This window comes from Natator depressus, chromosome 8 (genome assembly GCF_965152275.1).
Source record: "Natator depressus isolate rNatDep1 chromosome 8, rNatDep2.hap1, whole genome shotgun sequence".
NCBI classification, from domain to species: Eukaryota; Metazoa; Chordata; order Testudines; family Cheloniidae; genus Natator; species Natator depressus.
The window spans coordinates 69076190-69281916 of record NC_134241.1 but is presented as its reverse complement, the minus strand read 5'-3'; the positions used below and the strand labels follow the sequence as shown (position 1 = coordinate 69281916).

The 205727-nt window shown below is 40.9% G+C and overlaps 5 protein-coding genes across 12 annotated transcripts; 3 read left to right on the top strand and 2 right to left on the bottom strand.

The window, feature by feature from the left end:
- Positions 1-1384: 1384 nt before the first annotated feature.
- EXTL2 (exostosin like glycosyltransferase 2) lies at positions 1385-15112 on the bottom strand. Of its 2 annotated transcripts, XM_074962218.1 has the most exons (5): positions 14878-15112; positions 12067-12150; positions 6985-7412; positions 4797-4867; positions 1385-4101 (listed from the first exon to the last, which is right to left on the bottom strand). In XM_074962218.1, the coding sequence occupies exons 2-5, from the start codon at positions 12069-12071 to the stop codon at positions 3610-3612; spliced, it is 996 nt and encodes a 331-aa protein (XP_074818319.1). In that variant the 5' UTR covers positions 12072-12150; positions 14878-15112; the 3' UTR covers positions 1385-3609. The 2 variants fall into 2 exon arrangements, with proteins under 2 accessions (XP_074818319.1, XP_074818320.1); XM_074962219.1 differs by lacking the exon at positions 12067-12150.
- Positions 15113-16356: 1244 nt separating this feature from the next.
- SLC30A7 (solute carrier family 30 member 7) lies at positions 16357-73061 on the top strand. 2 transcript variants are annotated; one of them, XM_074961240.1, is made up of 11 exons: positions 16357-16528; positions 16808-16909; positions 29363-29471; positions 36826-36913; positions 38603-38729; positions 39674-39829; positions 41154-41204; positions 43759-43894; positions 61962-62052; positions 63170-63319; positions 67360-73061. In XM_074961240.1, exons 1-11 carry the CDS (start codon positions 16474-16476, stop codon positions 67405-67407), a joined length of 1113 nt encoding a protein of 370 aa, XP_074817341.1. In that variant the 5' UTR covers positions 16357-16473; the 3' UTR covers positions 67408-73061. The 2 variants fall into 2 exon arrangements, with proteins under 2 accessions (XP_074817341.1, XP_074817340.1); XM_074961239.1 differs by having other exon boundaries at positions 29358-29471.
- On the bottom strand, positions 72141-112811 carry DPH5 (diphthamide biosynthesis 5). 3 transcript variants are annotated; one of them, XM_074961243.1, is made up of 8 exons: positions 112749-112811; positions 100834-101011; positions 96986-97110; positions 92520-92637; positions 79298-79418; positions 76848-76887; positions 75787-75890; positions 72141-74363 (listed from the first exon to the last, which is right to left on the bottom strand). In XM_074961243.1, exons 2-8 carry the CDS (start codon positions 100966-100968, stop codon positions 74140-74142), a joined length of 867 nt encoding a protein of 288 aa, XP_074817344.1. In that variant the 5' UTR covers positions 100969-101011; positions 112749-112811; the 3' UTR covers positions 72141-74139. The 3 variants fall into 3 exon arrangements, with proteins under 3 accessions (XP_074817344.1, XP_074817343.1, XP_074817342.1); XM_074961242.1 differs by lacking the exon at positions 112749-112811 and adding an exon at positions 101387-101483 and having other exon boundaries at positions 72143-74363; XM_074961241.1 differs by lacking the exon at positions 112749-112811 and having other exon boundaries at positions 74032-74363; positions 92529-92637.
- LOC141992315 (putative oxidoreductase ZK1290.5) lies at positions 101488-175153 on the top strand. 4 transcript variants are annotated; one of them, XM_074961247.1, is made up of 8 exons: positions 101488-101650; positions 125099-125347; positions 136543-136644; positions 154010-154101; positions 160084-160266; positions 160858-160917; positions 167205-167250; positions 171226-171369. In XM_074961247.1, the coding sequence occupies exons 1-8, from the start codon at positions 101545-101547 to the stop codon at positions 171231-171233; spliced, it is 846 nt and encodes a 281-aa protein (XP_074817348.1). In that variant the 5' UTR covers positions 101488-101544; the 3' UTR covers positions 171234-171369. The 4 variants fall into 4 exon arrangements, with proteins under 4 accessions (XP_074817348.1, XP_074817346.1, XP_074817347.1 ...); XM_074961245.1 differs by lacking the exon at positions 167205-167250 and adding an exon at positions 162829-162932 and having other exon boundaries at positions 171226-171322; XM_074961246.1 differs by lacking the exons at positions 167205-167250; positions 171226-171369 and adding an exon at positions 172340-175153.
- A 2997-nt stretch (positions 175154-178150) lies between these two features.
- Positions 178151-182604, top strand: S1PR1 (sphingosine-1-phosphate receptor 1). The gene is made up of 2 exons (XM_074962216.1): positions 178151-178349; positions 179813-182604. Exon 2 carries the CDS (start codon positions 179957-179959, stop codon positions 181097-181099), a length of 1143 nt encoding a protein of 380 aa, XP_074818317.1. The 5' UTR covers positions 178151-178349; positions 179813-179956; the 3' UTR covers positions 181100-182604.
- The last annotated feature ends 23123 nt before the right edge of the window (positions 182605-205727 follow it).

Genomic DNA, 205727 nt, shown 5'->3' with positions numbered 1-205727 from the left:
ACAATCCTGAGGTCTTAAAGGGTCTGAGGCCCTGCAACAGCCATGGTAGGCCATGCCTGCCTTAAAAGACTACCATGTTCAGTGCACCAGCCCAGCCCCTTGTCATTTTAGAACTTCCCGTTCCCCATCAGCTCCCACTCCCTCCAATTCAGTCCCCACCAGCTCAGAAATACCACTCTTTACACGTGCATATGTCTAGTTATTTTATTTTCATGAAGGGTTTGTTGGTGTGGGAAGAGAGCAAAACAGTTTGGTTCTGACCTCACTATGGACCTCTTTCTGCAACCTTTTATTAACTTGGAATAGTAATAGCTTAGTCCTACTTAACCCTGTTTTAACTGGGACTTACATAGTGCATACACCTTGTGCTAGCCCTTTGCAGAGGGATCAGTTTCACACTTACTGACTTAAAGGGACTACTTGCACAAGTATGTACTTTTCAGCATGAGTAAAAGTTGCCTAAGTGGGTTACTTCCCCACAAACCCTGTACCTTGGGAGTAAGTTGTTTAAAAACTTCAGATGGCAAGAACTCATGTAAATAAAACTCTCTACCTCCCATGTTTTACTACTCCTGATTTTCAGAATTTGTTCATCCACTGACTAGTCCAGTCCAAGTGTTGGAAGCTTCAAACAGATATGAAGATGGGATGGATGGGCTTTATATGGACTGCTTTCCTTTAAAAAAAAATAAAAATCTTGAGGAAAATTATAGGGTAGGGCTTCTTGCCTGATCATCTGTCCAGGAAGGGTTCCTTTTCCCTATCTGTTATTATTTTTCTTCGGAGAGGTAGGTAATCTGGGTTTGACAAACATCAGAAAATACAGTTAAGGCTAAAATGTAAATTTTACACTGCTCATTGTGCTTAAGACTTGTAGCATACTAAGAGTCATACTACCCTGTCCCTTACGGAACTTCAATATATGGCAAATGGAGCTACTACCCACACCAATTGAAGGAAGATACAGTAGTAAAACTTTGAATTCCTAGGCACAGGAGGATGACTTAGGACTAGAGTTGCAGCATGAGATTTTAATTTTCTTTCATTTCTAGGTTTAAACCAGATGCTTAATGCCAAAATTTTCAAATGGGGGGGCCTAACCTAACCCTTTGGATACATATTGCACCTATTTGCCCAAACTGCCTGCAGAAAGGCAAGATTTGTTAGGTGGGGCGGGTTTGTACAGCAATTTTGTGGGCACAGCTTAGGTACCCAACACTTTAAAACTTTGCCAATAGTACTGATATAAGACAAAAAAGTACATAAGTATATAATTTGTATAACAATGCTACAAATTAATTTACCAATATGAGAAACACTTATTTTATTAATTGACAACTGATACAGAAAAGAAAAAAAGTCACAGAAGCAACAATAAGCAAGTGATGCACAGTGAGTTACTGCAAGGAGATCTGCATTGGTAGAAAGACCACAGATATGTATATACTATTTATCACTGTTATCACTATCATTAAATCTACTTTGATTACTCCAACAAGATAAGTAAGCAGAGTTTTAGTCTTCACATTAAAACATGCTTTGCCACTTAAAATTTGACAACTTCTAAGGCTACCAAGATTACACTATCTAAAACAAATCCTGTAATACAACTAATAGAACAAGTGTAAAAAGCATGGTCATAATCAGCCTACTTGTAAAGAACTTCTGACATTACTCAAGAGTCCTTTTTTCTCAGCTAACCTATTACAAGAATGATAGTCGTAAACCATGTCTACACTAGGAAAATGACTCATTCCTGACAATGGTTGTCTGCCACAGATCCCCTTGAACTAGCATTTAGAACAATATTTACTGCTAGTGCAGATGGGACTAACTCCTTTTTTAGTTCTGAGACTTGGTTCCACCAAGGCTCAATGATCTGATCTGTCCGTGTCTAAATTACATTGCCATAGATTATTTCTTCCACGTCTCAAGAATATTTTTTGTAATAGTTTTGTCCTATATTTAGGATGTATATTTAAAATGTTTCCAGTACTAGTTCAGCAGTCCAAAGCTGATATCAGCTGATGGTAACAAGTCCATTTAACATAGGTACAACCAAAGAATTCAGAGACTGAAAAGACCCAACAAGTCATCTAGTACAGTCCTCGCCAGGAATGTAGCCTACAACATATTTCCTAATGTCTCCATAAAACTACACAACATTTTATTTTTATCATAGACGTTTATTAGTTTTGCCATTTGAAAATAAGTGAAGGAAATAAAAATAGAATATATTCACTTCAAACAGTAAAACAAAATAAAGTAGACCTGTGCGCTTACAAAAATGTACCTTCTGGATCAGATGCAAAAATAGCTAGACAGACATAAAATATATCTGTAGTTACTACCATGAATTATACTTAAAACATTTTTTTAGAAGTATGAGTTGCTTTTCAGGCACACTTCTCCAGCATAATGCAAAGTAGAACCTCAGAGTTACGCACACTAGAGTTACGAACTGACCAGTCAGCTACATACCTCATTTGGAACCAGAAGCACCAAAGAAAAAAAAGCAAATACAGTACAGTGTTAAACGTAAACCACTAAAAAAAAAATAAAGGGAAAGCTGCATTTTTCTTCTGCATAGCAACGTTTCAAAGCTGTATTAAATCAAAGTTGTAAACTTTTGAAAGAACAACCATAATGTTTTGTTCAGTTAAGAACATCAGAGTTATAAATGCCTCGGGAATGGAGGTTGTTTATAACTCTGAGGTTCTACTGTATATGCAAAATACTGAAATAAGAGTAAGTTCTAAAGGCTGTAGTAAGTAGCAAATATGGCATCTGTCTCTTTTGGCTGCATATGTGGTAACATAAGCTACATTTTTTATGATATATGCTTTCCATGTTCATTATCTTTCCCAAGTTAACAATGAGAATGTTTACCTTTCAGTTCCTGAGCAGCCTCCCAGTGACTGTGGGCAAAGTAATGATAGGAAAAAAGGCGGTATCAGCAACATTATGCTCCATAACTCCTCAGTGGCCATTGTTATATGTGAGGCATCTAGAGATTTTTGATACAGAGACCGTGCTTTGTTCCATGACTTTGTTGGGTTTATGGTTTGATTGGAACCTCAGGAACATTTCACGCTGAAGAACAGTAGTTAACATACAAGCTGTGAAGAGTTTTATAACCAAGTCTAATATCCTCACAAACAGTTCAGTGTAGTCCTTAAAAGTTTTCACTAGGAATTGTTGAGAAAAATAGAACAGTCTCAAAAAAAAATATGTATAACACAAATATGCCAAAATACCGTTCTAAAGAAACAGAAGTTTAGTTCTTCATATGTGTGCACCAAGTGATTGTCCATTTTTCTGTACATGCTTTTGAAGGTCTAGCCCTGTAATTTCGACAACAGCAGCTTCTCAAGCATTAAGAGATGAAGGTGAATTTATTATAAGTGAACATTACACATATGCTGTTCTTTAAACTTCTCAATAACTTACACTGGGGAAAGAAAATACTGTGGGAAAAATTCAGAGGCTATGGGTAAAGGAGGACAAGCTGGAGTAATGTATGCCTTCTTCTGGCCCCTCAGCATTTAACTGACACTGACTTGAATTCACTGTTTGATGTGTAACATATACCCCATGTACTATACATTCTTACATTTTATTCTTGTAATTGGCATAATTAGGGAACCCAAACTGAGAAATTATAATGTTAGAATATTTTAAGGGCATACTGTCATAAATATTAACCAATTTGTTTAGACAGTAAGATCTTTGTAGCAAGTGCTCTGCTCGGTGCCACATTCCAGAATAACCACTGTTAGTCTCTTTTTCTAAATTCCTTATGTCAACAGGTTTCACAAACACTCCTGAAGGCTTTCCGGTATGCTTTGCCACTAGAAAATTCATGACAATATCATCACAGTTTTGAGTTTCATCTATCAAAGCATGAACAGCGTCAGGCTGCTTTTGAAAGAGTTCTAGGTATCCACTGTGGAAGAATGCTGCTCCAATGAGAACCATGGAGTACTGGTCCCCATTTCCAAATCCAGGGGTCTGCAATTCAAAGCTGCCATAACTGTATATACCTGAAGGAGTGGAAACATGCTTTCTAGGAACAAATCCCACTATCTGATCTGGAAATTGCTGTAAGAAAATCAAAAGATAGCAAAATTAAAGCTCCGCACTACAGTCAAAATGTTAATCAATACAGCAATACAAAACCTTTTAATAGAAGTATCCCTTATGAGGCTATTATTGATAGAAGTGCAAATTAATTGCTATGAAAGATGCAGATAATATAAAATAATCAGCTCTGTGGTCTGCTGGCCTGCACCACATGGAGATTGTTGCAAGTTAATACAAAATGACCTGCAAAAGCTGATAGACTGTGCTTCCCTCCACATCATACAATGCCAAGTAGCATCTGGCCAAAGTTAATTTGCAGTCACATGTTTGGGATCAAAAATAAGCCTACAGATAATCTCTGCACAGTAAAGAGAAATATTACTATTGATTTCTGGTGCACAGCTTCCAGATCAAATTAAAATTTCTTTGCTGCATTTAACCAATTAGATTTTCTGATAGCTGTGACTTTGTAATTTGCCTTTTAAGCGGAGGAATGATAAAAACATCGCTTATACCGGCAGTCTATAATTTTGTATCATTAAAATATTATTCTTCAGTGTCTCTTGCCTTTTAGAATTTAGCTGATCATGTATATGACAGATGATAACAGTATGTCCTAGAAATAGCAACAATGAACTGATTTAATCTTTCCATTTAGTAAAATTGATATAAACTCCATTATAAATATGCAGGATGCAATATACAAACATTACCTGCCAAACAGAGAAGGCAAAAGCAAGGTCATAGGCACTAATCAGTGTGTCGTCATCCACCATTAAAACAGCTGGAGAGAGGAAAAAAGACATTTACATTTTTTAATTAAGGTAAAGAAAAATTTAAAATCATTCAGTGATAAATACAGGCAGTCCTCAACTTTATGAGCTTTGACTTAAGACAGCACGTACGACCCTTCTAGGTTGACACCCTGATTTGACTTACGACCAATGGTTTTGACTTTACGACGCCTGCAGTTCCGAGTTACGACGTTTCAACTTATGATGCAATTTTCAGGAACCAATTGTGTCGTAAGTCCGAGGACTGCCTGTATGTGAGAATTTACCTGTGCTATGTGCAATGACAAGCTAGCCAGACAACTCCTATAAACATTAGGGTGAGCTGCATAGCTAAATCACCATGCACCAGGCTGAAAATATATACTTAGATATTAAGGTTACAGTGAAAAGGATGTTTAACTTTGCAGTTGTAACAGATGATTAATTGACCTGAAGCAAACATAATTTTTAGCACGTTATTGCTATTATCAATCACAAACTATCACTATAGCATTAAAAGTTGTGTAGCATAGCTGAACAGCTGTACAGTGGAAAATCTGTGGTCGGGCGGGGGGGGAAGAGGGGTTGGCAAAGGAATACAACAGATTTTACTAATTGCAGGTCACGTTGCAGTCCTAATAGCTTTTTAATACTGTGTAAAGGACAACTATAAAAATCAAGGAAAAATAATCAGATCCCATATTGTCCAGTATGATGGATTATATGATTTTCCACATAATAATTATTTCTTAACATCAAGGAAACACCAGGACATAAGTATTTCCACACCACTTCTCTGGGACCTAGACAGGCAAAAAGAGCATATTATATAGGCAAAAATTCCCTCTTATTAACTGCAGGATAAGGCCTGTTGCTTCAGATCCCCAGTGACCTTGGGGGACACCTTCCTCAGCAGCATGGGAGGGATTAACTGGGTATATCTCACTTAAATCAGTTCCCTGATATTGCAGAAGTCTCAGGCATTCATGCACCTCTGTCCCTCTTGTTATCTCCCTGTCACATGTAATAGTCTAGTTTCATGTGTAATACTATGGTTGGATTTCAGTTGTTGCGTGTGGTATGGGAGTGCTGGGTGGATTTGATAGGTAGCCTGTCATATACAGGGGATCAGATTAGATGATTTCGTGGTCCCTTCTGGCCTTGTATGAGATCCTAGAGCCTGAAAACATGCTGCATGTAGGGGTGAAAGCAGGATGCACGTAGGTCAATTCCTCAGGGAGGAAACATAATGGGGTGCTGACCCCTTTACGGCAATGCTATGGCTCAGTGCAACCCTGATTAAGCAGCAGGGCATTCTGGGGGCTGTAGTGCTCAGAGGCTTTCTGGGAATTTTAGGTTGAGTAGCAATGTATGCTAGCATAGAGGGTAGTGAAATAAAAGTTTCCTTTTTACAAACAAGAAAGAGCCCACAAAAGAGGTGGGACTTATGTGTCTTTTTACTTGAAGGAAACAAGACTTGTTGTCGGGTCTCTCCTGCAAAGAGTTGAGGAAGAGGTCTGGATGAAAAGCCAAAGGGCAGGGAAAAATACCCAGAGAAGGAGTAGTGATTTGGGCTAAAGAATCAGACTGGGCTAAGGGGGGGAATATAGAAAGCAGCACATGCTTTTGGATTTCCACGAAAGGGCTGTAGGAAAAGGCATGTGAACCCCTGTACTGATTTGGACTTTTTTTATGTTAGTTTTGTTGGATTAGGGAGGAATTTTGGATTTGGCTGGAAAGCTAATCTATCTAGTCACCTTTGCCTGAAAGAAGAAACTGAGATAGCAGCCACATTTCCATGAGTACAGCAAGGGCCCTCCCCCCATTCTCTCCTCCACCCAGTGCTTCTTATACAGCCTCTGAGTGGTGGAGGGTGTCTAACATCCATGCTACATGATCTCCATGTGTCCTGTTGCTTACATCTTCCCTGTTGCTGTTTTCTGCTAAGTGGAATTGCTCAACAGCTGGTGGATTCAGAGGTTTCTGGATCTACTTGGTCAGTGGGATTTTTCCCATAATGATCAAATATGCCGTTGTTCTGAGTGATAGATAAAATGATAAGTGTCCTGAAAAGTGGAAATAATATTGTTAGCAACAATGCTACCTATAAGAGTGAGGCATTCATTACCTTTTGTTTCCAATTCAGGGAAGATCTGGAGTCTGTTCCTCATGTGATTCATGGTCTGCACTTTGAAGACAACAGGTACAGGATGTGGTCCCAAAGAATTCCACATTTCCTCTGGCATCTTCTCCCCAACGTTGTTCCACACAACAATTACTTTGTGTAGATGGGGGATGGCTTGATAATGATTTAAGAGTTTCAGCAATAAGTCAGTTCTGTTGTATGTCTGCATAACAAGAGTAAATGAATCCAAGGCAGATTGGCTCTGGGATTTTGGTTCCCTTCGCAAATTGGGCATTTTGTCATCTTTACTGTTAGGAAGCAAAGCCATTAAAGCACCTGCCACAAGGAGTAAGACAAAGATCACCACAGACGAGAAGCGAAGTAGTCGGATTCCCATAACTCTTCCTGGTAGCTTACAGATGTGATGACATCTTTATTAACAAAAATTGAAATGGGAAGAGAAAATTCATCAATCATCTACCTACGTAGTCAGTTCACTGTAAAATTAACATAGACCTCACTCAGCTCATACTCAAGCAAAATTCCAATTAAAGTAAATTGGAGTTTTGTCCAAGTAAATGAATAAATCTTTTCTGGAGCCTCTACGTGCTCCTGTGATAGAAAGAATAATTACTATTTGTATTAAAAAACCCCTTATAAATAGTCTGAGATGGTCCTTAAAAACTTTATTTGTATAATCATTATGTGAAACATGAGATAATATTCTAGTATCCTCTCTAAAACTACACATGAATGTACTCTTGTCTTGCAAGTACACCAGGAGTTAAGTTTACATGTGATGTTACCTATGAGGTCACCCACTGAAAAATAGCAGATGATTGAACACGGATCAAAAGGGGTTTTTTTTCCAGAGAAGTGTGATGCACAATGATGGCCAAAATGACAGATATAGGGCTGGTACCAGGGAGAAGCAGTAAAGATGACCGCCTGAGGCAATAGACACATGAGTGGTAGCAAAACTCAAGATGTGTCATGAATCCCATACGAAGTCTACCTTGACACTCATGCATGTTAACTCTACTAGGTGGGGCTTGTGCCAAGGATAATGAAAGTAGAATCAAGGAGCATCTTCCCCTCCTCCTTCCCACTTGAACCCTCACTCCAATGCCTCCTCCTGCCCACTGCCTATTCCCACCACCTCCTCCTTGCATCACTAAACATTTATATTAAGAAAGTACCTAGAGGCCAACCAGTTTGGGACCCATTTTGCTAGGGCTTTACGAACATATAGCAAATGATAGTCTCTGATCCAAAGAGCTTATAGTCTATACATAATTATTTGGGTTTAAGTGAATTTTAATTTTTATGAAAAGTGCTGGATTAATAACTCCAGAGTCCTTTGTTTATTAATGTAATAGGTACAGCATAGTTATAGGCAAGCTTCACTAAACTGTCCCAAATTGACTGAAAGGAATCATTACGAGGGATGAAAGGGTAGGACTGCCTCTATGCCTTTTCAAGGCATGACTTTTCTGCAGAGACCTCAATGCTCAGTTCTGTCCACTCCCTTCTCCTCTTCCACTGCACTGCTTCCTGACTCTGCTTACTAAATCATGAAAAAGTTGACGGTTTTTGTAGGAAGAGAATGGCAGGGAAAATCCATCATTAGAGATTCTGCCATCCAGGACAGGAGGCAGCAAGAAGTTTGGTTTATTATTATTGATATTATTGTAACGCTTAAAAGCTCTAATCATGGTCCAGAACTCTCCTGTGCTAGGCACTGTACAAACACAGAACAAAAAGACAGTCCCTGCCGCAAAGACCTTATACTTAGATTGTAAGATAAGAGACAACTGATACAGACAAACCGGGGAGTACAAGGATACAGTGAGACAATATTAGTCAGCATGATAGGTAGTGGTCTAACCGTTGTCAAGCTATTTGTAGGCATCACAACAAAGGATAGTTTTTAGGAGATTTGAAGGAGAACAATGAAGTGCCTTTGTGGATGTATATGAGGAGTTCCTCCCAAGTGTGAGGATCAGCATGGGAGAAAGCACAAAGGTGCTTGTTTGAAAATTTAACAAGTGGGTGATAGAAGCTTGCATCATGGGCTGATCGGCGGGAGGGGCTGACCTCTCAATACCGGACGAGAGATGATAGGTAAGATGGAGATGTGTTGTGATGGGCCTTGAAAGTGAAAACAAGTAACTAATATTTAATTACTTATTAAAGGGGTAGCCTAAGGGGTGTAAAGAAAGGAGTGACATGGTCCAAGCGATGAGCTCGGAAAATGATCTTTGCAGCAGCATTCTGCATGGATATGAGTAGACAAGACTGCATTTAAGGCCAGAGAAAAGGAAGTTGCAGTAATCAGTATGTGAGATAATGAGAGCCTGGACAAAAGTTTTAACTGTGTAGATAGATAGGAAAGGCCATATCTTAGATATTTTATGCAGAAAGAATCTGCAAGCTGAGACATAGCCTGGATGTGAGGACCTAGACAGAAGTCTGAGTTGAAGATAATGCTCAGGTTATGGGTCCGAGTGAAGGCAGGATGGTGGTATTGTCCACTGTGAAAGAGAAAGGCGATAGCATAGAGGGTTTTTGGTGAGAAGAGTAAGAGCTCTCTTAGCCATGTTGAATTTGAGCTGCTGGCTGGACATCCACAAGGAGATGTCATTGAAAGGCAGAGATTTTAGTTTGGTCAGGAGGAGACAGATCTGGAGCAGAGATAGATCTGTAATTCATCAGCTTAGAGATGGTAGTTGAATTTGTGTTTCGTAGAGGAAGACGTTTAGAAGGGAGACCAAGGACCTGTGCAAACCCCCACAGAAATCTGGAGGGGGAAGACAAGGATCCTCTGAAGTACATGCTAATGGAGCAATCAGAGAGGTAGGAGGAGCAATTAGAGAGAGAGGAAAAGAACTAGGAGAGGACACAGTTATGGGAAGCCAAGGGAGGACAAGATTTCAAGAAGAAGAGCATGAGTTGAAAGTAGCTGACAGGTCAAAGAGGATGAGAATGGAGTACTAGTTCTGAGAGGAAGTCATTGGAAACTTCAGTGAGAGTGGTTTCAATTGAGTGCAAGGGGTGGAAGCTCGATTGGAGAGGATTTAGGATTGTACTGGAGAGGAATTCCAGATAACTACTGCAAATACTACATTCAGAGAGTTTAGAGAGTAAATGAAGAGGGGAGATAGGGCGGGAGCTGAAGAGGCAAGTGGTGTCAATGGTCAGTTGTGGGTTTTTGTTTTTTTTTTCTTAAGATGGGAAAGACTAAACCATGTTTGCATTGTGTGGCAAAGGAGTCAGAGCCAGAGGCAGTGACAGGGTTAATTTCCTCTCTGTAATATTCTGACTATTTGAGGTGCAGAGCCTCTCCTTCCTGTGGCAGGCATTGGGCTGGAGCTGGTAAGGACACAACTATGATACTAGGCAGTGAATTTCAATACTACAGACAGACTGAGCACATTCTTGGGCATGTCTACAAGGAGGCAGATAAAGCCTGGATAGGAATCACATCATCACTGTGTATGTGAACCAACCAGTGACGTGATAAAAGCGCTCAAAGGCAAAGTGTGGGGTGAGTGAATCAATACACTTGGACAAAACACAAGAAAATGTGACAAGGAATGAGCATGAATTGGAAGGAAGATGGCTGAGATGCCCAGATAGCTCTATATCTATATTACATCTCTATATTCTACAATTCAGTGCAGTATTACTGGTTATTTATTTTAATATATAATTCAATTTAAACAGAAAATCACCCTGTGTTTCAATGTTCTTCTGTTTATTTTATGCTGCCATGGAAAGGCAACCATATAGTTTAGTCACAATCTAGTGGTGCTGCTGCACCACAATAACTAGAGGGCCTTGTCTCAAAACTTACATCCGGCATGGAGAACACTGTATGTGGGGGTGTTGTCTAATAGTATTAAGTAGCTATTATTTAATGTGTTCAGTCTGGTTGCTGGCACATATGATTCATTTCAACTCCCATTTTAAAATAATATATTTTCCGTAAGAATTATTCATATGCCAGTTACTTGACTATTGTTCATTGAATATGCTGAAGCAGATCAATCCAAAGAAACTCATAAGCTTTGTGTCTTGTTAATCCTGAAATATCTTGATGGACCTGAGATTATTATATGCAATGTTGTTTTAGTCGTGTTGGTCTCTTGTCTCTCTCACCAACAGAAGTTGGTCCAATAAAAAATATTACCTCACACACCTCATCTCTGAGATTTAGTTGCATATTATTTGTTTACTGAAATATGCAGTATCCCAATGTGCCTTTATTAATGTTGTCTTTGTACTTTTTATTTTCTTATCATTGCATGGTATGCACTGAGAGACAAAAATATTATTTTGAAATAATCTTTTAAATTAATATTTTCTTCAAACATGATGTGTACAGAAGAGGAGAAAACCCCAAATATCTTGGGTATTAAGACTATATTAGTACATATCTTGATCAACTCTAACTTGAGAGCATCCAATATGTAAAATGACTTTGCTGATATAACTTTAGTTTCATCATTGAGATTTTTGGTTGTTGCTATAGGATCTTGGCAAAATCATCTGTAGTCTTACTTTGAATACAGCTGATTTGATTAAATGATATCCTGATTCATCTCTTAGGAACCATCACCACCACTTCTGTAATAGTCTCTTGTTTCTTTCTCATAGGGCAGGTATGCCCTATGAGATGGGTATCCTAGGTAAACTTTTTAAATTGTTATGTACTTTTGCTCTCATTTATTCTCAAGACATATGAGTCAGATGCAACTTTCTAAGCTTGCTACTGATCAATAAAGGTTATTAAGAAACAACTAATGGGCCATATCATGCTGGGAGTGGCGTTTTGCTTAAGCAGAGACACCCCCCCCCCACATTGATTTCAGTGGGGAGTTCTGTTTAAAAATTGGTGAGACGTGATGATCTTTCATGTTTAAAACCCTAGAGAAAGTATTAAAGTTTACAGGGATGTTACTTTCCTCTGGATACAATAAATGCAAGCTTAATTAATTACACAGTAACAGACCAGTTTAGACAATATTAGCATGAAACAATTTAATAAAGTCATACTTTTAGTTTTAAAAAAAATGTACTTACCTCATTTTTGCCAAGATGGACTGGGTATATTTTGGTTTGTTTTAAAGGATGGTGGTGATTAGGTGAAATCAATTCTGTATGGATCTGTTGGAGGTGAAAGGAATTATGTAACTTTTGATCACGCATTTGCTCACCAATCACCCAAGATCCTGTCACAGTCATATATTTTTGTATAAAACAAGTGTTCATCTCAACAACTGATGAATGTACACATTGTTGGCAACTGTCCATCTTTTCCTGTTGTTCAGCTGAAGAGTTTTCATTGGATTTCATGACCACTATAAAAATGCATTGCTAAACCAGTATGTTAGAAAGAAAAATGTTCTTAGCTCAAGCATATTTAGCTGCTCATTGCAATATTATTTATTTGTATTACAGTAATACTTACAGGCCCCCATTTTGATAGGTAGTCTGGACGAGTTTGCGATCTAAATAAAGAAGATAGTGTGGAAAGAGAAAGAGAGGCACAGAAAGATGAAGTGACCTGCCCAAAATGAAACATCAGGTTGGTGACGCAGAGCTATGAAAAGAACTCCAGTGTCCTCAATCTCAGTCCAATATGTCATATCCACTAGACCACATTAGAGTACATCGTGGGCTACCATAATCACCGCTGGTTCAGGTGATAGTCTCCCATTTTTCCAGTGCATGCCTTTCATGTTCTCCATCTCCCATGTTTATTGGTTGATTTTGAGGTTAAAGGGGAAGCATGTATGGTGATCAGTTTTACGATTTTTCCTGTCTCATCTGAAGGCAGGTGAGGTGGAGATGGCAATAAAAGTTCAGGGGCAAGAGAGTAGATGGGTTGGTAGCAAAAGTGAAAGGGCAGAAAAGAAGGATGGTCTTGTAGTTAAGGCACTAGATTGCAGTCCAGGAGATCCAGGTTTAGTTCATAGTTCTGTCACAGACTTCCCACACGACATTGGACAGGTCACTTGTGCCAGTGAAGGAACTAGGGATCTCCTTGCCTGCAGGTCATTGCAGGATTGAGGCCTTAATCTCTCTGTCTAGTGGCATCCTCATTGTCTAGAACGGGAAATACTTCCTCTCTCTGTCTCTATTTAAATTATAAGCTCTTTGGGGCAGGGTTATTTATACTCTGTGTTTGCACTGTGCCTAGCACAATAGGGCCACAATTTTTCTTGGAGCCTCTAGTTAGTACTCATAGAGAATAATAAGGGTGAGCACTTTATGGGGTATCTGTGAACTGCAGAGGTGGCATTTTCCATGCCTGCAAATCAGAATGAGCATTTCATACATTTTGGATGGAAGACAATCATAGAAGTGTAGGACTGGAAGGGACCTCAATAGGTCATCTAGTCCAGTCCCCTGCTCTCAAGGCAGGACTATGTAATAACTAGACTGTTCCTGACAGGTGTTTGTCTGACCTGTTCTTAAAAACCTCCAATGACTGAGATTCTACAACCTCTCTAGGCAATTTGTGCTGAACTACACTGACAGAAAGTTTTTCCTAATGTCCAACCTAAACCTCCCTTGGTGCAATTCAAGCCCATTGCTTCTTGTCCTAACCTTGGAGGTTAATGAGAAAAATTTTTCACCCTCCTTCTTGTAACAACCTTTTATGTACTTGAAAACTAGTATGCCTCCCCCGGACCCCCCGCAGTCTACTTTTCTCCAGACTAAGAGGAAAATTAGTGAGGGTTTTTTTTTGTTAAATCTGTCTGTGTGAGGAACGTAGATAGATACCTGCTTCTATGTTTGGACAACAGAAATATGGGAACTTAGAAGAGGAAGAGCTAGCATTAAGTTGTTGAACCTATGCTTCCATATCAACAAAATAACTTATTTTAGGTTATATAAACTTAACTGATAGAAATGCAGATTGGAAAGTCTGTATATTTACAGCACAGTCTAGTGATCTGAACATGTGACAGTCAGGACCTCCTGAGTTTAGGTTCTGGTTCTGATTCTGTGTGGCCTTGGAGAAATCACTTACACCATTTTCAAAAGTGACCCATGATTTTGTTTGCCTCAATTTGTGGGTGTCCAGCTTGAGACACCATTGTGCCTAACTTTTGGAAGTGCAATTCCTAATGAAATCAATAGTAGCTGCTGCTTATCAGAACTTATCGGCCCAGAAGTGTCTCAAGATGGTCTCCCGTAAACTGATACAGCTGCAATCAATGTGCATTTTTAAAAATGTGGACCTTAAATTGTATCTCAGATTCCCTATTTTCAAAACAGGCATTGTGATACTTGCCAAGATTGTTGTGAAGATTAACTAGTTAATATTTTTAAAGCACAATGAAAATCCAAACATAAGTGCTATGTGTTATTTTAAAACTGTTGGGTTTCTGTACATTTGTATTTACTTAATGACATACAATGGGCTGTAAATGATAAATAAGGATATCATAGATGAATCTCAATTTAAGATATTAAATTAGAATTAGTATCATGGTGCTTTCATGTATGAATGTGCTGAACAATGCAGCAAAGTAGGATATAAAATTCCACTGCAACTGTATTGGACTTCTTCCCACATTGAAAGTCTCAACATTCCTTTGTAAGGAATATTTACCTCTTTTAAACAAAAATAAAATACAAATACTGAGAAAGTCAAGATATGCGATTTTAACCCCCCTTTTAAGAAAGAATTCTTCTGAAGCTGCTGTCTTTCTGCCTAGACCGTATCTCCCTACCCATTCTAATAATCAGCATTCATTTTATGAAAACAGTTCATTAAAAAAACCCCCACAAATAAACTAAATTATTCATAGAACAGCCACTTCACATCATTGCCCCAATTAAAAATACCTTCCATATTATTGCATTTTATTGTATCCTTACCTAGAATGCTGGAGACCGTGAGCCAGACAGCTTATTTGTCTAAGCCTTGATTTACATAAGGAAGAATAGAGATTTTTTAACCGAACATAAGAAGCCTGCACATTTTTTGTAAACTCAGTCAGCTTACACTGGTTGTATTTTTAAGTCAACAACATTGATAGAAAAACCCTCCTTTCCTCCTCCCAACATAAGAGACTCAGCAGAAGGGCTGGAACAAGCCCGTACTACCTTCCCTTTCTGTAGCATAGTACTTCCTGCTGGATGAAAACACTCCTCTTCCCAGCAGGCTCGAATTTGTAGTTCATGCTTTATCCCGACCATAACAGTTTGTCAACCCTACTTTCAAGCAAGCTTTGATTCTTACAGAGAATCAGATATTTTTTGCATGTGTTTGTTTTCAGTGTCACAGATGGTACCCGTCTGTTTGATGGGAGGAGAAGTTCACCTTGAAATGGACCTGAGAATCTATAAAACTAAATTTCCCTAATTTGCCTTATAGTCTTTATTATTAAATCTCTTCCTCATTACAGTTCAAATACAAATATTTCTCTATAGATTGCTGGTCACACAGAAAAGCAAGATATAATTATGTGAAGTTCATTTGGATAGAAAATTAAAGAGGAAATGTACATATCTAACCTATTCACGCCTTCGTTGATACAAATACTATTTTACCCTATAGGATATTATAGTACAGTGAGGATTTTGCAGCCACCTTCAGTAGGTTTTATTTAGTAACAGCATAAATCTTTCAAGAAAGCGTTAGGATTTGGCTGCGTCTGAGAACTCTGACTAAAATGCATGGAAATGAAATAGCTAAAGAAATTGCTGTATAGAATGCGTCCCTAGACTGGTGTCTATGTGGGCGGAGGGAGGCTCCATACAGCTGTCTCGCCTATCAAAAGATGACGGTGATCTGCAAGCAAATGCTTGCTTTTATTGAACTGCGCTGTCAAGCTGTGGTGTGTAGGGGACTGGGTCAAGCAGCGAAGCTATGCAGTAAAAAGGGGATCATTTTGATTTAGAAAGGAGGTAGTTATGGGTGTACCACACAGAGGATTCTGGGTGCGGAGAGAGGGCAGACTCAAGGAAAGGTCATTTTTGAACATCCAGGAAAGGATTCAGGACAGAGAAGCAAGGTGTAAACGGCTGCAGCAAGGAGGAACGATCAGAGGCATGTCTCCTCCGCAGGCTCCGGCTAAAGGAGCTTTGCTGCGAGCCTCAGCACACAGGACGGCAGCACCCCACGGCCAGCCCAGCGAGCCCACGCAGGCCCGCCGGGAAGCAAGGAGGAAGGGAACGCGCCGGCAGGCTCAGGCACTAACTTGCCCCCACCCATCCCCGCCCCTTCCGGATAGAGTCTGGGGCCATTGTCCTGCCAATCGCCCCCGTCTCCTGGTCTAGCTCCGCCCCCAAACGTGGAACTAGGTTTCTGGCCCCGCCCGTTCGTTCCCGTGGCGCCTGCGCAGGCGCAGAGCAGGTGCCGGAAGCGTCGGAGGCGGATCCCGGCGCGGCAGCCGCGCCGCTCCCAGCCTGCCCTGCTCCTTTCCAGGGTCGCCGGCGCCGGGAAGATGTTGCCTTTATCCATCAAGGACGATGAGTACAAGCCGCCCAAGTTCAACCTGCTCAGCAAGGTCTCGGGCTGGTTCAGGTGAGTGGCGGGGCCCGGGCCTGGGGGGGTCCCCTGGGGCGCGCTCCCCGGGCCTGGGGGCAGTGGCCGGGGTGGAGCCGGCGGCCCCACGCTCTGTGCCTGGGAGCAGGGGACCGGGAAGCGGCGCCCTAGGGACCCCCCCCACCTGCGGAGGGAAGGGGCGGCGGCGGCTCCCCCCCGGGGTGACGCTGTCAGCCGCCGTGCCCTGGCCGTGCCCCGGGCCGCCGCTGCCCTGCCCCGGGGCCGCGGCAGCGAGTGACCGCTGTGCCGTGTGTCTAGGTCCATCCTGTCCGACAAGACCTCGCGGAACCTGTTCTTCTTCCTCTGCCTCAACCTCTCCTTCGCCTTCGTGGAGCTGCTCTACGGCATCTGGAGTAACAGGTACCGGCGCGGCGGGGGGGCGGCTCCCGCAGCAGCCAGTGCCACGTCTACTGGGCTGCTGGGGCCGCAGGCGGCGGCTCCTCCGGCTTTGGGCTTGGAGTGCGAGCACCGGCAGGCGGGGTTTACGGGCGGGGGTGCCCCTGAAGTGGGGGAGGTTGAGTCGGGGGAGGTCAGGGGCCCTGACCTTGCCCCCTCCCACCCTCAGCTTCCATCAGCTTCAGGGCTATGCTTGTCTCTCAAGCCCCCGGCAGGGCAATGGCTCTATATCTCAGATTGATAACCAGGCTTGAGTGGGGCTTTTGAATGATTGAAGAAAGATTCCTACAGCATTAGCTTTGTCATGGCGGGGTTGTGACTCCCTCTTCCCTGACATTGCACCCTGCTAGTCTGAGCTCTTGTCTACACCTGGGAGTTAACTCGGATTAAGGAAGGGTGTGAATTGAAAGGTGTATAATGGCCATGCTTAGACCCCAGAAAATAGGTATAAAAATCGGGTAGCCAGTTCTGGTCTCTTGGGTCCATCTCTAAGGTGTTATCCTGCATATTGCTGAAGAGGGCTTTTGATCTCGTCTCCTCTGCTGTGTCTGCTGGGTTCAGGGCAGAGGAGTAGTGGTGGCTCTGGGGTGCACTGCACCATATGGGGATTGCTGCAGTTGCCCTCCCCCGTCCCCCACCTGCCACATGGATCCTTTATCTTGGAAAGTGAAAGTGTTGATAAACTGACAGCCAAGAGGCCGAAGTAACACTGCATAGAGTGCCCTTATCTTTGTATCCCTAAGTGGAGTTGAAACATCCTGGAATAGGTAAACAATACATGCCACTAACTCACAGACTCAAAGCTAGACAAGACACAGACAGGACAAAAGCTTAAGAATCAAAATGAAATACTTCAGTAGTAAAAACAGAAATTAAAAAAAGTGAAGTGATCTTTGGTGCTGGTTTAAGGTGCTCATTTGACACCAGTGTAAATAGAAATAATCTATCCCCTTTAAAAGGTAGAGTACAAACAGTGGCAGATTTCTTTGCACCATGGATGTGTCTCTCTGTTGACAGAGGGACTGTCCCTAAGCTGAGAGATTTCAGTCTTCACATATTCAGTTTTTGGATTCTACAGAAACTGACCACAAAGGTGTCTGTCAGTGCCAACAGTGGATCCCTGCTTTCTGAACTCAGATTTTGGTCTGACTTCACAAACTGTAAAAGGTCCATCAGACTGTTTTCTGTTGTGGGCCTTACTTGAAGCACTAACCTAGAGGTGAAAAGCTCTTTTTCCTGTTAGCCTCCTATGATTGTTTTTAAATGTCTTACTGAACATATGGTAAAACCCTTTTGCTTTCATCAAAAGAGTTGCTACTTCAGCACGGTTCAGATGGCACAGAATGGCAATTAATCCTTTAGATTCGCCTGACTTTGACTTTGTAGTTATTTTGAGAATTGTGAATAGTTTGCTGTGGGCATAATTAGACTATTCTGGTGTGGAGGAAGGGTTGATGTTAGAGATTTCTAAAACTGATGTTTTGAAGGATGTATAACAGGGCCAGGTGATCAAACGATTTCAAATCTGATACTTGATATTGTTGCCTTAGGTATGTCCGAATATTCTGCTCACATCTCTGCCCTAATGGGAGAAGCTAAGAGCAAAGTCTCAGATGTTGGAAATGTTCACTAGAATAGATGTGGTCAGAGAGAGTTGTGTTTGAACTGTTTTATCATTGTAGAATTAAGCTCCGAAAGGTTGGCATCTATCGGAGGCTTTTCTATAGCACCCATTATCCTAGTATACTATCTAAGGCCCTGATTACACTATGGGCGCCACAGTGGCACAGCTATGGTGCTATAGCTATGCTGCTCTAGCACTATAGTGTAGATGCTTCCTACAATGATGGAAGAGGTTTTTTCGTTGCTGTAGGTAATGCACCTCCTTGTGCAGCAGTAGCTAGGTCACTGGAAGAATCTGCTGACCTAGTGCATCTATGCTGAGGGTTAGGTCAGCATAGCTACGGTGCTTCGGGATGTGAATTTTTCACACCACTAAGCACCAAAGCTCTGTTGTCCTAACTTTTAAGTGTAGACCAGGTCTGAGTGTATATTGTAATCAGATATGTGATTGTATTTTATGTCTTCATTCTGCAATCCCTTGCGTTTGCCAAAAGAATATATTTTATCCTATCCTATTTAGGAAGCTGCTTCTTCATAAGCACACTTGATGGCCAAAGATGTTCACCTCTTTACTTAGAGCTTGTATATACACGAAGTTATTCTGGAAGGTGATCTTATTTCAGAATTAGAATAATTCCCCACAGGGAATTAATCAGGAATAGCTATTCCTAAATTTGAGCCCTACCTTAATCTAAATGATCTTTCCTTTGGGAAGAGAGCCTTATTTGAGTGTAAAATCTTTGATAATTGGAGACTGTGAGCAGCAGATGTACCTATGTCATAAAAAATATTGCCTCGGGATTCCAGGACATTGCACTACAGCTTCATTTGATATGCTAACTTTTTCCTGACAACTAGGAGGAAGGTAGAAGCCTTTGTTTTCCTTCCCATTCTAGGCATCTTGGAACAGTCCTCCTTAGATACTAGTTAGAGAAAGAAATGTTCAATTCAGATTTAAAAAGTTTTAGAAATAACCTCGTTTGAGGGATTAGTTTTCAAAGGAGGATGATTCTTCAGTAAAGTAATCCTAACACCAGCCTTCCTGTGATCTTCCTCCTAACTAAGGTAGTTGAACCTGTGTGCAATAAGTCTTGTGGCTATAGAGGGATTGCTTTTCCAGCTTTTAATTGGGGTAAGAGGAATGAGAACTGATAATTGGTAGGACCAAAAAAGACTTTTGGAACTGTAATTCTAATTCCCAGTACACTTGATTGATTTATAAAGTCTGTACTTCTTATATTTCAGGGACTACAAAGTGACCTATCAGAACAACATTTGAAAATATACTTCAGTGTCATTTTAATCACTGGTAGCTAATTTTCAAGTGTATAACCCATTCACTCCTAAAGACTATAACCTGTTTTGTTCTGAATTTTAAATTACAGACCAAGTGTTTTGGGGATTATTTTTAATCTAGATCAGAGGTTCTCAAACTTCATTGTACTGCAACCCTCTTCTGACGACAAAAATTACTACATGACCCAAGGAGGGGGGACTGAAGCCTGAGTCTGCCCGAGCACCACCACCCAAGATGGGAGAAGGGGGAGCCAACACCCAAGCCCTGCCACCCAGAGTGGCGGGGGCCAAAGCCCAAGGGCTTCAGCCCCAGGCTTGGGGCCTGTAACCTAAGTACTGCCACCGAGTGCTGAAGTTCTCAGGCATTGGCCGTGGGCGATGGGGCTTCGGCCATGGGTCCTAACAAGTCTAATGCCAGCCCTGATCAATGAAAACGGGGTCATGATCCAGTTTGGGGTCCCGACCCTCCGTTTGAGAACAGCTGATCTAGATCTTTTTGTATCCTGTTTGGTAAATATTAACCACATGATTAATTTATAAAATAGTTAATAATGTTATTCATTTAAGTTTGGGTAGCGTGTCTTTCCTAATTTCTTTTAACAATATTTGTGAATTTAATGTTGACAAAAGATGCTGAAGTGACAGGCTTGGAATAGGAACAACACAAATGGCAACAATTCAAGTTTGCCCATACTGGCTTGGAAGGCTCACCTTAAAATGTGAGAATAATCTGTTCATTGACTTCCTTTAGTGAAACTGCCAACAGGTGTGCTAGTTGTAGAGGTGGTCTTCTGTGATCTGTTTACTGATAACTGAGACAGTCAAACCCATTTCATGTAGACGGTCAAAGAGTCAGAAATAGAAACAACCTTTACTTCTGATTTGGGTTGAGTTTGAAATGATAATCAGTAATAAAAGGCTATATATGTCATTACTAATCTTGTAAAATTTACATCCTGCTTCCTTTAGTAGTATCTTCAGAAGTAAATGTCCGCTAGATTTTTAAAAGTGGCTAAAATATTGTTTATGAAGATTAAAATGTTCATATAAATCAAGAATAGTCTTAATGCTCATCAGTACAGCTTTCACATCTTTAAAAAAAATCTTATAATGAAGAAGTCTACAGTAAGAGTAAGGGTAAGAGCTGAATCTTATGTACAATACAATTTCTGTAAATTTACAAGGGAGTACGTGTGTGGTGATTGGATATCTGCGTCTAAATTTGTACTACTTTTATAGCTTTATATTGAAAAGGATTAGAAAACCAGTTGTTGGTTTAGGATGGTAGATGCGAAGGATCAGACACGTTTGCATTTAGAAGGTTTTTATCTTAGAAGGTCTGATCTTTATGTAAGCTTGTCAAGGTTCCTCCCCCACTCTGAACTCTAGGGTACAGATGTGGGGACCTGCATGAAAAACCTCCTAAGCTTATCTTTACCAGCTTAGGTCAAAACTTCCCCAAGGTACAAAATATTCCACCCTTTTGTCCTTGGATTGGCCGCTAACACCACCAAACAAATACTGGTTACTGGGGAAGAGCTGTTTGGACACGTCTTTCCCCCAAAAATACTTCCCAAAACCTTGCACCCCACTTCCTGGACAAGGTTTGGTAAAAAGCCTCACCAATTTGCCTAGGTGACTACAGACCCAGACCCTTGGATCTTAAGAACAATGAACAATCCTCCCAACACTTGCACCCCCTCTTTCCAGGGAAATGTTGGATAAAAAGCCTCACCAATTTGCATAGGTGACCACAGACCCAAACCCTTGGATCTGAGAACAATGAAAAAAAAAATTGTTTTCTTACAAAAAGACTTTTAATAGAAATAGAAGTAAATAGAAATAAAAAAAATCCCCCCTGTAAAGTCAGGATGGTAGATACCTTACAGGGTAATTAGATTCAAAACATAGAGAACCCCTCTAGGCAAAAACCTTAAGTTACAAAAAAGATACACAGACAGAAATAGTTAGTCTATTCAGCACAATTCTTTTCTCAGCCATTTAAAGAAATCATAATCTAACACGTACCTAGCTAGATTACTTACTAAAAGTTCTAAGGCTTCATTCCTGGTCTATCCCCGGCAAAGACAAAATATAGACAGACCCACATACCCTTTAAAAAGAAAAAAGAAAAGGAGTACTTGTGGCACCTTAGAGACTAACCAGTTTATTTGAGCATGAGCTTTCGTGAGCTACAGCTCACTTCATCGGATGCATAGGACTGGCTATGCATCCGATGAAGTGAGCTGTAGCCCACGAAAGCTCATGCTCAAATAAACTGGTTAGTCTCTAAGGTGCCACAAGTACTCCTTTTCTTTTTACGAATACAGACTAACACGGCTGTTACTCTGAAACCACATACCCTTTGTTTCTCTCCCTCCTCCCAGCTTTTGAAAGTATCTTGTCTCCTCATTGGTCATTTTGGTCAGGTGCCAGTGAGGTTACCTTTAGCTTCTTAACCCTTTACAGGTGAGAGGAGATTTCCTCTGGCCAGGAGGGATTTTAAAGGGGTTTACCCTTCCCTTTGTATTTATGACAAAGCTTAACAAATAAAATATTCGTGCCAGACTGTAATGTTCTGCCAAAACATTAAAGTTAGACCAGTGGCGTGTTGTTAAAAATCTCACCTGGAAAGTGCAGTGAGAACAATTAAAAATAGCAATGATCAAGTGACAGTTTTCAAATAGGTGAATCCCAGCCATTTAGGGCTTTCTAGATCAAAATCAGCATTGTAAACTGTATTTGGAAACCAGTAGGCCGCCTATGAAGTACTGGTTACATGGTCATGGTGAGATGAGCCACTTAGCATACCATGTAACAGCTTGTTATCTTCAACTTCTGGATTTATATGACTGTATAGAGTGCTTGGCAGTTTCCCAGTTGACTTTTGCAATCTCTAGCACTAATACAGCAATAACTAACTGCACAGAACATTGTGTATGAATCACTTGTAATATGGAACAATGGAAATAAGTTTTTAAATCACTAGTAACACGATGCTTATTGTGATAACTTTTTATAGGCCCAAATTCAAATTACATTTCACAGTCCAAATAAATAGGCATATGCCTATTTTATATCTTAAATGTCTGTTTTTAATCTCCTAGAATGAAGGCGTTGCCTTTTAGAAAAGAATTCTGGCAAAGAATTTTACTCAGAGTAACAAGTATTTCAGATATGCATGTTTTCCCAATATTGGTCTGAGGTCTGAAAAGGGAATATAGAGAATGTGGACACCTTTGGTTTACTGAGTGTGAAAATAAGCAGTTGGTTGCTACCTATCTTTTTTTGTTCATTGTCCATTTTTTTTTAAATAAAGGGGGGAAAATTCAGTTTATATACTGCAATGAATGGCAGAATTCAGAGAGATGTTAATAAATAAAGTTAATAAATAAAGTGCCGGAAAACATATTTTTGAATAATATCTCATTTTACACATCCAAAATGATCTTGTGCCTGATACTTATACTGTCACTGCTTTGGATCACTTACCTTGCCTGTCTTCATGTACATGACCCAGTTTTGTGAAGATGTTTTTAATTAAAACATCTTCATGCTTTACCTGCTAGTTTACTTTCCCTAAAAAAGCAAGGATTCTTTATGCCATTAACCTATGTGTGGGATGTTAAAATAGGAAAATACCTTCCCTCCCCGATGTTTTCTTTCATATGGCCACAACTATTTACAGCATCCAAAGGATAATGGATGTAAATAGTAGTAATTGTAGAACTTTGCCAGTGAGTTTGAGAACAATATTACTACCATTTCTGCTTGTCTTTTGAAAATGGGTCTTGATCATCACACACACAAATCTGTTATTGTGCAATATTAGAGGTACTTGATAAATTAAGTGTTCTGGTAAAGTTTCTACTTGGCAGTTGTCACTGCAGGTATAGCAGCATCAGATAAAATTATTGTTCAGTTTAGCTATTCTGATATCGCTATACAATTGATGGCTGATGGGAAAAGCTAAATATATGTAAGAGTTAGCATTTTTTTCTTTACCGCTATGTTTACATATGACAAGTTCAAACGTTTGCCATGGGATTTGGGATTATGATTCCAAAAGCGTGATATTCCTTGTGGTATGTCACTGAATTTAAAGGGTGCTTCTTTATGACTAGCTATGGAAAAATTTTTCTGTCCCCCCTCCCCCTTAGGCCATACATTATTGCTGTTTTTTTATACACCGTGACAAATTACTTTGTGCTTTGATTTAAGAATTAGTGGCACCATGCTTCTTGCAATGACTATGTACATACAGCCTCCTAGCCATTTAGAACATGTCTTGATAGCATCATTCTGTTAAAAAAATCTTTGTAATGACTATAAAAGCTTCCTAATTATGATTAGCTTCTAAATGTAGTGGGTTGTTGTCAAGGTTCCTTCCCCACTCTGAACTCCAGGGTACAGATGTGGGGACCTGCATGAAAGACCCCCTAAGCTTATTCTTACCAGCTTAAGTTAAAAACTTCCTCAAGGTTCAAACTTTGCCTTGTCCTTGAACCCTTTGCTGCCACCACCAAGCGTGTTAAACAAAGAACAGGGAAAGAGCCTACTTGAAGACGTTATCCCTCCAAGCCCTACACCTCCTTTCCTGGGTAAGGCTTGATAAAAATCCTCACCGATTTGCATAGGTGAATACAGACCCAAACCCTTGAATCTTAAGAACAATGAAAAAACAATCAGGTTCTTAAATGAAGAATTTAATTAAAAAAAAAGTAAAAGAATCGCCTCTGTAAAATCAGGATGGTAAATACCTTACAGGGTAATCCGATTCAAAACACAGAGAAACCCTCTAGGCAAAACCTTAAGTTACAAAAAGACACAAAAACAGGAATATACATTCCATTCAGCACAGCTATTTTACCAGCCATTAAACTAAAGAAAATCTAATGCATTTCTAGCTAGATTGCTTACTAACTTTTTACAGGAGTTCTGAAGAGCATTCCCGATCTGTTCCCGGCAAAAGCATAATGCAGACAGCCTAACCCTTTGTCCCATGTTCTCTTCCCCCCCCCCCCCCCCCGCCCCAGCTTTGAAAGTAACTTGTCTCCTCATTGGTCATTTTGGTCAGGTGCCAGCGAGATTATCCTAGCTTCTTAACCCTTTACAGGTGAAAGGGTTTTGCCTCTGGCCAGGAGGGATTTTATAATTCTGTATACAGAAAGGTGGTTACCCTTTCCTTTATATTTATGACAGTTGTATCTAAATATATTTGGATAAATTGAATTTGGCAGTTTAGGAGAGACATTGGCTGTGCAAAATGCTAAACTGGTGTACTGTCCTTTTGAAAAGAAAAGATTTGCAACTTCTCACACTTCAGAATCTTTTTGCTGCTATGCCAACCAACTGCATATGATAGATATTTTTTCCAGGTACAAATGCAATAATTTGATATCAGTTCTTGTGTGTTTATAAATTCTTCCAAAGTGCCCCCTTGCTCACAAAATATACTTCTGAAAAAATGAAAGACAAGTTTCTTACTGAGCAGTGTGCTAGCAATGTAGCAGTTCTAGTCCCTTTTGTCAAAACGCATTTAAGAATTCTCTTGACAAACTAGAAATATTCAGTATGTACCCTATAATCAAAAGCAGTATTTTAAAATCAATTCACTGAGGAGGAACTGTACAATTAACTAGTCTGAAATACTGGCTTTACGATACATTGTATTGGATTTTTTTAAAAAGAGGGAATTAATGACTTTTTCGCAACAGGAAACAAAACTTGCTAAGTAGATTTCATTTTGTACTTCTCACTTGAATGGTTACTAAGATGTAAAACAGAAGTTCCTATGTTGCAAGATTATCTAAATTTAATTATATCTGATGTATGGCAGGGATTTTCAAAGAAGCCTAAACGAGTTGGGTGTTTAGCCCCCACTGAAATACAAAGGAGATTGAGTACTGTACCTACCTCATTTAGGGTCTTTTGAAAATTCCAGTGTTCACATATATATCTAGCAAAACAGTATATATTTTAGAGTCTGAAATAGGTTAATTGAAAACAGTTATGTTTTTGTATAGGTAACCTGCTAAAGGGGAAAATGTGGTTTGTGCCATTTGTTGCTGACTTTTTTTTTAAAGGTAAACAAGGTCTGAAAGATCTCTTTATAAAATTGCTTGTTTGCCTTTTTTACATTAGAAATTCAGGTCCTGCCTGTATTTAAAGATTAACTGGAGGACCACACAAGAGCCAAGATAAAGTTGAGCAATTTCAGGAGAAGTCTTAAGTAAGGCTACTTAAAATTCTGGATTTGTTTTTTAGTTAACATCTATTTAACCTTAATTAGTAATCTATAATAGAAGGTTTCTTTGCCCAAATATTAAACTCCCTTTCCCCTTAAATTTAGTGTTAGATATAACAGAAGACATTTCTAGGAACTCCCAGATGTCTTGCAGCACAATCAGAGAAGAATAGATTTTTCTATTCTTGATAGGTAAAAAAACAAAAGCAAACTTTAAAATAAATCTGGCTGTTATACATCATAAATCAACAAAAGTACACAAGTCCATTTAAAAACACTTTCTGACCCTTAAACATTTTGTAATTGTGCGTGGGGGAAGTTTTTGGTGATTCTTTGAAATGGCCTCTGCATTTCCATGTAAGCTTAGCTCCTAATCTTCAGTTCTGTGAAATGGTACTAATGTGACCCTCATCATTCACTGCTTTTATGAAAGCATTAGTACTGGAAGGTACATCAGACATGTGTGAAAGTGCAGAAGTAACTTTTCCTCAAAGAACCACAGAAGTAACCTTTCTGTTATTTGGCCTTTACAAAGAAAGCTGTTTGGTTAATTATGTTTGTGATGTATGCACATGGATTGCCTTGCAGGAAAACTTCCTTTTATTCTAAATGTAATGTTACAAATGAGTCTAACCCAACATTTGAATGGAATCCATTGCTTTCACTGAATGGCATTAAGAAGTGGGTGCTGTTTCATTTTACCCTAGTCCAGGTGCTGCTGTGAAAGATTAATTATGATTTGAAGCAGATGCTGATATTGGTTTAAGTCTCCTTCAGAGAATATCTGTTACTGCTGAGTTAAAAATACAACATTTCTTCCTAAAGGAGCTGCAAGTCTTTCCAGCTTGCTGCTTCACACTATTGCAGCTTCTGGCAGCATGATGTACATTAGGCTCAATTTACTGCTCATGAACTCAGGACCAAGCAAAGACTTAAAAGAAGTTGCAGGCTGCTTGAATTGTCATTTGGGATTCCTCTCTTCCCCACTCCTAAAACAACAACATTTTTGAATTATTAGATTTTATAAAAAGTCTTTAACATGAACATGCCCTACCTACCCTACTATTGTGCTTGTTCCCTGCTATGTTAGCACTTCTGTAAACACTGGCTGCTTGAGTTACTGGAGACTCTGTATTGTCACAGTTCAGTTATGCATAATGGCTTCTGATGTTCGTATGCACTGTAGAGGGGCATTTGAATGCCATTTTATGGTGCACACCTTACATGCAATCCTGATAATGCATAGTACCCAGTATACACATTTAAAAAAATTAGTTGCCTGAAATGATTGTGTGCTGTCTGAATGTATTGGGAGCAATATCACACGTTTGGTTCAAGCTTAAAAGTAAATTTGTACTCTGAAAAATGACTACATACAAGTATCACCTTACTCAATGCATCTGCACCTTACTCAATGCATTGGTTACGCTGTCAACCACGTAGAACTGCTAACTTGTCCCAGGTTGTATAATGGGCAGGGTGTAGGTGGCGGTGCCAGTGACGTCTGCTGAATGGAAGTAAAAGGCAAGAGCTGAGACTAGTTGCCAAGCCAAGTCAGGAAAGCAGATAGCATGGTCAAGTCAGGATTGGATCTAAGTCAGGAGTAAGATGGAGGAGAAAAGACAAGGTCTGTAGCAGCGGCAAGCCAGAGTCTGCATTGTTGGTCAGATGGTTCCTTGGAGCAGCCTCCAGGCTTAAATAGTTGATGTGCACCAATCGGGCGACCACTGGGTTCAGTTGCGCTGACATCTTTGGGCAGTACTTTCTGCAGTGACTACCCCTCCCGTAATGAATGGATGGTGCTTTGCCTGACTCCCTAGTGGCACTCTGGAGGTGTTGGTCGCCCACGACTCTGCAAACCTGGGTTGTAGACCTGCGGATCCTTACAGGTTGGATTAAAAAAATGGATGACTAAAAGAAAGAGATTTTTCAATTTAAATTAAATACAGGCTTGTTTTTTAAATTATGGCAGCTTATGGTAAGGCCTAAACTAACTGTCATATATTAAATAATTTAAATAAAAAGAAATTAAGCAAAGAAAGACAAACCACTAAACTGGTGGAAGTCACTGGCTAAGTGACTAAACCATCTTTTGACAGCAGTAGTATCTTCAGCAGGTACAGAGAGAATATTTTCTCTTTACAGTTTATTCGACTAGTTTAGTTCAATTACTTGTTCATTCAAAGTTAAGAAACCAAGTGGGAGCTGAAAAAGTGGAATAAACCTATTAATAAAAACTGAGAGAATGAGAATCTATTAGTTCTAAAATTTTGAGGGACATGATGACCCAAAACTATCAGTTCAATTCACTAACTACAAATAATACTTTCTTTGCTTGATAAATCAGTTAATTTCAAGTGCAAAACCTTTTTATCTAAAAACTTTCTGAAACATTTGACTTACCAATCAAGTACATTTAAGATATTTTTATTTAACTAATAACTACAATCATCTGTTGCATATCATAGACTGTGAGCTTTCTGTGGCAAGAACTGTCTTTGTGGTGGCTTTTCTGCAGTCTCTAGTATAGTGGTACTCTAATCTTTGTTTGAATCCTTATGCACTGCCGCAATAGTAATACTAAATATAGTAATGATTCATGTGTTTGCTTTGCTTGACACATTTTTCTCCTGCTAGCACAATAGGATCAATGGAATTATTGGCGGGGGGAAGGAAGTGGACTTCTTTTCTGACTCTTATATTGAGAGAATTAAGTTTCAGTTGCCATATCTTTATTCTAAATGATGCACAATCAGATTTTCTTTTATATATTTTTAAATTCTAGATTGAGTTGACAGAGTTGCCTGCTTTTTAAAACTGCCATCTTTTTGCCTGTAACTAAGTGACTATGATCAAGTTCTTGAGACAATAAACATGGAACCTTGTTGGGTTTTTAGCATATAATGACCCTTTTAACTTTGGCTTCTAAATGTTATGTGTACAGACTTAGGAAGTCTAACCTTGTTTTCCAGTAGTAGAATTTTTCCATGTGTTGTCTAAAGCATCATAACTATTCTTAAGGGTATTATATGGGAGTTCTGTAATAGGTAAGCCAGATTCAGATAGCCCCACCACCTGACGGTTGCTCAGTAATTTTCAATAGTATTTATAATCTCAGACACAAAAGGAACAGGAGTGTGCACTGCTAGGGTGGGTGTTGGGTGGGGGGGAGTGTTAAAAGCACTTTGAATTTCAAACTTAATATGGCCTTATGGAACTAACTGAAATATTTCTGTTCCTTTCTAGTTTAGGTCTAATATCAGATTCCTTTCATATGTTCTTCGACTGTACTGCTCTACTGGCTGGATTAGCAGCTTCAGTCATTTCAAAGTGGAGATCAAATGATGCTTTCTCATATGGGTAAGAAATTTTAGCTTCTTATAGCTTAGGAAATATATTTTCATAAGTGCATAGGTAACACTTCCTATTGCTATGCCTGAGGAAAGTGTAGCATTACTAGTTTTTGTTGAAAAATTTTGGGGAAACTATTGAAATCAACTTCATTTAAAAAAAAAAAAAAGGCGAGGGTAGGGGGAAGAATATTGAACTAAACTTCTTGAAATTGGCACATAAGTAGCCAAGTGTCTCCTACAGAAGTGTAGCATAATTATAAATAAAATTAGTGTTGTGTGTCTGGGGTGAAGTTTAAGACCCTTCCAAGAACTGTTTGCTGATTGATATTAATGGAATCACAAATCATGTTGCAAAACAAAATGTCACCTTGCATATTGTTCAGCTGCTTGCATCCACCGTAATGGGTGATAGCCAAAGTTGAAACAGCTTTTCTTTTTGGACTTTGTTTTTCCCCAATCTTAACTTGAATATTCCCTATATTGGAGTACTGCATACCACACTAAGCTGATTCTGCTTGCCTTTTTGAAAAATGGAGTGGTTGAAATGCTGGTTGTGTATTTTAAGAACAGCAGTGGCGGTCCTAAGTGAAAATTAACTTGTTGCTCACATGCTAGTGAGAACAATTATCCAAATAAAACTGTTAACGGTGGGCAAAATATTGCTTTCGTGGCTCTAACCATCTACCTGCGGCATGAAAATACTCTTCCCCTTAGCGGCTGATCTTAGTGGGGAAGATTTTAGAGTATTGAGGAAAGCTTTATTCTAGTTCCTGTCCGTGTAAATCCCACTTATGGTGCAGCAACATCCCTTGCGTAGGAGTTTTACAGTAAGGGTTGCGCAGGAGCCCTTCATGCCCACTGGTGCACTTCACCCTGCTCCTCCTCTATGGGCATAAAGGGGCAGCATTACCTGTTCATCCTCAGTTCCTTCTGTTAGGGGGCTTATTCCTTCACCCACTTACTTCCCTGGTCCTTCTTGCATGAACAGAGAGCAACAATATCCGAAGTCCAAAGGTGCAAACAATTCGATGTTTATTGGGGTGAACTTCCAGCAAGCATGATTCCAGTTTCCTTCCTTAGTATCCTCCTTCCCAGCTCTGACACCACAGAGCCTTACACCTGTGTCCCTGTTCCCATTCCTGCCCTTAGCAAAACATGATTCCAGTTTCCTTACTCCCATTCCCTGTTCCCATCTCCCCCACCCACACCCACTCACTTCCTCATTGACTACAGATTATATAGTAAAACTTGAGTTCTGCTTAGCTATACCTTAACCAATCATTTTCCTGAAATTTAACTAACCAATCCTAACATATTGTAACATGATTATGTAACCAATTATATCCCACCACCTTAATTAGTTTACACCCAGCAAAATTAATTATACAGCAGACAGGAACAATCACAGAACCAGACAGAGATTATACAGACAAACAATAGCAAAGTGGGAACTATAATGACAAGACAATACAGAAGTGAGGATTTCACATCCCAGCTATTGATAAGTGAGTTCTTGCCAGACAGGATGCTATCAAACTAAGTTTCCTTTTACATTTTCTAGGCACTTCCCTTTCTCTGGAGGTGATAGGAATACAATCCTGTCCTGATAGTGCCTAACAGCCCAATAGCACCTTATTTCAATGTGACTAGTTTGGAATGTGAGGATGTGACTGTTCGCTTCCTAGCTTATGGCTGCCTCTGCTGCTTAGCCAAAGGCCTTAGCCTAAGAACAGGGCCTCAAACTGTCACAGTAAGAGAAGGCCCTTACACCAGCAGACAGTGATTTTGATTCTTTCTTTTATACCTCTAGAACTAGCCAAGTGATAAGAATACACCTAAATTCTTAAAGTACAGGCCTGTGAAGACAGGCCCGAATATCTATATTCTAACACCTTCTAACTGCTTTTCGGCAGCGAGTGGGGACATTTTGTTATGATTTCGCTGTTAGTATAGTTTGTTACTGTTTCAATTTATTAGCCTTATAACTTTGTATTAGTTATTTAGTCCTTGGCTACTTAGTTTAAACAATACATTTATTTTTAAATTTAATACAGTCAGTAAGATTAGTCAATTACCTTGTCAGTTTCAGACTTTATTCCCTGCTTGCCAGGATTCAAGTTGTACCCATTTACAGAAAAGGACACAGTCCGTTGTCTTTCTTTGTGGGGAGCAGAGAGGTCTCATGGAACATTTTGAGGGGACATCTGCACAGCTTTTATAAAATGCACCTAGAAATTTAGAGAAAACAGACTGAGTCTCTTTCTAATGGAGAACTAAGACCTCAGTCAAACTGACATGCTAGAGCTTCAAGGACTCTCGGGCTTAGTGGCAGTGACCCTGTTTGTCAGTGCCTCAGAGACTACGGAGGTAATGCCATCTTCTGTGACTCCTAAGAGGCATCACTCTTCCTTTAAGTGCTCTAAAGCGCGTCCAGTTGAACAGGCAAATGCTCCAGCTGCCCACAGGCTCAGGGACCATGTAGACAAACCTGCAGTTAGACTGAAGTTCCCTTCCCTGGTACTGCAAAAGAAAAAAGGCAGAGTCATGCGTACTGAGGGAACTGCTCAAGGCCGCATTGGCACAGATATCTCCAAGGAAGAAAGCAGCTCTGCCTAATCAGCTTCCCTCAGCAGGCCAAAGAGATTGAGGACTGACTTTTCAGCATTGTTTTCCTCAGTGCCATTGCAGCAGCAACAGCAGTCATAGCATACCCCAGTACAAGCAGAGGCTATGGTACCAGGACACTCACATGCTAACTCCTCTGTACCAGCTCAGGGAGCCACTAGGATTGTATTGGCTGCTGCAGTGCTGAGGCTATAATTTTCAGGCAAGAAGAACCTGTCAGCAGTGGTACCAGACTCCTCCTCCTTTCTCGTAAGTGTTGCCAGAGATGCTTTCAGCTCTCCATTTTAGGGACATGGATGACATCAGAATAACTCCAGAGTTATGCTCCCCTTTATTGGCTTATTCCCCTCTTTCAGCTGGATTGAAGACTATCTGGGCAGCCCAGGATACCGATCATGAAGATATCACTACATTCTGGAGCCATAGTCATGGTAAATTGTCTACTCCTCATACTTTAGCAATGCCTTCTTGTGCAATTCCCCACTCTGAAGACTCTTCATTGTCATCTGTGACTCTTCCCAAGCACCCAGTAGAGACCATTCACCAGAACCTCGTCCACCTTCACTGTCTCCTTCTTGAGCTAAGCTTTAGGATAAAATAGTTTATCCTAAGGACTCTACCTTTAGACCCCCATTGCAAGAATCAGCTTTCATTCCCTGGGGACAGCCTCCTTAAGCCCATTGCCTATGGATTTCAACTAAGGCCTTATTGGCCACCTGGGCCGCCTCATTCATGGCTACCAAGTCTTTTAGTCTGCCAAGAATCATCTTGAGAAAGCCGTCAAAACCCTGCTCTCTGCCAATACCTCAACCAAATGTGGAATCACAAAATCCTTTGAGGAAGAATGCGGAGAAATTCACAATAACCCTTCATATACACCTCTTGCTATACCTACATCAGATGAAACCTCATCTGCGGGATGATTTTAAGACCTATCAAGAACTTTTAAATAAATGGCAGACATCCTGAAACAGCTCCAGAGGAACTTCTAGGACGACATACAAGTTATTTGATATCTTGCTACCAGCTGCTCAGAGCAGAATAGCTCTTCCAATTGATAGAGATTCTCGCTGCTGCCAAAGAATTATGGGCAAGCCCATACTTTGAAAAGGGCTGAACGAAAGTAACGAGTCCTTCCTAAAGGATTTGAATATTTTTGTTCGCGTTCATTGCCGTCGTCATCGTTAGTCACAACAATTAGTTAGAGCCAAACAAGCTTACAAATCTGTCATATGAGAAAAAGGTCCCCTTGGCTGCAAGGTTTGCCCTTCAACATCCCTTCAGGTCAGGATGGTGAACTATTTAGCTCTGTTGGCTAGAAGTAACTATACAGTGGGACAAGGCAGCAGATTTTTCCAACAAACTATCACTTGATTTAATGGAGGAGTTTAAATTGATCTGCTCAGAGGGACGTTAGATTTCTAGAGTCTTTCTCCATGCAGAGCTTTACAGACGCAAGGTCAGTGGCCACTGGAATTGCCATGATGAGAGACTCCTGATTGTCTGCCTGAGGTCTACCTAAAGAACTGTAGACTATGGTACAGGATTTACTGTTTGATGGAAAAGACCTGTTTAGTGACACACTGCACCCTTTGAAAGATTCTTGGGCCATGCTTAGATCTTTTGGCTTTTATATTTCCAACTCTAAAAGGTTACAATATATTAGAATACTTCTTGACAGAGATTTCAATCATCTGTATCCTTGCACCATCAGAAACAACTAAATCAGTTTAGAAAGGGACAGAGATTCCTAAAGCAGAAAGCAACTTCTTCATATACTTCTCAACCATCCCAACAACAAATATAATGCTTTAGTCAAGGATACCAACCCAATCTGTGGATCTGTATCTTCCCCACCCCAAGGATGTCTAGACTGTAATAACCTCAGACTGTTGGGTCTTGCAGATCATTCAACAAGGTATGCCCTACAATTTTGCCATGGTACACCATACCTCCACCCCACCCCTTTTCAGGGACCAATCTCACATGAATCTTGTGCACTAAAAGATACAGTTTCTATTAGAGCTACATGCTGTAGAGCCAGAGGTGCTTCACTTCGGAGGAAAAGGATTTTATTCCCTTTACTTATTGATACCAAAGGAAAAGGGGGAGTGGCAGTCTTTAGTAGCTCTCAGGCTCCTCAACATGTATATGGCCAGTCCAAAGTTTTGCATGGTGACTCTGGCATATGACATTAGATCCAATGCACTAATTCAGTACTCTCAACTTGCAAGACACACACTTTCATGTGGTTGTATTTCTGTTACACACACAGCTTCTCCTCACTGCAATACTGAAGGAACATCAGTTCAGGGTCGTCTCATTTGGTCTCTCAGCTGTACCTTGAATTTTCATGAAGTGTCTGTTGGTGGTAACCACTCATTTACATTGTCAAGGTATTTATGCACCTACACCTTGACAGTTGGTTAATCCGAGGCAAATTAGCCAGCAGGTCTCCAATTTGGTAAAATGGATTCTGGGCCTGTTCTCAGAGTTAGGATTGAAAATCAACTTAAAGAAATCTCAGTTGATTCCATCCCAATCCATAATATTTATTGGAGCTCTCCTGTGCACTTCTGCGTATAGAGTAAGATCAGTCCACACACTGTCTAATCCACCGTATGCAATATTCCATGCAGACGGGGTCACCATGCAACTTCACCCTACGTTTATCCCTAAGATTGATTTGGACCTTCATGTTAATCAATATATATGCTTTGGTCTATTTTTTCCATGGCCTCACTCATCCCCAGATGTCAGATGGTACATTAGTACTATCTTAGTAAGACAAGTTTGTTCAGAAAATCTCCTAGGCTTCTTAAAGCATGTGGCAATGCATCTAAAGGCAGAGCAGCCTCCTCTTGGAGATTATCTATATGGGCTGTATCAATTTGTCATCCATAAATTACAGATACCAAGTCAAGTTACTGCTAGTTCTACTCAAGCTACCTTGGCAGCATGCTTCAGCAGAGTTGCAGTCACTGAAATTTTATAGAGCTGTGATGTGGTTCTCTACCCACTGACCAACCACGACTCTCCCTAGTATCAACATCTGGAATGCATGCTGATTGGGATATGCTCAGCTTGGAAGATAAGCTCCTAGCTCCCACTACCTAAATCACTGTAACTGGGAGCCACATGTGCAGGAACATAAGAAGAAACTGTTGCTTTGTGGGAAACTGTTGTTCTTCAAGAGGTTCTGTGCCTATGACTCCCAAGACCCACTCTCCATCTTTGCTGCTTGGAGACTCCTCTTGAGACTCTGGGCAGTGAAGGAACTGAGGGAGAACAAGTTGTGAGGAGGTGCATATGGGCATGAAGGGTATATGCATGATCCCTACTGGACACTGTTGTTTGAACTTCAGAACACCTGTGCAAGGGGCGCTGCTGCACCATAAGTAGGATCCACATGCACAGAATATCTCAAACACTTACCACAAGATAAGGAACCATTTCTTTTATATAGATCTGGTATCTGAAAAACCGTAAACAACTGATGAAGGGGAAGCAGCCTATTATAGTGTTTATATCGGTGGACTGGAGTCAGGGGTGAAAGTGAGCTGGTACAGGCCAGTACTGTGTACTAGTAAGAACCTGCACCGGTCCATACCCAGCCCACATTTAAAGCACTGCCATGGCAGTGCTTTAATGTCCCTGCCCCTTTTGCCTCCCCTGTCGGCGGCCCTGCTGGTAGGGCCCGTACCGGCAGGGCTGCCGACGGAGGGGGGGGGGAAGGGGCAGCAACGTTAAAGCGCTGCCGCGGCAAAGGACTGTCCTTAAAGCGCTGCCGCTGCCCCTTCCCCCTGCCGGTCGGGTCCGTCCCAGCAGGGCCGCCGACAGGGGAGGCAAAAGGGGCAGGGACATTAAAGCGCTGCCGCAGGAGCGCTTTAAGGATGGTCCTTTGCCACCGCCGCGCTTTAATGTTGCTGTGCCCCCCCGTCGGCGGGGCCGCGGCAAAGGACTCTGTAGCGCTTTAATGTTCCTGCCCCTTTTGCCCCCCCCCGGCCGCCGATGGGCGGGGGGGTGGGGCGCAAAGTGAGCAGCTGCCCTGGAGCTGGCGATTTAAAAGGGCCCGGGGCTCCAGACGCTGCTGCTGCTGCTGTAGCGGCTGTGGCGTCCGGAGCCCTGGGCCCTTTAAATCAACATGGGAGCCCTGGGTGGCACGGGCCAGCTGGACTGGAAGGGCTGGCTGGGGGATGCTGACCCCACCCTCCCCCAGTTCCGCCCCTTTCACCCGAGGCCCCACCCCTTCTGGGGCCGGAGCCTCCCCGCCCCAGTAAGTGGCCTCAGTTACTTTCAGCCCTGACTGGAGTCAAGAGACATCAGTTCTACTCCCCACTCTACTACTGGCTCTCTGAGAGACCGTCCAGGTCACTTAATATTGTGCCATTTTCCTCATCTGTATTATGGGGATTTTCTCCTCCCTATGTAATACACTTTGAGATCATCTGAAAAGTGTGCTGCAGTGTGGAAAATAATTTAGTGTATTTTATATCCAAGCCAATAAAAATCAGGTTGGTTGACATTCAAAACTCCCCGTCAATTCATACATCAGTCTTTCATTTCAAAAATTTGGTTATACATAAGCTACAGTAGGGGGAGGAAGGAATAAACCATAGTCCAGTCCATAGCACCATCCTGCCTCTGATATACTGAAATTAAAAACTCTCAACACTTCTGGACGTTCAGTTTATAAAAAGGAGAGGTAACATCTGGTATTGCTGATTTGATTCTAGGTATGTTCGAGCAGAGGTACTGGCTGGTTTTGTAAATGGTCTGTTTCTGATCTTCACAGCATTCTTCATTTTCTCTGAAGGCGTTGAGGTATGTTCTGAGGTCAATTGCAGTCAATAAATCTCCTCTGAAAAAATGTTTACCTTTGCAGAAGCTGCATTTCTGTTTTGGAGTGTATATTTAAGGGGAGAGGACAACCTAAGTGTTACTGTAATGGATGATGAGTAGTCATATTTGCAACCAATTAAACTTGTGTCATCTGAACAGAATAGAGAAAATCTGCTGGAGTCAGTGTTGGATGTACATGTATAAATATCTTCTTTTTTCAGAGTGTCTGTATTAGCTTTCAGAATAACGTATTTTGATTGCATGAATGATGCTAACTTCTGTCAGATCTACCCTTTTCTTCAGCAGCCAGTATAGTTTTCCATGGAATGGCTCTTCCTTTTCATTATTAAAGGAAAAATAAGGCTAGAAAGACAAAAGGAAACCATTTGGGCATTTTATGTGGACAGAGCATTCTAAGTAAGAAGTTAGGATTAGACATTTGTCAGAAGGAAAGAAAGGGATAAGATTGTCAAACAGCAGCGGTAGTGTTGATTAGGTTGTGAAGAAAAATGAGTGAGCAGAGAAACTGGCTTTTATGCTATTAGGAGGTAGTGTTAATTTTTGCCTGGAAGAGGTCTTGAATAAATGTCACACAGTAACAATCTGAACACTTGCGGGTATGTTTTCTTCTTTTCTGTTGACAGGTAGCTTATTTGTTTGATAGTAACAAAAGGTAAAACTTTCAAAAGCAGGAAGTCCCATTTTCACAGGTGACTTAGTTAATCAAAAGTTAATGGGACATAGGCTCGTAAGTTACTTAAATGCTTTGGAAATCTTTACTCTAAGACTACAAAAGCTAGCCAGAAAAAATACTAACCCAAAGCCTGATATTCAGTATGGAGACCACCAGGAGGCCTCAAAGCAGTCTCCTGATAAAATGGCAGCTTGTCTTTTCTGCTGGGAATGTGGGAGTGGGTTTTTCGTTAGAGTGCTCCCCCTGGCCCATGCTGGGGGCCTCATCTTTTTATACTGACCTCTGGTAATAGGCAGTCCAGTTTTGGAGCGTTGGTTCATTCCCACCCACTCACATGCTAAATGAGCAGGCACTTCTTCCCTTTTTAGCCCTTTTCCTACTCTGTTAGAGAGGCTTGCAGGATTAAACAGTGTCAGAGGAAGCATTGCTGACTACAAAAAGTAATTCTAGAGTGTTTTAGTGATGTCCGTAATAGGTTCTGGTAAACTTGTTTCCGTTTTTAACATAGGATTTAGGGGTAATTAAAACTCCAAGAAAATAGACTCTCAGCTGCTCCTCTTACCTCACCTTTTGAGAGAAAAGAGGTATTCTTCAGACTGAGAAATAATTTTACGTAGTCCCAGTATAACTGAACTAAAATGTCTTGGTATTATTTTGAGCTGAATAATGCCATAACAGAATATAATGTAGAAGATGATAGTGAAATGTAGCTCTAATACCATTTGAAAAGAGACATACAAAATATTTGGTTACTTACTTCCAAACAAGGAGAAATATAGGTATTGAGGTTTAAGTTTTCATAATTCTTCTAGAATACCAGCATTCCTAATTCATTATCATTAATCTCTTGATTTGGATATTGTATCAGAAAACTCCTGCATCAAATCAGATATGTAATACTGTGTCTATTTTCTGGAGTTGCTTCTAATTGTGTGGTAGGATTATAAATGATACACTAAACTTTCTTCTTTTTGTAGAGAGCACTGGAGCCTCCTGATGTGCATCATGAGAGACTTCTTCCTGTGTCTATATTAGGATTCCTTGTGAATCTTATAGGAATATTTGTTTTTCAACATGGAGGCCATGGACACTCACATGGCTCTGGTATGACCGTTGTAATTCTCATGATCCTTTCCTCATTTGTGTTCAGTTACAGTTAGCCCTCCAACCAGGGTCTGCATGTTGCATGTTTTATGTCTTTCAGTAGCAAGCCTATTGAGTCATGTACAGCCTTGGCTTTTTCAGTATTACTAAGATAGTGTCCATTTTTCCTCCTTATTGAACTCCCAATAATTGGAAACCCAAAAAGACATTAATCTGCTGTCTGGAACTTGTAGTTTATTGTAAGAGACTTGCAAGAATTTTCATTTCTACAAAAGATTTTTCTCTTTAAATAGGAGACTGAAATGGCCTCAGGTGGAGCATTTTACAGGAGAATAGCTGAACAAAAATCTTAAATCGAAGAAGAAACTCTTTCAGTAGTTCTTGCAATTGTTTGGCATGGTTTTTCAAATTAAATTCAAGATTTATATATACAAATATCTGTTAAATGTTTCTCTGAGTTTTTGCTGACATCAGACTTTCTAACATAGTCTGTGAACTGTAACTCATCCTGACAGATGGAAGTAGTGTAAGTATTTTACACACCTTTTAATGTGATTGATTTTAAAAACATCATAGTATAAACGCAAGAAAAGTATGGCCACATTCACCTCACAGAGCTGGAAGTGTGTGTTACAGTCATGCAAAAATGTATGCAGGATATTTCAGTGGTGGTCTAAAATGGCTTGGCTCAAAAAGAAGTAACATATAAAGCATTTTGACTTCCTTGTTCAAGTTCAGTAAATATTTTATGCCGCAACGTAACTTGGATTAATTTAGATTTTGAATTATGTGTATTAGTTTTTCTCTATCTGACCTACATGGAAAAAAAATCTTCTCTTTTCCGTGTGGAGCAGGTAGATATTAAGTACTTTAGAAATGAATGAAAGCATACTTTTCTTTAATATTCACGTACACAGTATTCTGACAGTGATATTTATTTATAGGGCATGAGCACAGTCATTCTCTATTTAATGGTGTTCTCAGCCATGGACACAGTCACGGAGGTCACGGTCACAGCCATGAATCCAAACATGGCCATGGGCATTCTCATGATCACAGTCATGGGAAGAGAGACTCGCACAATCAGGATTATTGTCATGGTAAGTGTCTGTCTGAAAACAAAGGCCATGCACTAGAGATGGTATGTGCCATTAAGTTTTACTGGCATAGATCTTTGTGGATAGATGAGAAGATGCTGTCAGCTTGCTTTAGCCAGCACATATGGAAGAAATGTTTCTAAAAGGAGAATGCTAGTGGCATGTTCTTATCCACCTAATGCATCTTGTGGTACATCCGAGTCAGTGCTGCTTCTTTTTGCGGCATATAATTGTTGTTTCATTGTGAGCTTTGTAGTAAATTCAGCATTGCAATAATGAGAACTAATCTAATACTTGTGAATTATACTAATATTTGTGGTAGTAAATATGCAACTTTAACTGTAAACTTGTTTGTGTAGAGGAAAACTTAAAGGTATCAGCTTTTCAAAAAGCCCTTAATAAAACCAGCTCGAGTTATGTCATGTAGTTCATATTACTTTAATAAAGAATTATACCTGTTATATTGGTTTAGCTATGCATACAGCTTGGTTATGTTAAAAAAGATGTGTCCACCTAAGTATTCACATGTGTATGCAAAGGTTCAAAGTATAGTTTCTGCTTTCTCTTGTCAGGACTGCAGCCTCCACTGCAATCCCCCACACTTTGTGCTTTCAGGGATCGGCATTTTATAGTACATTTTATGCACACGTGCATTTACAGGGTATAGTCCCATTTATTCGAAACCCTATTATCTCAACCTCTGCCCCCTTCCTTGTCCCCAGGCTGCATAGGGAGCCCTTTGTTGCCATAGCCCTGCTCATTCAATCCACAGTTGGGCTGCAGAGGGCTCCCATGCAGGAGCCATGCAGTAGCAAGGTGGTCTCCATCTTAGCCGAGGGCAGCAATGGCTCCTGCTCCTCGTCGTCCTTGCAGTCGTTGCGGAGGGTCTGTGCGCCATTATCCGAACCTCATCATTATTCAGATTCCCTCCTTGTCCCCCAGCATGAGATACATACCTTCAGCAGCACGTGTCTCATGCTGAGGGACACTGAAAGAGTTTGGATACTGCAGAGATCTGGATAATAGGGTTTTGGATAAACAGGAGTAGAGTGTGTGTAAAATATAATATATACACACACTCCTATACACGCACACATATACACAGGCTTCCCCTTCTCTCCTCCCTCTCCCCATCTTGAAATTTCAGCTTGCTCTTTACCTGCATTCTGGTACAGCAAATACTAAATTTTCTAGCCAGAGTTATGACTCATCATGAATAACCTTATGGTGCACTCAAAGTAGTTTTTCTTTCTGAAGCTTAACAGAATTGATAAGTTTAGAAGGATACATTGTATGTGGCTTAACTTGCCAATAATTGTCTCTACAGATGATCACTCTCTTGAAGGGGCTGCAGGATCCAACAGACAGATTTTAGAAGGTATGACAAGAATAACCATAGTGGGTTGTTAGTTTAGATAATAGACCCATTTAGATGCTGGCTTTAAATCCAGTGGTGGTGTTTGTTGTTATAGGTATTAATAATGAACAGAAGGTTGTGTTAAGTGTCTGGTTTATTTTCTTCAGAAATTCAATGTGAAAAGTTTATACAAGTGACATAATTTCTGTATTTTAAGTGCCTATCTCCTATGGCAGTACATGCTCTGGAAAGTAATGAAATAGTAATATCATACTGGAACAAATTTGAAAAGCTTTGGCCAATATTTTGGATTTTAAAGGGTTGAGGATTGCGGTACTTAACTTCACCTTTCAGGAAAGTGAGAATATGGTGAGTGAATAACCATCTTGTCTAGCTAAAACAAAACCCCCAGTAACTTAGCTCGTTCTGGACACCTGGATCAATTCTTTTCTTATAACATAAATTGGGAATAGGGACTGGGGCTGGTAGAGAACATCTCTACACCCATGTCCCTGTGGGCATCTTGCAGTCTAAACGTCAGTGCGGGACAGTGTTGTATTCTTCTGTCTCCAAATAAGTGGAAGGGTGAGGAGGGAAATTAGGAGCTGCTGGGGAGGCTAGGTAGGGGCTGACAACGAAGCTGCCCTAGTACTTTGCTCTTTCTGGCTTTCTGTGAGCTATTCTGCAGCAGCTGCTGGGTTGTCTATACGGTCCATTCCATGGTTTTGTCTGCTGCTGGGCAGGAACCACGGTCATCTCTTGACCTCTACCCCTCCTCTCAGAATGAAGGATTTGGGTGATCTCTAGTAATTGAGGGGATTTGGGGAAGACTGTTAAGGTTACCTCCTGGCAGTTGCTACAGTCTGTTCAGGGAGAGTAGAAGGAAACTCAGTGGCTGTGCAGCTTCACTGTCTGTGGGCCCCTCTCTTCAGCCCCACAGCCTTTGGCCCCATTTACCTAGTTTTCCACTTATGCTCTATCACCATAAGAAAAGGATGCTTTTACTCTTCCCCAAGGTCTGCCAGATCCCTGTGGAAGGCATACACAAAGGCTCTCTATCTGCCACCATCCTCGGTCTTGTCTGGCTGTTGATGATACACAACAATACATGAGCTCCAAAGGGGACATTTGGTTGCATGTGTGCAGCTTAAACAAGAATAATAAGAGAAATAATTACTTTAAAATTGATTATTTAATCACCATTGGCCTGACCAAACCACACGGAAACCAGCATGTGACATGTAACTTTATTTCCTTGCGTTATACTTGACATAAAGAAATGTATAGTTGTGGTGTCTCTTATCGGATACTTCTGTTAGATATATCACTTGCAAGGCAATAGTCTTATCTGATCTCTTCCACCATATGTATTACTTTAAATTTCTCTCTCTTTCCCCCACCCCCCCGCCGCCCGCCCAGCACATTAAAGTGTTTGTGAATGGCTATGTTTCAGAAGCAAATATATAACAAGAATTTTAAAAAAATTCTTTAAGGCAAATTTCTGGCCTGTTGGTCTTAACATAGGATATTAATTAGAATGAAATGTGAATTTAACAAGACTGGTTATTCAAGGTTTTCTTACGTGTTTTATCTTAATGAATAAAACTTAGTGATACTGGATGATTATTTAGAATATATTTTACATACCTCGGAAGCCATCTTCCTGCTTGTTGCGCAAACAATGCATTGTGAAATGAACACTAATGCAATTATCTTATTTTGGCAGAAAAATTTTAATTGAAACTCTCAGTAAAGATATTGAAGTTGCTGTGTGTTTTGTTTATAGCTTTAGTGTTTCCTTATGCAAACAATTTAAAAACTAGCTTGAGATTTTAATTCTGTTGAAAATGTTTTTCTTAGTCAAATACAAATCTTTTTTCTTTTTAGTCTGGCTAGTTGTTTATGGGTGAAATACTTCAAGCTGTGAAAAATTACTTATTTTAACAGCAGCTGATGAACTGTGACTGTACCAATAATTGCCAGCAGAGAGCTCCACAGGCTTATCTTTGGCTTGCTACAAAGAGTTGGCTCTCAACTGTTTTAACCTAAAGCTATATTTGCCCACATATAATCATAATTTATTAATGCAAGAAATATTTTTAATTTGTATTGACAGTGAATATGTAACTTGTAAAACATAAATATCTCGCAAAGCTTTGCAGAGCTCCTGCTAGGAAAACTTTTTATCTCCTCGAGTAGAAATGTTGCTTATGGATCACCGGGTAGAGATTTGACTCATCTGCTGTATTATGGCCTAGCCATTGGATGAAGGACTTCTAACTGGTTAAATCTATTCTGACATTTAGTCACCAGTTCAGTTGATGGTGGTAGTCAAGAATATTCCATGGCATGGCCACATTAAAAAAGAGTTTCTCTGAATGCCTTAGCTACTCTTCAGGGTATAGGACCTAATTCTGTGCTGACTTACAGGAAGCCCTTTAAATCAACATCAGATTTGCTAGCACAGTTCATGTTGTTGTCTGCTTTTAAGAGTTCTCATCAAAATGTTTCCACCAACTTTTTTAAGGGCTTTTGGTTTTTAAGTGTTTTGATTTTTTTTAATGCTCTTTTGTAGGTGTATTTTTACACGTTGTCGCAGACACTCTTGGAAGTGTTGGTGTAATCATATCAGCTATACTGATGCAGAACTATGGTCTAATGATAGCAGATCCTATCTGTTCAATGCTCATAGCTCTACTTATAGGAATAAGGTAAGCGTTGATACAAATGACTAAATAATAAAACATTCAGTGACCCCTGTTATGTTGTTTGAATCACAAGCCTAAAAACAGGGGTAGGTCTGTTTTTAAAAACAAAATTACAATGTTGTGTCTTGACAGTGAATCTTTTGCTCTAAAATAAACCGTTTCCTCTCTTTGGTGGTTTTTTCCATTCTTTGTACCTGTTCTGGTTTTTCTTGCTTGAATCATCTTTATCTTTTTCAGCAATCGCCACTGCTGCTACATAAAATCTGCATCTCTTTGTTTTATTAGACTAGCGCTACAAATATATTGTTCTGATCCATGTTGTAAAACGCTTCTCTCCCTTTGTGCAGTACATGATAATATAAGCTGATGTACTATACTAGGAAGTGGAGCAGAATAGCTTAGTGTAGTGGGGTGCAGCTTGCTGGTACAAGATGTGGCCTGGTCCTTGCTGAATTAAACTTTCACGCTCATCAGAGAATGTTGCTTCACCCTTTTGTATTTATATTCCTTAGGCTTTGTGGATACTCTTTTAAATAGCACATGCTGGGTCATTTAAAAAGTTGAGGCATGCAATAGTAGAAGATGGTGAAGTGCCATATAGTTCCCCATTACTGCTGTTTACTGAAATGATTGTAAATAGAAGTTAATTGAAACCAGAGTTTTCAGTGGCACTCTTCTGGTAATGTCTTCAATGATGGTAGAGGGCAGAGTATTTCAGCTTCAGACAACCACTATAACAGAGCATTTCTAGTGTTTAACAGGCAGGTGTTATCCAGTATTTGAATGGCTGCAGCTGTACTTGGGTACTATTACCATATATGGTAATACATGGCAGTATTTGGCGGCAGTCTGATGTGACTCTCCTGTGGTATCTTTGAGACTGGCGGATAGTATGTTTTAAGCATTAACTTTTCAGGGATGCCTAAAACAATTTATAATAGTAAATTTTAATAAACTGTTCTATTTTGGCTGCATTTATTAATACCCATGCAATACACAGACATTATAACAGTATACTTATTATTTTCTCCTTTTATCAACACTAGCTAAATTATTTAATAAGTTTAACTAAGCAATTGTACAAATGAAACTGCTAAAATACAATATAACTAAGAAAATTCAAGTTGACCAATAGGAAAAAGATACAGCTAAAGTGGAAGCTTAGTGCAATGCTATGATTTTTGTAGACTAGTATTCTGTGGTTTTTAGGGTCCAGTCCTGTGGAGACTAATGCGTGGGCTTAACTTTAGCACTGTGCACAAAGCAAAGCAAAAAATACCATTTAAGTGGAGTGGGAATGAGGGGACAATAAATGACATTCTTTGGATATTGGAAGCTGTTTGCTGCTACTTTAGTAGAGATTATATCAGTTTATGTTGTGGGCATAGGAATAGTATGTCCTATTTAGATAAGAGAATTTCCAGGCTGTTGTAGCATGTGATAAAAGGGCTGGAGACCTGTTCAAGGTGACATAATGCTTACATAGGAAAAAAAATGGAGCAGTTGGCAGGGTTGTGTTGGTCTTTGTGAGAGGCTGCTTTAAATATTACTTTGCTTGCCCAGGATCATTCTGGGGTCTTTGCACTGCCCAGGTTGGCCACTAATTGGCCACATCCTCGGCATAAAGCAGCTTGTGTTTCAGTCTTGGCCAGTCTAGCCTTTTGCAGCAGGGACAGATTAAATGCCTTTTCATATAATGAAAAATCTGAAGTTGGAAACCAAGCCTCTGGTGCTTTTGCTGGGGACCTGGTCAGTGAGATGTGTGATACTCTCTTCCTGAATTAATCTGTAACGCCATTCTCTTCTCCTCAGGACTCACTTCTGCAATCATGATTACAAGAAATCAGCCATTCAATGATGCTAGGTTGTGTGCAGTAAAGAATAACTGATCTTATTTATTTTTTTTTATAGGAGAAAGGTCAGCTTCAGTTTCTCCCTTCTGTGTAACTGCATAATCTTTTGCTTCATTTTGTTTCACACTTTTGCATCTGGTTTCAAATGACTTTAAACTCTTTTGGGGTAGGGACCATGTTTGAGGTTAAGATTTCATTACTTGTACTAAAAATAACTGTGACAGGTCACGGGCAATAAACAAAAATTCATGGGAGCCTGTGACCTGTCTGACTTTTAGTCAAAATAACCGGGGGACAGGGTTAGGTAGGGCAGGAATAATGACAGCTGAAGTCCCATGGTGATGATTTGGGGGTGGGGGGGGCGGGGGAGACGGGACTGACAGGCCAAGCCCCTTCCATGGCGGGGGTGGGGGACAGCGGTGGCTCCAGCTGTCGCAGCCACAGTGGGGGCACACAGCCCCTGCTCCAGAGGTGGCCGCAGCTGCGGGACAGGGGCACGCAGTCCCGGTTCCAACCCCAGCCACAGGTGCACAATCACAGTTGCAGCTGGGGGGAGGGGGCACAGCCACAGCTCCAAACGCCGTCGGAGGGCAGGGGCGTACAGTTCCACCTCCAGCCCTGACTTCAGCCATAGAGGTCCAGTAAAGTCATGGAATCCATGACTAAATTGTAACCATAACCATGTCTAACTAGGTGTTCAGCATCTAGTATGGGGTGGCCAAACTGTGGCTTGCAAGCCACATGCGGCTCTTTCACCATTAAAGCGTGGCTTGCAAGCCCCCCTATTCTCCACCTACCAGACTGGGGGGGTTTAGGGAGGGAGCTCAGGACCTCTGCCTTGCAGTGGGGTGGTGAGGTAGGAGCTTCTGTCCAGCGAGGAGGAGGGTCTCGGGGCTTCAGCCCTGCAGGGTGCACCAGCCGGGGCTTGGGTAGGTGTGCCCCGGCTCTCAAACTTCTGAAGATTGTCGTATGTGGCTTGGAGGGTCAGTAAGTTTGGCCATCTCTGATCTAGTACAGTGTGTTATGTCTCCACTATGAACACTATACCTGCATACCTATTCTGGCATAGCCCTATAGCATGGGCCTGGTCTATACCTAAAATTTAAATCAACCTAGCTACATTGCTCAGGGGTGTGAAAAATTCATGCCCCTGAGTGACATAGTTAAGATGACCTAATCCCAGGTGTAGATGCACCTATGTTGACAGCAGAATTCTTGGAGAGGTGAATTAACTACAGCGATGGGCGGGAGGAGAGGACAGGATACACTTTCCATTGCTGCATCTGTGCTACAGACACTGCAGCATCATTGTAGCTTCTGCAATGTAGACATAGCCATGGACACAACATATGCTGACAATGGTTGTACAGGACACCATCTATCTGAATGGAGTTAGCTATAGTAACAGAAGCCCTCTTCTACAAACATAACCCTCAATGTAGGTGCAGCTGTGTTGGCATAGCTATGTCAGTCAGGGGGGTGAGAAAACCACACCTTTCACCAGTGTAGATATGCCAATATGAACTCCAGTATAGACACAGCTGTATTGACAGAAGAGGGCTAACGCCCTTTAGGCAGTTTGTGGAAAAAAAACACTGGTTAGTGTAGGCTGTGTCCAAGCTACAGGGCTATGCGAGGGGAGGGATAGCTCAGTGGTTTGAGCATTGGCCTGCTAAACCCAGGGTTATGAGTTCAATCCTTGAGGGGGCCATTTAGGGATCTGGGGCAAATATTGGGGATTGGTCCTGCTTTGAGCAGGGGATTGGACTAGATGACCTCCTGAGGTCCCTTCCAACCCTGATATTCTATTCTGTGCCATAGTTATGCTAGTATAGTCTGTTGTGTAGACCTACTTTAAGTAGGTGGATGTAGCTTGTTGGCCTAACTGGGCTAGACTGAGACATACAGAGCAAAGAGAAGAAAAAAGATGGCCAATTAAATACTTAAATGAAAAGTTTTAAGGGGCAAGATGGAAATCAGCTACAGTATTTGCATAGCCACCAAAAAGTGTTATAGCCTGTGTGTATGTATGCAACGTGTGCCACTTGGCTCTTCAAAGCCACAGCTAGCAGCATTACAGCCCTGGGGTTAATAGCTGGTTGATCCTCTCAGTTGCTGGTGAGCAGATGTCTGCAGCCTGTATCCGTGTTGTTGGTATTGGACACAGCCCACACAGGTAACACATCATTTGGTCCTATGTCGATCTTCTGCTGAGTCCACAGGACTGTTTTTAACTCTATTTTTGACCTCTTCCCCCCCTTGCTCTCTGGTTGGCTCAGTTCTCAGAGAGGGACCTAGAGTGTGACCAGTCGGTTGGGTTGCTACTATGAACATTTTTTTTTATACAGCTTCAGAAAAGCTTCTGAGCATGGGGCTGGTGGCTACCACATCCTGTTCTCTTTCCAACTGAATTACGCCTGCCCTGCTCTCTACACATGCATGGAGACCGAGTAACTAGTTAAGAGCAATGTCTCTTCCCCCCTACTTCTCTCCCCCTCCACTAGAGAAACAAAGTCAAATGTGGCAGGATTACGTGAGCACTGTGAAAACATTTCTGTTCCAGTTAAGAAGACCTGGATGAGAGTGCTTGTGTTAGTGCTGGTTAATCTATATCACTTTTAGGTCATTTGAGTGGGAAACTACTTCTCTGTGAGTTTTAATAGTTTGAGCCAATAGCTGCATCTACCTATCTTGACTCCTGTTGGAGTTCTACCTTACCTATTCTTGCTAGTCTCGGTGAGTATCTGGTTTTCCAAAAAAAACCCCCCAATTTAGTGTATCATTTAGTATCATTGTATTATGAGTAAGGCACTTTGTTTTCTGTATTTACTGATATTTCTCCAAAACAATCCTGGATTTTTAAAAGCCGGTATTCCGGTTTTAGTAACTTCCAAACACCCCTGCCCCAAACTTCATTTTTTGGGGGACTTGAGAATTCTTTGTGGAGGAAGCAGATGAGGCTGAAGCAGAGCAGAAGGCTACACCCAATGAGTACTAGCTCCTGGCCCTTCAGAGTGGCAGGGGAACCGGATGGCTCCATCCTGCAGGGCCAGGGTAGGAAGTGCTCTCTCCAGTGGGGATTGGTTCATACTCGTGGGGTGCACCCAGTGATGAGCTGGCAAAATCTTCACAACCGGTTCCCTCCTCACCCCACGAGGGGGTCGTGGCCCACCCCTGCCCCCCGGGACTCCTGCCCCATCCAACCCACCGCGTTCCTTGATGCTCCCCCTCCTCCCCCCCCAAAGGATGCCTGCCCCATCCACCTCCCTCCCCTGTCCTCTGACTGAACTGGGCAGGAGGGTCTTGTAGGCCACCGTAGTGGGTGCCCACCCTGCCCCTAAGAGCCAGAGGGACCTGCTGGGGGCGAGGTGGGGAGTCCTGGTAGTGCTTATCTGGGGCAGCTCCCAGGAAGCATCTGGCAGGTCCCTCTGGCTCCTAGGGGCGGGGTAGCGAAGCTGGGGCGGGGGGCCCTGCGGGAGCGGCCACTCCCCCCATTGATCACATCAAAAATGGTGTCTTAGGCGCTGACACCATGGGTGCTCCGGGGCTGGAGCACCCATGGGGAAAATTTGGTGGGTGCTCGGCAGCTCCCCACCTGGCCCCAGCTTCACCTCTGCCTCCTCCCCTGAATGCGCCGCCCTGCTCTGCTTCTCCACGACACCCCCCCCCCCGGTTTCCTGTGAATCAGCTGTTTGCGCGGGAAGCCTGGGAGGGCTGAGAAGCAGGCGGCAGCTTCGCGCTCAGGCCCAGGGAGGCGGAGGTGAGCTGGGGTGGGGAGTGGTTCCCCTATGCCACCCCCCCCCCCCCCCCCCGGGTTACCTGCTGCAGCACGGGCGACCCTCCTTGCCCGCCCCCCCGCAGCTCTCCTCCGCTCCGCCTCCACCTCCCTGGGCCTGAGCGCAAAGCTGCTGCTTGCTTCTCAGCCTCCCCCCCGCCCCGCCCCCGGGCTTCCCGCATGAACAGCTGATTCGTGGGAAACTGGAGGGGGAGGGTGGAGAAGCAGAGCAGGGCGGCATGTTCAGGGGAGGAGGAGGCGGCGGAGGTGAGCTGGGGCCGGGCGTGGAGCTGCTGGTGAGTGCTCTGCACCCACCAAATTTTCCCCGTGGGTGCTCCAGCCCCGGAGCACCCACGGAGTTGGCGCCTAAGGCACCATTTTTGGCCGTTTGTTAAATTTAGAAGCCCTTTTAGAACCGGTTGTCCCTCGTGGGACAGCCGGTTCTAAAAGGGCTTCTAAATTTAACAACCGGTTCCAGTGAACCGGCTCCAGCTCACCACTGTGCACCCCTCCTGGCTCTTCAGTGTGGCACTGTCTGCTTTCTTTGAGCAGTGGGGAGCAAGAGGGACAGGGAGCAAGACCCTGGCAGCTGAGACCACCTGACCAGTATGTTGTGAATGCTGAGCAGCCTTCTCCTCCACCCACACTGCCCTTCTATTTTGGTCTTTACCTATTTTTACGTATTTTTTTAGTTTAGAATAAACTGACAAATTCCAAGGAAATGGGGGGAAAATGCCTTAATTATGAGGCACAGCCTATACTTGAGTCCTGAATTCTCTGGCCCCCGTCCCTGTGCTCATGCAAATTACCATTTTAAGACTAAACACTTGTCATCTGATTTACAATTCCCATTTCAACTCAGCACATGCATCAGTAACTTTATAAAACTGATTTACTACATGAGGTATGATCCTGAAATCCCCTTCATCATGTAACCCAAACTTCGATTTCTACTGTCCATGATAGTGGGAATAAATTACTTTTTTCAGCATTACAAATTTAAAATCTTTTGGATGTGTATGCCCATAAGGTATGTCTTGTTGGGCAAAAGGGGCATGTATTTCAGTCAAGTTCGGTCAGTCAAGCAGGTTGGCCTAATACTGTTGAAAAGCCCCTATAAAATGTATGTTTTTGCCACTATATTAACAAACCATGTTGTAGCCTACTGGGGAGCCCTCGATCAAACCTAGGTTGGAACATGACTTCAGATGTGTTAGCATGCATATTTATTGAGGGTTTTCCATCAGCTTGAGCTAATACAATAGAAAAATACACTCTTTTTGCCCCTCAAGACAGAGTCATTGAGACCACAAAACTTGTTGCTTGACCATATACAACTTTTTATAAGTGTTTTGATGCAGTGTTGTAGATGACAACACAACTTATGGATGTTTAGATTGGAAGAACAAAAAAACTGGGAAACATAAGCACTCCTTTTTTAAAAGTGGTTCCCCAAATCATTTTATTTTGAAGCACAGTTGACATCAAATTGCACTGTCATGTTGCTTTGGCTTGATGCCAGTGTAATGCCATGAACATCTGAGCAACATAATGGAGCTTTATTGTGTAACAACCTGACAACTTCCACATCGTGGCAATATATTGCGCTGCACATTTTCATGTGGTTTTAAAGTAACGTGTAAAAGTGCTTACTCTAGAAGGACATTCAAAGTAGAGGAATAACAAGGCTTTGAATAACAAATAGAGCTTAAACCAAAAAGTTTGCAGGGGAATACACAGTTTGCAGAGGGTGGAAGTGTCAGAAAAAGGTGTGAATTGTAAAGTGAAGAGTGTGCCTATCTTGTGCACTTTCACTGTTAAAGCAGTTTTTGATTTCCTGTCTTTAAACAGGACTTCATGTTAACTTCTTGAGGTGGTGTTGAAAAAAGTGATAGCAATGTGGTGCTCTTTAAGACTATAGTGAGGGGCTTTGCATAGGGAAATGTCTTTTTATAGTATGCTGCTTTTTAGGAGGGAACTGCTCAAGAATCGAAGTGAAAGCTAAGGCAGATGTGAAAAACGAAAGTTCAAACCTTGTAAAGAACCTACAGCATAATAAATGATGATTATCACATTTTGATTCTTGATGGCAATCAGTTTTAGTTAATGTTTTTTTCCCTTTCATTCTTATGTCTATAGGGTAAGAGTTCAACTGTATATATGCAATTAACTCTCACCTCTGAAGTGAAACTGTTTTAGGGTTTGGGTTAGAAGTTGCATCTGTTGCTGGAATATTTGGTGGTCTTGGTTTGCTGTTTTGGCTTATGTAAATTGTTTATATCTTACCCACCCTACCTCTCAGTGCAGCTACGTTCACCCAAAACCAGAAAGGAGTCCAGACATACTGTACGATACCCATTCATTCTGAAAAGGAGGACAGTCTGTTCCAATGAAGATGTGCTAATCTGTTTAGACAATATAGCAGTGGGTTAATTGAAACAAATTGTAGGCGGAAAAGGAACAGTATGCTCAAAGACACTATCTTTTTCAAATAAGATGTTAATCTCCCTACTACTGGCTGATGCATTTCCTCTGTGGGTGAGCAACTGATTTGGATTAAATGTCCACTTCAATTTAGATTTTTTTCACTTAATGTTAGGGAATCCTGGTACCAGTGTGAACAGCTCTCATTGATGTAGCTTTTGGAGCAATCTCTTGTTCCCTTTCTATTAATGACCTACATACCTCTGCTCTGCTCACAGCTTTCCACAATGGCATAGTGCAAGACTCAAGAAAATCATGAGCTGCAGTGAAATTAAGCTTGTCTTCATTGCAGAGTTAACTAGCGTTCTATAACTTGAGTGTTGCTCCTACTTTGAATCATACGCACAAGCTCTTAATTCAGGTGTGGTAGTATTCTCAACTCGAGTTGGTTGGTTATGGTGTGAGGCACCTGCCAACACAATCACTATGTGCAGGTTGAATGTGGTTTCTGTGTAGTTGCTCTCACTTGAGAGAGGCTAACTCAAGAGGGGTTAATTTTATTGTAGAAATAAGCACAGTCATCTACCTTAAAGACACAGCCTAAGATTCTTCACCCCAAAAAAGGTATGTTTTGACAGCAAGATCACTAATAACTAATCACATTAGTTACCTCACTGTAGAATTAGTTATCTCACTTTAGAATCCTAGTGGAGTTGAAATGCTGGTAATTTTTACCCCGTGTAGCTAGGAGAGGCTCCCCCCCCCCGTGTGTGTGTGTGTGTGGTGGGGGGGGGAATGATGTTGACCTCACCAAATTACATAGGTATAAAAACTACCAGTGTCTTGTCTCCACTAGGATTTTTCTGTGAGATAACTAATGCTAGTGTTTATTTTGCATTTTTGGGGAGTGAAGACATAGCCCAACTTTCCCTTTTGCTCTGAAACATGGAGAAGCAGAGGCTTGGGGAAAGAAGGTAGAAGGAGGGAGACTTCTTTCACTCTTGCTGTTCAACTGTTTGGCTGCAGGGATAAAACTGACCCTGTAAACTTCATTGTACTAATACTGTTACTTGTCAGCAAAAGTTGTCCATTCTCCATTGATGAATTTTTCTGGTGCCTTGCCAAACGGGTGGGTGTGGCGGTGTGCATTCTCAATTAGGAAAGTTGTCTACATTCTGCAGTTTTTCTCAATCCTCTGCTTCATAGAAGACCAGTTTTGAGTAAAGATGCTGTAAGTAGCTGATCTGATTTGACATCAGGAACCCCTTCTCACCCTTAGACATTCCTGATCATAGTGGGACCTCTGGCATATCCTCTCCAACCTTGGCCCTGTTCACAGCTTTGGGAATGTTCTAAAACTCATTAGAATACTGAAATACAGATTCTCCCTAAACTGTGTTTGTGCATGTATTACCTGATTGCATAGATTCTGGTACATGTTTTTGAAAATTGTTTAACACAGTTTAGCTCCTTCCATGTGAGTGGCCAAGCTGTTCAAAGCCAATTTCATGGGGGTTGTGGAGATCATATTAAACTTTAATATGAAAAACACAGCTTATTCTGTAATGTGGACAGATCCATATCCATCTTACTCTTGGGCCACTCGGATCTTTTGCCTATCTCATGAGATTTGCCAAGTTGTCAAACAGTGTTGTCAAAACTGTTGTACTTCCTCTCACATGTAGTTAATGATAGTATACTATCAAGATATGTCTGGGAGCTTAGAGCGCATTTATTTTGCTGCCAAGATAGTGGTTTTCCCTCAAAAGAGAGTGAGATGTTCATGAATCTGAATTGTTTGCTCACTAACAAGGCTGGTGGATTGAAGGGACCATGCAGTGAGCATTGCAGTACATGCTGCTCAGGAACTGAGGGTTAATTCTGCTGGTCTTACTATTTAATGAAAACAAAGATTTAACTTTTTTCTACTCCTCCACCCCCGACAGCATCTGTTCACAAGATTAAACAGAAAATGTCTAGATTAAAATGGTCTTGTTTTTAAAATATGTAGCAAATACCCTATCTGAAATTGTTCTCAAGCTTGAACATTATAGTACCTCTTAAGTTTCCTGGTATTCAAACTATCTTCTGGTCTTCCTGCATGGATCCACTTAAATTTAATGGGTTTCAGAAACCACAAATTATTGTGCAGGTCCTTAACTACTTTAAGTTGTGGAAATATAAAAACTGTGTATTTTGTAGTCTCAGGCAACAAATATTCCAAAATGTTGAAGCAATTTTAATACCAAACAGTGTGGTCAAGCAGCTGTATAGAATTAATCAACAGAAAAATATGACAATAACATAAAGCAAGAGGTCTCCTAGAAACCACTTTCAAAGCTACAGCGATTACAGCAAGATACCATATACTAAATACGGTACTGGATCTGGGAAAGCACATGGACTGCATATTAAGCAGTCAAAGAAACAAGGCATTTAATTGCAGTGACTGAATGGGTACAAACACTTAATTTACCAGAGAAGTTCTTTCCAGTGGATTACGCTTTCATTTTTTTCCCTCCTCCCTTCCACCCCCCTCTTTTTTAGGTAAGAACTGAAACTGGTTGGTCATGAAATGGTACAAATCAGCTATGGAGGAAGAAGTAGTATTATAAATGTAGACTTATGAAACCCCATTTAAATTGAAGGTTACATATATGAGAGAGACAGGGTGGGTGAGATCTTTTATTGGACCAGCTTCTGTTGGTGAAAGAGATGAGCTTTCGAGCTTCACAGAGCTCTTCTTCAGGTTTGGAAAAACGTAACCAATTTACATATATAACTGAACAGTTATTACAATGGCAAAACTTAATCACATTGTTTAACTATATGATTAAAATCAAGAAAAAAAATTACCAAATTTTTTTATTAAACCCAAGATTATGTTTGGTATGGAATTTTGAGCAGATGGCCCTTAGCGGTGCTTGCAAAGATCTGCTTTCACTGATGTTGAGAGAGAAAATTTTGAAGCAAGTGTCCTAAACCATTTGCAGTACTATCTATTATGGGCCACAGTTGTTAAATTGCATCCATTGCCTTGATAAACATAGGATCTGACACTTGGATTTTATGATTTCTACTGCAGTAGCGCGTTACTTCTGCTAACTTGAGTTTTTAAACTAATTTTTCCTAGTGAAGAGAAGGCAAAAGAGCTTGAACGGCCCCCAACTACTCAGCCATCGGGATGGCCAGCCAGCAAATGGTATAGCTGTACTGGAGCCACCCTGAATTGTGTAAAAAGGACGAGCAGGGGGTTGCATAGATTAAGCTAATTGAGGTTGGCCCATTTAAAAGTACAGGGGAAAGCTTCAAATTAGCTCAGTGCAGCTTGATCCCAGCTTGATCTTGTCTATACTTACGGGTCAGAACTGTGGCAGCTGTACAGTGCCTGAGTTTCAGTGCCTTAGTAAGCTTTGTCACTACAAAGCCAAAACCTGCCCCACAAAAGGAATCCAAGATGGATGGATATTAACAGTGCTGTAAGATAAGTGGAATAAGCACAAGAAGGAAAAACTTATTCACAAATTTAATTAGCTTAATTGTGGTACCTGGCAATATAAGTAAAACTCATCATCTAGACAAAGTCATCAACCCTCTTTTTTTCAAAACTTTAAAGGTAAAAAAAATACAGAAATATTTGTGCAGTTGTAAGTTTGTTGATACTGCAAATGAAAAGGGTTAGCTGCTGGAAGGAAATGATTTTGAAATCTGAATTTAGATTTTTAAGACCAGGGTTTATGTGAAGAACAGACCAGAGTTGGTCCCTGAAACTCAGCAGGGATTGTTTGCCTTCAGCAGACTGTCACAAGTTTCCTTTAGTATTTAAATTGCTGACAGCCTTAATCTAACTTCCTGTTTGTGGTGTAAATAAAGTGTCTGATTATGCAGTGTTTTGCCTATATTTTTTTTCATTCTTGCTGTCCAAGGCTGTCTATTCTAAAAACACTCACTTCTTTTCCAAGAATGATGCAACTGCACCAACACTGACAATGCCATAAACAGTAATGCAGTCTGAGCTCAGGTGTTTTTAGAAATGTGTGATGAAACTCTACAAATAATTAAATCAATATTTGACAGTGAAGCAGAAAACTAGATCACTGTTTAATCTGGCGAATCTTTGGTACATTTAGATTATTGACCAAATCTTGTTAGCCACAAACGGTGTTTTGATCTTGTAAATATCTCATACGTTGTTTTCTGTTTGATCCTTTTAACACCTTTCACTTCCTCTGTATCTGAGAGTGCGATGTGCTTCACTGCTTGCTGCTTCTGCACGATCTACACACATTTGGACATTTATGTAACTGTTCTTTTCAGGCAGCAGGTTCAGGCCCTATCTCTTGCTTAGTTAGTGCTGCTTTACAGCTCCGTTACACTATCCAGTAGTGTGACATGGTTGCCTCAACTCTTTCTATTCCCAGAGGTGGTCACTATGGAAATTGCATCTTCTGTTAGTTGCATTGTTTGCAGAGTGTGCTTAAGCAAGAATGCTTAAGAGTACACTGTGGCTTGTTCCCCAGGAGGCTTCCATGCTGTTTGCTTTCCTTCTCAGTCTGTTGCCATCAAGAACTAATAGCGAACGGAAGTTCTAGTGCATGAGCTACCTCATGAGAGAAAAGCCTAAGAATTTCAAGCCCCACCATGACTGACTAAAAAAACTGTGGAAAATATCAAAATATTAGGGATGTTTGGCCAAACTCTACTTTTTACCCTCTTATATTCTCTACCCTCATTCCTGATGGGTTGGCCCAGAAAGTAATTGTACTCTCACAAGCATATAGTCAACACAATCTCAATGCTTTCTAGTAACTGCTCACTTAATGTTGTCCCGGTTAATGTTGTTTCGTTATGTTGCTGATCAATTAGGGAACATGCTCATTTAAAGTTGTGCAATGCTCCCTTATAATGTTGTTTGGCAGCCGCCTGCCTTGTCCACTGCTTGCAGGAAGAGCAGCCTGTTGCAGCTAGCTGGTGGGGAATTGGAACCAGGGTGGACCGGCAGCCCCCCTATCAGCTCCCCGGTCTGCTAAGTTCCCTGTGCAGCAGCTGCTCAGCAGGCTATCAAGTGCAGGCCAGTTCAGCTGTCCCTCCCCCCACTGCGATGTACTGCTCCTGCTCTCTGCCTTAGAGCTGCTCCTGGGAGACTCCTGCTTGCTGTGGGGGGGGGCGCTAATGTCAGGGTGTCGTTCCCCCCCACACACACTCCTGCCCCCCATCTCCACAGAGCGGGGGGATGGGGACATGACAGGGTTCAGGACTGAGGGAGCATGCTGGCAGTAGCTGCTGTCTCAACTTCTGATCTACTTAAAAAGGCAGGTTTCAGAGTAACAGCTGTGTTAGTCTGTATTCGCAAAAAGAAAAGGAGTACTTGTGGAGTGGGTTTGTGTGTGTTTGGGGGGGGGGGTGTGTGTGAGAGAACCTGGATTTGTGCTGGAAATGGCCCAACTTGATTATCATACACATTGTAAGGAGAGTGATCACTTTAGATAAGCTATTACCAGCAGGAGAGTGGGGTGGGAGGAGGTATTTTTTCATGCTTTGTGTGTATATAAAAAGATCTTCTACACTTTCCACAGAATGCATCCGATGAAGTGAGCTGTAGCTCACGAAAGCTTATGCTCAGATAAATTGGTTAGTCTCTAAGGTGCCACAAGTACTCCTTTTTTTTTTTTTTAAAAAGGCAGTGTACTTAGAGTAGGGTCAGTGTACTTAAAGAGGCAATGTGCATGTCTCTCCTTCTCCGCCCCTCCCACCCCCCCACATGGTGTGTGTCTGTCTCTCTCTGCCATGCTGTGTCTCCTCCCTCCATTCCTGCTGCCTTGTAGAGTATGAGGCTACATTAACAACGTGTTAACCCTTGAGGGCTCAGCCGAGTGCTAGTTCATCATTTAGCAGTAAGGCATTCCCTGGGAAATATCCCACCCTCTGACTCCACCACCTCAACCAAGCTTCACAATCATTGCTGTGTACAGTATTGTTTGTTTAAAACTTACTCTGTGTGTGTGTGTGGGGGGGGGGCGATGGAAAATCACTGGCCCTAAACTCTGGATTCTCTCACTTTTAGAGGCTAATACTGGTATCATGGAACCACACATATGGTGGTGCTTTCACATGGCTGGTGGAACCCCTTCAGTGTGACAACCCTCCTTGAGGGTTACTCCCGCTCACTGGGGTAAGCCACTTGGCTTCACCACACTCCTGGGACCGCACCTCCGAGCCTTCAGTCTGTGAGCTCCCCTCAGTGAGTCCATTCGAATTGGATCTCCAGGGGAAGCCTTGCACACCCCAAGGGAGTAATGGAACCCTGACCTCTTTAAGCTAGAGTGACTCTGAGACAGTGATGTAAAACAGAAGGATTTGTTAAATGTCTGGAATACAGCATAGGGAGCCCTTAGGTTAGCATGGAGAACAGAAAACAGCCAAGTCCCTCTGGGGCTGACTGGAACCCAGGGTGCGCTCTCTCAGACCCTCAGCATCCCTGCTTCCAGCAGACCATGGCCCACATGTAGCTACCCCCTTGGCCCCTTCTTAGTCTTTTGTTCCTTTTCCCAGGCTAACAGGGTCACCTGGTCTCCTCCTGACTTGCTCTTTGTTCTATAGCTGGCCCCACCGGCTGGCTTCCTGCAGAGGGCCAGGGTCGGCAGTTACTTGGTAGCAAATCACCAGGCAATTGTCAGGACCCAGGGCCTATCTGGATCTTTGGATTCTTCTGCAAAGAAACACCTTTTTCCCCTTCCCCTAGTTAAACTTGCGGTACATAGGGGAAATGGAGGCATGCACAATATGCATACAAAATATTCTGAAACCCCCCCCCCCCACTTTATCACAGCTGGCTTTCTGCCAAATCAGAACTTTCACTTATCTGAAATAATAGCTGTCACTTTCTGCTGCAAAGATGACTTTCACAATGCAACTTTCTGCACTACAGATATGTCTTGAGTCAGGGAACCCAGTCTCAACATAAGGCTTGTCTACATGGCACCACAGTCTGGACTAAAGGGTTGTGAACTGTAGAGCATCCTAACCTATTGCGCTCTTTAAATTCCCTGTGTAGACCCTGCTGGGTCGAACTAAAAGGTACCTAACTCACCTTGATGTAGTCCCATTTCCAACAGTACTATGTTAGTGCGAACAGGATAGTTTTTAGTTCATGCCAGCAGGATCTATGTGGGGTAGTTAGAGCACAACACAGTAGGGTACACTACAGTTCACAGCCCGTAATCAGCAGTGCAGTGTAGATGAGCTTATATTGTCCCTGGTCTGTTTCAACACTGTTCCATAACTAAGCTATATTCTTAGCCTAAGTTCAGTGACCACACTAGAGGGACATGGAGGGTAAGACATTAGCTTGATTATAGAACATTTTTCAGCTCCATTGTACACTACAGACTGAAACAACATAGTAACCAGGTTCCTTGACACAGCTGTATTGGTTATGTGGTTGGGCTTTTAATAAATGCAGTGCTGCTTTGCAGAAAATTCTGTCTAGGTAGGCAGCAGGCAAAGGTGTGAAATGTATTACTGCCTAAAACTATCTAGTTACATGTCTGTTTCAAAGCCTTGTTAGGACCATTTCACAAATACAAGTAATGAAAACGCAAGTCTCCTCACAGGGGTGAGATTCTGTCGTTAAACTCTTCCTCCCGTTTCCTTTCTGGGATGGCTTTTTGCTTTTCAGTAAGACTTTCCGGTCACACTGCATGTGCTGGGAAGATAGTGGGGTCATCTTTTTCCCATTCATCCTTTGAAATCTCTTCATTTTTCAGTCCCTTACTTGTGTAAGAGTTGAGGTTGGGAAGATAGTTCTTTTTGTGTTAAGTGTTGCTACAACTGGATTTATTATCTGTCAAGGGGATGCTTCACACACTATCTTTGGGGACTCATAATTACAAAACTTTAGAAATGTCCAATCTCTTAAATCCTGTCTACACTGGGGTCCCAGCAGAGTTAAGCAACCGTGGTTTAAAGATAGCTTCTGCTAAATTGCTTTCTAACAGGGTGTTTCCTTTGTCCAGTGTGCACCATGTTTAAAAATTGGTTTGATCCAGCCATACGGACTAGCCAAACCCAACCTTTAGAATGGACTAATTTGCACCAAATGACAAAAATTTTCAGACTCTCAAGAGGGTAGATACACCCAGACCTTCTACAGACACTTCACCTCCACTCCCAATTTCAAATGACACAAGTTAAATACCATTTTATGCTATCAATAGTTATATTTTTCCAGGAAGTCATAAATATTTCCAGCAAAGTTCAGTTTCATATGTTTTGATGACTGGTATTGCCTCCTTCTCTGGCTGAGGAAGACACTTCTGTTTAAATAGGAAGACCAGCTAATAGGCCCTCTTGCCCTCCTCTATGAAAGAATGTGCAGTCCTGGTCCCTGTGGTTTATCTAAAGCTTTAGGTGTCGGAGCCTTATGTTAAAATACTGACAAAGCACGTCGCTGTGAAATGTAGAGTTCTCAATAAGCTGGTATTCAAGTTGTATCCCTATACTGCACAGTACTGTAAAAGGTCACATACCAGGAAGTAAATTTATGAATTATAATTCAGGTTAACTTCAAATCCATTCAGGGATGCCTGTTCTCACTTGAAAAGTGATGTTTGTGACACACACAATATAGGGGTCCATTGTCAGGAACAGCTTAGTTCCTGTACTCTTATAGCTCAAACTGTCTGAAAGACGTGACACATCACTGTTTAAACTTACCACAGACTAACAAATTAGCAATGGCAAAGACCCATGAGATCATCTTGTCCATCCCCTGTGCCAATACAGAATTTTCTCTACAATGTGTCTCCAGTGCTTCGTTTGGCTTTAAATAAGGCTTCCACAATTTCTTTTGGCAAATGGTCTAATTGATCTCACTCTTACAAAATCTTTCCTGATTCATTCTAAATTCCCTCTGATTACATTCATCCCATCACTCCTCTGATTGTGACACTCGGAAACAATACTTTTATTCCAATTATTGTACTGGTGTTGGCATCTCGTTTCCAGTTTCAGATATTGCTGATCCTACTGTCAGAGCGTGTCAGGTGGTTTACAAGTGCAGTCTGTTTTAAATGTAAGCTGAAATATATATACATTGTACAAGATCAAACTACTTTTCATCCTGTGAAGTTTCATTATGCTACACTAAGCCAAAAGGGTGTAGTAGTTTTAAGATGGTGTTCAGGGTACTTTTATTCTTGGTGTATGCAGTAAGGTGATGTATTTTAAGAGCTTGTGAACTTATTGCATTAGCTCATGAGGAGTGAATTTGTAAAACTTGTGAATTGTAAAACTTGTTCTGTGTGTGAATCCTCTCTGTCCTAGCTGGCACAATGCTCCTTCTTTGCTCCTTGCACTAGAGTAGACAGCCAGGAAGGAACCTCAAATTGCTTCCAAATGTTCACTGCTTGGGCTTGGATGAGGCCCCCACATTTTGTTAACATCAAGAATTTGCTAAGCTGGCTGTTCTTGACAAATCGTTTTGTTCTGGCTGGACTGGTTCATGCTCATTTTGTTTTATGGTGTCCTCCCCTGCCCCCATCTTAGTTCATAAGAAAAATATGTCTCAAGCCAGAGACAAAAGCAAGAATGATTTAACTTTTCTTGCACATTTTTATGGTTATTATAATTGCTGTTTGAAACTGATCTTGGTTCTAAACTACACTTTACCATATGATTTTTCTTCCCTATGTTTTAGAACATAGTTTCAAGATTCCATCCTAAATCCCACAAAATGAAACTGTTACTCTTGCTTGACAGTCTTTATAGAAAATGCCTGAGCGATAAAGATTCATGCTTTTGTATTACTGTGATGTCATTGTAACGTTTTTTCCCCACTCTGGTAACGTTTTTTTCCCCACTCTGGTGAATCTGTAATAATGCTTTCTCCCCAGTGTATTGTCTCATACATCCTGACTGATTTTACTTATTCTATTAGAAAGTGGTGGTAATGCTGTTGTATTCTGCATCCTTTGAAGATGTGGCTGTAATTAACTGTTCGTTCTTTCTTTCTTTCTAGTGTTGTTCCACTTTTAAGAGAGTCCATTGGAATCTTAATGCAGCGAACTCCGCCTTCCCTGGAAATTGCCCTGCCTCAGTGCTATCAGAGGGTGAGCTGTTCCAGTTCAGGACATTTTTGCATAAGACTTAACTATTAAATGAATAAGCAACGTATGTTTGGACTTCTAGGGGGTGTTTTGGAATGTTTTCCTAACAGTAAATCCACAGAGGATTCCTTAAATCTATCCTAAACACATACATATGAATGAATGCTTATCTGGAAATGCTCAAAAGAATAACAAAAAACCTGGATTTGACCATCTGAAGTCACAAATTCTACATATTCTGTAGTCCTAACCTAACCTTCACAGTATACACTTTTGGCTTGGAATAGATCTCAAAACCTTTGACACGATATATTTAAAAAAAAAAAAAAAAAGTGGTGTAAGCCTAATGTGCATATTAGAGAGCAGTATAATGGAAATGTCACAAGAAGACCAGTTGGTTCTTTGTCTGTAGAATTTGCTCGTTCTCCAGTTCTGAACTGATGTTCAGCAGCCATTGCTGAAGATCCTTTGAATAGAAAAAGGAGAATTTTTCTCTCCCCCTCTAGAGCAGTTACCTTTACTTTTCGTAAGAAGTGGTGAGGCATATTAAAAACATAGTTTGCATTTGGAATTGTGTCCCTGATAGCTATACAGTATTATATGTGTTGCATACATTTCATGTCTCTTATGGAATGCTAGCATGATGCATGTACCAAAGAAGTGTCCTTGTTTTTTTCCCCCCAGTGGTTTATGGGATTGCTGTGTAGCACTAAACATCTCACAAAAAGAATTCCTGGTTGAGATGAGAATTGGGTGCATCTTGCACACCCCGAAACAACTGTACATGTGCCGCCTTCCTTGCCTCAAACAAAACTGTTTTTAGAAAGGAGTGAAGAACAAACACCAGGTTCCAGTGAAGGGAATGTATAATACAGCTGTAGCCTAGTGCAGCAGTTGTGTGGATATGTAATAGAACCTTTCCACTTAACTCTCCTCCTTCTTATGCCTTTGAAGACAAAAAGTACTAATTTAAATGAGACCTCACTAAATGCTCTTGTGAAGATGAGTACTTTATGGCTGACATTTCTATTGGCTATTTGCTATAAAGGAAAGCATAGTGTGTAGTAATGTATTTTTTTTTCAGAAATCATTTTTGAAATGTCTGTCATTGGTATTTTAGGTTCAGCAGTTGCAAGGAGTTTACAGTTTACATGATCCACACTTCTGGACCCTTTGTAGTGATGTTTACATAGGGACCTTGAAACTATTTGTAGCTCCTGATGCTGACGCCAAGTGGATTCTAAGCCAAACTCACAATATTTTTACTCAGGTATGTCTGCCTTACTTGTTAGAAACTCGGAATACAGTAGCATGCTTGGATACCATGGTATGTGTGTGATAGAGAAAACATGGATGTAAAAATAAAAGTGGAGCAACAAAATATTTATAAAAGTAACAGTTCTGTGTTCTGTCTTTAACACCAAACCAAATACTGTTGTTGTTAAACTTATGATTAACTCCAGCTACCAGAAGCAGAATGGTTAAACCGAAACCTGTTCAATATATGTGGCTCATTCCTCTTCATCAGTCTCTTTACTGCCTCTTAAAGGGAGACATGACATCAGAATGCTGTAGTCTTAGAGGTGCATTGAAGCCTTATGTTGACATACCAGGGACCAAGAAAACAGATGAGGCTTTCTAGATAAGATGTCTGACCACAGAGACTAACCCTACTTCTGCATCCACTGTGATGCCTCTGTATTGGCATTCACTTCTGTTGCTCTAAGAAGCCACATTTTCTGCATGCTTTGTTGCCTTTTAGCAACTTCCAGGCGGTGGTAGCCACTAAAGTCAACATTTACCAACCATTACCATATGCTGGTTTGAGATCATTGCATTTCCTCTTTTCTTAGGCTAAGAAATAACTTCTGTATCTTCAACTGTGTGGTAAAAGTGGTTCCAGCTGAGCTTAGACTGCCAAAATCAATACAGACCACATGGGCACTTCATTAGAAATTGATATTCTCTTGTTAAAGGAAGAAAAATCAACAACCAAAGCCAGTTTTCTATCACTAACTAACACATTAAAAGGAAAGGCAATGAGATTCAGTTGGCTGTCTATAGCTAATACCTGAAGTCCGTAACAAATGATGCCACAGTTTAAAAAAAAAAATTAATGGTATCTGCTGCATTTACTCTAACAAGCTACATTTCACCTTGTTGTATCTAATCTCTAAGTCACAAGACATCTTACCTTGACCAGGATCTGACGCTCAAGTGTTACAAGGTGCTGTATACCATTCAGTTCTAAAAATGGTAAATATCAGGGCAGTTGAAATAATATAGAGTTCCAACGTTTCCCCTTCCCTGATTTCACTCTAATGAAATAGGAAGTTTTCTCCAAAAAAAGGAAATCTTTTGCATATTTTATGAATAAAAGCCAACATACTTATCCCTCTCTGTTCTGTAGCTTCCAAAGAATCCAGGCTTGTGTCCTGTTTTTGACTTCTTGATGATGTTTCTGGATAGACATCCCATGTATCACTGTCAGACTAAGAGCCATCCTATGTTTGGTCCGTTGGAGGAATACCTTCCTTCAGATACCTGTGCCTCTCCAACACAGGAAATTCTTAGATTGTAGATGATGAGTAGCATCAGTTCAGCTCTGAATTGGCCTCTGCCTGTCCATATTCCCCAGAGTTAACTCTATTCTAGAATTCATCAAATTCGAGTAGCATTGTTTGAAGAGTTCAGATAGGAACTTACATGTACTTATTTGTGTCCACACTGTTTTACTTAAGAATGCACAGTGCATCTGCATTAAAGGGAGGCTTTAATTCCAAACGTTGACCCTGTGCAAGACTGAGGTGATGCAGACAGGAAGATGGGAATGCTTCCAAGAACTTGCTTTCTCTGAACATATCTCACAGTAAAGGGCATCTGCCCTCAGATTTTTGGTTCACCAACTTGCACTTAGATGCATAACTAGTCATGGTGGCAGAAAACGCAATCCTGATGTGAAACTTAATGCAAAACTCATTTATTTGGCTTAAGCTTTTCTGCAAAAAAAAAAGTTGTGTGCAGTGAACACACGTGCACCTTTGAAAACAAAGCTGTAAACTAACCAAGTTACTTCTGTTACAAGGCTTGAAGAAAGTAAGGGATTGTTGTAATGTCTAGTCTTAAATCCTTGCGATGCACTCAGAAGCACCGTGATAGTGGGGAGAGGGAGAGAGCAGCATATAAATACCTAGGTAAATAGTAAGGGATGAAACCTTTTATACATGGGCTTCAAACTTAATTTACCTTTCAGTTGTTGCATACTTTTTTCTTGCCCTGTTTTCTAACTATTGGAGGTTTAATAAAATATTGTCAGATTGTTACTAAAATGGTGATATTCAATATGTGACACAACATTACATGATAATGAACTGATTATCCCATAGACCTAGGATTAACTTCAAGGAGATCATCAATAGAGAGACAAGATGCCGAAGGAAGGGAGTTTTATTTGAGCCCAAATATTTATAATGTCAGTGAGGAAAACAGGAATTGCCTTGGTCAGTTAAAACAGCTAATAGGTTGAATAGTTCAGTCTGGAGACGGCTTACATATGTGGGAGGGCCAGTTCTTGGGAAGGTTAGCTTGGCTGTGGGGGCAGTCTGTTTGGATGGACAGACTTGTAATTATTTTGTCATCTCAAATCTCTTGAATCTCCAGTGAAAAAGACTTTTTTGCTAGCAAGACGTCACCTATTCTATATGTTCACTCTAGGGGTTGGTATCAAATGGACTTAGGATAAAGGATACATCTTCCTTCCCTTTGATATGTGGTAGTAGGTGGAGCAAGCATTTTTTGAGCAGTACCGGAGATCATAGTTCTTAAAGTTGTAATTGGCAGGTTAGTCAAAGTGAGCTCGGATGTTCAATATAGACACTCCCTGACTTAAGCAATCGTTCCATTCCGGAAAGCCTTGCGTAACTCGAATTTTGCGTAAGTCGGAAATGTATACCCAAAAGTTACGCCAAAAAACCCCAACCCAACAAAAAAACCTCCTATTCCTAGCTTATAGAACTTTTTCCGTAAGTGCAAATTTGCATAAGTCGGGTCTTGTGTAACCCGGGGAGCGTCTGTATATATTACTGCTGAAACAAAGTCCTATACACTTCAGGGACCCAGACATATTACATTTTCTCGAGTGTGGTTCTGTTCCTAAAGACTCAAGTCAAGTGATTCCAGTTCTCAGGTTTATTCTAGAGTATGGCACATCCTTGACTGAGGGCTTGTCTACATGTGTCGTACCAGTGTAAGGTAAGGTATCAGTTTAAACTGCTATAACACCCTGTGTGGACATTCTTATTCCAGAGTAAATATGGCTTTTTCTGGTTTAGTTTATGCCATTTTGGAAGTAGTTTAAGCTAAACAGCAAAAAGCTACTCTTATTCCAGCATAAGTGTCCATACGGTGACCATAGCAGTTTAACTATACTGGTATAACTTCCTATGTAGACAAGTTCTGAGAGGCAGTAGTGGATGTTTTGATTATTTGCATGGAAGCTTAGCATTTTTTGTGTAGATCTTGAGCTCGCTAAAAGTTGTCTTCCATTACTGTAGCCATCTAAGAGGCTAGTTGACATTAATCTGATTCTCAGCAATGTGTTCTCCTTCCGACTATGTTTGTTATCTTTCTCCTGAAGATGATTCTGCATAAGGAACTATGCACACCACCTTTGCAGCCTAGCAGCATGACTTTAAGGGTTAATAGTCTCTTAAATAATTTACTCCTTATTTGATATAAAATGATGGCGGAGCAAAAGGCATTCCCTAAATTTAATCTCTTGAGGTTTTTGAGCAGAGAGGTGATTTGTAATTTATGTGCTCATAGAGTATTACCAAAAGTTATTTTGATGTTTCACATAAATACTCCATTGCCATGCCTGTCTTCTCTACAAATCCCTGTTATGCTGTAGAACAGCTTCATAGTTCAAACTACGTCACATCCTAATGCTTTGCCTCACTTGAACTGGCATCTGTTCTAATGGTTAAAAACGCACATTAGCCTTTTTAAAAATGTATGTCACGTGATCTTTAGATTGTGGTTGAAGAACTTGTGCTTTAAGATAAGCTTTTTTAACGTTGTAGAAGTACACATCTTCAACTCATGCACTTGCATACATCCATTTTTAATGGATGATTGGCCGTTTCGTAAAATCATTACTATAGAACAAGCTATCCAGTAGATTTGTTTGTTCACAAACAAAAAGGTTTGTACACAAACAAAAAGGTGTACGTATGATAGCATTTGGAACTGGGGTATAGTTGTGTGGGTCATAATTGTTCAGTTTTCTAATTCTCCCTCTTGTGTTTACAGGCAGGAGTCAGACAGCTTTATGTACAGATTGACTTTGCAGCCATGTAGTGAACATCATAAATTGCGTTCTTTGGACCAAAGTTTTCTGGTACTGTAATGGTATAAAACATTGTACTCTTCAAGACAGAGCCACCGCCACCCCAGTTAACCAAGACCAAATAGACTGCTGCCTTTTGGCTACTTCTGGAGTTCACGTTTAAGGAGTAAAAACTGAAAGGATATGTCCTGGACTTCTGGTCTTGTCTTTTGTGGCCCCCAAACTTTTTTCATTTTTGTGGGGGTTTTTTGTTTTTTACTTACTACAATTGTTCCAACAGGAAACTAAGATTGTGGGACTGCAATTCCTGGTCATGTCATTAATGAAGGGCTTGTCTAAACAAAAAATTTGTTCATAGGAAGCTGGGGTGTGAATCTACTCTGTGCTAGCCTTCTGCAGACTAACTGCCCATGTGGCTCCTGTTATATGCATTAACGGTTTGTTAGTGCACTTTGATCTAGTCCTGCTCTAAAGAGGACTAGATCTAAGCACATGTCAGCAGGGTCCACATCGACCGTTAGTCTCTGGCAGGCTAGCACTGAGTAGATTCACACCCCAGTTCACATGAACAAGCCTGAAAGCTGCTCGTTCCCACAAAACCAGTGTTATCAAAAATTGGAGCGCGGTCTTGTACATAATGTCACAATGGGTGGCATTCTTCATTATAATCGTATGTTTGTAAAATTGTTTGTACTTTGCAAACTTAATGAACCAAACCATATTGGGTTTTCAAAGTGCCTTTATATCAGAAGTATTTGCCAGCATCAACATGGAACATGAAGGGTTTTTATTAATTTTATGGCTACAGCTTGTTCTTATACAGTCACAGTCTTATTCTTGCTAGTGATGTATGTGACTGTGTACTTGCGTACTTGTAGATTTTAGACTCCCTTTTACTGTTGCATCTTATCAAATGAACTGGAGTTAAATTTGTTTAATTTACATTACAAGTTAAAGCTATTGTGGGGAAACTTGCTTTCAAAACATCTGTCTATTTGATATATTGTCCTAAGAGTTGTTTTAACCAAATTAAATGTTCAACCCTGGGTCTAAGTCTATGAATGAAAGTTTCTCTCTACTGTTATAGTAATTGGAAATTGTATTGCAATAACCATGTTCCTAAAGTCACCATGCAATAGAGAAAGGCAGTTGCAGCATAATGATAGTAATGGAAGAGCTGGTTTGCTTTTATCTTTCAAATACGGACTTAATCTTTTTTCTGTCAAAGCTTTGCTGTGAAAATTAGTCTACTAGGCTTTAATAGACCGTTAAAGAGGTTGGAAGTAGTTACTAAACTGGGGAGAAGAGGAGAGAGGAGCTCTTCCTGGCAAATGTATCTGCAGTGGAAATGAGAACTATTGGATGTGCTATGTAAGGTCACATTCTCTTAGTTGACCTGTTTGATTCTGACATGAGCATGATCTGTCTTATCGACGTCTTGTGTGTGTTTCCACACACTCACAAAGATTTGTCCACAGAACGCTTTCCAGAAACACCCATAGACCATATCTTTACTGGCACTTATATTAATTTATATTTTGAATTCAAAACGAGTGTTAAATTCCTGGGACAATCCTACAACACCTGTACTGTAGATGCAATGCTTCCACTAAAATTAGATTACTACAGTTATCAGTGCAAAATTACTGTAGTCTCTCATTCCGTTTGAATTCAGAGACTGAACAGTAAAGATCCCTCAAATGTATCTTTGATTTCCATATTTGAAGCTGTTGGTTAGTCTGACTAGGACACAGAGCAAGAAAAAGGAAGCCTCCTTTTTATTATTCGGAAATAAATTTTCTGTTTGATCGGAAACTTATGAATTAATAAATTTACACTTAATGTACAGTGGTTAGTGGAGTAAAACAAGACAAGGATGCTTACTTGAAAAATCAAACATGCTGCTGACTGGTACGAATTCTAGGTATTTTTCTGATGCAGATATCACTGTCCTTGTAACTGATTTAAATACCTAGTAATGGGTAGTAGTAAAACCAAGGAGCATTGTAGTTCTAATCAGTTCAACTTTAGTGACAGTTGATGAGCACTGAGGATGATAGAGACTACAGAAATACCGGAGATTGAATTGCAGGGATGGTTTGTATAGTGCAATGGCTTTGTTGCAGATGTTACTGCATTGTTGCAGTTTTCATATTACAGGGATAAGCAGCTTCTTAAATTCAGTGTTATTCCTCCTGTATGACTCACTCTGTCTGTATTTTTATATATATATAAATGCTGCTCAGTTGCTAGTCTGTGCCTTGAGTTGAGCTCACCAGATTGATGCAGATATACGAGTGCTGAATGAACGAATAATTTTTAATTTGTTCAAAGTTGTGATTCAAACCCCAAGGTAAGACCTCTTCCATTGCTTCCAAAATGTCATGCACATACATGGACTGTGGGTATTGTCTATTGTTTGGGTGGTCTTTAACACAGGCAATAATGCAACAATCCACTGATCTTAAGGATGGTGGCCTCTGTCACTTTGAGCCACCATTTTAAAAGGAAGACCCAGCCTCTTTCACCTAAATTGTACAAGCCATAACCTCAAACTGATTTTTTGGGGTGATTATGCCTTCCAGACTTACAGCTTTGATTTGTTTCTGGGCTGATGAGCAAAGCTTCCTAATCATCTTAAAATACTTTTAACACTAGCCAAATTATTGGGGTAAGCTGCTTATTGTGAATGTTTTAGCTGAATGTTCGTGGGATGCTTTTTCAGTTGCTGTGACTTCCTAAATGTCTTACTGCAAGTGAGCAATTGCTTGGATGTTACTGTTTTTTTTTCTCTTGTGTATTTTAAAAGGACTCAAGATGGTTATATGGCTAATCTTCCTTGCCAAGACCAGTATTTGACTGAGAACATAATCTGTTTTCTGCACGCTGAGCTTTAATGAAAATTGCCCTTTAAACTACTTGTAACAAAGATTAAATTTTTCTTGCCTAGGAAGACCGTAATTTGAGACTCGGGGGAGGAATTAGGCCCATGGTGTCTTGCTCATGAGAAATGCACATTTTTACAATCGAGATGACTATCTTAATCACGTTTGGGATGGTTTGCCATTTTATAGCAAGATGCACATAACTTCCACATTTGTTTTTGTAAAATGTAATTTAAATGTGGTGCTAGTGTATGGAAGCCAGTTGTTTGCTGTCCAGCAACAGGATTGTGTTGTCATTTCAAGTACATGACTTTTTGGCTGAGTAGACTTATTTTAAAAGAATGTGCGAGTAAACTGGTCAAAAGAAGGTAGATGGCATACCCTGCATTTTAAGTTGGTGTAAATTGACTCCTGCAGCATGAAGTCAAAACAGCATTGGTTGGGCAGCATAGAGGCCAACAAATGCATTTTGTGCCTTCAGGATGCTCTGTCCTGGGCTAACTCTGGTCCATTATGGGGTAGGATGCTTGTGAGGGACAGGTGTCAGGCTGTCCAGCCATCGTGTTTTGTGTCTTCCAGGAAGTCTTTCACCCTGCTTCCAAACAGCATAGCAGCATTTAATTTTTTTCACCTACTAATGAACTACTGGGTGAGCTGGAATTATTGAAGACTGTAGATCATGTGACTAATATAAACCCCTGATTGTTGAACATCAAGGACTACTTACAACTGTTTTGTTTCACATGACATTAGATTCTGCTTCTAATATACTAATGGAGGTATTGGTAATCTCTTGACTTTATCCTGAATCCCTGCAGAAGATGGTCTATTTTAAGAATGATTGGGGGGGAGGAATTACAGTAGAACCTTACTAAATTTCACTTTTCTAATTGACAAACCTGATAACTGTCAAAATCTCATCTAATTCTCCATGAAGACATAACAGCAAGGTGCTCCAGTGAATCTCATTACTAGAAATATGTATCAGATTACTACCTACAGTGTTGCCTGGCATTGAACATATTGTGGAGGAAAACAGGCCATCCATTGGAGTTTACAATCTGATCCTATAAACAGTTAAACATGAATAAAGTTACAAACTGTGCATGAGTGGGCCCCAAGTGAGGAGCTTAAGTAAATCTAGTATCCTTGTTACACTACAGTATGGGTTAAACTAGTACAAAAAATAAGCATGTCAGAATAATTGAACCAAGTACATTTTTTGTAATGCATTATTGCAGTAATCTGTATTTGATCTTCCAGTCATTAACCTGTGAAATTTTAAAATCTAAAATGTTTTAGACAGGCTGCCTGTCTATTATCAGAATCCAGAACTCTAACTCATACTCAGTAGCACTAGCTTCCACCTAAGATTCACTATTTTAACTATATTTGAGATTATGATTTGTTTTACTTTTAAAATTTAAGAATTAAAAATCTGGGTAGAGAAGGGAGGAAGGAAATACCCACCAGTTCAGTACAGATGGTAACTATCAATGTATTGTGGGGATGCAAATGAGATACCTGGAGAAGGTGCTGTAGAATAGCACTGTTCTTCAATATTATATATCTTTCAAATCAATGCACTGCTCTGTGTACCTTCACACCCACTGACCTTTGGTACTGCATAATTCAGATGTCATATGAGACCTTGAGGATTGTATGAAATGGAAAATGGATTTTAAAGATGTTGAATTTTTATTAAATAGGCATGAGAATACATCTAAGATTGTTTTAAGTATCAGTTCAGATCAGCACCTTTATTCATGAACAACCTTGTCCTGTTTTCTTCAGTTAGCTTTTATGATTGTATTTGGTATGACAGCTGATTATTTTTTAAACTGTGTGATTTTTAGATGGTAAAAGAATAATACAATACAGAGGAGCTTTCTTCAACCCAGTTCTCTCACTGTTAATACTGGTTTTTCAAAACCAAAATATGGTGGTCTCAGACCCTACCTTAATAGGATGCTGCATTGCATACAATAGCACTACCCACGCCTGCAGTGGTTAATTCCCCCCAGCCCCAAGACCAGGGATCCTCTTTCTGCTTTTTATTTTTTTTATTTTACTTCTCTTTTCCTCAAAGCCCTTGTGTTGGTGACCATCTGTGTCTGGCCTTCACAGGCAGGAGGTTGTTATAGTACCCTGTCAAAAGATGCAGGTCAATCTCCCAGGATCTACTAGCAACTAAAATTTTTATTCATCTCAGTATGTGCAAATGCAGAATTATCTACCTTTCAGGTTTGGTGAGCCACATTTCAAGTGTAAGTTCCTTCCTGTGGGTTAATTTTACTCTTCACAGAATGTTTGGCAGAAGCACTGTTGTGTAAAGGAATTTGCATATTTCACTTCCCACATATACAAAAAACCTTGATGGTAATATGGGCCAGGATCTAGTTCGAATTGAAATCAGTAGCTACTGAAGGGGCTGGCTAGCACATCAAGCAATGTGAATGAAAAAATTGCCAAAACCATTCCTAGCAGCAACAGAGTCCTGTTTGCACCTTTCCAGTTAATTTCATATACATGAAGTACTCTTATTGGTGTGCTTAAATTTAATAGTGTGGTATTAGAACATCTATAAACAAATGTTTGAGTAGTAAATTGCTGATTCTAAATACAGTTGTGGAGACGCTATACTGTAACTTGGTTTGGGAGTGCTGACGTTAAGCCATTATGACTCGCCCCAAGTGCAATATTTAAAATTTTAATGTAACCTTTTTTCTACTTGAATGGTTTAAGTAAAACATTTCATCTGATGTATTTGAAAAAGATTTGGGATCAAATTTCCTTTCAATAAAACTTGGTTTTAAAAACAAACCCTGCATGTGTATTTTCTGATGTGACTAGCTGACAAGTAAGGATCTTGAAAGTCCATGTTGTAGACCTGATTTTTCAAGAACTTTTAAATATCAAGTTGTAGATCTACTGGATAGAAAACTCCCCTTAAACTAGCTTTTGTAGAACAGTTCAGAACAGATAAGGGGTGCCAATACAATACATAATTTTTGATGCCTGCTGGCATATCCAAACCTCCCAACATGTGGGCTGCAGCGCCCTGAAATGACAGACCACATGGTTTCTTCCATTCCTTGCCACTTTCAGGTGATTAACAGTCACCACTTCAACAGATTCCTAGGCTGCAATGTTCTCACCTTTATTCCCTTTTCTTAGGTAGAGCAGGGTTTATGGACAGGCCTGGCTGTTTCCCAAAACCCCCCGTTAATTTCTTTCCACATTCACGTCCCCATTGCACACAATAAATAGGCCAAATTAATTACATCTTTGAGAACTAGGGTAGCCCAAACCCTTACACGGCTACTTGGATTGCCCTGGCATAGGTGATTCTTTGGGTGGCATAGTAGGACAAGAGCGAAGCACAGCAAAGTTTTCCAGAGCACCAATCCTGTTTGGAGAATGTGGTGCAGGTCTGTCTCATGCTAGCGGGACAGTGCATGTGGTGTAGGGTGCACAGAACTGGCAAGCTATTTTTTGCACACACTTACCCAGTTCATCTTGCTCAGGTTCATCTGAACTTCCCAGCCAGAGGCCATTCCTCCCCCCCCAGGGGTAGGTCTTCTAGCATTCATGATGCCCCTGGGAAGGGGAAGCTTTTCACCAGGATGAGCTCAAACCTGTGAAACCTTCCTGATAAGCAGTCCTGAAACCAGCAAGACACTTTCCTTGCAGTTCCATGTCTTCATCTGCAGAGTATGTGAACTCCTGTTCAAGGGAATGTTGTCGGTAGCAGAGTATAAGTCCACTTATGCTGTTTGTATGTTTAAAGTAAGGATGGGAAAAAAATCTAAATTTTAAAAATTGCCACAAAGCAGGGGACAGGTAAAGGCTCTTTATTCAAGTGTTCCTTTGACATTCATTGTCTTCAAAGCTAGATTCATCCACAGCAAAGAGCTTAAGCATATCTATTTCCAGAGGATGCATATTGCCTGCTATGATCATGGAATGTAGCGGGCCACCTAGTTCTACGGTGGACAGCTGTTGTAAAGTGCCTGAAGCAATTTTCTGATCCATGGCACCCACCCTTGCTAGGCCAACACAGACTGTGCTCTCCGTAACTTCTACAAAAAAGAAAATGTAATTTCAGGAAATAATTCATCTTTCATTTTCTAGAGAGCAAATTCAATCTCTTTACTGAGCAATATTTGCTTCACTGAAAGTAATGAATGTATTTTACATTTACAAAAGCATTGAGTCTCAAGATTCCAGTCTGATTTTAATCTAATGCTTTAAAGCCAGGAGTTTTTTTGCAAAATGGGATGGAACTCTGTTCTTCGAGGAGATGCAGTACTATAAGCCGCTTACTAACTGTAGTTTAAAACGGGATGTGGCAAATACACAGTAGAGGGGTGCTAGTTCCCTTCTCCAAGTGAGTCCTCCTTTCAGTCAGTGCCAGTAGCAGGATACTGGTCTAGGTGAGAAGACTACCTTCGCACTCCTACTTCCAGACCTCAGCAGAGAGAAGTAAACTACTAAAGGAATAAGAGCAGGGAATTTGCTCTAAAATGTATATTTTGTAAATTTAAAAATCAAACCAAATTTTAATAGAAATACAAGTGAATTAAGGTGGTGGTTGTTTTAGCTCTGCTCTCAGTAACAGTACAAATGTAAAGTAGCTACCTAATATAAAGGCTTGGTAGAATTTGATTTTTTTATAACTGACATACCAATAGTAGTTTATGCATTTTATCCAATTTTTACAGTTCCACAAAATTATGGGTTTTAAACTTTTTTTTGATTTATCAATTTAAAATTTGTTATGGGGAGTGTCTGATGCTGAGATTCAAAAACAAAGCTTTAACTTCACCCCGTCAAAATACACACAGTAAATATTTTTAAATCAAACTAAAGTTCAAGCAGTATTTCTTCATCTGTAAATTGACAATGTAAATGTCAGCTTGTCTATTTTATCATAGACACATCTACCAACAAATCTAATTCTTCCAAGCCTACTTCTGTCAATGGGATTAACCTGAATTTACCCTGGGGTAAATAAGAATTTGGCCAATAACTAGTGAAGTGACTTAGGTGTATCATATGAAAATCTTGAGGTACAATTGTCTAAGGCATTCACAGTACAGTTAAAGGGAAATGTCAATGTTAAAATATTCTAACAGTTCTAAAAACCTGTGTAAATAAACCCTCCATTGTGATCCATTCAAACAGCCTCCCCTTGTTTAATCTGATGTACCAAACGGAAAGATGAATGGTAACTATACCAGTTGAATCAGACTGAAGACCTTGACTATACCTCCAGGAACCACTAACTCCCCTTCACCAGTGCTCACTGCCTGCAGTACAGCTTGGGCTTTGCCAAACACATCTTGTGATCAGCTGACTAGGGTTGAGGGTAGCCCAGTTTCACTTCAGGTCAGGAGCTGCTCTAATGAATAGGAGCCGAGCAGTAGTAGAGACTCCTCAGTAAAGGTAGAGAAAGGGGAAGCCTGGAGCACTAGCACCTGGAAACTACTATTAAATATGTACCTGGTTCTTCTCCTTGAAGCCTCCTATTTTGAACAATGGCAAGAAGCTGTTCTGCAGCTTGGTTCACACTCATGTACCGTGGCGATTCATAAATCTTCTTTCCTCTGATGGAAAAAACTAAAGTAATAACTGCCTTGCCAAATACTATTCAACCACAGAATACTAGGTTATTGTAATTCTCTCATTCCGTTATCTCTATGGCACATTTCAGCTTTAACATAACCCATATGGTTTAAGTAATCCATAGGCGGTGGGGGTGAATTTCAGCTCAACTGCAGTCCCTGGGCTCTCTGCACACTTGTAAAGCAGCAGGGCATAAGTGGCTGATATTTTGCTATCTTAAGATTCAAGTGAGACTGCTGGAAACTACAGCGTCTGCATTTACTTCCAACAATCATCATGTAAGCAGATAATTACAAAGCAGAAATTTCTCAAACTCTTTGGCGAGTTTGCCAATTCTGGCTACATTCAAACGAAGTTTATGAATGTGAGTCTAGGCCAAAAGTTACAGCATGTCTTGAAGCAAAAGTTTATAGACCCAACTATAAAAAGATGGTTTAGAAATGACAAACTTCTTTGAGACAGCTAAATGAACTTAGTTAAACTAATACTATTAAAAATGCTTCTGTTTGGTGTTAAGAGAATGGAATGTCTGTACTCCAGATGCAGTTTCTGGCCAGTGCACTGAGATGATTCAGAGCACTGTCTTGCTTTCAGCTGAGAGAGACTATACTGTGCAAGATTGAAGAATTATAAGACTTCATTCACTGAACAACCTCTTATAGAAGGACCTAGTTAAGACAAAATGTTTTGTTTATTGAACACAATACCAAAAACTAGTGTGCAATTATTGCAAATTAAGGGCTCGATCCCACTGTAATCAATGGCAAAACTCTCATTTGTGGTAGTGAATGCAGAACCATGCCTAAGTGCTTTACTTCATTACAAGTGAGCATCTAAGAAACAGGTGAGTGCAGTATTACTAAGTAGGAGGAAGGATCTTCAACCAGTTTTCACTAGAACATGCCGACAATATATTTATTTTCAAAATAGTGACTCACTTCATCAGGTTTTCCAGAGATTGCTCCTTTACTTTTATGTCTGCAGGATAAAAGTTATATTTATTAGGCACAAATAAAGACTTCATCTGAGATACTGTAATCTTCTCACTCATCTTAACTGTCTAAACAGGTAAGGGCTTAGTTAGTGGTTTAAATTAGCAGGTCTCTTCTGCTTTTCATACACCAATATTTTAGCTAGTGAGGGAACTACAAACATGGATTTCTAGCAAAGTAGTATCAGCTCTATTCTGAGCTTCAAATAGTAGTTATGAAGAAAAACTTTCCTTTCCTTTTATAAAGATGAAGTTTTACCTGGGATTGCATTGATTCTAGTGCAAATAAGAACAATGTAAAACAGCCCTTAAAACACTTAAGTACTACAATGATGGGCACAGTTGTCATAAGATTGAAAAAAATCTCAGAATGATACTGTTCTAAAACATTTAAACATAGAAGTTTCTGGAAGCCAGATGTATTGCACAGTTCATTCATATATTCTAGGTTCAGTTGCACCTCGATAGTCAGAAGGTAAAGCAGCATAACTCAGCAGCAGCATTCACTTTAACCACCACACAGGAACCTAATTCATTAGCAGTTCCTTCCTGCTACAATTTCTGGATGTGTGTGTTTTAAATACAGAGCAACTCTGCAATTTTATGGAGACTCAGGTACCTGCATTATCTCTGACAGGCACTCAAGTTCTACAATAGGTAGCAGTGGAAATTATATACTAAACAGTAGAATGTTTAGCTTGTACTGACTCACAATTTTTGAGTTGGTGTTCAAATCATAGTGCATTACACTCAGATCTGTAGGCAGGAGACTTACATCACATCTCAAATCTGTATTCAATGCGTAAAAAAGCTGTACAAAAAAGGTAAAAGTTGGGGTATGTTTTCAGTCTTGAAATCGCTGTTCAGATTTTAGCATCAACCTCTGCCAAGGAAATTCTGAGCAAAAGGTTTTTATAACAAGATCTGTGCATAAACTGGCCTTTTATTTTTATTTTTTTAAGTTGTGGGAACTAGAGACAATTTATCGTAAGTTAGAGTTACGGTACTTCCAAATCAAAACCATATTCTAATAGCACTGTTTCTGCATTTTGCTTTTACTCATTTGTGAAATATCCTTTAATGTAATTTGACTAAATCAATTAAAATAGACCACAACCAAGTGGTATTAAAGGAACACTTAATTTGAAATTATCAAGTTTCAAATGTGACTTAAAATTAGATTTAAGTCCTATACCTGCCATGAATTCTCCCCCCTCCCCACACCCCAAACTTTGTGGTTTTGCAAAACCACAATGTTAAAATCAACACAAAATGAAAAACAGTGCAAAGGATTAAATGCTAACAGATGCAGAGTAAGTGAACCAAAAAAAAAAAATCTCCCTCCTGCTTCCCTTCTTAAGTTTGTTAACTTGTAATAATAGGACTTACACTTCTGAAAACTTAAAGTTCATGTTTCTTTAAAAAGTTACCAAAAATCTGATTTTAACCACCTCTGAAAACATTTCTGTGCATTTGGAAAGTCAGCCAAATGTGCAATGACACTTGTACATTTAAATTGTTTCCAGACTAAGGTTCTTCCAATCCCCCACAGAATGCATGTTTTTACTTAAACTAGTAATTTATTAAGCACTGACAGCTCCCTCCTCAGCCCAAAAGACATGTGGAAAGGCTCTCATTCTTGAAGTGGTCACAAACCAAGGGCTCGAACCTGCACACTCTTAGGCATGTGTGTAATTTTATGCAATGGGACTATTATCATGTTAGAGTTACACAGGCTTATGTGTTTCCAGCACTGGTGTTTAAGATTTGGATTACAGGATAGGGCTAAATAAAAAGATCAGACAAAACAATGTGAGCTACTGAGGATGGTGCTAATTTAAAATCAGTCATTTGTTTTAGATCCTTGCTTTACAGTGTTTTTATATATTACAATGTAACCTTGTCACGCTGTAAATGTCTTCAGATTAATGAATGCTATATTAGAAGATGAAAATCATTTAATTAAATACTACACATCTGGCTAATATGACATGCCTCTTCCAAGATCTATTAAGGTCTAAACAATTTAAAAAAAGATGATACTTGCTAATTACTGCAACCTGATTTGGATCTTGAACAGGAGATACACTTGTCCTTAAACTCACGCTGCATTTTAACAGCATATGCAGATCTCTGATCCTTGTTGACTTCTATTGAAGCACAGGGGTTTTTTTGGTTTCTTGACTCCTTTTTAGAAATTGCAGGCCACAGTTAAACAAGATAGGGCCAGTAAAGCTATTCTAAATTCACATAAGCAATCCACAAAGGATGCAATTTTTGGTATTTTTTCTTCAAACAATTAAGAACATTTTTCTTCTAAATGTATTACGTTTATCACCATAGCCTCTGGATGTTGTATAAAACAGTGACTACAGAACAAAGACAGATATCCGTTACCGAGTAAGCACAGCGTGTGCATTCCATTTTGCTTGTTCTTCTGAATCTTGTCAAAAAAGCTTTCTGGTTTCCACGTATCCGTCCAGAAAACTACAGATACTGTTTCTCCAAAGTTGTACAACTAAAAGAAAAAAACCCACATAAGCAAAGAAGAAATTACTTAAGTGTGGATTACAAAAGTTTCTATACATTAAATATTAGGAAATTAAGGTTTGACAAAACTAAAAGCGAGGAAGTCGTGAGTGTGTTTAAGGAGGGAGCATCAGACTGGAACTAAGGCACCCTTATATAAAAGGGTATTTTCAATGATTTTGTTGCACACACAGGAAAGAATAAATTAATACCTCCTTTTAAAAAAGGTGTCCTGTTTGTCCTGTTCTCCCCTTGCTGCACTGCAAGTCGTTGGAATGGTGCATTAACAAGACTTTGTTCCAGACTTAGATACAAAGGAAAAACAAAGTTCCCTCTCTGCTATGGAATAGGAAGTTAACTACTGTTCTGTCATCCTCCAGGCAGCGATGCATGTTAGAGAATGAGTAGTGAAGCTGCCCCCTAAGGCTTGTATCCAGCTCTTTATTCTGGTCACCATTCTTCATTAACTTTCAATATTCCTTCTATACTTAAAAAGACCCAATCATGTCCTTATTCAGGAAAAATTCCCCAGTTAAGTCAAGGTGGACTAGGCCCTTTTGAAAAACTGAAGCAAAGCTGTAGGTATCTAGTAGATTATTTCCTAAATCTATAAGGAAGCAGGTAGGCAGCCTCCAATACTGCTGTAGCATCTGCATTGCCCGTGTAATACTTCTACAAGCCTGGGGATAAATTATTCTTGTAATATTTGTATTAAAATAGTGCTCACAGGATGCGTGTGCTATACATGAAGATGCTGTCCCTGTGCAAATGAAGTTAGAATTTGAGAGACAACCAATACCATGAGGATTAGAGGACAGCAGCTACAGCTAGATATATTTTGTGTGTGGGCATATGCACCCTCATTTGTAGGCAGACACAGTGGCAATTACATTCACTTGTCCCTCAGTCTTGCCATCATATATTGGCTGTCTTCACAGTAATGGGAAAGGTGTGCCATGGAAGATATTTGATATAGTTCTGTAGATTAGTTCCAGATGGGTATTGTAAGGGGCAGCATAAAATAGAAATATTTTCCTGAGTTGTAATTAAAGGCAGAATTTGGCCTGCAAATCTATTACTGGTGTTGATGCATACAAAAGAAATAACTCAGCTTGGCTTTAAGATCCCAGGTTGAGTTTCAGGGCTGGGAGTTGGAAAACGTATTTATGCATCTACACTAAGTTAATTTGATCCGGAAGGCAGCAGAGGCAATAAACACCAAATCCTGATCTGTTTATTGTCTCACCTCAAAAGGTAGAAACACATCTTCAAGACCCTGTCTTAGCCAGCTTGTAGTCAGTGCAGGTCTAGGGTGGGACAACAAAGGTGGATTTGCAGCTCCCTAATATAGGGCCTGGCCATGTCCCTCTCCACCATGGCTACACACTCCAACTGCTCCCCTTATTTTAAATCCTACACCAAAGCAAAGGAAGGAGTGCATTCCCCCTTGTCTGCTAAAAGCAGATGAGAGAAGAACATCTCTTAACTCCCCAACTATTTCTTCTCTGCCTCCTCTTACCAGGCTCCTAGCTACAGGTGGCACACAAGACACAGTAAAATAGAGAGAGAGAGAGTGTGTGTGTGTGTGTGTGTGTACACGTGTATGTACGAAGAGCTCTTTTCAAGCCTGGGACAGGAGGAGGAATTCCCACCTGCTTTTTGCAGAGAAGGAGGAGCTGCACTCTGTCCTACTACCCTTTCTTTAAATCTTACACAGAAGACATTATGGTGGTTCTATGCCATCTGGGGATTTCCCTCTGGCCATTTAAGCCATGAGCACAGCTCCTTTGCACTGCCAGAGCACCACGAAGTGGCCAGAGGGCACCAAAGAATCAGGTCTGCTATTTCAGCTTGGATTTTTGTGATGCTTCAAAGCAGAAACAAGTTAGTTTTCTATGGAACTGGTGCCCAAGGGTTAACTCATTCATTCTGATAGGAGGACAGTATGTTCAATGATTCTTGGCATATTACACAAAGTATTTCCTCATTTAAATATTACACTTCAGTAACTCAAAGACATGAACCCATATTTCACATTTCATAACCATGAGGTCCTGCTGGTAAACTTAAAAAAAAGTCACACCGAAGGATAAGGTCTTCATGTAATTTTTAACTTTTTAAGGCCCATGTTGTAGAAATCCAACAAAAAAAAAAACCCAAGTATTTTTCAGTTAGCTGGACCCTTTTCATTTGGTACCAAACCATGGCCAGAGGCTATTGAAACACCGGTTGAAAGGTTTAACCCTTTCCCCACTCCCCACCCCCACCTTTTAATTAAAGCTTATGCTCTGGACACAGACTAGCCTTTAATATTAAAGCTTAATTAGTGATCCACTTGCCTTAAAGTGTGAACTATAAATACTTTGGTAAATGAATAAATGTTCAGTTTCATTTTATAGTTATAAAAAACACCGGCGGAAAACGGGCAAACAAAGTTAACAGGACAAGTGATTACACAATTGTATATTATCACTACTGGGTATATTCTACTTCCACATTAGAAATACCTTGCCACCAGGCCTCATATGGAAGATGAGTCTGGGAGATGAGCAGCATCCAAAGATCTTGGCTATCAGATCAATTATCTCTAATAATTTGCAGTCTTCCCAATATGACTGGGATCACTGAAGGGCCATTTCAGACAAACTAGCAGCAACCTCTAGTCATTGGTGCAGCAACCCATGGTCAGCCATGGGCCTAGCATGAATGGACTTGCTTACGGGCTGACATCTGAAACCATCAGGAGATCATTCACTACCCAAGTAGGAGTGGTCTCCTCTCCTAAAGAAGGCCTGACCTGTGGTGCCACTGGTGGCCAAGTACACATGGAGCAGAAAAGCTTTTCTTTGCAGCACAGATCAAAGAAAAGGGTGGTTAGAGATTGGGTGATAACTGGGTGATGATATCTGCAATGCAGACAACCATCCCTCTACACACTGAACGGAAACAACCAACTCACTTCATGTTACCATATGATGGCAGTACTAAGGCTAATCACTCCTTTAACCACTACCCCACTCTCCACAATGACTGCTGACCTGAACTAGGTGTGAACTAGAGACCAAGGGGGTAAAGCTTCCCACTTCCCACTACCAATTAACCCAATTCTGTTATTTCTCACAGCACTGCTTCTCAGCGAATTGTGGCAGAGACCTCTCTTTCACTAAGATGTCATTAAATGAGTACCTTATTTTGTAAGCAGTTGTCAAAACTGTACTAACTCATTAGACTTCTCTTTTATACACTATCAGTAATAGGTCTTTCATTTAAATTGAAGGTCCAAAAGATGTATATGTATCTTGGAAAAAAGCAAAGGAAAAAGTCTGTAGAATACTGTTAATGAATGTAAAATACTTTAGCATACTTTCAAGAAGTACTGATTCAATAAGGAGGCAATTCTTCCAGCATCAAACATTTAACACCTGTTTTTGCACCACTGGCCAGCACGGAAATTGCTTTCAGAGCAACGCGAGGCACCACTGTATTATTGGGGGCACAACCATCCATGTCATTTATACACCTGTACGAGTTAGATTTTGAGAGAAGTTTCCTTATTTTTACTGCATGTGCCTTTCTGGTGGTCCCCAAACATTTAATATTCCTTCTTAGAAATGAAGGAGAAGCGGGATAAATAGGAGAAAATTACTTTTGGCTTTCGCAATTCACTGGTATACTATCATTTTCGAAATGCTGTGGGATCGAAGAATTAATGGAGTTTACTGTTGTGTTAAATTAAGGACCTCAATAAATTACAGCTGTTGTGCATGCAAACGTTTGTATATGCACAGGCACAAATTTCCCACCCACATCATACATCAGCACATACTTGGACACTACTCCTGTGGCAGAACAAGCCTACATAAGTTTGAAGAAACATGATCATTTGTAAGCAAAACTTGCATATTTAATAAAACTAGTATTTTAACTCTCTTTCCTACACCCATGCAAAGATATGGTACTTTCTTGGTTCAAGAGGCTGATACATGAGGCTGCTGTACTATGTTATGCTATTATTTCTGCCTCTTGAAATCCAGCATAAAGCAAATGACTCACAAGAAAAGCCTTAATGCAGAGGGAGCAATAGATATTATTAAACAAACAACACTAATATCTTAAAAGGATCCTGCTCTGTGATATTCCATTTCAACCAGAAAGAAATCAAACTGAGTCTTTCCATTGACCTCACTGGACTTTTGGATCAGGACCTAGAAATCAAAATGTAAAACTTGATGTTGTTGGCACATAGCTGTAAAACCATTGCAGTTTTCATATTCAATGTGTATTTTGTACAGAACAAAACAAGTGAGGATCAGACACTCTGTTCTGAGTTTTTTTAAGCAGAAACTTATAATAGCCTGAATGACATCTTCAACGAACTAATCAGACATAAAATGGCTAACACAACAATAGCCCCTTAAAGAAGGAAACAAATTAATTTCTGAGCAATCTTGATAGTGTTGTGTCCTTCACTAAACACAGCCTGGCATTTGCGGAGGAGGGGTGTCTTGTATGTGAGAGCTCAAACATCTCAAGTATCACACACTTGCACTGAACATCAGATTTATCGGATTCCGTCCTATGGTCCCGCACACAGCTGGAATTTCAACAGAGGAAGGCACTGCATTTGGACTTAGTGGATGGATGGGCAGGCCTTTCAAATCAGCAGCAGTAGAGACAAACCAATCTTCCTCTTCTCTAACGTTCAAAATCTTCATGGGAAGCTTACAAAAGCGGCATCTTCAAAAAAGTGAGAAACTTCATGTGCTTGTAGATGTTTGAAACAATCTTTTCTATGATTATCTGTTACAGTACAACTACTAAAAGCCAGGAAGAGCAGCCAGGTCTCCTGACTCCCAATCCAGTGCCTGATCCGCTAGACCTGAACGCCACCCACGAAATGCATCATAAAGCAGTGCAAACAAGGTGGTCAGTTTCCCCCATTCTTCATGCTTTGCTTTGTTTTGTCCCAGCGTAAACTGCAAATATATTTAGTGCTTTCTATTTTATTTAGATACTTAAAATGAAAGAAAAGCAAACCACTTTTTGTACCAAAGACTAGGGAGCCTGCAGTTATTTTGTACCAGTATTTTTAAACAGTGCAGTTCAGCCGTCGGGCTAAATATAAACAAGGTGGAATGAAACATATTAGAGAGAATGGGCTATATTCTAATCTCAGTTATAGAAGTGTAAACCCACTGAAGACTTCAACCTTCAGTGGAATTACTCATTATGCACACTGGTTTAAATTAGATCAGAATCTACCCTACTGTGGTCCAGACCATAAGAAACCCTTCTTAGTGTTGTGGCCAAATAGCTAATGAACACAAAACATGAAAAAGAAGGAGCAGAGGCTAAGTAGGGAAAAGTAAACGAAAAAAAAAACATTTTTCTTTCCCCCTCAAACACAGTAGTGTACTAAAACAAACAGCAGAGAAGATGCAATTTAATATTCAAGGCCACTATTGTACCCGCTGCAAGGAAACGAAGAAAGAAATATTTCAACATGCAAAGGTTTATTTTTGCAGCATCTTTTCCCAGAATTATTGCTGCATCAACTGTAACCATGACACTGCATTCTGTCAATTATGTACACTGTCTCCTTTCTTAAAATGTCAAAACAGCTTTAGAAGCTGTTCAGAAAATGGGTTACTCATCAGGAACATTTCAGGAGGTGAATACAAAAGCATTCTTGTTGTTAAGTATTTTAGACCCAAACTGCAGCTCTTACGCATGTGCAGACTCCCAGTAGACTGTAAAGGGAATTGAACAATATGCAACCAAGGGCTACCTTTGATCATCTTTGCTGTGTTGAGAATCATGGGTTATATGACGTGACATTCTTACAGGGTAAGAATAAACTGCAACTAATACCATTATGGAGTCTATTCCTGGGAGATGTACGTGAAGCTCAACTCACACTTAAGTCAAAAGGGCTACTCTTGGCCCCAATGATGTAAGTGGAAACAGGTCAATGGGCATTAAGGGCCACTCAGCATCTTGCATCATAGGATCTTAGTGCTTACTTGCTGGTAAACACTGCTGCAGAAAGTGATTCCCTTTCCTTCATCTTTGGTATCAGGACTTTGGCTGTGATACTACACAATGTTCATCCTTAAAAAAGGAATTTTTTGCCCTTGATACCCATTTCCCCAGGTATTTCTCATACCAAAGGAGGCATACTGTGCTAATATCTAATAACTAGGGGCAAGGTTGGGCAGTTCAAGGGTAACCACTGTAGCTACAGTCCTGTCAGCAGAGGTATTAAAAAAACTAAATCTGAAGTTGCTTATGACTTTTGGCCATTTAAAATGAGCCTTAGGCTTAGGCTTATCATTCACACTGTCTTGCCCAGTTTTATAAAATTGTAAGCATGGAAAATTAAAACTTTTACTTAAAATGCTGTTTCTGCATCACACACAACTGGGCTAGAATTCCTGGGAGCTGTCAGTCACAGAGAATGGAGATGTGGGGAGATGGCTGACAAGTTGCAGAAAGAGCACTGAACGGGATTGTTTCTGCATCCTATGGTTGATGCTATGCAGCAGCCATGGCTTTCAACCTAGTAACTTTAGGCAAAAGAACAAAGGGAAGTCTCTCTCTCTCTAGGCTGAGATGCCTTCCCTGTTGGTGCTCAGGAAATGGCTTCCACGTGAGTAAGATGGGACTCAACATTAAGAGCTTCCTTCCATCGAGAGCATTTGAAGGATACAGGACATAATCCAAAAGGGTAAAGTCACCTTAGAGGCTCTGGAACCCTTCTTAGGCTCTCCATATATAGAAACATTAGCTCAAAATCTCTCCTCCCCCACCTGCCCTGTATTAACCTGAAACACAGTTGCCAAATTCACCCTGGTAGGTGGATGTTTCTGGGTCAGATTCAGTGGTGACAAATGGTGCTGTAAATTACACAGCACATGGAAGCAATAAAGTAGGATCGCTTGCACTGAACTAGCATTTAGAGGGTGTGCAAAACAAGTGCTAACTTATACAATAAAGACTCAGGGCATTTAGCAGGAAAACGAACTGGAGACAGTAAGATATATTTGGTTACTATTTTACATGAATGAAAAATGTTTGTATTATATTTCTCCCATTTGAGGGAAGACAGATGACCGTGTGGTTAAGGCACAGAACAGAGTCAGGAAATAAGAGTTCTATTTCCCACAGGCTTCCTGTGCGACTTTGGGCAAATCTCATAACTATTGTGTGCCTCAGTTTCCCATTTGTAAATAATACTTCCTCTACAGGACATGAATGTTGTGAGGTTTATTCATTCCTCGCAAAGTGCTTAGATACTATAGAAGTGAACACCACAGTTCTGTATTTGTATTTTTCAGTTACAAAATACCAGTGATTGGTTAAAATGTAAACCTACTTCATACTGTAGTTACATTTGTAAATTTTAATTAGGTAGCTAGTAATTGAAAATTATCAGTGTAATGAGTTACTGAGGGATCAAAGGAGACAGACGTTTATTCAGATCTACATGAGGCTGTTCTGAAGGCTGAATGGATTTACCTTGCAAAAGAGCCAGGACATGAGGCATTTTTCCTTGTTACCTTTTAAAAAAATGCTTATGTACTTGACAATGCTGTTTTCCCAGAGCTGAGCGGCTCTTCTTACTCTAGCTGTCAGTCATGTTAGTCTGTACACTCCCACCAAAAAGAGAGAGATGAATAGCACTAATTGGAAGGATGAAGGCTGAGGGCTTAAGCAGCTCTACTGAAGCTCCTAAACTAGGGAAGAGAGGTTATGCAAAAGGACCAGATTGAGCCATGACTTACAGAAAGGCCTTTGGTAGCATAGCAAGGGCATGCAAGGAAAACTACAGTAACATACTGCAGACAGCCTAGGTCTGGACTACTTCCCAGGTACTGGCTCTTTAGAGCTGTTTCTTGAGGCACACCAGGGCATTCATTTAGTTTTGGTCCTATGAACAGGGAAAGAATCTCCCTTTCAAATGTATGGGGATTATAAATTTAGGGTGGTGCACGAAGTGTGCACACAAGGCCAATTTTCAGCTAATTAATGGGAACAGTAATTGGATGTGGTTGCCAAACGCAATACTGATAAAGCTAGAGCAATTCGCTTATGGTTATTTTTCCTCCATCTATTCCAAGCCTCTCACCCTTAGTTGGTTCCTTCCCTTCTTCTTCTGTTCTCTCTCCCCCTACTCTCTGGCTTTCGTTAGTCAACCTCTCCCCTACTGTCCCCCCTCTTTGTAGGTCCCAGTTTTTATATCTGTCCCCACAACTTGTCCCCTGCCTCACAGTTCAGTGCTACAGCAGCTTTTTATTACGGCATTCAGGGGAGGGGAAAATTACAAGCCATTTTTGCCCCCGCAGTTGGCCTAAGAGTGAAAAACTGAAGCCTGTAGGAGGCAGCAAAGGACTCCTCCCTTCCTTCTACCTACAGGCTACATGGACTAGAGCAGTAGTTCTCAACCAGGGGCCGCAAGCAGGTTTCAGGTGGTCCACCAAGCAGGGCCAGTGTTAGACTCACTGGGGCTCAGGGCAGAAAGCTGAAATCCCACTGTATGGGGATGAAGCCCAGATCCCTGCCACCCGGGGCTGAAGCCGAAGCCTGAGCAACTTAGCTGCATGGGGCCCCGGGCAACTGCCCTGCTTGCTACCCCCTAATGCTGGCCCTGGCTTTTATGTGCAGAAAACCAGTTGCTGAGGCACAGATGGGCTGTGGAGTTTTTATAGCATGTTGGGGGGGGCCTCAGAAAGAAAAAGGCTGAGAACCCGTGGTGTAGACTCACGGGAAGAAACGGGGCTGAGGCCATGCCTCTTTCCCCAAGTAGGTGAGCAGGGGAAGAGCTGAAGTCACAGGTTCCCAATACCACCAGGAGTACAGCTTAGCTGCTCAGGCAAAAGGCTGCAGTGCTCCAGCAGATACCAACAGAAGTGCTATGTGAGGGCTTTAGACTGCACTCCTGTGGGGCTACACCCCCTCCCCAGTCTCCCTGGCAGGATCATTCCACATGCACAGACACAGAACTGCAGGGCCTTTAGAATGGTGCTTAGTGCCAGTAACTGTGATACTACATTAACAAATACCACCGAGACCATCCAAATTACAGTCAGAGTCCAGAGGGCAATGGAGAAATGAGCCCAGTGGTACCAGGTTTAAGTGACAATTCACATCCAAGGCACTTTCCCACCTGTCTTGTTTGTCTCATTTTGGAAAAATAAAAAGGAACATTCTCCAAACCTTGAACAGAAGCCTGATACTACAACCAGTATGGCAGAGAACAAACAGGGTGGAGAGATGGGCACAGGAGGGATCTAGAGGCTTTGGCACAACGTGACTAGTGCTTACAGCTGTCTTTCCATCTGCCTAACTGACCCAGCTCCCAGAAAAGCTCCAGCCAACTGTATCAAAAACTGCAGCAAAAGAGCTTCTCAGAAGCTCAGCATTAAAGGGTTTTTTTATTTTTTTTTAAAAAGGGGGAGATCTTGCCCCTTTAATGTGATATGAACCAGTGCAATAGCTTCTTTAACATTTTTATCACATGCAGTCTCTAATCTGTTACCACAGTGATTCTCCATACCAGCAGCGCAGATCTGGACTGCACGGAAAAGATGTTTTCAGAGTGGATGCATGTTTTTCCTTCCAAAATATTTTACTTTTAATGAGCTTTTGCAAAATAGCAAAAACTACATTTCTGCTCCTTCAGTCCCAGAAACAGTAAGTCCAACCCTAGCTCATGCTGTGATCTGTAGTTTGTAGCTTATGGCAGCATCTTTATAGAAATCAGTACACAAAAAGTGATGTATAGTAGCAGAATGCTTTCTCCACTGACTTACTCTGTGCAGTAAGAATATGCAATTAACTGCATGTTATGCTTCACAGAAAGAACTGAACATTGGTCTGATCATATAAGAGACGCATTCTTTTGTGAGCAGCTTGAGCAGTAACTGCATTTCATCCAGACAGAGTCTAATCAGCAGCTACAGCTCATTGTTCTGAAAACCATAAGTTCAATCTATAAAGGTGTTTCCTGTTTTTCACTAGTAGAGTAAGACGTTTTGTATCGAGATCAGAATAAAAGGGAAAAAAACAAACCTGTTCTGTGGTCATGTATGTATAAGAGGAATCCCTGCCATACTAAAAAGTAACAAAATGCTTCAAAAAAGCAACTGCTCCTAAAACAAATGAAATTAATTCATGACAGGAGACAATTATGAAAATAAAGAAGTGGAGGGTTTTAAGGGATGATGGAAGTAACAGCCACAACTTTTAATAAATGAGAGGTGCCTTGTCTGCTTTGATCTCCCTTCATTATTTGTTTGCTCCCTCAAAGAACACTGAAGATTTAAACATTCAGCTGGTTACGATCCTGTAATATAACATGATCATGATTTCCCAGGGTGCTTTTTACAAGAATGGGAATATGTTGATTTACAAGAGAGAAGCACCTCCCAGGTTAGGAAGGAAAAAGACTATTGCCAGGGTGAATAACTCCATGTTTCTGTCATGGTAGGTTCCCCCAGCATTGGATAAAGAAAGTAAAGACAACTCTAGAGACATGCATATGTGGTCTACAGCATGGATTGTTTTAAGGGCAGTCCTGATTAGAAATTGCCTCTCTGTAGCACCATTAGATGCTCTCCCTGTACAACCGCTACAAGGTAGGACAAACTTTCAGAAACACTATAGATCTTTAATATAGATACCTGCACTGTCAGATGTCTATATTTTCCTTTTATTCTGTCAGAGTTTGGATTGGAGGGTGAGACGTTCAGTTTCTCTCCTCATGGCACAGAAAGCAAGACCATCCCATGCTAACGAACAGTAGGAATCCATTGCCAGCTCTTGACTATAGAAGCAGGCTGTGCACCACAATAAAGCAGATAGGGTAAGGAGCCAACCCCTGTGCTACCCTACCCATAAAAGTGCAGCCATGTGACACCTGCCACCGTCTACTGCCTATGTAGATTGTAACACCGAAAGTCTACTTCCTCCCTAAAAGATACTATGATCTCTCCTTTCAGCAACAGACAGGTGTTGTGAGAAAGTACTCATGGGGAGAATTATCACATTGCGAAGGTCACAGGTTGCGTTCCCTGTTGGCAGCCGTACACTACAATTAACATTCACATTTTAAGAATGGTGCTGTTGAACTAGCAGTTAAGTATGAGAGCACACGGGGCTCAGACATTTCTACCACTGTGAGTATGTGTACAACGGAGCTGGACGTATAATTTCCAAGTCAGGTAGGCATACCCATGCTTTGATTGAGTCAGTGCACTAAAAACAGCAGTGTAGCCATGGCTGCGGTGGCACAGGGACGGGTTAGCCACCTTCAGGACATACCTCGGGTTTCAGGTGGGATTGCATTGGGGTTGGCAAGCCTGTCCCACTCCCTGTGCAGCCACAGCTACACTGCTATTTTTCAGCACACTAGCTCAATCAAAGCAATCATGGGTACGTCTCCCCGACTTGGAAATTACTCCTCCAGGGCCAGCGTAGATTCACCCTGTGGCATGGAAGTCTGCTCAGAGCTGAAACCTACGCCATATCTACAACCGGTACAGATATGCTTTTGCCGGCAACTACTCAAGTAAGGCTGCTAGTATTTCTGGTATAACTTTGGAGGTATCAGTTATTTCTGTTAAAAACAGGCAGCTCTTCCTTCCTTAGGCTAGAAAGGACTTCTTCCTTCTGAGATGGAATTGCCCTGGACATGCATCTCATCGCTTATTTACACCCTGATCCTCCAATTGGCTCCTCACAAGCAGACCCCTATGTTCACATACAGCCTCACTTACTCTTCACAGGGGCCTACACATGTGCAGGCCTTCAATGACAAGTTCCTTGGGGACAGAGTAGGGGAAGGGCTGAGCACGCTGCCAATGCTCATCATTAACAAGAGTAACGGAGGGGAAAGTTGCAGATAGCTAATATATGTATGATTAGTGATGATACATGTTAGTCTAGCATTTTTCCTGTATGAAAGGCAGAGCGTTTTCTGGACATCTATGAAAGGAAGCTGCCTAGTATTAGCTTGCTGGACACCAATTAGATCATCACTGCCTTAACTTTGTGAGAAGCAGAAAAACCAGACCTATAGTAGTTACATGGCTTGAAAGCTGTTTATATGGGACACTAAATTATCCCACAATTGAGTCAGGGAGTTCCTGTGAGTTTTCCAGCCAACCAGCAACCATTTTCCCTATATTCATAAAATAAAAATATTCCAGCTTTTGCCTTGAGGAGTAGAATTATTTTCTTTTCTTCCCTTGAAACTATGTAGCTGCCAGCAGTTGATTCTCTGATTGGGGAAACTGGGACGGGGACAGGAGCAAGGAGAGGAACATAAGGAAGATTTTACAAAACAGGCAGAGCAGACTATGACAGAAATTTAAAAATATTAAAGAAAATAGGTCTCTACTTTTCTGAGCTTCCAAGGCCCAAAATAACCAATCTTTGGGACATGCAATAGGCTAATATCTTTTTTAAAAAAAAATTCAAGGTATGTGGCTCTCATCCTTGCATTCCTCTGATAAAACAAAAAATCAAAGATCCCTTAGCTGTTGGCAGACATGCAGGAAGATTAAAGAGGTGAGGATCAACTCAGGAGGGAAGGGATGTGTCTGATGCTAAATTTTTGACATCACTTTACATCTGGGTTTGGGATAACACACAGAATCATGTATGTACCTATTTTATTTCCATTGATGGTATATTTCTCAAGGAGATAACTTTCTCTCACCAGATGATCACCAGTAGGAACAGTAAGCTAACAGGGCAAAACAATCATCATACACACACAATGCTTTACATATGAAATATACAGAAAATACTGCCTAGTTTTTTCGTGGGGGAGAGAAACCAGAATTGTCACCCATTTACTCACACATACATCAATACAAATAGGCATTTTGCCTCCCAAATGTTAAGTTACATAATGATAAATGCATGGAACACTCTGAAAAGGAAATGTTAACATATTCTGAGAACTGGCCGGAATTTCTACAGCTGTCTTCCTTAAAAGTTTAGATTGCTTCATGCAGCCCTTCCATAATGTCAGAGCGGTAGAGATTGCTGATTCGAACATTAACAATTGTAGAACAGTACGTACAAGAGTTACCTGTAAACCGCAGCAGCCCACTGCATTCATTATGGAAGCATTATGAATAACCCTGTATGAAATCCCAAGCTTTACTGCACGCAAAACAAGATCACTGTGTGTTGTGGCCCTGTGGTAAGGAAGGAATGGGTTAGATTGACAAAATACACTGACTGAGCATAACCATCAACATAGTTTGTTTTGAAAGTAAAATTAAAATGCTTCATGAGTAAAGCTATGCAGCATGCCAAGAGTGGTAGTAAGAGTGGTAGTAAGGACTTTACTCTGACTTTATCATAACAATAAGTAGCAAAAAAAGGGCTAAAAAGCACAGGGACCCACATGAATTTCACAGCTCTCAGTTGCTTTTCCGAAGTTAAAACTGCAACAGTAGCATATTTATTACTTTTTAAAGTAACTTTTGGTAGCAACTTAAAGAGGACAGTTCCATTTGTCCTTTGTCTTTTGCAGGTGGCTGCTGGATGCCTGTTGAATAGCAAATGTCAGCTAAGCTTAGCACAGAGAACTTGGGCATAACTCCAGTATTCCTATAATTACTATGCAACCAGGCCATCTCACAATTGCACTGAAAGCCTGTGAAAACATGTTCGAAAGACAGAACTACACAGTATACAGAACATTTTAAAGATTTATACATATTGTATACACATGTATAAAGTAGCTATATATTAACCTTGGAAAAACCAAGCCTGGCTTTTAGAACTATTGTCTTTTATATATTTAAGTACTGAAATCCACAAGACTCGGGGAAAATGCATTGGGATATATAAACAACATGCAAATTCGTTCCAAAAGTAAATAGGAGCAATCCCCTTTGAAACTTACCACAAGCTGAATTTGGCTCAACATACCCATCAGTCAACATGCACCCTGCATCTTCACACTTGGACAAAACTCTCAGTCAGGTTAATGGGAGCTTTGCCCAGAGGAAGAATTGCAGGCTTGAGTTCCAAATATGATCAGCATCAGAAGCACAAATAGATCCAAGTTAGTCTTATTTTTAAATTGCAACAATTTAAAATAAATTAATTTTTATTTCAAGATGTTAAAGTAGTACTGTACTCTCCACATTACATGTGAAATGTGGCAATGCATTTAAATAAGAAAGCTGTCAAATCTGAACAACTGCTTTAGCTGTCTCCTTTTCTCCTAAGATACCTCAGTCAATGCTGCCCATTCCATAAAGTGAAACAGGGAAAGTACTAGTATCTGGCTGAGCTGACTAATTACATAGGAGGGTTGTTTTAGCCCCAACATCCTCTGTCGTTCAAGCTGAATTCTCATGGAGTTCCCTCAATCCCTGGCCTGACCATTTCCCAACCTCAGTGCATTTCTGTTATGCAACTACTTGGCCAGCTCAAGTGCATAGATACGGACACAGAAATGTGGCAGCAGTTGGTGGGGGTGGGATGAAGTGTCAGTTTTTTAAAAATATGATAAAGGCTCATTCATCTACAGCAGATTAACTAGTGGAGTCTGAATTATGGGAAGTCAGGAAGTATTGCTAGAGATAGACTGCAACACCTAGGAGAACAGCAGTAAGGTAATCTAGACTTAGAATAGCTCCCTCATTAACTGCAAACCTCTCTCCTAAACCCCACCCCCCCCCTCCATGAGCAAAGGAGACTCAAGCACATCTGCCGAGGGAGAGCAGAGGGCTGGCTCTTCAGCCTCATCCCCATCTCTCCAGATCCATGGCATAAGGGCTCTGGAGACTTTGTGGATCTGCTAATAGTTGAATCAGGGGAACAGCTGGCTTTATTTACTGAAATCTGCTCCAATCAGCATCTGCTCCCACTTGGCCCCTCTGCAAGGGTTGCAGCACAGCTGCAGGCAGTGTGCTCACATATGGAGACTCAGCCAATTGCAGCAGAGGGCCTGAGGGAGTCAGCCCTCTGTGCCCTTGTCTACGCTACCACTTTCCACACCACTGCGAAGATGCTACTGGTGCTAGACCAGGCAGTAGCAATTATGGAAGCACTTGCATAAACTGGATGCAGGTGGACATTTATTTCAGTCACCACATTGTTTGACATGGTGCTAAAAGTTGCCTGGTTTACATTAACACATTCTACCAATACTGCAGACACTACTGCAAATGGACGGGAAAAGAACTGAAAAATTCCAGGGTAGCTGCACCTTGTGTTGTGCCTTTGTATCAGCAGGATGGGACATCCCTTACCTGTGGGGCTGAAAGGCCACCCACCTCCTTTCTGCACTAGCTAAACCTCTCTTTCTTGAGGAGATTACTTGAAAACTCTGAGGTCAACTTTTGGAGTGTCCTGGCTCCTATGTCACCCTCACACAGGGTTTTCCACAGGATAGGACAATCCTGCCCTTTGTTACTAGGAGCAACCAGTCAATCACCTGAGAGACTCCAGGGAGCAGGCGTGCTTGGAGTAATTAGGAAAAAAAAAAAAAAAAAGACATCTGAAACGGGGTGCATTAAACTTCAGAACACTGTTCTTCAGTAAGTTGCCTTCAACCCTCCTGAGAGTCCAAACACTGATTGACTGAAATACACACTAAGGACTCTTTTAGCCTGCTTATAAATGGTTAATGTCTGTCATGGGCTTTATGAATTTTATATCTACTGCTAAAAATTAATCCATACTTCCCTCAGATTAAGCATCAAAAATGACATATTAATAGACTGAAAGAATTAGCGTGAGAGCCTTAGTTTCACTTCTTGTTTGCTACATTTCCCCCACCTCCAACTGATTTGGCCAAGTTTAGATGACCACCCTAGAGGGAAAGTTTCTATAAGGAACACAAACAAATTTTTGAACTCAGGTGCCTAAATTAAACCATAAAATCCATTATGAGGCACTTAAGTGGCCCGTTTTTCAGAGATGCTGAGAACTGGCAGCTCCCATTGATAGTAGCAGTTCTGGATGCTCAACCTCTCTGAACAGCAAGCCACTTTTCGGTGAGGGAGGGGAACGCTTAGCTTTAGAGATCCAACTTTGAAAATTGTGGCCATATAATACACTGCACAATGCTCTAGATCACCACCACCACCACTTAACTTCAAAGCTGCCTGGAGTTAGATTTTAGGGTCCTGGTTCTCCAACATGATTCTTGCAGGGGGACCCTTATATCCTCCCTTATGGAGACCCACTGAAGTCAGTGGGGCTCCACACAGGCATCAGAGTCTGCCCACATGGACCTGACTTCAGAATTGGGGCCTAAAAGCCTACACATTTAGACCACATAAATAAAAGTTTTAGAAAATTCTTTATACTTTTTCAAGACAGAGCACTATGTTATAATAAAAGCATGCGTTTCTAGTCATTAAAAACATTGGTATACACATTGCAGAAGCAGGCCTGGTGACCTCCATGCAAACTCCAACTACTTTTTGATGGACACAGTTGTTATATGGCCTGTATGCCTAAACTTATTTCTGGATCAAAGCAAGAGGGTATAGGTACTGCACCTTAACTTAAACCTGGATTCTAATGGCAATGCACACTGCAAGTATAATTACTTTAATATTTCTAAATAGCCAGCATCACCTGCAGCTACAGTTTAATAAAAAAAAATTGTCTCAGTGTTTCCCCAGAGTCTGTAGTACATAAGTTATTCCTCTCCTTTATAACATCTTGCCTCTCCCCCCAATGTACCCACCCACCAAACTGTCCTCAGTGATTTAATTTTCCTTGTGCCTCTTAAAGCTGTGATACATAGTCTTGGATCACCAGCTGGAGACAAAGAGCTCTTCTGTATGGCTTGACATTACAGATTGATGATGCTTGATTACACAGGCAGAAGGACATCCTTCTAGAGACAGAAAAAGGCTATAGCTTCTAGCAGCAATAAGAAACAGAAATAGGAAGCTTAATAAACCAAACTGACAAGACATTTATAATGGCTCAGCCATCCTTAAAGACTAGAATAGATAATACCATAAGCGTGTGCAACCAACACCCAGCATTCATTTAAAAAGCAACTGAAAATACAAAGCATGGTTTATAACTACAAAGCATGAATAATACATAATCAAGAAATGCACCATACTTTGTAACAGCCTAGCACTTCTTCTGCTAAGCTGATAAAATCTAAAACAAATTTTTTTTATGAAGTGCAGCTTGGATAATGGCAATTAATTGTACAGTTGTCGCTTGACTTTTGAAGGGAAGATTTATATATCTATGTGAGTGCCTGTGGGTCTGAGTTCCTATCTGATAAGGATGTTTTGCAAGCTGTTTGGGTGCGAGAACTGCAAAACAAGACTGAGAATAAAATGTGAACTACTTATTTACATTTGTATCAAATTCAAATGTAGCCAGTTGTGCAAGAAAAAGAATGGGGGACTCTCCTACCATTATGCAAATGGAATGTTTCTTTTTCCCACTAAGAAAATTATGGTAACATGAGAGAACTCCCATTTGTTAAGAGCTAGAAGTAGCCAAATGACAAAGCCAGAAGAATAATTAAAATTAATCCATTCTTACCCAAATGGATCACCAACTACGAGAAAAGCAACATCACAGAGATCAGCATCTTTTAAAATATTATCCGCTTCTTGTTCCACTGTTTCTCTGTCAGCCAGAATCAATTCTCTCCCATAGAACTCCTCCTAGAGATAGAAGGAAAACATCAAAATGAGACAGCTGGTGATGACTTCCATTTGTCTTAGTCTGTCTTCTGCGGCATCCAACCAGATATAGATTAGACATTCGCTAAAACTGTGCTATGACCTAGTTTTTTTTATATCATGTTGTAATTAACCAGTCTTGAAACCATTCTTTATTAGTATCCCCAGAGAAATGTGACTCCAACAGCTGATGCTTGGTTTCTTTGCACCTCAGATTCACCCTCCAATTCTGGTTCTGCACGCTGAATACCTTTCCATTCATGTTGATAACACATTTAGCCTCTGATCCTTTGAACACTTACCGTTAAACAGATGAGCAATCCCACTGAAGTCAATGGGACTACACATGCTCTTTAAATTAAGCATGTGTGTAAGCATTCACAGGATCAAGGCCTCACATATGAACCATGAGACTTGGTTCCTTTGTACAATGCTTAGTGATTATTTTCCACATCTGTACATTCTTATACCTCAAGTTTCATCATGCTATGTAAGTACTATTGTTACATTAGATAGCAAGCTTCTTCAGGGCAGGGACACGTCACGTCTTTCTGTTCTGTAAGCCACCTAGCACATTTTTGGGAGCTATAGAAATCATAAAAAGAAAAGGAGTACTTGTGGCACCTTAGAGACTAACCAATTTATTTGAGCATAAGCTTTCGTGAGTTACAGCTCACTTCATCGGATAGCTTATGCTCAAATAAATTGGTTAGTCTCTAAGGTGCCACAAGTACTCCTTTTCTTTTTGCGAATACAGACTAACACGGCTGTTACTCTGAAACCTGTCATAGAAATCATAGTTGTTTAGCCAACTGAGGTCAGGAAGGTCTGACTTTACAGAAAATGTGACATCAATTCCAGCTCTGCTCTCCACATACAAAGGATAGTGTATAAAACAAAAAGAACCAGCATAACAGAGATCACAGCGTAAAGGAGTAAAGGATGGTCCTGTGGTTAGGGCAGTAGTCTTGGATCTGGTAGTCCTAGGTGCAATACCCTGCTCTGCCACAGACCTATGATGTGACCTTGGGCAAATCACTTAGGGCGAGACCCACAAAGGTACTTAGGCACCCAAGACCAATATTTAGGTGCCACTGACATTCACAAAGTTATTGCTCAGCTGGTGTGTAAAGTCCCCGCTGGTAGGCCTCTGCAAAGCCACTTATATTTTTATGCTGCCACATAGCTAATTAGCAGCTCGGAACCCTAGCTCATGCCTAAACCCCGGCAGGAAACTCAACCTTAGCATTCCACTCCTATCTTTCCAGTTGGGCCTGACAGCACACCTACCAGGTCAGGGCCTTGTACAAGTGAAGACTGGGTATTTTTCCGGTGAGTGTGTGTGTGTCTCCCAGAATAGTCAATAGCTCAATTATAAGGGCACTCATTTGGGATGGGGGAGACCCAGGATGGGGGATGTTTTCAAATCCCTGCTCTGCCCGATTTGGTGCAGGGGCTTGATTTTACCCCAGATCCCCACATCCTGTGAGGCCCTACATGTCAAGAATATGGGATGGTTTTAGCAATCCATTGCAGGCCAGAGTCCTCATCTCTAGACAGCCTTCTGATTCCCTGTATTGTTGCTCATATGTGATTGCCCTCCAAACCATTAAGCAGCCAGTTTCCATCTACTTTTAACTTGGTCAGCAACATCCTAAGGGTCACCCTTTTTCATTTTAAGAACTGGCCATTTATTCCTGTTTTTTTGTTTCCCATCTCCTAACCAGTTTCAAAGCCTCAAGAAGGCCTCTCACCCTAGGAATATTAAACGTTCCTAACAATATCATATCAGGGACTTCATGTTAAGCTATCTGAAAGACAAATAACAGCTATATTATTTTGTTCAATGTTTTATATTTAACATGTAGAGCTGCTTGGGAATTTTCTTTTTGATGGAAAATGTAGTTTCTGCAAAATCAAGATTTTCCATAGGAAAATTTCAATTTTGTCAAGGTAAATCTAAACAAAATATTTTGTTTCTGGGATAGAGTAAACCTGAATTAACAAACTGAAATATTTCGTTTCAGGCAGTTTAATGTTGAATTGACATCTGTGTTAAGTGCAGTGGTGCCTCACAGGTATTTTACACTAGCCTTAGCTCCTATGGACTACATCTCCCATGATGCACTGACAGCACCACAGGCAGGTACTATTTAACATTCAACAGACCAAAACTAAGGTCTTGTGCACACAATGCATTAGTCCACACCAACGGGGTACAAATTTTAGTGTGCACTAGCATTTCGTGTACTAACTGGCCTGTGTGGACCCTGCTTATGGGCACTAAAAATTTTTTTTGGTACATGTAAATATAATCCCGTTTCAAACAGCACAACATAATGTGCACTAGGGCAGTGGTTTTCAAATTGCAGGTCGCGACCCAGTACTGGGTTGTGGAATGGAAGGCACTGGGTCACGGCAGCTCTGGCCCCATCGGTGGTGCTGCCTGGCTAAGGCAGGCTAGTTCCTACCTGTTCTGACACCGCGCTGCGCCCTGAAAGCGGCCAGCAGCACTTCCGGCTCCTAGGCAGGGGGGCCACCGGGCTTCGTGCGCTGCCCCCACCCCAAGCACCGGCTCTATACTCCATTGGCCGGGAACCAGCCAATGGGAGCTGGGGGAGGGAGGGGTGCCTAAGGTGTGTGCGTATGCAGGGGGTGGGGGTGTACATGCAGGGGGGGAAGGGGCGGGGGGAGAATATGCGCAGGCTAGGTGGGGTGCCTGTGGGCGACAGCTACGCAGAGCTGCTTGCGTGCCTCCGGAGCTGGACCTGCTGCTGGCTGCTTCCGGGGCGCAGCACGGTCCACGGTGCCAGGACAAACAGGAAGCCTACCTTAGCGTCCCCTCTGCGCCGCTAAGCGGGAGCCACCTGAGGTAAGTCTGTGCCCCAACCCCATGCCCCAATCCCCTGCAGCAGCCCTGAGCACCCCCACAATCCAGAACCCTTTTCTGCACCCAAACCCTTCATCCCCAGCCCCACCCAAGTCTGCACCCCCAGCCCAGAGCCCTGACCCCCTCCCGCAACCCTACCCCATGCCCCAGCCTAGAGCCCCTTCCCACACCCTGAACCACTCATTCCTGGCCCCACCTCACAGCCCTCACCCCTGCACCCCAACCCTCTGCCCTAAGCCCCTCCCACACTCCAAACCCCTCATCCCCAGCTCCGTTGGGTCATGGGCATCAACAATTTTCTTCAACTGGGTCGCCAGAAAAAAAAAGTTTGAAAACCACTGTACTAAGGATCTTTCAGTATGCACCAGCAGGGTCCACACAGGCCAGTTATTGTGTGACACACCAATGTGCACTCAAATTTACACTTCTCTGGTACTGACTAAAGCACCAGATGAAAGTTCCAGTTAAACAATGAAATGTTTAAGCATTTCTAAACTGATATTTTTCTAACTTTCTGTTCTATGAAAAATGTTGATATTTGGACTTTGTCCCAATTTGGGATGAAAACAAATGTTGAAATATTGGAATTTCCTGTGGATTAACAAACTAGGGACGGGAGTTACTCATATAAAGTGCATGCTGGTGTGTCAGGATCATATTTACACTCACAAAGATGCTTTACTATTCTTTCTTCTGATGAGTTGCATTATTATTTTTCCTGGTACTGTTACTGATCCACAATTCCTGCATCCCCCTTAATATCTTTTTTGAAATAACAGAGTAAAGACTTTCAATTCAGTGGCACGTAAACCTACCAGTGCTTCCTTCCCTACAGTTAGGACCGACGTGTAGGCCTCCAGGTATACTCTGCGGCAGTGCTTTACAACCTCCAGTCCTTTCACGGTAATATCTTTGGCATCTCCCAGCCCTAGTCCAATCAGGTAAAGCATTTTAATTCCAGGAGTGGAAGAGAAGCCAGTTCCTGAGTGTGACCTACCACAAGAAGGGAACAGGTGTCAGCGGGAGGGATGGATACCCGGGTGGCTTTGCAGGGGAGCACTGCAGGGAGACTCTTCCCCTGCAGAGCTCCGGATCAGCGGGGGCGCTGGGCAGACATCAGGCCCAGTCCCCTCTAGGGGGTCACCGGGCCGTTTGATGTCCCTCCACCATGTGGACCTCGGGCACAAAGCAGCCCCCGCCCCGCAGCTTTCCCCTGTAACATCCCCTCCCTCCGCGGCCCGGGCCGCCGCCCAGGCTCTACCAGCGGCACGCGGAGCAGCCTAAGCCAGCCCCGGAGCGCGCTGGGCCTGGCTGGCTCCGTACAGGGGACACCGAGCCCGGAGCGGGGGCGCTCCCCGCCTGACTCACGGGCCAAGAACCTCCCCGCATCGGCGCTGGCGCCTTGCAGCACACGGCTCCCCCCGGCTCCCAGCCGTAAAGCCCGCCTCGCTTTGCGGCGCTTTACGACGGCAGGGGAGGCGGGGGCTTGGAGGCAGTTGCCTAGCGCGGACGGAGGAGGCGGTCTGATGGGGACGCGGCTCAGCATGGCCTCCTGGGCGCCTGAGCGGGCGCCGCTGGGCCTCCCCACGCTCCCCCTCTCCAATGGCTTACACATCCCCGTGCTGGGGCTGGGTAAGTGCCCTGCATCTCTCCCCCAGCCGGCGGCGCTAGTAGTGGGGCTGAGCCCAGCGCCCGTGGCCCTGCCCCGGCCCAGCGCCTGCGTCCTTACCACGCCACAGCCCAGTGCCTGTCATTGCTCTACCCACAGCACACGGTGGCCCCTAGTCTGCTGCCCAGTGCCTGTGTTACTGCCCTATCCTACGCCTCCCCAGGCCCCACCACACCCCCCACCTCAGTGCCTGTGCCGTTGCCCTACCCACACCACAGCCCCCAGCCTGCTGCCCAGTGCGTCTGTCACTGCTCAGTACCCGTGTCACTGCCCTGCACCAGCCGTCCCACATCCTAGCACAGCCTGTGCTACCCACCGCCTGTGTCGCTGCCCTGCACCAGCAGTCTCCTTGTAACAACAGAGTCCCCAGTCCACTGTCCAGTGCCTGTGTCACTGCTCTGCCCCACCCCGTGTCACACCACACACCAGCCCACTGTTGCAGCGAGGCTTCCAAAAAGACCAAGGTAGAGTATCACAGGCCTTATTGAAATATGCACCCTCCTCTTCTCATAGAGAGAGACTGTGCTACTGCATGAATATGCCCCTGCTTTCCTACCAAACCCTTCTTTCCCCAGAAGTGAGGACTGTAAACACTGCCTATAGGTAACCACTATATTCCTCACTGAGGGAGATTTGGGGCAGGTCTGAGTTTGTGCAGGTTGGAAGAAGGGAGATTTTGGGGGTGAGTTTTCAAAAAGCATCTATGTTCACTCGCAAGTGTGCACCCTTAATTGCACATGCAAATCAGGTAATTGTGTGCATAAATGGCTAGTTGGTTGTGTACCTGTTTGCATGTGTGATTACGTGACTTGCACATTCAGTCACTGTAAAGGCATGTGCATTTGCTGGTGCAGTTTTGAGACTTCAGCCCTTCTTCTATAAAAATTTGGTCCTAAATGTCACAATGAAACACACACAGTGAAATCATCTGGCCCCAGAACAAGATGGCTTTTCAGCATCTGTAAGTTTTGAATTACTATTGTGCAGCACCTATGTACTTATAGATTCTGTATAGGACAATAAACACATTAAATAAAACTAGAACCCATCCACCTCTGCAGAATGAGGGAAAATGTGGAGCAGGTGTGTCTTTTTCTTAGAGATCAGGGGGAAAAAATTGCAATTGACTTATCTTTCTTGACTATTTTTTTTTCCGGTTTCAGCAAATTTGTTTAAAGCAACATTGCCAGCTCTTGTTATTTTACCTTAGGTCTTTCAATATTAGGTGTTTTTCTTAACGCTCCAGTTGCTGGATTCAGAAGTCTCCCCAAGAATCTCAGCTTTCATTTTTTACATAAAGTATAGTAAGTTTCTAGCCCTCATGGCTGCAGGCAAATATTTAAAAATGTGACCTTTGTGTATCCTAAAGGTTCAGACAGGAGAAGGCAAATAACTCATCTACTTTTTTTAAATCTCATGATTTTTTGTGGGGGGAAGGAGTGGCGGGGTGACTGATGAATTTTCAGTGCTTAGGGTTGGCAATACTGTAAGGTATCACAAATGCATAGAGGGTTGACCATTGATATACAATAAACTTATCACTGTTTTGATACAAGTATGCTGTTGATTCAAATAACACCTAAGGTTACCGTAATAGAAAGAAATTATAAAATATTTCTGTGCGCTTTTTCACTTGGGAGCCTTGCATATTTGACCGAACTTTGTATACAGTGAGTTTGTTTCGTTGATGGTCACTTGCGCTTCCTGCCTCAGACCCTAGCAAGATGATATCACTCTCATGCACTGCTCTGGGGAGATCTTCACTCTTCCTTCCCTTTATGCACATTCTGCCCCAGATTTTGTAAAAGGGTATTTATTTACTAGTAAGAACAGTAGCCAAAGTGAAACTGAAGAGATCGCAGGCAGGTGTATATACAGAGCACTTCTTGATTTTTTTCCAGTTTTACTTATTTTATTTCCTCCCACACACTATTTTTTTTACCTCCCCCCTTTTTTTCCAGTGGAGAAAAATTAGGGTGGGAAACTAAAGAATTGTCCTGCCATTTTGAAACAAAATTCCCAAAAATTCATTTTTTTAAAAGATGGACTAAATTTCTAGTGGAAGAAATATCGGCCAGCCCTAATGTTCAGTGTTGCTCTTAGATCATCCCAAATGATGTTCCTAATCTTCAGCTGGGGAATCAGAAATTCAGAAACAGAAAGCCACTTACAAAAATTCTAAGATTTAAAAACACCAAAAAACTATGTGGACATACTATTTAAGGGATCCCTTCTATAAGAAAGTTGGATGTTCAAAAATTAGTTAATGGAAAAAAGTCATATACATAATCAGTCCACCCTAGTTTAAGTCATCATCTCGCTGCTACCACTTTTGAGCCCAAATTTTGCCCCTTCTGTTGAATGGAAGTTTTGTACGCTACTCAGATAGTGGAGTTTGGTCCTTTGGTTTGAACAACAAATCCATGAAGGATTGATTCTTCTGGGAAACTTAAGGGGAAATAGGCATGAGTTTGCAGAGTGGGATGGGGGAGAGTAATGCTTCAATATTCCTAACATATAAAGTGTGGAAGTGTGGCAAGGAGGCATAATGCAGGTGCCTAAGGATCAAGAACACAATCCTGCAAATCCTTTGTTTATCCAAACTTTGTATACAGTGAGCTACAGCTCAAGCTTATGCTCAAATAAATTGGTTAGTCTCTAAGGTGCCACAAGTACTCCTTTTCTTTTTGCGAATACCGACTAACACGGCTGCTACTCTGAAACCTGACATTAAAAAAAGTTACTCACTTTTATTTATCGGCTTAAAGTACATAGTTCAAATCCAATTTACGAATACTAGGGCCAGGAGCTTTGTGGTAAACATTGTGTCATTGATGGGGATGGTGTTGCATAATAAAAGTCTGACGAATATATTCTGTAATACAAGCACGGTATTGCCAACCACAAGTGTTCAAAAATCGTGAGTCAGGCCCCCAAGAGTCATGAGGGAGGCTTAAAAATCACAAGCTTTAAAAAAAGAATGGAGGGGTTTTATATTTGCTTTCTGTTTTTGAGTCTTCAGCAGTCATATTCTCTAGCTTTTCTCTGCAACCATGAGCGCTAGAAATTTTTGAAAGCTGAGATTCTCATATAATCAAATAACTCCAGGAGCTAGGGCTTTAAGAAGAGTACAGAAAATCACAATAGAAGGCAACATTGCAACCAGTGATTGTAAAGGGAGTTCTTGGCCTGATACTGCAAACTTAACACAGATACCACTGTCAGGTATGAGGGTTCATGCATGGGGATCCATATGCAAAATTGTGGTCACAGGCAAAACTCACACTGAAGTCAATGGGATTTTGGATTGGGCTCTCTGTACAAATATTTTTGCTGAAGGCTACTAGATGTCATTTGCTATATTTACAGCCTTGCTTTTTATTCTATCAAACCAGTCTCTGTGCTATGGTAAGTTAATGCCTTATTCTGAGACTTTTGGAATTACATATAATACTGTGCAGGATTGAGGCTGCACTGTTCATTCATCCAGTGGGCCAAATACTAGTAGTTTATTAATAGTCATATTATGATAAGTGAGTAAGTTAGGTTTTTTTATAATAATTGTTATTTATGAAAACATGTTTCTTCAAAAAAATATCACATTCTGTGCCTGAAAATAGGAGAATGATAATGAAAACATATTTTTGTCAATACCAAAATTAAAATCTAAATTATTGATAGCATAGAAAACAATCCAACACTAGGGTTAATAAACCACTTGAGAGAGCTTTGTTTACTTAAAGATGAAAAGGGTAGAAACCTATCTGGACGCTGTATAATAGCTGTTTTGATCAAACCAGCGATGTGTCAGAGAAACTGCTTCATAAAAATCAGCATAGCTGAGAATACAAACTAACCGGAATATACCCCTGCTATGCTTATTCAGGCATCAGAGTTTCCATAAAGTTTGAAAGAAAGGATTTCCCTCTTTCTTATCAGCGAAGCAGAGCAAAGCAGATATTCCTTCCCTCTGTTCTTTGAGAATTAGAGAAAAGGATTTTCTTGTTCATTGAACCGCAGTTGAAATATCCTGAAAAAATAAGTTTCTCTTGGATTAGAACATTCTTTTTGGCATCTCCACTGCCCCAGTAACATATCTCCCACTCACAGCCATCAGAATTTGCACCCTGGCTGATGGTTCTGCAGAATCCAAGCATTAAACTGACATGCAGCCTGAACTACCCTCTTATTCCTAAAGATTGTCCCTCCATTAAGTCAGCGTAGCAGCATGTAGGTAGGAGAGCATGAGTAATCCTGCACTGCAGCTGCTCATGCTGTACATATTAAGTTGATAAATAAAGGACTTCAATCTTCCTGACATACAAAAAGCACGAACTTTCCCAGATGGGAGGATGGGGCAAGGATGGGCTGGGACAGAGGCATGGCCAATAGATCCCACAAAGGGGGAGCAAACCACAGGGGTTACTGCAGCCCTGAAGCTATAGTAAATGCTGTCTAGTGGCTCTGCTGCTACGCTTCAGTCAGGATTTCTCTCTCCTCCCCCCAGCATGGAGGCCTGGAATCTCAGACCTGATTTTTCAAACATTTTTGTTCATGACTATTAATTTTTTATGCTCGTTTTATGGCAAATTAAATCTGAGCTCTTGTATGTTGTAAAGCATACTAGTTAATTTGACCATTTGATTAAGGTCAGATCCTCTTTCATGCATCATTTGAAGAGCTTTTCTTTTTTCCCCTCTTCCCCGTTGTGACCTTTCCAAAAGCCTCTTTCGTTTGACAGCATGTTGTAAAACTCAAGTACCTTTTCCAAATCATTCCACATGAAACATTATTTATTCTACTTCAGTTAAATATTACAGCTTCTCTGTGATTTTAAAAAAAACCCACAAAACCAAAAACACTTGTGTTCTTTGTCTGGGGCACTGGAATCAAGCCAAACAGAAACCATCAAGTAATTAAGCTGTAAAATAAAAGGGGTTTCCACTTCTCTAATATAGAATAGAAGTTATTAATATTCCAGCACAGTTTCTTTTCAAGTCTGTGAGGCTGATTCACTTTCACCAGTTTTACACACTTCTGACTTCAATGAAGTTATCCTAAGTTTACACCCGTATAAATGAGGGCAGAATCAGGCCCAATGGCTTCAGAAGCGAGCTATCAGAGACAGCGCGTGAAATCCTGGCTCCATTAAAGTCGAGGGGAGTTTTGCTATTAACTTTAATGGGGTCAGGATTTCACTCAGAATCTTTCTTTTAAACTTTTAGTGTTTACTACACAGTGCCAAGAAACATTTTGACACAGCTATAAAATTGTAGCCACGCGGTAGCATTGAGAAAATTATTATAAAATCACTGCAGTGTTTATCAGTAGTTAAAAATATGTATTTCAATCTTTTTGAATTATTTTGCATATTAAAAATCACTGTGTTATTATTGTTTAACCTTAGTTTAATAAGGGCTTGATGCTGCTGTCCTTGGCACAGAGAGTGTATGAAGTAGCCTATATAATTCAAATGGCTCGTTTTATTCCCTGTGCTTTAGGGTTTTTTTATTTAATTCATAGCATTGTCTTTGATCTGTGATAGTTGAATTGAAGAATAAGTTCCTAATTACTGAGTTAGAGATTACATTGACAGTGCACTAATGCAGACAGTCCTCTTTTGCTGTCAATTACGCCAATGTAATTAGAATATGTAGATTTCTGACTGCGTCAGAAATTATTTCCTCCACCCACCAGCTCCCGCTGGAGATTGCAAAACTACAAATTGCGTATCACTGTATTTGGAACTGCTGGTGATTGGGGGAAGAATCTATCAGTTCATAGTCTCTCTAGTACTCCCTTGTATTCTTTTCAAAATAGTTTGGCTTCTTCTATCATTCAGTAAGTACTAAACAATTGTTTATAGAACTTCCTAAGTGAAACCACAAGACCGGGACTAACAAAACAGAAAAGCAAGAAAATTCAGCTAAATTTGAAACACTCTGGGCCAACAACTTCTGTCAGATATGACTTCAAAGGGGTGACTCTTGATTTACAGTGTTATAACTGTGTTGTTGTACCTGTGTTGGTCCCACGATATTAGAGAAACAAGGTGGGTGAGGTAATATCTTTTATTTGACCAACATTTGTTTGTGGAGAGAGACAAGCGTTAGCTCGAATGTGTGTCTCTCTCACCAACAGAAGCTGGTCCAATAAAAGATATTACCTCACCCACCTTGTCTCTCAACATTATAACTGACAACGGAATCTGATTCTCTGATACAACCCAAATACCTAGGTAGAGCACTGTATAGAAAATGGCTTATAACCTCACCAGCTATTCTGAGGGCCCTATAATATATAGAAGCAATAAGGCAATATTAAAAAGTGCTTAAGTATGCCTCAAAACACTTCAAGCAAAAAAGCATGAGACTTAATCAATTTATATTATATTTATATTTGTGGTTAAGCTGCTATTTCCTGAAAATACAATGCCTAGCATAGTGGTGCATGCCAGGGGCCTCTAGATGCTGCCACAATACAAATAAATAAATAATAATCGTAATATAATAGTAAAGGGTTGTTGGTACCGCCTTAACTGTGCTGGTGCTCAGGACTTGAAAAATCCACTCAGTAGTAGAGAGTGGGGAACTTTCCCTGGTGAGTTGGGGGGAGAAGGGTGAATAAGCCAATTTCTGCAGAATTTAAGATTTCATTACAAATAAATTCTAACCCTTGTGAAACTGAATGTTAACCAGTGCAGTGTTGTCTTCATAAGTCTGAGAACAGACAGCTCCAATGTATCTGCTTCTACTTAAGCTTTCCTAAACTGCATAGGGAAATGAACATAGCCTATGGGTCAGTGTGTAAGTGTCCAGAGTCATGTTAATTGGCAAGCAGCACAGACAGGCACTTGAGTTATTCATGAGGGAGGAGGACCCCAAAACTGGAAGGTGGGGAGGACTTTGGATATCAAAGACCAGTGCTTCACTACTCACAGCAACCAGGAGATTGGAGGGGTAGAAGAGCAGCTGAGGGATGGAGCTTCACATTTTTTAAGACACTTTTTAGCCAGAGGCTGATGTAAAAGAGCCCATAAGCAGGGTCCAAGAACACCATTCTGGCAGAAATCCAGCACCTTTCCCATTCACAGTAACTAGAAGTGGCAGAAGAGCTATGTTTTTTTTTTTTATCACACTGTCCGTGGAGCTTGTTAGTTTCCACCCCATGCTGGTTTTTGTGTTGGCCTCTGGCTAGTTAGGAACTTGGTAAAGTTCTCAAGGTCTGATGATGTTTCTGGAGAAGGAGAGAGAAAACAAATAGTAAGAGAGAGACAGAACAGGGGTTGAGAGAGCACTTTCTGCAACTGATCATTGCCTTTCTGCTGCTATGCTTTCTTTTACCAAAACTGCTCTTGGTCAGGAGGCCACATGGCACGGGGTGACTGGACATTTTAAAATGCCTATGGAACCTTAGCATATACTGACTGCAAGGTGAGCAGCTATAAAAACCTTTACTTGTTTATGTCCTGACTTCAGTATTTAAATTGGCAACTTAAATTGTAGCCATAACCAGGCAAGTAACTGTAAAAAAACCCAGCACCTTATTCTACAGAAGTAATCTCTGTAACTGTAATTTAGTCTTATCCACTGACTTGGATAATAAAAAAAAAATGCTTTTTATTAACTTGCACTGATTTCAGCATTCAAGGTTAGGGCATACAGTACCATCAATTTGCATTATGGCAATATAATATTTCCTGGACTATTCTCTGTTCCCTTCATTGAAATGCTTAATATTTCTGGAGCAATCACTGCTCTTTCACTATAACATCTCAGCCTTGTTCGTGAGAGGTTACAGATAATTCAGAACCTATTGGTGCATACAACTATTTTAAATTGTACCTTCCAATGTGCATTACCTTGCATGTGTCCACACTCTGTCCTGCAGTTTTGTTACCCATTTTTCTAGTTTTGTTAGGTTACTTTTAGAGGTGCTCAGTCCTTTCTAATCTGACCAACATAAGAAAGGGCATCCTCCTGCTCCCAATGAAATCAATGGAAGTGGCAGAAGGATTGGGCTCTAATTTTGTGTCATCCACAATTTTGCGATGTTGCTTTTTTCAGCTCTTTCAGATCAAGAAATTTATGGAACATTGCTCCTGGTACCAAGCTCTATGGCATCAGCTTCTCTTTGTTTTCTATCTCAACCAGTTTTTTGTTGTAATCTTGACAGACTTTTACTTCTCACCCTTGGTTACCATGTTTCCTTAATAGCCTCTTGTGATGAACTAAATGCCATGTCTACAAATCTCTCTCTCTCTCATTCATCCATCAGTTCAGTAGCTCTGACCTAGAGAAGCTGTACTTGATCCTTGAGGCCCTCCAGATATTTCACTTGCTACATACATTCAAAACATGGCCACTCTCTAGGCAGCGGTATATTTGCACTCAGGCAACAGAATGAGCATGTTGTTATATCCTAACTAAACTGTTGGCCTGGTCCCTGCATTACTTCCCCTGATTTCACCCAGTTCCAACTTGGTGCTTATTTACTTTACTTTAAAAACCTGCCAAACACCAATTTAATTATTTTAAAAATGTGCTCATTTTTTTGCTACCATTTTGTATAAAACAGGCCTGAATGGTCTTGTATTTGGGGGAAGAAGTTGTTTCTTCCTCTCCCTTGCCTCTTAGAAACACCTCAGTACTCTCAAAGCTATCCTTCCCTGCTTTTGTTGGAGTCGCTGGAGAATTAGAGAACAGAACTGAGAGGCTTTCTCTGTCCTTGTCTGAAAGGGCAGGGGACTGCTAAATCCTTCACACAAAAAATCTTTCCTACCCAAATATTTATTAAATGTTTGAGTTAAATAGATGTTATCAAAAAGAAACAAAAGGAGTTTTAATCAAGTCTTGTTTTATATCATACAGACAAATAGAGGACACAAATAAAATTTTTCCCTCATTGCAGGTCACGTTTAACCCCCCTCTGGTTTTAGAATTAGAAAGTTTAGAAAACAGCTACAAACAACTCTTATCTGGCTAATGTTTCAGAAGTTTAAAGCACTGACCAAACTGTAGTACCCTCTAGTTCTTGAAAAGGGCAACATTTACATCCAGTAGCTAAGTAACTTTGATTAATCAGTTTATTGGAAAGAATAGTTCAGTTTTTGAATTTCTAATTCCAACTAAACTAGTGGTGGGCAACCTGCGGCCCACATGCCACAGGTTGCCCGCCCCTGAACTAAACTGAACCCAGAGTTGGGAAACTCCTTTAGACATGATGGGAAGAGAATTTGAGAATAAATATAAACCACTTGATTTTGAAAATGAGGCTATAGAAAATGACTTTGAAGTGGGTATAACAAAAGTTGGATAATCACTTTGTGCTAAAGACAACTGTCCTCTCTTTGTAGATTTGCTTTCACAAGAAGGATCAAAAAGTGGGTGAGGCCATTGTGAGTTTTGCCACGAGTTTATGATTTTTCAGAGATTTGTGGTAAACATCTGGCTCTAATGAGAGAAAAAAATACAGGGGAATTTACAGTATGTATGAAATGGAGGCATAAATATTTGTACTAAGTTCATTCTAGTGCCAAGAATTTCTGTGCAAGTGTGCCCCTCCCCCCAAGTGAATTCTACAGACTCTTGATTGATTGCAGCCATATTCCCATACCCATGTTCTGAAGAAAGAGGTTTATGAAGAAAACCCATGAGGCCCTCCTGGAACTCTCAATGCCAGATCCCACCCTCAATTGCATTTCCATTTGGATTAGAATATATGGTGTGAGTGCTGCCACCTAGTGGGGAGTAAGAGGAAGGAGAAATAGTATTAAAAGTACCTTTGCTCTCATTTTTGTTCTATTCCCACCATGACATTGTTTTACAAAGACTGGCTCATGTGGACACTTTCCTAGCTACAAGAACCGTCTCTCCATTTGTCCAAATTCATGATCAGCTCCACAAATTATGTGTAATTTAACAGCAGAAAGTTAACTAGCTTACTCTCATGCTGGCTTCTCTGGCACTTCTTGTTCGTGTGACATGGACACAAATTGTGACACTAGTATTCATCCATACAATAAGAGGACAGTAAGAATTCTGCACCCTCACCCAGTGGTGAAGTGATCCTCACTTGAATGAAACATAGCACCAGTAAATAGTCAGTTTCCATTGCCCAAGATTAGTTAAGTCCAAAAAGTAAACAATTAACATTAATAATGAAAAGTAAATTTAGATTTTTAAAACAATCACTTTTCATAATTAAAAATGTTATTAATGTAGATAAAGACATTTTAAATATGTGATTTTTAACCTAACAGTGGTAATTTTAACTGAAAGTAGTTTTGTATAATATAAAAATCCAGTTTATATTTTCTTTCTTTGACAACTTTCTTACATAAAAGAAAAAATATAAAGCAATCTCCAGATGGGCAATGGAGTGGTAAGAGTTAAAGATAACAACTTTGAAATGAATAGTAAAACAAACCAAGTATATTTAATTTTAGTCGTTCACTGTGCTTTTATGATATAGAAAGATGTTTTAAAATTTCTTGTTTAAAAAAGTGTTTTTCTGCCTGTGACATTCCCCTGGTATTATCTGGACCGGTGATCTGCTAGGTCATTCCAATCCTTGACTCTGGGAGCCACCTTACCCTGCTCTCCTGTGAGAACCCCCACTCCCAGGCTGTTCACGCATAGCCTCTAGCATGTAAGCCACTCCCAGTTACATGAGTAAGCACTTTTGGCCAGCCGCTGCTTGGATTGTGCAACCGAATGACACTAGCCAATATCTCTGGTCCAGGACACAACCCTAGGAACCTCCGTCTTGTAGTGTCCAGTTATGCCTGCTGGACGCAGCAAGCTTATATGAGTTCATCAATTTAACAAAGAAATTGATATGTCCCAGGCTTGTTATCTCAAGGGAGTCTCTGACACACTTCAAACCAAATGCACTGCTTCAGGTAGAATAAACAAACAAATTTATTAACTACAAAAAGATTTTAAGTGATTATAAATCAAAGCACAACAAGTTGGATTTGGTCAAATGAAATAAAAGCAAAACGCATTCTAAGGTGATCTTAACACTTTCAGTGCCCTTACAAACTTAGATGCTTCTCACCACAGGCTGGCTGGTTGCCCTTCAGCCAGGCTCTCCCCTTTGATCAGCGCTTCAGTCACTTGGTGGTGGTGTCTGTAGATGGAGATGGAAAAGAGAGTCAGCATGATAAAAGGGAGAGACTTTTGGCATGTTCTTTCTTCCCTGTTGGCTTTGTGCCCCCTCTCCCTCTTTAGGGTAAGGTGAGCATTACTTCATCATTGTCCCAAACTGACCAAGGGAAGGGGGGTGACGCACTCGAGAGTCCAACAGATCCTTTGTTGCTGCCTAGGCCAGTGTCCTTTGTTCCTGTGAGGCTGGGCTGGGTTTGTCCCATACATGCCCTGATGAGGTGTGAACTGCCCCTCTGTTCCTGGAGAGTTTTGCTTGGGCTTTTTTTAAAGCCATGAGGACACATTTTCAGCCTCATAACTATATACACAAAATTACAGCCTATAACAACAATGCTCAGTGCATCATGAGCCTTCCAAAGACACCTGACATGACAATATTTGCATTGGATACGACACAGTCATATTATAAGGATGAACATGGGGGTGCAGGGTGTTCCTCCGAGGTACAGAACGTCTCACTATCCTGCCCCCTTTTTTCACCTTTTACATATCACGTTTGGAGCATAGAGCCCCCACTTCCTTCTTTGACAGAGATCCTTGGCAAGTTCTTTGGAAGAGCTGAATAGTGATGTCACATGAGGCTGTAACCTAAGCTGCAGCAGTCCCTCATCTATATTCCTCCCCCACAACTGAGAGAGAAGGGGTGCTGATTCATAGACTTTCTTCGGGTCCTCTAGTATTCTTGCTAAGGACTCCAGCAAAGAGAGTGATATGAAGACCTGATTATACAGAACACAGGCAAGAGGAAAAACAGGATAAAAGAGTTATTTGCAAATCATCTTTGAGGTAGTCTTTATACGTTAAAGAAACAGAGAAGAAACTTTTTTTTTTTGCTGTTCACATTTACTGAAGTTTCATATGCAGTATGCTCAGTTCCCTATAATCAGTGCATGAAAGGAAGTTCTTTGCATTCTAGTACATAATTATATTCTAAGGCTGTATGTAATAGGAAGTATGAAAAATGTAGTTCATCTTAGAGACATTGAGAATGTATCTTTTCGTTTTCCTATTTGAAACTAAAAACAAAACACATTTAATCAGAAGGGTAACTTATTGTCAAACTTTAATGCTCAGTTTTAGGCCCCAGTGCTGCAAACAGATGTGCTGATGCAGATCTTTGCCCCAAACACACTAACTCCAGTGGACCTCAGCAGGATTCCACGTGAGTCTAAGAGTCTGCATCACTGCATCAGTTTGCAGATTAGGGTCTCTGCCTTGTTTCAGCAAAGTATTTAAGCACATCCTAACTTTAAGCACATGAGTAGTCTCATTGGCTTTAGGGGCACTACTGTTGTGGTTAAAGTTATGCACAAGCTTTAGTATCTTGCTGAACTGGGGTCTAAACCAGCAGTAGCTCTCAAGTATACTATGATGATCGTTATTGTACCTATGTTTTCAGCTCCTAAGGTATCTAGATATATTAGCATTGTAGATTTTAACTCTCTTTGTATAAAGATATTTTAAATATTAGTTTTGTAATTATTGACCTCATATTAAATCAACTCTCTTTCCTGCACCTGTTCAATATTTTTAAAAATATTGCCTTCTTTCCTGTAGCTGCATAACAATAAATGATACATTGAACATTTATGCAAATATTAAATCCATAGTTTATACTGTAAAATGGTTAGTCTCATACAAAGTTTATTTCTGCTGGGAACGTTTGTCCTCAAAGGTAATTATCTCCTTTTGATTGATCACATTTGCCGCGTACGTTTATGTGAAATGCCCTCCCCCGCCTACCCCCAAAAAGTCACAAGCCTCATTTACTAGGAGAAGGATTCCAAAATCTAATATTGTTGATCAACAGTTAATCTTTTTTAATTTACTTGGTAACAGCTTATATAAGTGCATACAAGATCTTTCAGAGTAATACAGGTTGATTTACTAAAAGCCTAAAATAAGGTATCCGAGGGAAAAAAAACATTAATATTATTTGTGTTCAGTTTACTTACTGTTAATTTATACTTTTTGCCAGTGTGCTGCACATATCATCCTTATCAGTTATGAAGTTAAAGTTTCATCAAGGTATAAGCAGCACTGGAAGTAATTTCAATTGAGTTAACAAAAGGAATAAAATGAAAATCATTTAAAACTGGCTCACACCAGCAATTCTTCGTGCACTATTAACTGCTAAGATCTAGTCACAAAACATTATTCCTAGAAGAAAAGGTTTAGTGAACCCTAGAAATTGGATTTGATTTATGCCAGAAAATCTGCCTTTTCACTGCTTGAGATTTCTATGGAAGAAAGCCACAGTCTTTTACCAAATGGTTTCTAAGGAAACATCTTATAGCAGAGCATCTGAAAACAATTTGGTTGTTAATGAGAAATAGTTCTCATGATGGTGGGAAAGTGTTGAGTGAAAGAAAAGGCTGCAAGATTTGGCAGTCTGTCCATAAAGGCATTTAAATAAATGTGTGAGGCAGTTCATCTTATGAAATTTTTACATGGATTACACATTCATAGCCTGCCTTTCAAATGTCCAGGTCTGATTTCAGAGCTGTTCTTCTATATAGATAAACTCTACAAAGAGGTTATGAGCAATAGGAAGAAACATTTGTATATGAAAGCTGGATACGTCAAATAGCATATCAGAGCCCATGTCACTCTGCAGCAAAAGTCTTTGCTTGCTCTGGGTCACACTGTGACTTTTAAAAACAGAACTGCGTTAGTGGGTTGGTGGTTGCTGAGTAGCGTCCAGTGACAGTGAGTGAAGGCATTCTTCCTGAAGAATGCTGAGGCATGCAGGGCCTCTATGGTTGCTATGGGGAATACTCTCAGAAGTGGCTTTTATATGTTCTTTTCGAAAGTCCTGATTAGAGAAATGCTAGCTGATGTGCAGAGATGGGCTGAATCTTGTAGAAGAACATCTGAGGGCAAATCTTCACTACAGCGCTGCATTGGTGCAGCTGCACCAATGCAGCTGTGCCGTTATAGCACATCTGGTGAAGGTGCGCTATGCCAGTGGGAAAGTGCTCTCCTGTCAGCATAATTACTCCACCTCCACAAGAGGCAGAAGCTATGTTGGCAGGAGAGCATCTCCCGCCGACATAGCGCCAGTGGGGACAGCACTTAACTCGATGTAACTTGTGTCACTCAGGTGGATGTCTTTTTCACACCCCTGAATGATGTAAGTTACATCTTAAGCAGTAGTGTAGACCAGCCCTCAGAGTCCTTATTCTACCCTGCCAGCCACGCCCTGGATCTAGAGTGCCTCTGTCAACAGTGGCTCCCCCCGCCCCCATCCCTTTGCCCCATTGCTCTCAGGAAGCATAAACAGCAGCTTTCTGGCTTTCCCCAGCATAGATACACAAAAAGTGGGAAAAGGGTCTTTCCTTCTTCCGCATTAGCACAGCTAGAATCAAACTGTTTTTTGCCTTTCAGTGGCTGAGTGGAGTTGTAGAGATGCCCTGTTGCTTCCTTTTATTCCTCCTCATATGCAAGTCAACCATTTTATTTTAACTTGGGCTCCAGAGGAGGAAAACATTCTAGAATACATCTATGCACTCAACAGTAAATTAAATCCTGCAAACAGAGCTGGACAAAAAATAGATTTTCATGTAAAATTCCTCCTCAAGTTCTCCCAGAGGTGAAAGAAAGTTCAGGTTGGACTCTCTAGTTACATTTTACATATTTCTTCATTGTTCCTTAGGAGAAATATTTTTCTCTCAAGAGTTTTTTAGATTAAAAAAAGGTTGGCTTCCAACAAGACCACAACTATCCTTGGAAATGGTATTGAAAACCATTTTTATTAAACCATTTTCATTACCACTTCAGGGGGAATCATTGCTGAAAACCATTGTGAGCAAAGGCTTGGTGTCCTTGGCTGAAATCCCACTCCATCTTCAGTAGGGCAGGATTTCCCCCGTAGTGTAGACAAGACTTTAAACAGCAGCCAGGCTGTAACAGCAGTTTTTTATGTTGGGAAGTTTGGAATATCTATGCCCACCAACTGAAAATAATATTTATTTTAAACAAAAGCACAGCAGGAGTTTGGCAGGTTCTCAGGCCCTTAATAAGGTAAAGTCCACTTGAGGAGCTTCACATAAACATTGATACTGTGCTGATTTTCAAATTAAATGTGTGTGTGGGAAGAGAAGGAAAAACAAGTGGGGGAGATCTAGCTGCCCTTCCCTGAAATATTATTGAAAAAGATGCAGCCTCAATGCCAAAAATCCTCTCCCCAGTGGATTTTATCCTTATCTTAAGTGGAACAATGTAGATTTTCCATGTTGTTTGCGTAAATGCATGGATTGGGTATAGATGAGGCAGTGCCCGTTGTCTCTATGGATAAAAGCTGCTGTTTGCAGCACCTCTCCTTTTTTTTTTTTAATTTTCTGCCATTTTCTGTCCTGTTTGCCTACTCTGCTCTCCTTTTCCTCTTCCTGTCTCTCCTTTTTCTGATTCTCTCCTCCCGTCTACCTAGTTTCTGACTTCTCAATCTTCTTCCTGCGCTGCCCCTTCTAATCTGCTAATGACACCAGCCATAGATACCCTGACTGTCCATTTCTCCCACAAGTCACCATGTGCCTTTATCTACACAACTCGCTACATGTGGAATACCCTACCAACTGGGATATACCAAGCCACTGCATTCTCTTCATTCAGAACCCTCCTTAAGATTAATATCTTTCACAATGGCCACAAGAAGTGAGTAAGGAATAATAATTACAATAAAAAAGATGTAATTGGCCATTTAAGATGTGTCCCTGCCTAACTTAAAGTAACTTCAAGATCTTATTGTTGTAACCCTTGGCTTTCCTCTCCTTACTCCTTTACTACCTTTTACCTCCACCGTCACACAGAGAGGAGAAAGGAAGAGAGGCAAGCCCCATTAATGGGATTTGGGAATGAGAGCATATCATCACTTTTATTGCAGGTTGAACAATGCATTGGTATCTTAGTGCTCTATCCTCACAAAAGGGAAGTCCCTGCTCAGGAAAAAAAAAAAAGGACTGTAGTTCTGCTGTGCCTGAGTATACCTCTGATAACTTAACATCTGTGTGGGCTGTGCACTTTTTTTCTTTTAAGTGATTTACTTCTGCAGGGTTGGCCAAAGCATTGTCCATATAACACAATCTGACCAGTGTCTTTCCTCATTTATAATATAGAGTTTGTGGCATGTAGAGACTGTACACTAAAGCTGGTTTGGAAATGAGGGAGGAAATACATGAAAATGATCTAAAATTTGTTTCTGTTTTTTTGTTGAAATTTCCCTACCAGTTCTACTACAGCCTTATCATTTCTCTGGGTTGCACTTCTCTATTAAAGAAGAGAGGAGCTGTAGTTCTCCATTATATGTATGTTAGATGCTGCTCTTGGATTTCTGGCAAGTTGTCAATGTATTCCTCACTTGAGCAAAATCTAGATTTATTTGGAACATATATTGAGCCCTAAAATGAGATTAATATATAAATATTGTGTGAAAATTATACAGAGTGACAATTTCATAACAAAATGAAACTTTCAGAGTCCAGCTGGTACATATGAAATCTCTGTGCTGTTCCAAAGTAGATAAGACACAATGAACTACTTATGCTGGGATGCTAAATACAGCTTTCATAGTAAGTGACCCTGTTATTGAAACATAAACCACTGTATAGCAATAAGAGTGTTTGTGGTTTGTACTGCAATAGGTGTAGAAAGGTAACATAAGACTGTTTGGCTCTGTGATAGCATCTTTAGTTACACTTTTTAAACTTTTTTACACTATGTTAAAAGTAATGCAAAAAATAGACATATCACTGTTTAATTTTAATGCAGTTTGATGTAATAAGAATGTTCTGGTAGAGTAATTAATCAGATACCAGATCAGATAATGTCAGATAAATTAGCATGCTCATGGGCTCTACATATGCTTTTCTTTCCCATGGTCAGTGTCATGTAAAGACTTACACATGTACGTAGACCCATTGACTTCAAATACGTAAAGTTAGTAAAACAAGAGTACAGTGGAGAATCAGACCCTATTATTTTAGATATTACAAGGTTATAAATTAATATGAAATGGGATCATTTTTCATATTAGCACACACAGCTTTAGGATCTAGCTCTCCAAGGAAAAAAAGTAGTGCCTGGTACTCCTTTACATTACTATTGACCCAAAGCATCTCTAGCAAAATATCTACAACTTCCAGTGAAGGAGGAGAGAGAAGGGTAAGGGAGCTGCTTGGTAGACCTGCTGAGATTTGGACATCAAACTCTGAGGGGGAAGGAGGCGGAGGTTACTTATTTTTTGCTCTTTAGCATGTTATCCCTCTCATAATTGCTCTTCAGCCTTTACCAACGACATTATAAAAATAGTTCCTCTGGCCACCTGAACTTTGGTGTAGTTGGATTCTTGTGTGGCACTGTTCCTGGAGTGCCAGAGCAAGGGCTCGACTGAACAGATTTTAATGATTGAATTGCTAATATCAAATTGCATGAAAACCCATGCGTGTGGTTTCTTTAATTGAGGCAAACTTGTCTGGTGTTGTCTCTTAATCAAATATAATTAATTCATATATTGGGTTGATCAGAGGACTCTAAAGCAAAAATGCATTGACAGCAAAGAGGCTCTTGGGTGAAGAAGAGGTAGAGTGATTGTCTAGTCTTGCAGATTATTATTTTAAACTTGTTTTGCATCAATTAATTTTCTTTTTAAAAATAAAGGGCCACATTTTTTCTTGAAATACATACATGCAGCTCAGTGGGAATTAGTTATAAATCTGAAACAAAAGTTAGCCCCAAATGCTCCAAAAAGAAATTACTTTAAAGAACCATAGAACCGTAGGGTTAGAAGGGACCACAAGGGTCATCTAGTCTAATCCCCTGCCAAGATGCAGGATTTGTTGTGTCTAAACCATCCGGCCTCCTTTTGAAAACCTCCAGCAAAAAAGTTTCCACAACCTCCCAAGGCAGTCTGTTCCATTGTCCTACTGTTCTTGCAGTTAGGACGTTTTTCCTGAGATTTAATCTAAAGCTGCTTTACTGTAGTTTGAACCCATTGCCTCTTGTCTTGCCCTCTGTGGCAAAAGAGAACAACTTTTCTCCATCTTTTTTATGGCAGCCTTTCAAGTATCTGAAGACTTCTATGATATTCCCTCTTAATATCCTCTTTTCCAGACTAAAGCATACCCAGTTCCTTCAGCCTTTGCTCATATGGCTTGCATTCCATCCCTTTAATCATCTTTGTCGCTAGCCTCTGGATCCTTTCAAGTTTCTCCACATCCTTTCTATACATTGGTGACCAATATTGGACACAGTACGTCAGCTGAGGCCTGACCAGTGCCAAGTAGAGCAGTACTATCACCTCCTATGATTTGCATGTTACGTCTCTGTTAATGCAACCTAAAATTGTATTTGCATTTTTTGCAACAGCGTTGCATTGCTGACTCATGTTGAGGTTGTGATCCATCACAACTCCCAGATCCTTCTCAGCAGTGCTGCTGCCAAGCCACTTTCCCCCCCATTCTATATTTGTGCATTTGGTTTTTCTTCCCTACGTGTAGCATCTTACTTTTGAATTTCATCTAATTGTTTAGCCCAGTCCTCTAATTTATCAAGATCCCTCTGAATTTTTTCTCTATCCTCCAAAGTATTGGCAACGCCGCCTAGCTTTGTGTCATCTGCAAACTTGCTCAGTGTGCTCTCTATTCCTATATCTGGGTAGTAAATAAAGATGTTAAACAACACCGGACCCAGATAGTACATTCAAATAATGGTAAAAGTCGGTCTTAACAATAAAAATAAATAAAAAACCCCAACCAACCAAAAATAAAGAAAAAATAAGTTCAGAGTTAAGGTTATATCCTTAACTCATCTTTGTACCCTTCTGAATTAAAGCACATATGGTACTGCAACAGTATGAATAATGTGAGAAGCCTGCAATTCATAGAATCCCTAGTGTGAGTAGCATTATTAGTTCTGTAATTCCTGGTTTTCATGATTTCAGTTGTTCATAGTATTTACTACTCTCTCTAATTGTTGAGGGACTTTTTAAATTTACTGTAGCTATATGATATGGCTAATTTTAATTTACAGATATTCAGAGAATTCCTCCCTATTATCTGTTAATTTTATCTGAACATATTACACACTCCATCATTAGAAGAGAAACAGTAACAAACTGAAATTTCCGAAATTCCCCATCATAAGAGGGTTAAAAAAAGTAAAAGTTTGTGTGTCCTAAATGTTCTTACTGGAATCCATTATGCATGAAAAGGGTCTGAGCCCATGTGCAAGACCTCTGAATGAACTTCATTCATTCCGTACTTGGAAATGTCTGTTCAACCACAGACACAATAGTTACAACCTAATTTCTTTGATGTCAGGAGTAGCTTATTAAAAGTGAAGAGATCATTATGTAAAAGTGTAGTAACTTTTCTGTGGTAGTTATATAATTTTACATTCCTTTAACATCTTATGGTGTAATTATATAAGGATATTTTATTTAAATGGTTAAAGTGTGGTAATATATATTCATTTTACATTTTTAAACAGTTAATATGAAGCTTTTGCAACATCTAGTATATGAACATAATTTATTTTAGCTTTGTGAATTTTAATGTGAAACAAATATATGCATACTCATTTCTTGATCTTCTGTGAACACTCTCATATTATTCATATTTACTGCCAGTGTTTAAACCACCCCCCCCATGTTTTTTCCCACTTTTAAAATATTAAAACTTTATTTCATATTTGAAGAAGTAAAAGATTTGCTGTGCTACAATACAGTATTATCCATTCATTAGGCCTGATTATGATTTTACTTGAACTGAAGTCAGTGGTGTTACATCCGGTTAAACCTGTTTTGTTTAAAATTGGCATGGTGTAATGGGAGAGATTAGATGGCTACAGTATCATGACCTTCATTCTGAGATAGTGATTGGACATACTGTGACAAGAATTTAGGAGAATCTAGCTTGCTTTATTCATGCAACATAGGAATTCCCTAAACTCCCTCATTCCAACACCAATTGTTTAAAACAGTGATTCCCAACGTATTTACCATTGTGGGCTGCATATGCTGTTCTCTGTGTGTTATGTGGGCCGCATGAGGATGTCACATGGGCCGCATCTGTGTGCTGATTGGGCTGCAAGCAGCCCTTGGGCCAGGGGTTGACAAGCACTGGGGTTCAGAAAGTTCCAAGAGGCAGAGTCCCATGGACCAGGATGGGCAGTGACTCCCACTTTTGCTCCTATCCAGGAACAGTAGACACTAGGGTGAGGGTAGAAAAAAACACTGTTATTTTATATATTTCCCTTAATTCTCCCTTGTGATAACCCAAGTAATGATATATACCGGGGTGGGCAAACTTTTTGGCCCGAGCGCCACATCTGGATATGGAAATTGTATGGCGAGCCATGAATGCTCAGAAAATTGGGGTTGGGGTGCGGGAGGGGGTGAGAGCTCTGGTTGGGGATGCGGACTCCGGGGTCGGGCCAGAAATGAGGAGCTTAGGGTACGGGAGGAGGGTGGGTGGTGGTGGGGGGTTGAGGGCTCCGGCTGGGGTTGCAGGCTCTGAGGTGGGGCTGAGGATGAGGAGTTTGGGGTGTAGGAGGGTGTTCTGGGCTGGGACTGAGGGGTTCGGAGGGTGGGAGGGGGATCAGGGCTGGGGCAGGGTTGCAGAAAGTGATGCAGGCTCCGGCTGGGGGTGTGGGATCTGGGGTAGGGCTGGGGATAAGGTGTTTGGGATGCAGGAGAGTGCTCTAGACTTGGATTGAGGGGTTTTGAGAGCGAGAAGGGGATCAGGGCTGGGGCAGGAGGTTGGGGCATGAGGAGAGGCTCTGGGCAGCACTTACCTCAAGCGGCTCCCGGAAGCAGCGGCCTGTCTCTGCTATGGCTCCTACGCGGAGGCGCAGCCAGGCAGCTCTGCACACTGCCCCATCCGCAGGCACCACCCCTGCAGCTCCCATTGGAGCGCCGGAGAGGGGCCATGCTGCTGCTTCCGGGAGTGGTCCCTGGCCTTGCTCCCCAGCTGGAGCACTGGAGGGGGGCAAGCCCCAGACCCTGCTTCCCAGCTGGGGTTCGAGGGCCAGCTTAAAACAGCTGGCGGGCTGTAGTTTATCCACCCCTGATATACACAGTATACTCATCTGGTAAAGGTGTGGATCTTTGTGTTCAGTGTAGAATGAAGCAGGTTTGGAGGGTGGAGAAAACTAGCAGGGGATACGTCACTTGAACAATATTCTTCTGCAACCGGAGTCCTTTATCACTTTTAGGTTCAACAGTGACCTGGTTATCATTTAGGGCCTGATACTGCAATTTGTATTTTGCAGGCAGACTGCTGTGCCCCTGGAGAGCCCCAATGAGGAGCCTTAATGCAGATGCAGCAATCTTCCTGCTCACTGTCAGTTGCAGGACTAGGGTCTTTGGTAGCAGCCATAGTCTTAGAAACTTACTTTTATGAGTGGACTGAGCATGTCCCCAAACAGAGATTGTGGAAAATATTGCTGTTGGGAAACAACTGTGAAGGGGTGGGTGGCCCTTAGCAGGAAAAACTACTAATAGGAAGATAGAAGATAAAACAGCCCCCTCCTCACACTCACAAACACGCTTTATCTAATAGACCTTCTGCCAGTGGCTTTTCCTGCTAAGTAGTCTCATCCTTCCATCCCCTTGCCATGTAAAATACATTTATTTAGTACATCCAGTGAATGCCTAGGCAGTGCAAATTACACTGTCTTATCATTTAAACCCCATTTATGTCCATTTTCTATCCCAGGGGTTCTCAACCTTTTTGTTGCTGAGGCCCCACTCAACATGCTGTAAAAACGCCCTTGCCTGGCAGGGGAATTGGGGTGGTGGTGCAGGGATCAGGCCAGGGGGGCACCCTTGGGCATAGGAATAGTTTTACTTCTATTTGGGGTGGGGGTGGGGGTGGGGCAAGGGCTGGCAGGACTTGAGCCAGCTCGGCACAGCACCGTCCAGGGAGGAAGCGCCACCTCCACTCCCTGACTCACTCAGGAGGCCACCCAGCGTGTCTGGGCTGTGGGGAAATGCAACCAAAATATATAACTTCAAGGGGGGGGACTCAGTTCAAAAAGTTTGAAAACTGCTCAGAGTGCAGGGGGTAGCTAGGGGTTGTGTGAAGTGAGGGGAGTAGCTCAGGGTGCAGGGAGGGGGTAGCTAGGGGCTGTGTGCAGGCAGGGGGGTAGCTCAGGGTGCAGGCAAGGGGTAGGTAGGGGTGTGTGCGGGCAGGGGGGTAGCTAGGGGCTGTGTATGGGCGGGGTGGCCTCCCAGTGCAGCTCCCAGCTTCAGCAGTGGGGAGGAGAGGGGGCGCTGGGGCTCCTGCCTTCAGCCCCCTGCTGCTCCTGGCTTGGGCGGCGGGGGGGGGGGGGAGTTTGCCGGTTTCAGCCCCATGTCGCTCTCAGCTTCAGGGGTTGGGGTGGGGGAGGCACTGGCTTCAGCCCCGTGCCGCTCCTGGCTTCAGCACTGGGACTCAGGGTACTGGGTTTCAGCCGCGGAGCTCCACGGCCCCCCTGAAAGGGCTCGCAGACCCCCCAGGGGGCCATGGACTACCAATTGAACACTGTGCTATCCCATCTGTAACTTACACTACTGTTTCAGTTCAGTGAATTTGGCTGGGAAATTTGTATGGGAATTACACTGTTTACGCTGGAGATTAATATAGCCCTTTATGTAGTATTGTAGTATAATATTTACCTGGGGCTCCATGGAATTTGATGGAGTAAAGACATCAGGATTTGTCTCTTACACAGCAAATTGCTGAATCTAACTCATTCTTTTTAAGAAGTGACATACTGATACTTTCATTTTTTACTTTAATATTTAATTAATATTTTCACCATATAAATATTTATATTACACCCCACATGGCAGATGAATGTGGTTTATTTGCCATACTGTATATAACTGGTCTCTGTCCTTCTCTAAGGATACTGGTTTCAGAAGTAACTAATTATAGTAGTGTATGCTCATAGGTCATGCAATCCTATAGCCCTGATTCTGATCTCACTTTTTTACAGTTGTACGCTGCTGAAATGCCAATATTCTCAGCAGAGTTGCTCCTGATTTACACCAATGTTGAGATCAGAATTAGACCCTGTGTTCTCCTAGGGTTTGTATTTTTTTTAGTATACTCTCTCGTTCAATTCCCATTTCTTTTGTATAATTATTTGAGGACTCAATATGTTAATTGTCACAACAGCAAAAATTGCAAACTGAAAAATCAGACAAAATTCTGTTTATCACTAAGTAATAACAATTCACGCCTATTAACATTTGCTTAGGTACATCCCATCAAGGTGGATATTCCCATGATGCTGTGGTGTATGCACTACAAAAATGTGGCATTCGTCATATTGATACAGCAAAAAGATACGGCTGTGAATCACTCCTTCAGAAAGCTATCAAAGAAAGTGATGTGAAGCGAGAGGACCTCTGGATAACTACCAAACTCTGGCATACCGACTATGGCTATGAAAACACAAAACAAGCCTGCCTGGAATCATGCAAAAGACTTGGTGTTCAGTACCTCGGTATGACATTTTTATGTTGTTAATATACTGTGCCTCCCATGTGAGTGTTGGGGAAGATAAATAAATTCTAGGATGGACTTCATAACAGAGAGAGACCACAGGTGCCAAATTCTTCTCTTCGGTATATGTCTGAAAACCTCTTGTCCCAACTGATCTTCATGAGGGTTGCATGTATGTAACTGAGGGCACAGAATATGGCCCTAGAATTGTAGCTGTTGCAAGATCTCTTTTAAATTGTCTAGAATGAATTTTGTAAAATTACATTTAATCGTTAAATCAAGTTGGGGATCAGCTATACAACAGTTCAGGTGTTTTGGTTAAGGAAACAAAGATTGCTGTATAAACTTTAAAATAAGGTCACTCTTAAAGTCTTGGTTGCTTGCATGGTGTATTATAATTTCTGAAATGTCCAATTTGAAAATATGGGGTCACCTTTGAAAATGTCACCCTTTAAACTTTCTCTAAAATTATGAATATGTTTTAAAAGATTTGTCTAGCTTGTTTGCTATCTGATGCCATAAACTTTGGGTACAATTTTCAAAAGCGCTCAAGTGACTTAGACATCTAAGTCCCATTGAAAATCAATGAGATTTAGGCACTTTTGAAAATTTTATCCTAGTGACGTACCTACAGTATAGTATATCATAATCAGGGAAACTGACATGGCTGCCACCAGAGTTCATGTCATAGAACATAGAATATTATCTGAGGCAAGAAGAAGCTGTAGAGGGGACACTAGTTAGTTGCCCATTATCTTTTGATAGCAATAGGGGGATGTCATAGAAATGCAAATGGAGAGTATTTTAAAAGCTTTTGGGGGGTTGGGGGGCACTTTCTCTTTCCTAGCTGAAAGGAGGAAAAGAAAGGGGAGAGGAAATGAAAAATAGCAATCTAAAATTATCTTATTGTAGAAGCTTAGACCAAAATGTCACTGTTGACTGCCAAAGAAAATAAATGTAACGGTCAAACTTATCAGTGGTGGCACTGAAAACCTTCCCTTTGCTCCTCTTCCGCTTCCTGCACCAGCACCAATAAATAAACTGTAAGGCAGAAACAAACAGCTTTTGTTAAAAAAAAAAAAATACACACAAAGGTTTTGTGGAATATCCTACTGAGTGCTGGGCTTAGGGTTTTTCCCCTGAGTGTGTTGTAAGGTGAACAAAAAGAAAATCCAAATAATTTATCAAAGCTACCATAGTGTATGCATTAAAAGATTGTGGCATACGTCTATGCAAACATGGTGTGTTCTAGTTCTGTTAACTGTGCAAATGTATCCATCAGTGGTTTCCTACAGACTAACGTGAAATGTTCTAAAGCCACTTCCATACTTCTATGCAGTACAGGTACTGATCACTGGAAGGATGCTCTCATAAATAAGGAACTGCAGTCCATGACTTTGTACTTTCTGTCTAAATTAAGAAGGAACATATTTTCTTCATCACTGCTCTCCCTTTTGTAGCTCTTCATGTTTTGTATTTCGTCTCTTGTTATTCTGCTTGCTGTGGCACTGGTGCTGAATGCTGATGAGCGAAAACTTGATCCAACTCCAGAAAATCATTTTTAGATCATTTATTTGAATACTGCAAACTTTTGTATCCTTTTTGGGTACTAAATTGATAAGACTGAGAACTTGTACAAATAATCAGCAGATACATTATTTTTTGGTTTGCTGATCCAGGAATGGTTGCATTGAAAAAAAGCTTATTTTCAGGTGGCAGAAGTATTTTAGATGCTGTTACCATCTAGTTCTTGGAATGGCATGAGAGAAAGAGAGCAAGTGAGATAGCTTGTGTTTGTTAGGTATGTTCAAATCTTTTCATTCGGGAGCCTCATGGCTGAATCTCCTCTTGTTAACGTCATGTTTATACTAGTGTAATTTCATTGACATCTCGTGAGATATTGATTTGCCCTTGTGTAAATGAGCTATGGAACAGGTCTTTTTCTTTTAAGATTGTGACATTTAGCTACAGCCTTCCTTTGAGGGCAGGAGAAAGCCAGACCTCCCTTGTGCTGCACAGGAAGTATTCTACCTCAGAGAGGCAACTGTCTCCCAGAGTCCCCCACTGTGCACAGGAGCACACACACTGCTGCACTACTTAAAGGGGTGAAGCATACTCCCTTTGCATGGTGAGCCATCTCTGCTGACAGCTGACTAGCCATAGCTCCAGCCATAGTTCCACCTCTCCCTGCCACCTTTGTACCCCAGGAGAGTAACTGGAAAGAACAGGGACTGCAGTTCCCATCCCTTAAGTGTGTTGTGTACCCACCTAAAAGCCAGGCAGAATCTAGCTGATATAAGTTCTCTCTTTTCAATTTGTTCTTTTCAATTACATAGTCATAACTCAGGCTGGTCATTTTGTTAATAGATTCCACAGTTTTTTGCAGTTTAAATTAAAAAAATTATGGCTATTCCTTCAGAGACATTTTAACTTTCATTTTAAAAGGGACCTGACTTTTAGAAAAGTTGAACATTCACAAATCCTATTAGAGTCAATAGGAGTTGAAAATCAGGCCTTATGATTATAGTCCTTACGGTTGTGAAGATAGCCTTCTAAACACTAACCTAGTCAAAACGGATGCTGCACTATCTCTCTCTGTCTTATCAACAAATAATGCTTTTGCAGAAGGTTCCTTTTTTAATAAGATGCATTTAGAAATTACGATAATTCTGTAACACCATGTAATGTAGGAATGTGTAACATTCCTTAGGAAAACAAGACCTGTTAGATTATTGATACAATTCTCATAAAAAAAGTTAAGTGTATTATGGTTCTTTCTTATTTGAATGGTTTATTATACCTTTAGTAAATTTTTAAATTAAAGCACTTAATACGTTTGACAAAATGTATGCCCTGGCTTTTGAGGGTGGGCAGACTCAGCTAAAATTATGAGCTACTGTGTTTTTGTCATGGCAAATCTGTGATTATTTCACATTTATTAGCTGGAATAAATTTGGATTGAATTCCCATTATTCCAATTTACTTCTGTTTCTAGGGTGCTTTGATGGACTTTGAGGCAAAAAATACCATCAGGAGCATCTTCTGGCATAAAATTACAAGTTTTTTGACAATGCAAAAGTATGAAATCTTCTGAGAATACATTTCCCCCCCCCCAAACTTGAAACTTCTCACAAATCCTATGAATTGTAACAACAATGCAGAGACCTACATAAAGGGATCTAGTTAAAGGCTAGTAGACCTAAAATTAGATATATCAGCTCTATTTTCATTCATGAGCATGCACCTTATTTTATGTCAGCCTTCCACAGACCAGTCTTCTCCATTCTTATGAACAGGCAGGGTATGAAAAGATATGATGAAAAAAGTTCTGGTGATGATAAGGCAATGTGTGTCCAAGCTTAGTTAGGAAAGCACATTGTTTTTGTTATGAGCATCTCTGATACAGTTGCTGAAACCCAGCAATTCTTCTGTGAGAGAAGGGTATGTGGAATAAGGAGCAGGGTAAAATACTAAATGAAATTTTCTTGATTGTATTAGAATATAATAACAAGAATTCTTTTCTTCTAATAGTTTCTATAAAAGATACATGGATGATGCAATAAGATGGAATATACTTAAACAATGCCTTTGTTTTTACAATTTATATTTTTATATTATAGCGCAAATCTGACTAATATGACTGAAAATTGAAAAGACACTAAAGCCCCAGAAACTTTAACCACTTGGAACTCCTGATTCCATGCAAAGCCCCATTGACTTCAGTGTTCATGGATTTTATTTTAATTAGTGGATTATATATCCATGAGAAGCTGGAAATGTGTATTATTTATGGGCAGTGGTTAAAACAAATATTCCATTGCTTGCGTTTTCTAAATGTGGTCCTTGCTCTTTCCATTTAAGATTAGTGTCTGGCATCCATGATAAACCAGTATGGAATAGCAGCAAATCTTATAGGTTTGGCAATACAAGAACACATTCCTTTGGATTTGGACACAGCCCCCCAAATAATTTATTTTTGAGTATGGTTTATGCGTTACTGAATTCATAAACTATTTTGTTTTCCTCATGTCTTTTGAACCTCAGATTCTAGTTAGCTGTATGCTTTTTATTGGGTTGAGAATTCAAGTGGAATCACAAACTTTAGTTCCACTAACAGGCATGCTACTGACTTTTAACTGTGTAGAACTAGGCCTGCATTTTGAATGAAGATGAGCTTTTTCTGGGTTTTGTTGTCTCTGGACGCGACTACAACTAAGAAATAATGACCCACCAAGTGACTTAAGTATCACAATCTAAAAATACTCCATACACTGATTTTTATTAGGGTTACCTACAGTGCCATATTTTGATATTCCAGCCTCAGGGCCATATTTACTACAGCATTATTCCAGTTTGATTGCCTTTAAAGGGTGCTTGAAACAAATTTCATAGCCAAAGCGTCTTGTGTTTAACAGTAGTTAAATGGTGGTTAATGACTTTGATTTCTTCCTTGATGCAAAAAGTTATTTCTTTCATATACAACTAGGAATCATAGCAACTATTACTTCATTCTGCATTTAAGTGACATACATTAATAAATTAATTTGGATTTTCTAAGCAAGCGTTTTTGAAAACGAATTAGCTAGTGATTCCATTCGCACTATTGGCCAGGAAGCAGAATTCAGTCTTCAACACTGTTGCTTTATTCAGAAATATTAGAAATGATGTTGTCTCCTGCTTTTTTAACAGACTGTGTTTTAACATTGCTATTTGTACTATTACTTAATTTACAGCTAACTAGTAAATGGCCACTCACAATTTACAAAACATTTTGGTCATGGGAGCTCTTCTCAAAATGTGCCAGTCCAGTGGACCAGGAGTATTTTGTTGTATTATTTAATACTAATTTCCTACCATAAATTTGTTAAATTAATAATGTTTGTGTTCATGTAATCCTCAAAGGAGAAAAACATTTGGGTAAATCAAAGTGTGTGTGTTATGTGTATTGTGACAAAGCTCCGTCCTTGCCTCCATGGGTCCCGCGTTTCCTGGCGGATTGCGCTAGCCTCAGAGGCTCACTGTGACCCTCCACATAGCCCTTCTCTCTCTAGAGGCAAGGGTCACAGCCTACTGAGCCATTTTCATCATTAGCCAGCAAGGGAGGTGAGGAGAAGATACTCTCCCTTGCACAGTCTCTGTTGTCTCCCAGTCTCCGTGATTAATTGGGGTGCAAGCGGGGGAGCCCGGGCCCACCCTCTACTCCGGGCTCCAGCCCAGAGAACCTAATAGTATCAGCTATGGTAGCTGACCTTTTAGAAACAGGATGCATACAATTCCCTGGGCCACTTCCCCACAGCAGGCCCCACTTCCTCAAGATCCACTTCACCCTTACCTCAGGGTCTCCTTCCTTGTGCGTGATATGGTTTGTACTGCTCAGTCTCTCCAACAGTGCGACTTCCTCCTACAGCTCCTGACAGGCACACCCACCTGACTAACTGGAAGGCTTTTAACTAGTTTCAGCCAGCCCCAATTGGCTTCAGGTGTCCCAATCAACCTAGATGTCCTCCCTGCCTTCTGGAAAGATCTTAATTGGCCCCAGGTTTCTTAATTGACCTGGAGTAACTGCCATTTGCTTCTCCTGGTAACAGGGATTTGTTTAGCCTGTGGCTAATGTATCTGTCTCCCATTACTTTACTATAGTCATCTGGCCATGCCCTGTCACAGTATATACACTTGGTAGTGTGTGTACATATATTATGACAACATCATATATACATTATATATAAAAAGCAGGAGACAACATCATATATATACACACACGCAAACACATGTACATACTAGAGCTGTCAATTAATTGCACTTAACTCACGTGATTAACTCAAAAAAATTAACTGCGATTAAAAAAGTTAACCATGATGAATTGCACTGTTAAACAACAGAATACCAACTGAAATTTATTAAATATTTTTGGATGTTTTTCTATATTTTCAAGTATATTGATATCTATTACAACACAGAATACAAAGTGTACAGTGCTTAATTTATATAATATTTGATTACAAATATTTGCACTGTAAAAATGATAAAAGAAATAGTATTTTTTAATTTACCTCATACAGATACTGTAGTGCAATCTCTTTATCATGAAAGTGTAACTTACAAATGTAGATTTTTTTTATTACATAACTGCAATCAAAAACAAAACAATGTAAAACTTCAGAGCCTAAAGTCCACTCAGTCCTACTTCTTGTTCAGCCAGTCGCTAAGACAAACAAGTTTGTTTACATTTACAGGAGATAATGCTGCCTGCTTCTTACTTACAATGTCACCTGAAAGTGAGAACAGGCGTTTGCATGGCACTTTTATAGCCGGCTTTGCAAGGTATTTACGTGCCAGATATGCTAAACATTTGTATGCCCCTGCATGCTTCGGCCACCATTCCAGAGGACATGCTTCCATGCTGATGATGCTTGTTAAAAAAAATAATTATTAATTAAATTTGTGACTGAATTCCTTGTCTCCCGTTCTGTTTTACCCGCATTCTGCCATATATTTCATGTGTTAGCAGTCTCGGATGATGACTCAGCACCTGTTGGTTTAAGAATACTTTCACAGTGGATTTGCAAAACGCAAAGAAGGTACCAATGTGAGATTTCGAAAGACAGCTACATCACTCCACCCAAGGTTTAAGAATCTGAAGTGCCTTCCAAAATCTGAGAGGGACAAGGTGTGGAGCATGTTTTCAGAAGTCTTAAAAGAGCAACACTCCGATGCAGAAACTACAGAACCCGAACAACCAAAAAAGAAAATTAACCTTCTGCTGGTGGCATCTGACTCAGATGATGAAAATGAACATGCATCCGTCCGCTCTGCTTTGGATCGTTATTGAGCAGAACTCATCAGCTTGGACGCATGTCCTCTGGAATGGTGGTTGAAGCATGAAGGGACATATGAATCTTTAGTGCATCTGGCACATAAATGTCTTGCAGCGCTGGTTACAACAGTGCCATGTGAATGCCTGTTCTCACTTTCAGATGACATTGTAAACAAGAAGTGGGCAGCATTATGTCCTGCAAATTGTAACCAAACTTGTTTGTGTAAGTGATTGGCTGAAGTAGGACTGAGTGGATTTGTAGGCTTTAAAGTTTTACATTGTTTTATTTTTGAGTGCAGTTAGTTTTTTGTACATAATTCTACATTTGTAAATTCAACTTTCATGATAAAGAGACTGCACTACAGTACTTGTATTAGGTGAATTGAAAAATATTATTTCTTTTGGTTTTTACAGTGCAAATATTTGTAATCAAACATAAATATAAAGTGAGCACTGTATATACTTTGTATTCTGTTGTAATTGAAATCAATATATTTGCAAATGTAGAAAACATCCAAAAATATTTAAATAAATGGTATTCTATTATTGTTTAACAGTGCGATTAATTGACATTATGTTTTTAATGTTTAATGTTTTTAACGTTTTAATGTTTCTCGATTAATCGAGATTAATTTTTTTAATCGCTTGACAGCCCTAATACATACACATAGTAAATGAAATTTCAGGACTTGATCTCTTTTCAAGTGCTCAACATTCACAATGATTATGCCATAAACCATAATCAGATCTCCATTTCAATGACTAATAAAGAAATATAACCACTGAATAAACTGTAAAAGATGAAACTGGAGTGGCAGCACCACCGCTCTTTGAAAGGGTACAGTATGCACTTCCCTCCCTCCAGCTCAGTTCTGTTCTCTGGTATAGCGAGTGCAATCCACCTTTGACATATCAAACATTGTCAAAGGCACCAGCCTAGAAGGGTTCTTGCACTTGGTGGGGATATTCATCCCAGAGCACAGGGTACCAGTTAATCTCTTGTGGCCAGATCCAGGCCCTATTGATTTTTGCCATTGACTTCCTTAGGATCAGAATTGCCCCTTAAATAGAGCATAAGCTTTTGTATGAGTGCTCTGCTTTGGGATGAATTTTACCCTAGGAGAGAAAGGGCTTCAAGGGCTGGTTCCTGTACAAGGACAGAAGGAGAGTTCAGAAGACTACTTATTTGCTTCACCACCCTTTGTACACCATCATGTAAGTAGCCACAATCTGCCTTTTAAAGTATATTTCAAACATTTCAGTATGGTACAGTCTTTCATAGATTTTTTTCTCAACATCTAAGTACCTTTTGATATTTTGCTTTTTAAAATAAGCTTGCTGTGATTTCATTTACTTTATCATAGAGGCTGAAATTCACTTAAGTGCAGAGGGTTTAATTGATGAATATTGCCTTGATCATCTCTGAACTGAAGTAAATTTCACGAAGAATTTGCAAACTGAGAAAATCTGCAAGTGGTATTGCTTTATCATGCCAACACTAAACTCATTTTAAGTTCACCTATGGCTTTCTGAAATATATTTAAATAAAATCATGATACGATATAGACATCACAGGTGTGGAAACATCACTCTTCTAAAACAAAAGATTCCTGAAAGACAGCTAATCCCATTTGTATCAGAAGAAGTCTTTGAGACGCTAACACAAGGAAGGATAAATGTACTGCATTTCTGAGATCTACAAGGCCAGAGGTCTTACAGTTCTCAAAGCTGTTAAAAGTCATTCTTCTCTGGGTGTTGCAATTTCTCGGGCTGAATACAAAGCATCTTTGTATGTGAAAATCTGCAGAATAGCTATTTTCATGAACATTTACAGACTGTGGTGCATAGCTGGATATTTAGGCTTTTGCAAGAATACTGTTGCAGTTAATAGTTATATTGAGCTTTCCCTGCATACTTTTTTTGGCATTGCTAAGCAGTCCTGATTATTCTGTATTGGAGAACATAGCAATTAAAGATGTGTAATTTCCTTCTTTCAGATGAGGTCAGCCTCTAACTGTACTAATAACTTGTCCCTGTTCAGTTGTGGCAATTGTCTTGTATATTTAAATTAAAGATTTTATTTACTGATCTTTTCTAACTTGGGGAATAAATGTATAAAAAGAGCAAAGAACTAATAGCATTATCCCTGAATGGGGGATAGATCCCAGTTCTTCAAATCCTTACATATAGTCCTTATTCACATGCACAGTCTTATTTGAAAGCCTATTGGACTACTCACCTCAGTAGGAATTTGAAGTATTGGCTCATGGTTTTGTGTGCAGCTTTCCCTACATACATCTGCCAATGCATCTTAGTCCTAATATGCAAAACCCTATGTTATTCTAGTCATATACTATCAGGAGGAGACACATATTTTGATAATTTTGCTAGGTTGTGCACAAATGAAGACCAGGATGAAAACATCAAACTTATTTTTATTTGTCCCCTTAAATCAAGCTTTGAATTATCTTGCCTAGAAATGAAAGACTAATGTACCAACTCAGCGTGCCAGCTATCCTCAATACTTTGGCTGAAGTTTTAAGAGATTAAAAAAAAAATAGGCCAGAGGAGTCCTGTTTCCACAAACAGTTATTGTAAGTGATTGTTGTGGTGTATTCTGAAAAATACTTTCACTGTGAAGAATTACAATTTCTATTCCTTCACCTGGGCTAGATAGGAACTAGCAGCAAGAGACATCTATTTTAAACACAAAGAATATCTGTGGTTATGAATGACACACACTTAAGCCAATCACTTGTTTCCTTTTCCTGTTTGTGTCTTAGACTAGAATAGTGATACTCAGTGGTTCAGGAGCCAAATTAAAGATCAACATTACCCAAAAGAGCCACAGTAGTGTGAATTCATTGTTTAATTTACTATAATATTCATATTTAAACAGTATGACGGGGAATATTTAATTTATATATATATTATTACCATAGCAAATAAGTTAACTTAATGCAAGTTGATAACTTAATTGGTTAATAACATAGAAAAGCATCCGGATTGGTTAATAATTTAATAATTAAATCACACTGTGTTTTAATATCATGTGCTGCAAAGAGCCGCAGGAAACACATTAATGAGCCACGTGCAGCTCACAAGCTGCTGTCTGGGTATCAGTGGACTAAAAGTACAAGGCAGTGGCTACCATTTTCAAATTTGGGTGCCTGAAATTAGGCTCCTGAATCCATATTTGAGAATCTAAATAAAAATGCCTTGATTTTCAAAGGTACTGAGCAACTCCAAATTCCATTTTCAGAAGCGCTAAAGATGCAAGTGCTCATTGATTTCAGAGGGAGCTGAGTTTGCTCATCACCTTTGAAATTGAGGGCATTTCTAGTTATGTTTTTAAATACAGATTCACCAGCCAGACTTTAGGCAACCAGGCTTGAAAATGTTGGCCAGTATGTATAAATTATTCCTTTTTTTTAAACTATATTGGAAATGTGTCATTTTTGGTGAAAGAGCTGCGCTATAGGTTCTATGTACCCGATCTGGTGCAAAAAAATCTATCTGGGATGCCCATTCTTATTTTAATTTTTTCAGTGCCCATGGCTATGGTACCAATTTGGGTAATTTCTTCTGCAATAATGTCAGTTGTTTTAGAAAAATGTGTTGACATTTCATAAAAAGGTTAACAAAACATATATCTATCTATATATAATTGTGTTGCATAAAAATTGCAACACACTGTTAGGGTAAAAGAGCATTAGAAACATGTAAGCGCTGCCAATTCTAGTACATAATGGCATGAAGGAATGATTGTACTGTAATTTCCCATAGAAATGTATAAACAGTAGTATTCTTTTCAGTGGGCAACAAAGGCCCACTCCTGTGAAAGTTCTATGCACCACCAGTGGTGTTGAGCATCCTCACCTCCCACAGACTTGAGGGTGCTGGGCACTTCTGAGATATTCAGGCAACCATCTGATCCTACTGTTCTAGCCTCTTGTTAATTTCTACTGGAGTTGGTGTGGGTTTAGCATTATTATTATTAATCATATTTATTACAGTACTGCCCTTTGATTTCAATGGGGCTACTCGTGTTCAAAGTTTAGCACCATGCATATGTGTATGTAAGAGCCCTGATCCATGACTGGGGCTCCTAGATGCTACTGCAATACAAATAATATTAATTAATTAAATGTTTGCAGGGTTGGGGCATAAAGTGGTAAAGGGTTTTGTTTATGAAATCAAGAAAGGAAATATATTTACTGGTCACTTAGTAATAGTCATAAACTTTTTGATAGAGATAGATTAGGAGTGGTTTGGTACTGCTAAGGGGTGAAGAATGCCATTCAACTACTGTACTCTGCTGCATCACTGGAGGGTTTTATTTTTATATAAATAAACACAAATTGATTGTGTTTCCCTTTTAGATCTTTATTTGGTACACTGGCCCGATGCACAAGTTCCTGGTAAAAGTAATCGTGAGATCCGAGCCGAAACCTGGAGAGCCATGGAGGACCTATATGAGAAAGGTGGGAGGACTGTAAAAAAAATCACTGTTTGCAGGAGGGACTGTAACTGATTTAAACGTTCAGGAATCCAATAACATTGTGATAGGGTGGGATTTTTCAAAGGAGCCTGAGAGAGTTAGGTGCCCAAATCCCATTGTCTTTCTATGCCACTTGGGTATGCAAATCACTTGTGCACCTTTAAAAATCCCAGCCTTACTCAATATTATCCATGTGGCAAGCTAAGCAAAAAGAGTTAGCTGCTGCTTGTAAATAACATACTGCCATATTGTGGTCCTGAAGAAGTAAATGCTGTTATGTATGATTTTTTTGAAATTGTCTATATTCTGTAGATTACAGTACATTTTGTGTTGGGCTGCAAATGGTATAAATTCAAAGCCATGCCATCTAATTTAACTTCCCTTTGTTTGTTTTTTTAACTGTAAAGTGCCATTTCGCCTTTACATAGAGCAGTAGTTAGTGGATCTTTGTTGTCTGTGGTTTAGAAAAGGTCAACTCAAGCAAGCTGATTGAATGAGGAACAGAAATTGAGCTGCGGGGTTTTTGTTAATTAACCTTGAAAGCATCCCCTTGAAGGAGTTACAAAGCTAAGGAGAAAATTCTTCTCTCAGATCCTTATGACTCTCAACTGTATTATTCTGCATGCACCAATCCCCCGTTGACATTTAATGGGAGTTTTTCCAGAGCCAGGAAGATTAGAATATTGGCATCAAGATTTGTCATGAATTTAAGAGGAGGATTTTGCCCCTAATGTATGCAGTATTATTATGAGGTTCTCCAGTAATGATATTTTCAAGCAATAGTAGTAGACCTCATTTACAATTCCATGGAAAGTTCCTAAGTATCAAAGTTGGATAACAGGGCTGAAAAAGACCTCCAACTCCTAACCCAGTGTTTCTCAATCAATGGGTCATGACCCCCAGATGGGCTGCGAAAGGCAATCAGGGGGTTTTGAAGCATTGAAAAATTTATTACAATGTAAAGCAAAGAAATTCTCGCTCACCCATTCCTCATACAATCATGTCCTTCAATGTCAAGTATTTTCTGTCAGCCTCTTGAAATACAGACACATAATTATACAGACTTATCATTATTACCACTGATACATTCTTTTTACTTTTATAGCAAATGTAAGGAGATTGTGAATAAGGGGTTGTCAGCCTGTAAAGGTTGATAATACTGTCCTAACATATTCTTAAAGAACTCTACGTGGGTGGAATGTTGTTGGAATGCAGATTTGTGCTGAAGACATATGCTAAATTTAAATGTAATCACACATTTGACACTTTTGATTATTTATGTTTGTGTCCAGATCATTAGACCCCGGTCCTGCATTTGGATCCATGCAGGCAGACCCCTGACTGAGCCTGTGCAGCGGTGCACATAATCATAAACCATAGGATTAGAAGGGACGGCAAGGTTCAACTAGTCTAACCCTCTCCCAAGATACAGGATTTGTTGTGTCTAAACCATCCAAGACAGATGGCCATCCAGCCTCTTTCTGAAAACCTCCAGTGAAGGAGATTCTATGACTTCCCTATGCAGTTTATTCAATTGTCCTATTGTTCTTACAGTTAGGACGTTTTTCCTGAGATTTAATCTAAAGCTGCTGTACTGTAGTTTGAACCCATTGCCTCTTGTCCTGCCCTCTGTGGCAAAAGAGAACAACTTTTCTCCATCTTTTTTATGGCAGCCTTTCAAGTATCTGAAGACTACTATCATATTCCCCCTTAATCTCCTCTTTTCCAAACTAAAGCATAGTTCCTTCAGCCTTTGCTCATATGGCTTGCATTCCATCCCTTTGATCATCTTTTTCGCTTGCCTCTGGATCCTTTCCAGTTTTTCTACATCCTTTCTATACATTGGTGACCAAAATTGGAGACAGTACTCCAGTTAAGGCGTAACCAGTACCGAGTAGAGTGGTACTATCACCTCCCGTGACTTGCATGCTATAGCTCTATTAATGCAACCCAAAAATGCATTTGCATTTTTGCAACAGCATCGCGCTGCTAACTCATGTTGCTAACTCACAACTCCCAGATCCTTCTCAGCTGTACTGCTGCTAAGCCAGTTTCCCCCATTCTGTATTTGTGCATTTGATTTGTCTTCCCTAAGTGTAGCACATTACTTTTGTCTTTGTTGAATTTCATTTCATTGTTTAGCCCAGTTCTCTAATTTATCAAGATCCCTCTGAATTTTAGCTCTATCCTCCCAAGTATTGGCAACACCCTGCTAGCTTTGTGTCATCAGTTCTTCCCATTCCTCCTGGAGATTTGCTAAGCACCAGTCTCCCATAGTCCCTGGCTGTAGCTAGCCTTCTCTCCCATCATGAGAGTCCCATATCTGTGCGCATGTGCACACACACACTGTCTCTCTCTCTCTCTCAGCCTGTTCCTGAGCTGGGCCCTCCTTTTTTTGTTTGTTTTTTTGTTTCACTCCTCCATGGAAGCATAGCTCCAGCTCCAGGTTTCTCAGTTTAGACTAACTGGGCTTTCAGTAACTGATTAACCTTTTCCTGCCTTGCATGGAGGCTTGAGTGCCCCATTATAGTTCCTCTATGGATTTTGTACCCCAGCTTTTTATATCTGAAGTCTCCAACAATATCAGGTAAATGCAACCTAACCCCATCCTCCCTGCCTTATAACTATCGTTACTGTTTTAAAATGTGAGATGGTATCTGATAATAAGCTAATTCTATAGAACTAAACTGATTGCTAGTTAATTCATAATAGAACAGGTGTGAGGAGGCTGGGCTTACCAATGGTGACACCTAATGGTTAGATCACTGGCTCCCAGCTCTCCCCCATCTTCAGTGTCCCCTACCAGCAGTCACTCCTTCTCTGTGGCATTTGGTAGGTAGCAACTCAGCCCTCTCTCCAGGTCACCAGTCAAGTCTGCCCCCTTACCGGGGTAACAGAGTCCAACAAAATAAAGCATCTTCAGCCCACCTCCAGGTTCCTGTGGATTGCAGGCCCTTGCCTTAGGACTTACAGTGTCTCTATCGCCACCTTCTCTTCCGGGAGGGTGGAAGAAGGGGTTTGTTCCCCCTTCATGAGAAGGTGGTTGGTAGGAGAGCCCAAGCCCTCCCTCTCTATTGGGCTCTGACCCAGGGCACCACGAGACGCAGCGGTAGCAAACACCCCATATTGCTTTAGGGGTGCCTTCCTCAGCCACTTCCTCCCACTTACTTTCCCAAACCAGGGTGAAGTCAAAAACCCCTCAGATGATCCACCAGAAATTAGAGTGAAGGGTTCCCTAGTCCTAGAAAAAGGATAGTCCCTCCTCTAGTGCCTTGGGTAGCTGCTGCTTGCAGACCCTTTTCCTCAACAGCCCAGACTCTATCTCCTTACTCAGGATCTCCCAAGATAAATCTCTCCTGGGCCTAGAACTGCCCCTTAACTCCTTCAGTTCCAGTGTGGGGTTCATACATGCCATCACAACAGGTCATGTTGCTATGCAGATTTACACTAAAGGGGAATCTGGTCAAATATTTTTAATTCAAGACATTTTTTTTAAAAAGTAGTTTCTTTATGTGGTATTCTGCCTGAGAACATAGCATTTTAATTTATTTGCAGCTATTTCAGAGATGCAGGGAGAGTACTTTTTGATACACTATTCTTAATTTGAATAGAGCATTATATTGAGGTAACAGACCTAAAGGCAGATGGCTAAATTGCATCTGTAAATTCCTGAAATTTGTGCACTCAGATAATTTGTTAGTAAAAAGTGACTCCAGGCACAAAATTTGGGGGTGTATCTTAGGTATTGCATTTGAAAATATGGCCTTACACTTTGAAGTAAAATTTTAAGCTAAATGGTAATAATCATAATACTTAGGATTTTATGTAGCACTTTTCATTCTGAGGTGACAGTAGTATTATCCCCATTTTATATATGGGAAAACTGAGGCACAAAAATATTAAGTGACTTGCCAGTGGTCACATAAGAAATACATGGAAGAGTTGGGAATAGATCCCAGATCTTCTGAGCCCCAGTCTGGTGCAGACTCTCTGCTTATTCAAAGGATCACTGACACTGCATTCCAAAAGAACAGCGTTTTAAAAAAATCAATTATTCAACAGTGAGGCTTCTGTTTAGAGAAACTGGATTTCCCAGTTCTCTGTTGCAACAGCTGATTTAAACTAGGGTTCTCTTAGTGTCAATCCTATGATTTGAATTTTTGTGGGCTGGTGTCTGAGCATTCTGAGTTGTGGAATTATCTTCTCTGATTCAACAGAATGCTGGTTTGGCTGACTTTAGAGCATATTCAAAGAAACATTTATGGAGTCAAACATTCCCTTGAGTGTTGGCAGAGTTGCTATTGGAGGATCTGTTTGGTGGCAGATGGGGATGTTGTATCTAACTACTCTTACTTCATGAATAGCTTATGTGTAGGGCCCTACCAAATTCACAGTCCATTTTGGTCAATTTCAGCTTCATAGGTATGTTTATTACAATGATTTGAAATTAGCCTTTAGTAAACTGCAATACGAACAAAAGAGAAGTGCTTTTTTAAAAAGGAGCAGGACCTTAGAATTTTATTTTTTTAAATTCTCATCTTCTCCCCATATTTTATCTCAAGACAACCTCAGAGACAACAGAGGTTGTTTAGACCTAGCTGCCTATAGTGGAGGTCACGGTTTCTGTATCTTTGGAGACCATGATAATGTTTTGCCTAATTGAGGGTGGAAATCTTTAACCCTTACTGGATAACTTGCCTTTTATTTCTGTGTGCGTAGATCAGTACAGCCGGCACCTTTCCTTCCTTTGTCTGTCAGTTTTCACAAGTACAGCAACAAGCTGAGTAAACATACTACAGCCGTTTTGTGTAGTGTAGGCAACACAAAATGTAGTTAGTGAGGACAGTGCATCTCTTCTAATCCTATATCTACATTTTTATTGCCAGAGCCTAAAGAACTGTGACCATTCCCAAATGCTAAATGATTTCTGTCCTAAAAATGGATGGATGTTGATATACATGCATACACCCCCATATAATGTGCGTGTTTGTATATATCTATATAAAGTGTGTATGTGTGTTCACCTTGCAGCTTTAGTCATTAAAAGCAAGTGACTAACTTTGGTGACAGCACAGGGGCTCTTTCACATTAAGATTAGCAGTGCTTTCTTTGCACAGGCAGATAAAGATGATGGTCCTCCTTTTTTTGTAACACCAACCCAGTCAAACATGATCAAACAGATTTTCACATGGCCTCCAAAGGTATGTGGTTTGGGAGGATGTCGACTGCACCACGCCCTGTTGATCAGATAAGACAACAGGATGTTGATATGCAGGAAAGAAAATATAACAACCACATTTTTTTTTACAGTTAATGATTGGAAATTAGCCTTTATTAAACTGCAATATGAACAAAACCCTAAACATTCATTTTGAAAATAAGCAACTGACATATATATATATATATATATATATATGGCTCATTGTGGTATAAATCTAGAACTGTGGTATGGTTCAGAGAACTAATCTAAACCAACAGAAATATCAACCCTCTTATGTCATGTTTTGCAGCAATTGTTTTTTGTAATGTGTTGTACAGTGAATTCTTAATGCAAAAATGAGCCCTCAGCCCTCTCTGTTTAATGATTTATTGCAACATCCTGTTCGTGTACACTTTCATGTGAATCCCCTTTCTGACAAATGTTAAATGATTTTTTTTATTGAGCTCACTACAGTAAACCTACATGAAGGATTATTTTAATTTATCATTTGTATTATAGTAGTATCTAGACATTCCCACCCAAGATTGGAGCCCCATAGGTCTAATCACTGAACAAACATATTGAAAGAGAAAGTCCCTGCTCTGAAGAACTTTATCTAACTAAACAAAACAAACAAAAAGTTGGGAGAAAGGGAGTATTATCATCCCCATTTTACAGATGGGGAACTGAAGCACAGAGGGCCAAATCCTCAGCTGATGTAACTCAGTACAGTTCCATTGACATCGCTTGGGTTACACCAACTTATACCAGCTGAGGTGCTGACCCAAAGAGATGAAGTAACGTGCCTAGGTCACCCTAGGAAGTATATAGCAGAGCCAAGAGTTTACCTTGGATCTGAGTCCCAACACAGTACAGTAACTGCTCGCTTAACGTCGTCCCGGTTAATGTTGTTTCGTTGTTACGTTGCTGATCAATTAGAGAACATGCTCATTTAAAGTTGCGCAATGCTCCCTTATAATGTTCTTTGGCAGCCACCTGCTTTGTCCACTGCTTGCAGAAAGAGCAGCCCGTTGGAGCGAGCTGGTGGGGGATTGGAACCAGGGTGGGCCGGCAGCCCACCATCAGCTCCCCTAAGTTCCCTGTGCGGCAGCCGCCCAGCAGGCTATCAAGTGCCAGGCAGTTCAGGTGTCCCTCCCCCCACTGCCATGTGCTGCTCCTGCCCTCTGCCTTGGAGCTTCTCCCGGGCGCCTCCTGCATGCTGTGTGCAAGGGGAGGGGAAGAGGGGTGCTAATGTCAGGGTGTCTCCTTGCTCCTGGCCCCCCCCGCTCCTTTACCCCATTTCCACAGAGCGGTGGGGGGGGGCGGGGGAGACAGGAAAGGGCTCAGGACAAAGGGAGCATGCTGGCAGCAGCTGCTGTCTCAACTTGCTGATCTACTTTAAAAGGCAGTGTACTTAGAGTGGGGTCAGCATACTTAAAGGGGCAATGCACGTCTCTCTCTCACACACACACACTGTCTCCCTCCTCCGTGGTGTCTCCCCTCCCTCCATTTGTGCTGCCTTGCAGAGTGTGAGGCTACATTAACAACAGTGTGATAACCCTTGAGGGCTCAGCCGAGTGCTAGTTAATCATTTAGCAGTAAGGCATTCCCTGGCAAATATCCCACCTCTTCCACCCTCTGACTTCACCACCTCAGCCAAGCTTCACAGTCATCATCATTGCTGCGTACGGTATTAAATTGTTTGTTTAAAACTTATACTGTGTATGTATGTATATATAAAAATAGTCTTTTGTCGGACAAAAAAAAATTCCCTGTAACCCAACCCCCCCATCCATTTACATTAATTCTTATGGGGAAGTTGGATCCGCTTAACATCATTTTGCTTAAAGTAGCATTTTTCAGGAACATAACTACAACATTAAGCAAGGAGTTACTGTACTTTAACCAAAAGATCATCCTTCCTCTCTGTGATGTTGCACTCCATAATGTTTTATGGAAATATGCCTACGAGTGTGAATATGATGTAACTGGAATATGCTTCATGCAAAAGGTCTCTTGTAAGGTCTCATTGCAAAGCTTAAGATCTACTGAGTGTGTTTATCCCATTTGTTTCCTTGTAATATTTCTATGTCTGGAGTTAGGAGAATAAGATTTTAACTTGTATTACTAATGTAAACATATTAAGTGGAAGCCATTAAGGGTGCTTCAAAATCAATGACCTGTAAATGGCTCTGTTTACTTGCAAACCTTCCTGGGTAGGTGTGCGCCAGCTCTGGAAGAATGGAGGCTACGGTCTCACAGGACATGTGAACATGTCACCTGATACTGGAATCCATCTTAAAGCTGGTACTTTTCCATTTAGAAGGAGGGATGGGGACCCAGAGAGACAAAAGATTCCCGCCTTGTGCCAAAGCTATAAAAGGGGGTGGAACAGAACAAGGGGGGCTGCCAGTCACGAGAAAACCCCTAGTTTCCACCTAAAATGTCTGCTGGAACTAACAAGGATTGTACCAGAGGAAAGGATTGGGCCCAGACTAGGAAGGAGTCTAGTCTGTGAAAGAAGCTTATTGAAACATCTCTGATGGTGAGATTTTATCTGTAATCAATTCCTTAATGTATTAGGCTTAGACTTGCGTGTTTTTGCTTTATTGTGTTTTGTGACTTACTTGGTTCTGTCTGTTATTACTTGGAACCACTTAAATCTGTTTTTGTACAGATCTCAACCCTAATCCCCTAGATTTCTCCAGTGGCTGGGCAGCCAATCAGGGTTTGGGGAACACCAGTAAGTACCAGGTGCTGGAGAAGGAACTCTATGACCTTCTGGTGGCTGAGCACCAGCTGGATGACCCATCCAGATGTGCACTGTCCAGTTCAAGTTCTTTACCAAATACCCAAGAATCAGGAATATCCTTGTCTAAGTGGGGCTGGGGAAGCCACATGGGTATGAGATGAGATCTGGTAGCTTTAATGTCTGTTTTGTGTAGCCCTGATCTAATAGCTACAAAAGGATTTGTTGCTACTTATCAGAGGACAAGCAGGCTCATACTGGAAGAGGCTCCACCCCACCTCCCCGTAACTTCTGCTTTTCCATGAGGATTGGGTGGAACTTGATCAGACTGGGAGATGTCCTACTTCAGTGGTGTCAAGGGGAAGTCAGGACATGGGAGTTTCTCCTCAGTTTCTATTTCTTCAGTGGGGTCTCAGGTTAAGAGGGTCTTTCCTTATGATTCACAGGGAGAGGAGCAGGCATGAGAAGATGGGTGTAAGACAAGGAACTTTATTCATGGGAAGTTGTCTCATTGAGTCTGAGTTGGGGGGCCTGGACATTTCACATGAGCTGTTGGGTGCTTCACAGATTCAGGGAAGCATGTGGAGGGAACATGTCTTTCATGGTGGTGTGTTTATGTCTGTTTCGCTTTCATAGGGTGATCAGTGTGTTTCATGGAGGAGGGAATGACAACTACAAGTAGGAGCAGAAGGGAAAGTTGTCTCTGTGGGGAGAGTTACTCAACAGAGGCTTCCCCCAAACATCCCATAGAGTTTTGTTGCCACTTTGGACCAAACTCAGAGTGCTTTCTGAGAGTAGTCTCATTGACTTCAATAGGGTCTTCATGTGAGTAAGGAACACAGAATTTGAGCCTTCCAGCCTGTGTATCCTTCTTTAATAAAAGCACACTTACTGCAGTTGGTCTCATGTGAAAAGTGAATCCATTTGTGTTTTTATTCTGTGGCATTAGCCAGAGCCAACATAATGGAATGGGCACCATTCCACATGTAGTGGACTCCTGACCTTTTCTGACAGGCTAAAGCACATAGGGGACTTGGCACCACAAAAGTAGCATCTAGTTCTGTCACAATATATTGAATACGTGCTTTCAAAAACATTTTGATCGAACCTTGTACAGTTAATATAACAAAAGGTTTCAAGAGTCTGATAAAAACCTGTAGCAGTGTTTAAGAAAGATAAGGCGCTCTATTGTACTAAAACAATGCTATTGGGCCAAAACAGCATATTTATAGATTATTGTGGTAAGATTAACAGTGCCCATCTTGCTCTGTAGAGTTTTGATCTTGTAAGACGTTTTTCCTCAAACGGTTTTCTGCTAAGTAAAGGAAAAACTCTATCAGCTTTTTAGGCTGTCAGGTAAACTGTGTTAAGCTTAATATACTGATACATTATGTAGCCAGTCTGTTAGCTTGATGTATTGCCTCATGGCAAATGGGACTAATACAGTCCAGCAAGATTACTTGCACATTTGCTTGGGGTAAGGAATTTTTTCCCTGATGAGTGAGTAAAGTATTCATTAGCATTAGTTTTTTCATTATCATCAGTCACCATTATGAAGGCCAGTATGTTTTGTAACTGCTCTTGTAACATTTCTTGACCTCTTTTCAAGGCGGGATAAATATTTTCATTTCTCCATTGTACATTTATTAGTCACTTTTTAATATGTGTACAAGAGGCATTATTGTTACATTTTCCTTTAGGCCATTGAAGCCATGTTGCCAAAGAAGGGGGAATGACTCCAGTGAGCCCAAAACTAATGGGGAATCACAGAGCTTCTATGCAGATGAGCCAGGGTCCCTGGTGGTTCCCAAAATCTGCTTAACATGTGAGCTAGTCCTTCCCCTACTGGAGCGTAAATTCTGTGGCTTTGTCAACACAATGTAAAGGTTTGTGTTTAGATTGTGCTATATAACTGGACCTACCTAGCATTTTCTAAAACTCTACTCAGAACAAAGCAATTGTACTTTAGGACATGCTAAACTGGTAAAGCTGAAGGCTACAGGGAAACCTAGGTTTTAACTTACTACTAATATGGTGCTAAATTGGTTTCAAGTGGGATTTTCAATCAAGTTAAGGTGGTAACTAGACTGAAAAAAGCATCTTTTCCCCAGTCTAAATAAGGCCTGAGAGTAGATCACTGGTCCCAGTGCAGATATATTCATGTAGGAACATGACTTACCCACATTTTTTACTTAGTTTTTTACTCACACAAAACTCCTTTTGAAATCAGTGGGCATTTTGCCTGAGTAAAGACCATAGGATTTAGCCCATTATATAAAAAGCCTCTTTTCCTTTGTAATTCACTGTTTTTGTAGAGCAGCCCTTTGGAAACTTGCAGCTACAATCTGTGTCCTCTCTCCATATTTCCCTCTCTCCATTGCACGCACAGACTGCTCTTTTACTGTAGGTGTTGTTCATGAATGCTGGACTGCGGACATTGATTCTGTTTTGTAGAGATGGAAGCACGTGTTTATTTTAAACAATGTAAAGCTTTATCATGCACTTTTAAATGGGTTGAGATTAAACATAGATACATAATGTTTGAACCTTAGTGATATATAATTATTGGAAAATACATTTATTTGAAGTGGGATTTTGTTTGTTTTTTTAATATGGCCTCAGTTCTCAGCTACATTTATTGAAGGCCTGGTCAACACTAGAACTACATCATTCAGGGGTGTGAAAAAGTCCACTATCCTGAGCAGTATGGTTAAGCAGACTTAAGTCCCTGTATAGACAGTGCTAGGTCGACCAAAGAGTATTTCCATCAACTTAGTTACCACCACTCGGGGACCTGGATTACTTGACCAATGGGAGAATCCTTCCCATTGGCATGGCTAGTGTCTACACTTAAGCTCTACAGTGGTGCTGCAGCAGCGGCGCAGCTGTGCTGTTGTAGTGTGTTAAGCCACCTTTCTGTCTCTACTAGCAAGGAGTGGCTGGAACCAAATGGACTCTGGCTCTGCCCATTCCCCTACTCCCCTTCTGCATACTCTACTATGACGTTTCCATTATGCCATCATAGGGACAGGTGCTATAGAGCCAGCAAAATTATCTGGGTATTCCTCTATGCCAACAGAATCCCCAGCTCCACCTGCAGGACATGCCTGAGCAGGGCATACCAGCTGGAAGAAAGGCCTATGATCTGGCTCTGTACATTTTGAGGAACTGAAAGAATTAATGTACGTCAAACACCTTAGCTTCTCACTAGTTTCTTTTGTGTTTCTTGCATTGAGGTGGTACCTTCCCACCTCTTCTGGGTACACGTAGTCCCAACCAGTGGTCTCTCACACTATGGATTGACCACCCCTTGATTTTCGGTCCATCATTTTCCACCTGATCCTTCATGGTTAGGACCTGATCCTACAAAGATTTAAGCGCGTGAGTAACTTTATATAAGATATTGCGTAAGTCTTCGCAGGATTTGAGCCATTGATGGGTTGGTACAACTGCTGTCTTCTCTGACCCAGATTCCCATGCTGATTGCCTACTCAAGCTAGTCAAAACTTGGAATTTCCATTCCATGGGAAATTCCAATATTTTGACATTTTTTTCATTTTGAATCGGAACAAAAAGTCACAATTTAGAAATTAACCACCAAGCACAAATTCTGAAATATTTTGTTTCAGAAACATTGAAATGCCTTTGTCAGATGTTTAATTTTTATAATAGAACTTTGTTTTGATATCAGATTGTTTTTCACCTCATTGTTTTGATTTTTGTTATGATTTATAATATAATAATGTAAATATTTTGACTTTCGTTATATATATAAAACATAAAAGTTAAAACAAAACATTCTGAGTATAGTGAAACAATACATTTTGCTCTTATTGAAATGAAGCATTTAATTAATTTCCTGTCAACAATTTTCATGAAAGTGATATGTTCCCACCAAGCTTTTTGATTTAATCAGAGGTTTCCATCAGAAACGTTTTGACCAGCTCTGTTGCCCACCTTGAGATGTTTCACTGGAAAGGTTAAATTCTGCCTCTTAAATATACTTGTGCAACCCTGTTGACTTCAGTGGGGCTAGTCAGGTGTAACTAAGGGCAAAGCTCAGTCAAACTGAGGAGCTCTAGAAAAATCTCTCTAGCAGTGAAGTTGATGAGACTGGAACAGCCTTCCAAGGGAACTTATAGAATTCTTATTGCTTGAGATATTTGAAACCGGAGTGGACAAAACACTTGAAAATATACACCAGGACATCCTGGGAGTTTGTTCTGGGGATGGACTAGAGGATCTCACAAGTCTTTTTCATATTTGGCTTCTATGATACTGAGTTTCATTGTACTATAGCTTCAAATAAATGCTTTCATTTGCAAAAGAGAAACCACAAAAGAAAGGTTTTTAAATCCTTCACAGACAACAATAGTGTATAATATTTTGGTGTCCCCTTTGTGTTTAAACTGAAAACGTTTTTCAGACTTCTTTGGCATAATGATTTATTGGTATTGATGCTGCAGGATTGTTTGTCACCAGAGGACTAAAGCTAGGGATTGACCCCTTCTGGCAGATTAAATACAAATTATGCAAACTGCTGTGGTGTGGGTCATAACCTAATTAATGTTACACATCTTGAGCAGATGATCATTTCTCTAAATGAGAGCTATCTAGCAGTCTAGTTGAAAACAAAAGTCATGTTAGAAAAAATGATGGTACAAGGTTTTACTGCTTTACAGTGTATCCACTTGTCCTACTTGAATATGTAAAAGCTACATAATTGCAGAGTTTGTGTATGGTTGAAGAAGTATCAGCATTTCCACTACATAGGCCATTTTACAGGGATATACAAATTAGCACCATAATGTAACTTGATTTACAAAATTTCAGTATAGTAGTATGTAATTGGATTTGCTTTAACATAATTAAGTAATGGATATACTAATTCTGGATAATTTATTGAAGTCATGTAATTCAAAATCAGTCAGACTTTTACTCTGCTAGTGGATTATGATTTTTTGGTATTTAAAATATTTTGTGTGTGTGTGTGTGTAAAATGAGATAGCTACGTAGCAAAATTTCCTCACACATTTCCATTAACTTTATTTTAAATTCTAAATCAAGGTAAATTCTTCCCTTAATGTATTCCTGAATCCCATTAGTATTAATGACAGCTATATATGTGCACTGAGTGGCAAGTATACCTCTGTGGGGCTCAATTCCATGGCTGTTCCACATGCACAACTCCCACTGAAGTCAAGACAATGGCAGCTCCAGGCATGGATCGGCTGAAAATCAGGCCATTAGTCAGTAATTACCTTAGTATCAGTTGTGTGAAATTGCCTGATGAAGTATTTTCTGGAGAGACCAGAATAGCTTTTGTTTTCTTTCTTCTTTTGAAATGAAGATAGTGCTCAGAAGAGATGCTGGCTTAACAGAAGTAGTGATTGGAGTCCTTTGATTATTCACAGGGCAGGCCCATCCAGGGTAATGGCACTGTGAGCCCAGTAATGTGCCTGACTCGGAGGTTATTTAGTGTGTGCATAGTCATCTAGCCAAGCGATGGCATCCTCAGTGGCGTGATGCAGTTCTTCTAGTCCACCACTGAACCTAGTCAGCAGACAGTCATCAACAATGTGCGTCATCGTCTGTGTTGTGCCACAGCTGCACAAAGGGCTGTCATGAAGGCCCCAGCAGTACTGGTTGGCTGCACAGAGACCGTGCCCGGTCCGGAACCTGTTCAACAGGGACCATTGATGATGGGGCAGGTCAAAACTAGGCGGGCAAATTGTGGGGTCGGTGATGAGGGACTGGTTGGGGATTATAGCAGATATCCATTCCTCTCACCAGAGTGTTTCCACCCTAACATCCTGGCGTGGCAGATGAGACCATAATGGGCAACGTGACAGCAAACATGCAGCTGGTGTTTTAAAAGGGTCATTGTGCAGCAGCAGGCTTAAGTTGGCACATACTTTCTCCAGTAACTCTCGTCTGGTATGAGGAGGAACAGTATTGCTCAGAACTGGAAGCCGTGGGAGTGGAGTCAGACGCAGGGTGCCAGAGATGATACTCATGGCAACATGTAACTGCGTATCCATCAGTTTGGTGTGTGACGATTGACTCCAAACTGGTGCGCAGTACTACGTAACCGAATATGAGGTGGCAAGAGCTGACGTCCGCAAAGTTGGAGCACAAACACACCATGACAAACCTGCCAGTTTGCTAAGAAGATTATTACGTGTCTTAACTTTAGCTGCTGTCTTCTTCAGGTGGGCATGGTAACTCAGTGTGCAGTCTAAGGTCATACCTAGATAGACCGGTTCTACTTCATGCTTCACCTTCTGACCATTCAGATAAACATTCAACTCTCGGGTTGCACTGGTGTGATGAAGATGGAACAAACTGGAGACTGTTTTTATGATGCTTGGCTAGAGGCACCAAGTCTTACAGTAGTCAGCTAACTTTGTCTTGTCTCGGTTTAAGGTGACATCAAGCTCGTGAAACATCTGGATCAGGGTACTGCAACAGATGCCGTCTGCATTAATGAACTTCTGTGACTCCGTTGTTGGCCAGTCATTGATGTAAAAGTTGAACAGGGCTGGAGAAAGCACAGAGCCCTGGGGTAACCCATTGCTCTGTCATCTCCAAGCGCTTGTCTTCTCCCCCATATGGACTCTGAACTGCCTATCGTGGGAACAGTTCAGTGACGCCTGTGACCCAAGGTAGCAGGACCCGTGATACTTTCACGAACAGGCAGTGGATCAGCGTCCTCGTCACACCACCCACCAGTACCTGACAGCAGTTGGGGAAGCTAATGCTCCAATCAGCGAGCCAAATTCTGCAAGCACCAGCTCAACGAATCCCAGCACTATCGTCACCGAGAAATCCACTGTGCAGCCCGGTGACTTCTGTGTCGTTGGTCCAGCTCTATGCGTGTTACAACTTAATATGGAGGGTTTGTTGGTTGCCAAGCATGATTTACTTGGCATTCTTGCTCATCAACATATTATCAACATCATTTGCTTGCAAGAGACACACGTAGCAACTGCCGAAGCCAGGCGTTACAGTATCAGAAGTACAGCCGAGCCACATACATTCAATCTGATATTGCAGATGCCATTCAGCTAATGTCTGCTGAATTCTGTGACACCATCCAGGTTGGTGGTTTCTGGCTGGCAAATATTTAGAAGCCTCTAAGAGTCAGCTGGAACCAAAAGGTTCTACCAAGCCTGCCACACCCAGCTGTCTACGTCGGAGATTTCAACAGCCATCACACAAACTTGGAGGGGAAAGGAAAACTCTCTCCACACATTCAGTCCTTGGTCTCTCCAACTACCAGTGAAGAAGCTAGTTGTGGTGATGTATTTTGTTATATAAATCCCAGTCTATAAAGAACTGGATGCAGTTCACTTCAGAAACCCCATTAAAGAGCTGACAGATAGTAATGACTTTTAGTCATTACTGACCTAGCCCTAAAGGGTTAAAGAAGTTCATTTCATAAATTCCAAATTCACATGAATGTGAAAAGAGAAATGCAAACATTAGAAGAACTGGAAGGCTCAGGAGATTGGTAAAAGGTTCATAGAAACTTTCAGCTCTAAGGTTGCCAGCTCTAATCCACTAAGGTCAGTAACAAGCGAAAGTGCTAACATCTGATGGCGAACCAGCAGGATGGATAAAAATCAATGTTTTTTTAAAAAAAAAATTTAAAAATTGGACTTTTTTATTAAGATCAGATTTTTTTATTTAAATCGGATTTTTTATAGGTTTTTTCCTCAAAAATAATTTTATCTGAAGATAGTTTTAATTAAGATATATTATAACTCAAAGATATCTCATCATGGAATAGGGATTATAAATTCTAATTCTGTAGTATGAGGCAATATATTCATGTAATGTTTAAGAAAAATTTGATAAATGAATTCCAATAGTTCATGGATTAGGGACCCAATCTTATGCGGTTCCAGGGGCTTCTGTATAGATTATTTAGGTTAATCTTTCTATCTACCCAATGGGACTCAGTGCTCAGTGTAGAAGATACCATCAGAGATGCTTAGTTTTGCAGTTCTCAGACTGTGAATTTGTCTCTCCAAGATAACATGCTTTTAAATATATAATGTTTTAAAATAAATATAAATATATAATATAATATATAGAGGTGAGAAATAGTTAAATAAAACAATTTAAATGTCTGTCTGGTGATGTTCTCTTCCTAATGCAGCATGGCAAGAAAATCCTCCAAATATTAATGATTAACCTGTTGAACTGGAGATAGTTCACCTCCCAATGACTTCATAAATATCTGCTTCAATTACCTTTGGTAAATGAAATAACCAAACAATCATTCATTTTCTGATATAGCTGTAAAACTAATCTGACAAGTTTTCAAAATAAATCACTTGAAAAATGTATAGTGTGTACCTTCTAAAAATGAAACCTACATCTATCTCTGAATTTTGAAGAATATGTATTAATGTTATAACAACCAACAAGAATGCACTTTTATATAGAAATCCATGATTAAATTGTCTTCCTGACTAGTGATTTAAAGAATTATTAGCCCAGTCTACATCACAAAATCCATCACCGCAATTGACATCCTGTATTAACAGTCTCAACAGAGACTCCAAAGACTGACCCCTTCCCCCCCAGGACTGGTCAGGCCCCCCAAGACTGGTCAGGGTTGTTGCATGGTAGTGTTGGGAAGTGTGCTATGTCATTTCCATGGGTAAAAGAGGACATTTGACTCCCCAGGGTTGTCAGTCAGCACTGAATTTGCACACGCACACTCATTTTAAATTTTGTTAATATATTTTAAATGTACACTAACAGAAGCCAAGAAATCCAGTGTTAATGCAGACACTCTACTCGATACTCTGAGTTTCCGGACTTTTTCATACATTTCATTTTTAAGTGTAGTTTTTTTATACTGAATTTCATATAAACTTTTGTCACAGTATCAACCTACCTTAAATATAAGTAGTGGGCAGTTCGTTTAGACTGTGTGTCCTTGTGTTTTATTACTCATTACCTATTAGTCTTCTACAAATGTTCCGCTTTTCTTTAGTTTTGGCAAGCTGCTAAGAACACCATTTCCTTCCTTTCATTCTGGTGAAGTCCAATTGTTGTTTGCTTATACTACATTAGCGTTTCCCAGAATTTAGCCTGGAGTTTTTATACACTGGGGAGCCTCCTGTGTGTTTAGATTATAAAACACTTTTGTAATAGAACTCTGATAGTACCATGCTTTCAGATAATACTGTCAAACTGGATTTCAGCATTGGTTTGTCTGTCACTCTCTGCAGTATTCTGTTATGCAGATGTTAGTGAATAATCATTTTGTCCCCTCAGAAGCTATATTCTCAAGTTGTTCCCCACCTCCCCAAACTCAGAGCACTTTTTCCTCTTCTAGAGTACTGTACAATGCCTTACTTTATTTCCTTTTCCTTTTGTTAGGTATATGTCGGTCTATTGGTGTAAGCAATTTTCTCATTAATCATTTGGAGCAACTTAAGGAAGATTGTAAGATAACCCCACATGTTAATCAGGTGAGTGTGTATGCAATACATTTAAGACGTCTGTTTTAGAGTAAACCCCATCACCCAAAAAACGTTAATTCTCCAGTCCCTTTCAACAAATCCAAATGTCAAAATTAATGTTAGACCAGAAAAAAACAAAAACAAAAAAAAAAGAAAAAAAACACAACTTTAAAATAATTTCCCCACATGGTCAGCTGTCTTCTTACCAGACCTGTTTGTGACTGATGTTGTGGCCAATGGCTCGATTTTAGATGATGATAGTTTGCAAATCAACAACGTTCAACTAGATACTGAGTATCAAATCACCATCATAGCAACAAGATACTTGAGGATGTACTGGCACATTTATGTACTGCTTTTTAAAAAGTAGAGACCTAACTCCCTTAGGCAACACTGAAAATCCTGATGACAGTATACAGTTGTTACATTTTAAAGATTCTTTTGGTTTGAAACTCATTACTCTTTCTATTCCCCAGTATGGGCTAGATTCTGCTATCCTTCCTCATGTTGTGCAAGACTTTATTCCATATGTACTCGCATTCATTTCAGTGGACTACAAAGGTGAATAAGGGTGGCAGAATTTGGTCCTTAACAACTAAGAAATATGTAAAACCAGTTGTGGTGGGGCAGCTGCCCCACACAGGTAGCATAGAGTTGAGAGGGGGCAAAGCCTCTCTGCATATTGCAGTCTGAGATATATATGGGGAATGGACTGTCTGGATCCATCGGGACAGGAGCTGTCTATGAAGCCCCAGTATCCCCTCTCCGTGACAGTATGGCTTATACAAAAACCATGCTGACTTTGGGTTCCCTGGTGATTTAACTAATAGCAACGGTGGAGGATTTCATTCAGCCGCAAGCTCCTTTATTAAATCCCTGCCAGGTTTCCACACACAAATCCAAGGGCTCAGTAAAGAGCAGTGCCAGAGAACAGCAGGACTTGCTCCATCAACATATATTGGTAGTCTTCGCCTGAGAAAGCTCTAGGACTAGAATAGCAGCGGTGTTGCAGGTCAGGAAATAGGAGTTAGTAGAAGAGAAGCTTGCACAGTGGTCACTCTCCCTGTGCCTCCTCTAGCCAAAGCTTATTTGTCCCTCACTGTCAGTAGCACCAAAAAATCATCCATAAATGTTTGAAAAGAAAAAAATGCTTAGGGCTGAATTTAAAAAAAAAAACTGTAAAGAAGTTACCTGCTCTAGCCAGCCATGCAGCTGAATATCACGAATTCCCAGAACTCAGCTCATGACGTCTGGGATTCTCTAATCAATGGATGATACGGTGTTCATTGTCTCCAGAAGAAAGGCAACATTAGCCCTATATCCAGTTCATCAAGTTGGTGGGTGACATACCAGCATACCATACTTGTTCTAAATATTTGTGAAATAACCTTGAACTGTGTAACTCTGAAGCCTTAAAAGATCAAAGGACAGATTCTGCTTGCAGTTTTATTGATCTAAATGTGGACTACATCATCTGAAGCCAGTAGCTATTCCAGATTTACTCTGGTGTAACTGGGAGTAGAATTTGGTCCTGAATTAGAAAATTAGTCACTTTTTTATTTAATTTCTCGTAACATATTATATTGATCACACTTACCCAGTAGGAATCTAACTTAAATATCCAATTCCTACTTTTATTTAATTTTACTACAGTGTTATTAATTAAATAATGCATCCTTAGAATACTGCATCTGAAGGTTTTATCATTTCACCGACTAGGAGTACTTTTTGTGAGACACTGCACTAGAGTTAATAAGTGTTTAATAACTAGTATAAAATCATTCCTGCCCCTCAAGTGATCACTTATTGCCTCTCTAAATGTTTTTAGTGTAGTGCTGTCTGGTAAGTAACAAAAATGGTAGATATGCTGTGGATTGTGTTAAACAGTATTTTGCAAGGAACTGCTGGCTCATTCTTTCTCTTGTCACATTCTGTGTAACAAACAATGGAAATATTTTTCTAGTCTGTTCAGGTGTAAGCCAACGAATAAAACAGTGACCTGAACACTGGCCATATAAATATAAACATTAAATACAAAAGCCACTCAAAGGTTAAGAAACATCAAAGATTGAAGAAATGGATGTGTCTGTTGTTTGAACCTTGTCCACAGTCTGCACAGTAATTTAGATCATAGCATTTTTAGGCTGACTCAGCCCAGCCTTCAAGGGGCAGGGTTTTTCTTAGCATGTATTGAACAAATGCCAGCCTATTGTTGTCTGAAAGACAACATGTACTAAAGATGAGAAACAGGAAATGTTCATTTGTCCTTCTTATGGTGGAAGAATTTTTCCAGATTCCACATGTTGATGTAATTGTTCTAAACAATATTTTTTCTCAAAATACGGAAGAGCTAGATCATTGGAACAACAGTGACGGCTGTTTGATTTGAAGTCATGTCACATGATTATATAGTGGCTGTGTAAGGGAAAACTACACTCAATTTGATATGAATGCACAGGGAGGCGTTTTTAGTTTGGTTTGTTTTTTTTTACAATTCACTAGTTGTGAAATGTTTTTCAAAATAACATTTGTTGTAGAATCATAGGACTGGAAGGGATCTCGAGAGATCATCTAGTTCCCCTGTACTCATGGCAGGACTAAGTATTATCTAGACCATCCCTGACACGTATTTGTTTAACCCTGCTCTTAAAAATCTCCAACAATGGAGATTCCACAACCTCCCATGGCAATTTATTCCAGTGCTTAACCACCCTGACAGGAAGTTTTTCCTAATGTCAAACCTAAACCTCCCTTGCTGCAATTTAAGCCCATTGCTTCTTATGACGTTATCCTCAGACGTTAAGGACAACAATTTTTCTCCCTCCTCTTTGTAACAATCCTTTATGTATTTGAAACATATAGTCTTCCCTTCTCCAGACTAAATAAATCCATTTTTTAAAAAATCTTCCCTCATAGATCATGATTCCTAGACCTTTAATTATTTTTCTTGCTCTTCTCTGGATTTTCTCCAGAATTGTCCACATCTTTCCTGAAATGTGGCACCCTGAACTGGACACAATACTCCATTTTAGGCCTAATCAGCACAGAGTAGAGCGGAAGAATTACGTTTTGTCTTGCTTACAACAGTCCTGCTAATGCATCCCAGAATGATGTTTGCTTTTTTGGCAAGAGTGTTACGCTGTTGACTCATATTTAGCTTGTGATCCACCAGGACCCCCAGATTCCTTTCTGCAATCCTCCTTCCCAGTGAATCATTTCCCATTTTGTATGTGTGCAGCTGACTGTTCCTTCCTAAGTGGAATACTTTGCATTTGTCCTTATTGAATTTCATCCTATTTACTTCAGACCATTTCTCCAGTTTTCCAGATCATTTTGAATTTTAATCCTATCCTCCAAAGCACTTGCAACCCCACCCATCTTGGTATCATCTGCAAGGTTTATAAGTGTATTCTCTATGCCATTATCCAAATCATTTATGAAGATATTGATCAGAACTGGACCCAGGACCAATCCCTACAGGACCCCACTCAGTATGTCCTTCCAGCTTGATTGTGAACCACTGTTCCTTGACTTTAGCAAAGCTTTTGACACGGTCTCCCACAGTATTCGTGCCAGCAAGTTAAAGAAGTATGGGCTGGATGAATAGACTATAAGGTGGATAGAAAGTTGGCTAGATTGTCGGGCTCAGCGGGTAGTGATCAATGGCTCCATGTCTATTTGGCAGCTGGTATCAAGTGGAGTGCCCCAAGGGTCGGTCCTCGGGCCAGTTTTGTTCAATATCTTCATAAATGATCTGGAGGATGGTGTGGATTGCACCCTCAGCAAGTTTGCAGATGACACTAAATTGGGAGGAGAGGTAGATAGCTGGAGGGTAGGGATAGGATACAGAGGGCCCTAGACAAATTAGAGGATTGGGCCAAAAGAAATCTGATGAGGTTCAACAAGGACAAGTGCAGAGTCCTGCACTTAGGATGGAAGAATCCCATGGACCGCTACAGACTAGGGACCGAATGGCTCGGCAGCAGTTCTGCAGAAAAGGACCTAGGGGTTACAGTGGACGAGAAGCTGGATATGAGTCAACAGTGGGCCCTTGTTGCCAAGAAGGCCAGTGGCATTTTGGGATGTATAAGTAGGGGCATTGCCAGCAGATCGAGGGACGTGATCGTTCCCCTCTATTCAACATTGGTGAGGCCTCATCTGGAGTACTGTGTCCAGTTTTGGGCCCCACACTACAAGAAGGATGTGGAAAAATTGGAAAGAGTCCGGCGGAGGGCAACAAAAATGATTAGGGGACTGGAACACATGAGTTATGAGGAGAGGCTGAGGAAACTGGGATTGTTTAGTCTATGGAAGAGAAGAATGAGAGAGGATTTGATAGCTGCTTTCAAATACCTGAAAGGGGGTTCCAAAGAGGATGGATCTAGACTGTTCTCAGTGGTTGCTGATGACAGAACAAGGAGTAATGGTCTCAAGTTGCAGTGGGGGAGGTTTAGGTTGGATATTAGGAAAAACTTTTTCACTAGGAGGGTGATGAAACACTGGAATGTGTTACCTAGGGAGGTGGTGGAATCTCCTTCCTTAGATATTTTTAAGGTCAGGCTTGACAAAGCCCTGGCTGGGATGATTTAGTTGGTCCTGCTTTGAGCAGGGGGTTGGACTAGATTTCCTCCTGAGGTCCCTTCCAACCCTGATATTCTATGATTCTATGATAACTACTCTCTGGGAACGGTTTTCCAACCAGTTATCCACCTACCTTACAGTAGCTCCATCTCATCTAGGATATATTTCCCTAGTTTGTTTATGAGAAGGTCAGGCAAGACAGTATCAAAAGCCTTACTAAAGTCAAGATATACCACATCTAGTGGTGCCCCCTATCCACAAGGCTTGTTACCTTGTCAAAGAAAGCTATTAGGTTGGTTTGACACTATTTGTTCTTGACAAATCCATGCTGACTGTGATCACCTTATTATCTTCTAGGTGTTTGCAAATTGATTGCTTAATTATTTGCTCCATTATCTTTCCAGGTAGTGAAGTTAAGCTGATTGGTCTGTAATTCCTTGGGTTGTCCTTATTTCCCTTTTTAGAGATGGGCACTCTATTGCCCTTTTCCAGTCCTCTGGAATCTCTCCTGTCTTCCATGACTTTTCAAAGATGAACTTTATAGGGATGAACCTTCAAATGTTCAGTTTGTCTAGGTGGGCAGCAAAATGTTTGATTGTTTATCCAAGGGTTTCTTCTCTTTCCTTAACCCTTCATCCTCCCCTTCCTTTATACCACTGTCTCTCAGCTACTTCCTCTCTTCAGCAGCCACTTACGGGTTATTGGCAATCTTTATCCCCAGGCTGGGCACCCTGAAAACCTAGTCTCAGCACTTCTCCTTGTTATCCACCACCTTCTCTCTCTGACACCTCATTAACATATAATATAGGATTTTCCTATGCACCAGCAATTTCAGTGCTCATTGCATTTACTCTGACGTTCCAAGCCGTGGTGCTAGGTATTCACTTTTGATCAGAGACTTCTGTGCTCCCCTCAGTTGTGTGTCATCAAAAAGAGGATTAAAAGTGTGGAAATGAGGCAAGGAGGTGGAATGGGGGAAAGCAAAAGGGGCTTTAAGTCACATATGCCTAGATCTGGGGCTCTTCCCTTCTGTGTTACCATTTGTACGCCTCCTCAGGAATACTGTGCAATATCAGTTCCATGTGAACAGGAGTGCAACTCCAGTTGCAGCATGGGGAAGCAGCTGCTTTATATGGCATGGTCACAAGGGAAAGGGCCTTAATATATTCAAGAAAATTGCTGTGTAAGTTAATGTAGTGGGTTTGTGCATTAATGCCCTCTTACTGTCTTCTAAAGATGATGGAAGGCTATATATACATTTTACAGCAGTACTGTGGTTCCACTCATGGTCATTCTATTATATTTTAAAAAAAAGAAAGGTCAATCATATTTTACTATCAAAGAGAAAACTGTCTTTTAAATATATTCTAATCAAAGTTTTTACTTAGATTTTCTGCTTACTTATCAAAGGTTGAATATCACCCTTTCCAAAGGCCCCAAGAGCTGGTGGATTATTGTAGAAGTAGAAACATTGTTTTTGAAGGCTACTGCCCATTAGCCAAAGGCGAAGCTCTTACTCATCCTAATATAATTCAGCTGGCAAAGAAATATGGCAAAACCCCTGCACAGATCTGTATACGCTGGAGCATACAGGTAAGAGAGGGCAGCAAGATAATGGTGCCTACTTAGAGAGGTAACTGTAAAGGAACAGTTCTGTTCAGATAATATATTTGTTGTGCATCAAACCAAAATATATACAGAAAATTGTGATTTTACCTCTGATCTTCTGCTGCTGTCGTCCCATGAACTAAGTGCTTATATTGGGTAGTGGTAATATACTAGGCTGTCCATGACAGTATCTTTACCATGGAAATAATCTTTGGTTTCAGCAAAATAAAAGGAAATACAAATGAAAAGAGTTATTTTTCCAATATAAATGCTACAGTCAGTGAGTTTAATCATTCTCTTCATTTCTCTCAACATATAGCACTAACCAGTGAATATGAATTAATGTTTGATACTGAACAGAAAACCGTGTGAAGTGTGTTAGAATTGTATATAGTGTATGTAACTGTGCTTATAAATAGTGCTGCACAGAAATTCCAGTGAAGTTGAATAGTAGAATCAAAACCGGAGAAGGAAATTTAGGTTCAACTATTGCTCCAAGAGATGTTTTGAAAAGTGATTCTGTTTTTGTTTTAAATAACTTTTATTTTTAATTATGAAAATGATTACATTTTTCAGAATGGGATTGTCACTATTCCAAAATCTACAAAAATAGAAAGGATACGGGAAAACTGTGAGGTAAGATCTGGTTTACTGGCTTCGTATGACTAATGCCCAAATTATTTTAGATAAAATGTTTCGGGTCTGACTCTCTACTGTGCTATACCAATCTTATGTCAGTGCAATTCCATTAAAATCAGTTCAACTACTGCAACATAAAATTGTTGTAAGACAGTGGAAAAATCAGGTCTCTGACGTGCACAAATGTAAGAAATCAATTGGAAGACATAATTACGTATAAAACACATTGTCTGATGACCCACTGCATCTAAACAATTTGATCAAGGAATAACAATAAAGTTTTGAGTTTTGTTTTCATTATTATTATTCATTTGTATTTATTATTAGGTTTATGGTAGCACCCAGAGGCTTCAACCAGGATCAGTGCCCCATTGTGCTAGGCACATAGGAAGACAGTGGGAGGATTTCACTGTAGTACTGAGACCCACCTTTGGGCAGTGCAAAGGGGGCTGCAAAGGCTATCTTAGGGATATCCCAGGTTCAGGAAACTGTGTGTGTGGAAGCTGCAGAGCTGGCATAGCTGCCTCCCTCCCACCCCCACCCTCCCAATCCTTCTGCAGGAGGTCCCAGCACAGAGCAGGTGGTGTTGGAACCAAAGGGGGACTGACATCATCTCAGCTTGTGACATCCAGTGTTTGTTTTATACAGAATTCTGTCTTGTAATTGATTCTTCCTTTTCCTTCATGTCAGTGTTTCAACACGTAAATTGTGGGCTGAAGTCCTTCCATCTATCCTCCCCCAGGAACCATTTTTAATAATATGCGTCAGCTGGTGCTTTACAAAAGCTAGAAGTTTTCAGAAATAAATTTTAGCCTTGCTCCTAAAGATCTCTCTGGCAGAGACTGGTTAGCAGAAAAGAGGATGAACGTTACCAGAGCAAGGGAATCAATTCCCCTTCAGTCACAACACTGGGTGTGTGTACATATAAATTAGTCACATGCACCACTTTGTCACATTTAACTTTCTATTAAGTAATTTTAAAATGTAATTTACTACATCTGTCTTGCTTTTGTTTTTCTTTTTTTTTTTTTGTCTCTTCATTCACTCCACATTTTGGCCCAGCTCCCCCCAACCATGATTGATCCGCGTTCTGCACAGTGGAATGAGAAAGAAGCAAAGACAGCTTCTAAGCTGTCTACTTCTTAAGCCAGCAGTACATATCTTCAGTCCTAGGGTGGGTCCCCTGTTTAAGTTTAAGTAGGCTGAGGACTGAGTTTATGGCTACAAGGAATCATTCCAGCAGCCAGAGATTGCAGGATGAGGGAGGAGTTTGCCTGGCAGCAGCTCATTCCACTGTGTCTTACGGAGCTCTGGTGAGCACTGAGTGGGCCATAGGGGAAGTCCAGCTCTGAGGCAATGACACACTTTGCTGGTAGATCACAATGTATATCCTCCTCCCCAAGAGTACTGACAAGATATACGTACTTTGGAATCCGTGTAAAGCTTTTGGTTTGCTGGCTTGACTAAAGCACCAATACTTTTTAGGGGTTCTCTGTGGGGAGGTGCTGCGACTCCCTGGACCGAGTGTCTGTATGTGACAGAGAAGGGATGAGCTTAGGCTTGCAGAGGGATAGCAATCAGGTTATTCACTTATCTTTCCTGATGGCCATATGGAGTGCTGTCACAAGCAGCTTTCATGTTACCTTTTTGTTATCTTCCTGCCCCTTCTGGGGAATAGGGGAGCAAAGTTTAAATGTAAATATCAGTCACAAGAAAGGGGAAAGGGCCTAAGAAAGCTTCTCAACCCCACTTTACTAGACTTATGTTCCTGTGAAACAGAAAAGGAATCATTCTGAGGGTAGAGGAAATATAAAAGCCTGCTACAAAATTAAATCTGGGTTTAAATAATAGGAAGTATCCAGCTTTGTCTCTGTATCCATTACATTAACCACATATGCATTCCCATAGGTGTTTGATTTTATACTAGCAGAAGATGATGTTGCAATTATAAATGGAATGCATGATGGGCAGCATGTTTCCTGGGACCCAAGCTCTATTGTGTAAATTGCAAGGTTTGAGCTTTTTTCTTGCGTCAGTGATCAGCCATCCACACACTTCAATTTAAATTTGTAGTCTCATAGTAGAACGTAATTGTTATCTTGATGGCTATCGGTAGTTATAACTGATTTAAAATCTGTAACATACAAAAGGAACATTTTCTTATGATTATATTGTCAAACAGATGTGAAAAATTTCAGTCTAAAATATTGCTCTATTGGTAAATTGCATATGATTTATATTGTACTTAGTGTTTTGTGCTCTTTGGGCCTGATCTGAAGTTCATGGAAAGTCTCCCACTGATTTCATTAGGCTTTGAACTGGACCATTTATACAGAAAATATTAGGCTACACCTCTTCTTTAGAAATGAATGGAAAGCGGTATTAGTAGAAACACATGATTCAGTGCAAAATGACTTGTCAGGTGACTTTTCAGGTGACTTGTTAGGCAGATGGTTAGAAGTGTGAAGGAGAGAATGCTGGGTGAGAGTTAAAAAAACAAGCTGTATTATTATTTGTTATTACAGTAGTGCCTAGGAGCCCCAGTCATGGACCACGGCCCCTCACTGTGCTAACACAGAACAAAAGAGACAGTCCTAGCCCCGGAGAATTTACAATCTAAGAAGTAGAGTGGAAACAGAATTAGAAAACAGAACACAGAACAAAAAATGTACAAGTTAAACTACTCCTGAGGCAGATCTACTGTGGGAATCTTAGTCATGTGAGGGAGAGCAATGAAGGAATCACCAATGCCAAGCATAGACTCCTATAGGAAATAGGGATATACATATTGACACCATTGCAAATATAGGGTTTGATCCTGCTGTCCTTATTCATGTGAGTGTCCATTCAGTAGTTTTATCTGTGTGCATATAGCAAGAAAGATTCAACTCACAATGAAATTAAATAAAAAATGTACACACACACTCTCCAGCCATTACACAAAAGGTACATCACATCACCTTATTTTCACACCCCTTGAGCCAATTCTCTATGGCTCACTTCTGCACTGGCTTGAACATCCTTAGGGTCAATCAGGCTGGTGCACAGCTATGTGTGTGGGATCAAGAGATCCGGATACCTCATAACACAGGGTCCAGATTTGGCCCATAATATTTAAAGCACAGCCACAATCATTGTCAATAAACAGCAAAAATGCATATGTCTATTTCTTTCCTTTGCTTTTTTTAGTAACTGAAGTTTGACACAGGAGTTTGTTTTGTTTGTTTGTAACCAGCTAATCCACTTAGCAGAAACAGGACAGATCTAATATCTGCCTAATTTCTCTTTTCTTATTCATATTGCAGTCATGAGTGTTTTGTGCAGCAAGAATTAGTTTAATTTTCTCTTTGGTGCAGTCATTCAGGAAATCTCATTCACAGCACATACTATTCCTTTGATTTTTTTGCTAAAAATGTGTACATACCGTTTACAGATATATTTTGGGAAATATATTTGCAAGCTCTTATAAACAGAGCATTCAGCATATAAATCACGTTGGTCTGATATTTTAGGAGTTCCTGTGTCTAGAAAGGTATGGAAAATCTGACTATGATTTACATTGTGTTTAGACTTCCTGAGGCAGTTTTCCCACTGCCATTCAGTTTTAGTTATATCATGAAACAAAGCTCCTTGGTTTTTATCAAGAACCAACTTATAGCAAAGCATGTGTTCTGGCCATGCATTGTTGTTTGTCCTTAAAGTTTAGTTTCTACACAGCTAATTGAAATATAGACACAGTTTTCTTCTTGGTTATAGCTCCTTCAGAACTATTGGCTAGTTCTGCAAACATTCAAGAGAAAAATATGCCGAGGCTTATCTCCGAAAGTACAATATCATTTGCCAGAATTTTAAAGTAAAGCTTACTGGGCCAAATGCTGCCCTCACTTACACCCGTACAGCTCTGTGTTCGAAGAAAGATTTTGAACCTTCCTAACAACGATTAAAGGCCAACTTTTCAAAAGTAGCCTCTAATTTTGGCTGCCTCGGTTTCTAGATGCCCAAATTTAGATGCTTAGGAGCCTGATTTTCAGAGTCACTGAGATCTGCAAAGTAGGCTCTAGGCACATAAAATTTAGACATCCAAAATGAGAAGCCATTTTTTTTTAATTTGGGCCTATTAGTCATCTTCTAAGGAGGACAGGAATGAATTCAGTGGCAAAGTGAGCATGGGAGAGTTCTCTGAAAGAAAGCACAAATAAATATTTCTGCCAGTGAGCATCAACTAATGCACCTCTGAAAAGTCATTTTATAGAACAATAAGTTAGTATAATGGAATTCATTAAAGAGTATTCAAATTAAGCAACAAAACAAAACATATTGTGCACTAATAAGCTGTTAGTGCATTTATTGGGCCTCATATGCATTGAGAGACATAAGAGAACCACCCAAGTGAACCAATACCTCCTATTGCAAGGCTTTGCTTATCGTCACTGGGGAATATTTCAGAAACTACAGGAAATAGTTTGGAGTTTTACCAGTAGTTACTTTGAAAAAACAACCATCATGCCAAAATATTGCCTCTTTTTTCAAGCATAGTGCTGCATAGGGAAAAAAAAAAGTGCCAGATATAGAAGTCTTTGCTTAGTTACATTACTAAAGCAAAACTCCCATTGATGGAGTTTGTCAGAGTAAGGACCGAGGGAGCTTACTGGTCAACAGTTCTAGTTAGGCCAGAACAGGACCTATTTTTTGCTCTCATTCCCAGTGGTTTGTCTCACTGTTCTGAGCAGCTAGAACTAAGCCATGATTTCATTGTAGGGTCCTCTCCAGGCCCATTACAAACTGCAGTGATCACTTCAGAGGCAAGCTTTCTTCCTGCTTCCTTGCTGTAGCTCACTATTCACTCTTCTGAGGCTATTGTACATCTGACATAGCATCTACTTCTGCTCAAATCTGGGGTCAAGCAAGAGAGTCCACCATCAGCTCTCTCCCTGCCTCCAACAGCGATACCCAAATGGTTAGGTGGGTAGTGGAAAGAAGTTCCCCAGGACATGGGGACACATCATAGGACACGGCAAGTAACAAAAATTAAGATTACTATCCCTGAAAGAGTTAGAGGGGGGATTTCTTTGTGAATCTAAATACATTTTGTGACAGTCTCACTGTTTTCCCTGCAGGGATACAAATAGTCAGTTTACTTCTGGTTGAGTGGGTTTTATCACAGCTGAAAGGAACAGAAAGGTTTTTTACACCCCCAAACATTGAAGAGGGTGAGGAGGGTTGATCTCAGGTGTAGTACTTGAAACTGCTTTTAATTGATTTTTTTAAATGGACTAGATATCAAGGGTATGCCCATTTAATCAGCTGAACTAGTCACTAGACATTTTATTTCTACTGAGTGGCTTGAATAATATTTAATACCAGCTAATCATAAAATCATGCCTTCTAAATTTAAAGGCTGGTTTATGTACAAAATGAAATCTCTTTTTGCTTGCAAGGAACATGTTCACAAGGCTTGGGTGTCAATTATCAGATAGAAATAGTATGTATGGGAAAGGCTCATTGCTAGCCCACTTCCTTTTAAGGAACAGTTACTGAAAGTAACTGTTTTACTTGGTAATTCTTATTTCTCTAACTACCCTTACACCTGGTTGTCCTGAGTGTAAGGATTTTTTTGGTTTTTGCCTGATCATTTTAAACTCAAGTGCACAGTACTTTGAGCTAATGTAGGTTTCATAATGCTGTTACAAAGTTGACATGTTATCTTCCTTGCAGGCATGATGTGACATGTAGTTTTGCACGTTGTGCCATCACTAATCACCACCCATTGTTTCCTTTCGGAAGCACTAATTCCCGCAGTATCATAAGAATGGAATCCTGTTATCTCCTAGCTGCTGGGAATATAATGCATGTTACCACTGTAGCTTTCTTTCCCTTGTGAATTGTTTTCTCAAGCTTAATACTAAAATATTTAGTTTAATTTAAGAGCATTGGGGCAAATTCTCTTTGTCTCTTTTGGCTTCAGTCATGTTGGACCATGAAAGAATTGGGTTCATTGGTTTCATATTTTACATTTTTGACTTTACAACTAACTTTATGCTGTTTAAAAAGGGAACTCTTGTCATTTTCTGCGCTTCTTTCAGCCTTTCTTGAATCAGAACTCCATATAGATGTATTTACACCAATATCCTAATATTCTTACAGTGTTCTTATTTCTTTAAAGTATTGTCCAACTAATCAGAAATGGTGGGGAAGGAAAAGAGGGCAAATGAGCTATCTGTTAGTTTAAAGGCATCACTTGGCATTGCTTTCAAGATATGAGTAACTGTGTTTTGTGCTAGAAGCAGGTATACTCCGACTCAATTACCAAGAAAACGAGCAGCACTAAAGGTATGAAAACTGAAAGCCAACTCCACTTCTTGGTTCCTCTTATTACAATGCCCAAGAGGGCAGCAGTAGAGGATGCTTTTGCAGATTTTCTCAAAATGCATGTATATGCACACACACATTCAGAATTATGGTGTGCCTCTTTGATAAAGGATAAATGTCAAGGCTGAAATACACAAAAAGAATGGATGGAATGCAGTAAGACCAACTGTCTCCAAAGAGTAAACACTTTCACCTTCATACAGACATAAATTAAGGCTTAGAAAATTGTTGCACATGATCACTGTAGTCCCCAGCCATGCCAATAGGAGCTGAAATAAAGATGAGGGCAGCACTTGTTATCCAATATTATGTATTGTGACAAAGTTCCTCCTCTACCTTGGAGGGTCTTGCGCTTATTGGTGGATTTTCTCGCCTTGGAGCTTCACGGCAGCCCTTAGGTTGGCCGTTTTCGTGAACCTACAGTCCAGGGCAACTCCTCCTGTGTCTGACCAGGAGTTGGGAGGTTTGGGGGGAACCCAGGACCACCCTCTACTCCGGGTTCCAGCCCAGGGCCCTGTGGAATGCAGCTGTCTAGAGTGCTTCCTGGAACAGCTGTGCGACACCTACAACTCCCTGGGCTACTTCCCCATGGCTTCCTCCCAACACATTCCTTATCCTCACCATAAGACCTTCCTCCTGGTGTCTGATAATGCTTGTACTCCTCAGCCCTCCAACAGTATGCGTTCTCACTCTCAGCTCCTAGCACCTCTTGCTCCCCGCTCCTTACAAGTGCGCCACAAACTGAAGTGAGCTCCATTTTAAACCCAGGTGCCCTGATTAGCCTGCCTTAATTGATTCTAGCAGCTTCTTGATTGGCTGCAGGTGTTCTAATCAGCTTGTCTGTCTTAATTGTCTCCAGAAGATTCCTGATTGTTCTGGAACCTTCCCTGTTACCTTACCCAGGGGAAAGGGACCTACTTAACCTGGGGCTAATATATCTGCCTTCTGTTACTCTCCTGTAGCCATCCGGCCCGACCCTGTCACAGTATATTATTAACACACTAAGCTATTAGAGCAGCCCCTTTAATTGGGGTTAAATTTGATTTAACCTGATTTGAAATACTGATGAATCAAGTACTGCATATGTAAGTCTAATCAACCATCTTTGCTAGAACACGCTGATCACTCAGGGAATGGAAACTAATTTGAAACAATAAATAAGGAAAGGAGAAAAATAAACAAAAATTGAAGGGGAAGGGCGAGGTAGCTGCCCAGTCAAGTAGCTTCCTGTCTGATCTTTTGAGAGTGGCTTTTTTTAACCTTTTCTTTTTATGCTTGTCTGTTTTCTTGGCAGCTTATATACTATGTGGCTTAAAGGCATCTCAGACCCTTTAGTTGAGAAATACCGGTGGTTATTATGTTAAGTGCAGACACAAAGCATTTCTGACCAAGCTGCAGAAGTGATTGCATAAAATCAGAGCTTCTATAACATCTCTCCCCACAGTCTAAACTTAAAGGTAGCTGTATTGCTTTTCTGAACAACATGTAATAAACAGGCTGTCATAATTATAAGTTCAAAAGCCCTCAATGTCAAGAAGTTAGAAATATATATTGCCACCCTTGTGCACTGTGGTAAACATCATCTCCTTTCCTTTTAAAGGTAGTTGCTTTCTGATAACATTAACACCACTCTTTCAAAGCACTGTACTAGAAGGACGCTGCTCTTGCTGACGTTAATTGGAGACAAAATGGTTAAATCTCCTCCTAGTGCTTTGAAGATCTGAGAAATAGGTCCCTGACTTCAATGTACACAATAGAAGTTAAAGATGGGTCAACCTAGTGGTAACATTTCGTGATACTGTTTGGTAGACTTGAACTTAATCCTTGCACACATTTCTCAACCTCCCTTGAGAATGCAATGCTTCTGAAGGGATATTTGAACTGTATTCCCTGTAATGAGCTCATGTGATATTTATGACATAAACATGACTTTACTCGCCATCTTTATTCAACAGCCACTTATCCATCCTCAGCACCAAACAGGAATAATTACAACTACTGCCAAACGATTAAAGAACAACTCTCATGACTTGCAAGGGGACCAGAGCTTAAGGGTTAAGAGCTCAAACCTCCAGGATTCTGAGTACCTTCAGAACCCACTGAAATAAAAGCCAACATAGACCATCAGATTAATTTGGCTCAATTTTAATACTGCTGCATCCCCCACCCAGTGGTTGTTTAACATATCCACTAGTGATAACATCAAATGATCTCTGCTAAGTGTGGACAGAACAGAGCCAGCATTAGGAGATCTACTGCCCTAAGCCACTTGTACCAGATCTCAGTCACCCATGCAAAGAACTTCACAAAACTTTGCTGCTTTTAACATGTTGCCATCAGTGGCCCTCTTGCTCAGCCTGTACAGCCAGCCCTCTACAGGGGCATCTTTGATGTACTTTTTGAGAGTGGACTTGTCAAGGCTGGCTAACAGCAATTCAGATGCAGAACTACTAAAGAAGACTTTATATCAGCTGTATGATAGTTCCATAAATAGTTAGCTCTTCCCTCACCCAATTTTTATAAAAGGGAGTTCTAGGTTTTTTTAGCTAAGGCTTCAAAATTCCACCGAGGATGCGCTGACCTTAAATAAATCCATAACTTAGCTATGAAATACAGGTTTTTTCCCTTTTTCATCTGACTTTTTACAGTTTCATGGTGAGAGAGAAGGGAGAGTTCTTTTCTGTGAGCTCTTTATTCCCCAATGGCTCTCCACAGCATAGATCCATCCCATAAAAATAAATTAAGTCTACCACTGCTGGAGGAATTTGTGGTAAATCATTCAACTGGGTGCATGGCAAGGTTGGTAAATGATCACTCTCTGGAGTATAGAGATGGAAGTCCTGTACTGTGGCTTAAATTGACTTTCTTGGCATAGAAAGAGTAGGCTCTTTTAATAGAGGCCTTATATTAATGGCACAGCAAATGTTTTTGTTAATCATATGATATGTCCAGTGTAGCACGATTATCATAAAATACTGGTCTACAGCTATACACACCTTTGATTTATCTGGAAGATGATTATCACAATCCATTCTGTCTAGGGAATTGTCTTCTTGCTCAGTTTCTTTCAGAATTACACAGAAACAAGGTTCCAATTAGTGGCAGATATTTCAATTAAGACTATATTCTTGCTCCTTTGACTTCAGTGTTTAGCTCTGATGCTCTGTCCAGTAATGTCAAGTTTGCTGGTGAGACAGAGAAAGCTAACAGTAGAATTTTGCTGGACTGATTTGCATCATTGGAGTAAAAGTGAGTTTGAGAATATCTTTCCACTACATTTTTGTTAGTATTATGTTATCCAGTTGCACCACTAGGACACTTCTGTTATATTTTAATAAGTGCAAAAAAAGATACGTAGTGATGGGATATAGTAAAGTTTCTGAGGACTTTGGATGCAGTGACTTCTGGTAAAAGTATTTCAAGTCACTTACTGAACTCCTTTCAATCCTATTTTTATTTCCTGCTGCTGACTTCCTCTTTTTTCCCCCCTTTCTCTGTCTATTGCAGTGGCATTAATAAACTCAGTGCTGTACTTGTAATTCAGACACTAGTGTGCTAACGCTTATTAATTCTTACTGTTTTGGAACTAAGCTGCTCCTGATTTCACCCATTTTTTACTGGTCTAGTTCACAAAAATAAGTTGTATTATATGGAAACACAAAACACTAATTTAGGCTTTGCAACAAATAAGTGAAATATGTATTTCAAGATCACTTTGAAATAGAAGTCAGTTTAATTAATGCTAAATTACAGTCTAACCCCCCAGGGCTCTTATGACACCCATATACACATTAAATAAGTTAATCATGATTAATATTATTATGTTATTTAACAATACAATGAAACCTGATTTTATTATTTGATAGCATATTTATAGTAAACAATCTATCTTTACCTGCTTTACTCTAATCACTGTATTATTTCCCTCAAACCCAGGTTTTTGATTTTAGTCTGAGGGAAGAAGATCTGGAATTTTTAGATTCTTTGAACATCAACAAAAAACTGATTCACCTAACCTATCCGTTATGGAAAGGATAACTTCAAACCAGATTATTCTAACCTGCAACAACACTAATACATTTTGAACGGCACGAAACTGTTTCACATCTACATTGTTCTATTACCTTTAAAGCTCCTGTCAATAGCTTATGATGTTGACTATTATATGCACAAAGTGAATTAAATGTGGCTTAGTTTCTCTCTTCTCTCTCTCTCACACACACACACACATACGTTTCTTAATAATCTGTTTCTCTGATGTCCAGGTCTTTCTGTAATATTTTCTTCTGATAGTTTGAGTTATTCTGTTCAACCTCACCATATTTGAATTCAGCGGCTACTGTTTGGGACCCTGCTTCAGTCAAGACTTGGACCAATTTATACTTATTGGAGTTCTGGCACTCCGGCCCAGATTTTCAAAGGTATTTGGGCACCTAAAGATGGAGATAGGCACATAGTGAGATTTTCAGAAGCATTTAAGGTGCCTAACTCTAGTTGAAATCAATAAGTTAAGCACCTACGTGCTTTCGAAAGCTACATTTTAAAAATCTAAATACCTTTAGAAATCTGACTTTAATTTCAGTGGAAGCAGGATTGTCTCCTCCATCCAGCTTTCAGTTATGGGCAAAACTCCTTTTCACTTCAGCACGTTATAACGTGTTCAAAGTGAGTTTCTTAATAAAAAAATAAAACAGTACTTAGTACATCCATCTGTGCTTTCCATAAGGGAGTAAGTAGCCCTATTCTGATTTACAGATGAGGAAACTAAGAGGTTAAGTGACTTGTGCAAGCTCATATAGCAAGTCAATCACAGAGCTGGGAATACAACCAGTATATCCTGATTTGTAATCTGGGATTCCGCAATTGGACTGTGAACAGAGTGCTAAATTCTGATCTTTTTCACATTAGTACAAATCCAGAGAAACTACTGAAGTTGGGTGTAGTTACGCCTGGTTTACAGTGGTGCAACAGAGATCAGAATCTGACTCAGAGTCTCCATTCTGTAGTTTACATTTCTCCCGTTTTCATTTAATTTTGTAAATTCTTCCAGGACACTGCAGGCCATTATCTGAACTCTTCCTCAGTTGGGCAAAGCTACGCTGTTGGCACTCTTACAAGGACCATCAAGTCCTGACTTACTTGAAGGAACAGCCCTGATAGCTCTCATGGTGCCTGATCTCCAGTCTTCATTTTGTCTTATTAAAGAAACAAGCACTTTTTGCATTCAAAGACTCAAAGGTTTGACTGCACAAATGATTGTGTGCAAAAAATTGTGGGCAGTCTACAAAAAATGTACAGAGTGGATAGTGGGGGAGTCGCACTCAGAGGCTTGCTGTGTGAAAGCAGTCACTGATGCAAAAGTTTGAGAACCACTGCTCTAACTACTTGAAGCAGTAGTTAAACTTTCCCAGTCGCATGGTTTCCTGACACCCAACGTTTTAAGAAAACATACGGGTGAAGTGGCTGCTCTGTAACAGTCCACTGCTAGACATTTAACTATACTACATCCATCCCACTGAAATTTGCTTTCTGATATATTTGAGATTCAGGGACAGTGTCCCTTTGTTCTCTAATTCTGGGCTAAAGATAACCTTTCTCCTGATCTTGAACACAGGTAATTCCAGAGCAGAAAGTTCAAATGAGCCATATATATGGAATTTCAAAGATGTTAGATTTTATAGCAGGATAATTTAGGATGTATTCAATACAGCATTCCTTCACAGTGGAGCCAACAGTCATTTTAAATTAGGAAAGTTAAGAGATCTAACAGAAAAGTTCCCTTTCTATCATTAATCAGGACGGAATGAAATGCTAGTGTAAACTAGTTCATTAATAGACAACAACAACAATGGTAAATAGTGCAGATACATATTCAGGTGACCTCCTGTATCCCTCTAAGAGCCAGCTACTCATCAGTAGCTGGAGAGAAATTTCTGGCCATTTCCTATTCAATATACAAACTCACAATATCTCTGTTCACACTGTTTTTGAGATGGCATTCCTTAAGTAATACATAAGCTTTGGGTCATCGTTTTCACAGTCTCATTTCTTAAAAAAATATGGGGCAACTGTTATCTCAGTAGATCTTCTGAAATTTACCTGATATCAATTATACAAGAACTTAATCATCTGAATTGGCCTGCAGCTTTACTTTGACACAAAATGTTCATTTACATTTCGGATTGGTACAATAAGAGTGAAAGAAAAGAAGAAAGTCACAGCACAGCTAAAAGAAAGACCTTGGCCAAACTTAGCCCTGGTGTACATGGGTGCTTCTCCTGTGACTTGCAATGGAATAGCAAGCACATCAGTGCAATTGTGCCTGGCTTTACTGGGGTGATTTTGGTATACACGCAAAACAAAACTATTTATACTGAAAAAGTGACAGGACAGTAACACTTCATGTTGTGATGTGGAGTACCCAGGTGCAGAACCAGTTTGGGATATCTTGTTCAGATCACAAAGGTGATAAACTCAGTAGATGGGGAACTCACTAGATATGCAGTCACCTCCTGCGGGCCAATTCCTGGAGCAGTAACAGTGCCCCTTGGAGATGGGCACTCATTAGCTCTTTATGCACTCTTATTGTCTCAAGAGAGGAAAGTGTACAGTTTAAAGGGAGTAGAATGGGGTAAGAACCTCTGAAGGAAGGGTGGGGAATTCTCCTCTCTCCATATGGAGAGAACCTATCCTTGGACAAATGGGTGCACAGCAGAATTAACAAGTCTTTGCCTCTTGCCTAGCTCTGGCTTCTTTGAAGCTCCACTTGTCTTTTCACAGTCGATTCAGGCTAGGTAAACAGCCTGTAGCAAAATCAAACCAAAAGTAGCCCTGGAGTTTGCTTCTTTTCCAGTACTGTATCAGCTGTTGTGACTCAGAAATAATGCTTGCAGGAAACAAAGTGCTTATTCTCAGATATCAGGATAAGAACCGGAGTTATTCAGCCGGTTCAATATAGCCAGAAACAGAAAAGTTTGGTTTTGCCTGTGCTCCTGTAGTCTGTAACCCAGTGAAATGCACCAAAAGGACTCATTAGAAATCAGCCTTGGAAAAAGTGCAGAAGCAGAGGAAAAGGCTGGGAGAGAAGAAAAGGAGGAGATGCACCTGGAGGACAAAAAGATCACAAAAGAAGTGTAGGAAAGATAGTGACAAATAACATGCCTCATGCCTGTTCTAGGGAGAGTATCTGAAAGGGTAAGAAGATAATTCAGCCTCCATGTACCATTTGTTGTTTGCTGAGCTGCCAACACGGATGTCAAGTAGGGGTGGTCAGCCAGCATTGATGCTGGATTTTGTGATGTGGGCACCTGATTCCTGAGAACTGGATTGAGATTACCAAGCCATTTTACACAGGCCACTGAATAGTCAGATGAGAACAACTTTCAGTCAGGACCATTTTAGGCTGGATTTTGACCAGACACCTAAAAATCAGTACAGAGATACCCTGAGTCATCCCCAAGTACAGCACGTTACTTTCATGTACTGCTACCTTAGAGTAAGGTTACATGAGAATGTATTTCCTGAAAAGAAATACATTTAAAAAGATATCTATTAACTCACTTCCACTTAGTTGTCTTCATAAATAAGCTAAATAAGGGGTGTCACTAAAATATGCAACTTGTGTATGTGAGGCAGTTACAAGGGGATGCATATGTCAACCTCAAGCATGATTTATTTTTGCATGACTTTTCTGACAGTTGCAATTTAACCGCTGTATTTTCCTCCAGTCTCAAGAACTTTCATGATTCTAGTTTTGTGGTAGATGAGTAAATGTCTGTTTTCAAGTACAATTTCAGCTGAATCATTCATGGAGAGGTGTGGAGCAATTGAAACATGACTATCAACATAAATAAAATGAGATGCTCTGGTCTGTGTGGCAGTGTTATTGCCAACTGAATTGCATGTAATATTATGAAATAAAAGACCTAATTTATTAAAATCTTATTGTGTATTGTGATGTTCCTTCGTATTGAGATCTTGGGTGGGGTAAAGAGAACAGTGCAAGGAGGGGAAGAAGGTTTCTGCATGGTTAGCCACATTGACAACCCAAGTAAGGGTTAATATTCCAAACACTACAGAATAGTATTTATTTCAAAGTTTAAAAGGAGAATGAATAAACCCCATGTAACACTCTCTCTCTCTCTCTCTCTCTCTCACTCACACACACACACACACACACACATTCTCTATCCATAGAGTATCCGCCAACTCTCTCTCAGCACCAGTCACTGTCACTGCCTTTTTTGTTCTAATAATAAATAATGAATTTAAAATATTTAGCATTTTTCAGAATGAAAGTGCTTCACATCTTCAGATATTTACAAATATTAATCAATCCTCAGGATGCCCCCCCCACCACCACACCCAGTGAGGGAAGTTCAAAAGGTAAGTGGTTTTTTTTTTCCTTTATACAGATGGGAAATCTGATACACAGTGAATTTAGATGAATTACTCATGGCTACACAGGGAGTTAGTGTCAGATCTCAAGTGCTATTAGCTACCCAAAATATGGTCATTTCACTAGCCCACACTGCCTTTTGTAGGTAAGAACGTTACCACAAAAAGGGGTCAAGTATAACAGTGTGGCACAAAACAATGAGAAATGTTCCGTTTTTAGAGGCAATAACAACAAACCTTTTATTCAACTCATTCCACAAGTGTTATTTTTAAAATCCACAGCTGGAACAGAAGCACATGAAATGACATATAAAGGGCACACTGTGACACTATTTTTTGGTATGGTCTCCATCATTGTCATCCTGATTTCTTTACCTCTTAACCCCATCTAGAGAATCTCTTGCGGGGGAAAGAACAGAAGAGATGCGGGAGTTTCCTTCTCATCTGTGACAAATCCTAGTTTGGAACCCGTGGTCCTCTATTGTTGGCTGGCATAGGAAAGGTAGATGTTGGAATTAATGGGCAGGAGGGGGAAGAATCAGGGACGGATTAGTTATTTGGCATAAAAGGCTCATGACTGTGACCCTTGGCTCTGGGGTCAATATGCTCAGGGGTGGCAAGTTATATGGGCCCATGGTGCCCATGCTCCAGAAAATTCAGAGTCCGGGGACCCAGCTCCACCAATGTTTGGAGCAAGGTCTCTTCCCCAGGCCCTGCCAGCCACCCCGGGCACCTCCCCTGGAGCATCCCCCAGCCCCGCCTGCTGCCCTTGTGCACCTCCCCTGGAGCATCTCTGCCTGCGCCCTGGGCAGCTGCCCTGCTGCTCCGCACTGTGCTCCCTCGCTGGCCACTGCCAGCTACAAAAGGGGGCAGCAGGCTGAGGAGGTAGAAGGCGCACGTGTGATGGCAGCCCCCACCCCACCCCCGGCACCCACCACAGGGGAGGCGAGGAGTCTTCTGGACCTGAGAGGGGCCAGGCCCTTAGGAGCACATGCAGTGACAGTGCCTGGTCAGTGTGCTGCCACGGGGGAAAGGGGGCCCCTCCCTCAGAGCTTGCTGTTGCCAGCAGGGAGAGGGCTGCAGGGACTGTGGAGTCCCTCCTCTCTGGCCCCAGCCCTGGGGCAGCCTCCCTGCACCCCAAACTCCTCATCCCCAGCCCCGTCCCACCTCAGAGCCCGCATCCCCAGCCAAAGCCCTCTCCCTCTGCACCTTAACCCTCTGCTGCAGCTCTGAGCCCCTCCCACACCCCAAACCCTTCGGCCCCACCCCATTAATTTTATGTGCACCAATATGTAGGTGGGGGTGGGGAGGCAGGACTTTGACCCATTCTGGGCACCACCAAAAATTATACAAACCTGCCACCCCTGAACTGATGATGCTGTCAGCGCACATGGTCAAGGAGTGCAAGTGGAGCACACTGCGCATAGCATAGGCCATCTGCTCTCAGGAGACAGGCAGGTCCTGGCATTAACATTTGGAGCTGCAGGAGCCTGCCAATGTCTGCTGGTGGAAGAGGGGAGCCCAGGCCTCAGTCGTCACTATCCTAGTGTTGGCGGCAGAAGGGCGGACGGGGTCCCGGCTGCTGCTGTGGTATTCCTTGGGCAGCAGTGAAAAGGAAGAAGACCTGCGATGCCATCACTTGCCTCCAAGGATGGAAGGAGGGCATTCTCCTGGCCAAACTGCTGCTTTCCCAGGGGAGCTGATGTACAGGGTTCCACTCACCTCACATTTGCCCCGCCTTGCTGGGCAGAAGGGTCTGTTAGCTCAATCCAGTTTGCTTAGCAAAGCGGGCATCTCGACAGGCATTTTAAGCATGCTAAGCCACCTAGAGGGAGCCAACACGATTCAAACACGGCCTTTCCCCCTGTGGGGCAGTGATGCCTGCGGGGGGAGCAAGGATCCCAGAGAGGGTGACATTGCCTAGTGCCTGAAGCAGGGGGCCTCTGGGAGGTGGGAGACTGGGATGTCTTTTAGGCACTCAAGGGTTAAAAGAATGAAGTCATTTCGTGCTAGGTCTCCCCCACACCTCCTCTGGCTGAAATCTCGGGTCTCCCCAGCTCTGAATCCTGTCGCTGACTTGACTATGAAATCTGGGGGTAGAAGGGAGAGGAAGAGGCTAGCCCTGCTTTGTACCAGGCTAGCTCCAGAGTGACTCCTCGAGGGGCTTCCACCAGCGTTGAGGCTGGCTCCTCAGCGCCTCTTCCCATGTGTGTTTTGTGTTAAACACCCAGCCCCCGATCTGCTACAGCCCCTGCAGCAGGAGGGAGATGGGATTAACCCTTCCCCGCCGGCAGCGGAGCGCTGGCTCAGGCACGAGAGAAAAGGGTGGGAGGAGAGCTGACCCTGGCGGCCCGAAGCTTCTCTGCTTGACTGATTTCAGTTAGGGCACCGCACCCTGTCTAGGGTTCAGATCTCGAATTCAGCTGTGTGTGTGTCAAGGAACCCAGCAGGGCAGATGCAACGAAATCAGCCTGTGGTTACTGAAGAGTTAAAAAGCTGCCTAAATCGTCTCTTTAGAAAAATAGGAAACCCAAGGGGTGGAGACCACTAGCTAAAGGAAACGTTTAAAGCCACTTGCATAACAAAGCCAAGTTGGAGTTCCTTCTGGGGCAGCAGAGATGCGGAGTGCAGTGGCTTCAGAGACTGAACGCTTTCTGAGCAAGGTAAGCATTGGGAGCACAGTTTGGGACGCTGGCACTAGAAACCAGCTTTTTGGTATAAATCCCCGTTTAAAAATCAATGCTCTGAGTGAGTCTTCCCCAGAAATACTGGATTACTGACTCAAGAGCTTCCTTCGTCGGCTGCTGAGCCTCCCCTTACTTTCTGCCGGAGTAGATGTGGGTTTAGCTTTAATTATTATTACTCATGTTTATTATAGTATTGTACCTCAGAAACATCCAGGAATGGAGACCCATTGGTCCAAGCACCATACAAACACAGAGTTTCTGCTTTGTGATTCTCATTTTGATGAGTGAAGTAGAATAGCCAGTGTCCTTAGCAACTGTTAACTACTCAGCATCAGCAACTGTGTTTGGCCAGGAGTAGGCAAAAGAATATTTCACAGTAAAACTACACAAATTTGTTAGTGAGATCTCTGGGAGAATTTGATAGAGAAGTAATGATCTGATCACTCTTGTATATCACACCTTAACATGCTAGGCACCTGGGATTCCACTTTCTGCTTCTCTACTTCTATAATCTTTTCTTTTCTGCTTTCCTTGCATTATTTAACACAGCTAATTCATTTGCTTTTGTTTTACTTCCACCCTTAAGTGGCACCTATAATTTTACAAGCCTTATAAATTTTCTTTTTTGTGTGTTTATACATGTTATATTTGTATTTGCAATAACTAAATTCCAAACTGACATTTGCTCATGCCTTTGTTTCAGACAGACTTACAAAATGTGTTTGATAGCTTATTTTATTTGCTTTTCTGAATTTTACACTGGCACAACTTTTGCAAAGGATGATCTTGCCAAATAGAAGTGAGTAGGGACAGCTTTTCTGCTTACAGCTTTGAGATGGGTCTCTTTACACACATCAGTGAGCACCAACCCCTTTACCTCTTCTCAAGATGGCATCAGTAAATTGCAGAACTGCCCTCCCTCACAACACATTTAGAATGTTAATAGTGGAAAAACAGTGAGGTCGCTCCAGTCAAGTGATTTTCATGCCGGACTCATTTTGTGCATTTTCAGTTGCATTTAAAACAAATCAAGCCTTTTCTCTTTCTAAACCTGAACTTTTAAAAGGTTTCCTACGTCAAAAGTTTGAGAAATTGAGAGGGAGAGACGGAACTTGTGTTTTCCACTGGCTTACCTTGGGATCCCTCGCACTGGGTGAGATATAGACACTCAGTGCAAGTCCCATTGCTCCTACTTATTTGTGCAAATCTGCATTAAGAAAAAAATTTTATTGGATGAGCTTTATCTATTTACTTTGCTGAGCCATTTTTTTTACATGGTGGGGGGAGAGGGTGAATGGACCTTAGTGATTCGTTTGTGATCTAATATCTAAACCTGACATGCAGTGAAATGAACAGATTGTTTTACATTGTTTTCAGTTTGCCACCTTGTTTGCATCCCTTCCTCTGACTCTTTGCTTTGTTTATGCCCCTGCTTTAAGGGCTGTGGTGTCTGAGGCTACCCAGGGAGTACCGGACACTGGAGCCTCCACCTCAAAGATACTGCCACAAGGGTGGCCGGTGAGGTTTCTACTTGACTTCACCCTCTAGTGGGTGGCTGGAGAAGTGCCGCTCAGCCTGGAACCATGGACTCTACCACCAGCCGCCAGAAGAAAGTTTTCAATGACTCAGTCAGCGATTATGTCAACTCTGAAATCATTAAGAAACATTACAACTTCACAGGGAAGTTAAACGAGAAGGCAGACAGTGGAATAAAAGTGACCTCAGTGGTTTTTATCATCATTTGCTGCTTTATCATCTTAGAGAACATTTTTGTCCTGCTGACCATCTGGAAAACCAAGAAGTTTCATCGACCCATGTACTATTTCATTGGGAATTTGGCTCTCTCAGACTTGCTGGCTGGGGTGGCTTATACTGCCAACCTTTTGTTATCTGGACACAAAACCTATAGTCTCACCCCTGCCCAGTGGTTTGTCAGGGAAGGCAGCATGTTTGTAGCTCTGTCAGCCTCTGTGTTCAGCCTGCTGGCCATTGCCATTGAGCGGTATATCACCATGCTGAAGATGAAACTCCACAATGGGAGCAACAGTTTCCGCTCCTTCCTACTGATCAGTGCCTGCTGGGTGATATCCATGATCCTAGGGGGGCTCCCTATTATGGGCTGGAACTGCCTCGACCACCTGCAGAGCTGCTCCACTGTGCTGCCTCTCTACCATAAGCACTATATTCTCTTTTGCACTACGGTTTTCACTGGTCTTTTATTATCCATCGTTGTCCTCTACTGCAGGATCTATTCCATGGTCAGGACTAGGAGCCGCAGGCTGACATTTCGAAAAAACATTACCAAAGCCACAAGGAGCTCAGAGAAATCCCTAGCCTTACTCAAGACAGTCATCATTGTCCTGAGCGCATTTATTGCCTGCTGGAGTCCCTTGTTCATCCTACTCTTGCTGGATGTGGGGTGCAAAGTGAAGGCCTGTTCAATCCTCTTCAAAGCTGAATATTTCTTAGTACTGGCTGTGCTCAATTCAGCCACGAACCCTATCATCTATACCTTAACCAACAAAGAGATGCGAAGGGCCTTCATCAAGATCCTGTGCTGCTGCAAATGCCCCTCTGCAGATTCTGGGGCCAAATTCAAGAGGCCAATCATAGGAGGGATGGAGTTTAGCCGAAGCAAATCTGACAATTCCTCCCACCCACAGAAGGATGAGGGTGACTGCCCGGAGACAATCATGTCTTCAGGCAATGTCAACTCATCTTCTTAGAAGTATCCATCGGGGGCATATTTAAAAGCCTCCCCTTTGAAACCTAACAGACAAGAAGCTACCTGCTCACTGTAGCAACTCCAAAGAGATGGCCTAAGTGAGCAAGGTAGCATTAGTTCTGAAGAGGCAAGCAGGGCACTTGCAAGGGTGGAGTTCAGGAAGTTGGACAGACTGTTCCAGCTTGAAAACATTTCCCTATGGAGCATGTTTTGTCTTTGCACTGAGGCAGACTCAGGATTGCCAGGAGTATTCATAACTCGGAAAGACTGATGCCTTGGTGAAACGGTGCCATGTGTGTGTGTGCGAGTATGTGCATGACTGAGAGGCAGAAGGAGGAGGGTGGGAGAATGAATTTTTTTTTTTCTGTGTGAAGAACGTGAAGTTATTATTTCTTCACTTGCAGAAAAAGCCCTGACACAAAAGACCTTTCTGTACCAAGTTTAGGGATGGCTCTACTATCCTGGGTCACAAGCGTTTGCCATTTGGCACACAGCAGAAAAGAGATCACACCAATGTAATCTAGATCACTGACAACCATAGGCTGGCATCACTTTCCTGAGTTTTTAGATGTAATAAGCTTTCACCTGCGGAGTCCAAAGCTTTTCTTTAGCAAGATCAGTTCTGTGAAGTTGTGCTGAAAATTCATATTACTTTTACGATCATGAGCCAGACTCTGCATTCGATTACATTCATATAACCCCAAAGAAGTCAACAGGATTGCACGGGAGGAGCTCAGAATAGCATTTGGCCCGATAGATCTATTGATTTGTTATATTGAGTATGAAATAAATTACATGACCATAATAGTTACGGGATAAAACTACAGTTAAAGAGAAAATTAACGTGTGATATTTGACAAGATAAATATAATAAGATCAAGTACTATTGGCATCAGTGTTTTTGCCTGAGTAAGGACAGAGTAAAAACTGAAAAAGAACTTCAGGATTTGGCCCATAGTGTTTCCATAGTAAAGATTGATTAGAAAGTCTGTATAGAATACCATGAGATTCAGAGAAATATAGAAGGACCTTTGTCCAAGTGAAATGGCTATTGATGACATATAAATGTACTTTCATAACAAAATGCAAGACATTTTTTGACACTTACTTTGTGTTCTTTGATTAGAATGTTCATAATTTCAGCAAAGATATCTGTACTTTATCAATTCACGTAAGAAATACCTTTAATTTAAATTGAATGTATTTGTTTTATGGCATCATTTCTATTACGGTATTTTTCTAACCTGCATTAAGGGGGTTGAATGTATACAATAGATATAATTAACGAGATGCAGAAGTCTTCAAACACCTAGAGCATTACTATAACAAAAAAGTGTATCGGGGTAGCTGAACAATTGATTAATGTACAGTTATTGTCGAAACCTAGAAGTGATTTTCTATAAAAATATTGTCTTTGTAGTATGATTTCCAGTGCAATTAAACTGATTTTTTTCTTTGTTTTTAAAAAATAGTATTTAAAATGTTTGACTTTTATTGTTCAATTTGCACATAGCTTTATTGATTTCTAAACATTAATAAACTGATTTTTTTAAGATGCTACTATCACAATTTTTTTTTGTACTATCATCAAGATCTGGAGCATGATTAATTGATCATAGAAGTCAATGGAAAGACTCTCATTGATTTCAATAGACATTGGATGAAGCTGATTCTGCATGACATTTCTGTTCAATTAAGGACATAGATCCATAATGACACCTTTATTTACAAAACAATATAAAAGGGTACAAGAACATGATTGTTTAGGTGCTCCAATAGAAAGGTGATGGGTGCCAGTAAAAGAACTTGAATATATCTATGCTCCAGAGCAAGAAATTTCACTATGGCAAATAATGGAGATTACTGCAGTTACTGTCCAGACTGGAATAAATGAAATACCATATAATTCAGGAGATCATGCATTAGAAATTAAGTCATATATTAATCAGTCCCATTTTTGTTGTATTTATATATGGAAATGGGGGAAAAAATCTTTAAAAATAGTTGTGAATTTTGCTGTTAGCTTATTACAAACATCAAGGTGGTTTATATTTAAAATATAAAGCGAGAGCCTCAACTGGCGTAAATCAATGTCACTCCACTGACTTTGTCAGCTGAGGATCTGGCCAATGTTTTTCAGTAGCTACTGTATTTCTTCCAAGATTTGACTCTTCCATTTCCCCTATTGCTGCCATTCTCTCTAGGTAATACTTTAAAAGTTTCATTCAGCTTATACAGGATACAGTTGGGGCGTAAAGATAAACCTCACCTTCTTATGCAGTACGTCATTTCTGTGCAAGGTTTACTGTGGGAAACTGAAGCCTACTAACTGAGGAAGGCTTTAGGTCAGAACCTCTCACTTCCTGAAGGAAATTCCAAAAATGCCCTGAAGACAAAAGAGTGGAAACAGACTGGAATTTCTCTCCATCTGTCTGCCTGTACGGAAGGAATGATTTCATGTATGCTCACTTCCTAGGCTTTTTAATTACTGTCCTGAGCAAAGCTGGAAAAAATGTCAAATCTGTATTTGTGCAAAAGATAAAACTTTTCTTGGCTTAGGCCTACATTCTGGCAGTGACTTAGGGCACTGATAGGCAATAGGGAACATAAGCTAAATGCTCTGTGTATGATTTGTTCCCCTCCCCACCATGCAGAGGGCTGGAATGATGATTATGCACTACTTAAATTACACTTAAGCCCTCGGAATGAGAACTGATGTAGTCCAATAGATAGGGCAATTGATGGAGATTTAGGTTCTATTTCCAGCTGCTGTATGCCATGGGCAAGTAATTTCCTCTCACTGTCCCTTTGGTCCCCCTTCCCACCCTTTGTCTGTCTTGTTTATTTAAGCTGTAAGCTCTTTGGGGCAGGGACTGCCTTTCATGATGTGTTTGTACAGTGGGGACCCAGGTTTGGTTGGGGCCCTCTAGGCTCTACTGCATTTTATGCAATAAATAGAAAGTGATGCGTTAGCCTCATACACCCATGTGCAGAGGGGGTTAGTATATCAGCCTTTATGAAGGAACTCTCCTGATACAGATGACTGGTAACTCACTTCCTGGCTAGTTAGGACATACCCGCTCATTCTCAAAGAGATTCATACTTTGGGAATAGAGGTGATGTCGTATATAATAAAAACTAGGGGTTCATGTCAGGAAGTGAGACGTACAGATCTACTTAACCTCCTTCTCTCTTTTCTATGTGGATTCTCTAGGCCACTGACATCTATTCCAATAAATCAACAGGTTTATGCCAGCTACTGAGCATTCTATGCTGCAGAACGTGCACCTTCCTACTCCACAGAGCTGCTCCCTGTACACGGGGAGTCAGATCCATTTCACTTTCATGGCAAAAATAAGTTTTCACTGCTTTTTACTCCTTTAGCCCGGCTGAGCCAACACAGCAACAAGAGAGGGAGCTGGATTGTATTCCTCCTTGTGCAACATCAACAGAATTTTACATTCCATTCCAATTAGTTACCTCTGCAAAACCAATGGGTTTCACAGGAGTCACCAAGGGCTGTGATCTGGCCCCTTTACATTTTGTTTCTGGGCCATAAAGGGGTTGAAAACAGCTGCATCTTGGCACCTGAGTATTCTCCTGGTGCAGAGTTCCCTGGGTGAGGTAGGGTGAACAAAGTTGCTGTGCCATCCTCCAGTAGTGACCAGTGTTTTAGGGGATGGTAGTGGGAATATTGTGTAATGGAGGAGTTGTGGTCAGAGTGCTCTATACTCCAGATGTTTGGGGCCCACGGAGCAGTCAATGTGGGATGTTCAAAGTTATTCTAAGGAAAACAACCCCTGCAGCTGCTGTAAATTATGCTGAGAAGGGGGGGCCAAAATTGAGGAGGCACAAAGGTAGCTATGGTCTTGACATCATCCAATCCCCTTGACAAACCACCTTCCCCACACCAGCTCCAATCCACTCTAAGGCATCACTCATTGTAACTAACTACAGAGCTAACAGTTCTCCAAGTATGTAGAGAGAATTACGTTGTCTTTGGAATCTCACAGCACAAGGTCTTTCCAGCATTTAATTTTGTCTGCCAACCAGTGTCCAGACAGTCCAAATGTAGTTCACATTACAAGTCACCTCTACTGAAGTTGGAATTGCTATCCATAGAACCTGCTCTCTTCCCAGTGCCAGAATTCACAGCAGGATGAGCTGTCCCACAGGCAGCCATTGTGCAAAATGAACTCAAGGAAAGAGACTATGCTTAGTGGTTTAGCCACTCTTGTGTACGCAATATGTTACTCTTGCATATATTTTAGAGGTCACAGAATTAAAGTGTCGTAAGGAATAAATGTGATGAAAGAAAGGCAAGAACAGGATGCACTGTACATTTCCTCCTATAGTTTCACGTGAGGTTCTGGTGCATGGATCTAATTTTCTTCTTCTCATATAGTTTTTTTTCATTGCAGATGTCTTACTGCAGTTCCATCTGTGGTTGTTATGTCAACAGAGTGGCTATTATAAGTATAATTTCAGTTTCCCCAAAATTTGGTTGTTCTCTAATTACCTGTCAGCCATGAAAATGAAATTAACACTGCAGGAACCTGGTAATCAGACTTTTCCTTTTCACCCCTACCAAAGTTCTCTGCACTGCAGGTAAATCACTTAGGAACTCCACTAATATTAACTCTCATTAAGCACTCTACCACAAGGTGCTGTCCACAAACCCCTAAAGGGCACACTTCAATTAGCCTTTTTACACATGAAAAGCAAAAGTTGACAGCCATGTGGCTATGGATGAAGAGCTAGTGAAAGCTGTAGCTATGTGAATGACACTTACCAGAGCAGAGTCTGAATCTCTAAATGTACACTGCAATTAGACATCTGCACCTGGCCCATGCCAGCTGCCTCTGGCTCGCTGGGCTCGGGCTAAGGGGCTGTTTAAGTGTGGTGTAGATATTCCTGCTGGAGCTGCCTCACAGGACCCTAGAGCCCAGGTGTCTGGCTGAAACCAAACATCTACAACACAATTAAATAGCCCCTAGCCCAAGCCCAAGTCAGCTGGCACGAGCCAGCCATGGGTTTTCAATTGCAGTGTAGACATACCCTAAATATTCAGTGTTTAACCACTGATATATTGATGTTAGTTGAGGCTTTAAAGGTCTTGATCTTGCACCATTGAAGTTAATGGGAGTTTTAGCATTGGCTTCAGTGGGAACAGTATCAGGCCCATAGTGAAAAATAAAGATCCGTTGGGTTGCTTGAATATCACTCTGTTTTTAAAAAATAATTCTTACTTTTGCTTGCATTCCTGTCAGTCACTACAAGATTTCCCTGCCATGCTGGGAGCAAAGTTGATTGTGTCTGTGAGTTTCAGAATGAGACTCTGATGTTTTAAACCACAGCTCCACCCTTCAATGTCACACCAAAATTAACTGTCATTAGAAACAAAAAGTCTTCATCAGCAAAAATAAAAAAATGTTTTGTTTGCTTATGGTTGAATGTCTGGAGTAGACCAAAATTAATCAATAGCAAGGACTGGCAAGCATTTTCATATTACAGTCACAGCCATAAAGCTATTTTGAGGGGCAAAAATCTATGGAGATCGTTCATTTGATCTTCACATTTCGGGGATGCTATGTTATAGTCAAACACAGAATATAGGCTTACTATAGTGGTTTATCAAACCCTTGAATACATTAAAAAAGCAATACTGTACCACTTACTAAACCCCTAGACCTCAGGCAGACTTCAAGCTGCTTGATATAAGTAAGGAATTACAATAACTAACGAAATTTCCCTCTCAGTTCCCTGATTTGGAATGTAAGAACTTGTGCATGCAAGTATATCATTGACAATCTTACCTCTGATTCAATGGCAATGCTTCTGCTTCATTGCAATATGAGCCTGGAAAGAAGCAACACAGATTAATGGTATTGCAGATGATTGTTAGGTGAAGGAATTTCTAATTTACCCTAGTAAAACTCAGGCTGGGAGTTAGACTGCTGTTATTTTGTGGTTAATGTTATTTCTCTTTTGACAGCTGTATTATGGCAATTACCTTTATTTTTTTGCTAGTAGTGATTTTGAAATACAGTAAAACCTCAAAAGTTACAAACACCAGAGTTATGAACTGACCAGTCACTCACACATCTCATTTGGAACCGGAAGTACACAATCAGGCAGCACCAGAGACAAAACAAATAAACAAAAAGAAGCAAATACAGTACAGTACTGTGTTAAATGTAAACTGCTAAAAAAATAAAGGGAAAGCAGCATTTTTCTTCTGCATAGTAAAGTTTCAAAGCTTTATTAAGTAAATGTTCAGTTGTAAACTTTGAAAGAACAGTAACATTTTGTTCAGAGTTATGAACATTTCAGAGCTACAGACAACCTCAATTCCTGAGGTGTTCGTAACTCTGAGGTTCTACGGTAAAGGTATTGCACATTCTGAAGTGTTTAAACAGAGTTTATTTTTAGCTACTCTGACACTTTTCACACCATATTCTGAACAGTGATACCATCTCTGAACAAACAAAACAGAGAAGGCTGCGGCACGCACATGGCACAATATGCAGAGCCTTTTTCAGTGCTACTTGAATGGAGAAATTAGGCCATATTCAAGGCAATGGTTCCTGTGTGGTACATGAACCTAAATGATACCACAGGGACCTTGGATTTACGCAGCTCTGTCCTACTTAACCCTGTCCCACTCACTGCCCGTATCTCTGTCCATTGCCAACTGATACCACCTTAAAGGACATATAGGCCCAAATCCACAGAAGTATTTAGGCTGCTAACTTCCACTGAATTCAATGGAAATTAGGAACCTAAATACCTTTGTTGAGCTGAGCCTTACAGTTTTCCATGCTGGTCTCTTTCAGAGCACAGGAGTGGGGCTTTCTTTGGTTTCGCCATACTCCCCAAGTAGCTCCTCTACTGTTACAGACCTGCTGAGCTATTTGTGCTGTGCAGCAAACTGAACTAATGTCTGCGGTCAGGTTTCCATGGAATGAGAAACTGGAAATTGTGTGGTCGATTTAGCTAAATGCAAAAAATAGAGGTTCTAAATGAATTAAATCTGATTATAAATAACCCGACCACTAAAGCATCCATTGTGTTATTTACATGGATATTTTCCATTTTACACTGCTCCAAATAGTCAATATCTTTCAGATTTTTGAAGAGAAAACACATTAAAAAGTTGTCAGAGGAAACCTGGAGGTTTTCACAAGGAAACATGGAAGATTTGAGGCTTCTAGCACCAGAAAGGCATCGGAGGCAGCTTGCGGTTTTGGCATCCAGGAGTGAGTTGAGGCTCTTGGTAGCGGAGTGGGGAAGGTGATTTCTTTGCTCCCACTCTCATGCTGATCTCACAGCTCTTGACAGAAAGGAGATGCCCCTTTGCACCCTTCCCCAACAAGGATGGCTAAGCACATTAGCCTGATGTTTCTGTTAAAATGATCAGCAGTAAAATACTTGCAAGTACTGCACTTACAGTCACCTTTAGGTTTCAGAGTTAACACCCCATTGAATTTAAGAGGCCATTCATGTCTCTCTGACTGATTGTTTTAGGTTCTCTGCAGATGCAAGTGCCAGTCACATTTTTAAGTTTTCTTCAGAACCATAAGGGTTAGAAACTATTTTTTAAAAACCCAAAAGCTTAGATTCTGCACTATATGACATACTATGGTGGAATTGAACGATATTGTACTGCATTGCAGAGTTCAGCCATCACACTAAATTTGAATGAGCACAATTTTTTAGCATGTGCCAGGCATATAGAAAAAACTTTTCTCCTACATATACCTCATATGACATCAAGAGGCAAATAATTGTGCAGTTCAGGATCACCATTTAAAATGACACAAAAGATCTGATTTTGCTATTTCAGGTGGACATGGAAAAATCAGTATTTAAAATGATCAGCAAGTTTAGTGTTTTTTTGTTTTAAAGATCTTTAAATTCTTCAAGTAAGCTTGATCTCCCCATCACAAAACGCTCTCCCCCACCCCCAAGAAGTACAAGTGCATTTCAGTGAAAGTTTCTTTCTGTTTTGTAAATTCCTGACTCATTATCTCCATGAAAAGCCTCACAATGTAAGAGATACACCAGCAGACTCTACATTCCCACCTCCTACCTCCAAATGGTACAAGGGCACAATTGTAAAATCAGTGAATACCACTGGGTTACAGTGAACACAGCAAAGCAAAACTTCAAAGGAGCCTGCTCTTTGTAGCTCAGTGATTCAGGGATCAGGATTCTAGCAAGTTTTATTTCTGCCAACACAGAATAGAGCAGAGCTGGGGGAAAACAACACAGGAGGGGAGGGGAAAGGAAAGGAAAATGCAGAAGAGAAAGGTTGAGGGCAGGGAGACAGGCAACAAAATACAGGAGATGCCAAAAACAGCATAGAAAGAAGAGAGGATCATAAAAGAAATTAGAGGGGAGCAAAAGGACAGCAGTGGGCAGGGGATGAAGGGGAAAGCAATTACTTAAATAGTCTTGAAAATGGACTGGAGTGCTCAGAGGGACTGCCTTTCATCTCCAAGTCACTGGTCTAATCCAGTCCACGTCTTAGTAATGGCTGAAAGTTATCATCTGAAGGCTGTTTAGTGGTTTAAATCCTGTTCCTAGTGAACAAGGAGCTACTTTACAATGGCAATGATTTGTACCTTGCTGGCTGCCTCATGACAGAGATGAAGGACTGAATAGCTGTCAATCCATTACCTATAACAAGCACTAAATCCCCATGTGAGACTAAAATGTTCCAATACTACCCCCCCCCCCAGCCCCCATTTAGGAACTCAAATTAAGCACTTAGGTTTGTACATACCTGTTATATATATCCAAGTACTGGCTTGAGTTCCTAAATATAGAGAGACCCATGCTGAAAAACTAGACTCACACTTTAAAAAAAAAAATCTTTGGTATTTAAACACAGTATTTTAAAGACATTGTCATTTAAAAAAAATACCTCAAAAGTTCAGATAAGTCTAATTTGAAAAACTCTTGATGTAACGGTCTCTGGTTTCCCAAGTCTGAGACTTTGGTCTGTATTTTGAGGGTATTTCATCTGAATAATTTTATTTCTCTCTGTATTATGCACTCCACTGTAACCGTTGTAACAGTAGGCCTGAATATCATGTCTCCAGCTTTCCTTGTCTTTGGTGGGAAAAGGCTGTGCTCAGCGAGCCTTTTATGTTAGCTCATCCTATTAAAGCTCTTATGCTTTGTTAGTCTTCCCCGGACCCTCTTCAAGGCCTCAGCATTTTGCAGCAAGTTTAGTGAAAAGCAAAAAACTCTGCACTGTATTATTGTTGAATCTGAACAAGACCTGCTTTCGCTGACAGATTAGTTTGATTTCCAACTAGAGATGCAATATTACTGTATTATTTCATTTGTGCAGATAAGGAAATAATCTTTGCGCTCCCCTCCCTTCCACTCTGTTAGTTAACTATTGAGAAAAAAGTGCTTTGGCAGGAAAAAGGGGCACTGCAAACTTTATCTTAAGTTTAGAGGAATCTCCAGTGAGAAATATAAAAGTGCTTTTAACTCTTCGTGGGACAGATTTGAGTAACATCTCTGTGATAGCTTAAAAGGATTTCTTCCAAAAGTGCTGTCCTCAAATTACCCTGATCAGAGAAAGAAGCCACGTATCAGTTACAAATGATTTCTTATCCGGTAATGAAATCAGCACTAAAAGGGGTGTTGTGGTGGAAATACAAATCAGCAAAAAAGGAGCCTGAGTTTGGTAACCAACCCAGATGTATTCCCAGTGTAATAGCTACCTCAAAGGTCACCTGGTTAAAAAAAATTCATTAGAATATAGTTGTGGTCCTGCAAGCTCTCCTGAAAGCAGAATAGAAAATAAAATAGACTCAAATGAGTTGCTTTTCAGTAAAAACTCCTCTCTTCGAAGTTTATTTATATAGCAAAGACCCCCTGCCCACAAAGCTTATTTCATCCACCAGGACAGAGTAGCAGTATTCAGAGCTGTATTCGCATTTAAATGTTTTAAAAATGCAGCATTTTCTAATCTATGGTGATTATGGTTCCATAAGAACAGCCATCCTGGGTCAGACCAATGGTCCATCTTAGCCCAGTATCCTGTCTTCCAGCAGTGACCAATGCCAAGTGCCCCAGAGGAAATGAACAGAACAGGGCAATTATTGAGTGATCCACCATGTGATAGAAGTACAAGAAGGTTTGCACTGTTCTTGGCTCCAGCACTGTCCTAACCTTTTTCTTTCTGAGGCCCTGCACAACATGCTATAAAAGCTCTGTAGCGCACCTGTGCCACAAAAAAACGTTTTTCTGTATAGCCAGTAGATTAACAGCCCGGGGCATCATTAGGGGGTAGGAAGCAGGGCAATTGCTGGAGGCCCCATGCCACAGGGGCTCCACAAAGCTAAGTTGGCTTCATCTCCACGCAGCAGGTTCGGGCTTCAGCTTCCACCCTGGGCAGTGGGGCTTGGACTTGGGCCACAGTGACTAACAGCAGCCCTGCTCTCTAGTTTATTTTGGCGGACCCCCTGAAACTTGCTCATGGCTCCCCAGGGGGCCTTGGACCTCTGGTTGACAACCACTCTCTTAAGGTTCTGTCTGCCATACGAACATAGCCAGAATGCAGTGATTAGCCTGCTGTCTGACTGGTAGACTAACAGCTGAAGTGGGCATCCACTTGCATGTTATATTGAAATGTATTATGAATGACACTTGTGTCAGAGAAAGCAATATCTTCAGTATCAGAGTGTTTGCAACTATTTCTTGTTTCTAGCACACAGGAAAGGCACCCCCCCCAAAGTAATAAAACAAGAATATAATAGTTGGAATTTCTCTAGTGCCTTCTATTTGAGGATCTCAAGCTGCTTTACAGGCATTAGTGTGTTAAGCTTAACAACACCCTGGTGAGACAGGGAAGGGTTATCATCCTCAATTCACAGATAGGGAACTGACACGCAAAGGTTAAGGCCCATATTCTCTAAAGTTTCTGCTTATGTCTTCATCACCTTTGGATTGCCCTGTCAATCAGTTTCAGCAACTCTTATTCTTCACCTTCAAACTCCCTTGTCAAGTGCATCTTGTAAGCAGACACCAACCTTCTTTGTGTCATCCTTCAGCATTGCAAACCACCTTTTTCTAGATCTTCCTTGTGGTCTTTTCCCAGTGACTACTAGCTCTTGTACTCCCCGGCCACCATATGCCCCACATCATCTCATGTGACCCAGCCATCTCAGTTGATACTCCCTCAGCTATTCCATGATGGGGCCTACCTGCATCATGGCTCAATCTGTTTCGTTGCATAGCCTACCAGCTCTCGTTTTACCCAGCCTCCACTGATGCATTCTCATTCTCCACCATCTGACCTATATGTAAGGGGACTGTTGTCCCCTTACTAAAAATCACTGGGGGTGTTTTGGCTGGCTAGCTCCCAGCACCAAAAGAAAGGGGAAGGGTTGATGGGAAATCAGGACCCTGAGACTGACAGTCCCTGGGGCAATGGGAAGAGGCCAATGCTCCAGGTCAGCCTGATTGACAGGGCAGGCAGACTAATCAGGGAGTCAGGAGACCAGGGGGTCCCGTCTCCATGTGAGCTGGAATTGCCTGAGTCAGACAGAGTGGGCCCGAACTAAGGAGAAAGCAGGGGCCCAAGCTGAGCTGGGGAGCAGAGCCATGCCAGATCCAGGAAAAGCAGCCCAGGAAGCAGGTCAGTTCTGGGAGCAGAGTCAGAGAAGCAGCCCACAGAGCAGACCTGTGCTGGGAGGGGAGCTGCAGCAACCAGAGCCAGAGGGGCCAGAGAATCAGCCCAGGGAGCTGGAGGCAGAGCAGCCCCAGTGCTGAGGCAGAGAGGAGCTGGAGCAGTCCAGAGCTGGGTGCGGTGAGCAGCTGGGAAGAGTGAGGGGGACCCAGGGCAGCAGGCCCAGGGCAGGGAGATGCCCCCAGCCAATAGGCCTTGCAGGCCAGACTTGGAGGGGGATCGTAACCCCGATGGGGCGGGGGTGATGCTCGGAAGAAGGGTCCTGCCACCTACAGCCTGAGGGTGTGTGGCCACCACCAGAGCAAGTGTCCGACCCACAACATCCCTGCAGCACAGCCAGGGCATGAGAAGGGGCCTGGGACGTGTGAAGAACAGACTGAACTTCCCTTACATTCCAGAGATGCTGGTTGTGGTGTTCCTGTGCCACAGAGTGGGGTTATGTGTTTTCCTTTAACCTTCCCCATTTTTCCTTATTTTTTTTTTAAATTGATTGCTGTTCAATACGTTGTATTTGCTTTGAACTGTATGTAATGATCAGTGGGTCAGGGAAGCATCCAGTGCAAAGAGAGCACCCTGGAGGGGGGGCACCCACGGCCCTGCCCTAAATGATCACAACAAGGGTGGGGTTCGAGCCCCCCAGGAATCCTGGGCTCAGCCTTGTTGGGGTTACGAGGACTCTGGCGCACAGGACAGAGTGGAAGGGGAGCCCTTGAGGTCAGGCAGGCCTCCGGGTAAGGAAGTGGGAGCGAGGACTCAGATCCTTTCGCTAGCCCATTTCACCGGGGTAGTATATAAGCAAGGAAAGTTCCCCACAATAGCAGGTCCATTTCCCCGCTTACATATACATAAGGTGGCCCAATCATGATTGTATATACTTTGCTTTTTAGTTTACTCGGCATATTCTTATCACAGAGAATTCCCATCAACTCTCTTCATTACACCAAGTGTTCTTCATGTGGCTTCTAACATCCACACCCACCTTCCCATCATGGTTCAACACTGAACGAAGGTGTTTTAGTTTTACCATCTAGTTTTACTGGTTTCTCGTTGTCCCTTTTAACAAATCATCACAGGTATTCAGTTGTTTGTCAGCTGATTCATAAGCCATTTTCTTCTAATACAGCTCTCCATAGTTCTAAGGCCCTTTCTAGTTCATTTTTATCTTCATGACACAACATCATGTCACCAGTGAAAAGCATACTCCTTGGAGCCTCTCCCCGCTCTGCTAATTTAGGGTGCCTACATCTGAAACAGCTAGAGTCTGATTTTCAGAGGTGGCGAGCATCCACAGCTCCAGCTGAAGTCAATGCTCAAGTGTCCTAAGTTAAGTGCTCAAAACTGGTGGGCACTTTTGAAAAGTCAGGTCCCAGGGCCTGAACCTACAGTGTTCTGAGCATGCTTATTTCCCCTGAAATCCATAGGATTTGAAGGAGCTCAGAACCTTGCAGAGGCACTCAACGTCTCACAGCCTCAGGCCCTAAGTGACCTACCCGAAGTCACCCAAAAAGGGAATGCTGAGCTAGGAATAGAGTCCATATCTCATGCTCCCAAGTCATGTGCTCTTCCTGGAAAATATTCCCTGTATGGGTTAGAAATGAAAACCCTCTGCCAATATTGAATTGTCCCTCGGAGTCTCTCTTCTAGCATATTGTAAATCACGATGATGTGCCAAATTCAGTTCTTATTGTGCTCCTTGTTGCTGAAGGATGTGTGTCATGTTTCCTCAATCATGCATTCCATTCCCATTTCTTGCATCAATTTGTGTCACCCCTTAGCATTATTCAACTTTAGGTGTTACATGTGCACATGAACGGGTATTAGAGATTGTTGAATAGCCCCAGCTAATTTGTTCAGCAGTATCCTGTTTAGCAAAGGAAAGTCTTAGCCTAGACACAGGGTATTCATGCTTAAGACGACAAACATAGATCTACTAGGCATCTCAGATCTGTTTCCTAGTTTTCCAATGTCAACTAGAAATCAAACATGGATTTTTCCTGCTCATGATAACACTTTCATGTATGTTAGGGACTGGAAATGAATAAATAATTTTAACCTATAATTTATTCAGTGATTAAGCCCTTTCCTGCCACTTTCAGATCATGATTTCCCTGAATTATTCAGAATTATTCATTGTGTATGTGGGTGCTTTTAATTCAGTAGACTGATCATGACCAGTTCTTTACAATTATTCAGTGTTTGCACTTTAATGCTACTTTTGTTTCCTGTGATTGGTCAGAGGTCACATGGCATTGTTCCTTTTCTTTGATTGGGTAGTGAACCCGGACTTCTCATGCATATTAAAATTGGGTTTCTGCAAATCACAGAATATCAGGGTTGGAAGGGACCTCAGGAGGTCATCTAGTCCAATCCCCTGCTCAAAGCAGGACCAATCCCCAATTTTTGCCCCAGATCCCTAAATGGCCCCCTCAAGGATTGAATTGCAACCCTGGGTTTAGCAGGCCAGTGCTCAAACCACTGAGCTATCCCTCCTCCCACACTCACACATTTTTTAAAATGCATTCCTCATGGCCATTGTGCCAGTAAAGTGATCTTTCAAATGTTTTAGAAACGAACACAAAATGGGCATGAACATGGCCAAAGTGAAGTGATTTTAATATTCTCCCAACTGTTTGGAGAAAATTGTTTGTAGTATTTGTCTAGATCTACTAAGGAGAAAACCTGGATTTGTAGCTAAAAGCAACCACTGCTCTGTTCAGTGAAAGTCTGATGTGCTTTAAGTTGTCTGCAGACTTTGGGTGAAATAGTGTCCTTCACTGAGAGGAAAGTGAGTGGGTTAGGGGAAGTCAGCAGTCTGAGCGCTGTTCTAAATTCCCCCCAGATGGTAACAGTTCCCAAGAGATTGTACATGAACTGGGGGTTTCCAGAGCATGGCACGGTTTGGTCCTGACTTTCTCAATCTGATAGCTGAATCGATTAAGCTCCTTGAATCTATCATTGTAAGGAATGTTTTCCAATCTTTTAATCATTCTCATGGCTCTCTCTCAACTCTAACCAGTTTCTCAAATTACTCTGTAAAAATGGTATTATGGGGTTCCATCTTTGTCCCCAATGATTTCCATACAGAAGGTGATCAGTTTACAAGTAGAGATTTTTCTTCCTGTCAGCCCTGTAAACTCAAAGTGGGATCTGAAATATCAGAAGTTTCATAAAATCACAGTTTGTAATATCAGGGATACCTGAATTCGCAAAGTGTTGTAATGAGAAGAAACTGATGGTCAGCGAGGTTCAGGTAAGCACTGTTAAGGGTCAGGCATGGCTACCACCTTCTATTCACAATAAATGTAAAGAAGCCATTAATACTGGGTGGCTGAAACAACGGCATTAGCACCCAAAAACACAGACACATGGAAACACTCAGTAGAAGCTGAATCACACATAACCGAAGGGTTTTTAAATGCTGGGGCTTTGAGAGGTGGAATGTGTGTGTGGACACGAGAGAGAGAGAGAGAGAGAGAGAGAGAGAGAGAGACTTAGTGCATGGAAAGCCAGGACATTTTTCCAAATGTCGCAGACTTCTACATATACACAGTGAAATCTATCATAACTATCCATTCGGAGGACTGGACAAGAAATAGTTACTCAATAGAGATTGTCTTCTAATAAAGTTAGAATCCAATTTTATTCAGTACATTGGGAGTTGCTTTAGGGTCATCTCTTGGGACAGGAGGTTGCCTGTCTAGTAGAGGCATGGAGACTTAAGAACTGTAACACTAGCACTAATGATCAGTCTAGTTTGGCAGTTTGTCCCTGGCTCTCACCTACAGAGACTTCAGAGAAAAGTTTGCATTGGGCCAGCCTATGACAGCTTGGCAAATGGGAGAACTTTTTCTTGGGGGCTGTTATCTGGTGCTTCAGAATTTAAGTATAATTTTTAAAAAAATAAAACCAAAATAAAATACTATGAAATCTCTAGCGCTTTTCTTTGTGAATGCAACCTTCGGAGTTTGAACCAGCGTCTAAATTGATTCAGTGATGCCTGCCTTAGTCTTCACACAGCCTGATACAATTTGTGTGCTTGTGTCTCATCATTCGAATGTGTGTTCACTCTGAATCCCAGTGATGTAGTTCGCATGTCTATACTGTTAACTGATCTGCACACAAGAAAGTAGAGGGGTAATAATTTTATGGGGAGCTAAACAATCTACTTTTGGCATTTTAAGTGAAGCATGGTTTGTGGACAGAGTTTAGGAGAAGAATACTACTACTATTACTACCATCTCTCCTGCCCCTTCCCTAAACTCAGCCCTGCTTCAGAAGGAGAAAGCCCTTCCTACGCCCCCTAGCCTATTACGAATGCTGCACCATGATGGGGGAATTTATGCAGCTGAAGAAATGTAGCTTTCAAGAGAAACTAGTCAGTATGTTAGAATTAGTCTGTCCAGAAATATTCCACGTGGCCTCAGCCAGTAAATGGATAGGCAGATTAGCCTTAATACCTCAGACACATTGGTGGCAGACTAGCAACAGCATAACAAACACGTATTGCTTTTTAACTGCCGTCTAGCATAATTAAGTAATTGGTATTTGGGTCTTGTTGCAAAGTGTCTGGGTGATTCCTAATCAGGTTTCCAGGACCAGGAAGTTTCACTGTTAATGAGACGTGGTGGCCACCTAGTGGCTGTTTGCTTTAAACCTGTACAGAGCCCCCTAAACAGAGCATTGCCATCCTGTATTAGGAGGAGAACATCACCAGACAGACATTTGAATTGTTTTATTTAACTAAGACAACAGTGTTAAGTATTCTGGATTTTTTTCTTCAAAAGCAAACATATAATATTTTGACAAAACAAGCATATGTCCCTCGCTTCTCACATTTATCTCCAGACTTCTTCTCCTTGTCCAGATCTATTCCTCCTCCAACAATATTCTATTTATTGGACATTTTGAAACTTTGCACTTTTAAAGAGAGGTAAGGGATTGACTCTGTGTACACAAATTTGCAGAGGGACAATAGAGTTGAGGGTCTGTTATTTCTCACCTCTATATATTATTTATTTATTTTAAAACATTTTTGCTGTTAACAAGCATGTTACCTCTGGAGACACAAATCCACAGTTTGAGAACTACAAAACTAAGCATCTCTGATGGTATCTTCCAGACTGAGCCCTGAGTCCCATTGGGTAGACAGAAAAAGATCAACCTAAATAATCTATACAGAAGCCTGTGGAAGCCCATAAGATTGGGTCCCTAATCTATGAACTATTGGAACTCATTTACAAAACTTTTCTTAAACATTACATGAATATATTGTGTCTCATACTATAGAATTAGAATTTATTATCTCTATTCCATGATGAGATATCTTTGAGCTATAATGTATCTTAATTAAAACTATCTTTAGGTAGGTTTTTTCCTCAAAAAGCATTTTATCAAAAAAAATTCCAATTTAAATAAAAAAATCTGATTTAAATTAAAAAAATCTTTTTATATTTAAAAAAAAATAATTGATTTTTATCCACCTTGGGACCCCATTATGCTGACACTGACACATACATAATTAGATTTGGAAGGATTCCATTTTTATTGGTAAGTGTCAATACCCATTGATTCCACCATACACACACAAAACCAAGAAAAAATATTTCCATCAGTAATAATCAAAACGTATAGAAAGGCAGAAAGAAAAATGTTGCTTGAGAATTTAAAATTTTGAAATATGATGACAGTTTGAACAGTTATAAAACTAACTTTTTGAATCTCACAGTCATTTAATGATTGTTTGACTCCCCCATAATTTCCCAAAACTGAAAATTTAAATTGATAAAAATGCTTAAAAACACAGATATTTTCAAAATTGTAAAATTGAATTCTGCCAAGCCTACATATAATAAAGATGAAGTCTCTGCCTCCCCCCGCCTCAAAAAAAAAAAAAAAAAAAAAAGAGTGCCCCTGATGTCAGGGCTGTATGCACCATATTTTGGGGCACTAAGAAGGGCAAGCTGTTGCTCCCAAAGACCCAATCAAAGCTGTTCCTGGATCAGCTCAAGAGTGGCAAAAATATATGAGATAATTCCAACTGAGTAAAAGTAACATAATACACATGCACTGAAATAATATTGCACAGGCAAACTTAATTCTGGCATTTCCCAGTTTTTGAGTACTTGACTTTGCAACCTTAATAATGTTCTTTAAACATAGTTATGTGTGTAATATAGGATATAAAAGGGAAAAATGCGGATGCTGCTTTCCATGTAACTAGTACTCTTTAATGTGCTGAAGACTCAGAATTATAGAAAATAAGAAACAGCTATAAGAACTACACGCAGCTCTGTTAGAGAATTAGTTCACAGCTAATGAACTCCCTGTGGTCCTGATCTAATGCTCATTGAACTCGTTGGTATGACTCCCCTTAACTTCACTGGGTTTTCGTTCAGACCCTCAGGGCAGGTCTATACCTAGAGCTTAGGTCAATTTAGCGACATTGCTCAGGGATGTGAATTTTTTACATCCCTGGGAGGCGTAATTAAGCTGATCTAAACCCTGGTATACACACCATTATGTCTATGGAAGACTTTTTCCATTGACCTAACTACCACCTCTTGAGGGGGTGGATTTACAACAGTGAGAAAAACCCTTCCCGGTGCTGTAGCACGTGTCTACACTATGGTGCTGCAGCTGTGCTGCTGTACTGCTTATAGTGTAGACGTATCCTGAGTGTTCTGTCCCAGCACGTACTAAATTTGAGAGATTTTCTTTGGATCTGTCTCCATTTTACTTGTGAAGAGTAGATATTTCCAGGACATTGCATCAGAGAAGATCAGATGCATGAATCCTTTTAGAGTCTGTGAAAAAGGACTTGTGTGCTTTCTCCTTTACTTGGCCCGCAAATTCTACAGGAAATTATTTAAGTGGGGTTTGGGGCCACAATACCACCTGATTCATGCAGGTGTAAACTAACGTGATACTCACAAAAATTCACACTTAAGCAGCTAACTTTGCATATGTTATTTGATCTCATTTTTCCTTTTATTCTCCTCATTTTGCCAGGTTATCTCCTTCATTAAGCAAATCAAAGGCAACAGTAACTGATGTATAAAGTCAGTGACACCCCCCCCCCCCACAATAGGAGAACATTCGTCTCCGAAGATGCAGCTGGCAGTGTGGACTGCAGGATTAAAAACTGGCTGTAGCTAACCCTACTGACTTTTTCTATGTCATATCTAAGCAAACTCTAACTTTAGTTCATATGGTGATGGGAGGCTACCCTAAATCCTCTCTATCAGCCCCTCTGAAGTACAAAGTGAACAGTAGTATTTTCATAGTCTTTTCTATTATCCTCACTTTTCCTTTCCCCCTTTCATTTTACATTCTGTGTCACTCTAAGAAAATGTGTAATTGGTCTTTAACTCTTGAGAATTACTTTCCAGGGTAGTGAGGAGTGTATTACAAAAGGAAAATACATTCAGCCCCTTCTCTTGTTCACAATAATTAATGACTGGAAGTAGGGCCAAACCAGAATCCCAGATCCAAACTTCACTGAACCATGGAAGAGCTTGGATCTAGAGGCACATTACACATCTTGGGCTTTTCTCTCTCTAATGAGTGAGACAGGCTACCCAGTGTTGCCAACTCTCATGATTTTGCCATGAGTCTCATGATCATTATTGTTTTCCTTAAAGCCCCAAGTCCTGGAGTGAAGTGGATGAGATGATTTCAACCTTCATGCTTAAAGCAAAGGTAAGTTTCTAGCTCTCATAGCTGTGGAGAAAGCTTCAAAATGTGACCCCAGTGCACCCTAAAGGCTCAAAAAGCAGAAGGCAAAGAAAAAACCACCAAATCTATTATATTTACATAATCTCATGATTTTTGGTGAGCCTGGCCCATGATTTTTGAACATTTTTGGTTGGCAATACTGCTAGGCCTTGCAGGAGCATACACACCTTGGTGGTAGAACAGAATGGTACATTGAAACATGTCCTGCACTTTTGAGGGTCAGTCACTACACTAGGCTTCTCATCACCAAAGCTCAAAGCACAGGTATAAGGCAGGACCCCCTTCAGTCTAGTTCCAGAGGCTTTCCCTTGCTCTCCTTACAGCATTTGCTTTTTATCCGCAGATCCTTCCTCCCTGACTCTCACAGTCAGACTCTGCTGCCACCACTCCACACAGCACATCCCTTTTTAATTTTCCATAGTTGGTCAGCTCCTCTGCCTTCAGGGCAGGCACACAGCTGTGGTCCTTCTTGCCAAACTCTATTCCTTCTCTCCCAACAGCTAGGAAGAGTTTATACACCCCCTCTGAGGTCCAAACCCAAGTTCTTGTGCCAAATGCCTGGAACTGTGCAGATTAATGCGTTAGTGCAGATTTCTAGGCTTCTCTTGAAAACAGGATAGTGTCTTATAGTCGTCACCCAGAACACTGCTGATAGCTCTTATATAAATTATATACAGGACCTAGTAGTAAAATAAGGGTGAGCACTATTGTACTGAACCAATACTGAACACTACTGTTGGATCATATTTATTATTATAGTCAGCATCAAGTTTGAGACAACAAATGGATTCTCGTTACTTTCTCTCCCTTCATCTGATAAGCTCTTTTACGGGGAACAATTGGTAAAAGGGCAGTAGAAATTTGGAGCCTGGTAAGTCTTCCCAGTGGAGGAGAAACCAGTGACACAGAATCTGGTATACTGTAATTATAACATTTTATTTATATATATGTAGCAGTCTTGGAACACAGGCAGTAAAACTGTATGCAGGCGATCTTTTCTTTCAGGAATCTCAGCTCAACACCAACGTCTGGTTCCCAGACAGCAACTCTGCCCGGAATTGACTAATTAGAGATGACGGCAGAGTGAAAACTCTGATACTTACATAGTGCCCTCTAGCTTGCATAATCAAAATGAACAAACCAGCATATCTTCCCAAGACTCAGCATGTGCTCACACAGTCAGAAAGAGACATGGAAGACTGTGTGCAACAGTGGCACCTGGGGAACCCTAGCATCATACACACACTCTCCCCTCTCTCTCATAGAAATAAAAATGTGGTACTATATATCAAAGTAGCCAAAAGGAGAGGAAAGCCTGAAACTAGGAAGCCTTCTTAGCTTTACATCTATGGTTTGTTGTAATTTACTTACACAAGATGTAAAATAAGCCAGAAAAGAAAAAAAAAAAACGGTTACAGCACTGAAATCTCTTTATGGAGAAAAAACTGCACACTTCTTATTATTTCAGTGAAAAAAGGATTAAAAAAAATCAGTAACAGCTTTTTAAAGTTCCCCTGTATTTTTTTTCTGGGGCCAGTTAAATTCGTTTTTTGGGTTTTTTTGCAGAAATGCAGGTATTTATGGCTGCAGAGAATATTTAACCAAGTACATCAGAATTATGAGAACAGTTTTATTGGACGTGACCTTATTTATTTATTTATTTATTTATTGGATGTGCCCTTATTTATTTATTGAACTGCCCTCTTTGTCTCCATTTTGGTATGTTATTGAACTGATTAAATACTCCCAGGTATCTGTCTTCCCCATCTGGATTAATTACCAATAAAGAGCACAGGCAGAGAGTTTTTAAAAGCCTTACAACGTATGCAATTCATCATGGCATTGCCCAGTATTCTTACATATCAGACAAAAACAGCTGATACCAAGGCTTTATGTACTAGCCTTAGCAAGTCAAATACCTAGGAATCCATTTATTTGGCAGCTAATAGCAGTCAAGGCGTACAATGCCTACGACCCCAAAAGCCCTACTCTTCTGTGGCAGGATAGGGAAAACTCCCACTGAGATCAGTAAACATTTCTTGTATCCTGCAGCATAAGAATGTGACCGCTAGTGTATAAAAGGTCAACGCATATAAAGAGAGTCTGAAGTAGTCAAAGAGAAAGAACCTGGGTAAATGATCAACGAAAATAGTCAGAAATTAAGTAATAATGGATGGTCACAGGAAAATTTTTTGAATTTGTCATGATGGAAAGTCTTGAAGGGCAAGAAGCATAGAAAGAGAAAGAGGCCCTATGGTTTGAGTTTCAGACACAGCATGTTATAGAAAATGGGACTGGTAAACACAGACATAATACAGAACTTTACTGTAGAAAGATACTCATGTAAGTGATTCAACAATCCCATTGAACCTTTCTTCCACTGCCACCTAAAGGAACGGCTTAATAAGTTCAACTTTTTATTCTCTTGTGGTTGGACATTGTAAGATGTCTAGGTGTCTGGCACTAGCTTGAGTACAGCACTTGTCATGACACTTCTCCAACTATACCTCTGATCCAGGTGTTTTAAATTTAACTTGGGAAGTTGAAAAGGAATTTTCCATCTCATATTTTAAGGTTCAGCTTGCAAAAATTCTGCATCTTCCAACCATTGGAACGTCTGGAAATTAACAGTTCCCATTGCCATATACTCCATCATTCACTATCTCCCACTGATTTACACCACCAATCCAGCCAAAATTTCCCTCATTTCATTTTTCTGTAGGGGAAATAAGCTGCTGGATGTACTGCATATTGTTTACTAAACATGTAGTAAAGATTTCAAAAGAAACGTAGTTCCTGGATAAAAAGAAGGTATGTCAAAGTCTGTATGATTTCCGGTGGTGTGATAATTAAGGTTATGATTTTGGCAAAAGGTGACTGTGTTCATTGTAACCGTGAACTTCAGTAAAGTCCATGAGAAGCCCACTGTACCCTCACCCTGCAGCGGAGGCTCCTGTCCCATGGGGCTGGGCCTAGCTCCTCACTCCAGGTGTTGCAACCTAGTGCATGGGGTCACAAGGCCATGCAGATTTGGCCCATCCCTCCGTCGTTAGATGGAGGGAGAGGGACACATGGGCCAAATCTGAGTGACATTGCAACCTCATGCTCAAAAGATAGTCGTCTGCTTTGTTAGACTTGTATGTCTTTAAAACATAAGAAGTTAGGGGAAGATGTTCTAAAGCAGAAATGGGAGTTGGACCCCCTAACTGGATTTTGTACTTCTGAAAATCTCCTGCTTAACACACAAATCCTTGTTAGTCAGCCCAGGAAGCAGAAATGAATTGTAACCCAGTGCACACCCCTAAGCCTGTAAAAGGGAAGAGCAGGGTGGTTAGCAACTGAGGCTAGAGACAGATATGAAGGAGAAAACATCTGAGAAACAGCGTTGTGTTTAAATTGCTCTTTTAGAAAACCCTCTTCAGAGTACATGGAGAAGGGTATATTTAAGGCAGAAAATGCATCTGGGGTTTAAGCTTCAGGAAGGGGCTTGATTATATATTAATGTAATCAAGGTGAGGAGGAAAGGTAGGAGAGGTCAAGAAAGACTGATGTTTTATTTAAAATGGATTCACTGTCCTGTGTTTCTGTAATATGGGTTTAGTTGTGAAAGTGAAACCTGCCAGATGTAATTCAATCAGAGTGTGTGAATTCTCATGGCAGGGAGCAAAGTTTTCCTGAGGAAAGCAACTCTATTTTCCTTTTCAGTCTTAAACCTGGCATGATGAAAACTTTGAATAGAAGTAACAATCAGTAAACAAACTTTACTCCTTTAAATTATTTTTTCTCCTGAAGTATGAGAAGAATTAAACTGTAAATAAAATAGAACATAAAGGCTGGGAATGGATGAAACCAAGCCCAGAAACGATTTGTTGGCATGATGACAAATACAATACTTTTGCATTTATGATGATGATAGCTAGGGCTGTAACCAAATTTATGGTCCATTTTAGTAAATTTCATGGTCATAGCATTTTAAAAATCTTGAATGTCATGGTTTCAGATATTTAAATCTTAAATTTCACGGTGTTGTAACAAAACATTAATATTTATTTAAAAACAGCAAAATATAAACATGTAAAGCCCTTAAGACTCAGCATTTCTCAAACTAAGGGTCCTGATCTAAAAGGGGGTCAAGGCTATTGTAGGGGGTTCATGGTATTGCTGCCCTGCCTTCAAAACTGTGTGGCCGGAGAGCAGCAGCAGCTGGCTGGGTGCCCCGCTCTGAAGGCAGCGCCGCTGTCAGCAGCAGCACAGAAGTAAGGGTGGCAATACTGTGACCCCCGCCCCACAATAGCTTTATGACCTCCTTTGGGGTCGGAACCCCCCTTGAGAAACTGTACTTTTGTATACTTTTACCCCATAGAGTAGAGTGAAAGCAAACAAGTGACCAGATTTCATGGGGAGACCAGATTTCACGGTCCGTGAACCGTTTTTCACAGCTGTGAATTTGGTAAGGCCCTAATGATAGCATATACTCAGAATAATCAAATCAAAGATCTGCCATTACTCACAACAAATAGACCACGGGTACACACATAGGTGCTGGAACTAGGGGTGCTGCTGTACCCCCGGCTTGAAGGGGTTTCCATCATATACAGGGTTTACAGGTTGGCTCAATGGCTCTCAGCACTACCATTATACACATTGTTCTAACACTCCTGAAAGCAAAGCTTAAAGCAACATTCCCACAGATAAGATCATTTTTAGAAAAAATATCAGGACTCCCTGGGGCTTGCCTGGCCTGGGGTAAACAAGATGAATGCAGAGTAGGTTAAAGACTCACCGTAATTTTAGAACAAATCCTAAATGTTAATTAGTGGATTGATAGTTCGTAGCTTCAGTAAAATCTGCTCAGCCAAGGGTCTTGGCTAGACTTACGAAGGTAGAATGTCAGATGTCAGGGGGTAAAGTGGGATAAGAAAAAAAGCAGGCCTGAAAGAAATTTGGAGATAATGTACTGTCTCATCTCTGCCACCAATGCTGTTATTCTGTCATATTGTAAGTCTGTTGGGAAATAAGGTATATGCACTCAGTCACCCAGATCGCTAAATAAATGTAAAGTTGTGGATAGTGACAGAGAAGCAAGTAAAATCTAGGAGCACGTACTTAAAAATACATAGGCAAAAGTACCATCTTCTGATAACATTGACTCAGGAGAGGGGCATCTTCACAAAATGTAGTG

Coding starts and splice junctions, on each gene's coding strand:
- EXTL2 (XM_074962218.1), bottom strand. Junction 4,868..6,984: donor CCCTGAATTGGAAACAAAAG/GTAATGAATGCC, acceptor TCCTCTCTCCAG/CTGTTTTAATGGTGGATGAC. Junction 4,102..4,796: donor TTGCCTTCTCTGTTTGGCAG/GTAATGTTTGTA, acceptor ATTTTCTTACAG/CAATTTCCAGATCAGATAGT.
- SLC30A7 (XM_074961239.1), top strand. CDS start 16,449: ATGTTGCCTTTATCCATCAAGGACGATGAGTACAAGCCGCCCAAGTTC. Junction 16,910..29,357: donor TACGGCATCTGGAGTAACAG/GTACCGGCGCGG, acceptor GTTCCTTTCTAG/TTTAGGTCTAATATCAGATT. Junction 63,320..67,359: donor CTCACAATATTTTTACTCAG/GTATGTCTGCCT, acceptor TTGTGTTTACAG/GCAGGAGTCAGACAGCTTTA.
- DPH5 (XM_074961243.1), bottom strand. CDS start 100,968: ATGCTTTACCTGATTGGACTAGGGCTGGGAGATGCCAAAGATATTACC. Junction 76,888..79,297: donor GCACACGCTGTGCTTACTCG/GTAACGGATATC, acceptor TTTATCCTGCAG/ACATAAAAGTAAAGGAGCAA. Junction 75,891..76,847: donor TCTCTGGAAAACCTGATGAA/GTGAGTCACTAT, acceptor TTTTTCCATCAG/AGGAAAGAAGATTTATGAAT.
- LOC141992315 (XM_074961244.1), top strand. CDS start 101,545: ATGGGGACGCGGCTCAGCATGGCCTCCTGGGCGCCTGAGCGGGCGCCG. Junction 101,651..125,098: donor CATCCCCGTGCTGGGGCTGG/GTAAGTGCCCTG, acceptor ACATTTGCTTAG/GTACATCCCATCAAGGTGGA. Junction 125,348..136,542: donor ACTTGGTGTTCAGTACCTCG/GTATGACATTTT, acceptor TTTCCCTTTTAG/ATCTTTATTTGGTACACTGG.
- S1PR1 (XM_074962216.1), top strand. CDS start 179,957: ATGGACTCTACCACCAGCCGCCAGAAGAAAGTTTTCAATGACTCAGTC.